The sequence below is a fragment of the Hyperolius riggenbachi genome, chromosome 6 (genome assembly GCF_040937935.1).
Source record: "Hyperolius riggenbachi isolate aHypRig1 chromosome 6, aHypRig1.pri, whole genome shotgun sequence".
Taxonomy (NCBI): domain Eukaryota; kingdom Metazoa; phylum Chordata; class Amphibia; order Anura; family Hyperoliidae; genus Hyperolius; species Hyperolius riggenbachi.
The window spans coordinates 174,199,335-174,487,692 of NC_090651.1; the positions used below are offsets into that span (position 1 = coordinate 174,199,335).

The 288,358-nt window shown below is 45.7% G+C and overlaps 1 protein-coding gene across 1 annotated transcript; it reads right to left on the reverse strand.

Moving 5' to 3' along the window:
- Positions 1-106,366: 106,366 nt before the first annotated feature.
- On the reverse strand, positions 106,367-216,370 carry LOC137522609 (retinoic acid-induced protein 3-like). The gene is made up of 4 exons (XM_068242688.1): positions 216,314-216,370; positions 180,832-181,762; positions 124,932-124,996; positions 106,367-108,025 (listed from the first exon to the last, which is right to left on the reverse strand). Exons 2-4 carry the CDS (start codon positions 181,736-181,738, stop codon positions 107,930-107,932), a joined length of 1,068 nt encoding a protein of 355 aa, XP_068098789.1. The 5' UTR covers positions 181,739-181,762; positions 216,314-216,370; the 3' UTR covers positions 106,367-107,929.
- Positions 216,371-288,358: the final 71,988 nt, after the last annotated feature.

Here is a 288,358-nt window from a genome sequence, read left to right on the forward strand (position 1 = left end):
AAGCTTTTGTCAGTAAAGAAGCTCACTGACCAAGGCAATGTAGTCACATTTCAGGGTGACAGTTGTGTCAGCACAAAAGGGGATTGCTTGCTTGCAAAGGCTAAAATCACAGATGAACTATATCGGCTGAACTGCAGTGAAATGGTTAAAACAGCCAAAGAGGATAAGCATTCAGACTGCATCCACACGTGGCACAGACGCCTCGGGCACAGAAGTCCTGATACAATAAAGAAAATAGGTGAGAATAACTATGCAAGTGGTATTCAGATCAATCCATGTGATCAAACAGTGATCTGCACCAGCTGTATAAAAGGAAAAATGACAAGGAAACCTTTTCCCAAGCAGACCAGCAGCAAAGCTCAGAAAACTCTGGACTTGATTCATTCAGATCTTTGTGGTCCTATGAAAACGTTAACTCCAGGAAAGAAAAAGTACTTCCTGACTTTCATTGATGATTACTCCAGATACACTACAGTATTTCTACTTCACAATAAGGAAGAAGTGCCAGGGAAATTAGAAGAGTATCTCGCTCAAGTAAGTAATACATTTGGCAGGATGCTCAAAGTACTACGAACAGATAATGGCTCAGAATATACAAGTGGTAAAACGCAAGCCATTCTGAGGAAACATGGAATCTTGTTCCAGACGACTGTTCCATATAACCCAGAGCAAAATGGAGTTGCAGAGAGAATGAACCGCACGCTGTGCGAGAGTGGGAGGAGCATGCTCTTTGATGCTGATATGCCAACCACATACTGGGGAGAAGCTATCATGACGGCATGTTACCTTCAAAATCGTTTGCCAGGAAAAGCAACAACAAAAACTCCATATGAACTGTGGAACAAAAAGAAACCAGATTTAAGACATATCAAAATTTTTGGAAGCAAAGCCTATGTACACATTCCAAAAGAAAAACGTACAAAATGGGATGCGTGTGCAGAAGAAGGAATACTTGTGGGGTACAGTGAATCACAAAAAGGATACAGAATTTTACATCAAGACACAAATAAGATAACAGTCAGCAGAAGTGTGATTATTGATGAAAGCTCTGTATGTGTAAAGTTTGAACAGCTCAAACTATACAAACTGAGGAAGAATCAATATCTGTCACTCAAGAAAATAAAGAAAATGACACAGAAATAGAAATTATTACAGAGAAATCAGAAACTGAACCAGAGACGCCTTCGATTAGAAGATCAACCAGAACCAATAAAGGTGTTCCAGCTGAACGACTATCTTACATAGCCCAAAGAGCCGTCCAAACTGAACCTGGATCATGGAAAGAGATGCAGGAACTGTCAATGCATGAGAAGCAAATGTGGAATAAAGCTGCTGATGAAGAGATGGCATCACTCAAAGATCTACAGACATGGACTCTTTCAGAGCTACCTCAAGGTAAACATGCCATAGGATGTAAATGGGTTTTTAAAACCAAATGTAATTCTGAAGGAAAAATCTGTCGGTACAAGGCAAGGTTGGTTGCGAAAGGTTACTCACAGAAGTTCGGTGAGGACTATGATGCTACTTTTGCACCAGTCGCTAGACAAAGTACTTTCAGAACACTTATGACAGTGGCTGCTATGCGAAAAATGATTGTGAAACATCACGATATAAAGACAGCTTTTCTTAATGGTGATATTGAAGAAGAAATTTACATGTGTCAGCCAGAAGGATATGTGAAAAAGGGACAAGAGCACCTTGTCTGCAAGTTGCAAAAATCTCTTTAGGGCCTCAAACAATCAGCATGAGCGTGGAACTCAAAAATTAATCAAGTTCTATTAAGTGAAGGATTTACAAGAAGCAAGGCTGATCCATGCCTATATGCCAAACAAATAGACGCTGAATGGATGTATCTATTAGTTTATGTTGATGACCTGATCATTGCTCACAAAAACAACAATGAAATTGGAAAATTAACAGGAGTACTCAACAAGCATTTTGAAACAAAAGACCTAGGAGAAGTGACATATTATCTTGGAATTGACATCCAGCGTGAGAAAGATGGAAGCTTCCTGTTAAACCAGAGTGCAAAAATTGAGTCTATTCTTCAGCAATTCAACATGACAGAGGCCAAAGGAACAAGCACACCTATGGATACAGCCTATCCAAAGTTAGAAGGAGAAGATGATCTTCTCACATCTAATGAACAGTACAGACAAGCAGTGGGGGCACTTCTCTACATTGCAACCACTACACGTCCAGACATTGCAGCTGCCATGTCTCTTCTTTGCAGACGAGTTGATAAACCACGTGAAAGAGACTGGAATGCAATTAAAAGAGTTATGAGATATCTGAAACAGACAAAAGGCTTAAGTTTGAAACTGTCAGCGAGTGGTGACTTAAACCTCATGGGATATGTGGACTCTGATTGGGCAGGTGACCACAACACACGTAAGTCCACCAGTGGTTACTTATTAAAATTGGGAAACAGTCCTATATCTTGGTCCAGTAAGAAACAAACGTCAGTGGCACTGTCTTCTACAGAAGCTGAATACATATCGGCAGCATATGCCAGTTAAGAAGTTGTGTGGTTACAGCAATTACTCAAGGATCTTGGAGAGGCAACATCAGAACCTACTGTCTTATTTGAGGACAATCAGGCTTGCATTAAGCTTGCAACAAGTGAGAAGATTAGTGCAAGAACCAAGCACATCGATGTCAGACATCATTACATTCATGACCTAGTTGATCAAAAATTGATTGTACTTATGTACTGTGAATCAGAAAAAATGATTGCTGATGCTTTGACAAAGCCACTTTCTAAAAATAGATTTGAGGATCTTAGATCAGAAATGGGACTGACATAGATAGTAGTTGTTGAGTGGGGGTGTTAGCATACAAGGAATGTATTCTATATGCAACAACTACTGTATGACTAGTATACTGCATGGCCACTAGATGGCAGTGTTACTTTTATGTGTGTTCCTATTCTTGCTGTGTCATAGTGATAAAATAAAAGGTTCTGTGCTCGTTGGTTCCTGAGCAGAGTTCAGTGTAACACACAGACTAGTCTGCCTGTCCTTTGTGTAGCCTAAGAAGTTATACCCATCACTCCCACCCCCCCATGCCCCCCACCCCGGGCAGCCAGTCCTCAGTGGCCTCATCAGCTCCCTCCACAGTGGCCTCCTCATCCTCCCGTGCAGGCAAATGCCGCCAGACCCTGCTCAGTGAAGCATTCCCCGGTGTGACCAAGGTGCTGCCTCCCGCCCACAGGCGCATCCGGTTGCTGAACGGGTTGCTTGCCCGGGCCATGTGCTCCCAGCTCCTGCCATATTCCTTTGTGCAGGAGGGGAGTGACATCAGAGCGCTGCTGCAGGTTGGGATCCCGGAGTGGCAAGTCCCCAGCCACCACTATTTCTCCCGCAGGGCGATCCCAGCACTGCACCGCTCGGCCATGGAGAACGTGGGCCGCGCGCTGGATCACGCTGTCAGTGCGCGGATCCACATAACCATGGATTCCTGGAGCAGCCGGTTTGGGACAGAGCGCTATCTGTCCTTTACGGCCCACTGGGTCAGCCTGGTGGAAAGCCTGAGCGAGGAAGCAGCAGGTCCATCCTCGGGCGCAGCAGCACCAGTCGCCCACTATGTGGTGCCACCGCGCGGGGTCAGGGGAAAAGCAGCAGCTCCCACTGCCAAGCGATCCCGTCTCTCCAGCAGCGTGAAGGCCCGCCACTGCCAAGCGCTGCTGGAGATGAAAAGCCTGGGGAAACACTCCTTGATGGCAACTAACGTGTTCCGGTACCTCAGGGAGCAGGAGAGGACGTGGCTGACCCCCAGAGGCCTCACTGTGGGATTGGTGGTGTTCGACAATGCCGCCAACCTGCTGTCTGCCATCAGCAGTGGAGACTTGCTCCATGTCCCTTGCTTGGCCCACGTCCTGAACCTGGTGGTGCAAAAGTTCAAGCGCACCTACCTGGGGATGGAGGAGCTGTTAGAAGCGGCACGGAAAATTGTGCGCACTTTCCGCCGCTCAGCAGCTGCCGCAGCAAAACTGGCAGACATCCAGCAGCAGGAGGGCCTGCCACGACACCGCCTCATCATAGATGTGCCAACTCACTGGAACTCCACCCTGGCGATGTTGGAGCGGCTGGTTGAGCAGAGGAGGGCTGTCAACCGGTACATCTATGATGCCACTGTCGCCGGCACCGGCAGCAGAAGCAGTACCACACTCCAGCTCCTCACCAACGCGCAATGGGGGCAGAGGCAGCAGGTCTGCTTGGTGTTGGCTCCCTTTCTGCAGGGATCCAACCTGGTGAGTGAACAACGGGCATCCCTCTGCCAGTGGGTGCCCTTTGTTTGTCTGCTGGACAGGGCACTTGGCGATTTGGTGGATTTGGGAGAGGAGGCCCTGAAGCAGCTGGAACAGCAGCCGCCTGCACAGTCCACTGCTCCGCAGGTATTTGAGTCCCTGGAGGAGGAGGAGTTGGAGGTGCTGGACATTGCTGCTGGGGGGAGCATCGGAGCGCAGCAGTGGTGCGAGGGTGGAGAGAGGAGGAAGAGTCTCAGGGGCAAGAGGAGGAGGAGGATGCTGACCCTGATGTCTCTGTTAGACGGTCCACCCTGTTCCCCATGGCAGCGCACATGCTGCGCTGCCTGCGCACAAACCCCAGGGTCAAGCGGATGCAAGCGAGGGAGGACGCCTGCATCAGCATGATCCTGGACCCACGGCTGAGGGGGAGATGAAATCAGTTTCTGCCTGCCAGAGACCGTGAGCAGCGAGCAATGGAGTTGCAGGAGATCCTTGTTCGGCGACTGGAGGAAGCCTTCCCCCCGCCTTCCACTCCCTCTGTCCCTGTCCAGCAGCCAGCAGCACAGCAGCAGGTGCCTGCGGCCAGCAGCAGCGTGAGGCGCCCAGGAGACCTGCTGTCATTGACGCAGGCGTTCTACATGAAGGTACAGCAGCCGAGAGAGGAGGTGTGGGCAGCAGCCACCTTCGGTGAGAGTCACAGCCAGCGCATGATCCGGATGGTGGCCAACTACATGGGGTCCTTCAGTGGGCTTGACACCGGCAGTGAAGAGCCTGTGGACTCCATGGAGTACTGGGTGGAGCGCTTGCACATCTGGAGGGAGCTTGCGCAGTACGCCCTGGAGGTATTGTCTTGCCCCCCTTCCAGCGTGCTGTCTGAGAGGTGCTTCAGTGCGGCCGGTGGCGTGGTCACCGAGAAGCGCTCTCGTCTGTCCACAGAGGGCGTGGACAGACTGACATTTTTGAAGATTAACCAGGCCTGGATAGAAGGCACGTTCCTGGCACCTGTTGTCGGCGAAAGGAGGACATGAGGTGCCTGCCTGGGAATTACAATACATTGCCTGCTGCCTGCCATACGTGACGACGACTCCTCCTCCTGCTGGCCTGCTGCATTGATTTACCTATGAATTTATTTATGTATTTATTGTATTTCTACCTGACTCCTCCTGCTGCTGCTGCTGCTGCTGGCCTGCTGCATTGATTTACCTATGAATTTATTTATGTATTTATTGTATTTCTACCTGACTCCTCCTGCTGCTGCTGGCCTGCTGCATTGATTTACCTATGAATTTATTTATGTATTTATTTATTGTATTTCTACCGGACTCCTGCTGCTGCTGGCCTGCTGCATTGATTTACGGTTACCTATGAATTTATTTATGTATTTATTTATTGTATTTCTACCGGACTCCTCCTGCTGCAGCTGGCCTGCTGCATTGATTTACCTATGAATTTATTGATGTATTTATTTATTGTATTTCTACCAGACTCCTCCTGCTGCTGCTGGCCTGCTGCATTGATTTACGGTTACCTATGAATTTATTTATGTATTTATTTATTGTATTTCTACCGGACTTCTCCTGCTGCTGCTGGCCTGCTGCATTGCTTTACCTATGAATTTATTTATGTATTTATTTATTGTATTTCTACCGGACTCCTCCTGCTGCTGCTGGCCTGCTGCATTGATTTACGGTTACCTATGAATTTATTTATGTATTTATTTATTGTATTTCTACCGGACTCCTGCTGCTGCTGCTGGCCTGCTGCATTGATTTACCTATGAATTTATTTATGTATTTATTTATTGTATTTCTACCGGACTCCTGCTGCTGCTGCTGGCCTGCTGCATTGATTTACCTATGAATTTATTTATGTATTTATTGTATTTATAAAGCGGCAACATATTACACTGCGCTCATTTTCATCCTGCTGCTGTCAGTGGTCCCACCGCCCACACAATGCATTGCCTGCTGCCAGTGCCACATGTCACTCCACCTCCTACTGCTGCTGTTGTATTTATCCTGCTGCTGTCAGTGGTCCCACCGCCAGAGTCCACACAATGCATTGCCTGCTGTCAGTGCCACACGTCACTCCTCCTCCTCCTGCTGCTGCTGCTGTTGTATTTATCCTGCTGCTGTCAGTGGTCCCACCGCCAGGATCCACACTATGCATTGCTTGCTGTCAGTGCCACACGTCACTCCTCCTCCTACTGCTGATGTTGTATTTATCCTACTGCTGTCAGTGGTCCCACCGCCAGGGTCCACACAATGCATTGCCTGCTGCCAGTGCCACACGTCACTCCACCTCCTCCTGCTGCTGCTGTTGTATTTATCCTGTTGCTGTCAGTGGTCCCATCAGTAGTCCCACCGCCAGGGTCCTCACAATGCATTGCCTGCTGCCAGTGCCACACGTCACGTTTTTAGTTTTGTTTTTTTAAGTACACCTATTTCAATGTGAATTCCCTTTAAAAAAAACACACAAAAAAACCCAGAATTCACGAATACGAATTTTTAACGAATTTTGAGGCGTAACCTCGAACCGAATATGAACTCGAACCGAATTTCGTGGTCGAAGGCGAATTCGAATGTCATGTGGACCCGATTTCGAATGTACCCGAACCAAATTTTGGTACATCTGAGCATGCCTGCTTAAAACGCTACTTTGCATCCAATTCAGATTTTTCCCCGGGACTTTTGGCATGTATCCCACTCGGCCATGCCCCCCTCCAGGTGTTAGACCCCTTGAAACATATTTTCCATCACTTTTGTGGCCAGCATAAGTGTTTCTAGTTTTCAAAGTGTGCCTCCCCATTGAAGTCTATTGCGGTTCGCGAAAGTTCGCGCGAACCGAACTTTTGCGGAAGTTCGCGAACCCGGTTTGTGAAACGAAAATTGGAGGTTCGGGCCATCTCTAGTTTGCATTCTAATGGGCAAAGTCCCGCCCCCTCTGCCCTAATAGGATGTCCAAAGATGTTAAAGGATACCACAGCCCAAAGGCTGTGGTAAAATACATGCTGCAATGCGTAGGGAAAGAAAAGGGCATACTTACCACTTCCCTCGTTCCCTGTCGTCGGCCCAGCTCGTCTCCTACAGCTGCCGGTACCGGCCCGACTCTCCTGACCCTTAACCCGGACATACTGCGCTGCGCATGCGCAGTATGTCCTATAGTCTTCCCTTCAATGACATCTATGTTAATGCAGCACATAAATCGCCACATTTATATAAGCATATTTGCATGATACATGCAAATTTGCTTATATAAATGTGGTGATTTATGTGCGGCATTAACATAGATGTCATTGCATCTATGTACAAAAGATGCTCCAAAAGATGCTTCCGCGGCGCTCCCCCCCCCCCTCCATCCGTCCAAACTTAGTTCCCCCCCCCCCCACTCTCTCCAAATCGCCGCTCCCAGCGCTACTCCAGCTAGCATCTCACACTAGCTTTATAGTGGAGCGCACACACTGAAAATAGGAGGCGGGGAAGTGTCTGTACTTCTGCCGTCATGATGCGACTGCAGAAGGGAAGACTATAAGACATACTGCGCATGCACAGCGCAGTATGTCAGGGTTAAGGATCAGGAGAGTCGGCCCGGTACCGGCAGCTGTAGGAGACGAGCTGGGGCCGACGGCAGGGAATGAGGGAAGCAGTAAGTATGCCCTTTTCTTTCCCTACGCATTGCAGCATGTATTTTACCACAGCCTTTGGGCTGTGGTATCCTTTAAAGGCTCTACCTCACCCCATTCTGCCATTTATGTAACTAGTATGAACTGAGAGCATAGGGTGGGATCGTATGCTAACATGGAGATTACCAGGAAAGGAAAATTACAGATAGGTAAGTTTATAATTTTGCTTATTCCCTGGTATCTCCATGTTAGCATACTAATGGGCAAATAACTAGGCAAAACACCAGGGTGGGATGCAGGAAAAAAAACAAAATTTAATGAATTCAAATAAAGTGCAAATCAGACTGCAGAAGAAGCAGTGGAGGAAACGACTTTTTTTTCCCAAACTCCACCGATGACAACAGAGCTGGGTCTACACAATAATATTTTAGAAAGGTGTGACCAGAAGCCCAATTAGCTGCTCTGCAGATTGTAGATAACTCCACCTTTCACACCTTGGCCCAAGAAAAAGTCATGCTTATAGTAAAATGGGCTACTATTTCCTGCTGTGGCTCAAAACCTTTAGCTTTGTATGCCTTTTGGATAAGAGATACTATCCAATTCACTATCATTCTTGACGAAGCTGACTTCTCCTTCCTATATCCGTTAGGAATAATAAAGAGTCTCTTCAAATCTCTAAATTCTTTTGTCATTTTAATATAATGTCTAAAGTAGAAGGCACATTTACTTAGTGCAATTTTGTTTCATCTTCCTGAGTTTTAAAACTAGGAACAGTCCATTCTTGATTTAGATGGAAAGTAGTTGTTACCTTCGGAAGGAATGACTGTACGGGATGAAGGACCAACCTGTCGTCATAAAAAAACAGATAGGGATCCTTACACCCTAAGGCCTGAAGTTCTGATACCCTCCTTCCAGACTTTATGGCTATCAAAAACACAGTTTTCAATGTTAACTCATATATAGAGATGGCCCGAATAGTTCGCCAGCAAGCAGTATTCTGCGAAGACCAGGTATTCATGCTCGCCGCGAGCACATGACGCTATTCAACCTGCCCCCATACATCATCATTGGGCTAAAATTTGACCCCTTACATCACAGTCAGCAGGCACATGGCAGCCAATCAGCCTGCACTCCCTCACTGACCCCCCCCCCCCCCCCTCGCCCCCTATAAAAACACTGCAGCATCCACCATGTTCCAGTCTGTCTTCACCTGGAATAGCTAGAGCAAGGGAGAGACATTGCTGGAGATAGGGAAAGCGTTCAGCTTGTTTATTTTGATACTCGCTGACTGATAGCAGTTTAATCTTCTTAAGGCTATTTCATTATTTCATACTTGTGCTGGTATTTTTTGTATGTGTGTGACACTCCACATCCCACAATAACCCACCATTGTGCACTCTGCCCACTACAAACACAATAGTGCTCCAGGGCCTGTGTTATTATCACTGTTTTGTGTTTGAACTACTGTTGCAGCATTCTCAGTGTCTGTGTGTGTTAGTGCACAGACAGCACAGAGCCACACACATGCCCACTTACTCTGATATCGAATTGTGTGCAATATAAAAGCACCTTTTTCCACAACTGCTGCAGGGCCTGTGTTATTATTATCATTAAATTGTGTGCGAAGTGTTGCTGCATATTCTCAGTGTCTGTGTGTTAATGCCCAGACAGCACACTGGCACAGAGCCACACACGTGCCCAGTTACAGTAATATCGAATTGTGTGCCACATAAAAAAAACACATGCACTGTTTTACCACTAGTGCTCCAGGGCCTCTGTGATTATCACTGTATTGTGTTTCAACTGTTGCATATCTCGGTGTGTGACACTACACAGCCCACTGACAACCAGAGCCGTGTACACTACAGTTGGGCCGAACCTCCGATTTTAGGTTCGCGAACCCTGTTCGCGAACTTCCGCGAAAGGTTCGGTTCGCGAACCGCAATAGACTTCAATGGGGAGGCGAACTTTGAAAGTTTTAAAAAATTCTATCAGCTGGAAAAATGATAGAAAACATGTTTCAAAAGGTCTTATACCTGGAGCCACACCTAATTCAGTGAAATACACATCACTGCTGGAGGACTCGCCCACCCTCCCTTCTCCAAGCAAGGTCCTTTATACCATTTGACTCAGTTGTCTGCCTACACTGATTAGTTATGGGACAGCTGCTACACACTCTGCTAGGAAGATTTTAATCTCCCTCCTCCCCTTCTACCGGAGGTAGGAGGGTCTCTTCTGCCAGGGAATTATTCTATTTTAAAAACCAGTATACATCATACCATAGCTGGGAATCGAACCCAGATCTCACTGTGTGGTGGGCACATCACCCTAAGCACTGTACCACTACAGTAGTAAGTGAAGCAAGCCTAAAATGTACCATTTATGCTCAATGCAATAGAACCATTAGGTTGCTTAAAGGAGAACTGTAGTGAGAGGTATATGGAGGCTGCCATATTGATTTCCTTTTAAGCTATACCAGTTGCCTGGCAGCCCTGCTGATCTATTTGGCTGCAGTAGTGTGAATCACACCAGAAACAAGCATGCAGCTAATCTTGTCAGATCTTACAAAAATGTCAAACACCAGATCTGCTGCATGCTTGCTCAGGGTCTAGGGCTAAAAGTATTGGAGGCAGAGGATCTGCAGGATAGCCAGGTAACTGGTATTGCTTAAAAGGAAATCAATATGGTAGCCTCCATATACCTTTCACTACAGTTCTCCTATAAAGGGAACCTTAAGGGCCCATTCACACTTGAGCGGGAATCGCACGATTCCCGCTCACGGCAAACCGCTAGCGGTTCTGCAAGAACCGCTACACAATGTAGCGAATGGCAGTGTTCTCACTGCCGCGGTTGCGGTTAGCGATAACCGCAACCGCGCTGCATGCAGCGTTTTGCCGGCGACGAGCGTTCCGCGATTTGCGATCGGGATTAGCGTGCAAAGCACGCTAATCGCGATCGCTCCGAAACCGCTGCAGTGTCCAGTGATTTTTCCACGATAATCGCAGGAAAATCACGCCCGCAAAACGCCGGCGGTAATCGCCGGCGTTCTGCGGTTCTAAGTGTGAATGGGACCTATCTCAGCAGGAGCCCTGAGCTGTCTCTTGTCCATCCTAATGTGTAAACATCAATATTCAGCAGAGAGACTTCTAGCTGTATACCAACCAAGAAATATCTATCCAATTGACAAATCCACAATAATTCTACTGAAGTCTGTTGGAATCTTCAGAAAGACAAAGAGAGGCTCGAGAGGACGTGGGAAAAGATATTCTTCACCGCCGAACCAAAATAACTCTGTGACAAAATCTGCAGAGTACACCCAGCCAACAACCCTAATAGCTCCAGCACAATCCAGCAGAGATGACAGCCACACATCTGGAGACTGTTCTGTCTTGGAGTCATCAATCTCAGACCCTAGCTCCCAGGGTAGCCCCATCAAGGCTGTCCTCTGTAATGTCAGATCGATAAACAACAAAACAGCAATCATACATGATCTAATAGAGTCTTCTGATCTGGCCTGCCTGACTGAAACCTGGCTTTCTGAACCAGTTGGCCCCACCCTGGAGGCTGCCGTGCCAACAAACTATTCCGTGATATACTGCAACAGGAAAGAACGCAGGGGAGGAGGGGTTGCACTTTGCTTTAGATCAGCTTTGAAAATCAGACCACTTACTGTAGGTCCTACCAACTCGTTTGAATGCTTGGGGGTGCAACTTTCAGCTGCGAAAAACATTAACATATTGCTGATCTACCGCCCACCAGAAAAACACTCAGACTTCCTTAAGGAACTTGTAGACCTCCTATGCAACCTAACACTGGAACACCCCAGATGGATTGTTCTTGGAGATTTCAATACATGGGTGGATGACTCCTCTTCAAAACTTGGAATTGAGCTACCTCGTGCCTTACATGAACTGGGCTTCCTCCAATCAATCAGCTCTGCTACTCACAGGAAAGGCCACACTCTGGACCTTATATTCCATACTGGGCTGTCAATAGCCAATGTGGAAATTAATCCTGTTGCCTGGTCAGACCATCACACTATCCACTTCTCCCTCTCAATACCAGCTGTCAAACACCAGGTCAAGAATCAAATAAAATATCGCCGCTTAAAAGGGCTAACACCTCAACATATCCGAGATAACCTTAGCTTTGATGAATTGACTGACTCCAGCTTGGACCCTGATACTCTGGTGTTTAAATACAACAAATGTGTGTCCTCCACCTTTGAGACCATTGCTCCTCTGCGCACCAAATATCTTACTCCACACCATCATGCACAGTGGTTTGATAACGCTATAAAAGAGCTGAAAAGACAAGGCCGAAAACTTGAGAGACTGTGGCGCAAATCTCAGTCCCCAGAAGACAAACATGCCTTAATCCTCCACTTGAAGAGCTACCAAAAGGTAATCACGGGAAAAAAATCATCCTTTCTATCACAAGAGATTGCAAATGCAGTTAACAAACCAGCCCAACTGTTCCGCACAGTGGAAAAACTCTGCAACCCGGCATGTCAAAAACTTAACATCGAGTCTTCAAAGGACCTCTGTGACCAATTTGCCCATTTCTTCACAGACAAAGTCTCCGCTATAAGGTCCGCCATCCAACTTACAGCATCTGAGCCTAATATAGCGCCGAAGACCATTAGCAGAGACAATGTAACACCTTGGTCAAACTTCAAAGAAATTGATCCTCCTTCACGTCCCCCTAACTACCTGTGACCTAGATCCTGGCCCAACACAGTTCATGTTGAACTGCCCCGACCTGTTCGTACCGGCATTCCTAAAAATTGTTAACTGTTCCTTAAAATCAGGGATATTTCCTGCTTTACTGAAGGAAGCAATCATCAGGCCTCTCCTCAAAAAACCCTCCCTGGACCCAGATGCAATGACCAGCTACAGACCTGTCTCTAACCTTCCCTTTCTGGGCAAGCTAATTGAAAAAGCTGTTTACCTCCAGCTAGAAGCCAAAATCCTACAAAACAACAGTTATGACCCATTCCAGTCTGGCTTCAGGAAACACCACAGCACTGAAACGGCCCTCATCCAAATATGCAACCACCTGCTCATGGCAAGAGACAGAGGAGAGTGCTCCATCCTCATACTGCTAGACCTTTCTGCAGCCTTTGATACAGTTGACCATGACATCTTGATAAACAGGCTACAGGAATACTGCGGCATTGATGGCATAGTTCTTCAGTGGTTCCAATCCTTCTTGAGTGGCAGAACCCACAAAGTGTCTATGGGGCCCTTCCTGTCCACCCCTGTATCACTTAGGTATGGGGTGCCCCAGGGCTCAATCCTCTCTCCCCTGCTTTTCACGATTTACATGTTACCGCTGGGAAAACTAATCCAAAAACATGGCCTGACATACCACTGCTATGCAGACGACACTCAACTATATCTTTCCTTCAAGCCTGGTGTGACAGACCCAACTCTAACTATAAACGCCTGCTTATGTGAACTACAGCAATGGATGAATGACAACTGGCTGAAACTAAATGCAGACAAAACTGAAGTCCTTCTGATAGGAGGGCAGAGCATGATAACAAAACAACTTAACTTGCAGTCTTCACCACTGGGAATAGGAGGCACGGATCTGCGCAGCTCTGATCATGTGCGTAGCCTGGGAGTTCTAATTGATTGGGATTTAAACTTCAGAACTCAAATCTCTGCTGTGGTGAAATCATCCTATTTTCACCTGAAGAACATTGCAAAAATCAAGCACCTCATACCCCCAGAAGATCTGCCAACCTTAGTCCACGCCTTCATCACATCCCGACTGGACTACTGCAATGCTCTCTACACTGGCCTTCCAAAAAAGGTCTTGTACCGACTACAGCTGATACAGAATACTGCTGCCAGACTGCTAACCAACCAACCCCGTCACTGCCACATAATGCCAGTCCTGCACTCCCTTCACTGGCTACCTATAGAATGGAGGGTCCTATTCAAGATCAGGCAACTGGTATTATTTTAAAAGGAAAAATCCATATCCTTCTCCGTTTAGGTTCCCTTTAAGGATTTGTAGTATAAAAGCCAACTCACATTGGCTGGGATTTGAACCTGGGTCTCACTGTATGGTGGGCAAGCACACTAACCACTATACCAACTGAAGCTGGCCTAAAATTTACTATTTATGCTCAATACAAGAGAAAAAGTAGACAAGACAACATTTATATCACACTTTTCTCCTGGTGGACTCAAAGGACCAGAGCTGCAGCCACTAGGGCATGCTCTATAGGCAGTAGCAGTGTTAGGAAAAGAGAGAGATATGAATCTACCTGGCTATCTGGGGTTCTCTTTGGACAACTGTTGAACACAAAAGAGAAGGCCATGTCTGGCTAAAAATCTGTAAGCAGTGGCTGCATGGTGTAATGGATAAGGGTGCTGCCTCTGACAAAGGAGACCAGAGTTCAAATCTCAGCTCTGTCTGATCAGTAAGCCAGCACCAATTCAGTAGGAGACCTTAGGCAAGTCTTCCTAACACTGCTATCTTGTCTAATTTTTCTCTTGACAACTGTTGAACACAAAAGAGAAGGCCATGTCTGGCTAAATATCTGTAAGCAGTGGCTGCATGGTGTAATGGATAAGGGCGCTGCCTCTGACAAAGGAGACCAGAGTTCAAATCTCAGCTCTGTCTGTTCAGTAAGCCAGCACCTATTCAGTAGGAGACCTTAGGCAAGTCTTCTAACACTGCTATCTTGTCTAATTTTTCTCTTGACAACTGTTGAACACAAAAGAGAAGGCCATGTCTGGCTAAACATCTGTAAGCAGTGGCTGCATGGTGTAATGGATAAGGGCGCTGCCTCTGACAAAGGAGACCAGAGTTCAAATCTCAGCTCTGTCTGTTCAGTAAGCCAGCACCTATTCAGTAGGAGACCTTAGGCAAGTCTTCCTAACACTGCTATCTTGTCTAATTTTTCTCTTGACAACTGTTGAACACAAAAGAGAAGGCCATGTTTGGCTAAATATCTGTAAGCAGTGGCTGCATGGTGTAATGGATAAGGGCGCTGCCTCTGACAAAGGAGACCAGAGTTCAAATCTCAGCTCTGGCTGTTCCGTAAGCCAGCACCTATTCAGTAGGAGACCTTAGGCAAGTCTTCCTAACACTGCTATCTTGTCTAATTTTTCTCTTGACAACTGTTGAACACAAAAGAGAAGGCCATGTTTGGCTAAATATCTGTAAGCAGTGGCTGCATGGTGTAATGGATAAGGGCGCTGCCTCTGACAAAGGAGACCAGAGTTCAAATCTCAGCTCTGTCTGTTCAGTAAGCCAGCACCTATTCAGTAGGAGACCTTAGGCAAGTCTTCCTAACACTGCTATCTTGTCTATGTTTTCTCTTGACAACTGTTGAACACAAAAGAGAAGGCCATGTCTGGCTAAATATCTGTAAGCAGTGGCTGCATGGTGTAATGGATAAGGGCGCTGCCTCTGACAAAGGAGACCAGAGTTCAAATCTCAGCTCTGGCTGTTCCGTAAGCCAGCACCTATTCAGTAGGAGACCTTAGGCAAGTCTTCCTAACACTGCTATCTTGTCTAATTTTTCTCTTGACAACTGTTGAACACAAAAGAGAAGGCCATGTCTGGCTAAATATCTGTAAGCAGTGGCTGCATGGTGTAATGGATAAGGGCGCTGCCTCTGACAAAGGAGACCAGAGTTCAAATCTCAGCTCTGTCTGTTCAGTAAGCCAGCACCTATTCAGTAGGAGACCTTAGGCAAGTCTTCCTAACACTGCTATCTTGTCTATTTTTTCTCTTGACAACTGTTGAACACAAAAGAGAAGGCCATGTCTGGCTAAATATCTGTAAGCAGTGGCTGCATGGTGTAATGGATAAGGGCGCTGCCTCTGACAAAGGAGACCAGAGTTCAAATCTCAGCTCTGGCTGTTCCGTAAGCCAGCACCTATTCAGTAGGAGACCTTAGGCAAGTCTTCCTAACACTGCTATCTTGTCTAATTTTTCTCTTGACAACTGTTGAACACAAAAGAGAAGGCCATGTCTGGCTAAATATCTGTAAGCAGTGGCTGCATGGTGTAATGGATAAGGGCGCTGCCTCTGACAAAGGAGACCAGAGTTCAAATCTCAGCTCTGTCTGTTCAGTAAGCCAGCACCTATTCAGTAGGAGACCTTAGGCAAGTCTTCCTAACACTGCTACTGCCTATAGAGCATGCCCTAGTGGCTGCAGCTCTGGTGCTTTGAGTCCGCCAGGAGAACAGTGTGATATAAATGTTTTTTGTCTTGTCTACTTTTTCTCTTGTATTGAGCATAAATGGTAAATTTTAGGCCAGCTTCATATGGTACAGTGGTTAGTGTGCTTGTCCACCACACAGTGAGACCCAGGTTCAAATCCCAGCCAATGTGAGTTGGCTTTTATGCTACAAATCCTTAAAGGGAACCTAAACGGAGAAGGATATGGATTTTTCCTTTTAAAATAATACCAGTTGCCTGAATCGCATGCTGATCCTGTGTCTCTAATACTTTTAGCCACAGCCCCTGAACAAGCATGCAGATCAGGTGCTCTGACTGAAGTCAGACTGGATTAGCTGCATGCTTGTTTCAGGGTGTGATTCAGCCACTATTGCAGTCACAAAGATCAGCTGGACTGCCAGGCAACTGGTATTGTTTACAGGAAACAGCCATATCACTCTCAGTTAAGGTTCCCTTTAAAGGAGAACTGTAGTGAAAGGTATATGGAGGCTACCATATTGATTTCCTTTTAAGCAATACCAGTTACCTGGCTATCCTGCAGATCCTCTGCCTCCAATACTTTTAGCCCTAGACCCTGAACAAGCATGCAGCAGATCTAGTGTGTTTGACATTTTTGTAAGATCTGACAAGATTAGCTGCATGCTTTTTTCTGGTGTGATTCACACTACTGCAGCCAAATAGATCAGCAGGGCTGCCAGGCAACTGGTATAACTTAAAAGGAAATCAATATGGCAGCCTCCATATACCTCTCACTACAGTTCTCCTTTAAGCAACCTAATGGTTCTATTGCATTGAGCATAAATGGTACATTTTAGGCTAGCTTCACTTACTACTGTAGTGGTACAGTGCTTAGGGTGACGTGCCCACCACACAGTGAGATCTGGGTTCGATTCCCAGCTATGGTATGATGTATACTGGTTTTTAAAATAGTATAATTCCCTGGCAGAAGAGACTCTCCTCCCTCCGGGAGGAGGGAACAGGTGGGAGGAGGGAGGCCAATTAAAATCTCCCTAGCAGAGTGTGTAGCAGCTGTCCCATAACTAATTAGTGTAGGCAGACAACTGAGTCAAATGGTATAAAGGACCTAGCTTGAAGGGAGGGTGGGCAGGTTCTCGAGCAGTGTGTTTCACAAACACATGTCTGGTGATATGGAGGGTCAAAATTTTGCTCAATAGAGCATTATGGGGCGAATCGAACTTCCGCAAAAGTTCGCCTGATGCAGGCGAACGCGAACCCCCAAAGTTCGCCTGGAACCGTTCGCAGGCGAACCGTTCGGCCCAACTCTAGTGTACACTAGTGCTATTGTTGCTGCCATATTCAGTGGCAGGCACCTCCACTGCATTACTTTTGACTTTTTGCAGGCACAGTACCCCAATTCAAAAAAAAGGCAGAGGCAGGCCACCACACAATGCTGCTGTGATTTCCTGCAGCCCTGGAAGAATGCACAGTGTTCAGAGGGCACATACCCTAAAACCCAAAAATTCTGAGGACATGGTTGACTGGCTTAAACAGCACACCACATCTTCTACAGCTTCTGCACAGAACCTCCTTGACGCACCTTCCTCCTCCTGCTCTGCCTGTGGTGTCCCACAAAACTTAAGACCACCACTAGCAACACAGCTGCTCCACTGGATGTGTCAGAGGAGTTATTCCCACATGATGCATTTAGTGATCCACCACCCGAATGCCGACATTTCAAACCTCACCAGTGTGGCATTTTTTTTATTTGTGTGCCTCTGAAACCAGCAATGCCACCTGCAACCTCTTCCAAAAGAAACTGAGTCGTGGGAAGCCCAACTCCCAACTAGGGACAACTGTTTTGCAGCACACAAATATAATAACGTTTGAAATAATTTTTGATAAATTTGACAAACATGCTTTAAGAAAAACAAAAGAAAATAAGTTGTATAGTGAGCCAGTCTGCTACCATTATAAAGTTATTGAATGAACATCCCATCCCATCCAAGCCTCTATTACATGTGACATCATGACGCGGCGCCATGCTGGTCCATTTACTTGAGCTAATTGCACTAACGGAATAAAAAAAATTGTAAATGACATTTGACCTTTAAAATATATATATATATATATATATATATATATATATATATATATATATATATATATATATATATATATATATATATATATATAATTTTTTTTTTTTAAATAAATGACAACGCCCAAGCTGGTTCATTCAGTTGAGCGCGCATACAGCACCGGCACACCTAAGGGCCTTACAGACCTGTTACCACCCAATCTCACATGGCTGTATGGTTGCATAACTTGTTAGCATGGTGGAGGTCCAGGGCCACTGTTATCACTGTATTGTGTTTGCACTGTTGCATAGCTTTGTGTTTGTGTGATACTCCACTGACAGAACACTGTCATTAAGGGGCTGGGGGGGAGGAGGAGACCTTCTGTGACCTCATTGAGGAAGAGGAGCTGGCTATCTCGATATCCATCCTTGTTCAAATGGAGTCTTTCATGTGGTCCTGCCTGTTAAGGGAGGGACCTCCATATAAAAATGTTTAAAGGAGAACGACCTGTTGGGTGGCAATGCTACTGGACATTCGCTGTAAGCACAAAGTGGTGGAACAGATAGCGGAGGCCTCACCACCTTTAAATGCTTAGCTCCTCTTGCTGTTTGTATGCCCCTCTTAGTAAGCATACTGTGATGCCCAAGCCTGGTTGAGTGGGATTAACTGTTGTTTGGTTTATTTAGTTTAGTTATTCCCCCCCCCCCCCCCCAAAAAAAAATTAAAAATAAAAAATTAAAGATTATTTCAAGCTAAATTAGTTTTGGAAGAGATAGTTACATAGTTATTTGGGTTGAAAAAAGACATACATCCAACAAGAAAATAAAGTACAACACCAGCCTGCTCCCTCACATATCCCTGTTGATCCAGAGGAAGGTAAAAAAAACCTTACAAGGCATGGTCCAATTAGCCCCAAAAGGGAAAAAAGTCCTTCTCGACTCCAGATGGCAATCAGATAAAATCCCTGGATAAACACCATTGGGCATTACCTAGTAATTATAGCCATGGATGTCTTTCAATGCAAGGAAAGCATCTAAGCCCCCTTTAAAAGCAGATATAGAATTTCCCATAATTACTTCCTGTGGCAATGCATTACACATCTTAATCACTCTTACTGTAAAGAACCCTTTCCTAAATAAATGGCTAAAACGTTTCTCTTCCGTGCGCAGATCATGTCCACTAGTCCTTTGTGAAGGCATAGAGACAAAAAGCTCATCCGCAGGGGCAATATTATGCTAGCATCTCGAGTTTTTATTTCCCTTTTAATGCATCCCAAAATTTTATTACCTTTAGCTGCAGTGGCTTGGCACTGAATACGATTATTTAACTTGTTGTCGAAGAGTACTCCTAAGTCCTTCTCCAAGTTTGATGTCCCCTTCTGTATCCCATTTATTTTGTATAGTGCTAGACCATTGGTACGACCAAAATGTATGACTTTACGTTTTTTCCACATTGAATTAGACGTGCCATTTATGTGCCCATATATCCATCCTATCCAGATCCTGTTGCAATATGTCACTATCTTCCTGGAGTTGATGAGTCTGCACAATTTTGCATCATCTGCAAAAATAGCAACATTGCTTTCTACTGCATCTACTAGATCATTATTAAATAAATTGAAGAACACTGGACCCAGTATTGATCCCTGTGGGAGCCCACTGCTAACAGTCACCCATTTTGAATATGATCCATTGACCACAACTCTTTGTTTTTATGTCCATTAGCCAGTTCCCTATCCATGAACATAGACTCTTCCCCAGTCCTTGCATCCTCAACTTTTGCACCATACTTTTGTGGGGAACAGTGTTGAAGGCCTTTGCAAAGTCCAAGTATATCACATCTACAGCATTCCCAATATACACATTAGCGTTCAGTGCCTTATAAAAGCTGAGCATGTTAATCAAACAGGACCTGTCTGTTAGAATGTAAGGCCTCAGTTATTTGGACTGAGTTTAGTTGAAAGGCTTGATTCGCAGAGTCTACCTTTAAGCAGAGTTTCTTGCAGAAGAGATGATGCAGGAAGTTAACATGAACATGTTCCTTGTGGAAGGCCACAGGTCTAAACTACCCCGACCGTTAGATGACAGAAAGGTAAACAAAACCGATATTTAGAAAACATTGCATTCTTTGTAACTAGGGTATAAAGCAATGGAATATTAATTAATAAGGTGGGTCACATGCCCATGCCCACCAATTGTAGGCTTGGGTGTATGGCTCAGATGATGTCACATTTATTTTTTCCCTGGTCGGTATTAAAACAGCTGCCGGCCTACGGAGAGGCACTCTTTGCTTCCTGTGACAGCTGGCTTCAACCTTTTACTTTTATTTATTTATTTATGTCTTGTCATTTTATCTAACTGTATGCTGTATATGCGTAGTATAGATGTAACTTTGTATAGATAGACAGAAGACCAAGACTGGTTATCCTTCACCAGGAAGGTGGCCAAGAGCTGTAACCAGGGTTGCTCGGGTAGCACTTTTTAATACTCGTCCGGATCCGGGTACCCAGATATCTGGATCCGATTCGGGTACCCGAATCCGACCTTGTGGATACCCGAGTGAATTCGAGTATCTGACCAAATTACCCGCGGGTACCCGACCTATTCGGGTATCTGGATAGAAAAACCGGAAGTGCCCTTTAAATAGCTTTAAAAAGGGTTTTTAGGGTAAATGATGCATGTAGCATCATGTTTTTTTTAAAGGGAAACACTAATTTATTATTTGGTGGACATTAAAAAAAAAAAAAAAAAAGCTGTCAATTAACATCAGGACTAGGTTCCAGACAGCGGTCGTGCAGCCCACATTGTGTCCAAAGTCCAATCGCACAACTGGGACATGATGTAACGATTTGTGCCAGCAAATAACAGAATTCTGATTATAGGTGGTCTGCAGTATCACCTATAATGCAGATGTATACCTGATTATATCTGGGCAGCACGGTGGCGTAGTGGTTAGCTCTCTCGCCTTGCAGCGCTGGGTCCCTGGTTCGAATCCCAGCCAGGGCACTATCTGCAAAGAGTTTGTATGTTCTCTCCGTGTCTGCGTGGGTTTCCTCCGGGCACTCCGGTTTCCTCCCACATTCCAAAAACATACGGATAAGTTAATTGGCTCCCCCTAAAAAATTGGCCCTAGACTACAGTACATACACTACATAATATAGACATATGGCAATGGTAGGGATTAGATTGTGAGCTCCTTTGAGGGACAGTTAGTGACAAGACAATATATATATATATACATTGTACAGCGCTGCGTAATATGTCGGCGCTATATAAATACTTAATAATAATAATAATAATAATAATTATATGGTGATCTGCAGAATCACCTATAATACTGGTATATCAGAAACTGTGGTGACAACAATATATAGTGATTTGGTGCAACAGTAGTACTGATAGGTTTAACAATACCTCACCAGAGGAGCTGGTGGGTACTAACAGTACAGCGCTCCTCACCAGAGTCAAGGGCCCTCTGGTGAGAGTAGAGAGGTCAGACAGATCGGGTTTGGCAACAGACAGATGCAGTACAAAATCGGAAGGCAGAGACTGAAAGGTATAAACAGGCAGAGTCAGCAGCAAGATCAGATGGGCAAAGGTACAGAATAACTGAGCAGAAGAATAGTCAGAATGAGCCAGAGTCATGCACTCTGGCTCCGATCTTGTGTGAAATCCCCGGTTTCCTCCCGGATCAAAGCACACCGGAACTATCTAAGGGTCTGAGCGCTAACACTAAGTATTCACAACAGCAGACAAGTTGTGAGTGAATCAGCTAGGCTTTTGAAGCAGAGGCGACCCATCAGGCACGCCCCCTCCTATCAGCCAATGAGGGGCGGCGAGCGTCTCTTCTGACGTCAGCCGACCGTCCGGTCAGCTGACGCACCTCCTCCCCACATAAAGGTCCTGTCTGTGCTCGTGCGCACGCGACAAAGCAACCCTATGTGCAACTGACAGACCCGTCCTCGGCGTGCTAGACGCCTGAGGCATGGATACAACGCTAGACAGGGAGCTGGAGGCAGCCGCGGTGGTCGCGCTATTCACCGCGGCTGCCTCTCCAACATTTATTACAGTACCCCCCCCCCTTGAGGCGTGGACTCCGGTCACGTCCTGCATGGCTTCTCAGGATGCAACTCATGAAACTTTTTTCTAAGTTCTTCAGCATGCATGCGATGACCCGGCACCCAAGATCTCTCCTCGGGCCCATACCCCTTCCAATGCACAAGGTACTGTACCGAGTTACGCACCCGCCGGGAATCCAAAATCCGCTCAATCTCAAACTCAGGTTCCCCATCAATCATCTCGGGGGGGGGGGGGGGGGGGGCGGTGGGGGGGGAGGAATCGACATGCACAGCCGGCTTCAACAAAGACACATGGAATGATTTAACACCTCTCATACTGGGTGGTAGAGAAATGACATAAGTGACATTATTAATCTTTTTGGACACAGGGTATGGGCCTATAAATCTGGGCCCCAATTTTGCTGATGGCTGTTTCAGCGCCAGATGTCAGGTAGAAACCCACATGGATAGGGAACTGGCTAATGGACAGAAAACAAAAAGTTGTGGTCAATGGATCGTACTCAAAATGGGAGACTGTTAGCAGTAGGGTCCCACAGGGATCTGTACTGGGTCCAGTGCTCTTCATTTTATTTATTTATTTATTTATTTATTTATTGTATTTATAAAGCGCCAACATATTACGCAGCTCTTCATTTTATTTATTAATGACCTAGTAGATGCAGTAGTGAGCAATGTTGCTATTTTTGCAGATGATACAAAATTGTGCAGAATCATCAACTCTCAGGAAGATAGTGTCATATTGCAACAGGATCTGGATAGGATGGCTATATGGGCACATACATGGCAGATGAAATTCAATGTTGAAAAATGTAAAGTCATGCATTTTGGTCGTACCAATGGTCTAGCACCATACAAAATAAATGGGATACAGTTGGGGACATCAAACTTGGAGAAGGACTTAGGAGTACTCATCGACAACAAGTTAAATAATCGTACTCAAAATTGATACGTGGGATGGAAGGTCTCGCTTACCAAGAAAGGTTAGATAAACTGGGTTTGTTTAGTCTAGAGAAAAGACGCCTTAGAGGAGATCTAATTAACGTGTATAAATACATCAGAGGGCAATATAATAGCTTGGCGGATGAGCTTTTTGTCCCTAGGCCTTCTCAAAGGACTAGAGGACATGATCTGCGCATGGAGGAAAAATGTTTTAGCCATTTATTTAGGAAAGGGTTCTTTACAGTAAGAGTGATTAAGATGTGGAATGCATTGCCACAGGAAGTCGTTATGGCAAACTCTATACCTGCATTTAAAGGGGGCTTAGATGCTTTCCTTGCGTTGAAAGACATCCATGGCTATAATTACTAAGTAATGCCTAATGATGTTGATCCAGGGATTTTATCTGATTGCCATCTGGAATCGGGAAGGAATTTTTTCCCCTTTTGGGGCTAATTGGACCATGCCTTATAAGGGTTTTTCGCCTTCCTCTGGATCAACAGGGATATGTGAGGGAGTAGGCTGGAGTTGTACTTTGTACTGGTTGAACTCGATGGACGTATGTCTTTTTTCAACCAAAATAACTATGTAACTATGTAACACCATGTCTCCGGGCACAAAGTCCCACTCTACAGCCTGCTTCTTCTGGATCTGGAAGGCCTTTTCCAAGTTCCTTTTGACCATGGTCCAAATCTCCTTAAAAGATCCCTGCCATTCTTCCAGAGCAGGGAAAGGAGAAGACACCACTGGTAATGGAGAGAACTTTGGAGATCTCCCCGTCACTACTTGAAGGGGAGAAAAGCCTGAAGAGGAACTTTTCAGGTTGTTATGCGCAAATTCTGCGAATGGCAAAAACTTTGCCCATTCTAACTGCGCGTCAGCCACATAGCATCTAAGAAATTGCTCTAAAGACTGATTAACCCTCTCAGTTTGCCCATTGGTCTGTGGGTGGTAGCCGGAGGAAAATGACAAGTTCATTCCAAGATGATGACAAAAGGCTCTCCAGAATTTGGACACAAACTGGACTCCCCTATCTGACACCACATTTTCTGGTATGCCATGTAAGCGGAAAATGTGTTGAATGAAGAGATCCGCTAATTCCTGGGCAGAGGGGAGTCCATCCAGCGGAATAAAGTGAGCCATTTTGCTGAACCTGTCGACTACTACCCATATGACTGCCTTTCCCTCGGACCTGGGAAGTTCGCCCACAAAGTCCATGGACAAATGGGTCCATGGTTCCTCAGGTACTGGCAAAGGCTGAAGGGTGCCCACAGAAGCCTGTCTGGATGGCTTATTCCTGGCACAAACTGTACAGTTTTTGACAAACTCTCTACAATCTAGGACCAGTGATGGCCACCACACACACCTAGACAGTAAATCCTGCGTTCTAGCCCTGTGATCATGCAAGTTTGTAAGTGATACGCAAGTGACGCAAATGCTGAGAATGTGGTATATAGGGACCTAGAAGTAGGGCATCCCCAGATAGCCTGGTTACAGGAAGCCCAATAGGTCTTGCCCTCTCTCCCAGGGATAACCACCTACAGCAGAGAAAGTGTGTGAGCACGAGCATCGAAAAGTGAAACATGAAGAAAAGAAAAGAGGTGCTGTTGGAATCAGAAGCAGGGATCCGCAGATGAAGCCTTTTCAGGAGGGATTGTTAGAATGTAAGGCCTCAGTTATTTGGACTGAGTTTAGTTGAAAGGCTTGATTTGCAGAGTCTACCTTTAAAGCAGAACTGAAGAGAGGTATATGGAGGCTGCCATGTTTATTTCCTTTTAAGCAATACCAGTTTCTTCTGTCTCTAATACTATTAGCCATAGCCCCTGAACAAGCATGCAGCAGATCAGGTGTTTCAGACTTAAAAGTCAGATCTGACAACACTAGCTGCATGCTTGTTTCTGGTGTTATTCAGATACTACTGCAGAGAAATAGACCAGCAGGGCTGCCAGGCAACTGGTACCGATTAAAAGGAAATAAATATGGCAGCCTCCGTATACCTCTTACTTCAGTTCCCCTTTAAGCAGAGTTTCTCGCAGAAGAGATGATGCAGGCAGTTACCAGGAACATGTTCCTTGTGGAAGGCCACAGGTCTAAACTGCCCCGACCGTTAGACGACAGAAAGGTAAACAAAGCCAATATTTACAAAACATTGCATTCTTTGTAACTAGTGTATAAAGCAATGGAATATTAATTAATAAGGTGGGGCACATGCCCATGCCCGCCAATTGTAGGCTTGGGGGTATGGCTCAGATGATGTCATATTTAACTTTTTCCTGGTCGGTATTAAAACAGCCGCCGGCCTACGGAGAGGCACTCTTTACTTCCTGTGATGGCTGGCTTCAACCTTTTACTTTTCTTTATTTATGTCTTGTCATCTTATCTAACTGTATGCTGTATATACGTAGTATAGATGTAACTTAGTATAGATAGACAGAAGACCAAGACTGGTTATCCTTCACCAGGAAGGTGGCCAAGAGCTGTAATGCAAAGGACTTACTACAAAACAATCTGCTTTGCTAAGTTGTAACGAAATGTACTGTCTTATCTGTTGACTGAATAAACTCCTAAACTTTGAGGACGCCTAAGAAGTTTTATCTCCTATGCTGTTGCTGTGATGAGAGTTGTGTTTGTAGCTCTTATTAATAAGTTGCTGGTACCGGAAAAAAGGTGTAGTGTTGTTGCCAATAGCAACCAATGTATCGTTTCTTACACCGTCTTTAGTAAACCCATGCTGATGCTGAGAAGTAAGATTATTTTCTACTATGAAGTCTTGTACAGTATCTCTTTGTAACTCCTCAAATAGTTTGCATACAACTGATGTTAAAGAGACACTGAAGCGAAAAAAAATATATGATATAATGAATTGGTTGTGTACTATGAATAATTACTAGAAGATTAGCAGCAAAGAAAATATTCTCATATTTTTATTTTCAGGTATATAGTGTTTTTTCTAACATTGCATCATTCTCTAATATGTGCAGATTACACAACACCCAGCATTCAAAATGATTCTTTCAGAGCAGTCTGTGAACTAATAACCTCTCCTCTGCCAGAGAAAAAGACATTTGTTTACTTACAGTTGAGATAATAAAAGTCGTAGAGCTTAATGGCTTTTTTGCATAGAGATAACAACTGGAGTTTCTTAACTCTTCCTGTACTGGAAACAATTAGACTGATGTATCTGATCTTAATGTTTTATTTCTTAGCTGTACTACACATACAAATCATAATATCATAATTTTTTTTTGCTTCAGTGTCTGTTTAAGCTTACAGGTCTTTACTTTCCTGGATCTGTAACGATCGGTGGGCGCAGAGAGTATCTGATTACCGGTGATCTGCAGTATCACCGGAAATACAGATATATACCAGATTATAAGTGATCTGCAGTCTCACCGATAATCCGATATACAAACTAACCTCTGTTCACCTGAGTAGAGTGTAGTGTTTGGTGTAACAGTAACACTTAGAGGACAAGGCCTCAATGCAGCAAGGAGTACTGCACAGATTCCTTCCGCAGACCTGAGCTCTCCAAGACGGGAGGAGTCAGACTGACAGTAGGAAGGTATATCTGAAAGTGACCCTCAGGAGGAAGGATCGCTAACAGAGCGAGGAACCGCCTCTAACGGTAAGGTCGGTTCTCGAGGTCGGACAAGCCAGGTCGTACACACACGGACAGATAAAGTACAAGATCAGGAGGCAAAGGCGGAGTCAAAGTACAGGCAGGGTTCAGCAACGAGGTATCAGATATATCGGGGTACAAAATCAGGAGGCAGAAACAGAGTCAAGGAACGAGCCGGGGTTCGGCAACAGAGTATCAGAAATATCAAGGTACAAGATCAGAGTTCAGGAGGATAGTCAAAGCAGGCAAAAGTCATAACATATAATCACAATCAAACTAGTACTTTAGCTATCAACAGAATCTAGCTAAGTGTAGGATTACAGCTCCAGCTGGTCCCGGCACACTTAAGGATCTGACTACAGGTCTGAGTGCTCCCACATATGTGATCGCACGCCAGACAAAGAGCAAGTGAACAACCAGCAGTATATATACTCTAGGACCTTTCCAGGACCTCCCTAATTGCTGGTCCAATGAGAGCAGTGGAATTTGTCAGCTGACCCAGCTGGTCAGCCGACACCCTTCTAACTGCTATTTAAACTCTGCCTCTGTGCTCGCGCGCGTGTAAGTCTGAATCCTGGTGGACTATCAGTCCCAGCCACACCAGTATGGTCATGCAATGTATCTAGTGCGGGGGCCGCCTCTGATGCGGATTCCGCCGTTACCAATGCGGATTCCGCCGCACTGCCCATGCGGCATGCGGCGTTTTTTCCGCGTTGTGACGCCATGCTGGACGCGGAAACAGCCGCCTCACCTCGAGAGACGGCGGCTTTTCCGCGTTTCCTCACAGTACCCCCCTCCCGAGGAGTGGACTCCGGACAACTCCTACCAGGTTTCTCGGGATGTAAGGCGTGAAATTCCCTCCTTAATTCGTCCGCATGCATGCGACTCCCCGGTACCCATTGTCTCTCCTCAATGCCGTACCCTTTCCAATGTACGAGATATTGTACCGAGTTTTGTACAACGCGTGAATCTAAAATCTTTTCTACCTCGTACTCAGGTTGGTCATCCACCAACACAGGAGGAGGAGGAGTGGGACCCACATGGACTGCTGGCTTAAGCAGGGATACGTGGAAGGACCTTACCCCACGCATGCTAGCGGGAAGATCAACAGCGTAAGTGACGTTGTTGATCCTTCTGGCTATCGGGAAAGGCCCGACAAACCTGGGACCCAACTTGTCTGAGGGCTGTTTCAGGGCCAAGTGACGTGTGGATACCCAAACCAAGTCTCCTGGTTGGAATCTCCACTCCAAAGACCGTTTCTTGTCAGCTTGACCCTTCTGACTCAGAAACGCCTTTTCCAAACTGTCTCTCACCGTCCGCCAAATGTCTTTAAAAGACCTTTGCCAAGCCTCCAGAGCTGGAAACGGAGTGGAGGCCACTGGTAACGGTGAAAATTTGGGCAATCTTCCAGACACAACCTGGAACGGAGAAAATCCAGTGGAAGAACTTTTCAAATTGTTTTGTGCAAATTCTGCAAAGGGCAGAAATTTGACCCAGTCATTCTGTGCCTCTGCAACGTAGCATCTCAAAAACTGCTCTAACGACTGGTTGACCCTCTCCGTCTGACCGTTGGTCTGTGGGTGGTAGCCCGATGAAAACGACAGCTTCATGCCCATTTGATGACAGAATGCCCTCCAGAATTTAGATACGAATTGGACTCCCCGATCGGACACTATGTTTTCCGGAATGCCGTGTAACCGGAACACGTGTTTGATAAACAAGTCGGCCAATTCCTGGGCCGAGGGGAGTCCTTTCAAGGGCACAAAATGGGCCATCTTGCTGAAGCCGTCGACTACCACCCAAATGACCGACATGCCCTCTGATCTGGGAAGCTCACCCACAAAATCCATGGACAAGTGGGTCCATGGTTCATTCGGGGTGGGTAAAGGCTGCAACCTCCCTACAGGTGCCAGCCGGGAGGGTTTGCTTTTAGCACATACCGCACAATCCTTAACAAATTCTTTGCAGTCGGCTGCCAGAGACGGCCACCAAGCACACCTGGCCACAAGATTCTGCGTTCTAGATGCCCCAGGATGTCCCGCATTCTTGTGTGAATGGAATATCTGTAGCACCCGGAGACGGAATGGCAGAGGCACAAATAAAACCCCCTCAGGCTTCCCCTCAGGGACATCCTGCTGAAAAGGACTCAAGGTCTCTGTCCAGTCTTCCCAAGTCTCTGTTACGGCCAGCACCAAATTTTGTGGGACAATGGTCTCTGGGGCAGAAGGCTGTGCTGTCTCCAACTCAAAGCATCTGGACAGGGCATCTGCCTTAATGTTCTTGCTACCCGGGGTATACGTAATTATGAACCTGAACCTCGAAAAAAACAAAGACCATCGAGCCTGACGGGGACTTAATCTCTTAGCCCCCTCGATGTATTCTAGATTCTTGTGATCCGTGTATACAGTAATTGTATGTTCTGCTCCTTCCAGCCAGTGACGCCACTCCTCAAAGGCAAGTTTAATGGCTAAGAGCTCTCTGTTGCCTATATCGTAGTTTCTCTCTGCCGGAGAGAACCTACGAGAGAAATACGCACAAGGGTGTAGCCTTCCCTGCAAGCCTGACCGCTGAGACAGCACAGCCCCTACCCCAACCTCCGAGGCGTCTACCTCAACAATAAAAGGATAAGAGGTGTCTACATGTCTCAGGATGGGTGCTGAACAAAACAAATCTTTTAAAGTGGAGAAAGCACTTAATGCATCAGGAGACCAGTGGGTGGTATCTGCCCCTTTTTTCGTAAGACAGGTGAGGGGTGCGATAACCGTGGAATACCCCTTTATGAACCTTCTATAATAATTCGCAAAGCCTAAAAACCGCTGTAAAGACTTCAACCCAACCGGCTGAGGCCATTCCAAAACAGCGGAGACTTTGGCGGGGTCCATAGACAGGCCCGTGGTGGAAATTATGTACCCCAGAAAGGCGACAGATGTGACTTCAAAAATACACTTCTCAATCTTAGCATAAAGTGAGTTTTGTCTTAATTTGTTGAGTACAAATTTCACATGTATTCTGTGCTCAGAGAGGTTGTTGGAGAAAACAAGTATATCGTCTAGATAGACCAGCACAAATCTCCCCAACACCTCTCTGAAGACCTCGTTGATGAGTTCCTGGAAAACGGCCGCGGCATTACATAACCCAAAGGGCATCACCAGATACTCGTAATGCCCGTCTGGCGTGTTAAAGGCCGTTTTCCACTCATCGCCCTTTCTAATGCGCACCAGGTTGTACGCGCCCCGTAAATCCAGCTTTGAGAAGATCTTAGCATCGGTGACCTGCGTAAATAAATCGTCTATCAGGGGTAACGGATAGCGATTCTTTACCGTGATCTTATTTAGTCCCCGGTAATCAATACAGGGCCGCAGGCCCCCGTCTTTCTTTTTAACGAAAAAGAAACCTGCTCCAGCAGGCGATCGGGACGGCCGGATGAAGCCTTTGGCTAAATTGTCACGGATATATTCCTTCATAGCCAATTTCTCTGGCCCAGATAAATTGTACAAATGACCCCGAGGGGGCATACAACCTGAACGTATATCAATGGGGCAATCGAAAGAGCGATGTGGGGGTAACTTGTCTGCAGCCTTGGGACAGAATACATCAGAATATTCCACATATTGCTCAGGTACCCCCTGAACATGAACCCTGGTTTGGCCCAATGTCACCTTCCCTAAACATCGCTGAAAGCAGTGTGCTGACCAAGAAATTAGTTGGCCGGTGGCCCAATCAATGTGTGGAGAATGAAGGTGCAACCATGGCATGCCGAGTATAATGGTGGAGGTTGTCATATGCAACACAAAGAACTGTAACTTTTCCCAGTGCAGTACCCCTATGGCAGGGCCGGGCCGAGGCATAGGCTGGAGAGGCTCCAGCCTCAGGGCGCAGTGTAGGAGGGGGCGCACAATTCAGTCAGCTGTTATTCCTAATTGTGTATGAAGCAGAAAGAAATAAGAAAAGGGGATACATAGCAGTGACTGCAAGCCAGATAACTAGATATTAAGGTGTTGGGGAGGTTGTGGGCCCTGTGGCACCTCTTAGTCTAATAGCAATCAGTGTGTGACGGCTGGGGGGGGGGGATGGAGGGGCGCACTTTGGTGTCTCAGCCTTGGGTGCTGGAGGACCTTGTCCCGGCTCTGCCCTATGGTGACCCCCACCTCTGGTGTCTGAGACAGTGGGTGATTCCCTTGCAGAGGAGAGTCATCCACTGCCGTAACCTGGATGGGTGGTTGTACTGGTGTGAGCGGAATACACAATCTCTTTGCAAACTCCGAATCCATAAAATTTGCCGCGGAGCCTGAATCGATAAAGGCTTCCGTGACCTCAGTCTTATCTTCCCATGTAACGGTACAGGGAAGAAGCAATCGTTTTTCTTCTAGGGGTAAAAGTCGGACGCCCAGGGTGTTACCCCCCACCACTCCTAAGCGGCAGCGTTTTCCCGGCTTATTGGGGCAGTTCTGTACTATATGCCCCCCTTCACTGCAGTACAAACACAGCTGTTCGGTCATTCTCCGTCTTCGCTCTACCTGGGTTAATTTTGACCGAGCAATCTGCATCGGCTCGGAAGGAGGCACGACAGGAGAAGGTGAAATAGTAGTAGGTGGAGTCACTGGGACCGTGGTGTAAGATAACCCTCTGAGACGGGAACTACCCCTGGTCTGTTTTTGGTAGCGCAGCCTGCGGTCGATTCGGATGGCCGCTGAGATGGCCTCATCGACTGTTCTGGGCTCGGGCTGGCTTAACATCAAATCAGAGACCTCATCGGACAGCCCTGACAAGAAATGATCTAATAGGGCATAGGTGTCCCACCTGGCCGTAACTGACCACCTCCTAAACTCGGCCGCGTAATCTTCGACCGGACCTTCGCCTTGACGCAAAAGCTTGAGCTTCCGCTCAGAAGTCGAGGCAAGGTCCGGATCGTCATAAATTACCGCCATAGCTTTAAAAAATTCCTCTACAGAGATAAGAGCTTTGTCTCCGGCGGGCAGGCTATACGCCCAAGACTGGGAGTCGCCGGACAACAAAGTTTTAATAAACGTGACCCTCTGGGTCTCAGTACCCGAAGATTGGGGTCTCAACTCAAAATAGGACAACACCCTACTCCTAAAATTCCGGAAGTCAGATCTGTGGCCGGAAAAGCTTTCAGGTACAGGCATACGTATGTCAGAGCTAGGAGAGGATCGCACATGATCCACTGATGTCTGGAGGGTTTGTACAAACCCTGATAGGGCATCAATAAGAGTTATGTGAGTGCCCAGTACTTGATTGATGTTGTCCACCGAAGCGGCAAGTACACCCAGACAATCAGTGTTTGCTTCCATTTTGTATTTTGGTCTGGCGTTCTGTAACGATCGGTGGGCGCAGAGAGTATCTGATTACCGGTGATCTGCAGTATCACCGGAAATACAGATATATACCAGATTATAAGTGATCTGCAGTCTCACCGATAATCCGATATACAAACTAACCTCTGTTCACCTGAGTAGAGTGTAGTGTTTGGTGTAACAGTAACACTTAGAGGACAAGGCCTCAATGCAGCAAGGAGTACTGCACAGATTCCTTCCGCAGACCTGAGCTCTCCAAGACGGGAGGAGTCAGACTGACAGTAGGAAGGTATATCTGAAAGTGACCCTCAGGAGGAAGGATCGCTAACAGAGCGAGGAACCGCCTCTAACGGTAAGGTCGGTTCTCGAGGTCGGACAAGCCAGGTCGTACACACACGGACAGATAAAGTACAAGATCAGGAGGCAAAGGCGGAGTCAAAGTACAGGCAGGGTTCAGCAACGAGGTATCAGATATATCGGGGTACAAAATCAGGAGGCAGAAACAGAGTCAAGGAACGAGCCGGGGTTCGGCAACAGAGTATCAGAAATATCAAGGTACAAGATCAGAGTTCAGGAGGATAGTCAAAGCAGGCAAAAGTCATAACATATAATCACAATCAAACTAGTACTTTAGCTATCAACAGAATCTAGCTAAGTGTAGGATTACAGCTCCAGCTGGTCCCGGCACACTTAAGGATCTGACTACAGGTCTGAGTGCTCCCACATATGTGATCGCACGCCAGACAAAGAGCAAGTGAACAACCAGCAGTATATATACTCTAGGACCTTTCCAGGACCTCCCTAATTGCTGGTCCAATGAGAGCAGTGGAATTTGTCAGCTGACCCAGCTGGTCAGCCGACACCCTTCTAACTGCTATTTAAACTCTGCCTCTGTGCTCGCGCGCGTGTAAGTCTGAATCCTGGTGGACTATCAGTCCCAGCCACACCAGTATGGTCATGCAATGTATCTAGTGCGGGGGCCGCCTCTGATGCGGATTCCGCCGTTACCAATTCGGATTCCGCCGCACTGCCCATGCGGCATGCAGCGTTTTTTCCGCGTTGTGGCGCCATGCTGGACGCGGAAACAGCCGCCTCACCTCGAGAGACGGCGGCTTTTCCGCGTTTCCTCACAGGATCTGATTTTTTTGCCCTTCTTAAATAATGGGAAAACGTGGGCTGTATGCCAATCTACTGGAACTCTGCCAGTTGAGAGTCACAAAAGATAAGATGAAGCAGTTTATCGATAACTGAGGTTCATTCCCTTAGGACCCGAGGATGTATGCCATCTGGGCCAGGTGCCTTGTCTATTTTTTATTTATTTAGTCTTGCCTTCACTTCTTCCTGCTGTACAGGACTCCAGGGATGGGTCCTGGACGGAAGATACATTTCCCCTATTTTTGGTTTTGGCTCCCTTTAGACAGGCAGTTGGGGAAGGAGTCCGGGGTAGTTTGCAACCCAGGGTTGCATGTTCTTTCATTTGTTAGGGCCCGGACTCTGGAATGGAAGGGAAATGGTTGGGCGGGCTCTTCAAATCCACCCCAGGGCTTGTCTGGAGATAGCCTTGATAAAATTAATGCCAGTACAGCAGGGGTTAACCTATTGCAGGAAGCAATATCTGCAAGGAGCTCTGGGAAAGGAGTGTGTGATTTTCCTGAGCAGGTGTGCATTGCTGATGAGCTGTGCAGGCTGCAGACAGTGTGTGTGTGTGGATCAGAGCTCCTGGCTGGACTTCCCAGTGTTACAAGGAAGGTAACCCTCTTGCTAAAAAGAAAAGAAATACTGAGGTGTGTCAGAAATTGAACTGTGTTTCTTGCAAAGACTTTTAAGTTTGGGTTGCTGAAGAAAGATGGACTTTTCCCTTATGTTGAATTGAACAATGAACTGCATAGTTTTGTTGGCTGAGTGAAGCTGCACTTTATTTTCTGTTTTTCTGGCGGATGCCTAACTTGTGTTGCAAGAATAAACAAAACTGTTGTTTTTTTTTCAACTTTATGGCTGCCTAAACTATGTGAAACTTGATCCCAGATCCCCTGAATATCACAATTGGTGGAGGATGCGAGCAGCAGCCATCACAGAGAAGTACATGTACTGGTTTCTAATTTAACATTTAAAGGCCTAGTGTGGTGCACACAATGGAGGAATTAGTGCGCCAATTAGCTCTGGCTACAGTGCAGATGCAGCAGAGTATGGCAGTGCAACAGCAAGCCACTGAGGCCCAACTGACAGCCCTGCGTGAATCTACCGCAGCGCAAGCGAATGCCTTGCGAGAGTCTACAGAGGCACAGTCTAAAATGTTGTCCGAGGCAGTGCAGCAGCTCGCTCAGGGGCGTGAAACAGCTGCTGTTACCCCTAGCAACCAAGCAACCATTCGGGCCAGTCATTTTTTGCAAAAACTGACACCCTTAGATGACACTGAAGCATTTCTTACCACGTTTGAGAGAACTGCAGAGCGAGAGGGATGGCCAAGAGAGCAATGGGCTGGCCTTATTGCACCTTTCTTAACAGGAGATCCACAAAAAGCATATTTTGATCTGCCTTCAGAGAAAGCTAAACGTTATGATGACTTAAAAGCAGAGATATTAGCCCGCCTTGGTGTTACTACAGCTGTCAGAGCGCAGAGAGTGCATAGCTGGAGGTACCAACCTGATCTACCCCCTAGGTCACAGATGCATGACCTTATACAGCTGGTGAGGAAGTGGTTGCAGCCGGAGACCTTGACAGGACCACAGATAGTGGAACGCATCATCCTGGACCGGTATTTAAGGGCCCTTCCTGGACCGTTACAGCGCTGGGTGAGCCATGGGGACCCCAAGACTGCGGACCAGCTTGTAGATATGGTGGAAAGGTTCACTGTTGTAGAGGATCTGCTAGGACCTTCAAGGCCTAGGAACTACCCGGCTAACAGAGTGACAAAGACCTCCTCAGTGTCGGAAGGAGGAGCTACACGTTTTCCTGGCTCAAGCAGGGGATCTAGCAATAACAGCCCCCCTAAAGAGGGTGTTGTGTCCCGGAAGGCTGGCTTAACACAGTGCTGGAAGTGCCAAGCCTGGGGGCATGTGAGGGCACAATGCCCGTTGCAAGAAGAGCCAATGGAATGTGGAACTGTCCGTCGAGTATCATTTCATGCTCAAATAAATTGCACCGCACGCCCTGAGAATAAGGGGCAATTTGAATGCAGGGTTAATGTAAATGGTTTTCCTGCTCATGCTTTACTAGATTCAGGAAGCATGGTGACTCTGGTGCATACCCGGGTGGTGGGACAGGTCGATCCAATGGTACCCACCTTGCGGGTTATTTGTGTACATGGGGACACTAGGGCATATCCCTTGGTGGCTGTCTCCATTTCTACCATGTGTGGAACTATGACACATAATGTGGGGGTGGTACCCTCCCTAATGTATGATGTTATAATAGGATGTGACTTCCCATTGTTTTCAGAGTTATGGAGCTTGATGCAGCATGATTCAACTATGGTGTTAAAAGAAGTAGAAATGAATGGTGATCCACTTGTACCTATGTCAGAAGGAGATCAAGTGGAATTACCCCTGCTAGAGTTGACAAACGAGTCTGAGTTAACCTCTAAGGGGGGGGGGAATATCCCCATTACAAGTTATGCTTGGGGAGGATGAAGGAGACCCCTCCACTGATACTGTTTATCCAGATTTGGAAGTGGGGAAAGGAGCTTTTGGTACAGCTCAAGTACAAGACCCCACTTTAGTACATGCCCGTCAGCAGGTAACTGTAATAAATGGGGTGCCTCAAGAACCTGGGGCTGAGAACAGATATCCCTATTTTTTCAATGAATGATAATTTGCTGTATCGGGTAGCCAAGGTACGCTCTGATGTAATAGAGCAGCTTTTGGTTCCCCAACCTTACAGGCGAATGGTGTTGGATATGGCCCACAATGAGGTTTTGGGAGGACACCTGGGTGCTGAAAAAACGGAGGCGCGGATTATGGACCGGTTTTACTGGCCAGGGCTTAAGGCAGATGTTAAAAAATACTGTAGTTCCTGCCCCATATGTCAGTTAACCGCTCCGGCTCCACACTTCCGAAGTCCCTTGGTGCCCCTACCCATAATCGAAGTTCCCTTTGAGCGGATTGCCATGGACTTAGTAGGCCCTCTAGTGAAATGCCAGGGTGACAAGGTGGTTCCTGTCCCTACAGGAATTTTCGTTTGTGGTAGAGCACAGACCCGGGAGACTGCATCAAAATGCTGATGCCCTCTCCCGAGTCCACTGTATGGTGTCTAGTGATGCCTCCACCTCCTCTGGGTTGAGGCAAAGGGGGGGGATATGTACAGGACTCCAGGGATGGGTCCTGGACGGAAGATACATTTCCCCTATTTTTGGTTTTGGCTCCCTTTAGACAGGCAGTTGGGGAAGGAGTCCGGGGTAGTTTGCAACCCAGGGTTGCATGTTCTTTCATTTGTTAGGGCCCGGACTCTGGAATGGAAGGGAAATGGTTGGGCGGGCTCTTCCATTCCACCCCAGGGCTTGTCTGGAGATAGCCTTGATAAAATTAATGCCAGTACAGCAGGGGTTAACCTATTGCAGGAAGCAATATCTGCAAGGAGCTCTGGGAAAGGAGTGTGTGATTTTCCTGAGCAGGTGTGCATTGCTGATGAGCTGTGCAGGCTGCAGACAGTGTGTGTGTGTGGATCAGAGCTCCTGACTGGACTTCCCAGTGTTACAAGGAAGGTAACCCTCTTGCTAAAAAGAAAAATACTGAGGTGTGTCAGAAATTGAACTGTGTTTCTTGCAAAGACTTTTAAGTTTGGGTTGCTGAAGAAAGATGGACTTTTCCCTTATGTTGAATTGAACAATGAACTGCATAGTTTTGTTGGCTGAGTGAAGCTGCACTTTATTTTCTGTTTTTCTGGCGGATGCCTAACTTGTGTTGCAAGAATAAACAAAACTGTTGTTTTTTTTCAACTTTATGGCTGCCTAAACTATGTGAAACTTGATCCCAGATCCCCTGAATATCACACTGCGTTAAGTATTTAATATTACAATTGGAAGATTTAGACTCTTCTGCCTCTGTAATTTGAAACAGCGATGTTTCCCTTGTGAAGACAGAAGCAAAGAAAGCATTTAATAACTCTGCCTTACCTTGGTCATCCACCATTGTGTTCCCACCCTCACCCTTTAGGAGTCCAATACAGTCAACCTTTCTTTTTTTAGAGTTGATGTACTTGAAAACGTTCTTTGGGTTAGATTTGATATCCCTAGCGATTTGATTTTCAGCTTCAATCTTTTTTACAACTTTTATTACACTCCTTAAAATTGCTTAATGCAGCCTTGGCCCCCTCCTGTTTTAGGACCTTCCACTTCATTTTATCTCTAACCTTTCCATTCATCCATAGAGGCCTTTTTTTTATTCCTAGACGTTTTGTTTCCATATGGAATCTATTTACTACAATATTGATTGAGAATAATTTTAAAAGCTTGCCATTTCCCTTCAGTATCCTTCCCTTATAGTACAATATCCCAGTTCACCAAACTTAGTGCCTGCCTGGGTTGATTGAACATTGCTTTTCATACATTGCACATTTCATACATTATCTGGTCTATTTGAAATGATCAAATCCAGTAACGCATTCTCCCTAGTTAATACAATACAATACAATACAATAACATTTGTAAAGCGCTTTTCTCCCATAGGACTCAAAGCGCATAGTTGTGTCTCAGATTAATACAGGGTTACAGGCTGGGTTGTGTTACAGAGGAGATAGTCAGATGTTCATGAATGCCAGACTAAAGAGGTAGGTTTTCAGTTTAGACTTAAATGCTTCCAGGGATGGAGCTGTCCTGATTGGGTGTGGCAGGGAGTTCCAAAGTGTAGGGGCAGCATGACAAAAGGCTCTGTCTCCAAAGGTTTTGAGGTGGACTCTGGGGGTGACCATGGTGTTGCGTCCTTTCAATCTAAGATTGTGGGGGGTGTGATGCAGTTGCAACAAGTCCTTCAGGTATCCAGGGCCCAGATTGTGCAAGGATTTGAATGTCAGTAAGCCAATCTTAAACAGAATTCTCCATAGTTGGTTCAGTTACCATTTGAATCAAGTAACTGTCCTGTAGTGTTAACAGAAATCTGCCGCTTTTACCAGAATGGGTAGCTTCAATACTCCAGTCATTATCTGGAAAGTTGAAGTCACCCATAACTATGACCTCATTTTTTCTTTCAGCTTTTTCAATCTGCTGTAGTGATTTCAGTTCTGCAGCTTCATGAATATGTGGTGGCCTGTAGCATACCCCAATAAGCAATTGGCAACTATTATTTCCACCATGACAATTTACCCAAACGGACTCCACATCTTCACTGTAAGGAACTCACCTGTCATCAGTTCCAGCGTTGGCTCGGGCGGCTCGGGCGGCTCAGACGGCGGAGTGCAGCTGTGAGTCTCCTCTGCCGACACCTTCAGCGGCATCCCCAGCAGCCCTGTGGCGGTGATTGAGTGTATGCATCTCGTTTATGTCTCTAGGTGGGCACGCACAGTTCAGAGCCAGCTTTATGCTCTGAGATGCCGTCAATCATAGCGTCAGCTGATAGCTGAGATCAGCTGACGCATAGGCAGGGAGCTTTAGTTTCTGATTGGTTCGCTGGGTGTGTGGCCAGCCACTGATTGGGTGAATGAATATATTTTAGCAGTGCTGTTTCAGATGGACCTTGCCCGTGATAGCAATCAGTACGCTGGTCTGCTGGGCACTTTGTCACTCTGTGATATTATTGCTATTGTATTTAAATGTGACTTTACTACTCTAATATTGTATATTAATGTGACTGCCTGACTGACTTTAGTTTTGACCTTAGCCTTACTGACCACTCTCTTGCCTGTGTACCTCAGCCATCTGATTACCCATGTATGACCCTAGCCTGATTATCGACCTAGCCTTTGTCTCAGCCTATTGTACCGCAGCCATCTGACATCTCGTGTATGACCCTAGCCTGATTAATAACCTAGCTTTTGTCTCAGCCTATTGTACCGCAGCCATCTGATCTCACGTGTATGACCCTAGCTTACGTTTTGACTATGAGTTATCTGAGCCTCAGTGTATACGCCTTGAACCAAGCGTGATATTCACAATCTTCATCCATCTCATTGTTCAGGACAGCTGTAAAATAATTCTTAACAAAGAGACAAACCCCTGCTCTTTTCTTCCTAAACACATTGTATCCCTCTAAATTCGCTATCCAGTCATGGCTTTCATCCATCCATGTCTCTGTTATTCCCACAATGTCATAGCCTTTGTCAATCAGAATGAACTCTAGTTCGTCCATTTTATTTGCAAGGCTCCTAGCATTGGTTACCATGCACTTTATATTTTTACCACCACATTTTCCAATTTTGGTTACATGAAATGGGCTACTTGAACTTTTACCAACCCACTTACTCTTTACACTAACCCCCCCCCCCCCCATAATTAGGGAGCCTTGCCTACAGACTCCTTACTGTTTTTGCACTGGCTTGAACTGGGATTTGATCTCTGGTCAAAGACTGAAATCCTACATCAAAGGCAAAAGGTTTACCAGTATGCGAGGAGGAGGAGGAGGGAGGAGGAGGAGAAGGAGGATTCTCATTGGTTTGTTAAGAGACCAAATGGGGAACCCCAGTGGCACTTTCAAAGATGCTTTGCTGGGGTTTTAGTATAGCAAGCACCAACTCCAGTGACAGCCACCAACACATAGCGCCCACCCCTGCCACACCAGGGCACCCACAGCACCTTGCCCTAACACCCCACCATGTGCCAAGTACACACGCCGGCTGCCCCACCACTCTTGGTTGACACTTGCCCTGCGCTCAAGGGAAACCCTGGCAAAAGCTTTTTTTAAATTTGGCACCAGGGTTTCCCATTGTTTTTTTACACTGACCAATAGGAGAAATATAAAATCATAGAAACCCCAGCAGCAAATTTAAAGATGCAAATTTAAAGATGCATTCCAGTGCAGGGCAAGTGTTGGCATGAACAGTGGGGGTTAGCAAGCTGAAGCAAACGTGTTTATGTGACATGGAAGGGGGGGGCCCTATGTATGTGGGGGGCTCTGGGAGGATTCTTATTAGCACCTTTAAAGATGCTTTGCAGGGGCGCATAGCGCTATACTTTAGTACAGCAAGTGCAGTGGGGGAGCTGCAGAGAGTTTGTCATCAATCAAACTCCCGAGAGTTTGTCATCAATCAAACTCCCAGAGAAAATTGGCGTGGGATAATTTATGAGGATATTGGCATGGAATTGTTAAAGCGGACCCAAACCAAACATTTTTTTAATTAAAAATATTTAGTTGCACCACTCTGACACATACAAAGATAAATAAACACTCATTCAAACCTATGATCATTTCAGTGCATGCTTTTCACCCTTCTCTTTTCATAGCTAGGGTTATACTGGGGGCAGCCATTAGCAATTCCTCCATTGCCGGACACCATCTACTTCACCAGTTTGCCGGAAAAATCCCGGCAATTTGAAAGGAAGGGAGGGGTTCCTCCAATAAATGTAAAATATTTTTGTAACGATCGGTGGGCACAGAGAGTGTCTGATTACCGGTGATCTGCAGTATCACCGGAAATACAGATATATACCAGATTATAAGTGATCTGCAGTCTCACCGATAATCCGATATACTAACTAACCTCTGTTCACCTGAGTAGAGTGTAGTGTTTGGTGTAACAGTAACACTTTGAGGACTAGGCCTCAGTGCAGCAAAGAGTACTGCACAGATTCCTTCCGCAGACCTGAGCTCTCCAAGGCGGGAGGAGTCAGACTGACAGTGGGAAGGATGTCTGAAAGTGACCCTCAGGAGGAAGGGTCGCTAACAGAGCGAGGAACCGCCTCTAACGGTAATGTCGGTTCTCGAGGTCGGACAAGCCGGGTCGTAAACACACGGACAGATAAAGTACAAGATCGGGAGACAAAGGCAGAGTCTAAGTACAGGCAGGGTTCGGCAACAGGGTATCAGAAATATCGAGGTACAGAGTCAGGAGGCTAAGGCGGAGTCTAGGAACGAGCCGGGGGTCGGCAACAGAGTATCAGAAATATCGAGGTACAAGATCAGAGTTCAGAATCGTAGTCAAAGCAGGCAAAAGTCATAACAGATAATCACAATCAAAGTAGTACTTTAGCTATCAACAGAATCTAGCTAAGTGTAGGATTACAGCTCCAGCTGGTCCCGACACACTTGCGGATCTGACTACGGATCTGGGTGCTCCCACATATGTGATCGCACGCCAGACAAAGAGCAAGTGAACAACCAGCAGTATATATACTCTAGGACCTTTCCAGGACCTCCCTAATTGCTGGTCCAATGAGAGCAGTGGAATTTGTCAGCTGACCCAGCTGGTCAGCCGACTCCCTTCTAACTGCTATTTAAACTCTGCCTCTGTGCTCGCGCGCGTGTAAGTCTGAATCTTGGTGGACTATCAGTCCCAGCCACACCAGTACTGTCATGCAATGTATCTAGAGCGGGGGCCGCCTCTGATCCGGATTCCGCCGTTACCAATGCGGACTCCGCCGTTACCAATGCGGATTCCGCCGCACTGCCTATGCGGCATGCAGCGTTTTTTCCGCGTTGTGACGCCATGCTGGATGCGGAAACAGCCGCCTCACCTCGAGAGACGGCGGCCTTTCCGCGTTTCCTTACAGTACCCCCCCCCCCCCCCCCCCCCGAGAAGTGGACTCCGGACAACTCCTACCAGGTTTCTCGGGATGTAAGGTATGAAACTCCCTCCTTAACTCGTCTGCATGCATGCGTGAACCCGGTACCCATTGTCTCTCCTCAATGCCGTACCCTTTCCAATGTACGAGGTACTGAACCGAGTTTTGTACCGTGCGGGAATCTAAAATCTTTTCCACTTCATATTCAGGTTGGGCATCTACTAACACAGGAGGAGGAGGAGTGGGACCCACCTGGACTGCGGGTTTAAGAAGTGATACGTGGAAGGACCTCACTCCCCGCATGCTGGTGGGAAGATTAACGGTATATGTGACCTCGTTGATCTTCCTAGCAACCGGGAATGGACCCACGAACCTGGGACCAAGTTTGTCAGAAGGTTGTCTCAGGGTCAAGTGACGTGTGGATACCCAGACCAAGTCCCCTGGTCGGAACCTCCAGTCTACTGAGCGTTTTTTGTCAGCTTGACCCTTCTGACTCAGAAATGCCTTTTCTAGGTTACTTTTTACCGTCCCCCAAAGGTCCCTAAATGACTTTTGCCAGACCTCCAGGGCTGGGAACGGAGTGGAGGCCACAGGAAGTGGGGAGAACTTAGGTGATCTCCCCGTTACTACCTGGAAGGGAGAAAATCCAGAGGATGAGTTTTTTAAATTGTTCTGAGCAAACTCTGCGAAGGGCAAGAACCTGACCCAATCGTCTTGCGCCTCTGCAACATAGCACCTCAAGAACTGCTCTAAGGACTGGTTTATCCTCTCGGTCTGGCCATTAGTCTGAGGATGATATCCTGATGAAAATGATATCTTTATTCCCATAAGCTGACAAAAAGCCTTCCAAAATCGGGAGACAAATTGGACTCCCCTATCAGAGACTATGTCTTCAGGAATGCCGTGCAACCGAAAGACATGCGTAATGAATAACTCGGCCAATTCCTGAGCCGAGGGGAGTCCTTTCAATGGCACAAAGTGGGCCATTTTGCTAAAGCGGTCAACTATGACCCAAATGACCGCCATGCCTTCGGATCTGGGAAGTTCACTGACAGAATCCATAGACAGGTGGGTCCATGGCTCACTCGGGGTGGGCAAAGGCTGCAGAGTGCCGACAGGTGCCAGCCGGGAGGGTTTGCTCCTGGCACATATCGCACACTCCCTCACATACTCCTTACAATCTGCTGCCAGAGAGGGCCACCAGGCACATCTGGCCACCAGATCCTGTGTTCTGGATGCCCCTGGATGCCCAGCGTTCTTATGCATATGAAACATCTCCAGTACCTGGAGACGAAAAGGCAGAGGGATAAATAGAACCCCTGCGGGCTTCCCTTCCGGGATGTCCTGCTGAAAGGGGATCAAAGTCTCCTTCCAATCCTCCCAAGTTCCAGTTGCTGCCAATATGAACCTCTGGGGAACAATGGTCTCGGGAACGGAGGGCTGTGCTGTCTCTGCCTCAAAACACCTGGATAACGCATCCGCCTTAACGTTCTTGCTACCTGGAGTGTACGTAATAATGAAACTAAACCTAGAGAAAAATAGCGACCATCGAGCCTGACGAGGGCTCAACCTCTTAGCCCCCTCGATGTACTCTAAGTTTTTGTGATCGGTGTAAACCGTGATGGTATGCTCAGCTCCCTCTAACCAATGTCGCCATTCCTCGAAAGCCAATTTAATAGCCAAAAGCTCCCTGTTGCCAATATCATAGTTCCTTTCTGCAGGGGAGAACCTCCGAGAAAAGTAAGCACACGGATGCATTCTACCTTGCAAACCTGACCGCTGCGACAGCACAGCCCCCACCCCAACCTCCGAAGCATCCACCTCAACAATAAACGGAAAGGACGTATCCACATGTCTGAGGATGGGTGCTGAACAGAATAGGCTCTTCAGGGTGGCAAACGCCCGTACAGCCTCAGGAGACCAGTGAGTGGTATCTGCTCCTTTTTTAGTAAGACTGGTAAGGGGAGAGATGACCGTGGAGTACCCCTTAATAAATCTCCTATAATAATTGGCAAAACCGAGGAAACGTTGGAAGGACTTTAACCCAACCGGCTGAGGCCACTCTAGAACTGCGGAGACCTTGGCGGTGTAATGATCGCTGCTGCAGCAGGTGTTGCTGGAAGTAGTAGTGCTGCAGCTCAGGCAGTTCTGATGTCTTTCCATGCAAGCTGCATAGCTTTGTCTGTCTTTCCCTGCTGTCAGCTTGTGACTGATTATCATTCACCTGTGTGGGAATCTGCATGTCTGCTCCCATTGGATGACCTCAGTATAAAGATCTGCTTCCTGCAGGGTTTCCATGGGTTTTCATAGCTTCAGTTTAAGCCTGTCTTGCTGTCGCTTCAGCCCTCGATCGTGTTTCTTGTTCTAAAGATACTTTGCTGGTCTTTGCATCATATATTGGTTCATTGCCAATATATATGCATACCAGCACGTTTATTATTTTCCTTGTATTTGTGTTACGTTGATACATCAGTGTCGCTGATGTATACGTACACGAACTGTTTATATCCTGTGTGCAGTTAGTCAGCTTTCCAGCACGTTTTGGTAGGTTGCGCGTACCGTGACCACCCGTGCTGAGGTAGTTACCCTGCTCCTGGTTCTGTTTGTGGATTGCGTTCATCCCTGCGAAGAGATAACGAATCCTTCTGAATCCTGTTCTGTTACCGTTTGTGGATTGCGTTCATCTCTGCGAGGAGATAACGAATCCTTCTGAATCCTGTCCTGTTACCGTTTGTGGATTGCGTTCATCTCTGTGAAGAGATAACGAATCCTTCTGAATCCTGTTCTGTTACTGTTTGTGGATTGCGTTCATCTCTGCGAAGAGATAACGAATCCTTCTGAATCCTGTTCTGTTACCGTTTGTGGATTGCGTTCATCTCTGCGAAGAGATAGCGAATCCTTCTGAGTCCTGTTCCCTGTATTACTCCAGTCCTAGTCAGCGTTCCTGCTTATGTCATATATCGGTTCATTGCCGATATATACATATGTTAGTCAGACGTTACAAATAGTTTCATTGATAGCTGTAATTGTAATACGCTAGGAAAACATACTTATTGTATATTTGTCTGTGTTACGTTCATCTATCTTGATCCTGCTATTTCCTGACTATCCTGTCCTGTCTTTGTGAGGCACGCCATCGCTGCATCGCGTTGGCTGCCTCATTCCAGTCTGTCTTGTTTTGGACGCTTGCTGTCGCTAAGTAGCCGCTAGCTAGCAAGCGTTCATTCTGTCTACCTGTCCTGATCTCCTCAGTTCTGGTTTATGCGCTCAGCGCTACTTTGCGCTGAGACGTTATAACGAAAGCATTGTTTGTGGCTGTCAGATCTGCACCGGCTCTGTGCGCCACAATCTCCTATTGGAGTCAGTCCTCCCCTCCACTATACTAGGGATAGCCTGTTTCCTTGTGCTGGTGTGTGTACCTCCTCCACGCCAGCTCATGCGTTGCATGCTGACTGTGGAGAATACACCACCAAGCTTAACAGGCGGGATCCATAGCCAGGCCCGTGGTGGAAATTATGTACCCCAGGAAGGAGACAGAAGTTACCTCAAAAATACATTTTTCAAGTTTGGCATACAAAGAGTTCTGCCTAAGCTGATTTAACACAAACCTCACATGGGTTCTATGTTCGGAGAGGTTGTTGGAGAAGATAAGGATGTCGTCAAGGTAGACTAGAACGAATCTCCCCAACACCTCTCTGAAGACCTTATTGATGAGTTCCTGGAAAACGGCCGGGGCATTACAAAGCCCGAAGGGCATTACCAGGTACTCATAATGCCCATCTGGAGTATTAAAGGCCGTTTTCCACTCATCGCCCTTTCTTATGCGTATGAGGTTGTACGCGCCCCGCAAATCCAGTTTGGAAAAGATCTTGGCACCAGTGATTTGAGTGAACAAATCGTCTATCAGAGGCAGCGGATAGCGATTTTTCACTGTAATTTTGTTAAGGCCGCGATAATCAATGCAGGGTCGCAGGCCTCCATCTTTCTTTTTAACAAAAAAGAACCCGGCTCCAGCAGGAGACCGGGACGGGCGAATGAAACCTTTGGCCAAATTCTCACGGATATAATCCTGCATGGCCAATTTCTCGGGTCCCGACAAATTATACAAATGGCCCCGAGAGGGTACACAACCTGAACGGAGATCGATGAGACAGTCGAAAGGGCGATGTGGGGGCAGTTTGTCAGCTGCCTTGGGACAAAATACTGGTACTGGCAAACCTCCCACCTGTATTCTAGTTTGCCCCAATGTTACCTTTCCCAAACACCATCGAGAACAATGAGGTGACCAGGAAGTTAGCTGACCCATGGCCCAGTCTATTTGAGGTAAATGAGTTTGCAACCACGGCATACCTAGGATAATAGTGGAGGTGGACATCTGTAACACAAAAAACCGTAACTGTTCCCCATGTAATATCCCTATGGCGACTTTCACCTCCGGGGTCTGTGACAGTGGGCGCTCTCGTTGCAAAGGAGAATCGTCCACCGCTGTGACCAGAATGGGGGGACTTACTGGAGTGAGGGGAATACCCAACTCCTGAGCAAATTCAAGATTCATAAAGTTAGCCGCTGAGCCAGAATCAATAAATGCTTCAGTGGCTACTGACTTATTCTCCCATGTAATGGTACAGGGGAGAAGCAATTTCTTCTCTTTGAGGGGCGAAAATTGTGTGCCTAGGGTGTCACCCCCCACAACTCCTAGGCAAAGTCGTTTCCCGACTTGTTAGGACAATTACGCACCCTATGCCCTGCCTCTGCACAGTATAGGCACAGTCGTTCCGTCATCCTCCGCCTTCGTTCCACCTGGGTCAATCTTGATCGACCAATTTGCATTGGCTCAGGTGGAGGCAAGGCCGGAGAGGGCGAGACAGGCGGAGATGCTGTTACTGAGGATGCAGCGGATGTTGCTGCGTACGAAGTCACTCTGACACGGTGACTGCCCCTAGCCTGCCTCTGATGGCGTAGCCTGCGATCAACTCGAATGGCCGATGATATGGCCTCATCAACTGTCTTGGGCTCGGGTATGGTTAACATTAGATCGGAGACCTCCTCCGACAACCCAGACAAGAAGTAATCCATCAGGGCAAAGTTGTCAAATCTAGCGGTGACTGACCACCTACGGAATTCTGCCGCATAATCCTCGACCGAACCTCTGCCTTGCCGCAAAAGTTTGAGCTTCTGCTCCGAGGACGCAGCAAGGTCAGGGTCGTCATAAATTACGGCCATGGCCCTAAAGAATTCCTCTACCGAGGTCAGAGAAGTATCGGTAGGAGGCAGGTTATATGCCCATGACTGGGAGTCACCAGTCAGCAAAGTTTTGATAAAGGTGACCCGTTGGGTCTCAGTCCCCGAGGATCGGGGTCTCAACTCGAAGTACGATAACACTCTACTCCTAAAATTCCAGAAGTCAGACTTGTGGCCGGAAAATGTATCAGGTACAGGCATGCGAATGTCGTCACTAGGAGGGGATCGCACTGAATCAACTAACGTCTGGAGGGTACGCACTGAGCCTGATAGAGCATCGATTAAGGCTTTGTGCTGGCCCAGTGCTTGATGGATACTGTCCACCGAAGTGGCAAGCGCAGTCAGAGGATCAGCGCGTTCCATCTGTCTTTTGGTCTGGCGTTCTGTAACGATCGGTGGGCACAGAGAGTGTCTGATTACCGGTGATCTGCAGTATCACCGGAAATACAGATATATACCAGATTATAAGTGATCTGCAGTCTCACCGATAATCCGATATACTAACTAACCTCTGTTCACCTAAGTAGAGTGTAGTGTTTGGTGTAACAGTAACACTTTGAGGACTAGGCCTCAGTGCAGTAAGGAGTACTGCACAGATTCCTTCCGCAGACCTGAGCTCTCCAAGGCGGGAGGAGTCAGACTGACAGTGGGAAGGATGTCTGAAAGTGACCCTCAAGAGGAAGGGTCGCTAACAGAGCGAGGAACCGCCTCTAACGGTAAGGTCGGTTCTCGAGGTTGGACAAGCCAGGTCGTAAACACACGGACAGATAAAGTACAAGATCAGGAGACAAAGGCGGAGTCTAAGTACAGGCAGGGTTCGGCAACAGGGTATCAGAAATATCGAGGTACAGAATCAGGAGGCTAAGGCGGAGTCTAGAAACGAGCCGGGGGTCGGCAACAGAGTATCAGAAATATCGAGGTACAAGATCAGAGTTCAGAAGAGTAGTCAAAGCAGGCAAAAGTCATAACAGATAATCACAATCAAACTAGTACTTTAGCTATCAACAGAATCTAGCTAAGTGTAGGATTACAGCTCCAGCTGGTCCCGGCACACTTGCGGATCTGACTACGGATCTGGGTGCTCCCACATATGTGATCGCACGCCAGACAAAGAGCAAGTGAACAACCAGCAGTATATATACTCTAGGACCTTTCCAGGACCTCCCTAATTGCTGGTCCAATGAGAGCAGTGGAATTTGTCAGCTGACCCAGCTGGTCAGCCGACTCCCTTCTAACTGCTATTTAAACTCTGCCTCTGTGCTCGCACGCGTGTAAGTCTGAATCTTGGTGGACTATCAGTCCCAGCCACACCAGTACTGTCATGCAATGTATCTAGAGCGGGGGCCGCCTCTGATCCGGATTCCGCCGTTACCAATGCGGACTCCGCCGTTACCAATGCGGATTCCGCCGCACTGCCTATGCGGCATGCTGCGTTTTTTCCGCGTTGTGACGCCATGCTGGACGCGGAAACAGCCACCTCACCTCGAGAGACGGCGGCCTTTCCGCGTTTCCTTACAATTTTTATATTTGTCATCATGCAGCTAAACAGAGGCTGCTATTTAATATTATAATTTAGAAAATAGATTTTATTTCTTCTATTTTTAATTTGGGTTCACTTTAAAGTTAAGTATTTCTGGTTAAGAATATTAAAGGACTTTTCACGTCATTATGTTTTTATTTAACTTTTAACTGTTTGTGGACATGGGTAATGTGGAAATGGATACGGCTTTGCCACACCTCTGTTCCAGAGCTTCTCCATATCATGGACCATGTGGGCTGGTATAAGTTAGTGTGCGGAGCCCCACGTGGTCCGGGCTTCAAATTCTATACCAGACTTTGTGGGTGACAAGGGATTAAAGAGACTTGGAGGGGGGACCACACACTGTCCATTTTCTTAAAGGGAAGGTCCAAGCAAAATAAAAAAAAGAGTTTCACTTACCTGGGACTACTACCCACCCCATGCAGCCATCCTGTGCCCTTGTAGTCACTCACTGCTGCTCCAGTCCCCCACTGGCAGCATGCCGACCTCGGAGGTCGGCGGGCCGCATTGCGTACATTTTTACGCATTCCCGCTAGTGCAGGAACATTAACAAATACATTTTTACGTGTTAGTGGTTCAATGCTTAAAAATGTACACATTGAACCACTAACGCGTAAAAATGTATTTGTTAATGTTCCTGCACTAGCGGGAATGCGTAAAAATGTACGCAATGCGGCCCGCCGACCTCTGAGATCGGCATGCTGCCAGTGGGGGACTGGAGCAGCAGTGAGTGACTACAAGGGCACAGGATGGCTGCATAGGGCGGGTAGTAGTCCCAGGTAAGTGAAACTCTTTTTTTATTTTGCTTGGACCTTCCCTTTAAGTACTTGAGGACCCTGGGCTTACACCCCCCTATTGACCAGGCTATTTCTTACAATTAAGGCCACTGCAGCTTTTAGGCTTTGCTGCAGGGCCATATAAATCAGCACACAAGTGATCCCCCCACGCTTTTCTGCCCACCAGCAGAGCTTTCTGTTGACGGGCTGTGATCGCTCCCAGGATGTTTGTTTATTTTTGCATAAATATTTTTTTTTTTTAAATAAACAATGCCTATTTATTTATTTTTTAAATCCCCACCCTCCCTCCCCCTGCCAGCCAATCTGAGCAATCGGCTGTCATAGGCTTCAGCCTATGACAGTGGATTGCTTCCCTGCCTTCAGTGGGGACAGCCGTGTCACACGGCTGTCCCCAGTACAGCGCTGCCATAGATCGAAGTGCTGTACATTGTAAATAGACAACGTTTCGCCGTCTAACAGTCCCTAATGGTGATCGCCACTGGGAGACTGATGGTGGAGCGGAGCTTCGTCAGTCAATCGGGGATGCACATACATTAGCGCGCACGATCCCCAGCAAAACACGCCTCAGGACTGCATGCCAATTGGAGTTAGGCGGAACTGGGGCTGCCACCGCGCTCACACCAATTGGCGTGAGGCAGTCCTTTAGTAGTTAAAATGTAGACAATTGGTATATATTAAAACGTGTACTGCAGAAAAATTTAATTTTACCAGTTTAAAAAACATTTTTTCTTTGAACTTTAAAAAAAAAATACTCAAAAACAATGTTTTTTCAAAAAAAATGTTTTTTGACTAGTTTCCATTAAAATCTCCCTTAACCTCCTTGGCGGTCTGATTCTTTCCAGATTTTAGGGTCTAAAAGCGGTGCAATTTTTTTCCACTCTTTCAGACCCTAAAACCTGAAAAAAATCATTCTGGCAGGGACATCTGCAGCAAAAAAAAAAAAAAAAGTACCTTCCTGGGCTCCTGTGCTGCAGTTTTCTCTTTGCCCACAAGATGGCGCTAATATACATATAAACGAACTTCTCTATATTTCTCTAATATAGAGAAGTTCGTTTTCAATATTAGCCCCGCCCCCGATGACGTCACGCTGCCACCACCGCTCTGCGGCTGCCACCACGGCTGCGCTGCTCTAACTGGCTGCCGGGTCCCCGGAAGAATAGCGGGGACATGGGGGATCCCGGCGGCCAGGGAAAGACCCCACACTGCCGGGGAGAGAGGCTGGAGTCCCGCTGCGCAGCGAGATCGCGCACGGGACTCCAAAACTACAGGTAAAGCTCTGCAATGCATACCCCGACCTGAGCTCGGGATCACCGCTAATAGCTTCTTTTTTCTACCCCGAGCTCAGGTCGGGAAAACCGGCAAGGAGGTTAATACTGATTTTAATCAGAACTCTTTACAAAAATTTCAAATGGGTATGTAGTGTCACAGTAAGGGTCAGAGTATACAAAAATGAGGGCCAGCAGCAGTGATAAATTACAAATAAATACATTTAACAAACAAACCAATTGTAAATCGTGTCAAAAAGTTCAAAAATACACCATACTTACAAGCAGTGCTTAAAATATCAACACACCTATAAACTTAGAGCACACCTCCAGCCAAAAAATGGTTTGAATGGCAATACAGTGGGGTGAGAAAGTTTGTGCAACCTTGTTAATCGTCATGATTTTCCTGTATAAATCGTTGGTTGTTACAATAAAAAATGTCAGTTAAATATATCATATAGGAGACACGCACAGTGAATAATTAGTTCTAAAGGTTTTGGAATCAATAAAATGACAACAGTGCCCAAATGTATGCACCGCCTAATTTTGTTTAAACAATTATTGCACACTTTCTGTAAATCCAAACATAATTATTTCACTTCTCAAATATCACTTTGTGTGTCTCCTATATGATATATTTAACTAACATTTTTTATCGTAACAACCAATGATTTATACAGGAACATCATGACGATAAACAAGGTTGACCAAACTTTTGCACCCACTGTTTTTGCAGTCTTTGGCCTCAATTCACTAAGATCATGCTGGAGATAATAAGGCAAGAGAAAACTTACCTCCACATAAGAGAGAGTTCTTATCTCTTCATTCCTTAAGTTACCTCCTCTGTAGTTAAGTTACCTCCTCTGTAGGTATTTTACCTCCTCTGTAGTTAATTTACCCCCTCTGTAGTTATTTTCACATGCAGTTAATAAACAGCCTGTCTTTAACTCTGGAGTTATTTTAAGGATTGAAGAGTTAACTTAAAGGGATACTGTAGGGGGGTCGGGGGAAAATGAGCTGAACTTACCCAGGGCTTCTAACGGTCCCCCGCAGACATCCTGTGTTGGCGCAGCCACTCACCGATGCTCCGGCCCCGCCTCTAGTTCACTTCTGAAATTTCTGACTTTAATGTCAGAAAACCACTGCGCCTGCACGCCCGTGTCCCTGCTCCCGCTGATGTCACCAGGAGTGTACTGCGCAGACACAGACCATACTGGGCCTGCGCTGTGCACTCTTGATGACATCAGCGGGATCGAGGACACGGCAACGCAGGCACAGTGGTTTTCAGACTTTAAAGTCTGAAATTCCAGAAATGAACCGGAGGCGGGGCCGGAGCATCGGTGAGTGGCTGCGCCAACACAGGATGTCTGCGGGGGACCGTTAGAAGCCCCGGGTAAGTTCAACTCATTTTTCCCTGACCCCCCTACAGTATCCCTTTAAAGACAGAAGAGTTAACTTTAGGTTTGCCTGAGGTAAAATGTTTCCTGAATACCACATGCCTTATCACCATGGTAACAACTCTAGAAGAGTTATTAAAGACAGGAGATAAGCTTAGTGAATTGAGGCCTATGTGTATAGTTGTATGAACATATAAAGTTTACATCTGGTACATCGTAGTGGATAGAACAGACTAACATCTATATCTGTAGCAGCACTTCTTTATATCTCATGCTGAAGCCTTGCCAAAGTACACTCTCAGCACCCTCTGGTCCACCCCTTCAGCTTGGTTCCCTCCCCGGCCCCGCCTCCCCTGCTCTCTGCCTGCCAGGATCAAATTACATCTGTTTTCACAGAAAGGAGAGACAGGAGAACTGCTGCAGCCTGTCTTATCATGTCTGTTTGCTATAATTCTTATTTCAGATGTATGCCTGCCTGTCTGGATTAGATCACATCTCTTTTCACAGTGGTGTGGGCTGGGAGAAGGACATAGGGGTGGAGTTATGACATCAATCCCCCAGTATCCTTTGCACCTATGATTTGTTTCAACAAAAAGAAAGTGTGTGCATCAAGCACCAAGTGAAACCTGATATTGTAATGATCTGCGCTGCTGTCTGCACAGGCAGACAGCTGTTTGACCATTTGTTAGGTCTGAGTGCTGCAGGTCCCTGGAAAAGAGACCTGTCTCCACTTAGCAAGCTGCAGAGTTGCTGTTCTGGGGAGGAATTTGCTTCCACTTGTCATGCAAATTGCTTAGTTGCTTCCTCTGATGGCTTGCAGTATAAAAACCATTTATTCCCAGAATTCCTTGCTGGTCATGCTGGTTTGTTCCTGCTAACTTACCTGGAGTCTCAGCCTTTGCTAATTGTTTGCTAAGATTATCTTAGAGTAATTCCTTGGGAGTGCACTAGCATTCCTTCTAGCATAGTCAGGTTGTTTTATCTGTTTTGCCTTGTACTGTCCATCTGTTGCGATTGTCTTGTCGTCAGCGGCGGTCGACAGGAAATCGTTCTGTCTGTTGGGATCGCATTCGCCCTAGCGGTAGTGGCGGTGGTTCCTTCTCTACTCTGTCTTAGGGGTGCAAGCCAGAGCAGCGGTTGCTACTGGTTTCTCCATCTGTCTGTCTGCCTGTCTGGATCGCATCCGCCCTAGCGGTAGTGGCGGTGGTTCCTTCTGTACTCTGTCTGGGAGTGTAGGCCAAAGCTGCGATTGCTACTGGCTACTCCTTCTGTCTGTCTTGTCTGGAACGAACGCTTGCTGTAGGCTCGGTGAGGTAACCGTTTAGCAAGCGTTCGCGTTCTCTATTCGTTTTCGTGTTACATTGATTAGTTAGGGTTGATGTACTTTGTCTCTGTTGCGCTTTTCGTGCAGAGACCGTGCCATTAGCGTGCTTTGTCGCTCTTGTGCTTTTCGTGCGGCGACCGCGCTTAGCGAGTGCGTTTGTTATTTTTCTTGGCGTTCTGATCATTGTTATTTGCTGTGTCTTTCTTGCTACACTTGTGTTCTGTCTTACTCGGCCTTGTGTCACTGTTGGCAATCGCCACTCTTGCGATTGCGTTCCCACTTGGTTTCCGCTGTTGTGTGTTCACCGTCGCCGGGTGGCGACTAGATTGGTGGACACACATACATTCTGTCTCTGTGCTCACTTTCTCTCTAAAGGTGCATTGCACCAAAGCTGGGTTCTGTTGTTTCATACGCTTGTGGAGGACTTCCTCAGTGTCAGCGCACATCTTGTGCGCTGACCACGGAGATAATTCCACAATCGTTACAGATATATCTGGCTTTGCAAACTTGGTCTAATTTGCTTAATCAAGAGGCATTGCTCATGCAAATTTGCATTTACTTTCACTTTCCAGAATATGCAGGGTCTTACAACTAATTACACTGCAAAATTTTGCCCCGTGGGGATTAGTCCGCCCAACATTTAGCACTTTAACGGAGGCGCCACGGGTAGGCCCTCCATGCCCCCCATGAAATGGGGGGCCGCATAAACAGAGCTCCAAGCCCTCTCACTGCACAAAGACCCTGTAGCTGCACCCCAGGGGGGAAGGCTGTGAAGTGCAGGCGAACCCCCGAGTGTGGCCACCGCCAGGATGAGCCTCCCACTCCCGCCTTCCAAAGGATAGGTACCTACCTTGTAACGCATTGCGTCCATGTGCATCATATAGAAAGCGAAAGCAAATGAAAATTGGCATGAGCAATGTCTCTTGATTAAGCCAATTAGGCCAAGTTTGCAAAGACATATATATGCACCTATGGGTTGGAAGGAAAAAAAATCACCTGGGCATAATTTCACACTGGGGCGGGAATTTCACGACCATATGTGGAATACGGACCCTGGGGGTGAGAAAATCACACTTTATTATGTGTGATTTTATATATGAGTATCTTGGCAACTTATTAGTTTTAAAGCAAACTGTAATTTATAATTTAGGTATTCTTTAATTACTTAAGGACCGCAGTGATTAAAATCTACACCCTGTTTTGGTGGGCTCCTAGCTGGCAGGGCGTAGATTTCAATCACCGTCGCAGCGCGCATCCGCCGTTTCCGTCACTCCCCACTGATCGCGCCGCTCAAACCCGACATCTCTTGCCACAGCTCACTGGCTCTGCCTGTCTGTAGGACGGCAGAGCCATGTGAGTGGGTCAGGAGCCGATTTCATTGGCTCCTAGCTGTGTCTATCAATGTAAGCTGCTCCCATTTAGCTTACATTGATAGACACAGTCAGGAGCCAATGAAAATGGCTCCTGACCGGCTCACATGACGGCAGAGTGGATGTCAAGGTGGTCCTGGCGAGCGTCGATGACAGCGATTGCCATTCTTGCACCAGCGGTCTCTGGTCCTTAAGGGGGCAGAGACCGCTGGTACTTAAGTGGTTAGCCATACATCTAGCCAGAGGTGGCCTTGGGGGGGGGGGGGGGGGGGTAGCACCTGAAGGGGGCCCCACAGTCATGCCTACTGCGCTCGCACTGAGAGCCCCGTTCTTCCTGGTCGGCTCATGCTTAGGTGCTGACTCCGATGCGTCCTTGATTGCATGCCCACGGACAAGAGTGCGCTGTGCACCTATCCCAAGCTCCCAAGCCAGCCTCTACCTATCCCTAGCTCCCCAGCCAGCCTGGTACCCATCCGTAGCACCCCAGTTAGCCTAGTGCCCATCCCTAGCTCCCCAGCCAGCTTAGTACCCATCTACAATTTATTGGTTAGCTTAGTGGCCTGTAACAAACGTAATTGTTTTTAAACAATAATAAGGCGTATTGCATTAGAAGTGGACAAGCCTGTGAGCATGGTGGTATGGTAGATGGCCTACACTTATGGCTCTAGGGCCCGCATATGACACTCGCCCCAGGCCTCACGTACTCTAAGGCCGCCTCTGCATCTAGCGATGATGAACAGATTCGACAAAGAGACAAATCTCTCTCTAAGCGAATCTGATCAGATATCTGTGGGCTGCCCATACACCACAGGCTGATTCCTGATAAGTTTCATGTTGGAATCGATCCAGAATAGGCCTTGTGACATCACATCTGAAGCCTCAACGACCAGATGCCGTCCCCCTAATGTGTAATGTGCCCCCCCACCCCAGCAGAGATGGCCGAACGGTTTGCTGGCGAACGGTTACCGGTGAACTTCCGGGGTTCGCGATCACGGAGAACCGCAAACTTTTCCGGAAGTTCGGTTCGCCCCCATAATGCACCATTAGGGTCACCTTTGACCCTCTACATCACAGTCAGCAGGCACATTGTAGCCAATCAGGCTACACTCACTCCTGGAGCCACTCCCCCCCCCCCCCTTATAAAAGGCAGGCACTGCCGGCCATTACACTTACTTGTGTGCCTGCACTAATTAGAGAAGGTACAGCTGCTGTAGACTCTCTCATAGGGAAAGATTAGTTAGGCTCCTGTAGGCTTGTTAGCTTGTTCCTTGCTGATTTCTAATTGCTAAAATAGCACCCCACAACAGCTCTTTTGAGAGCTAATCTTGTTCTTGTGATCTATTTTTTTTTCTGTGTGTCCCACACTGGTATTGCATAGACAGCCTTGCTAATTCATACTGTGTGTGTGTGCCACTGCCAGCCGTGCCCAGCACATTCAGTGACTACCTGTGTGTGTGACAGGTGCACATTGTAATACCCAGTACTGCATATACCTACCTGTTGTGTTCAGTGCACCCACCTCATCACTGCATATACAGTGGCTTGCAAAAGTATTCGGTCCCCTTGAAGTTTTCCACATTTTGTCACATTACTGCCACATACATGAATCAATTTTATTGGAATTCCACATGAAAGACCAATACAAAGTGGTGTACACGTGAGAAGTGGAACGAAAATCATACATGATTCCAAACATTTTTTAAAAAGAAATAACTGCAAAGTGGAGTGTGCATAATTATTCAGCCCCCTGAGTCAATACTTTGTAGAACCACCTTTTGCTGCAACTACAGCTGTCAGTCTTTTAGGGTATGTCTCTACCAGCTTTGTACATCTAGAGACTGAAATCCTTGCCCATTCTTCTTTGCAATACAGCTCCAGCTCAGTCAGATTAGATAGACAGCGTTTGTGAACAGCAGTTTTCACATCTCGCCACAGATTCTCGATTGGATTTAGATCTGGACATTGACTGGGCCATTCTAACACATGGATATGTTTCGTTTTAAACCATTTCATTGTTGCCCTGGCTTTATGTTTAGGGTTGTTGTCCTGCTGGAAGATGAACCTCCACCCCAGTCGCAAGTCTTTTGCAGACTTGGAATTGTACGCGGGGAAGCAATGCAGGGCAAGATAGCCCTTAAAGAGAGAGAGCACAGAGACAGAATGTATGTGTGTCCACCAATCTAGTCGCCACCCAGCGACGGTGAACACACAACAGTGAAGACCAAGTGGGAAAGCAATCGCCAGAGATGGCGATTGCTAACAGCGACACAAGACTGAATAAGCACAGAGATGGAATGTATGTGTGTCCACCAATCTAGTCGGCACCCAGCGACGGCGAACACACAACAGCGGAAACCAAGTGAGAACGCAATCGCAAGAGATGACGATTGCCAACAGCGACACAAGACTGAATAAGCACAGATATGGAATGTATGTATGTCCACCAATCTAGTCGCCACCCAGCGACGGGCGAACACACAACAACGGAAACGAAGTGGGAACGCAATCGCAAGAGTGGCGATTGCCAATAAGAATGAGCACAGGGACAGAATGTATGTGTGTCCACCAATCTAGTCGCCACCCAGAGATGGTGAACACACAACAGCAGAAACAAAGTAGGAACGCAATCGCAAGAGTGGCGATTGCCAACAGACACAAGACTGAATAAAGACAGAGCAGAAGTGTAGCAGGAAAGACACAGCAATAAACAATGATCAGAACATCAAGGAAAATAACAAACGCTAGCTAAACGCGAACACTGCACTCATTCGCACGACACGATCACCGCGCGTTAGGCGCCCAGTGATAAGCGTGCCACCCTAACTAACCAACACAACACAAACACGAAATTGAGAACGCGAGCGCTTGCTAAACGGTTACCTCACCGAGCCTACAGCAAGCGTTCGTACCAGACAAGACAGAGAGAAGGAGCAGCCAGCAGCAACCGCTGCTCTGGTCTACACTCCCAGACAGAGCACAAAAGGAACCACCGCTGCTACCGCTAGAGCGGATGCGATCCAGAAAGACAAAACAGATGGGGCTACCAGTAGCAACCACTGCTCTGGTTAGCACCCCTAAAGCTGAATACAGAAGGAACCACCGCCACTACCGTTAGGGCGAGTGTGATCCAAACAGACAGAATGATTTCCTGTCGACCGCCGCTGGCGACAAGACAATCGCAAGACAGAACGATTCACAATCGCCAACCGCTGGCAACCGTGCAATCGCACAGACAAAACAGATAATACAACCTGACTGCACTAGAAAGGATGTCTAGTGCAGTCCCAAGGAATTACTCTAAGATAATCTTAACAAACAATAGCAAGGCTGACACTACAGGTGCACCCACCTCATCACTGCATATACCTACCTGTTGTGTTCAGTGAACCCACCTCATCACTGCATATACCTACCTGTTGTGTTCAGTGAACCCACCTCATCACTGCATATACCTACCTGTTGTGTTCAGTGAACCCACCTCATCACTGCATATACCTACCTGTTGTGTTTAGTGAACCCACCTCATCACTGCATATACCTACCTGTTGTGTTCAGTGAAATCCCCTCATCACTGCATATACCTAGCTGTTGTGCTCAATGAACCGACCTCATCACTGCATATATTTAGCTGTTGTGTTCAGTGAATCCACCTCATCATTGCATATACCTACCTGTTGTGTTCAGTGAACCCACCTCATCACTGCATATACCTACCTGTTGTGTTCAGTGAACCCACCTCATCACTGCATATGAACATCTAAAAGAAGAGGAGCGCTCTAAGTGCATTACCTTCAGGTTAAACTTTATTGCGCATGGTAAACATGGGTACTTACAGGATTGAAGAATTAAAATCGCCTATCAGTGGTGAGCCGACCACTAAACCCCTCTGCAGTAATGAATGCACGCGCGGTCTCCAATCTTCCTGGAGCACAGTCTCATGAGGCAGTGGGCGTGGCTCAGTCACGATGTGCGTGTGACGTCATTACGCGTTTTGGTGCACTGCGCCTTCATCAGATGATCGTACGCGCACACGTAAATTTATACGCTACGGGAGCCATAGTCACGACATTCTGTAGAACACGTGGTTCAACAAACTTTATTGTGCCATGGCGTTAGGCTAGCACACAGTATTGCCCATTCAGAATGGCACACGAACTTTCTGTGACAGCTGTGACTCACAGCATGTGCAATCATCATTATGCATAACACTTAAAGGGAACCAGAGAGGAACGCTCGTTAAAAACAGAAAAAGCTTTTATACATACCTGGGGCTTCTTCCAGCCCCATACGCACGGATCGCTCCCACACCGCTTCCTGTATCGGCGGTACCGGATCCCGTCACTTCCGGCGGACGCGGCCAATTGTCCGCATCACAGGGGCTCCCTCCATACCCGTACGCATGAGGCTGCGCAGTATGCAGCCTCACGCGTACTTATATGGAGGGAGCCCCCTGTGATGCGAACAATTGGCGGGACCCGGTACCGCCGATACAGTCAGCCGACTGGCGGTAATGACGGGACCCGGTACCGGCAGAACCAGGCAGCTGAGGACAGCGGCGTGGGAGTGATCCATGCGTATGGGGCTGGAGAAAGCCCCAGGTATGTATAACAGCTTTCCCCCAACGTCTCTGGTTCCCTTTAATATGCAAATATTTGCAACAGCTGTATTTAAAAAGTCTCAGTCACATTGATACTTAAAACTCATGAATAAAATATTTACCAATGCATAAAATTAAACATAAACAACCAGGTTAACAGGATTTTTTCTTAAAATATTTGCTAATGAGATCAGCATTATTAAAATGATATATACATAATTTTAACATAAAAAAGATATGAATACAAATAATTGACATTAACGTTAGAGATGGCTCGAACCTCTGATTTCAGGTTCGCGAACCCGGTTCGCGAACCTACCGCGAAAGTTTGGTTCGCGCAAACTTTCGCGAACCGCCATAGACTTCAATGGGGAGGAGGCAAACTTGAAAAATTAGAAAAAATTATGCTAACCAGAAAAGTAATGGAAAAGATGTTTCAAAGCATCAAACACCTGGAGTGTATACACAGTCCTTGTGGCACAATTGGTTAGTGCATTTGGCTGTTAACTGAAAGGTCGGTGGTTCAAGCCCACCCAGGGATGCCTTTGTGTTTTGTGAAGGGAACTAATGTACCCTTTTTAAACTTGAAGATTGTATACAAATGTAAGCAGACTGCAGAGTGGTGCAGCGGAAGTGTGCTGGGCCCATAACCCAGAGGTTGATGGATCAAAAGCCATCCTCTGCTAGGCATGATTTCATTTTTGCATCTCGCTTTATCGCATGGTCAAAACGGTTTCCATACCCCTGTAAGAGATAGTGTAATAAGGGCCCTGCCGTAACATAGGGATTACGGTAGCTAAGACTACTCCTAGGCCTTTCTTTTAGTTGAAGAGATGAGTGAACTGTGACACCACACTTAAAAACAAACAACAACAAAAACAGCAAACAGAGACACTTCCCCATATTGGAGCATTGGATTTGGTAAAGTCTTAAGCCAATGTGTTGTAAGACACAAGTAAGCTTTAGGTTAGCAGGAATGGTTGCATGGCCACCTAGCTTTTCATCCTTCCCAGGCCAGCTAGGCTGGCTTCAGCCTGTAGTGTTGGTAGTATAGTGGTGAGCCAGTGGCGTAGCTAAGCAGCTGTATGCCCCCGATGCAAGTTTTACATTGGGGCCCCATGCACTCTATACATAACAATTGATATGACGCACGAAAACCTGCCAATGGCAATTACAGTGTCAGCAGTGGCATAGCTAGGGAGCTATGGGCCCCGATGCAAGTTTTACATTGGGGCCCCCTAAGCACTCTATACATAACAATTGATACGGCGCACCAAAACCTGCAAATGGCATCTACAGTGTCAGAGGTGCAAGAAGGGGATGGGGAACAGTGTGTTAGTGATTACCACTATTCAAAGTATCTATAAATGTGATTATTATGAGCACAGGACCAATAGAGAGCTAATACTGCAGCTAAGGGAGGGCCCCGATGTGGTCGCAACCTCTGCACTCCCTATTGCTACGCCCCTGAGTGTCAGGGGTGCAAGAAGGGGATGGGGAACAGTTTGTTAATGATTACCACTATTCAAAGTATCTATAGAAGTGATTATTACCACCACAGGACCCATAAACAGCTAATACTTTGGTTGAGGAAGGGCCCCATGGGGCCCCTCTAGCCCAAGGGCCCTGATGCGGTCGCTACCTCTGTAACCCCTATTGCTACGCCCCTGTGGTGAGCATAGCTGCCCTCCAAGCAGTTGACCTGGATTCGATTCCTGGCCAAGGTATGTAAGCGTGCTTTTGACATCCTACAAATCCCTGGAAGACAAGCTCCTCCTCCGGAGGAGGAGGGAGAAGGGAGGGAGGAAGGGAGGAGGGAGAAGCTGTTGTGGGGTGCTATATAAGGAATAACAATCAGCCAGGAGCAAGCTAACAAGCCTACAAGAGCCTAAATAAGCTTTCCCTAGCAGAGTCTGTCAGCAGCTGTCCCTTAACTAATTACTGTAGGCAGACGACTGAGTAAAACGGCTGGAGAACCTTGCCTTTTATAAGGGGGGGTGGGGCTGCAGGAATGAGTGTAGTCTGATTGGGAACAATGTGTCTGCTGACTGTGATGTAGAGGGTCAAAGTTGACCCTAATGGAGCATTATGGGAGCAAACCAAACTTCCGCAAAAGTTCACCTTCGCTGGCGAACACGAACCACCCAAAGTGCGCCTGGAACCATTCGCGGGCGAACCGTTCGGACCATCTCTAATTAACGTCACCATAAAAAACAAATAGTGCAATGATCATCAGGTTTCACTGGGCAACCCATAGGTTACCCCCAAATATGACACCCCGGTGAGGACTCTTATAGTATGTCATGGGGCATGTGTTGCCACAATTGGCCCTAGTGGCAATAGATGTTAACTTCATAGCATCCAAAATCCCTTCCTTGAATCGCAATCAGAGACTGTAAGTGATATTTTATTCAAGAGAAACAGCCTATAATATTTTAATTACCGTAAAAGGCTGGGGGATTGGATGTGGATAAAGTATTCTCGTGCATGATCCTTAAGAATTATTAAAATATTGAGAAATTGAAAGCTCACTGTACATGGATCAATTGGTTATAAATGCGGTTATATACAAAGGAGGAAATGGGGGGAGGACGGCCAGGAAGGGGGGGGGGTTGGGGTTTTGGGAAAGGGGAAAGGGGGTGGAATAACGAAAACAGGGGGGGGGGAGGAAAATATGCAGGGAAGGCAATTGGAAGTTCCCTGGATTAATATATGAAGTGGGATTTTACATATCAGGGGTGAGTAACAGTCTCTGATTACGTTACAACAAGACTTTAATAAACATGCAGTCTTAAATGATATTAAAAGCACAAAGCAACAATTCAATCAACTGTAAAAAAAAACCCTACTTTGGACAGGACCTGACTGGTTAAGTACTCACCACCCTCATCAGGTCCCACATATTTTTTGTCGGCAGGGTGATGTTCCGTAACATGATGTTCCGTAACGGAACATCACCCTGCCGACAAATAATATGTGGGACCTGCAGACACATTTACTCCACTGACAGGGTAACAATATAGGTTCACAACAGGAGTACAGAGTACAAGGTACATTTTCCTGTGGTTCCACCAATCTGGTATATCTGATCATGTGTGCTAAATGCCCCAATGTTATGTACGTGGGAGAAACTGGACAAACTCTGCGCAAACGTATGAATGGACACAGGCACACTATTAATGATAGCAAATCTGGACTCCCAGTTGCTACACACTTTCGGTCCAACGGACACAGCATGGATGATCTTCGTGTCACTGCCCTGAAGGGTGGCTTCAAAACGTCAAATGATCGATTAATAGCAGAAACAAAATTTATAAATTGGTTCAAAGCTGTGCAGAACGGTTTGAATAAGGACAACAACTTTCTATATTGGTATGAGATTGATGATATTTGAACTTTGTCAGCCATTATAGCTGAACTTGTGAACTAAGAATTTACGATACCTCTGTGTCAGTTCAACTCCCAGGTCTGTGAGCAGGTGTTAAACAAGGATCCTTATCTTAGCTTACAACCTCTAACCCCAGGCCGATGGTCTGTGTGAATTAAGGCATCTTAATGACATGTATTTATGCTTGAAAAAATATCTGTTTTTCCTTTTGATGTTGCATGTATATAAGCTGTCTGTACCACCAGTTTGCAAACTAACAGGATATAAGCCAGACGAAGGCTGCAAGGCCGAAAGCTTGCTTAATTTGATTCATTTTTAGTTAGCCAATAAATGGTATCATCCTGGTTTAAAACTTCTTGCTTTTACTGATGGCTAACACGATACAATACCCTACTGCTACTAATAAAAGGACAGCAGCCACATCTTTTGACATGACATCTGTAATTGCCTGTCAGAGTGGGAAAAAAGCTTCTTGGTGTCCGAGCTGCTTTTCTTATATTGCTGGGGGCTATAACCTTTTTTTATTGATTTGGCCTTCTTAAAAATGACCCCCGGGTGATTGGGAATGATGTCTTGGAGTACTGGATCTTGTTTAAGTATGGGCCAGTTTTGCGTTATGATCTTTTTCACCTTTTTAAACTGATCATTGTATGGGGTGACAAAGGAAAGATCAGGTCGTGTGGATTTCTCAGGAACATTAGTTCTAGAGGCAGTTGGTTTGACCTTGTACTCCTCAAAAGTGGCTTGGATATGCTCGGGTTTATAACCTTTCTCCAGGAATTTTTTAGAGAGTGTATTCCCCTGTCTATGATAATCAGTGTTCCCAACCTTTCACGTTATTTTTTACTGACAAATACCTAAAAATTTCCTGACAAAAATTTTTTTACTGACAAAATCCCCTGCGCCGTGCGCCGAAAAAATGGGCGTGGTCACGCAACATGATGTGGGCGTGGCCATGGGTGGGGCCAAATACACATGATTTTAGTATTGCTGTAAAAGGTCTGCCAGGGAAGTTTGAGCTCTGCCATAGTGTTTTCCCCCCTTCCCCCAAAATACATGTAATCTTACAGCATTTCCCCAAAAATCCACATAATCTGGCAGAGGTTCTTCCAAAATACAGAAAATATGGCAGTGGTTCCCAAAAAATAGATGTAATCTGGCAGCAGCGATTCCCCCAACATACACATAATCTGGCAGCAGTTCCCCAAAATACATTTAATCTGACAGCAGTGGTTCCCCAAAAATAGGTAGCCCCAGGTCTATAGGTGGCCAGGGGTATAGATGTCCCCAGAACAGGTAGCCAGGGGGAGAGATGTCCCCAGAACAGGTAGCCAGAGGTATATGTGCCCAGTATATGTAGGCAGGGGTACAGGGCCGGTTCTAGACTGGCACATATGAGGGGGCAGTCAAATGGGTAGGGGGCACCATGTTTGAGGATATTTGCGGCGATGAAAGTGGGCATGGCAAGTAAATGCACATAATGAGAGACAGCGTTTCACCAGAAAATGCACATAAGAGACAGCCTTTCACCAGTAAATGCACGTAATGAGAGACAGCTTTTCACCAGTAAATGCACGTAATGAGAGACAGCATTTCACCAGTAAATGCACGTAATGAGAGACAGCTTTTCACCAGTAAATGCACATAATAAGAGACAGCTTTTCACCAGTAAATGCACATAATAAGAGACAGCTTTTCACCAGTAAATGCACATAATAAGAGACAGCTTTTCACCAGTAAATGCACATAATAAGAGACAGCTTTTCACCAGTAAATGCACATTATAAGAGACAGCTTTTCACCAGTAAATGCACATAAGGCAGCTTTTCACCAGTAAATACACATAAGAGACAGCTTTTCACCAGTGGAAGCACATAAGATACAACTTTTCACCAGTAAATGCACATAATAAGAGACAGCTTTTCACCAGTAAATGCACATAATGGCAAACAGCCAGCGTCCTCAGTATATGTAGCCAGGGATATATGTGCCCAGTATATGTAGCCAGAGGTATATGTCCCCAGTATATGTAGGCAGGGTATATGTGCCCAGTATATGTAGCCAGAGGTATATGTCCCCAGTATATGTAGCCAGGAGTATTTGTGCCCAGTATATGTAGGCAGGGGTATATGTCCCCAGTATATGTAGCCAGAGGTATATGTCCCCAGTATATGTAGGCAGGGGTATATGTGCCCAGTATATGTAGGCAGGGGTATATGTGCCCAGTATATGTAGTCAGGTATATGTCCCCAGTATATGTAGGCAGGGTATATGTGCCCAGTATATGTAGCCACAGGTATATGTCCCAGTATATGTAGTCAGGGTTATATGTGCCCAGTATATGTAGCCAGAGGTATATGTCCCCAGTATATGTAGGCAGGGTATATGTGCCCAGTATATGTAGCCACAGGTATATGTCCCAGTATATGTAGTCAGGGTTATATGTGCCCAGTGTATGTAGCCAGAGGTATATGTGCCCAGTATATGTAGGGAGGGTATATGTACCCAGTATATGTAGGCAGGGTATTTGTGCCCAGTATATGTAGCCACAGGTATATGTCCCAGTATATGTAGTCAGGGTTATATGTGCCCAGTATATGTAGCCACAGGTATATGTCCCAGTGTATGTAGGCAGGGGTATATGTGCCAAGTATATGTAGCCAGAGGTATATGTCCCCAGTATATGTAGGCAGGGTATATGTGCCTAGTATATTTAGCCACAGGTATATGTCCCAGTATATGTAGTCAGGGTTATATGTGCCCAGTATATGTAGCCACAGGTATATGTCCCAGTATATGTAGCCAGAGGTATATGTGCCCAGTCTATGTAGGGAGGGTATATGTGCCCAGTATATGTAGGCAGGGTATATGTGCCCAGTATATGTAGCCACAGGTATATGTCCCAGTATATAAAGTCAGGGTTATTAGTGCCCAGTATATGTAGCCAGAGGTATATGTGCCCACAATAGGTAGCCAGGTGACCCCCCCCCCCCCCCAGCAGGAGGGAAGCAGCGCAGTGGAGGGAGAGCTGTGGCATCAGCGGTGGAGAAGGGGGGCAATCCCCCCCCCTTCCCTCACCTTAGTGCTCTCCCTCGCTCGCTCTCCCCTCCTGAACTAAGTGATGAGTGGCTGGCAGGCGGCAGCGAGCAGAACTTACCTGCGTCTCGTCGTCGGCTCGGGATGATTTGCCGCTACTCTGGTCTGGTCCAGACCAGAGCAGCAGAACTTCCGGCGGTTGGAGCGAGACGGAAGGTAAGTCCCGCCTGCTGCCAAACGCCACTCATCACTTAGTTCAGGAGGGGACAGCGAGGGAGGGAGAGCACTAAGATGAGGGAAGGGGGAAGATTGCCCCCCTTCTCCACCGCTGCTCACAGCTCTCCCTCCACTGCGCTGCTGTCCTCCTGCAACAGGGCGGGCCCTTACAGAAGCTGCTAAATTCCTTAGGAATTCACGGGCAGCTTATTTTGTATCAAAATTTATGGGCTGCCCGTACACTGATGATAATCCTCATCTGAAGTGCAGTTGCGTCTCAATCTGCAAAACTGACTTCTGGGGATGTTCTCTATCCACTTAGCATTATGGCAACTTGAGGCGTGTAAATAGGAATTCCCTGCTGTCGGTTTAAAATGAGTTTTGGAACATATTGCCCCTTGGTTGTCAGCATACAATTCCAGATCTAAAAACACCAGACTTACGTCAGAAACCACGTGGGTAAATGCAAGACCAAAACTGTTTGTGTTACAGTATGAAACAAATGTTTCTAGTGTTTCCTGGTCACCATCCCAGATGATTATAATATCATCTATATACCTGCTGTATAACACTAGATTTTGTGCAAACGGGTTGGCTGACCACATATGTTGACTCTCCCAGTACGCCATGTACAGATTGGCAAAACTGGGGACGAATCCTGCCCCCATTGAGATCCCGCAAATCTGTAAATATAAATGGTCCATATAGCTGAAATAATTGTGTGACAAGGCAAACTGTAATAAATCTAAAATGAATTGTACTTGTATAAATGGTAGTGACCCGTCCTGGATGAAAAAGTATTAGACGGCCTCTAAACCTTTTTCATGAGGTATACATGTGTACAACGATGAGACATCCAGTGAGGCCCATAAATAGCCTTTTTCCCACTTATAATTACTGAGGATGTCAATCATATGCAACGAATCCCGTGTATATGCCTGGGTTTGCAAAACCATGGGTTGTAAAAAGTGATCCACATATGATGAAATATTGGCCACTAGTCCCTCCATGCCTGCCACAATGGGCCTCCCAGGGGGATTGAGAGCATCCTTGTGAATTTTGGGGATATGATAAAAATTGGGGATATGATAAAAATAAGGAATGGAAGGGTAAGTGGGAACCAGAAATCGTTTCTCAGAATCATTTACAATATTATTGCAAGCAGCATGATTAACCAAGACTTTTAATTCTTCAAGGTACTCAGCAGTTGGATCAGTTGATAGTGGTAGGTAGGTTGTGGAATCTGAACAACCTCAAACCTTCATTCTCATAATTTATATAATCCAATACCACAATACCTCCCCCTTTATCTACCTGATGACCACCTGTTTGTTCTCCATCAGCTGTTTTAGGGCTTTTTTCTCCATTTTATTCAAGTTGGAGTATTTCTTATCTGCACTCTCTTTACACAGGCTCTTGAACTGATCAAGCTGATAGTATGTATTAATGAATTGCCCTTCTGAATGTGTTGGATAGAAGATGGATTTGGGTCTAAATGCAGTGTGATGAACACTGGTGTCAGGGACAAATCTCAGCTAATCATCCTCCTCAAGTGTGGGCAAACCAACGTCCTCCATACAAAACTCAACCTCACTTTCAACATTAATGATCGAGGAATGGGGTTCACTTTGTAGAATAGTGGATGGCGTGATAGCATTACTTATTAGGTTGGATGTATTTTCTGGTTTTGTTGCAAAAAATCTTTTTATAGTCAGCGACCTAATACATCTATGTAGATCTTTGTATAATTGAAACTCATTTGGTCTGGCTGTAGGAGCAAAATTTAGTCCTTTTTCTTATAGGGAAGTCTCTTCAGTGGTAAGGCTATGAGCAGATAAATTGAACATTTTTATTGTTGAATCACTGCACTTCCTTCTACTGTATTTTTTCTGTCTCTCTTTGGCGGCTCGCATTTCCCATCTGTGTCTTCCAACCCTCTTTTTCGTAGGGTTCCCGGGGTATTGACGGGCGCAGCCCCTAAAAAATGGTCCTGTCTGGGATCTCTTACACCCCCCTCTGGGCTGATGTTTCTAAGAAAAGAAAGAGGAGAGGGAGGTTTTGTTTTTTCTTTATCATTGGCGGGTTGATCCTGTTCGATCAATTCATGCCAATATGATGGAATCTCACTATTGACTTTAAAGGTAGTTTTGGGAGGGGTCTTAGTCGCGCGAATAGTGCCAAACGGCTCATTCCTTTTAGGAATCACCACTTCTCTCAGTCTGTCTCTGTATCTGTCTGAATATTTTGGGGGACCTGATTGATGATCATGTTTATATTTAGTTTTGGCTTTGAAGGTTTGATCTGTATCAGATCTGTTTAAATTTGTAGGCCACTTATCAAATTTTTTGTTATCATTTTTTGGAGTGGATAGAGAATCTACTCTGTGTCTCCCATTACTCTCATAATGTTTTGGCATTTCTAGATTTCTTTTGCCTCCATAGTTAAAACTATGACCTGACCTTTGTAATGGTTGATCAAATTTATAGGGCCTTTTGCGGGTTTTATGTGGTGGTTTATAGAGCTTGTGGGGTCCCCTAGGAGGAGGATGATCTGCTGCCCTTCCAGTGGTGGTGTTCTCAGGGGGCTTGACCCCCTGGTCCATCCCCTTGGACTTTGTTTTCTGTAGTTTGGGGAATGAATGTTACCTCCTAATATTTTTATGTTTTTGTTAGAATGGGGAATTGTATTGGGTTTAGTTGGACTTTTTAAATCATTACCCCATTTGAATACATGACCCAATGCATAATCGGTTTTATCTCTCTCAAATTTTTTAAGTTTCTTATTGATAAGATCTGTTTCTACCAATTTGGTGGATGTATTGATTTTATCATTCCATTCAGTGAACTCCCTCATAGTTTTGAATTTATTTAGATCGAGCCAGTGCTGGGCCGAAATTACGCATTAGCGTAATTACGCATCGTAATTCACTACAAATGCACCGTAAGCGTTACGTGTAAGGTTACGGTATTACGCGTAATTAATTACGCGTAGACCGTAGGTTACGTTATTACGCGTAACAAATTACGCGTAAGACAGTAAACTCCCATTGAAATTACACAGTCTGCTGTAATCGCGTAATATTACGCTCCCGTATAATATAAAAAAGCCGCCGACTTTAAGGGTTAATAGCAAAGCCCCCTTAAGTGCTAAGAGCCTCAAATTTGGAGAATATATTAAGGAGATCAGAAGGAATAAGAGGGAAAAATTTTTTTCAAAAAGACCTTATAGTTTTTGAGAAAATCGATTTTTAAGTTTCAAGGGCAAAAATGTCTTTTAAATGCGGAAAATGTCAGTTTTTTTTGCACAGGTAACAATAGTGTTTTATTTTCATAGATTCCCCCAAGTGGGAAGAGTTTTACTTACTTCGTTCTGAGTGTGGGAAATATTTAAAAAAACCGACGTGGGGTCCCTCCTCCCAGACCTCTTTAACCCCTTGTCCCCCATGCAGACTGGGATAGCCAGAATGCGGAGCACCGGCCACGTGGGGCTCCGTACCCTGACTATACCAGCCCGCATGGTCCATGAATTGGGGGGTCTCGGAAGGGGAGGGGCAGCCAAGCTTTCCCCTCCCCCTCCGAGCCCTTGTCCAATCCAAGGACAAGGGGCTCTTCTCCACCTCCGATGGGCGGTGGAGGTGGAGGCCGCGAATTTCCTGGGGGGGAGGGGGGTTCATGGTGGCATCTGGGAGTCCCCTTTAAAAAGGGGTCCCCCAGATGCCCACCCCCCCTCCCAGGAGAAATGAGTATAGAGGTACTTGTACCCCTTACCCATTTCCTTTAAGAGTTAAAAGTAAATAAACACACAAACACATAGAAAAAGTATTTTAATTGAACAAAAAACATAACCACGAAAAAAGTCCTTTAATATTCTTAATTAACCATTAATACTTACCTGTAGAGTTGGGCCGAACGGTTCGCCTGCGAACGGTTCCATGCGAACTTCAGTGGTTCGCGTTCGCGTCCCGCAGGCGAACCTTTGCGGAAGTTCGGTTCGCCCCATAATGCACATGGAGGGTCAACTTTGACCCTCTACATCACAGTCAGCAGGCCCAGTGTAGCCAATTAGGCTACACTAGCCCCTGGAGCCCCACCCCCCCTTATATAAGGCAGGCAGCGGCGGCCATTACGGTCACTCGTGTGCTGCCTGCGTTAGTGAGAGTAGGGCGAGCTGCTGCAGACTGTCTCTCAGGGAAAGATTAGTTAGGCTTAACTTGTTCCTGTCTGGCTGCATACCTGTTCTGTGAACCCACCACTGCATACCTGTGCTGTGAACCCACCACTGCATACCTGTGCTGTGAACCCACCACTGCATACCTGTGCTGTGAACCCACCACTGCATACCTGTGCTGTGAACCCACCACTGCATACCTGTTCTGTTCAGTGGACCCGCCACTGTATACCTGTTCATTGAACCCACCACTGCATACCTGTGCTGTGAACCCACCACTGCATACCTGTTCTGTGAACCCACCACTGCATACCTGTGCTGTGAACCCACCACTGCATACCTGTTCAGTGAACCTGCCACTGCATACCTGTTCTGTTCAGTGGACCCGCCACTGTATACCTGTTCATTGAACCCACCACTGCATACCTGTGCTGTGAACCCACCACTGCATACCTGTTCTGTGAACCCACCACTGCATACCTGTGCTGTGAACCCACCACTGCATACCTGTTCAGTGAACCCGCCACTGCATACCTGTTCTGTTCTGTGGACCCGCCACTGTATACCTGTTCATTGAACCCACCACTGCATACCTGTGCTGTGAACCCACCACTGCATACCTGTTCTGTGAACCCACCACTGCATACCTGTTCAGTGAACCCACCACTGCATACCTGTTCTGTTCAGTGGACCCGCCACTGTATACCTGTTCAGTGAACCTGCCACTGCATACCTGTTCTGTTCAGTGGACCCGCCACTGTATACCTGTTCATTGAACCCACCACTGCATACCTGTGCTGTGAACCCACCACTGCATACCTGTTCTGTGAACCCGCCACTGTATACCTGTTCTGTTTAGTGAACCCGCCACTGTATACCTGTTCTGTTTAGTGAACCCGCCACTGTATACCTGTTCTGTTTAGTGAACCCACCACTGCATACCTGTTCTGTTCAGTGGACCCGCCACTGTATACCTGTTCAGTGAACCCGCCACTGCATACCTGTTCTGTTCAGTGGACCCGCCACTGTATACCTGTTCAGTGAACCCGCCACTGCATACCTGTTGTGTTCAGTGAACCTGCCACTGCATACCTGTTCTGTGAACCCGCCACTGTATACCTGTTCTGTTTAGTGAACCCGCCACTGTATACCTGTTCTGTTTAGTGAACCCGCCACTGCATACCTGTTCTGTTCAGTGTACCCGCCACTGTATACCTGTTCAGTGAACCCGCCACTGCATACCTGTTCTGTTCAGTGGACCCGCCACTGTATACCTGTTCAGTGAACCCGCCACTGCATAGCTGTTCTGTTCAGTGGACCCGCCACTGTATACCTGTTCAGTGAACCCGCCACTGCATACCTGTTGTGTTCAGTGAACCTGCCACTGCATACCTGTTCTGTGAACCCGCCACTGTATACCTGTTCTGTTTAGTGAACCCGCCACTGTATACCTGTTCTGTTTCGTGAACCCGCCACTGCATACCTGTTCTGTTCAGTGGACCCGCCACTGTATACCTGTTCAGTGAACCCGCCACTGCATACCTGTTCTGTTCAGTGGACCCGCCACTGTATACCTGTTCAGTGAACCCACCACTGCATACCTGTTGTGTTCAGTGAACCTGCCACTGCATACCTGTTCTGTGAACCCGCCACTGTATACCTGTTCTGTTTAGTGAACCCGCCACTGTATACCTGTTCTGTTTAGTGAACCCGCCACTGCATACCTGTTCTGTTTAGTGGACCCGCCACTGTATACCTGTTCAGTGAACCCGCCACTGCATACCTGTTGTGTTCAGTGAACCTGCCACTGCATACCTGTTCTGTGAACCCGCCACTGTATACCTGTTCTGTTTAGTGAACCCGCCACTGTATACCTGTTCTGTTTAGTGAACCCGCCACTGCATACCTGTTCTGTTCAGTGAACCCGCCACTGCATACCTGTTGTGTTCAGTGAACCTGCCACTGCATACCTGTTGTGTTCAGTGAACCTGCCACTGCATACCTGTTCTGTGAACCCGCCACTGTATACCTGTTCTGTTCAGTGAACCCACCGCATCAGTGCGCATACCTGTGCAGTTAAGTGAACCCACCTACCTACGTGAGTGCACGCAGTGTGATATACCACTCCGTGCATACCCGATATGGACAAAACAGGTAGAGGAAGAGGTAGTGCCAGAGCCAGAGGAAGGCCACCCGGCAGATCTGCGCGAGGTCGTGTAAATGTAATTTCGTGTGGACCTGGCCCACAGTACAGTGCTCAGAAGAAGGCACGTCCCATCACCTCCCAAGATTGTCAGGACGTGGTTGAGTATTTAGCGACACAGAACACCTCATCTTGCTCAGCCACCAGCGCTACTACTAGCACCACTTCCGCTGCATTTGACACTTCGCAAGAATTATTTAGTGTTGAAATCACTGATGCACAGCCATTGTTGTTACAGCCAGATGAATTTTCACCAGCTCATATATTTGAGTTACCCGGCAACACTATGGATGTAACGTGTAAGGAGGATGAAGGACCTACTGATGGTGCATGTTTGGATTTGTCTGAGGCAAGCGAAGCTGGGCAGGATGATTACGATGATGACGATGATAGGGATCCTCTGTATGTTCCCAATAGAGGAGATGAAGAGGGGGACAGTTCAGAGGGGGAGTCAGAGAGTAGTAGGAGGAGAGAAGTTGCTGAAAGAAGCTGGGGCAGCTCTTCGTCAGAAACAGCTGGTGGCAGAGTCCGGCACCATGTATCGCCACCTATGTACAGCCAGCCAACTTGCCCTTCAGCATCAGCTGCTGAGGTCCCCATAGTGCCCACATCCCAGGGTGGCTCAGCGGTGTGGAAATTTTTTAATGTGTGTGCCTCAGATCGGACCAAAGCCATCTGTTCGCTCTGCCAACAAAAATTGAGCCGTGGAAAGGCCAACACTCACGTAGGGACAAGTGCCTTACGAAGGCACCTGGAGAAAAGGCACAAACAGCAATGGGATGGCCACCTGAGCAAAAGCAGCAGCAGCACACAAAAGCAAAGCCACCCTCCTTCTCCTCTTCCTCCTCCATCAGGTGCATTATCTGCTTCTGCCGCTTTCTCCCTTCCACCTTCACAGGCACCCTCCTCCACTCCGCCTCTGCCCTTGAGCGGTTCCTGCTCCTCTGCCCACAGCAGCAGTCAGGTGTCCGTGAAGGAAATGTTTGAGCGGAAGAAGCCAATTTCGGCCAGTCACCCCCTTGCCCGGCGTCTGACAGCTGGCGTGGCGGAACTGTTAGCTCGGCAGCTGTTACCATACCGCCTGGTGGACTCTGAGGCCTTCCGTAAATTTGTGGCCATCGGAACACCGCAGTGGAAGATGCCAGGCCGCACTTATTTTTCGAGAAAGGCCATACCCCAACTGCACCGTGAAGTTGAGAGGCAAGTGGTGTCATCTCTTGCGAAGAGCGTTGGGTCAAGGGTACACCTGACCACGGATGCCTGCTCTGCCAAGCACGGGCAGGGCCGCTACATTACCTACACAGCCCATTGGGTGAACCTGGTGGTGAACGATGGCAAGCAGGGCGCAGCGGACCAAATTGTGACACCTCCACAGCTTGCAGGCAGGCCTCCTGCCACCTCCTCTCCTCCTGCTACATGCTCTTCGCTGTCCTCCTCCTCCTTGGCTGAGTGGCAGTTCTCCTCTCCAGCTACACAGCCCCAGCTCCGCAGGGCCTATGCTGCATGCCAGGTAAGACGGTGTCACGCCATCTTAGACATGTCTTGTCTCAAAGCGGAGAGTCACACTGGAGCAGCTCTCCTGGCTGCTCTTAAGAAAAAGGTGGATGAGTGGCTGACCCCGCACCACCTGGAGATAGGCAACGTGGTGTGCGACAACGGCAGCAATCTGCTTGCCGCTTTGCATATGGGGAAGCTGACACACATACCCTGCATGGCACATGTCATGAATCTAGTGGTTCAAAGATTTGTGGCAAAGTACCCTGGCTTAGCGAATGTCCTGAAGCAGGCCAGGAAGTTCTGTGGGCATTTGAGGCGGTCTTACACAGCCATGGCACGCTTTGCGGAAATTCAGCGCAAAAACAACATGCCGGTGAGACGCCTCATTTGCGATAGCCCGACTCGCTGGAACTCGACCCTGCTCATGTTCTCCCGCCTGCTAGAACAGAAGAAAGCCGTGACCCACTACCTCTACAACTACAGTAGAATGAAACAGTCTGGGAAGATGGGGATGTTCTGGCCCGACAACTGGACACTGATGGAAAATGCATGCAGGCTCATGCGGCCGTTTGAGGAGGTGACCAACCTGGTGAGCCGCAGTGAGGGCACCATCAGCGACTTAATTCCCTACGCTTACTTCTTGGAGCGTGCTGTGCGTAGAGTGGCGGATGAAGCTGTGAATGAGCGTGACCAGGAACCGTTACGGCAGGAACAGGCATGGGACCAATTTTCATCAGACCCAGCTGTTTCCTCAACACCTGCGGCAGCACAGAGGGGGGAGGAGGAGGAAGAAGAGAAGTCGTGTGCAGAAGACGAGTCAGACTCAGAGGATGATGAGCAAGGTGTTTCTTTGGGGGAGGAGGAGGAGGAGGAGGAGGAGGGGACAGCGGCAGGAGAACAACCTCAGCAGGCATCGCAAGGGGCTTGTGCTGCTCAACCTTCCCGTGGTATTGTTCGCGGCTGGGGGGAGGAGGTTGACTTACCTGACGTCACTGAGGAAGAGCAAGAGGAGATGGAGGGTACTGGATCCGACTTTGTGCATATGTCATCTTTTATGCTGTCCTGCCTGTTGAGGGACCCCCGTATAAAAAACCTCAAGGGGAATGACCTGTACTGGGTGGCCACACTACTAGACCCTCGGTACAGGCACAAAGTGGCGGACCTGTTAATAACTCACCGGAAGGTGGAAAGGATGCAGCACATGCAGAACCAGCTGTCAACTATGCTTTACAATGCCTTTAAGGGTGATGTGACGGCACAACGCCAGCAAGGTACCACTGCCATTAATCCTCCTCCCGTGTCCACGCAGTCAAAGACAGGACGCTCCAGCGATCTCATGGTGATGTCGGACATGCGGACGTTCTTTAGTCCAACGCCTCGCCGTAGCCCTTCCGGATCCACCCTCCACCAACGCCTGGAACGGCAGGTAGCCGACTACCTGGCCTTAAGTGTGGATGTAGACACTGCTGTGAACAGCGATGAGGAACCCTTGAACTACTGGGTGCGCAGGCTTGACTTGTGGCCAGAGCTGTCCCAATTTGCCATCCAACTTCTCTCCTGCCCTGCCGCAAGCGTCCTGTCAGAAAGGACCTTCAGCGCAGCTGGAGGCATTGTCACAGAGAAGAGAAGTCGCCTAAGTCACAAAAGTGTTAAGTACCTCACCTTTATCAAAATGAATGAGGCATGGATCCCGGAGGGCTGCCCGCCCCAAGACTAAGTCAGTCCCCGCACACACAGCATCTCTGCCTGCACGCCGTGTGACTGGCTGCCTGGCCTGCCCCAAGAAGACTAAGTCGCTCCCAGTCCCTCCACACAGCATGTCTGCCTGCAGGCCGCTTGACTACCTTCTCCGCCACCACCAACAGGGTCCGGGACTCCAGGCGGATTGCTGAATTTTTTAGGCCGCTGCTAGCAGCGGCCGCTGTAATAATTTTTCTGATGCGTGTACATGACTGCCTAATTTTTCTGGCTGCACTGCGGGCAGCTGCAACAACAAAAGAAAAGGCATGTACATGCGCCCATTCCCCTTCGTGATCATTACCTTGCCGTGGTGAAGGGGCTTGCGTATCACAATGAAGCAATGACCGGCGCCTAGATGAGTGTCTCGGGGGGCACACCCACGATAATAAGGTCGTTGCCTCATTGTGGTCAGACCAAATTTGATCAGCTGGACAGTCACTGTTCTGTCATTCAGCTACATCAGCCAGGCGACCATATGGGCTGTAAAGCCACCAAAACCTGCACTCTCGCCATGGTGCGCACCAGTCCAGCACGGCCATCACTACACAAACAGCTGTTTGCGGTGCGTTACACGGTGAGTTTGGTGTGTCAGTGTGAAGCAGTACCTTAATTACACTACCTGATTGATGTATACACATGCAAGATGTTTGAAAGCACTTTAGGCCTGTCATTTAGCATTCAATGTGATTTCTGCCCTTAAAACGCTGCTTTGCGTCAAATCCAGATTTTTCCCCGGGACTTTTGGCATGTATCCCACTCCGCCATGCCCCCCTCCAGGTGTTAGACCCCTTGAAACATCTTTTCCATCACTTTTGTGGCCAGCATAATTATTTTTTTTTCAAAGTTCGCATCCCCATTGAAGTCTATTGCGGTTCGCGAACTTTAACGCGAACCGAACCTTCCGCGGAAGTTCGCGATCCAGGTTCGCGAACCTAAAATCGGAGGTTCGGCCCAACTCTACTTACCTGTCCCTTTAAAAGCCAGTTCCCACGCAATATCCTCGGACATATACTAATCAGTTACAATGTAACAAAGTTGTTACAATGTAACAACTTTGTTACTTTGTAACACCACCGCACCCGACGTCACTCGCCGCTCACCCGCCGGCCGCCGCATACACTTACGCTAAGTCCCCGCCGGCTCCCGCCGTCCACCCCGACCACACGTGTCACCCATATACATGCTGGCACCCATGGGTGCCAGCATGTATATAGGTGACATGTGGGAGAGGCGGGGAGGGCAGCGGAGCCGGCGAGGACTTAGCGTCCTAAACCCGACAGAGCTCTGAGCTATATAGCTCAGAGCTCTCGAAAGCATCTTTGTATTTGGGCTCCAAGGAGCCCCATTGGTCCTTAGCAGACCAATGGGGTTCCTTCTGATTTGAAGGAACCCCATTGGTCTGCTAAGGACCAATGGGGCTCCTTGGAGCCAAAATACAAAGATGCTTTAGAGAGCTCTGAGCTATATAGCTCAGAGCTCTGTCGGGTCCGTGCAGCGCAGACGCGTATGCGGCGGCGGCGAGTGACGTCGGGTGCGGCGTAGTTACAATGTAACAAAGTTGTTACATTGTAATAACTTTGTTACATTGTAACTGATAGAACATTTCCGAGGCTATTTCGAGGGATCATTTATTTAAAGGGACAGGTAAGTATTAATGGTTAATTAAGAATATTAAAAGGACTTTTTTCGTGGTTATGTTTTTTGTTCAATTAAAATACTTTTTCTATGTGTTTGTGTGTTTATTTACTTTTAACTCTTAAAGGAAATGGGTAAGGGGTACAAGTACCTCTATACTCATTTCTCCTGGAAGGGGGGGTGGGCATCTGGGGGACCCCTTTTTAAAGGGGACTCCCAGATGCCACCATGAACCCCCCCCCCCAGGAAATCGCGGCCTCCACCTCCACCGCCCATCAGATGTGGAGAAGAGCCCCTTGTCCTTGGATTGGACAAGGGCTCGGAGGGGGAGGGGAAAGCTTGGCTGCCCCTCCCCTTCCGAGACCCCCCAATCCATGGACCATGCGGGCTGGTATAGTCAGGGTGCGGAGCCCCACGTGGCCGGTGCTCCGCATTCTGGCTATCCCAGTCTGCATGGGGGACAAGGGGTTAAAGAGGTCTGGGAGGGGGGACCCCACGTCTTTTTTTTTAATATTTCTCACACTCAGAACGAAGTAAGTAAAACTCTTCCCACTTGGGGGAATCTATGAAAATAAAACACTATTGTTACCTGTGCAAAAAAAACTGACATTTTCCGCATTTAAAAGACATTTTTGCCCTTGAAACTTAAAAATCGATTTTCTCAAAAACTATAAGGTCTTTTTGAAAAAAAAAAATTTCCTCTTATTCCCACTGATCCCCTTAATATATCCTGTGAATTTGGTGTTCCTAAATTTTAAGCAGGCTTTGCTATTAACCGTTAAAGTCGGCGGGTTTTTAAATGTATAAATTTTTCCTTTCAAACTTTAACATCGATTTTCTCAAAAACTATAAGGTCTTTTTGAAAAAATGTTTTTCCTCTTATTCCTTCTGATCTCCTTAATATATTCTCCAAATTTGAGGCTCTTAGCACTTAAGGGGGCTTTGCTATTAACACTTAAAGTCGGCGGCTACCTAACATTGATCCATGCGTCAACTTTTCCGCTTGGCAGCATGACCTTACGCATTAATTGCTAGTAGGATTTTACGCGTAAGCCTATAACGTAACAACCTGAATTACGGTATTCTTACGCGTAATTGCGTAAGGGCTATGCATAATTACAGACATGTACCGTAATTCAATGTCTACGCCGTAAGCGTAATTCCGTAATGCGTAATAGCGTAAAATTACGCGTAATGATCCGTAAGCGTAGCTTTTTCCATTACGCCCAGCACTGGATCGAGCTCAATGCTTGGGATGATTTTGCATACTCTTCATTGATTGCGCTCTCTCTGGGCTACAACTATCTTCATCCACTTTTCCGTGTATTCGATAGCTGCTTCCTTCCAGATGAGGTGCAAATCTGAATCTAGGAAATCACAATCCTTTTTGTTTCTCATTCCTCTCCGGGCAATCTGGGCCGAGATGTATTCAGAGAGGAATAAGGAGTCAATCCATTGTGTGCTTTCATACTTCCTGGCATTTTCTAATTCCCTGAACAAGGATATCATCTGTGTTAGGTTGGTCGCATTGCTCGGGTTTTCTATCGGTGTAGTGGTGGGTAAAGGAACCCTATGTGGATTAGCAGTTATTTTGTCCACAATTTGCTTCATATTATCATGTATCTCTGTTTTCAGTCTCTCCCATTTGGAGATCTCAGAAATTTTACCAATATGACTGATGGACATCATGGCTGCAAGGTGTCTCTGGCGGTGCTGCAAGGGGCTGACCCAATCTCAGAAAAACAGTACAATCCAGTAGAAAAAGAAGAATTCCTTGCACTTCCACTCCAGAGAAGGAACCAATCACATCCAAAACGATAATTGGTCCAATTCGGTAATCAGGCACTGTGCTGCTCCAATATAGGGTAGTGCAAAGGAACATCTAAAAGAAGAGGAGCGCTCTAAGTGCATTACCTTCAGGTTAAACTTTATTGCGCATGGTAAACATGGGTACTTATAGGATTGAAGAATTAAAATTGCCTATCAGCGGTGAGCCGACCGCTAAACCCCTCTACAGTAGAGATGGCCCAAACGGTTTGCCGGCGAACGGTTCCAGGCGAACTTTGGGTGGTTCGCGTTCGCATGCATGGTCTTGGTGATTTAATCAACTCATTTGGGTTTCAATACCACCTCTATGGAGACGATACACAACTGTACCTCTCTGCCCCAGACCTTAACTCCCTCCTTAAACGTGTTCCTGACTGCTTGTCTGCTATATCCTCCTTCATGTCCCCTCGCTTCCTAAAACTTAATATGAGTAAAACAGAACTAATAATTTTTCCACCGTCTCTGTCCACCTCCCTGCCTGAAGTAACAATAAATGTTAATAACACTCCCATAACTTCAGTTCCCAAAGCTCGGTGCTTGGGGGTAATGTTCGACTCATCTCTCTGTTTTATTCCTCATGTTCACTCCATAACCAGCTCCTGCCATCTCCAACTCAAAAACATATCTCGCATCCGTCCCTTTCTCACTCTAGACACAACTAAAATGTTGATACATGCTCTCATAATTTCTCGTCTGGACTACTGCAACGTACTACTATGTGGACTACCGTTTAACAAACTGGCCCCGCTCCAGTCGGTACTGAACTCAGCTGCTCGTCTCATTCATCTTTCTTCTCGATCTTCCTCTGCATGAGCTGAGGCCATTCAGAGGCGGCCTGGTGATGCGCTGATCCCACTTTTTTTTTTTTGCGCAATTCTCAATTTTACTGGTAGCGCGCCCAGGCTATGCATATGCATAGGTAGAATTTAGTTAGTGTTAGGTCCCCTCCCATGGAGGAAAGACTTCTTCGACAGTGGGAGGGACAAGTACCTAACAAATTGCAAATTGTTAGCGGAAACTAACATCCTCCAAGTGGTAGACAGGTCATGTGTATGCTCATTGTGTATTTGAATCCCATGAGTGGGGTGTGCACTTTTTTGCAGGTAAGCACTCATCTGTTTTTAAGTAGCGCTGTTCATTTCTTTGCTATGTTTGATTGATTTATTTCTGGTCAGCTGCTCCCACTTAATAGTTTTCCTTTGGTGTATATGCAGAGCCTCTGTTTGGGTTCAAGGTGCGTTTGCAGTTTCTGGGGGGGCTCAGCGCATCTCTGAGCTGAGGCCATTCAGAGGCGGCCTGGTGATGCGCTGATCCCACTTTTTTTTTTTTTTGCGCAATTCTCAATTTTACTGGTAGCGCGCCCAGGCTATGCATATGCATAGGTAGAATTTAGTTAGTGTTAGGTCCCCTCCCATGGAGGAAAGACTTCTTCGACAGTGGGAGGGACAAGTACCTAACAAATTGCAAATTGTTAGCGGAAACTAACATCCTCCAAGTGGTAGACAGGTCATGTGTATGCTCATTGTGTATTTGAATCCCATGAGTGGGGTGTGCACTTTTTTGCAGGTAAGCACTCATCTGTTTTTAAGTAGCGCTGTTCATTTCTTTGCTATGTTTGATTGATTTATTTCTGGTCAGCTGCTCCCACTTAATAGTTTTCCTTTGGTGTATATGCAGAGCCTCTGTTTGGGTTCAAGGTGCGTTTGCAGTTTCTGGGGGGGCTCAGCGCATCTCTGAGCTGAGGCCATTCAGAGGCGGCCTGGTGATGCGCTGATCCCACTTTTTTTTTTTTTTGCGCGATCTTCCTCTGCCGACCCTCGGTGTCAAGCTCTTCACTGGCTGCAAATTAACCAGAGGATTCAGTTCAAACTCTTAACCCTAACCTACAAATCTCTCCACAATCTCTCTCCCCGGTACATATCCTTACTAATCTCCAGATACAAACCCAATCGCAATCTCAGATCGGCACATGATCTTCTGTTGTCCTCCTCTAGAATCAACTCCTCACATTCACGTTTACAAGACTTCGCACGCGCTTCACCCCTCCTCTGGAATGCCCTCCCACAACACATCCGTCACTCGCCAACCTTTGTTACCTTTAAACGCTCTCTAAAAACACACTTGTTCAGACAAGCATATGCGCTACCTTAGGCCACTTCCCTTTGTACTAAGACCAAATTGCACTCCTACTAGGTATCCTAAAACACAAAGCCTCTATATATTTGCTGCATACTACCCCTCCTCCTGTCCCCCCCCCCCCCATTCCCTTTAGATTGTAAGCTCGCAAGGGCAGGGCTCTCTCCCCCTTTTGTGTCTTGGTAACCATTATACATTTTATTCATCATGTTAATTTTATTACTGTCATTACCAATTCTATAATTTGTATTTTGTATCATTCTTTGTATTTTGTCACTAATTATGTATCTTGTATATTGGTGTACACCATTGTCTGTATTATTATGTACCCCATGTTTGTTTCTTACTTTGTACAGCGCCACAGAATATGTTGGCGCTTTATAAATCAATAATAATAATAATGCGATTGCGAACTTTCCCGGAAGTTCGGTTCACCCCCATAATGCTCCATTAGGCTCAGCTTTGACCCTCTACATCACAGTTAGCATGCACATTGTAGCCAATCAGTCTACACTCACTCCTGGAGCCACTCCCCCTTATATAAGGCAGGGAGCACCGGCCATTACTCGTGTGCCTGCTATAGTGAGAGAAGGGCAAGATGCTGCAGACTGTTTCTCCTAGGGAAATATTAGTTAGGCTCTTGGCTTGTTAGCTTGCTCCTGGCTGATTCTTATTGCTATAATAGCACCCCACAACAGCTCTATTGAGAGCCAATCTTGTTCTTATGATCTATTTTTTTTTCTGTGTGTCCCACTGATCTAACTGACACAAGTGTTGCATAGACAGCTTTTGTAATTCATACTGAGTATGTGCCACTGCCAGGCCCAGCACATTCAGTGACTACGTGTGTGTGTGTGTGTGTGATAGGCAGCTGCACATTGTAATACCCATTACTGCACTTGTGTTGCATAGACAGCTTTTGTAATTCATACTGTGTGGGTGCCACTGCCAGGCCCAGCACATTCAGTGACTACCTGTGTGTGTGATAGGCAGCTGCACATTGTAATACCCATAGTGTTGCATAGACAGCTTTTGTAATTCATACTGTGTGTGTGCCACTGCCAGGCCCAGCACATTCAGTGACTACCTGTGTGTGTGATAGGCAGCTGCACATTGTAATACCCGTTACTGCATATACCAAGCTGTTGTGTTGAGTGAACCCACCTCATCACTGCATATACCTAGCTGTTGTGCTGAGTGAACGCACCTCATCACTGCATATACCTACCTTTTGTGTTGAGTGAACCCACCTCATCACTGCATATACCTAGCTGTTGTGTTCAGTGAACCCACCTCATCACTGCATATACCTAGCTTTTGTGTTGCGTGCATCCACCTCATCAATGCATATACCTACCTGTTGTGTTCAGTGCATCCACCTCATCACTGCATCACTGTTGTGTTCAGTGCACCCACCTACCTACGTGAGTGCACACAGTGTGAATGATATATACCTACCTACGTGAGTGCACGCAGTGTGATATACCACTCCGTGCATACCTGTTAACTGCACCTGTGTGACTGCACGTTGTATTAGTCAAGTCAGTGCATACCTTTCACTTCATCCCAGCCGATATGGACAAAACGGACAAAACAGGTAGAGGCAGAATTAGAGGCAGACCCAGAGGAAGGCCACCCGGCAGGTCTGTGCGAGGTCATGTTGATGTGATTTTGTGCGGTCCTGGCCCAAAGTACAGTGCTCAGAAGAAGGCATGTCCCACTCCCATCAACTCCCAAGATTGTCAGGACGTGGTTGACTATTTAACACAGAACACCTCATCTTCTGCAGTCACCAACGCTACTACAAGCACCACATCCGCTGCATTTGACACTTCGCAGGAGTTATTTGGTGGTGAAATCACTGATTCATAGCCACTACTGCAACAACAAGATAAAGGCGCTAAGCAAGTTACACCACCTCATATGTGTGAGTTAGGTGACAGTATGGACGTAATGTATGAGGAGGAGGATGATGAAGTACCTGCTGTTGGTGCAGTTTTGGAGGTGTCTGAGGCAACTGAAGCTGGGCAGGATGATTATGATGATTATGATGATTATGATTATACAGATCCCACATGGGTTCCTAAGAGACAAGATGACCAAGGGGACAGTTCAGAGGGGGATTCAGAGAGGAGTAGGAGGAGACGAGTTCCTGAAAGAAGCAGGGGGAACTCGTCATCAGAAACAGCTGGTGGCAGTGTCCGGCGCCATGTATCGCCACCTATGTACAGCCAACCAACATGCCCTTCAACGTCAGCTGCTGATGCCACCATAGTGCCATTACCCCAGGGGGGCTCAGCGGATTGGAAATTTTTTCATGTGCCTGCCTCAGATCGGAGCAATGCAATCTGTTGTCTCTGCCTCCAAAAATTGAGCTGTGGAAAGGCCAACACTCACGTAGGGACAAGTGCCTTACGAAGGCACATGGAGAAAAGGCACAAACTGCAATGGGAAGAGCACCTGAGCAAAAGCAGCATACAAAAGAAAAGCCACCCTCCTTGTCCTCTTCCTCCTTCAGCTGCAGCATCTTCAGCCGCTTTCTCCCTTGCACCTTCACAGCCACCCTCCTCCACTCCGCCTCTGACCTTGAGCGGTTCCTGCTCCTCTGCCCACAGCAGCCAGGTGTCCATGAAGGAAATCTTTGAGCGGAAGAAGCCAATTTCTTCCAGTCACCCCCTTGCCCGGCGTCTGACAGCTGCCGTGGTGGAACTGTTAGCTCACCAGCTGTTACCATACAAGCAGGTTGCCTCTGTGGCCATTGGGACACCGCAGTGGAAGATGCCAGGCCGCAATTATTTCTCTAAAAAGGCGATACCCAAACTGTACCGTGAAGTGGAGAGGCAAGTGGTGTCATCTCTGGCACACGGCGTTGGGTCAAGGGTCCACCTGACCCCGGATGCCTGGTCTGCCAAGCACGGTCAGGGCCGCTACATTACTTACACAGCCCATTGGGTCAACCTGGTGACCGCTGACAAGCAGGGAGTACCTGGCTGTGCAGCGGACCAACTTGTGACACCTCCACGGCTTGCAGGCAGGCCTCCTGCCTCCTCCTCTCCACCTGCTACATCCTCTTCGCTGTCGTCATCCTCCTCCTCCTCCTTGGCTGGTGCTGCGATCTCCTCTCCAGCTACAATCACACTGGAGCAGCTCTCCTGGCCACTTAACAAACAGGTGGATCAGTCGCTGAACCCGCACCAGCTGGAGATCGGCAACGTGGTGTGTGACAACGGCAGCAATCTCCTTTCTGCTTTGAATTTGGGAAAGCTGACACATGTACCCTGCATGGCACATGTGCTGAATCTAGTCATTCAAAGATTTGTGTCAAAGTACCCAGGCTTACAGGATGTCCTGAAGCAGGCCAGGAAGTTGTGTGGGCATTTCAGGCGGTCTTACACGGCCATGGCACGCTTTGAGGACATTCAACGGAGAAACAAGTTGCCGGTGAGACGCTTGATATGTGATAGCCCGACTGGAATTCGACCCTGGTCATGTTCTCTCGCCTGCTAGAACAGGAGAAAGCCGTCACCCAGTACCTGTACAATTACAGTAAAAGGACACAATCTGGGGAGATGGGGATGTTGTGGCCCAACAACTGGACACTGATGTGAAATGCATGCAGGCTCATGCAGCCGTTTGAGGAGGTGACCAACCTGGTGAGTCGCAGTGAAGGCACCATCAGCGACTTGATCCCGTACGCTTACTTCCTGGGGCGTGCCGTGCGTAGAGTGGTGGATCAAGCTGTGGAGGAGGGTGAACAGGAACAGTTACGGCAGAAACAGTTGTGGGAGCAATTTTCATCAGAACCAAATGTTTCCTCAACACCTGCGGCAGCACAGAGGGAGGAGGAGGAAGAGTCGTGTGGAGAAGAGGAGTCAGACTCTGATGATGAGGAAGGTGTTTCTTTGGAGGAGGAGGAGGCGGAAGAAGAACAACCGTAGCAGGCATCGCAGGGGGCTGGTGCTGCTCAACATTCCCGTGGTATTGTTCGTGGCTGGGGGGATGTAACGATTGGTGTCAGCACGCAGAGTGAATTTGATTATTGGTGATCTGCAGTGTCACCAAGAATACAGATATATACCTGATTATTTATGATCTGCAGAATCACCGATAATTCAGATATATTGCTAACCTCTGGACACCTAAGGTATGTGAGTGTTTGGTGTAACAGAAGTACTTTGAGTAATGCACCTGCTGGGCAGGTGAACATAAGCAGTAAGGGAATACTGCTCTGAAGAACACAGAAACCTTCCAGCAGCCTGAGACTCTCCAAGGTGTGGAGTCAGGCTGGAGGTAGGAAGGACCAGAAGATGAGTGACACCTGAAGGTGGATGTCACTATCTGATCTGGAGACTATCTCTAAATGAGCGAGATAGCTCTAGAGGTCGGCAAGCCAGGTCAGCAACAGACGGTCAGATAAAGTACATAGACAGAAGGCTGATTTGGTATCCAAGGCTAGCAGGGTTGACAACAGAGTATCAGATATGCGAGGTACCGAATCAGATGACAGAGGAGTAGTCAGAAAAGCAATAAGTCAGATATCAAACAATGCCTAGTCTGGGTGTGAGGTCCTTGGTCTCTACACCCTGGAACTAGTCTGGAGTATAACACAGATGACAATACAGTTCCCTAATCTTGGGTGTGAGGTCCGTGGTTTCAGCACCCTGGAACTAGTCTGGAGTATAACACAGATGACAATACAGTTCCCTAATCTGGGTGTGAGGTCTGTGGTCTCTACACCCTGGAACTAGTCTAAGCATAAACAGAACAATAATACAAAAGTTTCTGCCTCAGTGTGAATTCCCAGGTCCTCCTGGTTCAAACACACTGTGGGATCTGACTAAGGTCTGAGTGCTTCCACGTAGTGATCGCAACGGCAGACAACTTGAGACTGGCCAGCAGCAAGTATATATGGAGCAGTGCTCTCCAGCACCACCCCTAAATGATCAACCAATAGGATCTTGCTCTGGCGTCAGCTGATCGGTGTGATCAGCTGACTTCTCCTGTTTAGTATAAGAGTTCTGCCTCTCAGCGCGCGCGCATTCCTAAGCCTGTGTGCACTAACAGACCCAGCCACACCAGACCCACGCTGCTGCGTGCAAACCGCCGCATTGGACGCGGAAACAGCCGCCTCCTCGACAGCAGACGCGGCGGCTTTTCCACGTTCTCTCACAGGGGAGGAGGAGGACTTACCTGACGTCACTGAGGAAGAGCTAGAGGAGATGGATAGTATGTCTGGATCCAACTTTGTGCAGATGGAGTCTTTCATGCTGTCCAGCCTGTTGAGGGATCCCCGTATATAAAAACTCAAGGAGAATGACCTGACCGCCGCATTGGACGCGGAAACAGCCGCCTCCTCGACAGCAGACACGGCGGCTTTTCCGCGTTCTCTCACAGGGGAGGAGGAGGACTTACCTGACGTCACTGAGGAAGAGCAAGAGGAGATGGATAGTATGTCTGGATCCAACTTTGTGCAGATGGCGTCTTTCATGCTGTCCAGCCTGTTGAGGGACCCCCGTATATAAAAACTCAAGGGGAATGACCTGTACTGGGTGGCCACGCTACTAGACCCTCGGTATAGGCACAAAGTGGCGGACATGTTACCAACTCACCTGAAGGCAGAAATGATGCAGCACATGCAGAACAAGCTGGCAAGTATGCTCTACAGTGCGTTTAAGGGTGATGTCACAGCACAATGGAATAAAGGTACTACTGCCAGTAATCCTTCTCCCATGTCCATGCAGGCAAGTACAGGACACTCCTGCGATCTCATGGTAATATCGGACATGCGGACATTCTTTAATTCTTTAGTCCAAATTTGATCAGCTGTAAAGTCACTGTTCTGTCATTCAGCTACCTCAGCCCAGCGACCATATGGGCTGGAAAGCCGCCATCACCTGCACTCTCGTCATGATGCGCACCAGTCCAGCATGGCCGTCACTACACAAATGGCTGTTTGCAGTCACTGCATACTTTTCACTGCATCTGTGACTGCACATTGTATTATACCTGGCAGTCAGTGCATACCTTTCACTTGAATAGATGGCAGACTTGCTCTCCAGAACAGATTCTCGTGAAAGGCAAGTGGTGTCATCATTGTCCTCCATAACAGATTCTCGTTAAAGGATTTAAAGTTGATTAATCTCATATACAGCAGGGCCTCAAAAGTCCTCCTGTATTGTTATTTTTGGTCACTACCTCAGAACGTGCATTGCCATGCCTGCTGCCTTCCTTGGATGTGTGGTGGTAGCCGTTCCTGCTCCTTTGCCCACAGCGTGCCTGCGGCCTTCCTTGGATGTGTGGTGGTGGTAGCCGTTTCTTAGGCTCCCACTCTGGACCGGAATTGAACCAGGATTCCCCGGCCACTACCCGCGGTCACCATGGTACTCAGAAAGTACCAAAGAAAGTTTATCGCACAGTTGAATGAATGGCAGACTTGTCCTCCATAACACATTCTTGGCAAATGCATTCGATTTGGTTCGTCTTGCGCTGGGTCAAAGCCAGGGTCCATCTGACCACAGATGCCTGGTCTGCAAAGCACGGTCAGGGCAGGTACATTACTTATACAGCAGGCTCCCACTCCGGACCGGAATCGTACCCTGATTCCCCGGCCATTACCCGTGGTCACAATGGCAGACTTGCCCTCCATAATAGATTCTCATTGCAGGTACTGATACTACTGAACAGCAAGCAGAAAATGTAATTTAAAAAAAATAGTTGTAAGCTTTAAAGAGAATCTGTATTGTTAAAATCGCACAAAAGTAAACATACCAGTGCGTTAGGGGACATCTCCTATTACCCTCTGTCACAATTTCGCCGCTCCTCGCCGCATTAAAAGTGGTTAAAAACAGTTTTAAAAAGTGTGTTTATAAACAAACAAAATGGCCACCAAAACAGGAAGTAGGTTGATGTACAGTATGTCCACACATAGAAAATACATCCATACACAAGCAGGCTGTATACACCCTTCCTTTTGTATCTCAAGAGATCATTATACACAGGCAGTGTGCATAGAGGGGCCAGGAGGGGGGAGATGCATCACAGAACCACAACACTGAAGAACTTGGCAGCCTTCCAGACACAGGCTGACAAGTCTGACAAGAGAGAGATAAGTTGATTTATTACAGAGATGGTGATAGTAGAACGTGCTGCAGTAAGCCAGAACACATTAGAATAGCTTTTGGAACTTGTAGGATGATAAAAAACAGGATGTAATTTTTGTTACGGAGTCTCTTTAACAATGGTAGAGAAAGAACCATGGAAAGTTGATAAGGCAGTCAGACATTACCTAACCTGACATCACTGAGTGAGGAAGAGCAATCTCGCCATGGTGCGCAGTAGTCCAGCACGGCCGTCACTACACAAACAGCTGTTTGCGGTGCGTTACACAGTGAGTTTGGTGTGTCAGTGTGAAGCAGTACTCTAATTACACTCCCTCCCTGATTGATGTATACACATGCGAGATGTTTTTAAGCACTTTAGGCCTCCAATTTAGCATGCAATGTGATTTCTGCCCTTTAAAATGCTGCTTTGCGTCAAATCCAGATTTTCCCCCGGGACTTTTGGCGTCTATCCCACTCCGCCATGCCCCCCTCCAGGTGTTAGACCACTTGAAACATCTTTTCCATCACTTTTCTGGCCAGCATAAGTGTTTCTAGTTTTCAAAGATCGCCTCCCCATTGAAGTTTATTGCGGTTCGCGGAAGTTCATGCGAACCAAACTTTTTGCGGAAGTTCGCGAACCGAAAATCGGAGGTTCGGGCCATCTCTACTGCTGGTAGATGGTTTTCCAATGAGAAAGATAGAGAGTGTTAGTGAGGAGATTAGGAAGATTTAGGCTGCTTACACACCAAGACGTTACAGGCGCACGTTAGTGCGCCTGTAACGCTCCCCCAACGCACAGCAATGTAACACAAGTGGGCTGTTCACACAGCCCACGTTGCGTTACATGTAACGCTGCACGTTCTGTGCAAAGTGCAGCATGCTACGGCGTTGGAACGGCTATAGCCGCGTTAGACTGTTTGCACATGCACAGTGGGGGGCGGAGAGGAGGCGGGGAGAGCCAGCTACAGTAGCCGCGCACATGGCTACTTAATATTCACTGCACTGGCGGGCGCTGATTGGCCGGCGGGACCACGTGATGCGGAGTGTCTCACTCCGCATCACGTGGTCCCGCTGGCCAATCAGCGCCACTCTGGGAGACATTATAGGACTCGAGCCGCCTAACGCAGCTCACTCTACCGTCGGCTCTTGCAGCACCATACGTTGTGTTAGGTGCACGTTATGCGACCTTAACGTGGCACCTAATGCAACGTCTTGGTGTGCAAGAAGCCTTAGTCATTGAACTTAAAGGTTCAAAATATTTATTCTGACATTTAGCCAAGGTTTGAATGATCCGCGGCCTTTGTGAAAGTACAAATTCAGCTGCAGCTTAAGATCCTATTTAGTTGTAAAAGCCATTAAAAAGTATGCCTAGAAAGAGACCCCTTTAAAAATGAGTAAAATATCTAGTGAATGTCTTTGGCCCTAATAATGTATTTCTTATAACGAAATCTTTAGCGTAGAATATTGTTGCTGTTTCTTTAAATATTCATTCCACAATATGAGCAGGTTGCTGTTCTAGAGATGTGGATATTAGAGATACATTTTTTTTTTATAGAATCCTAGAATAACTGTATGGATACCTTTCGAAGCGGTGGATGATTTGCATATTTTTGTTTAATTTTTCTTTTTAAAATTTTACCTTGTCTTATAGATTGTCCTTAGGTAGAATAATATTTTTTTTCCTAGATACACTGATTTATTATTAGTATTTTTGTAGGAGTTTAGGAGCAAGATGTTTTCTCTTGATTGTTTTATCTAGAATGCAAAAGCACTAATAAGTTTAATTGTCAGGAGATTTCACATATAGATTAGCATCTGAGAACTGTTAATGAAACCCTTTGTCAGTTAATATTGATATGGTAGCATTTGTCACCCAGACCTACAATGCATGTGATTAAAGTACAGTTTTGCCATAGTGTTTTTGATAGGTAAATTAAGTCAATAGAAGTGTTCATTTTTGAACATAATTTATATATCTGATGCAGTGTATGCACGGTGGCGTAGTGGTTAGCACGCGTGCCTTGCAACGCTGGGTCCCCAGTTCAAATCCCAGCCAGGTCAACATCTGCAAGGAGTTTGTATGTTCTCCCCGTGTCTGCGTGGGTTTCCTCTGGGTACTCTGGTTTCCTCCCGCATCCCAAAAACATACAGATAAGTTAATTGGCTTCCCCCGCAAATTGGCCCTAGACTACAGTACATACGCTACACAATACATACATAAAAAACATAGGACTATGTTAGGGATTAGATTGTGAGCCCCTGAGTGACAGTTAAGTGACAAGACAATATACTCTGTACAGCGCTGTGGAAGATGTTGGCGCTATATAAATACTAAATAATAATAATAATAATATGGATTCATATACTGTTACTCAGTGGTGCTCCATGAATGGTTTCTTTTTGAATATTGTAACATGGTTGTTAGGCTGTATTTTTTTTCAAATCCTGTCACAAATCCTAGCAGATAGGTATGCAGGGTCACTGTTACCCAATTGTCTTGCAATTGTACCATGTCTGACTTTGATGCTCCACAATATAAAAAATTACTGTTCTGCTCTGCCAGTGTAATACTTTAATACCTCACTATGCTACACCCACCCCTCTGCGCCACCGGGAGGTTGATAAAAGAATTGCTCCTCCAAGCCACACTAATAAAGCAGAGATATTGTAACATCAATATTTCTAAATGCCACTGCTGAGGAAATATTACATTGTGTATTGTTTGTACTTGTATTATAGAGATTGTTGTAAAACTATGAAAGCCATATTCATCTGGAAAAAGTACTGAGAAACATTGAGGCTACTTGGAATGTCTGCAGAAGGATATGCAGCTTGCTGCATGCACTAACAGCAGATCGTTAAGGCAACGCATGTAACTCTGGGTCACATTGTTATCTGATAATATCACATATCATTTATTGCTTACAAGTTAGGACATCATTCCAATTTTTCTGATTTTTGAGTCTACCATAAGGCTCTATGCATTTTTGTTAAAAATATTTTCTTTAAGTTTAGAAGACAATTATCCATATTATATATAGTCCTTGTTCAATAGTAGTAATATATAATTATAAACCCATGGTGGACAATGCGGGCATCCCCCAGACGAAATTGCCCAAAGCCTAGTTTCTTGTATATGATCGTTAATGTTTCAAATCTTGTGGTAGTGTTTCTCATACCACATATAATGTTGATACAGGCTGCAGAATTGGTGAAGTTTGATAGAGCTTATTTTTGTTGTTGTTTGTTTTATTTTTTTTTATTAGTGTTGATAATCGCACTTTGGATTGTCTGCGGTTTTAAAGTATCCATACATATATACATACTCTTTTGTGGTACTTGAGTTTTATTATTTTTATTATTTTTAGTCATGTTATTTTTATGGGTTTCTAAAGAACTATAGGTCTCAATATCACCTAAAATAATTATTACGTATCTGGTCTAATGTAGGCTTTAACATGGAAAAACTTGAGCAAAGAGGGAAGGGAGTGCTGGGAATGCTGGAGAGATGTTAGAAGCACTCCTAAAGATTAGTTTTAGTGTTTGTATATGGTTGCATGATGCTGAGTATTATGATGTGAAAGTGTGGAATGTAAATGTGTAAGAATGAATATGATATTACTTGTTATGAAATATAGGTATTAGAATATAATCTCGGAACGAACCTAGTGGAAATTTCATCCTCTATACCATCCCTAAAGCCACGTATTCACCGCCAGCGACGTCACACGAACAGAATATTGCGTAGGAGCGTCGAGAATCTCAAGGATTCGATCCGCCATGTCTTGGTTAGGCTCTTGTAGTGGAGAGGATGAATAGGACCATAAAAAAAAAGCTGATTGAGACTTTTGCCCAAATTGAAAGAAATGTTGCTCGCACTTTTTCTTTTTGTTCACAGAATCCAACCAACGGATTCCATCCTGGTGATGTGGTGGTAATCCAGAGGCTAACCAGAGGGAGAAAAGCTGGACATTTCCCCTACGGACCAACAACCAGAGTGGTGGCTGTGAGGAGGATGGCTATCTTGATGGAGGAGACCCCCACTTGGGTCCACGTGAGCAAAGTAAAGAGGGTCCCAATTAAAGTCAAAGTCCGGTTCCAATCAGAGGTTGAGGAGATCAACGGCAAAGGTGGTAGCCAGGCCACGAACAAAGGAGGTGAATCAGTTACCAAGTCCTTGAAGACCGGCTACCTAGAGCCTGAAGAAAATAATGGACTCTCTGAATGGAAGAATGGGAGGAAGAAACTAGGAGAAGGAGAATACTGGGCGCCAGATTTCTTTTTAATAATTCGCCCTTATTTCCTGCTATCAACTATCATTGATATTAGCGAGTTGTCATTATGACATAGTACCATTAGGAGAATTTGAAAATCTGTGTTACACAGACAAGTGCACCCTCTTGCCCCCACAAGCTCCATCACCAGTACATTTAGATCTGATAGTACATATGCAGATCACATAAGAGGTGTAACGATTGTGGGATTCTCTCCGTGATCAGCGCACAAGACGTGCGCTGACACTGCGGAAATCCTCCACAAACGTGTAATTTGAGGGAACCCAGCAAAAGGTGCAATGCACCTGTAGAGGGAAATTCCTGTCGGCAGGTGGAGCTGTGGAGTGCAGAGGAACAGCTCCTCTGCCCTACCACACACGCCAGACAGGAATTGCATGAAGGGAAGAAACGCAGGGCAAGATAGCCCTGAAGGAGAGAGAGCAAAGCGACAGAGGGTATGTGTGTGCACTAATCTAGTCGCCAACCCGCGAAAGTGCATACACAACCATGAAGAACAGGAGAGAAGGCAATCGCCAGAGATGGCGATTGCTAATAGCGACACAAGACTGAATAAGCACAGATGAGGAATGTATGTATGTCCACCAATCTAGCCGCCACCCTGCGACGGTGGACAGACAACAAAGGAAACCAAGTGAGAACGCAATCGCCAGAGATGTGATTGCGAAAGAGAATGAGCACAGGGACAGATTGTATGTGTGTGCACCAAACTAGTCGCCAACCCGCGACGGTGCACACACAACAGCAGATATGAAGTAGGAACGCAATCGCGAGAGAGGCGATTGCCAGAGGTGACACAAGGCTACAGCAAGGCAGAGCACGAGAGTAGCAAAGGCACAGCAAATCATACAATGAGACGATAAGGAAAATAACAAACGCTAGCTAAACGCGAACACCGCACTTATTCGCAACAGTGCACGCGTTTATGCACGGTCTCTGCATGATAAGCACAACAGAGACAAGCACGCCTAACTAACCCCCGACAGACAAACATGAAACAGAGGACGCGAGCGCTTGCTTAACGGTTACCTCACCGAGCCTCCAGCAAGCGTTCGTAGCAGACAAGACAGATACACGAAAACAGGAATAAGTGAGAGATAGGATCCACAGCACTAGCACAAGAGGCTAGTGCGATCCAGAAAGACAGAACAGAAGGATCCACAGCACTAGCGCAAGGCGAGTGCGATCCAAGTATAGAAAGAAAGATGGAGATCAGACGGATCCACAGCACTAGCGCAAGGCTAGTGCGATCCTGACAAGACAGATCAGATGAGATAGCTGGTAGCAACCGCTGCTCCAGCTATACTCCAAGAACAAAGATCAGAACGACTTCCTGTCGACCACCGCTGGGACAGGACAATCGCAACAGACAAACAAAACAGATATGCAATCCTAACTACACTAGGGAATCAGCCTAGTGCAGTTCCAGGAATTACTCTAAACTAATCTTCAAACAATGAGCAAGGCTGACACTCCAAGAGTGTTCCACAGGACTAACCCTTATGACCAGCAAAGGACTCTGGGAAACATAGCTCTTTATACTGCCAGTCATCAAAGGAGGCAGGTAGGGGATTTGCATAATGAGTGTATGCAAATTCCTCAACAGCAGAACAGACCAGAAACTTGTAATGGAAAGACAGGTCTCTCTTGCAGAGACCTGCAGCCCACAGACTAGAGGAATGGTCAAACAGCTGTCTGCCAGTGCATCCAGCTGAGCGGATCATTACAAGAGGTAGTCCTGTTGTGCTCCGGAGCAACATTCCTGTGGTGCAGCCAAAAGATAAACATATAGGTACACCCAAACGTAAGAGAATTTACAAAAGATCAGTGACTGCCCAAAGTACACAGGGACAAGTGGACATTACTGAAGCTAGTGATTACAAAGGTATGATTTTCTGGTTTAGTTTATCCAATACCCATGTGGCTACTTATACTTTTCATGCATGCTAAATTTTCAAATGCCCTGCTCATCATGCACACTGGCAATGGTTTTAGAGTTAATACGGAACAGGTCACATATGTGTAGTAGATGACTATTGGGACGATTATTGTAGCTACTGGGGGGCTGTAGGATGGAATACTGGAGATGATTGGGGAATTAAACCAGAGAGTGCCTTAAAAAGGAAAGGACAAGAATGGTAAATCTCTAATCTCTAGAATGTCACTGATTTGCAAGGGAGCAGGTAAATATGTCCTAAACATTGAAAGTCCAAGCTGCAAACTGCATATTTGGTCTGTATTGGGGAAGGGGTTATTCCTCCTGGCCCAGAACCTTTTCTATCAAAGATATGTTTAACAATCATGAATACAGACAAAATGCGCAAGTCTCAAAAGAAGTTAATCCCCTAATAAAACATGATAAATTTAAAGGGTTAGCTGCCATTACTGATACCACTTTTGGGGATACCTTAGCTATTGAAACAGGTTTTACCCACACAAATCTGTGGTTAGAATGGATGAAGTATACCGCACATGAGCACACTATGTCCAATTGCTATGTTTGTGGAGGTGCTAGACCTCTTTGAGGAACAGTCCCTCTTCATCTCCCAGAAGGTGGAGAGGAATGTTTCTTCAGCCTTTACACAGGTATGAATACAACAGACCCTAAATGTGAAAAATGAAAGGAGGGATATCCAATCCTAACCAAGGTAACCCAACTTGACTTACCAGTCACTTTATACAAAGGGAATTACACTTGCTATGCTAGTCAGGGTAATCAAGGTATAAAGGTGGGTAATTTCTCTGATGGATATTGTACCAGTTACAGCCAGGTCCCCATTGAGAAAGTGTACAACCAAACCCACTTCTTAGGAGATATTGATTGGATTTGTGGGGACATGAAGCTGAAACCAATGTTGCCAAAAGTATGGTCAGGTGAGTGTGCACTTGCTAAAATTCTTATGCCACTTCACATCTTTAGTGATATACCTGACATGACCCACCAATACAGTTTACGGAGCATAGGGAGAAAAGGGGAGGTTAAAGGGAGTTTGGATCCACATGTGTATATTGATGCTATCGGGGTCCCAAGAGGGGTACCTGATGAATTTAAGGCCAGGGATCAAGTAACCGCTGGGTCTTAATCTTTTTTTCTCCCATTGGTTACTATAAACAAAAATGTGGACTGGATTAACTACATATATTAGAACTAGCAAAGATTTGTTAACTATACCAAAGATGCCTTACAAGGTTTGGCTGATGAGTTGGATGACCTTCCAGAATAGGATCACCCTAGATATGATGTTAGCCGAAAAGGGTGGGTTTTGTAAATTAATTGGTCTCTCTGATGTCTGTTGCACTTATATACCCAGCAACACTGGCCCTAATGGGAAAGTTACATAAGCCATAAAAACTAGTCCCTTTCAATAGAAATTTAGAAGAACTCTGGTGGAGACACCTCCTGGGCAGATTTCTTTAATTTTTCATGGCTGACTGGATGGGTTAAGAAACTGTTGATATTCATCCTGTGCATCATAACCTTGATTTTACTTATTTGCCTGGGATATAGACTGCTGATGTGCTGTATTCAAAAGTGTACTGCACCGGCTCCTACCCACATGTATATGCTGTACTTAGCCCTTAGGGCTCAAAAGCATCCTACTGTTAACCAGGTGGGAGGGCCTATTTCTAATTAGAAATCCACCTACAGAGGTCTAATTGCATGTCCAGTTATTATCATAACTGGAAAGAGGGGATGTGTGGGATGTGATTGAACTGTTATCATTTATTTGCCATATCTAATTGAGATTCTTTTGCTTGATCACACATATAATCCTATAGAATATACTATACGATCACTTTAACCTCCTTAGCGGTATGCCCGACACTGTGTCGGGCATACCGCTCTGTGGCCCCAGGAGTCCCCCCTAAATAAAAGTTCCTAATGGCTGTAAATCCTTTAGCTAGCACTAGGCTAGCTAGTAAGAGCCTCCGGCACCCCTGGATCCCCGCCGATCCCCCGCGATCCCCCGTTTATACATTACCCAGCCTGGATCCAGCAATCGCGCAGTCTCCCAGCACAGCTACAGTCTCTCTATGGGGAGGATCGGGTTTGCGCATGACGTCATGATGTCGGCGACGTCAAGATGTCATGTGCGATCCTCCACATAGAGAAGACCGGAGCTGTCCCTGGAGGCTGCGCCGATCGCTGGATCCAGGCTGGGTAATGTATAAACGGGGGAGCGGCGGCGATCAAAGGGTGCCGGAGACTAGCTAGAGGATTTACAGTCATTAGGAACATTCATTTATTGATCGGGTAAAAAGTGACAAAACCTCCTGAGTGGCGTAACGCTCAGGAGGTTAAGTTTGATATTAAATGCAGTTTTGCACAAGTAACTTCCTGTAACTCAAATGTAGTTTAAACCACAATGTCTTTGTCTGATTGTAACATCTCTGACTAAAAATTTCCTATCAACCCAGACATCTTACCACCAGTTCTGGGTGTACTGCCAGGGTACACTGCACCTACTAGTATTTCCTCTAAAAAAGCAATTTTTTGCTTTTGTATACTTTCTATGCATGTGCTGATTGTGGTTTGAATCTTTCTATTTCACTCCTTATCCGCTTATTAAACATTCTGACTATGATATACATGGAATGCACTTGTCCGTTTATTATTTCATATAGTCAGAATCTTGACATGTCAAACTTGCTGATCAAATTGTAAACTATTAAGTGTGATAATTCATCTTTAAGTTACTTTATAATGGGTTTAAGTTAAGTTACGCTTACACATGTCTCATGTTATCCCTGTCATATTTTGGCAATCAAAACTAGCTCTAGTTCATCCATTTTTTTTTTTTTGCAAGGATTCTTAGTATCAGCATATTTTTGCAACCACATTTTACCATTTCAGTTACATTTAATGGGCCACATGGAGGATTAACTTCCTCCTTACCCTTCACACTTTCCCAGGTGTCCCTGCTACCCCTCATCATTTTTTATAATGCTGGGCTCCCATTATCTTTTTACCCTAGCTTGTACAAATATTGAGTCTTTACCCTCCCTACTCCTCCCAGATCCTAGTTTAAAATATCCTCCAAGCTTCTAACCCTCTTCTCACCCAGCACTGCTGTACCAATGCCATTTATATGCATACCATCCCTACTGTAGAACCTGTAGCTGAGAGCCCAGTTCTCCAGGAACCCAAACCTCTCCTTCCTGCACCAGTTTCTCAGCCCCTTTTTTAACTCTCTAATCTCCCTCTGTGTCTCAGGCCTGGCACTGGCAGTATTTCAGAAATCACCACCTTGGAGTTCCTTGCTTTAAGTTTATCTTGCAATACTTTGAAATTATTTTTGAAGACCTTCCATCTTACACTAACTTTGTCCTTGGTACCAATGTGTACCATGACAGCCAGGTCATGCAGTGGATGGAATTGACAGATTATCTTCCTCTTGAGATTCAGATTGCTCAGATGCTCAAGTTTAGTAGGAATTATATGTTTCTGAGGCATCAAGTTTTGGAATCGCAAGGGTTAAATGGACTGATTCGCTTGTTAGCTGTTGCACTGCAAAGCAAGACGTGTGCATTAAGTTGCATTAAGGTATCTGGTTTTGGCATTGCAGAGGTTAAATGGACTGGTCCATTTGTTAGCCGCTGTGCTGCAAGGGACAAATTGACTGATTTGCTTGTTAGCCGCTGCGCTGCAAAGCAAGACATGTGTGCATAAAGTTGCATCAAGGCAGCAAGTTTTGGCATTGCAAAGGTTAAATGGACTGGTCCGTTTGTTAGCCGCTATACTGCAAAGTAAGACATGTGTGCATTAAGTTGTTATGGAGATGGAGGTGGGAGTGGCTGGAAGGCTGGTGCTCATAAGCTGAAGGAATAGCAGGAAATGAACAGCTCTGAAGAAGAGGGGCAGACTCCTTGAAACGTCAGCCATTCATTACATTGTGCAAAGTGACGTCACTCTGAATAGCACGATCTTGCACCCTATCAGTGGGCATTTTAGGTATTTGCGTGCAGCACTAGACATCTTAGGCTGCATGAATGCTGGTTTCTCCCCGCTTGTCGGAACGGCCGTCCTTTAGCAGAGGATTGAGACGAAGATATCTGTTACCTAACAAGCCACTCACTTTGGACGGGTAAATTATGAATGGTTATCCAGTTTATTGCTGATCTGCAACTTGATTGTGCAAGATCAGTGGTGTAGCTAAGGAGCTGAGGGCCCCGATGCAATTTTTACAATGGGGCCCTCCAAACACTCTATACATAACAATTGATACGGCGCACCAAAACCTGCCAATGGCAACCACAGTGTCAGAGTTGCAAGAAGGGGATGGGGAACAGCTAGTTAATGATTACCACTAATCAAAGTATCTATAGAAGGGATTATTATGAGCACAGGACCAATAGATAGCTAATACTGTAGTTGAGGGGGAGCCCTTCTGGCCCAAGGGCCCTGATGCGGTCGCAACCTCTGCAACCCCTATTGCTATGCCCCTGTGCAAGATTAAGCAGCTGCTTCTGTACTGTACACATGTCACAGGACTTACTCCAGCGGCTCTATCATTTGGATTTAAAGAGACTCTATGTACACATATAACTATATATCAGCATATCCATATGGGATTAATACCTCTGCCTCTATAATTATTGGAACAGCTGCTTTTAGCTTTTTGACAGGCGATTGTTTTAATAGCTGTGCACAGCACATTTTTTGTTGTTGATATACAACAATTTATTATTTTAGAATATTTGATTTAGCGCATGTTTTTGCTTTGGGCCCAGTTTTTTCTCTTTCTATCTAAAGTCCATTCACTGCAGTGAATAGTGTGTGTGGGTAACGTATGCTTGTTGATTATTGAAGGTTTAAAAAGGGTTAAGGACCCAGGAGATACATACTGCTTGTGGTTTTAATTAATAAAGAGATATTATTACTTCACAATAGCGCTGTGGACTGAATTTTATTATAGGCTTTTATTCAGTAACACAAGGATACTGTTATACATTCAGCAGCTGACAGGCCTTATTGGCGCAGGGGTTTGACAAACAGTATTATTTTTTGGGAAGTGACAGATTATTGGGTGGGACTACCCAATAATCTGTTAATTCAATTCACCGCATGCTGATCTGGAGCACCAATGAGACTACACACTGTACAGTTTCTTCAACAGATTACCCTATCTGTGAAACTTATAATAGAATCCAGTCTCTGTCTAGCCTTTACTGCACTCATATTCTCTTTCTCATTGCAGCAGCAGTCTGCCTCTTGATTATAAAGGGACACATCCTGCTGCTACATTGCTACTACAGAATCATCATCCCCGATATCACGTTAAGAAGAATATTTATTAGGGAGTAACAACTCAGGACTAGCCTTAATTGCACTTGTGGCCCTACCCCTTCTAACTGTGACCCAACTAACAACAAACTCTGCTTATTGCTCTAAATGTACTCCACCCTCCATCCACATGCTCACTGGTTCCAATCAGCATCTGGATCAGGAGATCTAAGTTCTTTTTTATGTTGTCTGTATCTCAGTGTTGCAAGTGGGCCCTGGATACCTGAAGTATTTGTTGCAACTGCATCACACCTCTCACAATCATAGATCAAAAGGATCTAATAACTTGGTCACCCCAAAGTCCATCTTAAAACCTTTGGAGCCAGAGGTTTTTGTTATGCTGCCACTACACATTGGAATTCCCTGCCATCCCTGGAAGCATTTAAGTCCAAACTGAAAAGCCACCTGATTAGTCTGGCATTCATTAACACCTGACTATTTTCTCACAGTAACACAGTCCAATCAGCGACCATGTATTGATTTGAGACATATCTATGTGCTTTGAGTCCTATCGGAGAAAAGCGCTTTACAAATTTTATTGTGTTATATTGTATTATTATTATTGTATTGTAGGTGTGTTTGTTAGCAAATGTGTTCCAAGCTGTGGACCTAACAATCAATGATTGCTAAGGTAGAGAGAGATAGAATAGAACCCAGACCATATGGCTGTAAATATAGTACATTTATATGTTAAGTGTTGGCTTGTGTTGTGACTATGCAAAAAAGTCTAAACTTGCGCAGATTTACATTCTAATTTCAAGTACACAACAACAATTTATTTTTGACTGCAAGATAGTTTTCAGTAAAGATAATTTTCAGTAAAAAATACATACAAACTCAGATAGGTTTTTACATTATTTATTACATCTAAAAAATACAAACTGTTATGATGTCATTATTTTGGTAAGCAATAAATATTGCAACAAAGGAAGGTTATATGGGAGTAATTTGTAAAAATGAATAAGGGCAAATTTAAATCTAGCCGCATTTGTTATTTATATGGTTACTTGGCAGTTTTGCTGAGCCAATCTCAGCAGATGAAATGGGTAAATGTCTGATTAATCTGGGCAAAATTCGAGGTTGTAGCAAAAGCCCCAAAAATGTGTTTGCAGGGGATCGTTGAAAAGAAGTAATGTCCACCAGTGACAGAGACAGATTCTTTATTAGTGAACCTTTTAACAAATGTAAAATCTGCCACTTTATATTCAGTAGATCCCACTGAACTGGCATTAAAGTGGACCTGAACTCTTGCACAGGACACAAGGAAAACATAACAGAAATGCATCCTGTATGTATTTTAAGAGTTTAGCCTGTGTAATTCCCTCTTATTTGTATCTAATTACCAGCTGTAATTTGATGTCCCCCTGTGTCACATGACTGCCTATGGCAGATAAGAAGATAAGCCCATTTGAAAGCACAGGCTGTAAACAACATGTCTGCTTCCATGAATCAGGAAGTAGAAATGGTGCGGATTTATTTTAGGATTTGTATCAGCTGTAACAAAGAAATGTTTTATTTTTTGTGTAAAGGTTATTATGCTGCTGTGTATCTTTTAGAGCAGAGAGGAGTTCTGAGTAATGATGCTCATCATGACCTCGTGATCACGGAATAGCCGTGATTCATGAGCATTTTTTCACTATCCGACATCGTGATCTGAATTTGCCTTATGATCACGAATTCAGTTCCGATTTCACTCTTGTTCGTGGTCCAAATCTGACTCGTGATCACGGATCTAGCCGTGATCACGGCCGTGATTAAAACCGCCAAAACCTGCCGACTTTAGCAGTTGATAGCAAAGCCCCCTTACATGATATAAACACCAAATTTGCAGGATATGTTAAGTAGAACAGTGGGAACAAGGGGCAAAAGTAAAATAATTTTTTTTTTGAGAAAATCGATTTTAAAGTTTCAAAGGAAAATAGTATACATTTAAATGCGGCAAATGACAGTTAATGTATTTACCGCATTTACATGTATACTTTATTCCTGGTGTTTCTAGCAAGTAAGGGGGCTTAGCAATTAACCACTACAGTCGGTGGTTTTTGGCGGTTTTTAATCACAAATACTTTTCTTCATTTGAAGCTTTAAAATCGATTTTATAAAAAACTAAAACTATAACTGATCACCTTTATAATCCATGAAATTGTGGTGATTGTAGCATGTGTGGGGACTTTGCTATTAACGTTAAAGTCAAATCCGTGATTACGGCCGTGATCACGGATTCTATCTGTAATCACGGCTAAAATCCGAGTCGAATCCAGAGCTCCGATTCAAATCCATCTCACGATCACAGCATATCTGGATTTAGATTCTTCCATGGCCGGATTTACTCGAATTTGTGATTGGGGGGTATCCAAACAACACTAGTTCTGAGTTCAGATCCACTTTAAACATAAAATAAAGAGCTTAATCAAGTGCTAGACTAACCTTTCTGAATGGGGTAAATTTGCTTTGAAAAAACAAGTGAGTGTATGTAGAATAATTGGATGTGAGCAAATTCAACATTCACTCATTTACAATTTATCTCCAGTCTCAGAAAATTAAAATGTGATTTTCATTGTTGCCATTCTAGAGTCCACAAACTCTACTAGTTAGGTTGTGAATAGGGATTTGTAAACAAGCAATCAATGACAGAGACTGGATTTAGATTTATGTTAGATTTTCTCTGTTTAACTTGTATGCGAGATGTGTATGTGATGAGGGTGTGGAGATGTGGTTGAGTTTAGAGGTAGAAACATGGCGTATTGTCCATATATATTTTATAGTAGTATTATTTGTTTAGAAACAGCATTATTCATAAAGTATATATATTCTTCCTAAATAACAGTATAAATGCAATGTAGACAATAATCTTTAATAAACTATAGTAAATAAAGATATATAATACTGATGGGCTAATTTTTGTCATTTTTGTTCTTAAACATTTTCACACATAACCATGCTTTCTTTACAAAGGCACCTTTCATTTGGTCTTTTCTTTGGCATATTTTGTATGTATTCCCTCAGTCATAATTTGTATAGCATGAATCTTGACTTAGCATACATATCATAAATGTGACTTGTGTTAAATAAATAGTATTAAAAATGACTGCATATTACAGTTTCTCTTTTCAGTCAGCGTGCTCATGGTTATGGAGCTATCCAGTAAACTCTCGCACACAAATTTAAGCAGTGATACAAGGGTTATGAATAATATACTTTCCTTTTAAATTAAAAAATAAACATTGTTGTCATACACAGCAATGTATGTTAAATCATAATTTGTCAATAAAATACACAACTAATATAATGTATTGTCACCACATTGATAGCCAGGGCCGGCGCTACAATTAAGGCAAGGAGGGCAATTGCCCCCAGGCTCCAGAGCCCGGGGGGCCCCTAAGCCTGTACTATTTTCACCCATTTAAAAATGTAATTTGTTCGGCCCGGCTGACGAGTAGCGTGGCCGTTGGCTGAGAAGCAGCGGTAGGCAGGGGGAAGAAGGAAGGGCCCCCTCCCCCTGGAGTGCTCCCCTCACCTGCCCATATGCAGAGCAATGCGAGCGGAAGCGTCAGTACTCACATCTCATCGCTGCTTGTGAACTTAGGCAAGTCTTCTCCATCACACAGTTCCATGTCTCCTCTCTGCTGCCCCCTAGTGGCGCCCCTCATTACTGCACCACTAGAGGAGCCAGCAAGGAGATATGGCGGGGATATGGAAGTTCCCAGCGGTGATGACAGGTTAGTTGTACTGTAGCTTCCACTCGCATCGCTCTGTATATGGGGGGATACTAAAATGGGATACATATGGTTATCTATACTGAGGGGGAGGCTACATAACCAGGGGGCACATATGGCTATCTATACTAAGAGGGGGCACATCTGGCTATCTATACCTGAGGGGGAGGCTACCTAACCAGGGGGCACATATGGCTATCTATACTGAGGGGGAGGAGACTACCTAACCCTGGGTGCACATCTGGCTATCTGTACTGGGGGGCTACCTAACCAGGAGGCACATATGGCTATCTGTACTGGGGGAGCTACCTAACCCTGGGGGCACCTCTGGATATCAAGGATGTATGTAAGGATGTATGTAAGGATATACTGTATAAACCCCACAACCCATTCTATAAGGTTTTACCTGCGACAAGTATTGAGATGCAATAGTTATAACCAAGTCCTCTGGATTACAAGGTTTGCATATGAACCTCTCTCTACACGTGACCATATCCATGCCTACTGATTAGTTGCTCAACCAATAGAAACGAAATAATGGTTAGAACTGTGGCTGGCATATTAAATATGATCTTCAGATTAATCTAATTCACCATGAGCTTGCTGGTTAGTCTGTACCTCTAGATTAATTTGAAGACAGCTGACTTTTCATAAAAGGCACATCAGTTGTACTTGTACACAGATTCACTCCTGATGCATATTTTATTTTTGCATGACACTTGGTATGAGTTTACACTCAAACTTTTGCATATTTCTCATAGTACTGAAGTAAGCAGTTTTGAGATTCCTTAATGTTGTGGGGCACTTTAGGAGCAACTTTCAAGTTTTTTGGCATGTTTCTCTGTTAATTAAATTTTTTCATGCAGAGTTCAGAAGGAAAATATGCATATAAATCTTTCAGCTTACAGTTGCACAGAACAACACAAGGTTACTATGTGACCAAAAAAAATAATTTTAGCAATTTAACTCTAAGGCTGGTTTCACAGTGGGACGTTAAAGTCCCACGTTACAACAGCCAGTAACGCAGCCTAACTCACAGCACTGTAAAATCAATGTGCTGTTCACAGTGCACACGTTGCGTTAGATAGTAACGCAGCACGTTTAAACAAAGTGCTGCAAGCTGTACGTTATACTGGGCTAAGCCACGTTAGACTGTTTGCACATGCTCAGTAATGTTGGAGGAGGAGGTCTCCCCTCCTCCTCCGTGGCCAGCCACATGGCTAATTAATATTCACTGCACTGTGGAGACTCCTGGTGGGACTGTAGTGTTGTCCGGATCATGAACAAATCGTTCATGTGATCCGGATCTTTTTTGTAAGTCGAATCATCCGGACCATCACAATGAAAGATTCGGTTCACAGTGGATGTCTGTCTGGAAGAAACAGGAACATACAGAATGTACAGTGCAGGGAAAGTCCTGTCCTGCTAGTCATTTCACCCAGTCTGTTTCCCTAGTAAAATGATTCAAATGATTCGGTTCAAAGATCCGGATCTTTTCAATGATCCGATTCAAATGATCCGAATCCTTAAAAAGATCCGGACTTCCTATCACTAACCTGGAGCGGCTGCTTTGAGAGCTGCATAACGCAGCTCAATCTGATGTCCAACTTCAATACCACCATGCGTTGCGTTACGGGCATGTTATGCGCCCATAACGTCCCCTAAAACGCAACGTCTTGGTGGCAAAGTAGCCTTAAAGTACATTTTGTTTTATTAACAAAATGTGACCTGTTACTCAAGTTGTTAAACTGTATTTTTATCTTTTTATGCTTCTCCCCTCCAAATCAGGGGAGATAAAAAATCCATTGCCTTTCTCTATTTTATCTGCATTTCACAATTTCCTAAATTTATACTGACATGTAAGTAAAATGTTATTATTGTCTCTAAAGTGGGCTGAAAGAGGTAAGTTGTCTTCTTTATATTTAACAGTTCTGTTTAACATATATTTCGTTAAAAAAATATTTTAAACTTGTAAAGGCAACTATAGAGACCTCAGAGTAAAGGAGGAGTATAAAAAGTTATTTTAAAAAACAAAAAATCATTTCTTCTCAAAACTAAAGCCATGCAGCAATGAAACTACAGTTTAATCCTCTTTATAGTAGTTTAAAGTGAGTGTAAAGGCAAAAAAAACAAGTTAGATACTTACCACAGGGAAGGCCCTGGATCCTATAGAGCAGGAGTCCCCAACCCCTGGTCCGTGGCCTAATACCGGGCCGCGGAACGTTTTGCGCCGGGGTGCGCAGCAGCTCCTCTCACAGCAGTGCGCGTGCATTCCATGGCTGCTGTGTAGGGTCAGAAAGTAGGGCAGCAGGTCCCATAGTAACGGCAATATACATCGCCACTACAGGGAGCCACTCTCCTGCTTCTTGACTCTACACAGCAGCCAAGAGATGTGCTGCTGTGAGATTATGACGCACGCACAGAAGAGAGGGGAGGTGGGAACTATGGAGGAAGCAGCCGCCAGCTCATAAGGCAACAGGAGCAGGCGGCGGCGGGGTGGAGGGGGGAGCATGCACTAGAGCAACTATGCCAGCTAAACAGGGGCAACTATGCTAGCTATACAGGGGCAACTATGCTAGCTATACTGGGGGCACCTATACTATCTATACAGGGGCAACTATGTTAGCTATACTGGGGGCAACTATGCTAGCTATACTGGAACAACTATTCTAGCTATGCTGGGGCAACTATACTAGTTACTTACCTATTCTGGGGCAAATATACTATCTATACTGGGGTAACTATACCACCTATACTGGGGCAACTATACTAGCAATCCTGGGATAACTATACTCACTATACTGGGGCACCACCCACCCATTCCATCCCTTCTCAAACCCCCCCATCCCTTCTCAAACCCCCCCCCCCCCCCCCCGGTTCCCAGAAAAAAGTTCAGTGTAGATAGCGGTCCCTGGGCTGAAAAAGGTTGGGGACCCCTGCATTATAGAGCATTCCCTGTGATCTCTTGTACCCTTTGTTCTAGAGCCATCAAACCCATTTAATTTGCTGCTTTGAGTGGCTTTGGAAGCATTCGTATATCCAAGGGTAGCAGGAAAAAAGGGGCACCGGCTGAGGATGGACAAAAACGGCGAGGCCGTAGACTTTAATGCAATTATCATTAATACGCTGAAAAAAGGGCGCCGTCATAAATATCATTACAAATATTAGAACATTACAGTTTTTGAAGTATGTTATCGTTTTAGAAGCTTGCAACATTATAGTTTTGGTCATATTATTTTGTTTGTATGTACAGATTTTACGTTATCAAAGATATTATCATTCCTATGTGTAAAATTGTGTTAGGCACCACCAGGGGAAGTGGTTAGGGTTAGGCACCACCCAGGTGGCGGTTAGTTTTAGGCAACACCGGGGGTTAGGGTTAGGCACCACTGGGGGGGTTAGGGTTAGGCACCACCGCAGGAGTGGTTAGGGTTAGGCACCTCCAGGGGAGTAGTTAGTTTAAGGCACCACCACTGGAAGAAGGGGAGCAAGAGAAGATAGGGAAGGCTCTATAGGATTTAGAACCTTCCCTGTCCATAGGTAAGTATCTGACTTTCTTTCTTTTTTTTTTTTTTTGCCTTTACGCTCACTTTAAATTCTTTACTATAAATATGAAGCATTGCATGTACCGTATATGTTTTGAGCAACAGCCTATGTAATGATAAATGGCTGGGAGATGCATCATGGTAGTTTATTGATAAAAAATATGCCTAAATCTCATCAGTACTTGGACAAGTCTGGTAGTGAAGTGGTAGCACATACTTTCCTTCTGCAGTTTAGAAATGCTATAGCTAATCTCTACCATTTTTTTAAAACATAAGAATTAAACAGTACATACAAAAAAAACACATGAGTGCAAAAAAGTAGACGAGGGTCTCCAGCTCAGGAGATTAATTTAGATGGTAACCTTCTTGTCGTGTCATTTTAGAAACAATATTATTTTCATAACAGATTTGTTTAGTTTAAAAAATGCAGATTGCGCTTTTAAAAACCTCTACAAAATATTGTTAGTATTGTGATATACGAGGTCCTTTGTGTGTTGCCTCAGACATCAGATCACAGAGTTCCAATCCCATGTCATGTCCTCATTTGTTTTCAGAAGAAACAAATATAAACAATTTAACTGATATGCCAATGACAGCATTGCTTGCATCCTGCTTCTCCAACTCACATAAACTTGGATGCCTGGCTGAGCTAAGCTTACAAGTTTATGAAATGCTCTACAGAGTTTGCGCAACAGGCTGCTTTCAGATGTATATATACACCATTTTATAAACATAATATAGAACTTTTTTTTTACTGAGAAAACAAGCTGTACTGCAATACATGCAAACTTGTACAGCTTAATGTATTTTTCATAAAGGTATAAAAAACAGGGAATGTGATATCTTCTTAGCTCAAACACTGCTGATTGCTTTGCGTCAGTTCCAATGTGGCCTTTCAATTGTTTACATCTCACTTAAGTCGTGTGTTCTATATTGAATAAATGCATCTGGACGTGGCTGAGGGCGAGGGATAGAGAACTCCTTTGATGATTCAATCTCCTGCACAGAGGAAAAAAGAAAATATTGAATACAGAAAAAGGAGAAAATAATAACTAAAAATAAAGAATAAGAAAAGCTAAATTGCAACAGTATATAATCTACGTAAGAATCTACAAAGCTCAAAGTAAATGGAACATTAATTGGAAGCTTTTGATAAACAGATAAGCAAATGGAAAATTTTGATAAACAGATTTAGAAATGTCACAAAAAAATGTTTAAATAAATAATAACATAAGAGAGGAAGAAAAAAAAATTGCACAGAATGGCAAGAGCGTCAGGTATTTGGTGAACAACACTATGTACGATAAAACAACATTACAACAGGTATTCAAATATGCTGGTAACTCAGCTAGGTGAAGACCTTCTTTCTCCCTCTCTTAAAGTAAAGCTTTGTGGAAAAAGCTAAATTTGTATTTACAAAAATTGATAATAACGTATATCAATGATACAGAATCTATTTTGTAATGTAATGCTTTTAAACTTACCTTCACTTTTTAATGTGCAGGCTGCCATGCATACATTTAAGTTTGAAGGAATAAACTCTTGCGTGAAAACCACACCAAGATCTCACAAGGATTGCACAGTTCATCTGCAGGTTAGCACTAGAATGTTTGGGTACTCAATGATTAGATCCCCTTCCTAAAGAAGGTTTTCTTTTATTCACAAAAGTTTAAATTTCCTTTAGGGCATGCCTTTCTTAAAGGGAACCAGAGACGAAGCACCCTTGTGTATTTTACCATATACAGTATATCAGTAAGAACATTAAAGAAAACACTTACCATGCTCTCTGTTTCATCCTCACTGCTAAAAGTGTCTGTTATCAGCTGTGATAAGAATCCCGGACTGAGCATTCAGTCTGGCTTTGCAGGGAATAATTATAGCTGAGTCATTATAGCAGAGCCACAAGGAGGCAGGCTTGGGCTTGAAAAGACACCAGAGAAGACAGACTCAGCTATAATCTTTCCGTAGCAAAGCTAGACTGAGTGCTCAGTCGGGGATTCATATCAGAGGTGTTAACAGTCAGATTAAACAGAGAACAATGAAACAAAGAGCAGATTAGGTGTTTACTGTCATGTTCCCACTGATTTATAAGGTAAAATACACGAGGGTGCTTCATCTCTGGTTCTCTTTAAGTTGTTGGTTCTATTTCTGGTACCTATTAGAGGATACATTTCCTAAAAGGTTAAGATAATTTATGAATTCCAATGACAGCTGCTATTGACTTTGCACTTTTGCACTTCTGCTGTAATATTTATGAATGGATCCAATTCTCCTTGTTGGAGTTAACAACTACAACCAGGTAATGCCAGGTATAGTTGCCCCCAGTATAGGTAGTAGGGATGTTCGGAAAGGGCGATTTCCGATTCCACAGAAATTCGGATTTCCGTCAGAACAAAATTCCGTAAGCGTTACATTCCGGCGGTGTTTCGCGTGATTCCGCGTTCCAGTGGTACAATTTCAGTAATCTCATTTGAAACCTAGTTTTTGAAACATCGTAGACCATAGGACCTAGTGGCTGTTCCACCAGTCATTTTGGGGGGGGGGGGGGAGCAGCAGGAGTTGTCGTAGGCCATGGAACCTAGAGGTGGTTCCACGGCGGTCATCACAATTTTTATTTGGGAGCAGCAGGAGTTGTCGTAGGCCATGAGACCTAGAGGTGGTTTCACAGCAGTCATTATTTTTTTTTTAAAGCAGCAGGAGTAGTCATTGGCCAAAAGCATAGGGTTAGTGATATTACGTCGGGTTGCTGCAAAAACAGAATTTTTTTAATCTTAAAATGCAAAAATATGTGATGGTAGTGATAGGCAGCAGAGTTTGAGAGGGAGAGCATTTGAGGCTTGAAAAACAGCATATTGTAATTTAGTCAGTGAGAGGGGCCTTGTAATTGTCACTGATCCATGACTTGTTCATTATTATGAACGTTAGTATGTCCACATCGTCTGTGGACAGACGGGTCCGATGTCCCAAACGGTTCGCCCGCGAACACTTCCAGGCGAACTTTAGGTGGTTCACGTTTGCCGGTGAAGGCGAACTTTTGCGGAAGTTCCATTCGCCCCATAATGCTCCATTGAGCAGAACTTTGACCCTCTACATCACAGTGAGCAGGCACATTGTTACCAATCAGACTACACTTACTCTTGGAGCCCCCCCCCACCCTTATAAAAGGCACAGTTCTCCTGTCGTTTTACTCACTCGTCTGCCTACAGTAATTAGTTAAGGGACAGCTGCTGACAGACTCTGCTAGGGAGAGTTTAGTTAGGCTCTTGTAGGCTTGTTCCTAGTTGATTGTTATTCCTATATTACCTCCCTCTCTCCCTCCTCCCGGAGGGAGGAGGGTCTCATCTTCCAGGGAATTGTAGTATTTCAAAAGCCAGTTTACATATCGTGGCTGGGAATTGAACCCAGGCTGGGCTGGGAATTGAACCCAGGTCGCAGTGTGTGGTAGGTAACTCACTTAACCACTACCACCAACAACACTACATGCTGAAGCCAGCCTATCATGTACCATTATGATCAATCCAAGAGAAAAATTAGCTTGCTTACCGATTTGTAGCATGTCAAAAGCCAACTCACATTGGCTGGGAATTGAACCCAGGCTGGGCTGGGAATTGAACCCAGGATGCAGTGTTTGGTAGCTAACTGACTTAACCACTATACCACCAACACTACATGCTGAAGCCAGCCTAGCATGTACCATTATAATCAATCCAAGAGAAAAATTAGCTTGCTTAATGATTTGTAGCATGTCAAAAGCCAACTCACATTGGCTGGATACAGATCCCAGGCCTACCACTCTATAGGCTGCTATCCTAACCATTATACCATCAACATTACATGCTGAAACTTCTTGGAGCAGACTTACTTCCTCCCTCCAAAAGACACACATACATCCCCATAAAATCATTCAACAGCAACTGCATGCACAGTCTTTGTGGTACACAGTCTGTGTGGCACAATTGGTTAGTGCGTTTGGCTGTTAACTGCAAGGTTGGTGGTTCAAGCCCACCCAGGCATGGCCTGGCCTTTTGTGTTCAAAAGTTGTCCGAAGAAAATCCCAGATAGCCAGGTAGATTAATCTCTCTCTCTCTCTCTCTCTCTCTCTCTCTCTAGTAGGGATGGTCACCGCTTTCTGCGGAATTGTATTTTCCGCAATTTTAGGCGGAAATTGGTCATTCCATTCCGTTTGGTCGGAATGGAATTGCTTTTTCAATCTGGCGGAATTCCGAAATTGCCTTTGAAATTCTAGCGGTATCCACTGATGGTTTTAAGCTGAAAATTCACTTCAATGGCATCAAGTCCTAGAGAGAGAGAGAAAGCTTATTTTTCTCTTGGGTATATCACGATGGTACATGCTAGGCTGGCTTCAGCATGTAGTGTTGTTGGTGGTATAGTGGTTAAGTGAGTTACCTACCACACACTGAGACCTGGGATCAATTCCCAGCCACGGTATGTAAGCTGGCTTTTGAAATAGTACAATTGCGTGGATTAAGCAAGCTAATTTTTCTCTTTGATATATCATAATGGTACATGCTAGACTGGCTTCAGCATGTAGTGTTGTTGGTATAGTGGTTAAGTGAGTTACCTACCACACACTGAGACCTGGGTTCAACTCCCAGCCCAGCCTGGGTTCAGTTCCCAGCCAATGTGAGTTGGCTTTTCATGCAACAAATCCTTAAGCAAGCTAATTTTTCTCTTGGATTGATCATAATGGTACATGCTAGGCTGGCTTCAGCATGTAGTATTGGTGGTATAGTGGTTAAGTCAGTTACCTACCACACACTGAGACCTGGGTTCAATTCCCAGCCAATGTGAGTTGGCTTTTGACATGCTACAAATCGTTAAGCAAGCTAATTTTTCTCTTGGATTGATCATAATGGTACATGCTTGGCTGGCTTCAGCATGTAGTGTTGTTGGTGGTATAGTGGTTAAGTGAGTTACCTACCACACACTACGATCTGGGTTCAATTCCAAGCCACGGTATGTAAGCTGGCTTTTGAAATACTACAATTCCCTGGAAGATGAGACCCTCCTCCCGAGAGAGTCCTGATGTCATAAAGCAGTGTAGGCCTGCAATTGAACATTCAATGAGATTTCTGACCTTAAAACACTGCTGTGTAGTAAATACAGAATTTTTTCTGGGACTTTTGATGTGTATTTTACTCAACCATGTCTTCCTCCAGGTATTAGACCCCTTGAAACATCTTTTCTATCATTTTTTTAGTCAGCAGAAATTTTTCTAAATTTTTAATTTTTCCTCCCCATTGAAGTCTACAGTGGTGTGAAAAACTATTTGCCCCCTTCCTGATTTCTTATTCTTTTGCATGTTTGTCACACTTAAATGTTTCTGCTCATCAAAAACCGTTAACTATTAGTCAAAGATAACATAATTGAACACAAAATGCAGTTTTAAATGATTGTTTCTATTATTTAGTGTGAAAAAAAACTCAAAACCTACATGGCACTGTGTGAAAAAGAAATTGCCCCCTGAACCTAATAACTAGTTGGGCCACCCTTAGCAGCAATAACTGCAATCAAGCGTTTGCGATAACTTGCAACGAGTCTTTTACAGCGCTCTGGAGGAATTTTGGTCCACTCATCTTTGCAGAATTGTTGTAATTAAGCTTTATTTGAGGGACCTTAAAAAGGCATGAACCGCCTTTTTAAGGTCATGCCACAACATCTCAATAGGATTTAGGTCAGGACTTTGACTAGGCCACTCCAAAGTCTTCATTTTGTTTTTCGTCAGCCATTCAGAGGTGGATTTGCTGGTGTGTTTTGGGTCATTGTCCTGCTGCAGCACCCAAGATCGCTTCAGCTTGAGTTAACGAACAGATGGCCGGACATTCTCCTTCAGGATTTTTTGGCAGACAGTAGAATTCATGGTTCCATCTATTATTCACAGCAAGCCTTCCAGGTCCTAAAGCAGCAAAACAACCCCAAACCATCACACTACCACCACCATAATTTACTGTTGGTATGATGTTCTTTTGCTGAAATGCTGTGTTTCTTCTATGCCAGATGTAACGGGACACGCACCTTCCAAAAAGTTCAACTTTTGTCTCGTCGGTCCACAAGGTATTTTCCCAAAAGTCTTGGCAATCATTGAGATGTTTTTCAGCAAAATTGAGACGAGCCTTAATGTTCTTTTTGCTTAAAAGTGGTTTGCGCCTTGGATATCTGCCATGCAGGCCGTTTTTGCCCAGTCTCTTTCTTATGGTGGAGTCGTGAACACTGGCCTTAAATGAGGCAAGTGAGGCCTGCAGTTCTTTAGATGTTGTCCTGGGGTCTTTTGTGACCTCTCGAATGAGTTTTCTCTGCATTCTTGGGGTAATTTTGGTCAGCCGGCCACTCCTGGGAAGGTTCATCACTGTTCCATGTTTTTGCCATTTGTGGATAATGGCTCTTACTGTGGTTCGCTAGAGTCCCAAAGCTTTAGAAATGACTTTATAACCTTTACCAGACTGATAGATCTCAATTACAGTACTTTTGTTCTCATTTGTTCCTGAATTTCTTTGGATCTTGGCATGTCTAGCTTTTGAGGTGCTTTTGGTCTACTACTCTGTGTCAGATAGCTCCTATTTAAGTGATTTCTTGATTGAAACAGGTGTGGCAGTAATCAGGCCTGGGGGTGACTACAGAAATTGAACTCAGGTGTGATAAACCAAAGTTAAGTTATTTTTTTAACAAGGGGGGCAATCACTTTTTCACACAGGGCCATGTAGATTTGGAGGTTTTTTTCTCACTAAATAATAAAAATCGTCACTTGCATTTGCATTTTGTGTTCAATTATGTTATCTTTGACTAATAGTTAACGGTTTTTGATGAGCAGAAACATTTAAGTGTGACAAACATGCAAAAGAATAACAAATCAGGAAGGGGCAAATCGTTTTTCACACCACTGTATTTCGGTTCGCGAACGTTCGCGCAAATCGAACCTTCCACGAAAGTTCGCGAACGGTGTTCGCAAACCGAAAATCGGAGGTTTGCGACATCTCGGTAACCACCCCACCTGCAGCACTAAATACTCGCTCCGAAAGAACGCTGGCGGCGGGGCATGCCAGAACCTCCAGTGCATACTGAGTGAGTCCATCCAGTTGTTTTGTCCAATACTCCATGGGGTCATCATTACTCTCCATATTGTCTGGAGCACTGGCCGACCCCAAGTAATCATTCACCATACGGGCCAGCCGCTGGCGGTGACCACTTTGTCCGCTGGTGGTGCTGCTGCTAGAAGGAGTATCTGGCATTGGCTGATAAAATTCCTTCAGCATACTCAGCAGGTTCACAGATTGGCTATTGGTGCTGCTGCTAGGAGTCGGACCACGAGACCTTTGCTGAGTATGATGAGGCTTGGTAGCTTGGGCCCGGGTTACAGGAAACACATCTTCTACCCACGAAGAAGGGCATCCCGGATCTGGCTCATCCTGGCGTCTGCTTGGGAGGGGGGTATAAACTGCTGCATTTTCCCCTTGCATCGGGGATCTAAGATGGTGGCCACCCACATGTCGAGCCTTGATTTTAGAGTTTTAGAGTTTTAATCCGGGGGTCCTTACGGAGGCACTGGAGCATATGGGCAGCCATAGGGAAGAGATGTCTGCCATTAATCACCTCTTCCTGGCTGTCAGAACTGTCGTCATGCTCCAGTTCCACATCATCAGAATCTTTTTCCCACCCCTGGACAATGGGCTCTTCCACTTCCACAAGCTCTGCCTCCTCATCCAGGACTTGAGCATGCTCACTCACTCCCCCACTTGACTCATCATCACCACTGTTCAGTAGGGCTAGGGCTTCCTCCCCCTGTTCGAGCAGTCTGTCAAGAGCCTTGTCCAGCATGAAGGCAAGAGGGAGCACTTTTGATATGCTGCAGTGCTCCTCACTGACCACTTTTGTTGCTTGCTCAAACAGCTCCAACACTTTGCCAATCAGCTGCCACTGGTCCCCAGTAATGTAGTCCATTGGCCCTGTTCCCGAGGAAGATGTCTGAGACAGGTATAGGCTGACCGCCATTCGCTGCTCCCACAACCTCTCCAGCATTTGGAGGGTAGAGATGGGCCGAACGGTTCCTGGCGAACTTCGGTGGTTCGCATTCGCCTGCCAAAGGCGAACTTTCCCGGAAGTTCGATTCGCCCTATAATGCTCTATTGAGTAACACTTTGACCCTCTACATCACAATCAGCAGGCACATTGTTGCCAATCAGACTGCACTCACTAGTGGAGCCCCACTCCCCTTATACAAGGCAAGGTCCTTGAGCCATTTCACTCACTCGTCTGCCTATACTAATTAGTTAAGAGACAGCTGCTAGGGAGAGTTTAATTAGCTTCTTGTAGGCTTCTCCTCCCTCCTCCCTCCTCCTGGAGGGTCTCTTCTGCCAGGGAATTCCAGTATTTCAAAAGCCAGCTTACATACCGTGGCTGGGGATTGAACCCAGGACTCAGTGTATGGTAGGTAACTAACATATCCATTATACCACCAACACTACTAGCTGAAGCTAGCCTAGCATGTGCCATTTATGCTCAATCCAAAAGAAAAATTAGACAAGGCAAATAACATTTATATCACACTTTTCTCCTGGCGGACTCAAAGCGCCAGAGCTGCAGCCACTAGGGCACGCTCTATAGGCAGTAGCAGTGTTAGGAAGACTTGCCTAAGGTCTCCTACTGAATAGATGCTGGCTTACTGAACAGACAGAGCCGAGATTCAAACCCTGGTCTCCTGTGTCAGAGGCAGAGCCCTTAACCATTACACCATCCAGACACTGCTTAAGGATATGTAGCCAGGCATGGCCTTGCCTTTTGTGTTCAACAGTTGTCCAAAGAGAACCGCAGATAGCCAGGTAGATTCATCTATCTCTCTCTCTCTCTCTCTCTCTCTCTAGTAGGGATGGTCACCGCTTTCCACGGAATTGTATTTTTGCGCATAAATGGATTAGGCATAAATGGTACATGCTAGGCTGGCTTCAGCATGTAGTGTTGGTGGTACAGTGGCACTGTACTACATGCTGAAGCCAGCCTAGCATGTACCATTTATGCTCAATCCATTTATGCTCAAAAATACAATTCCGCGGAAAGTGGTGACCTTCCCTACTAGAGAGAGAGAGAGAGAGAGAGAGAGATGAATCTACCTGGCTATCTCTTTGGACAACTGTTAAACACAAAAGGCAAGGCCATGCCTGGCTACATATCCTTAAGCAGTGGCTGTAAGGTGTAATGGTTAAGGACTCTGCCTCTGACACAGGAGACCAGAGTTCAAATCTCGGCTCTGTCTGTTCAGTAAGCCAGCACCTATTCAGTAGGAGACCTTAGGCAAGTCTTCCTAACACTGCTACTGCCTATACAGCGTGCCCTAGTGGCTGCAGCTCTGGCGCTTTGAGTCTGCCAGGAGAAAAGCACGATATAAATGTTATTTGTCTTGTCTAATTTTTCTCTTGACAACTGTTGCACACAAAAGGCAAGGCCATGCCTGGCTACATATCCTTAAGCAGTGGCTGGATGGTGTAATGGTTAAGGGCTCTGCCTCTGACACAGGAGACCAGGGTTCGAATCTCGGCTCTGTCTGCTCAGTAAGCCAGCACCTATTCAGTAGGAGACCTTAGGCAAGTCTTCCTAACACTGCTACTGCCTATAGAGCGTGCCTTAGTGGCTGTAGCTCTGGTGCTTTGAGTCCGCCAGGAGAAAAGTGTGATATAAATGTTATTTGTCTTGTCTAATTTTTCTCTTGGATTGAGCATAAAAGGTACATGCTAGGCTAGTTTCTGCTAGTAGTGTTGGTGGTATAATGGATATGTTAGTTACCTACCATACTCTGAGACCTGGGTTCAATCCCCAGCCACGGTATGTAAGCTGGCTTTTGAAATACTATAATTCCCTGGCAGATGAGACCCTCCTCCCTCCGGTAGGAGGGAATAGGTAGAAGGGTGGAGGGTGGAGCTTCAGGTATTAGAACCCTTAAAACATGATTTCTATCATTTTTTCCAGCCAGTAAAAATTTTTTTAAAATTTAAAAAGTTCGCCTCCCCATTGAAGTCTATTGCAGTTCGCAAACTTTTTCGCGAACCGAACTTTCCGCGGAGGTTCGCAAACAGGGCTCGCGAACCTAAAATCGGAGGTTCGGCCCATCTCTAGTGGAGGGTGGATTTACAATCGGAAATAAGCCTGTGCTTCGTCAGGCTATGGCAGCGCTGCAGCAGTTTCAAGGCTGCGGTGGCGGTTGCGGAGCGATGGGTGTGGGCTGACACTTTTCGTGCTGAGGCCACAGTGTCCTTTAACCCTTCAAAAGTGTGTAAATACTTCTGCACTACAAGGTTGAAGATGTGGGCCAAGCAAGGTAAGTGAGTGTAGTCACCTTGCGAAATGGCGGCCAGCATGTTGGCACCATTATCAGACACCACTACACCTTTCTCCTGTTTTCGGGGGGTCAGCCACTGCTGAATCTGACCCTGTAAGGCTGCAAGGATTACAGATCCGGTTTGCCTGTTCTCGACCATGGATACCAGTTTCAGCACTGCTTGGCATCGATGGGGCTGCAGACCAGTGTAGGAGTGGGACCACTTGCTGGGAGGCTCAGCAATGGCAGACTGGCCTTGGACAGAACAGTTAGCAGAGGGAAGTAAAACAGGCCTCCGCTTCAACCCATGTGGCGGCACCACCAGCTGAGATGCCCCAGATCTTGCACCCTCTTCAGCAGCACCATGGAGGGTGACCCAATGGGCAGTAAAAGTTAGATACTTTCCCTGCCCATGCCTGCTGCTCCAGCCATCCATAGTGAAGTGCACCTTGCCACCGACAGCGTGATCCATAGAACAGCTGACACACTCCATAATGTGCTTGTGAAGGGCAGGGATAGCATTCCTGGCAAAATAATGGCGGCTGAGGATACGCCATTGTGGAGCGCCACTGTTCATCAGTCTGCGGAAGGGGACACAGTCCACAAACTGGTAGGGCAGCAGCTGTTGGCCCAACAGCCTTGCCAGGAGCGCATTATTTTAACCACAAACGGATCACTTGTAGGGAGCATCCGCTTCCTCTGCAACATTTCTGGCACAGGGGCCTGACGCTGGAACATTAGTGATTCAACCAACAAGGATGATGATGAGGAAGTGCTTGCCGGCGAGGTCGGCACTCCTCTACCAGCCTGGCATGCAGAGGACTTTGAAGTCGAATGGGACTTGCCAGGAGCGCATTATTTTTAACAACGGATCACTTGCAGGAAGCATCCGCTTCCTCTGCAACATTTCTGGCACAGAGGGCTAATGCTGGAACACTGGTGACTCAGAGGAAACCAACAAGGGTGATGATGAAGTGCTTGCCGAGGTCTGAAGTCCTCTTCCAGCCTGGCATACAGAGGGATTTGAACTGGAATGGGACTGAGCAGGTTGGACAGGACGAGTAGAAAAAGAAGAGGAGGGGCCTGTTGCTGCTGCTTTTCCTCCACCCATCTTATTGTAATTTTTTACATATTAGAACACCCATCTGTGGTGGTTGCGCAGATGGCTTTTCAGCCCTGAAGTGCCCAACCCGGTGCCCGATTTGCCTCTGCTCACCGATTTACGGCACACAGAACAGACTGCCCTGGATTCATCCTTTTCCAGAACAGTAAAATAATTCCATGATGTGGACGTGCGTGCACGAGGAGCAGTGGTGCGAGTGGTGCTACCTGTTCTAGCATGTCCATGCTCAGCATTGGACTGGTGGGTACTGACAGACGGGAAAGCACTGGCAGGCTGCTGGCCAAACGTCTGCTCTGTTTCTCCATGCTGCTAACCCACCAGATGGCGACCACGTTGCATCAGCCGCCTCATCATCCAAAACATCATCCAGTTCAACCAAAGCACCTGGAACCCATAAGTGAATCTTCTGGACCCTCCACCTGGCCACCAAACACCTCTGTAGTTGACTGGTGGTGATGTTGACTGGTGACACTGGATGAAGAAAACACAGGGGCCATTTCTGTCACCACAGAACCCACCACTTCTTGGGCGCTTGGTCCCATGGTCTCCTCCAATGCCTCCTCCTAATCCTTCTACACATCTCTCTCATCGACGTAGGTGTGCTTTACTTCTGGAGGAAAGTACTGGGAGGAAGCAACCTCGTCAAGAGAAGCAGCTGCAGTCAGGTTCTGGTCATGAGGAACCTGGCGGCTACTACTGGTGCTGCTGCAACTAGCTTCACGTCCCTCAGACTGGGTAGAGGGTTCCTGATCTAAATAATCGACAACTCTCTTCGCCTGTTGCTCTGTCAAAATTTTCCTGCGTGCGAACACAGGGAAGAGATCTCTGAGCAGGGGAGAGCACTTCCTGCTGCTGCTGCCACCCTCAACCTGATCACATACTTCACATGATCCACCTTCATCACTATCACTCCATGTTCTTATAGAAGTGACAGGAAATTGCTGCTGCTCTCGCTCCATTGTTTTGGGGCCACAAACTTTATTGGGGAAGGGGTATGAGTGACAGAACAGATAAAGTAAGGGGGTGAAATAAAGAAAATAAATTAAAAAAAACAAAATAAAGAAAACAAAAACAAAAAGAAATGAACTACACTCAACTAAGCAATCACCTAACTCACTCTCACTCTGTCAAACACTAAGCCTGCGGCCTGGCTGGCTCTGTCTAACCCTCTCTCCACACAGCAACTACTAACACACTACACTACAATCTATCATTCAAACTAACAATCTGTCTGTCACTCTCTCACAAATACACATAGCTAGCTAGCTAGCTACTACTAATATAGCTCACACCAATCTAATTCTCTCACACAGTCTTTAAAAAGACGTTTGGTTTATATACAGTCTTTAAAAAGACTATTGTTTTATGTTGAAACAACTAATATGGGTCTGTCTCTCCTCTCTCTCCAACACCTGACTGAAACCCACAAGCTTTGTGATTGCACACCTCTCTTATATACAGAATGAGTGGGATAGCTTATGATAGGTAGCTAGGGAGCTGGTTGCTAATGTAGGATTGGTTGGTTTTTGTTAAGACTCTAATTGGTGCAGAAATTCAGATTTTCATGCAGAAATCCTGTTGGTTTCACTTTTAAGCTTCTGTCTAGAGTCTTCCTTCTGATTGGCTGAAAAAATCCACATTCCGACGGAATTCCGAATAGCAATTCCGGAATTACCATTTAGCACTATAGCAATTCCGTTCCGATGCAACGGAACGGAATTGCCAATTTCTGATCGGAATCACTGAAATCTGAATTCCGCGGAATTCAGTGAGCATCCCTAATAGGTAGCCTAGAATAGTTGACCCCCAGTATAGGCAGCGTAGTATGGTTGCCCCCAGTATAGGTAGCCTGGAATAGTTGCCCTCATTATAGGTAGCCTGGAATAGTAACCCCCAGAAGAGGTAGCCTGGAATAGTAGCCCCCAGAATAGGTAGCCTGGAAAATTTGCCCACAATCTATACTAAATATATAGCCAGTATATATAGTCAGATCCCCCCATTTATATTGTTAGTATATATAGGCAGATCCCCCCAGTATTTAGCTAGTATATATAGTCAGATTCCACCCCTGTATATATAGTCAGATCCCCCCCTGTATATAGCTAGTAAATAGTCAGATTCCCCCCCCCTGTATATAGCTAGTATATATAGTCAGCCCCCCCCCCCCCCCCTCTTGTATACAGCTAGTATATATACTGTAGGTAAAATAACTAAAAGTGCTCAGAACTGCCCCCCCCCCCCCCAACAATCCTAATCTCTGCTTGAATAAGGCTGCTCCCCGCTTGATCTGGTCAAACCCGCAGTTGGGAACCGTATCTGCAGGCTTGCCGTGGGGGCGGTTCCTGACATAATTGGCTGGCAGTGGTGGGAACGTTTAGTACATTAGTACACAGTTTAGCTCTCTATTCTGAGTACTAAAGGCTGGAAGCTGTTAGAAGCAACTAGCCTACAGAAGTCTACTCAGTGCAGAATCTATATACTTTTGTTTCCACAAAGGTACACACTTGGCATTTTGCTTCCCCTCCCCTCTTTTTTCTTTTTTGTTTGGCAATACGATGGCGCAGAAAACAACCAGCTATAAGCTATAAACAGAATCAAAACGACTTACTCAACCTGTGTGAGCACAGAGGCATCGAGACGGTGAGAGGCCAGACTAAGGAGCAGTTAGTTCATGCCCTCAAGGAGTATGATGAGGCAGAGCAAGCCCATGCTCCAACGCCAGCAGATGCAGCTCACAACACATCAGAGGAGGGAAGAGTTGAACGGTGACACCAGCTGGAGCTGGCTAGACTTCAGCAGCAGCAGCAGAATAGGTCTGCTGCACCCGCAGAATGCAAAGGTGAGCAAATCCACAGAATCCCCCTGGATAAGTTCCCCGCTATGGACAAGGACTCTGACATAGACACTTTCCTACAGGGGTTTGAAAGGACTTGTCGTCAGTATGGGGTACCCCGAGAGGCGAGGCCCTGGATTTGTGAGCCTTCCACAGGAGGAAGAAGAGAACTATGAGGCCATTAAAAAGGCTATTGCTAAAAGATATCACCTCACGCCAGAGATGCTCAGAACTGATCCCCCCCACAATCCCTATCTCTGTGTCTGTCCGAATAACCCCCCCCCCCCCCCCCCCCCCCCCGGGCACAGTTAGCCACTCTATCCCCGTGCAGCGCTGTAAGATGGGCATTGTAGTACTACTCACTGTCATGGCTCTCTCCAGCCTTGCTCGTGCACCCTCCTCCTCCGTACAGCTCCGGGCTACTGTTCACTGTACCGGGGACAAGGCTTGATGACAAACACAGAGATAGGGATTGGGGGGGGGGGGGGCAGTTCTATGCACTTTTAGTTATTTTACCTACAGTATATACTAGCTGTATACAGGGGGGAGGGGGGGTCTGACTATACTTTTCCACTCCTCCTTCCACCTTCCACTCCCACAAGTAGTCAGGAAAATACCTCACTGTTTTCCGAGTGATCGGAAGGCAGGAAAATGTACAAGAATTAAACAAAATTTAAAAAAAATAACGAATGAGGTATTTTCCCAACTACTGTTTACTTCACCTCGCATAGCTACCAGAATTGACCCCAAAGTGTCTTATTGATAACTGAACTCAACTCCTTTAATACACAGGGGTGGATGCAATCTGGGCCAGGTGCCTTGTCTATCTTAATCTTATTTAAATGTGCCTGCACACCTTCCTGTATTACGCAATTCATGCTGAATGAGGTAGATTGGGAACAACTCAGGGCCATATTATGAGCTAAAGGCATCACTTTGGTGAAGACAGAAGCAAACCAAGCAGGGCCGGCCTTTGACCTGAGCGACCGGTGCGATCGCTCAGGGCGCCGGCTTCCAGGGGGCGCTCCTGTCCCCTGGCCGAATGTTTTATTAAGGATTGCTCCCGCTCCGCCCCCTGGTGCCGCTGCTGGGGGTGATGGGGGCTGCTGGGGGTGAAGGGGACAAACATGTCCGTGTGCCGTGATGGAGGGGGGAGCCGCAGCGCGGGGAGGGCAGCCCGACCTCTCCCTCCCTTCCTCTCCCAGGGCTGCCCTCCGTGCTCCCCCCTCAGACTGCAGCAGAGATAACTCACCTCCCTCGTTCCGATCGCCGGCGCCTCTCACTTGCAGTTGCCGCTGGTCTACTCTCTTCTACATAGTTACTGATGCACACTAAACTTCCTGCTTAACAGGAAGTTTAGTGTGCATCAGTAACTATGTAGAAGAGAGTAGACCAGCGGCAACTGCAAGTGAGAGGCGCCGGCGATCGGAACGAGGGAGGTGAGTTATCTCTGCTGCAGTCTGAGGGGGGAGCACGGAGGGCAGCCCTGGGAGAGGAAGGGAGGGAGAGGTCGGGCTGCCCTCCCCGCGCTGCGGCTCCCCCCTCCACTATGAGGGGGGGCGGGCACCTACCTACCAACCTTCCTACCTACCTACCAACCTTCCTACCTACCTACCTTATACTGGGGGCAGCTACCTATCTAACCTATACTGGGGGGCAGCTACCTATCTAACCTATACTGGGGGGCAGTTACCTATCTAACCTATACTGGGGGGCACCTACCTAATCTAACCTATACTGGGGGGCACCTACCTAATCTAACCTATACTGGGGGGCAGCTACCTATCTAACCTATACTGGGGGGCAGCTACCTATCTAACCTATACTGGGGGTCGGCTACCTATCTAACATATCCTGGGGGGCACCTACCTAATCTAACCTATACTGGGGGGCAGCTACCTATCTAACCTATCCTGGGGGGCACCTACCTAATCTAACCTATACTGGGGGGCAGCTACCTAATCTAACCTATACTGGGGGAAGCTACCTATCTCACCTATCCTGGGGGATACCTACCTAATCTAACCTATACTGGGGGGCAGCTACCTATCTAACCTATACTGGGGGCGGCTACCTATCTAGCCAATACTGGGGGCACCTACCTATACTGGGGGGCAGCTACCTATCTAACCTATACTGGGGGCAGCTACCTATCTAACCTAAACTGAGGGGAACCTACCTATCTAACCTATACTGGGGGCAGCTACCTATCTAACCTATACTGGGGGCAGCTACCTATCTAACCTATACTGGGGGGCAGCTACCTATCTAACCTATACTGGGGGGCAGCTACCTATCTAACCTATACTGGGGGCACCTACCTATCTAACCTATACTGGGGGCAGCTACCTATCTAACCTATACTGGGGGGCAGCTACCTATCTAACCTATACTGGGGGGCAGCTACCTATCTAACCTATACTGGGGGGCAGCTACCTATCTAACCTATACTGGGGGCACCTACCTATCTAACCTATACTGGGGGCACCTACCTATCTAACCTATACTGGGGGCAGCTACCTATCTAACCTATACTGGGGGGCAGCTACCTATCTAACCTATACTGGGGGGCAGCTACCTATCTAACCTATACTGGGGGGCAGCTACCTATCTAATCTATACTGGGGGCACCTACCTATCTAACCTATACTGGGGGCAGCTGCCTAACTAATCTATACTGGGGGCAGCTACCTAACTAATCTATACTGGGAGCATCTACCTATCGAATCTATACTGGGGCAGCTACCTATCTAACCTATATTGCAGGTACCTACCTATCTAACCTGTACTGGGGGCACCTACCTTTCTACCTACGCACTACTAAGCCCCCCCCATTAGTGTATGTGTGTGGTGCGCTCACACGTGAAGAGGATGAATGGGGGGGCGCCAAAGTTTGGTTACGCTCAGGGCGCTGTGAAACCTAAGGCCGGCCCTGAAACCAAGTGTCAGCTTTAGCTAGGTCCTCCACAATCAAGTTCCCCTCCTGATCTTGAAAAAGTTTATTGCCTACCTTCTTTCTTTAAGAGTTTATATATTTGAAAAACTTTGGGGGATTTTTACTTTATAATCACTAGCCACTTTTATTTCCGCTTCCAGTTTTGCAAGATTGACTACTTTTTGCAGTTTTTGTTACATTCTCTATAATTCTTTAGTGCAGATGCAGTCCCCTTAGTCTTTAGGGCGCTAAATGCATTCCTTTTACACTTAATCATGTCTAGAACAGTATTATTTGTCTATACTGACCTTTTCTTAGGTCTAGAACTTTTATTTCCATAAAGTATGTATGACAATAGTCATACTGATGTAATGAAATATAAGATAAGCATCTATATATTTTTTTTTATATAAAACAATAGAATTCCTCGGTTTCAATATTTGGTATGTTGTCTTTGTGCAATTTTCATTTAATATTGGATTTAAATTGTTTTCAAATCATATATTTATTTTTTTAATTTTATACAATATCCCTATTTTTTGGGAAACATGGTTGCATTTAATTTGGACAGGAGAGTCCAATCATTTACATGCAGCTATTATATAATATAAAAGAATGCAGTGTTATATATAAATCTAAAAATTCTATGAAACCTCTTTAATAGTATGCATATCAGAGCATCATACTTACTTTCAAGGCTAGCGTAGCATCAAACCTTGGAATAGAGGATGGAGAACTCCTTCCTGAATCTGGGCCTAAAGGAAAGACAGATAGAGATCTTAACATGATTAACATGATGTAGATGCATCAGTGCCAACATAAAAAGCCACATAAACTAAGCCTTGTTCTGGGTGCGGTTAGGCTGCAGCACAGTGAATTTCTTTTGGCAATCTTCCCTTAACCTTTCATAGCATAACATAAGCAATTGCTATTTTCAATCTGCCTGAGGTCAGAAGATTCACAAGTTACAGAAGGCAAAAGGGCAAACACCTAGATGTGAAATGTGGAGAAGAAGAGAGAAAGTATATTGCATTAGATTTTCACATCAGCATTAAGCTGGAGCATATTGTTATAATTACAAATACAGTAAGTTTTGGGAGGAGGTTTTCCTTTAGGTGTAACTGAAACTAACATGTATTTTATTGCAAAATAATATATCATGTGGTTTACGGTCTTACTTATTGCATGAAAGCATTTAACAAATTATATAATGTACTAGTCTACCTAAGCCTGTTTTAAAAAGGGGTCTAGGTAATGATTTAACCGCGCCACCGCCGCCAGTCAGTGCGCGCGCACCCGGCCGCCCGCGCGCAGCGGCCGTCCTGCTCCCTGGCCTCACCTCCCGTCCCAACGGCTGTCTGTACTGCGCACATGCGCAGTACAAAAAAGCTTCAGACGGACAGACAGGGAAAAATGATGACGCAGGGACAGTTAGGTTTTATTGTATAGGATACAGTTACATTGTTAGGTGACTTGGGGGAAAAACACCTTAATCAAATTCAGAATCATGTAACAAGATGTTATGATTAGGAAGATGCTAAACACAATCTGTTGAGAGTAGAATATGTAGGTGGTCTTCCTTATGCATTTTTGTAAAATACTACTTACTTGTATACCATGCTCATTCTCTGCCTCTACTTTCAGTTGCTAACCAGAACAAGTATGCAGATGCGGTTTATAACCCAAGCCTGATGTCACTGACTGTATGTTTGTTCCAGAGTACAATTAAGAAACTTCTAAACCCAACAGATGAGAGTGACAGCCTAGTACCATTGGAATATTATATATATTAACGGGAATAAAGATGCAAGACTCCATAATCCTGGCTCTATAGATACTGTTTAACCTGAAAGCTGGGGAAAAATGACTTCTTTTCCAATATAGGTAGTTGAATAAATTCCTTAGATCATAGCAGTGCCATCCTATGCATCACCAATTAAGAATGAAGATAACAATTACAGTAATATTTTTATAGCGCTTTTCTCCCTGGGGACTCAAAGCGCTGTGACCTGCGTTATACAGTTTCAAAGGCTCGGGAAAAGAGGTGGGTTTTTAGCCTTTTCTTAAAGCTGTTCAGAGAAGGAACCTCTTACACTGACTGTGGAAGCAAGTTCCATAGAGTAGGCGCTGCATAGGAAAAGGCCGAGCACCAAATGTTAACTGTATCCTGAAAATAACCAGATTCATCTTACTGGCAGAGCAGACGGTGCGTGGAGGGGCACAAAGTTCCAATCTATCCACTATGTATTTGGGTCTCAAGTGGTTTAGACCCTTGAATGTAAGCAGGCAGAATATAAAATGGATTCTCCATTTTACTGGCAACCAGTGAAGAGTTTGCAGTACTGGGGAGATGTGTGAGCTGCGGGGCTCAAGATAAGTAGTGAGAATTCCACAATTTAACCATTCTTACCCTAACATACTTTCTTCCCTTTAGACAAAGCTAATGTCTCCCAGTCCTATCAAGTATTGTTGAGATATAAAGTTAATTTGACAATTCTAATTCTATGATACATTTATGAATATTCTAATTCTAAGATACATTTAAGATACATTTATGAATATTAACAATTTCAGTACAAACATGTTAAAGTTCTTTCCTTATTAGACTATTTAGCTACTTGACCTTTAACTTTACTTGTCTCTAGAGATGGCCCTAACCTCCAATTTTCAGTTCGCGTACTTCCGCAAAAGTTCGGTTCGCGTGAACTTTCGCGAACCGCAATAGACTTCAATGGGGAGGCGAACTTTGAAAACTAGAAACACTTATGCTGGCCAGAAAAGTGATGGAAAAGATATTTCAAGGGGCCTAACACCTGGAGGGTGCATGGCGGAGTGGGATAGATGCCAAAAGTCCTGGGGAAAAATCTGGATTGGACACAAAGCAGCGTTTTAAGGGCAGAAATCACATTGAATGGTAAATTGCAGTGCTTTAAAACATCTTGCATGTGTATACATCAATCAGGGAGTGTAATTAGAGTACTGCTTCACACTGACACACCAAACTCACTGTGTAATGCACCGCAAAAAGCTGTTTGTGTTGTGACGGCCGTGCTGGACTGGTGCGCACTATGACGAGAGTGCAGGCCCTGGCGGTTTTTAAGCCCATATGGTCGCTGGTCTGAAGTAGCTGAATGAAAGAACAGTGACTGTCCAGCTGATCAAATTTGGTCTGTCCACAATGAAGCAATGACCTTATTATCTTGGGTGTGCCGCCCCCCCCCCCGAGACACTCATATAGCCGGCGGTCATTGCTTCATTGTGATACGCAAGCCCCTTCACCCCGGCAAGGTAATGATCACAAAGGGGCATTGGCACATGTACATGCCTTTTGTTTTGTTGTTGCAGCTGCAGTGCAGCCAAAAAAATTAGGCAGGCATGTACACGCACCAGAAAAATTAGCATAGCAGCCTTAAAAATTCAGGAATCCACCTGGAGTCCTGGACCCTGTTGGTGGTGGCGGAGAAGGCAGTGACTTAGTCTTGGGGCAGGCAGTCACAGGGAATGCAGGCAGAGATGCTGTGTGTGGGGACTGACTTAGTCTTGGGCCGGGCAGTAGGCCTCCAGGATCCATGCCTCATTCATTTTAATAAAGGTCAGGTACTGAACACTTTTGTGACTTAGGCAACTTCTCTTCTCAGTAACAATGCCTCCTGCTGCGCTGAAGGTCCATTCTGATAGGATGCTTGAGGCAGGGCAAGACAGAAGTTGGATGGCAAATTGGGACAGCTCTGGCCACAGGTCAAGCCTGCGCACCCAGTAGTCCAAGGGTTCATCGCTGCTCATAGTGTCTACATCCACACTCAAGGCCAGGTAGTCAGCTACCTGCCATTCCAGGCATTGGTGGAGGGTGGATCCGGAAGCGCTAAGGCATGAGGCCGCTAGAGCGCTAAGGCATGAGATCGCTAGAGCATCCTGTCCTTGCCTGCGTGGACATGGGAGAAGGATTACTGGCAGTGGTACCTTTATTCCATTGTGCTGTGACATCACCCTTAAACGCACTGTAAAGCATAGTTGCCAGCTTGTTCTGCAAGTGCTGCATCCTTTCTGCCTTCAGGTGAGTTGGTAACATGTCCGCCACTTTGTGCATATACCGAGGGTCTAGTAGCGTGACCATCCAGTACAGCTCATTCCCCTTGAGTTTTTTTATACGGGGGTCCCTCAACAGGCTGGACAGCATGAAAGATGCCATCTGCACAAAGTTGGATCCAGACTTACTATCCATCTCCTCTTGCTCTTCCTCAGTGACTTCAGGTAAGTCCTCCTCCTCCCCCCAGCCATGAACAATACCACTGGAACGTTGAACAGCAAAAGCCCCCTGAGATGCCTGCTGCGGTTGTTCTTCTGCTGCCGCCTCCTCCTCATCCTCCTCCAATGAAACATCTTCCTCATCATCCAAGTCTGACTCCTCTTCCCCACACGACTCTTCCTCCTCCTCCCCCTCCCCCTTTGTGCTGCCGCAGGTGTTGAGGAAACATCTGGTTCTGATGAAAATTGCTCCCACAAATGTTCCTTTTCACACTCCTCCACGGCTTGATCCACCACTCTACGCACGGAAAGTAAGCATACGGGATCAAGTCACTGATGGTGCCTTCACTGCGACTCACCAGGTTGGTCACCTCCTCAAACGGCCGCATGAGCCTGCATGCATTTCGCATGAGTGTCCAGTTGTTGGGCCACAACATCCCCATCTCCCCAGATTGTGTCCTTCTACTGAAATTGTAGAGGTACTGGGGACGGCTTTCTCCTGTTATAGCAGGCGAGAGAACATAAGGAGGTTCGAATTCCATCGAGTCGGGCTATCGCGAATGAGGCGTCTCATCGGCAACTTGTTTCTCTGCTGAATCTCGGCAAAGTGTGCCATGGCCGTGTAAGACCGCCTGAAATGCCCACACAACTTCCTGGCCTGCTTCAGGATGTCCTCTAAGCCTGGGTACTTTGACACAAATCTTTGAATGACTAGATTCAGCATATGTGCCTTGCGGGTTACATGTGTCAGCTTTCCCAAATTCAAAGCAGAAATGAGATTTCTGCCATTGTCACACACCACGTTGCCGATCTCCAGCTGGTGCGGGGTCAGCCACTGATCCACCTGTTTGTTAAGAGCAGCCAGGAGAGCTGGTCCAGTGTGACTCTCCGTTTTGAGGCAAGACAAGTCTAAGATGGCATGACACCGTCGTACCTGGCATGCAGCATAGGCCCTGGGGAGCTGGGGCTGTGTAGCTGGAGAGGAGATTGCAGCACCAGCAGAGTTGAACTGCCACTCAGCAAAGGAGTAGGAGGGGGAGGACAGTGAAGAGGATGTAGCAGGAGGAGAGGAGGTGGCAGGAGGCCTGCCTGCAAGCCATGGAGGTGTCACAAGTTGGTCCGCTGCACAGCCACGTACTCCCTGCTTGCCATCAGTCACCAGGTTGACCCAATGGGCTGTGTAAGTAATGTACCTGCCCTGACTGTGCTTGGCAGACCAGGCATCTGTGGTCAGGTGAACCCTTGACACCACTTGCCTCTCAACTTCACGGTACAGTTTGAGTATCGCCTTTTTAGATAAATAATTGCGGCCTGGCATCTTCCACTGTGGTGTCCCATTGGCCACAAATTTACGGAAGGCCTCCGAGTCCACCAGCTGGTATCGTAACAGCTGGCGAGCTAACAGTTCCGCCAAGCCAGCTGTCAGACGCCGGGCAAGGGGGTGACTGGCAGAAATTGGCTTTTTCCGCTCAAAGATTTCCTTCACAGACACCTGGCTGCTGTGGGCAGAGGAGCAGGAACCGCTCAAGGTCAGAGGCGGAGTGGAGGAGGGTGGCTGTGAAGGTGCAAGGGAGAAAGCGGCTGAAGATGATTCACCTGAAGGAGGAAGAGTAGAAGGAGGGTGGCTTTTCTTTTGTGTGCTGCTTTTGCTCAGGTGCTCTTCCCATTGCAGTTTGTGCCTTTTCTCCATGTGCCTTCGTAAGGCACTTGTCCTTACGTGGGTGTTGGCCTTTCCACGGCTCAATTTTTGGAGGCAGAAAGAAACTATGGCATTGCTCCGATCTGACGCAGAGATATTAAAAAATGTCCAAACCGCTGAGCCTCCATGGGGTGATGGCACTATGGTGGAATCAGCAGCTGACATTGAAGGGCATGTTGGCTGGCTGTACATAGGTGGCGATACATGGCGCCGGACACTGCCACCAGCTGTTTCTGACGACAAGCTCCCCCTGCTTCTTTTAGGAAAGCGTCTCCTCCTACTCCTCTGTGACTCCCCTTCTGAACTGTCCCCTTGTTCATCTCCTCTATTGGGAACATACGTAGGATCCGTATCATCATCATCAATCATCATAATCATCCTGCCCAGCTTCGCTTGCCTCAGACACCTCCAAAACTGCACCAACAGCAGGTACTTCATCATCCCTCTCGGCACACGTTACGTCCATAGTGTCGCCTAACTCAGACATATGAGGTGGTGTAACTTGCTTAGCGCCTTCATCTGGTTGTAACAATAAAGGCTGTGCATCAGTGATTTCCCCACCAAATAACTCCTGCGAACTGTCAAATGTAGCGAATGTGGTACTTGGAGTAGCGCTGGTGGCTGCGGAAGATGAGGTGTTCTGTGTTGAATAGTCAACCACGTCCTGGCAATCTTGGCAGTTGATGGGACGTGCCTTCTTCTAAGCACTGTACTTTGGTCCAGGGCTGCATGATATCACATCACCACGACCGCGCACAAACCTGCCAGGTGGCCTTCCTCTGGGTCTGCCTCTACCTCTGCCTCTACCTGTTTTGTCCGTTTTGTCCATATCGGGGGGATGAAGTGAAAGGTATGCACTGACTTGAGTAATACAATGTGCAGTCACACAGGTGGGTGGGTGCACTGACGTGAACAACAGGTAGTAGTAGGTATATGCAGTGATGGGTATTACAATGTGCACCTGTCACACACAGACAGGTACCGGGCAGGCACAGTGACACTGCGTGCGCTCACGTAGGTGGGTGGGTGCACTGAATTGAACAACAGGTAGTAGTAGGTATATGCAGGGATGGGTATTACAATGTGCACTTGTCACACACAGACAGGTACCGGACAGGCCCAGTGACACTGCGTGCGCTCATGTACAGTGGTGTGAAAAACTATTTGCCCCCTTCCTGATTTCTTATTCTTTTGCATGTTTGTCACACTTAAATGTTTCTGCTCGTCAAAAACCGTTAACTATTAGTCAAAGATAACATAATTGAACACAAAATGCAGTTTTAAATGATGGTTTTTATTATTTAGTGAGAAAAAAAACTCCAAATCTAAATGGCCCTGTGTGAAAAGTAATTGCCCCCCTTGTTAAAAAATAACTTAAAGTGAACCTCTGGACTAAAAATTGACTCAGCAGCACTGAAAAGGCTTTGTGTTTCTTTAACAGTTTCACAGCATCAGAACTTTGTTTCTCTTATACAAGCCTCATTTTTAGCTGCACAGAAGAAAACTGCCCGGGCTTTTATCCCCTGATGCTGTGCAAAGCATGATGGGATTTCTGATTTTGTTGTTCTGGTTCTGCTGTTTTGGTGCAATTTTTCATTATTTTTTTTTTACATTTTGAATTTGACATTTGAAGCCTAGCGTGTGCAGCTGGGAGGGGTAATCAGGACACAGGATAGTTGGAACTGTGTCTCCTGCTCCTTGTCACCTCCTTTCAACCAAAAAGATGGCTGCCACCATGACAAAGATGGCAGCCTCCATGAATCACAAACATTTGCCTGTTCTTTTAAAACAGGGTGGGTAAAAGATTATATTACCTATCTATTCTAATTAACATAATGTAACTTAATGAAAGTATGTTTGTTTAGGCTAAAGTTCCCCTTTAACTGTGGTTTATCACACCTGAGTTCAATTTCTGTAGTCACCCCCAGGCCTGATTACTGCCACATCTGTTTCAATCAAGAAATCAGTTAAATATGAGCTATCTGACACAGAGAAGTAGACCAAAAGCATCTCAAAAGCTAGACATCATGCCAAGATCCAAAGAAATTCAGGAACAAATGAGAACAAAAGTACTGTAATTGAGATCTATCAGTCTGGTAAAGGTTATAAAGCAATTTCTAAAGCTTTGGGACTCCAGCGAACCACAGTGAGAGCCATTATCCATAAATGGCAAAAACATGGAACAGTGATGAACCTTCCCAGGAGTGGCCGGCCGATCAAAATTACCCCAAGAGCGCAAAGAAAACTCATCCGAGAGGCCACAACAGACCCCAGGACAACATCTAAAGAACTGCAGGCCTCACTTGCCTCAATTAAGGTCAGTGTTCATGACTCCACCATAAGAAAGAGACTGGGCAAAAACTGCCTGCATGTCAGATATCCAAGGCTCAAACCACTTTTAAGCAAAAAGAACATTAAGGCTCGTCTCAATTTTGCTAAAAAAACATCTCAATGATTGCCAAGACTTTTGGGAAAATACCTTGTGGACCGACGAGACAAAAGTTGAACTTTTTGGAAGGTGCGTGTCCCATTACATCTGGCGTAGAAGTAACACAGCATTTCAGCAAAAGAACATCATACCAACAGTAAAATATGGTGGTGGTAGTGTGATGGTCTGGGGTTGTTTTTCTGCTTCAGGACCTGGAAGGCTTGCTGTGATAGATGGAACCATGAATTCTACTGTCTACCAAAACATCCTGAAGGAGAATGTCCGGCCATCTGTTCGTCAACTCAAGCTGAAGCGATCTTGGGTGCTGCAGCAGGACAATGAACCAAAACACACCAGCAAATCCACCTCTGAATGGCTGACGAAAAACAAAATGAAGACTTTGGAGTGGCCTAGTCAAAGTCCTGACCTGAATCCTATTGAGATGCTGTGGCATGACCTTAAAAAGGCGGTTCATGCTAGAAAACCCTCAAATAAAGCTGAATTACAACAATTCTGCAAAGATGAGTGGGCCAAAATTCCTCCTGAACGCTGTAAAAGACTCATTGCAAGTTATCGCAAACGCTTGATTGCAGTTATTGCTTCTAAGGGTGGCCCAACCAGTTATTAGGTTCAGGGGGCAATTTCTTTTCACACAGGGCCATGTAGGTTTTGAGAGTTTTTTTCTCACTAAATAATAAAAACCATCATTTAAAACTGCATTTTGTGTTCAATTATGTTATCTTTGACTAATAGTTAACGGTTTTTGATGAGCAGAAACATTTAAGTGTGACAAACATGCAAAAGAATAAGAAATCAGGAAGGGGGCAAATAGTTTTTCACACCACTGTATATACTGTATACATACCTGTATATATACATACACGTTCTGATGTTGATATTTACACTTCTGTGGGGGAGTTTTAAACATTTGTTGTTGTAATGAGCTTCCTGACATGCCTTGAAATTATGGACGAAGTTTAATAAATCACTTCAAAAGTACAAATAATACTTCTAACCTTGCATTACAAATTAGATAATCCATCCCTGCTGTTATAATTTAAGTAGGCCTCAGTTATTTGGACTGAGTTAGTCAACAAGGCTTGGGGTGCAGACCTGCCCTTTAAGGGGATTTTCTCTGAGAGAGAAAATCTGCAGTTCTGTCAGCAGAACTAGAACATACCAAGAAGCTGTTCTATGGACAAGGCCACAGGTCTCACTGACCTCAACATGTACACCACAAGAAGAGTAAACATAGGCCATATTTACAAAATACCAAATTCCTGTATGTAAGTGAGAATTAAATATTAATCGAGTAGGTGTGTATTATGACACCATGAGGGGTCTAAGCCAATAGTCCGGTCTGGGGGATGGCTAAGATGAGGTCACATTTAACTCTTTCCTAGTCGGTATTAAAGAGCCGGACGGGCTAACGGAGCTCACTCTGATTCCTGCTCTGCTTCCGACTTTCATGCTATCTAGAGGCTGACTGGGACCTCTAAGTATTTTCATTCTTTATGTAATCTGATCTAATGTATGCTGTACATAGGTAGTCTAGAGTAACGTAGTCTAGAAAGAAGGTAACTGACTAACATTCAGGAGGAAGGCTAGTAAGAGCTGTAACGCCAAAAACTTAAACATGAGGATCTGCTTTGCTAGGATATGATGAACTGTATCTGTATATTTGTGTAGTGAATAAACTCCTTAAATACTGCAGAAGCCTGAGAAAAGTCTATCTCCTGCTTGCGGTGTTGAGAGTCAAGTTATCTCACAGTCTGTGAGACACAACTATAAGAAGTTGCTGGTGGCGGAGCAAAAGGTGAATAGAACAGTTTATAACAGTGGTGCCGCGAACCCAGCGCTATCTAGCAGAAAGGCAGGCAAGGACCGGGCCAGATGTCAGTCCGTTATCTAGTTTTCAAGACATTCCACAGCGAAACAAGCGGAGAAGACGCTGAGACTCTGGAAGCTTACCAAGTGAGCTAAGTGGGTGGGAGGTGGCAGTAGGGCCGACCCACGGACTGCAATTCGAGTAATAACCAGTGGCGAGTCGTGGACCTGTTTTATTTGGGTTGTGATGTACACGCAACCCACCGCCGAACAAACAGGATTCCGTGGTGGGGTATCCCAGGCAGAGGTTTTGAGCAAGTTACCTTCGGGACGGGAGAATCTGCTGAGAGTATGCTCAGTAAACGCCCACCGAGGTCTATCGGCTCGTGGAAAAAACTTGCCGTCAGCTGATCGGATTGGAAGTCGGAACGAGTCTGTAGACCCAGGCAAGTATAGAGTTTCATTTGTTTAATTTTAATGCAAGTATTTGGTATTACATGTTGACAGTTTGTTCCAGCAGTGTTTATTCTAACTTTTCTAGCGTGTGTTCTTACTGGTCTTCATGTGTTGTTTTTTTTTTCTCTCATGTTATGCTAGTGGCAGCTACATGCAGTTTTAGGGTTTTTTTTCCTTCTCCCGTGTGTCACAGCGAGAGTCTGGGAGGTTTGCCAGCTTTGGGAGAACTGTCCCCTGCAGGAGAGAGAAGGGTGCTGCAGTTTACAGAGGTGGACAGGAGGGAGAGAGCTTAGAGGAAAACGAGAGAGAGAAACAGTCCAGGTTGTAGGCAGTGTGTCTAAGCTGTGTGTTTTTAGCAGTTTGTAGGGTATAGAGCACTTGTTAGCTGTTAGAGGTATGTTTTTTTTTTATGGTGAGCTGGGTAGACAGGTAGTGGGAGAGGTGCTACTGTATGCTACTGTATTGGGCTCTGACGAGTTTTTCTTCTTCTCGGTCAGCATGTTTTTTTCTCTGTCAGCAGGGGTGTTTGTGAGATGTTCTGCAGGGTAGATCCTGGAGTTCAGAGAGTTGTGTATCGGGGACCATTTGTTTAGGCTTCCCTGAGGTGGGGGAAGATAAGAGACTCCACAAACTACTAAGGTATTTCTGGTATTTCTCGTGGTATGTTTTTTTCCATCCGAGAGTGTGTATATCGGTATACTAAGCTTGGGGAAGAGATACATGTGCTGAAATGTTTAGTGTGTTTAGTATGTTCTAACTGTTTTTTTTTCTAAAGGTGCATAGGATTAAGAGGTTGCTATGGGAGATTGCATAGCAGCCATCTTTGCTGGCATGCCATGACTCAACATGGAGTCGTAATTCTGAGAAAGCCACTCCCACCTTCATGATGTATTAGGAGGGGAGGGGGCGGGAAGCGCCCACTGATGGCAGAGGCCGAGGATGTGCTGGGGGGATCCCACGTCCCACCTGTGCACAAGGCGCCGTGCACGGAAGCATCTGGTGGGAGGGGGGGTCCAGAGTGGGGACAGAAGAGAGATTCTACTGAGTTTCTCGGCTTCCAGATGATTTCCTCAGAAGAAGTCTGGGCACAGGGAGTGTCCGCATACGTGAGCCAAGCAAGTTGCATGGTCACGGATAGGAAGTGTTTACCAGCCAGGGGCATGGAGACACGTAGAAGTCAGATATTTCCCAGGGTGGTGATTTGCAAGAGCGGATCAGGGGGGGGGGGTATCTGGACTGGGTTGCTTATGGGATTATTCCTTTAAGTGAGGCACATTAAGGTGCGGTGCAGCATGTGTTCCCAATAGAGATAGGGGACAGTGCATAGTCGGAGAGGGAAAAAAGAGAGAAAGAAAGGAGTTGACCAATCCAGGTGTACTCGCTGCGACTGCGCAATGTTTTCGGGGTTTTTTGTGTCAGGGACAGGACCAGAGATTGACAAAGCAGTCATTGCTGGGCTGTTAGCGTGTTTTTCCTCGCCCACCGATTGGTCAAATATATATATTTTTTTTCTTTCTCTTCTTTTCTCCAGCTCTGATTCAGTTTAGCAAAGAACAAGAACTGGCAGCAGTTCATGGGGCAATTATAAAGATGAAAGAATTGCCATTTACAGAGTAACAGTGTATCAGTACAGTGTTTGCCATATGACTACCTACCAAGTGGGCATTCAGGGATCTGCATACAGGCATTTGACGCTGGAATGCTTAGCCCTGCACCCTGTGTAGTTTAAGTGGAAAGTGCTCCTTCCTACAGGGAGGCAGCCATTTTTTTTTGTAGTCTGGGGGTAGTAGCACGGCAAACAGTGGTCAGAGGGTACAACACACAGAATTTCTAGCAGAGCTGGTATCGCAATGAAGTTCTAGGGAAGTAAATGCAAAAATGAGCAAGAGCATTGCAGGCTCACCTGCAAAGCAGCAACAGGTGTGTGGCATCCATTCTGTGCATGCGACGGCCGTGTATGTACAGAAGGGGGGGTGTGGAGAGAGCTTGCAATGAGGTGAGAGCTTCCAAAGGTGAAGTCCGCGGGAGCATATTGTAAACAGGTAAGTACTTAGGATAGTACTTAGGTAGGGGAGAGAAGTTTAACTCCAATCTACCAAAAAGAGTAAACAGAGCTCATGAGAACCATAAAGCAACGAGATCAATTACGGTATATATTGATCAATTTAAAGTGTACAGAGTACAAGCCGCAGGGCGAAACCCAAATCATTAATAAGAATTGATTTGTTTGTATTTCGATTTCAGGAGTTTGGCAATATGGAATCGAGACAGCTGCAGTGCTGGCAGCAAAGATGGAGATGTCAGTGGGATAAGCGAGAGCTTCCAGATGCCAATCCGAGTTTGGAAAACGAGATTCCTGAGATCGGAAAGAGACTAAAAAATGAGATTCCTGAGATCCGAAAGAGACTAAAAAAACTGACTGAGCAAAGCATAATGTAAATTGCTAATGTTTTTCTTTCCCAAGGAGGTGCTTGTATAATGAAGAGTACCGTGCTGATGGTGATCCTAGGCTGCCATTTCGTCCTAGGGGAACGAAGAGTGAACATTCTCATGAACAATAAGGGGTTAATGAGAACACAAGGCCCAAGCATGTTAATGTTTGGTGACAAAGGTACTAATCCTTTCACACCTCCCTCTGTTTGGCACAGATGGACCAAGCAGGGATGGAGGAAAATAGCACTTGTGTCAGGTGAAAACAAATTCCATGGCACTATGTGGGTGAAAGGTCTGAAGGGTCAGAGGTGCGGGCAGTATGAATTGAATGGCAGTGTAAATCTGCTATTGAATGCCACACTCCCAGAATCGATGCACCGATCCAAAGTTTTGTTAAAAGGTACATTGCAGTACAATGGGTACATGCAAAAGGTGGAGAGTGTGATTCGGGGGTACCTTGTCTTGGTTCTACAGAGTGAGATGGTTCCAGATTGGAGAGGAACGAGCAGGAGGCGTCAATTCTCCTACCAGAGAGATGCAGGGGACAACATCACACTCTGGGGTTACCAACAGAGGGTGTCTCTGAAACAACTATACACACGTAAAGGCTGGAAAGCCGAGGGTTTGTGGTTCTCGAAACAAGAAGTAAAAATCGAGATCAAGCCACATTTCCAGGTGACAAAGAGGATGGGGAGAGCGATCCCAGGGGAGGGAAAGCCAACACAGGGAACCCCATTCTCACTACACGGGTCACAACAGGGGACGATATTACACAGTCCATATGCAACCACTTATCCTCATGCTAGTTGGGTAAGCGAAGAGGTGCTCTTAATTGAAAGATTGCAGAGAGTACAGTCTTCCCGACCTCAGGTACATATTGTGCCTCAGGACATAAGGGGGGAAGAGGTCCAATCAGGACAGTTGGGGACATATTTTGTCAGGGAGAGGCTAAAAGATCCTGTACAACGGAGATTGGACAAGGGGAGGTATATCGATTTTTCTGGAGAAGGATCTTTTGCATGGAAGCTTCGAGAGGTTTGGGTGAACAAATGGAAAGGATGCACCGCCACTTCCTTAGTTCCCACCTCAACACGTCTTACACCATGACCTGAGAGGTCAACCTTTTTTGGTGCTAGAGGGGGAGGTGAGACAAGTAGAGTTGTCCTCATGCGGGCAACTCTCACAGAGGTACCTGTGTTTGCCGGGGCAAGTCAAATTTAGTGAAGAAGCCTGCTGGCTCAATAATACAGAATGCGAGGCTACCATTCAAAAGATCCGCCCTGAAGCCAAATTGATAGTTCCGGTGGCTGAAGGAAAGGTTTGTTTTTTTAACAAAACGTCTAAGGACACATTCAAGGTACATTTTCATAATTGTTCCGATAAGGTGGATTTTTCAAGGGGAACATATTGTGTGAGCGGAGATCCCATATGGATCGAGTCATCCAAGTTTGACTACGTTATCCCTCAAATTGTTAGGGGAACTCTAAAGTTCAAAGCTCCACAGGAAGTGCCCATCCTGAGGGATAACACGCCATGGGACCAATGGATACAGGTTTTGACACAAGATCACACTTTGTTAAAACGGTTAAACAAACAGAACACTAAATTAGAGGTGATATTTCATCATGATCAAGGTGATCTTAAAGAGGTTGAACACAAATATAATCAGGTGAGTTCTAGTCTGACCTGGTGGAAACGGTTTCTGGCGATATTCCAGGGACATTCGGACTGGGCCTCTGCAACTCAGAATTTCTTCCTACATCCACTGGTCGTAGTGATGGGGGTGGCAATCTTGGGAATCATTATACAGGTGAGTTTGTGTGTAAAATTACGCAAACAAATTAACATGGTCAAGAGATTGGTGCCTCATAAACAATCTCATGAACCAATATTTCCAAATTAAGGGATATACAGGGTTACGGGTATAGGTGTAGCAGTACCTGTGATGGAGCTGATTGTATAAAGGCGCTCTTTTAGAAGGCACCTGGCACTGCTCTGTTGTGTAACAGACAAACGAGTTTCACTTTTCTGTGGTCATGCAAGTTTGTGAGTGATACGCAAGTGGCGCAAATGCTGAGCATGTGGTATAGAGGGACTTAGAAGCAGGGCATCCCCAGAGAGCCTGGTTACAGGAAGACCAAGAGGTCTTGCCCTCTCTTCCAGGGATAACCGCCTAGAGCAGAGAAGTTGTGTGAGCACGAACATCGAAAAGTGAAACATAAAGAAAAGAAACCAGGTACTGATGGGTTCAGAAGCAGGGATCTGCGGATCAAGCCTTTTTAGGGGGGATTGTTATATAATTTAAGTAGGCCTCAGTTATTTGGACTGAGTTAGTCAAAAAGGCTTGGGGTGCAGACCTGCCCTTTAAGGGGATTTTCTCTGAGAGAGAAAATCTGCAGTTCTATCAGCAGAACTAGAACATACCAAGAAGCTGTTCTATGGACAAGGCCACAGGTCTCACTGACCTCAACATGTAAACCACGAGAACAGTAAACATAGGCCATATTTACAAAATACCAAATTCCTGTCTGTAAGTGAGAAGTGACATTAAATATTAATCGAGTAGGTGTGTATTATGACACCACGAGGGGTCTAAGCCAATAGTCTGGTCTTGGGAATGGCTAAGATGAGGTCACATTTAACGCTTTCCTAGTCGGTATTAAAGAGCCGGACGGGCTAACGGAGCTCACTCTGATTCCTGCTCTGCTTCCGACTTTCATGCTATCTAGAGGCTGACTGGGACCTCTAAGTATTTTCATTCTTTATGTAATCTGATCTAATGTATGCTGTACATAGGTAGTCTAGAGTAACGTAGTCTAGAAAGAAGGTAACTGACTAACATTCAGGAGGAAGGCTAGTCAAGAGCTGTAACGCCAAGAACCTAAACATGAGGATCTGCTTTGCTAGGATATGATGAACTGTATCTGTATATTTGTGTAGTGAATAAACTCCTTAAATACTGAAGAAGCCTGAGAAAAGTCTATCTCCTGCTTGCTGTGCTGAGAGTCAAGTTATCTCAAAGTCTGTGAGACGCAACTATAAGAGGTTGCTGGTGCCGGAGCAAAAGGTGAATAGAACAGTTTATAACACCTACCATTATTTTATTGGAATATCTTGAGGTTCACTCAGATAATTTGTGCTCTTCTTATATCTCATGCTCAAAGATGTACAACATATTCCAGGAGTGACTTAACAAATTCTTTACATTTGGACAGTACTGTGCCTTCTTTACATATTTTTATCCCCACAGATTGTATTTGTTCTGCAGCTATTGTTAGACATTAGGCGATGTCGCTGAATTAAATGTAGACGCAAACCGCCATAGACTTTAATGGGCAGGCGAATTTCACAAACTACAAAGACTGTTTCTGGTCGTACAAGTGATTGAAAACTAGTTTCAAAGGCTCTAACATCTGGACAGGGGCATGGCGGAGGGGTATTCATGCCAAAAGTGCCACCAAAAATTACGGAGTTGACGCAGAGTCGGGTTTTAATCCCTAAAGGGCAGAAATCACAGCACATACCCACATTTGAGGAAAAGGGCTGCTTTAAAATGTCTAGAGTGGTATTGTAAGGGTTATGCCCACTTCACACTGACAGACCAAATGCCGCGTTTACCAAGATTGGGTGCTGCATGTCTGCTTAACTGAGGCAGATTGGCTCAGTGTACAGCTGAATTTTTACTTTTTTCTTGGGCCTATTTGTGAAAGTTATTGATAAAAAATTATTTTGAAAGTTATTTATTTATAGATTTGTTATTTATAACACATTAAAAAATACACATTTATTTATTTAAAAAAAATACAAAATTTCAAGGTAATATTTATAATTTCAATTATAATTTTCAAAAAATGTTAAGTCAGCAGGTGTCAGGCTGGCAGAAGGCCTGCCTACCATTCGTGGTGAGGGTGATGTGGTGGTTTCACCCAACTCCAATGCAGAGTCACACAGTGGAGGCTTGCTGCCGGTTGCCATTGGTGTTCAGTGGGTGTCAGGCTGGCAGCAGGCCTGCCTGCCATTCGTGGTGGTGGTGGTGGTGCCACCAATTCCACTTCAGAGCCACGCAGTGGAGGCTTGGAAGCAATGAAATGCAGGCTACCTGAAACTCCATCAAGGTGTCTGAAGAACGAAGAATGAGAAGGGAGGGTGGTGGTGGTGCCTAGTGTGCGTGAACTGGCACCCTCCTTTTTTTAGTTTACCTTGTTTGACAGGTCTGCCTGCCAATCCTGGTGGTGGTGCCACCAATTCCACTGCAGTGCAAAGCAGTGGAGGCTTACAAGCAATGAAATTCAGGCTAACTGAAATTCCATCATGGTGTCTGAAGAACGAAGAATGAGAAGGGAAGGTGGTGGGTGGTATGCGTGAACTGGCACCCTTCTTTTTTTTTTGTTTACCTTGTTGACAAAGTTAATTTTGAAAAATTGAAAAATACATACATATATAACCTCCTTGAGTCTTTGACATATTGAAAATTGAAAAAACTTCTTATAAAATTCTACAATGTGTTTTTTTTTCTGAAATGTTAAGACAGCAGGTGTCAGCCAGGCTGGCAGCATGCCTGCCTTCCATTCCTGGTGGTGGTGCCACCAATTCCACTGCAGAGCCATGCAGAGGAGGCTTGCAAGTAGGGATGCTCATCAAATTCCGCAGAATGGAGATTTCCGCGATTCCGGTCGGAAATTGGCAAAGCTATTGGAAAAGCTATAGTGGTAATCGGAAATAGAGGAATTTCTGTGCAGAATTCCGTTGGAATTTAAACAGAAGCGTGTAAAAGCTGCATTAGCCAATCAGAAGGATCGGAAGGGATAGACCCATCACAGAAGCTTAAAACATGATGATTTCTGCATTAAAAACGGAATTTCTGCACCAATTAGAGTCTTAAAAAACCAACCAATCCTACGTTAGCAACCAGCTCCTAGCTACCTATCATCAGCTATCCCACCCATTTTGTATATAAGAGAGGTGTGACAGTCACAAAGCTTGTGGGTTTCAGTCTGGTGTTGGAGAGAGGAGAGACAAACCCATATTAGTTGTTTCAACATAAAACAATAGTCTTTTTAAAGACTGTGAGAGAGAATTAGATTGAGTGTGAGCTATTATTAGTAGTAGCTAGTAGAGATGTCGCGAACCTCCGATTTTTGGTTTGCAAACACTGTTCGCGAACTTTCGCGGAAGGTTTGGTTCTCGCGAACTTTCGCGAACCGCAATAGACTTCAATAGGGAGGCGAACTTCAAAATTTTAAAAAATTTCTGCTGACTGGAAAAATTATAGCAAAGATGTTTCATGGGGTCTAATACCTGGAGGAAGACATGGTTGAGTAAAATACACATCAAAAGTCCCAGAAAAAAAATCTGGATTTAATACAAAGCAGTGTTTTAAGGTCAGAAATCTCATTGAATTCAATTGCAGGCCTACACTGCTTTATGACATCAGGAATCTCCCTCACCCTCTTTCCTCCCTCCCGCTTCCTCCCTCACTCTCTCCTCCCTGGAGGGTCTCATCTTCCAGGGAATTGTAGTATTTCAAAAGCCAGCTTACATACCGTGGCTGGGAATTGAACCCAGGCTGGGCTGGGGATTGAACCCAGGTCTCAGTGTGCAGTAGGTAACTCATTTAACCACTATACCACCAACCACACTACATGCTGAAGCCAGCCTAGCATGTACCATTATGATCAATCCAAGAGAAAAATTAGCTTGCTTAATCCACGGAATTGTACTATATCAAAAGCCAGCTTACATACCGTGGCTGGGAATTGAACCCAGGCTGGGCTGGGAATTGAACCCAGGTCTCAGTGTGCAGTAGGTAACTCATTTAACCACTATATCACCAACCACACTACATGCTGAAGCCAGCCTAGCATGTACCATTATGATCAATCCAAGAGAAAAATTAGCTTGCTTAATCCACAGAATTGTACTATATCAAAAGCCAGTTAACATACCATGGCTGGGAATTTAACCCAGGTCTCAGTGTGCAGTAGGTAACTCATTTAACCACTATACCACCAACCACACTACATGCTGAAGCCAGCCTAGCATGTACCATTGTGATATACCCAAGAGAAAAATGATCTCTCTCTCTCTCTCTCTCTCTCTCTAGGACTTGATGCCATTGAAGTGAATTTTCAGCTTAAAAGCATCAACGGATACCGGCAGAATTTCACAGGCAATTTCCGAATTCCGCCAGATTGAAAAAGCAATTAAAAACTCGAGATGCTAGCATAATATTGCCCCTGTTTAACTCTCTAGTAAGGCCACATCTGGAATATGGAATTCAGTTCTGGGCACCACATTACAAAAAAGATATTGCAGTTTTAGAGCAGGTGCAGAGACGAGCAACAAAATTGATACGTGGGATGGAAGGTCTCGCTTACCAAGAAAGGTTAGATAAACTGGGTTTATTTAGTCTAGAGAAAAGACGCCTTAGAGGAGATCTAATTAACATGTATAAATACATCAGAGGGCAATATAATAGCTTGGCAGATGAGCTTTTTGTCCCTAGGCCTTCTCAAATGACTAGAGGACATGATCTGCGCATGGAGGAAAAACGTTTTAGCCATTTATTTAGGAAAGAGTTCTTTACAGTAAGAGTGATTAAGATGTGGAACGCATTGCCACAAGAAGTCGTTATGGCAAACTCTATACCTGCATTTAAAGGGGGCTTAGATGCTTTCCTTGCGTTGAAAGACATCCATGGCTACAATTATTAGGTAATGCCTAATGATGTTGATCCAGGGATTTTATCTGATTGCCATCTGGAGTCGGGAAGGAATTTTTCCCTTTTGGGGCTAATTAGACCATGCCTTGTAAGTAGAGATGTAGCGAACGGTTCGCCGGCGAACGGTTCCAGGCGAACTTAGGGGGTTCGCGTTCACCTGCACCAGGCGAACTTTTGCGGAAGTTCGATTCGCCCCATAATGCACTATGAGGGTCAACTTTGACCCTCTGCATCACAGTCAGCAGGCACATTGTAGCCATTCAGGCTACACTAAGCCCTGGAGCCCCACCCCCCCTTATATAAGGCAGGGTCCGGCGGCCATTAGCCTCACTCGTGTGCCTGCTAGAGAGAGGAAAGGGACAGCTGCTGCAGACTTTTTCTCCTAGGGACAGATTAGTTAGGTTCTAGGCTGCTTTGCTTGCTCCTGACTGATTATTATTGCTTTTGAAGCACCCAGCAACAGCTCTTTTCAGAGCTCAACCTGTACATTTATTTATTTTTTTCTGTGTGTCGAACTGACACTTTTGTTGCATGCACAGCCTTGCCAATTGATATTGTGTGTGCCACTGCCAGCAGCCCAGCACATTCAGTGACTACCTGTGTGTGTGACAGGGAGCTGCACATTGTACTACCCAGTACTGCATATACCCCAGTACCTGTTGTGTTTACTTAACCCACCTCATCACTGCATATACCTAGCTTTGTGTTGAGTGAACCCAGCTCACTGCATCTAACTACCCAGTACCTGTTGTGTTTACTTAACCCACCTCATTACTGCATATACCTAGCGTTGTGTTGAGTGAACCCAGCTCACTGCATCTAACTACCTGTTGTGTTGAGTGAGAACCCACCTCACTGCATCTTAAGTACCTTTACTGTTCAGTGAACCCAGCTCACTGCATCTAACTACCCAGTACCTGTTGTGTTTACCTAACCCACCTCATCACTGCATATACCTAGCGTTGTGTTGAGTGAACCCAGCTCACTGCATCTAACTACCTGTTGTGTTGAGTGAGAACCCACCTGGCCACCTCACTGCATCTAACTACCTGTTGTGTTGAGTGAGAACCCACCTGGCCACCTCACTGCATCTAACTACCTGTTGTGTTGAGTAAGAACCCACCTCACTGCATCTTAAGTACCTTTACTGTTCAGTGAACCCAGCTCACTGCATCTAACTACCCAGTACCTGTTGTGTTTACTTAACCCACCTCATCACTGCATATACCTAGCGTTGTGTTGAGTGAACCCAGCTCACTGCATCTAACTACCTGTTGTGTTGAGTGTGAACCCACCTGACGACCTCACTGCATCTAACTACCTTTTGTGTTCAGTGAGAACCCACCTCACTGCATCTTAAGTACCTTTACTGTTCAGTGAACCCAGCTCACTGCATCTAACTATCCAGTACCTGTTGTGTTTACTTAACCCACCTCATCACTGCATATACCTAGCGTTGTGTTGAGTGAACCCAGCTCACTGCATCTAACTACCTGTTGTGTTGAGTGAGAACCCACCTCACTGCATATAGCTAGCATACCCCCGGGATGGACAAAATGGAAAAACCAGGTAGAGGAAGAGGTAGAGGCAGACCCAGAAGAAGGCCACCAGGCACTGGCAGGTCTGTGGCTGTGCGAGGTGGTGTTGCTGTGATTTCGTGCGGACCTGCCCCAAAATACAGTGCTCAGAAGAAGGCACGTGCCATCACTTCCCAAAATCGTGAGGAGGTGATTGAGTATTTAACACAGAACACCTCATCTCCCGCAGCCACCAGCGCTACAACAAGCACCACATCACATCCGTTGCATTTGACACTTCGCAGGAGTTATTTGGTGGTGGTGGTGAAATCACTGATTCCCAGCCACTACTGCAACAACAACAAGAAGGCGCAGGTACATCACCTCATACGTCTGAGTTAGGTGGCGATAGTATGGACGTAACGTGTGTGGATGGGGATGATGGTGGACCACCTGAAGTTGGTGCACTTGAGGAGGTGTCTGAGGAAAGCGCAGCTGGCCAGGAGGATTATGATGACAATTATACGGATACCACATATGTTCCCGGTAGAGGAGATGACCAGGGGGACAGTTCAGAGGAGGAGTCAGAGAGGAGTAGGAGGAGACGACTCCATGATAGAAGCAGAGGGAGCTCGTCCTCAGAAACAGCTGGGGGCAGTGTCCGGCGCCATGTATCACCAGCTATGGCCAGCCAGCCAACATGCCCTTCAACGTCAGCTGCTGATGCCACCCTAGCGCCATCACCCCAGGGGGGTTCAGCGGTTTGGATATTTTTTCACGTGTGTGTCTCAGATCGGAGCAAAGCCATCTGTTGTCTCTGCCAGCAAAAATTGAGCCGTCGAAAGGCCAATTCTCACGTAGGGACAAGTGCCTTGCGAAGGCACCTGGAGAGAAGGCACAAACAGCTATGGCAAGAACACCTGAGGAAAAGCAGCACCCCTCAAAAGACAAGCCACCCTCCTTCTCCTCTTCCTCCTTCAGGTGCATCGTCTTCATCCGCTTTCTCCCTTGCACCTTCACAGCCACCCTCCTCCACACCGCCTCTTCCTTTGAGCGGTTCCTTCTCCTCTGCCCACAGCAGTACCCAGCTGTCCATGAAGGAAGTATTTGAGCGTAAGAAGCAAATGTCTGCCAGTCACCCTCTTGTCCGGCGTCTGACAGCTGGCGTGGCGGAACTATTAGCTCGCCAGCTATTACGATACAAGCTGGTTGAGTCGGAGGCTTTCCGTAAGTTTGTGGCCATTGGTACACCGCAGTGGAAGATACCAGGCCGCAATTATTTTTCACAAAAGGCCATACCCAAACTGTACCGTGCAGTTGAGAGGCAAGTGGTGTCATCTCTGGCACACAGCGTTGGGTCAAGGGTCCACCTGACCACGGATGCCTGGTCTGCCAAGCACGGGCAGGGCCACTTCATTACATACACAGCCCATTGGGTCAACCTGGTGACCGATGGCAGCAAGCAGGGAGTACGTGGCTGCGCAGAGGACCGACTTGTCACACCTCCACGGCTTGCAGGCAGGCCTCCAGCCACCTCTTCTCCACCTGCTATCACCGCTTCGCTGTCGTCATCCTCCTCCTCCTCCTTGGCTGGTGCCGCCATCTCCTCTCCAGCTACACAGCCCCAGCACCCCAGGGCCTATGCTGCATGCCAGGTGCGACGGTGTCATGCAGTGTTAGACATGTCTTGCCTGAAAGCGGAGAGTCACACTGGAGCAGCTCTCCTGGCTGCTCTTAACAAACAGGTGGAGCAATGGCTGACCCCGCACAAGCTTGAGATCGGCAACGTGGTGTGAGACAACGGCAGCAATCTCATTGCTGCGTTGAATTTGGGAAAGCTGACACACATACCCTGCATGGCACATGTGCTTAATCTGGTCGTGCAAAGATTTGTGTCCAAGTACCCAGGCTTAGAGGACGTCCTGAAGCAGGCCAGGAAGTTGTGTGGGCATTTCAGGCACTCTTACAAGGCCATGGCACGCTTTGCGGACATTCAGCGTAGAAACAACTTGCCGGTGAGACGCCTGATTTGCGATAGCCCGACTCGCTGGAATTCCACCCTGCTGATGTTCTCTCGCCTGCTAGACCAGGAGAAAGCCGTCACCCAGTACCTATATCCTTACAGTACAAGGACACAATCTGGGAGGATGGGGATGTTGTGGCCCAACAACTGGACACTGATGCGAAATGCATGCAGGGTCATGGAGCCCTTTGAGGAGGTGACCAAACTGGTGAGTCGCGATGAGGGCACCATCAGCGACTTGATCCCCTACGCCTACTTCCTGGAGCGTGCCGTGCGTAGAGTGGTGGATACAGCTGTGGAGGAGCGTGAACAAGAAGAGTTAGGGCAGCAGGAGTCGTGGAAGCCATTTACACACGAACCCGATGTTTCCACAACACCGGCGGCAGCACAGAGGGGGGAGGAGGAGGAAGAAGAGGAGTCGTGTGGGGAAGGAGAGGAGTCAGACTCTGATGATGGTGATGATGAGGAAGGTGTTTCTGTGGAGGAGGAAGAGGCGGCGGAAGGAGAACAACCGCGGCAGCCATCACAGGGGGGCTTCTGCTGCTCCACGTTCCCGTGGTATTGTTCGTGGCTGGGGGGAGGAAGAGGAGTTGCGTCCCGTCACTGAGGAAGAGCAAGAGGGGATGGAGAGTACGTCTGCATCCAGCTTTGTGCAGATGTCCTCTTTCATGTTGTCCAGCCTGTTGAGGGACCCCCGTATCAAAAAACTCAAGACGAATGACCTGAACTGGGTGGCCACGCTACTAGACCCTCGGTACAGGCACAAAGTGGCGGCCCTCTTAGCAACTCAACAAAAGGCGGAAAGGATGCAGCACTTGCAGAACAAGCTGTTAATGATGCTTTACAATGCATTTAAGGGTGATGTGGCTGCACAACGCAATCAACGTATCACTGGCAGTAACCCTCCTCCTCCCAAGTCCACGTAGGCAAGAACAGGACGCTCCAGCGATCTCAGGGTGATGTCGGACATGTGGACGTTCTTTAGTCCAACTCCTCGCCATAGTCCTTCCGGATCCACCCTCCATCAACGCCTGGACCGGCAGGTAGCCGATTACCTGGCCTTGAGTGTGGATGTAGACTCTGCGAAAAGCGACGATGAACCCTTGGACTACTGGTTGCGCAGGCTTGACCTGTGGCCAGAGCTGTCCCAATTTGCCATACAACTTCTCTCTTGCCCTGCCGCAAGCGTCCTGTCAGAAATGACCTTCAGTGCAGCTGGAGGCATAGTTACTGAGAAGAGAAGTCGCCTAAGTCACGACAGTGTTCAGTACCTGACCTTTATCAAAATGAATGAGGAATGGATCACGGAGGGCTACTGCATGACCGAAGACTAAGTCAGTCCCCACACACAGCATCTCTGCCTGCAGGCCGCTTGACTGCCTTCTCCGCCACTACCAACAGGGTCCAGGACTCTAGGTGGATTCCTGAATTTTTAAGGCCGCTGCTAGCAGCGGCCGCTACACTAATTTTTCTGGTGCGTGTACATGTGCCCATCCCCCTTCGTGATCATTACCTTGCCGCGGTGAAGGGGCTTGCGCATCACAATGAAGCAATGAGTGTCTCGGGTGGGGGTGGCACACAAAAGATAATAAGGTCGTTGCTTCATTGTGGTCAGACCAAATTTGATCAGCTGGACAGTCACTGTATTGTCATTCAGCTACATCAGCCGGGCGAGCATATGGGCTGAAAAGCCACCATCACCTGCACTCTCGTCATGGTGCGCACCAGTCCAGCACGGCCGTCACTACACAAACGGCTGTTTGCAGTCACTGCATACCTTTCACTGCATCTGTGACTGCACATTATACCTGGCAGTCAGTGCATAACTCGCACTTGAATGGATACACTTTTAAACAATTTAAAAATACAACCATCTATCACTTTCTAAAAATTTAAAAAAAGAGCAAAAAAAAATTGCCCTCCGTAAAACATTCTTGGCAAATGCTTTCGACTTGGTTGGTCTTCCGCTGGCTCAAGGGTCCATCTGACCACAGATGCCTGGTCTGCAAAGCACGGTCAGGGCAGCTACAGCATGGGTCTCAGCAGGCTCCCACTTCGGGCCGGAATCCAACCTTCATTCCCCGCGGTGACAATGGCAGACTTGTCCTCCATAACGGATTCCCGTTAAAGGATTTAAAGTTAATTCATTTCAAATACACAGCAGGGCCTCGAAAGTCCGCCTCCTGTATTGTTATTTTTAGTTACTAACTCAGGGCGGGCGTGCATGCCTGCCTGCTGCCCTCCTTGGATGTGTAGTGGTAGCCGTTTCTCAGGCTCCACACCGGATTCCATCCCTCATTCCCCGGCCATTACCCGGGGTCACAAATGGCAGACTTGCCCGCCTCCATATGATTCTCGTGAAAGGAATGTGGTGTCATCTTTGCCCGCCATAACTGGTTCTCGTTAAAGGATTTAAAGTGCATTCATTTCAAATACACAGCAGGACCTCGAAAGTCCTCCTCGAGTCCTGTATTGTTATTTTTGGTCACTACCTCGGGGCGGGCGGTCGTGCATGCCTGCCCGCTGCCCTCCTTGGATGTGTAGTGGTAGCCGTTGCTCAGGCTCCACACCGGATTCAAACCCCTCATTCCCCGGCCATTACCCGGGGTCACAATGGCAGACTTGCCCGCCTCCACAGGATTCTCATTGTAGCGGTACTGAACAAGTACACAGCAAGTAGAAAATGTAATTTAAAAACAAAACGTAAGCTTTTTAACAATGCCATGGAAAGTTGAGAAGGAAGTCACACATTACCTGACATCACTGAGTGAGGAAGAGCAATCTCGCCATGTTGCGCAGTAGTCCAGCATGGCCGTCACTACACAAACAGCTGTTTGCGGTGCATTACACAGTGAGTTTGGTGTGTCAGTGTGAAGCAGTACTCTAATTACACTCCCTGATTGATGTATACACATGCAAGATGTTTGAAAGCACGTTAGGCCTGCAATTTAGCATTCAATGGGCTTGTTTCACAAAGCGGTGCTAACCTACTTAGCACGTCTAAAGTCTTTAGACGCGCTAACCAGGGTGCTAAGTAGGTAAGCACCGGATTTCTCAATCAGATCGCGCGCTAACTTTGCGCGCGTAAAGTCTTACGCGCGCAAAGTTTTACGCGCGCTAAGTCCCATAGGCTTTAATGGGCACTTCGCGCGGTGCGCCCTGCGCTCTGTGCAGTACACGCGTAAAGTTTTACGTGCATAAAGTTTTGAGCGTGTAAAGTTTTATGTGCGAAAAGCTTGTTTAGACGTGCTAAGGGGGTTTTCACAGGCGTGCTAACAGTTAGCACCGCTTTGTGAATCAAGCCCAATGTGATTTCTGCCCTTAAAACGCTGCTTTGCGTCACATCCAGATTTTTCCCCGGGACTTTTGGCATGTATCCCACTCCGCCATGCCCCCCTCCAGGTGTTAGACCCCTTGAAACATCTTTTCCATCACTTTTGTGGCCAGCATAATTTTTTCTATTTTTCAAAGTTCGCCTCCCCATTGAAGTCTATTGCGGTTCGCGAACTTTTCCGCGAACCGAACCTTCCGCGGAAGTTAGCGAACCCGGTTCGTGAACCGAAAATCGGAGGTTCGCGACATTTCTACTTGTAAGGGTTTTTTCGCCTTCCTCTGAATCAACAGGGATATGTGAGAGAGCCGGCTGGAGTTGCACTTTGTACTGGTTGAACTCGATGGACATATGTCTTTTTTCAACCAAAATAACTATGTTACTATGTTACTATGTTCCGACCAAACGGAACGGAATGACCAATTTCCGCCTAAAATTGCAGAGAATACAATTCCGCAGAAAGCGGTGGCCATCCATACTAAAGAGAGAGGGAGAGTGAGTGAGAGAGAGAGAGAGAGAGAGAGAGATGAATCTACCTGGCTATCTGGGGTTCTCTTCGGACAACTGTTGAACACAAAAGGCAAGGCCATGCCTGGGTGGGCTTGAACCACCGACCTTGCAGTTAACAGCCAAACGCACTAACCAATTGTGCCACACAGACTGTGTACCACAAAGACTGTGCATGCAGTTGCTGTTGAATGATTTTATGGGGATGTGCGTGTGTCTTTTGGAGGGAGGAAGTAAGTCTGCTCCAAGAAGTTTCAGCATGTAGTGTGGTTGGTGGTATAGTGGTTAAATGAGTTACCTACCGCACACTGAGACCTGTGTTCAATTCTCAGCCCAGCCTGGGTTCAATTCCCAGCCACGGTATGTAAACTGGCTTTTGATATAGTACAATTCTGTGGATTAAGCAACCTAATTTTTCTCTTGGATTGATCATAATGGTACATGCTAGGCTGGCTTCAGCATGTAGTGTGGTTGGTGGTATAGTGGTTAAATGAATTACCTACCGCACACTGAGACCTGGGTCCAGTTCCCAGCCCAGCCTGGGTTCAATTCCCAGCCACGGAATGTAAGCTGGCTTTTAAAATACTACAATTCCTTGGAAGAGGAGACCCTTCTCTCTCCGGTAGGAGAGAGAGATATAAGGAATAACAATCAGCTAGGAACAACCCTACAAGATCCTAACTAAACTCTCCCTAGCACAGTCTGACAGCAGCTGTCCCTTAACTAATTACTGGAGGCAGACGAGTGAGTAAAACGACTGCAGAACCCCCCCTTTTATTAGGGGGGTGGGAATCCAAGAGCGAGTGCAGTCTGATTGGTGATAATGTGCCTGCTGACTGTGATGTAGAGGGTCAAAGTTCTGCTCAATAGAGCATTATGGGGCGAATCGAACTTCCGCAAACGTTTGCCTTCGCTGGCGAACGTGAACCACCTAAAGTTCGCCTGCGAACCGTTCAGGACATCTCTAGTAGCTAGGTGTATTTGTGAGAGAGTGACAGTAGATTGTTAGTTTGAGTGACAGATTGTAGTGTAGTGTACTAGTAGTTGCTGTGTGGAGAGGGTTTGACAGAGCCAGCCAGGCCGCAGGCTTAGTGTTTGACAGAGTGAGAGAGGTGATTGATTAGTTGAGTGTAGTGCAAGTTTCTTTTTTTGTTTTCTAAGTTCATTTTTTTTTTTCTTCATTTTGTTTTTGATTTATTTTCTTTATTTCACCCCCTTATTTTCTTATCTGTGTTTTTATTTCAAGTTTGTTGGATTTATTTCACTTTGCTTCTGTCGCTCATACCCCTTCCCCAAAAAAGTTTTTGGCCCCAAAAGAATGGAGCGAGAGCAGCAGCAATTTCCTGCCACTCCTAAAAGAAAATGAAGTGATGGTGGTGTTGGTGGATCACGTCAAGTACGTGATCAGGTTGAGGGTGGCAGCAGCAGCAGGAAGAGTTCCCCCCTGATCAGAGATGTCTTCCTTGTGTTTGCACGCAGGAAAATTTTGACAGAGCAGCAGGTGAACAGGGTAGTTGATTATTTTGATCAGGAACCCTCTACCCAGTGTGAGGAACTTGAAGCTAGTGGCAGCAGCACCAGTAGTGGCCAGGTTCCTTATGACCAGAACCCGACCGCAGCTGCTTCTCTTGACGAGGTTGCTTCCTCCCAGTACTCTCCTCCAGAATTAAAGCACATCTATGTCGATGAGAGAGATGTGCAGAAGGATTGGAATGAGGCATTGGAGGAGACCATGGGACCAAGGTCCCAAGAAGTGGTGACAGAAATGGCCCCTGTGTTTTCTTCATCCAGTAATCCATCACAACTGGGAGCTTGTGTCACCACCAATCTACATCACCACCAGTCAACTACAGAGGTGTTTCGTGGCCGGATGGAGGGTCCAGAAGAGTCACTTATGGGTTCCAGTGCTTTGGTTGAACTGGATGATGTTTTGGATGATGAGGTGGCTGATCCACCGTGGTTGCCACCTGGTGGGTTAGGCACTAGCAGGCGTGAGCAGCATGGAGAAACAGAGCAGACGGTTGGCCAGAAGCCTGCAAGTGCTTGCCCGTCTGTCAGTACCCACCAGTCCAATGCTGAGCATCGACTTGCTAGAACAGGTCGCACCACTCGCACCACTGCTCCACGTGCACGCATGTCCCCTGCATGGAATTATTTTACTGCTCTGTAAGAGGATGAATCCAGGGCAGTCTGTTCTGTGTGCCGTAAATCAGTGAGCAGAGGCAAATCGGGCAGCGGGTTCGGCACTTCAGAGCTGATAAGCCATCTGCGCAACCACCCCAGACAGGAGTTCGAATATGTAAAGATTTACAATAAGATGGGTGGAGGAAAAGCAGCAGCAACAGGCCCCTCCTCTTCTTTTTCTAGTCGGCCTGTGCCTATCCAACCTGCGTACCATTCTACTTCAAATCCCTCTGCATGCCAGGCTGAAAGAGGACTCCAGACCTCGGCAAGCACTTCATCATCACCCTTGTTGGTTTCCTCTGAATCACCAGTGTTCCAGCTTCAGGCTTCTGTGCCAGAAATGTTGCAGAGGAAGCGGATGCTCCCTGCAAGTGATACTTTTGTTGTGTAAAATAATGCGCTCCTGGCAAGGCTGTTGGGCCAACAGCTGCTGCCCTACCAGTTTGTGGACTATTCCGCAGACTGATGAACAGTGTTGCTCCACAATGGCAGATCCCCAGCCGCCATTATTTTGCCAGGAATGCTATCCCTGCCCTTCACCAGCACATTGTGGAGTGTGTCGGCCAGTCTATGGATCACGCTGTCGGTGGCAAGGTGCACCTCACTATGGATGGCTGGAGCAGCAGGCATGGGCAGGGAAAGTAACTTTTACCGCCCATTGGGTCACCCTCCATGGTGCTGCTGAGGAGGGTGCAAGATCTGGGGCATCTCAGCTGGTGGTGCCGCCATGTGGGTTGAAGGGGAGGCCTGTTCTACTTCCCTCTGCTACCTGTTCTGTCCAAGGCCAGTCCGCTGTTGCTGAGCCTCCCAGCAAGTGGTCCCGCTCCTACACTGGTCTGTAGCACCATCGATGCCAAGCAGTGCTGAAACTCGAATCTATGGAAGAGAACAGGCAAACCGGATCTGTAATCCTTGCAGCCTTACAAGATCAGATTTGGCAGTGGCTTTTCCCCCGAAAACAGGAGACAGGTGTAGTGGTGTCTGATAATGGTGCCAACATGCTGGCCGCCATTTCGGAAGGTGGCTACATTCACTTACCTTGCTTGGCCCACGTCTTCAACCTTGTAGTCCAGAAATTTCTACGAACTTTTGATGGGTTGAAGGACGCTGTGGCCTCAGCACAAAAAGTGTCAGCCCACATCTGCTGCTCCGCAACCGCCACCGCGGCCTTGAAACTGCTGCAGTGCCGCCATAGCCTGCCGCAGCGCAGGCTTATTTCTGATTGTCCGACGCGGTGGAACTCCACCCTCCGCATGCTGGAGAGGTTATGGGAGCAGCGAATGGCGGTCAGGCTATACCTGTCTCAGACATCTTCCTCCAGAACAGGGCCAATGGACTACATTACTGGGGACCAGTGGCAGCTGATTGGACAGGTCTGTAAAGTCTTGCAGCCATTTGAGCAGGCAACAAAATTGGTCAGTGAGGAGGGCTGCAGCATAGCTGAAGTGCTCCCTAGTGTCTTCATGCTGGACAAGGCTCTTGAAAAAGTGCTCGGACAGGGGGAGGAAGCCCTACTGAACAGTGGACAGTCAAGTGGGGGAGTGAGTGAGCATGCTCAAGTCCTGGATGAGGAGGCAGAGCTTGTGGAAGCGGAAGAGCCCATTGTCCGGGGGTGGGAAGAAGATTCTGATTTGGAGCTGGAGCATGACGACAGTTCTGACAGCCAGGAAGAGGTGATTAATGGCAGACATTTCTTCCCTATGGCTTCGCATATGCTCCAGTGCCTCCGTAAGGACCCCCGGATTAAAACTTTAAAATCAAGGCTCGACATGTGGGTGGCCACCATCTTAGATCCCCGGTGCAAGGGGAAAATGCGGCAGTTTATACCCCCCCTTCCCAAGCACCCGCCAGGATGAGCCAGATCCGGGATGCCCTTCTTCGTTTGGTAGAAGATGCGTTTCCTGCACCTGTATCCCGGGCCCAAGCTACCAAGCCTCATCATACTCAGCAAAGGTCTCGTGGTCCCACTCCCAGCAGCAGCACCAATAGCCAATCTGTGAAGCTGCTGAGTATGTTGAAGGAATTTTATCAGCCAATGCCAGATACTCCTTCTAGCAGCAGCACCACCAGTGGGCAAAGTAGTAACCGCCAGTGGCTGGCCCGTATGGTGAATGATTACTTGGGGTCGGCCAGTGCTCCAGACAATATGGAGAGTAATGATGACCCCATGGAGTATTGGACAAAACAACTGGATACCTGGCCTGAACTTGCTCAGTATGCACTGGAGGTTCTTGTATGCCCTGCCGCCAGTGTTCTTTCTGAGCGAGTATTTAGTACTGCAGGTGGGGTGGTCACCGACTAACGGACCCGTCTGTCCACAGACAATGTGGACATACTAATGTTTCTAAAAATTAACGAGTCATGGATCAGTGATAATTACAATGCCCCTCTCACTGATTCATGATGAAGATTGGACAGACTAAATTAAAATTTTGCTGTAATGGTCTAGGTCCCATGGCCTACGACAACTCCTGCAGCTCCGAAAAAAAAAATTATAATGACCGCCGTGGAACCACCTCTAGTTCCCATGGTCTACGACAACTCCTGCTGCTCCAAACAAAAATTGTAATGACCGCCGTGGAACCACCTCTAGGTCCCATGGCCTACGACAACTCCTGCTGCTCCAAACAAAAATTGTAATGACCGCTGTGGAACCACCTCTAGGCCCCATGGCATACGACAACTCCTGCTGCTCCAAACAAAAACTGTAATGACCGCTGTGGAACCACCTCTAGGTCCCATGGCCTACGACAACTCCTGCTGCTCCAAACAAAAATTGTAATGACCGCCGTGGAACCACCGCTAGGTCCCATGGCCTACGACAACTCCTGCTGCTCCAAACAAAAATTGTAATGACCGCCGTGGAACCACCGCTAGGTCCCATGGCCTAAGACAACTCCTGCTGCTCCAAACAAAAATTTTAATGACCGCCATGAAACCACTTCTAGGTCCCATGGCCTGCGACAACTCCTGCTGCTCCAAACAAAAATTGTAAGGACCGCCGTGGAACCACCTCTAGGTCCCATGGCCTACGACAACTCCTGCTGCTCCAAACAAAAATTGTAATGATTGCCATGGAAACACCTCAAGGCCCCATGAACTATGAAAACTCCTGCTGCTTCAAACAAAAATTGTAATGACTGCTGTGGAACCACCTCTAGGTCCCATGGCCTACGACAACTCCTGCTGCTCCAAACAAAAATTGTAATGACTGCCGTGAAACCACCTCTAGGTCCCATGGCCTACGACAACCCTTGCTGCTCCAAACAAAAACTGTAATGACTGCCGTGGAACCACCTCAAGGCCCCATGGACTACGACAACTCCTGCTGCTCCAAAAAAAATTGTAATGACTGCCGTGGAACCACCTCAAGGCCCCATGGACTACTACAACTCCTGCTGCTTCAAACAAAAATTGTAATGACTGCCGTGGAACCACCTCTAGGCCCCATGGCCTACGACAACTCCTGCTGCTCCAAACAAAAATTGTAATGACCGCCGTGGAACCACCTCTAGGCCCCATGGCCTACGAAAACTCCTGCTGCTCCAAACAAAAATTGTAATGACCGCCGTGGAACCACCTCTAGGCCCCATGGCCTACGAAAACTCCTGCTGCTCCAAACAAAAATTGTAATGACTGCCGTGGAACCACCTCTAGGCCCCATGGCCTACGACAACTCCTGCTGCTCCAAACAAAAATTGTAATGACTGCCGTGGAACCACCTCTAGGTCCCATGGCCTACGACAACTCCTGCTGCTCCAAAAAAAATCGTGATGACCGCCGTGAAACCACCTCTAGGTCCCATAGCCTACAACAACTCCTACTGCTCCAAACAAAAATTGTAATGACTGCCGTGGAACCACCTCTAGGTCCCATGGCCTACGACAACTCCTGCTGCTCCAAAAAAATCGTGATGACCGCCGTGAAACCACCTCTAGGTCCCATAGCCTACGACAACTCCTACTGCTCCCAAAAAAATTGTGATGACCGCCGCGAAACCACGGGGATACGCCGGAATGTAGCAGTGCCGGAATTTCGTTAGCGGAAATCGCCTGTTCCGATCATCCCTACTTGCAAGCAATGGAATCACTTCTTGGCCTTCTGGCTAAGGCCAAGTGCAATATCTATTTTTAGCTGTTTCAGGGGAAATAAGCTCTGACACTCCCGAGTGATGAACCGGGGAGCACCTTGAATGAGTGTTTGTGGGAAGGGTCCCCCCAGATCCTCTAGTAGAGATGCATTTGCCGAAGGCAAAGGGGAGGTTCCCCACCGGGGGGACATTAGAAAGGGCCCTGCTTTGGTGTGGCCCAGGGCCGCCCATGCACATTTTTGTGGGGTGATTAAGCACCTTCACTTTTACATGCATGGGCATAAAGACTTGCTTACCCCCAGTCACTAGTAGAAGGGGAGGCAAGGGTGCAACTGCTTCTAATCATATCAGCAACCAGAGACAACCTGTAGGGTGCCATAAAGAAGTTGTGCTGTGTACAAACACCTGTGCCTTCTTAAGTTGGGAATGTAAAAACAATCTCTAATCCAACAAAACTGAGAAGCATCACTCAGAAGAGTTTGCTGCAGATAAATCTGATGGTGATCGGATGGATCTACCATGATGCCGGATGGAGTTCCCGTTCAGTGCCCAAATGTATGCACCTGCCTAATTTTATTTAAACAATTATTGTGCACTTTCTGTAAATACAATAAAACAAAACAATATAAGACAATGTACAAGAGACATTATTGTGGAAAAAATGTGTAATTCCCACTCACTGTATAGTGCAGGACTGCAGGAGTGACAACAGGGGAGGACTGGGACCTTTTGGCCTGGGGGAAAACACAAACTAGAGGCCCGTTAGCATGGCAGCCCCAGCCCAAATGATGTCACACATAATCTGATAATCTGAACATTTGTATAGCGCTTTTCTCCTGTTGGACTCAAAGCGCTCAAGAGCTGCAGCCACTGGGACGCGCTCAGGAGGCCACCCTGCAGTGTTAGGGAGTCTTGCCTTGAACTTCTTACTGAATAGGTACTTGACCTAGCCAGGATTCGAACCCTGGTCTCCCATGTCAAAGGCAGAGCCCTTAACCATTACACTATCCAGCCACATGCATCCCACATCGTATATGTCAGTAGTCACGTGTAGCGGTGTAGCGCCAATGCGTAAATACAGAAAGAAAACTCTAGGGACAGCGTGACAGGTAAAGTACAGGCACCGGGGGGGGGGGGGGGGGGGAGGCACATAATACATTTTGAGGGACAACGGCCGGGGGTTTATGTCGTGTCTTTGTGATTATCGCACCTGACAACCACATTGGCCTGAGATTTCCCAACATCTCGGATTGATGCATTCAACCAATTTCCACTCAAATTTTTTATCCAATTCAATAATATCAAAATGGTTGGTCGATCGGCTGTCAAGTCAACAGATGTATGGCCACCTTAATTGCCCAAGGCTCATTTCCTCCCCCCCCCCACTTATGTCCTCCCCTTCGCCACCATCTCTACTAACCCTCAAATATGCCCCTCTTCCACCTCGGATATCCCCTCCCCCTTCACCAGACATATCCTTACTGATCTCCCTGCTGCCACCCTGATCCCTGCCACGTTAATGCTAATTTCCAAAGTTTCGGTATCCCTCCTTCCATGACAGTTTTCACCCCCCCCCCCCCTCAACATCCATGCCTTGCTTACCTGCTTTTTATTGGTGGGGTGGTCAGTGGCAGTGAATCACTGCCTGCCCACGACCCACTTTACTATAGTATGAAACCCTATAGGCCACATCCATACTCAGTACTGACAGGTGGAAAAGCCATTATGATTCGATCATAGTGAAAGAATCTGTCCATAACAATTGATGCATGTATGGCCAGCTTTAGATTATGGTTTCTAATAACAAGATTGGAGAGAGGATAGAGAAGGCAAAGCAGGTGGTTTGGGGCACGGCGCTCAGTACCGGTTACCCAAACCAGGAGCCCCATAGCAGCAATAATATGCTGCACTGGGCGTGTAAGGGAAATTAAGTGCTCAGGTGATTGCTGTACCCCAAATTATTATGATTATTATTGATTTATAAAGCGCCAACATATTCCGTGGTGCTGTACAAAGTAAGAAACAAACATGGGGTACATAATACAGACAATGGTGTACACTAATATACAAGATACATAATTAGTGACAAAATACAAATAATGATACAGCATACAGAATACAAAATACAGAATTGGTAATGACAGTGATAAAAGTAACATGATGAATAAAATGTATAATGTTTTCCAAGACACAAAAGGGGGAGAGAGTCCTGCCCTTGCGAGCTTACAATCTAAAGGAAATGGGGGGAAACAAGAAGAGGGGTAGTATATGATAAAATATATAAAGGCAGTGTGTTTTAGGATACCTAGTAGGAGTGCAATTTGGTCTTAGGACAAAGGGAAGTGGCCTAAGGTAGCCCAAATTACACCTCCCTCCGATTTGCAATGACTCGGAAGGGGGAATAGTATTTATCACCGCTGGGGGGTTTAGTGGCAGCATAAAAGCCATAATTCGGCTCTCCCGGGGGCCCAACTCACCCGCAGTGTACAAATACTAAGGGCTCAGACACACTATGAGCACTTTTCTGAGCACTTTTTAGCCATCAGAACTTTATGAGAGCTTTTTAAAAAGGGCTCCCATTGACTTACATTACAATCATGGTAAAATCGCTCAGAAAAGCGCTTATAGTGTGTCTGAGGCCTTATGCAGAGAAGGGGAGAAACGGTGAGAAGAGAAAAACTGAAAGACAAGAAAGAAAATAGTTAAGTGACAAGACAATATGCTCAGTACAGCACTGTGGCAGATGGCGGCACTATATAAATACTAAATAATAATAACAATAATTTTCCTCACCAGGATTGCACTTTTGCAGGGGGAAAACCGCTTGGCTAATGAAAGTGAATGGGATGGTCCACACCAGAGAGGATTATTTTTTCCACAAACGCAAACTCGGGGGCAGCAGCATTTTTTTCGATTTCTGAGGCGTTTCTGCCTCAATGTTAAAGTATAGGAAAGTGGAAAAATGCTCTGAAAAACGCTAGATCAGAGCAGTTTTCCAGGCGTTTTTGTTACAGAAGCTGTTCAGTATCAGCTTTTACTGTAACAATATTTGTAATCTGTTACACAAAAACGCTCCAAAAAACACTAGGCATGTTTAGAAAACGTCTCTAAACATGCCTAGAATCGCTCTGAAATCTGCGTCAAAAATCTCTAGCATTTTGTAGATCTGTTAGAGGTTTTTGGTGTGCACTGGGCCTTACTTAGCTTTCCTGTATGACAAGAAGACACAGACACCCAGCACTAGGGGAAGGGGGGAAACAAAGGTGAATGAAGGAGGGCTAGTGCCCACAAAGGGTGCTTCTGAGCGTTTTTCAAATCGACAGTGGTTTAAAAAGTGCTTGGCTAATGTTTACCCTATGACGGTGTTCTCACAGCAGCGTTGTGATTTTTTCAAAATCGCAAACACACTGCATGTAGCATTTTTTGGAGCGATTCATTCAAAAATCGCTCTGAAAAATTGCTTCACAAAATCACAATCACAAATTGCTAGCGATTGCTATTGTGATTTTGGCGTTCACTAGCCCAGAGAGAGGAGGAGTGGAGAGAGACCAAGAACACTGAGATGGAGCAGAGAGGTTATGTGTATTGCAGTCCCACATCACACAGAGGCTACTTGTCTGTAATTTGACTCCTGTCCCTGCCAGTCTCGTTAAAGTCAGAAAGCAGCCCTCACAGTGGCGTAGCTAAGGAGTTGTGGGCCCCAATGCAAGTTTTACAATGGGGCCCCCCAAGCACTCTATACATAACAATTGATATGGCGCACCGAAACCTGCCAATGGCAACTACAGTGTCAGAGGTGCAAGAAGGGGATGGGGAACAGCTTGTTTATGATTACCACTATTCTCAAGTATCTATAGAAGTGATTATTATGAGCACAGGACCTATAGAGAGCTAATACTGTAATTGAGGGAGGGCCCTTCGGGGCTTCTCTGGCCCAAGGGCCCTGATGCGGTCGCTACCTTTGCAACCCCTATTGCTACGCCCCTGCTCCTGGAGTCTAGGGACTGTCAAAAACTTTACAACTTGTTTAACACCTTATCCACAAATGCAGTCATCATAGGGGAGAGACCAGACATATTTTTGCCCAAGGACCTTCCAGACAAGCTCTGCATCATGCTGTGTAAATTTACCAGCTTGCCTGCCCTCTAATTGCACTTTTATCAGCTAACACAGTGTTTCACATAGCCTTACAACAACAAACCTGAATACACCAGACCGGCCTTAAATCACTGAATGAAAGGTGGCCTGGGGGGAGATTGCCCCCCTTCCCCCCTGGCCAGTCTGCTCCTGATCAGCAGCACAGTGGGTGGCACCCATTTTCAACATCTTGGGTCGCCATGTGCCCATTCAGGAGAGTCAGTCAGAGGCAGTGGTGGAGATGATGGTGGAGGAGCAGCCCAATACTTGTTCCCAGACATCTGCTGTGACCAGCACACCCAGCAGCAGTACTAGCAGTGAGCAGCCGCTTGCTGTGACATCCACCCCAGCAGTCAGTGTTCAGCCATCCCCGGGCTAGAGCGTTCTGCCCATCAGTCTGGCGCCTGGGAGCGCCTTGATGGATTTCTATGAGATCATGGGGCCTCATGTGGAGGAGGTAGTGCTCAGGGCCAGCACAAGCAGATTTTGAGGATGAGGATGGGTCTGTGTCTGGGGATGTTAGGGCAGAAGAGGTGGTAGGGTGGGAGATGCAATGTTTTATGACGAAGAGGATAATTGTCAGGACCGTCCTTATGTGCCTGAGGTCCTGGAAGGCAGCGCAGAGGATGAGGTACAGGAGCATAGGCAATTGTATCGCCACGTCAGGCAGGGGCAGGTCCAGCAGTGGGCATGGAACACAGGCCGATCACTCAGCCGGCACCGCCAGCAGCAGCACCACCACCAACCAACCCCCGACCAGAGGTAGAGCCGCTGCACCCTCTGCGCGCCTAGGGGGATGTTTATGTCCCCAATATTATTTCCATGTGTCCACCCTGGATGTAAGCTATGCAGTGTTTAACTCCTGCCAAAAAAAACCTTGAGCCGTGGGTGCAACACGTCCAAGATGGGTACCTCATCCATCCAGGCCCACCTGAAGAGCCATCACTGTAATGATTTTGCAGCGTTTAAGAGGCTGAAGGACCAGGAAGGGGGTGGTCAGAACAAGAGACCCACCACGTGGCATTCAGGAGCAGCAGCAGCAGCATCCCTCCCTCATGGTCATCAAGCCTCCGTAGCACGCAAACACACTTCTTCCTCCAGTTTGCCCTCGGCAGCTCATGCCACAGACATTGAGGCTGGAGAGGCCAGCTAGTCCTCATTGACCTCGTCTGCTCCCTCCAGTGCTCCCTCCTCAGCTTCCTGTGCAGGACATTGGCAGACCCTGCTGAGCAACAGCTTTCACGGTTTGAGCAAGCCTCTGCCTCTTGGCCACAGGCACATCCGAAAGCTGAACGGCTTGCTGGCCCAGACCATGTGTTCCTAGCTCCTTCCGTACTCCCTGGTGCAGGAGGGGAGTGATATGCGCTTGCTGCTCCAGTTTGGGATCCCAGGGTGGCAAATCCCCAGCCGCCACTACTTTGCAAGGACTGCCATCCCGGCAATGCACAAGTTTGTGGTGGAAAACATGGCCCGTTCACTCGACTAAGCCGTGGGCGCGTGGGTCCATATCACCATGGACTTGTGGAGCAGCTGATTTGGGACAGGCCACTACCTGTCCATTACTGCACACTGGGTGACATTGGTGGAAGGGGTTGAGAAGAATGCAGCAGCTGGCACAGCAGCAGGCCAGTTGGTGGTGCCACCACGTGGGATCAGGGGGGATGCATCAGGACCCTCTGATTCTATTCCCTCCACAACCCGCAAGCAAGCCCACCTCAGCAGCAGCGCACAGCCTCATCACTGCCAAGCGCTGCTGAAATTGGTCAGCCTGAGGAAGGAGTAACTGATGGCCACCCACATCCTGGCTGCCCTCAGAGAGCAGGAGCAGAGGTGGCTAACACCCAGAGACCTCAAAGTTGGTTACGAGGTGTCCAATAATGGGGCCAACCCAATTGGCCGCACTGCACCAGGGAAAACTCAAGCACTTCCCCCTGCTTGGCCCATGTCCTCAATTTGGTGGTGCAGCACTTCCTGCGCACCTACTCGGGAATGGACCAGCAGCTGGTAGCTGCACGGAAAATTGTGCGCCAATTCGGCCGCTCCGCCACTGCCTCTGCAACCCTGGCCCACGTGCAGCAGCGTGAGGTCCTGCCATCACAACGCCTGATCATAGATGTCCCAACTCACTGGAACTCAACCCTGGCGGTGTTGCAGTGGCTGTGCAAGCAGAGGAAGGCCGTCACCAGGTACATCTGTGATGGAAACGTCTCCGGCTCCACCAACCTGCAGCTGATCTCCGCAGCTCAGTGGACAGTCTTGTCCTGCAGGGAACCAACATAGTGACCCGGGAGCGGGCATCCATCTGCAAATGGGTGCCCCTGGTTTGCATGCTGGACAGGGTGCTGTGTTATCTGATGGCAGAGGGGGAGGCAGCCCTGGCCCAGCTGGATCAAGAGCATTTGGCAGCACAGTCCAGCTTACAGGAGGAGGAGGAGGATGACAATAACTGTCAAGTAGTGAAGGAGGAGTTGGGGGTCCCTAACCTGGATCCTGAGGGGAAGCAGCAGAGCGCTGCTGCCATTGTGTGGGGGTGGCGGCTTCAGGAGGACACGGCACAGGAAGACAAGGACAACGACAATGACGAAGATGTGTTTGCCAATGCCGGCCTCTTCCCCATGGCTGCGCACATGTTGCGCTGCCTTTGCAGGGATCCCCGGTGATCCGGATGCATGAAAGGGAGGACATCTGGATCACCTTGATCTTGGACATGCATCTGAAGGTGAAGCTGGGAGAGATCATGTCGCCATCCAACTCCGAGCAACGCACAAGGGAGTTGCAGGGGGCCCTTGTGCACAGACTGCAGGAAGCATTCCTCCAGCCTGTTGCTGTAATGCGGCCACCAGCAGCAGCAGCATCCGGTGCCCTGCAGACGTGCTAAGCCTAACGAAGAGCCCGTATACAGTGGAGCTGCCCAGAGCACAGGTGCCAGCCACAGCATCCTCCTCAAACCAGCACCAGCGACTGACCAGCATGGTGTCTGACTACATGGGGTCATTCAGCGGGCTTGACACCGACAGGCCCATGGACCCCATGGAGTACTAGGTCAAGAGACTGGAGATCTGGAGGGAGCTTGCCCAGTATGCCCTGAAAGTCCTGTCCTGCCCCCCTTCCAGTGTCCTCTCTGAGAAATGCTTCAGTGCGGCTGGTGGCGTTGTCACGAGAAGCGATCTCGGCTGTCCGACGAGTCTGTGGACAAACTCACCTTCCTCAAAATTAACCAGGCTTGGGTGGAAGGTAAGTTCCTGGCCCCTGCTGTCGGCGACAGGGGGACATGAATTTGAATAATGCCTGCCTTTACAACGCAAATTAGAACCTACTCCTAATTGGCCTGGTTCATTTAATTTTTTGCTGTGGTGCCACCCGTCATGTCCCATGGCCTCATATGCTGCTGCCGGCACATGCTGCTCCTTCTGCTGTGGCATTTCCCTACTAAAGTCTGTGTTCCCACCGGCAAGGTCAGGCCCGGCCCTAGACTTTTTGCCGCCTGAGGCAATTTTGAAAGAAATCGCCCCCCCCCCTCTCCAAGCTGTGGGTGTGGGGGGGGGCGCCCGAGCTGGAGGGGATAGCGGGCAGGAAGGGGGTATTGTGCCTAGCGTCGGGGAGGGGGGTCGGACCCCCTCCTCCCTTGCCTGGGTCCCCCGTCCTCCGCTCCCCTCCTGCTTTAAAGAGTTACGTCGCTGGCTGCATTGTAAGAGGCAACGGGCGGGATCACTCACCTCTTCCTCGTTAAGCGTGTGCTCCACTGACAACACTTGCTGCGGCGTAGCAGGAAGTGACGTCAGTGGAGCGCACGCTGGAACGAGGAAGAGGTGAGTGATCCCCGCCCGTTGCCTCTTACAATGCAGCCAGCGACGTAACTCTTTAAAGCAGGAGGGGAGCGGGGGACCCAGGCGAGGGAGGGGGGTCCGACCCCCCTCCCCGCCGCTAGGCACAATACCCCCTTCCTGTGCGCTATCCCCTCCAGCTCGGGCGCCCCCCCCACACCCACGGGGTGGGTGCCGCCTCCCCAGAAGTGCCGCCTGAGGCAAAGGTTTCACCCCGCCTCATGGGCGGGCCGGCCCTGGGCAAGGTCCACAGATGCATATCATTTTTGGGCAGCTTTATCAGGCTGTGGTACCACCAGTGAGGTGCCATAGTCTTCTTCTGTGCTGCCGCTGACTGCTTAGTCCTCCTCTGGCTTCCACTGATGTTGTAATTCACTAGTAAAGTCTGTGTTCACACTGCCAGGGTCCATGGATGCATATACTTTTTGGGCTGCATTATCATGCTGTGGTATCACCAGTGAGGACCCATAGTCTCCTTCTGTCCTGCCGCTGATTGCTTAGTCCTCCTCCGGCTTCCGCTGATGATGTAATTCACTACTAAAGTCTGTGCACATACCACCAGGGCCATGGACAACTCTGCTGCCATATCATTTCTGTCACTGCAAAAAAAAAAAACACCTCTGGGTGTTTTTGTGGTGTCGTCCCCTCTTCCACCTCCAGTGGTACCACGCCAGATGCCATTGGGACTCATTACCTGCCTGAATGGTTGTAGTTTGCTAGAGACTCTGCTTGGGGACTCTGTGATTGCTTAAAGTGTATTTCCCTGTTTAAAACCAATTGTTACCAATTAATAGCTACATTTAAAATGTTCATTTAACTTTAAAATTGATTTTCTAAAAAACTAAAAGTTCTTTTTGCATTTTTTTATTTGTAGCCACTACTCACCTTTATATTCCATGCAATTTTAGTGATTGTAGCATGTATGGGGGCTTTGCTATTAAAGTTAAAGCCAAATCCGTGATCACGGCAGAAAGTCCGCATTGAATTCAGAAGTCCATTTCAAATTCAATCACGGCTTAGCCGGTAGGATTCCGACGTGGCCGGATTTAGTCAAATCCGTGATCGGGGGGTATCCGAGCACCACTACCTCTTACTAAAATGCTATGGAAAACAAAAGTTTGCTTTCTTAAAACAGAAAATATTTGCAATAATTCAGGTTGGAGTGAGCTCCAAGATGTCTCCCAGTACATTACTGCGAAAATATGCAAATTATCCATTGTTGTCCCTGGAAGCTAGCCATACCTCCAGATCCGCTGGAATGCAATGATGTGTCAACTTGTTAATATTACAGAGCCACAATAATCCAACATGCATACAGACTGTTTCAGATTAATTGATCCTCATCAGTGCATGGCATGGATTAATGTGGTTCTATGGGGTAGGACTTGAAACACCCAGAGGTACAAAGTACCCAGCAAGCTCATGGTGAACCAAAACTCCTATGAGTGTGTAGAGGGGTAAAATGGACCTAAAAGCCCTCTTACTAAAATGCTATGGAAAACAAAAGTTTGCTTTCTTAAAAAAGAAAGTATGTGTGATAATTCAGGTTGGAGTGAGCTCTGAGATATCTCCCAGTGCATCACTACTGAAATATGCTGATTATCCATTGTTGTCCCTGGAAGCTACACCTCCAGATCCGCTGGAGTGCAATGATGTATCAGCTTGTTAATACTACTAAATTATTGCTTATGGAGTGCGCTACCCTTTCCCAAATGTTCAATTTCTACAAACAGTTCTCTTTGAGTGCATCCTCCAATGTCCACCATTCAGATCCAGAAGTTCCAAACGAATCCTCCAGTTATTGGCACAATTCACATGCAAAGAAGGAAAGAAAGACACAAGATCATAGTACGATCCGTTAATTCAAGCGTATGGGGACCAGCACCCTATGGGGTCCAGTTGTGCAACTTATATTATGGGGTCACCTCTACTTCCGTGATAAATGCCCAACAAATGGCAATTCCAGGAAGGGAAGCGACCAGCAGCAGGAGGAGACATCCTCTGAGTGTTTTAATTATATATGCGCTTTTTACTCTGATGTTTGTGAGTATAACTCGTAACTTTTATACAATTAAATCGTGGTTTTACACTATTGGAAGCCTTTCAGTTTGTAGATATATGCCCCTACCCTGCTATCCAAGTGTGGAGGTGGACTATCACCCAGAGTACTGAGGCTGAGACTGCACACCTTTTGAAACGTATACAGCTGTCTGTGAGTGTGGGCAGCGTTTGAAAAGGGTGAGCAGGACTTTTATAGGTGTTGGTGTTTTATGTATCCAGCCGTTGTATAAGCAGGATTGCACTATGATGGTATCTTACTGTTTTATTTGAGATTGGATGCACTTTATATCGATGAAAAGGAATTGGTCTACTCTCTAAAGTGCGGTTGCTGTCTGTAGGGCTGGGCAGCCTTGCAGTAAGGTGAGCGTGCCATTTGTTGGGCATTTATCACGGAAGTAGAGGTGACCCCATAATATAAGTTGCACAACTGGACCCCATAGGGTGCTGGTCCCCATACGCTTGAATTAACGGATCGTACTATGATCTTGTGTCTTTCTTTCCTTCTTTGCATGTGAATTGTGCCAATAACTGGAGGATTCGTTTGGAACTTCTGGATCTGAATGGTGGACATTGGAGGATGCACTCAAAGAGAACTGTTTGTAGAAATTGAACATTTGGGAAAGGGTAGCGCACTCCATAAGCAATAATTTAACTGATGAGATGTTCATGTGGCATCTAATTTGAGTTGCAGCAAGCCTTTGCATAGAGGGGAGGGTGAGAGGAGGGGAGCGCAATTGACAAATAATATATTGTTAATACTACTACATCCAGTGTACAAAACTAAATGTCAGCTTTACCATGTTGGTAACATGTACTTACATTACCACCAGTTTCCTGACATACAAATCCCTAGTTTAGGAAATCATCCTAAAAAGGCAATGTTCTCTGTGAAAAAAATTTCTACATTTTACAATTGATAAAGTACCCAAAAAATGAGGAAAAGGTATTATCATATTTATTTTAAGTATCATATTTTTTGGAATATAAAAGGCTTCGGAATATAAGATGCACCTAGGTTTAGAGAGCAATATCCAGGGGAAAAAGTATATACTAAACATGGTGTGTCCATGTTCCAGGAGCGTTTTGTACATGTTCGCCCCCATTGTCCTCCTTTTTCCACTATTTGTCCCCTCCTGTCCTCCTGTGTGTCTCCATGTGTCCCCTCATGCCCCCCTGTGTGGTCCTCCTGCCCCATGTGACCCCTCCTATCCTGTGTGTGTGTTCTCCAGCCCCCCTGTGTAGTCCTCCAGTCCCTCTGTGTCCACTCCTGTCCTCCTGTGTGTGTGTATCTGTGTCCCCTTCTGCCCCCCTGTGTGTCCCTGTATCTCCTTTAACCCCCGTGTGGTCCCCAAGTCCCCCGTGTCCTGTGTGTGTGTGTGTGTGTGTGTGTGTGTGTATGTCCCTTCCTGTCCTCCTGTTAGCTCTCCTGCTAACTATTCTTTCGCAGGGGTAGTGCTGACATGCTGCAAGCAGAGGACCACACAGCGGATCACACAGTGCTGGAATCAATAGGAAGGTGAGTCACTATGACTCTATTGTTACTCAGGGGGTGCGGAGGCATGCGGGGGCAGGAAGACCACAGAGGGGGACGAGGCAGGGAGTCCCCGACATCGCTGCGGGTCAGCGGCTCATATCAGCAGGCGTTCTTAAGTTGGGGATTCCCTGTCTTTGAAATACAGTATAAGACACAGGGGGCCATATGCAATTACATTTTTCTCCTGTCTTTTCTCCTAGGTGATATTTTCAAAGTTGTCAATAAAGTACCCTTTAAACCACCAGCAAGCAAAAAAAAATACTCAGAATAATTTTGATAGTACTTTTTCATTTACTTTTCGGTACTTTTTCCATTGCAAAGTGTTGATAAGTTATTCTAAATCAAAGATGAAAAATTATCTCCTAGGAGAAAACTCAGGAAGAAACATTAATTGCATATGGGTCAGGGACTTTTTCTCTCCATTTTTGGGGGGAGAAAAAGTATGTCTTATATTCCGAAAAATATGGTATTTTCTTGCTTGGTGGTGTCTTAAAAGGCATTTTATGAAAAGTTGTGAAAATATCACCTAGGAGAAAACTCAGGAGAAAAGGTGAATTTCATATTGGCTTGCATGTCTTTGGCCCATATGCAGTTCCCACTTTTTTACCTGAGTTTTCTCCTAAGTGATATTTTCCCACCATGTCATAAAATGCCTTTTAAACAACCACCAACCAAAGAAATACTCAAAATAATTTTGATAGAACTTTTTCACCAACGTTAAGATACTTTTTCAATTGTAAAATGCTTAAAAGTTATTTTAAAGAGAATATTAAAATTATCTCCTAGGAGATTTGTTTTCTCCTAAGAGATAATGGACCATATGCAATTCACTTTTTCACCTGAGTTTTCTCCTAGGTGATATTTTCACAACTTGTAAATAAGATGCCTTTTAAACCACCAGCAAGCAAACAAATACTCAAAATAATGTTGACAGTACTTTTTTTGGTACTTTTTCCACTGCAGAGTGCTAAAAAGTTATTTTAGATTGAAAATGAAAAATTATCTCCCAGGAGAAAACTCGGGAGAAAATGTGAATTATATATGGCCCTCTGTTTAAAACAACTTCTGCACTCTGCAATTGAAAAGCTACCAAAAAGTAGGTGAAAAAGTAGTCAAAATTATTCTGAATATTTTCTTGCACTAGTCCTAATTTTTCAGTTGAATTATTTCAAAAAAATATTTTGAGTATTGCTTTTTGGTGGTTTAAAAATTAAAAGACGTTATTAACAAAAAATGAAAACATCATCTACTAGACAACAAAAAAGTTAATTGAATATGGGTGTGTGTGTGTTACGAAAGGGTCTGAAGTTTGCAGTCCTTAATTCTATTTTCATCAATACAATACTTTGATAAATGTTTAATATGTACTTACTATGATATACAATAATATGATATACTATGATTCTATGTATCAGATTTTAATGAAATAATTATATCCTTTTAACTCAGTTTGATAAACAAATACAACGGGGGACTGGAAACTATTCCTTATGCACTTCACAAAGGGACACATCTGCACTACCATACTTTTTCAACCACACCCAGTTTTAAAATCCAAATACATTTACACATCATGGGTGTATTAAAGATGGTACTGAGTCACACCAAAACCTGACCTTTTCATTTATGATGAAATGAAAAACGACATTACACTTGAACAAGATCAATGTACTATTTACACAATGAATATTTTCCACATGACATAGGTGCATTAACCACAGTATAATTATATGCATGGTTTACCTGTACATACCAACCCAAACAAAGAATCCTCTTCTTTAAATCAGAACATCCACCTTTTCAAACAATAGAGTGGACTTGTAAAAATTATGTTTTCACCCACTGAGAGAGGACATTGGAGAAACTCTTCAGCACTTGACTGTACTACTCAGTGGTGAAACTGGAAACTAGAAACAGCAGGATCTAAAACTGTGTTGGGGCAGAGCTCAGCAAACTATTTTCCATGAATTGTAGCAGCATCTTACTGGTGGTGATGCTTTCCCCTAATAATAATAATAATTATGATTATTGCCTCTCGACATTTTGGTTAGTGGAGCTTTTAATGAATTTCTCTTAATAGTCCCTTTTACATTGCTGATTAGTGGATGCTTTTAGTTTTCAACCGCGGTTTACTGAAATCAATAGTATCAATAGTCCCAAAAATCAATAGTCCCAAAACATAGGGACTAGATGTGGCCATACATCTAGTGATCTTGCAGGCAGATCAACCATCAATTCATTACTTTTATCGAATCGGATGAAAATCAGTCATCAATCAAACATGCCCAGTTGATGATTCGACCAATTTCAGGAAAATTAGTCAAATGCTTTGATCAAGCAAGCTGGAAAATCTTGGTCCAACGTGGTGAATTGGATGCACGGTGGTAACAGTGAACGATATCACAACGACCAACGAATTTCTATACTCTATAATGATATTTGTACTTATACAATATGTAAAATACACCCACAATATACAGATAGTCTTACAAACATCCGACTTATGAATGACCCGCTGATACGAACAGTCCAAAAATGGGACTAGTCAAAACATTTCTTTAAAAAGACCTTGTGTAGTTTTTGAGAAAATCAATTTTAAAAAATTAAAAGAATTTTTTTTTTTAAACTTGATTTAATTACATTTTGCCGCGTTACACTATACTATACATCGATTTCTGCATACACATTTTATACATTTTAAAGCAAACTTGTGAGCCAGCTCTGGGACCCCCTGGAAGTTTGCATGTATTCCATGAAATCAATTCAATTGCAAAAATCGTAATCATGCATAACTGTAATTGCAAAAAAGCATGTGAAATTTTGCGTAAGCAAGCTTAGCACATTCCGATCATCACTAGAAGAGAAAGAGGCACAAAGGGAGAAGGGAGGTAGGCAGAGGTGGCTCAGAGGAACACAGTGGAGGCAGAGGTGGCACAGAGGGGGATGCTAAGGGCACAGGGGGACAGAGGTGACAAAATAGGGATGCAGAAATGGCACAGAGGGGGACACTGCAGGCACCGGGGAACAGAGGTGACACAGAGGGCAGAGATGGCACAGTGTTCCGGGGGGACTACCGGTTAAACGGGGACTACCTTTATTAAAATATATCCAGGTATTACATAAAACTACTACAATTTTGTACAATGCTATGCATTTTTATGTTATAACATATTAGGTTATCTAATTCAGTCTATTGATTCACTTTAGTGAATTTTTTATATATTTTTAATGTATTTTTATTTATTTTTATATAATAACGTATCGGGTTACCTAATTTAGTCTATTAATCTAGCTCACTTATAGTTCTTCTAAATGCCTAATCTGTAAAGAATTTTGAATGTCTTATTTGCATGATTTTATTTGATACTAACAGAGTCAATGATAGTCCTGAATACCTTCTCCTGTGTGTAGTACATAGGTTACATAGTTACATAGTTATTTTGGTTGAAAAAAGACATACGTCCATCGAGTTCAACCAGTACAAAGTACAACTCCAGCCCGCCCCCCACATACCCCTGTTGATCCAGAGGAAGGTGAAAAAAAAACCACAAGGCATGGTCCAAATAGCCCCAAAAGGGAAAAATTCCTTCCTGACTCCAGATGGCAATCAGATAAAATCCCTGGATCAACATCATTAGACATAACCTAGTAATTGTAGCCATGGATGTCTTTCAACGCAAGGAAAGCATCTAAGCCCCCTTTAAATGCAGGTATAGAGTTTGCCATAACGACTTCCTGTGGCAATGCATTCCACATCTTAATCACTCTTACTGTAAAGAACCCTTTCCTAAATAAATGGCTAAAACGTTTTTCCTCCATGCGCAGATCATGACCTCTAGTCCTTTGAGAAGGCCTAGGGACAAAAAGCTCATCCGCCAAGCTATTATATTGCCCTCTGATGTATTTATACATGTTAATTAGATCTCCTCTAAGGCGTCTTTTCTCTAGACTAAATAAACCCAGTTTATCTAACCTTTCTTGGTAAGCGAGACCTTCCATCCCACGTATCAATTTTATAGCTCGTCTCTGCACCTGCTCTAAAACTGCAATATCTTTTTTGTAATGTGGTGCCCAGAACTGAATTCCATATTCCAGATGTGGCCCTACTAGAGAGTTAAACAGGGGCAATATTATTCTAGCATCTCAAGTTTTTACTTCCCTTTTAATGCATCCCAAAATTTTGTTAGCTTTAGCTGCAGCTGCTTGGCATTGAGTACGATTATTTAACTTGTTGTCGATGAGTACTCCTAAGTCCTTCTCTAAGTTTGAACTCCCCAACTGTATCCCATTTATTTTGTATGGTGCTAGACCATTGGTACGACCAAAATGCATGACTTTACATTTGTCAACATTGAACTTCATCAGCCATGTATGTGCCCATATAGCCATCCTATCCAGATCCTGTTGCAATATGACACTATCTTCCTGAGAGTTTATGATTCTGCACAATTTTGTATCATCTGCAAAAATAGCAACATTGCTCACTACTGCATCTACTAAGTCATTAATAAATAAATTGAAGAGCACTGGACCCAGTACAGACCCCTGTGGGACCCCACTGCTAACAGTCTCCCATTTTGAGTACGATCCATTGACCACAACTCTTTGTTTTCTGTCCATTAGCCAGTTCCCTATCCATGCACACAAACTCTTCCCCAGTCCTTGCATCCTCAACTTTTGCACCAGACTTCTGTGGGGAACAGTGTCGAAGGCCTTTGCAAAGTCCAAGTATATCACATCTCCAGCATTCCCAATATCCATATTAGCATTCACTACCTCATAAAAGCTGAGCATGTTAGTCAAACAGGACCTGTCTTTAGTAAACCCATGTTGATGCTGAGAAATAAGATTATTTTCTACTATGAAGTCATGTATAGTATCTCTTAGTAACCCCTCAAATAGTTTGCATACAACTGATGTTAAGCTTACAGGTCTATAATTTCCTGGATCAGATTTTTTGCCCTTCTTAAATAATGGGAAAACGTGGGCTGTACGCCAATCCACTGGGACTCTGCCAGTTGCAAGAGAGTCAAAAAGATAAGATAAAGGGGCTTAGCTATAACTGAACTTAATTCCCTTAGGACTCGAGGATACATGCCATCCGGGCCAGGTGCCTTGTCTATTTTTAATTTATTTAGTCTTGCCTTTACTTCTTCCTGCGTTAAGTATTTAATATTACAGTTAGAAGATTGAGACTCTTCTGCCTCTGTAATTTGCAACAGTGCTGTTTCCTTTGTGAGGACAGAAGCAAAGAAAGCATTTAATAACTCTGCCTTACCTTGGTCATCCACCATTGAGTTCCCACCCTCATCCTTTAGGAGTCCTATACAGTCAACCTTTCTTTTTTTAGAGTTGATGTACTTGTAAAACTTTTTTGGGTTAGATTTGATATCCCTAGCGATTTGATTTTCAGCTTCGATCTTTGCCAGCCTAATTTCTTTTTTACAATTTTTATTGCACTCCTTACAATTGCTTAGTGCAGCCTCGGTCCCCTCCTGTTTTAGGACCTTATAGGCATTCCTTTTCCTCTTCATTTTATCCCTAACCTTTCTATTCATCCATAGAGGCCTTTTTTTATTCCTAGACATTTTGTTTCCATATGGGATATACATACTACAATATTGATTGAGAATATGTTTAAAAGCTTGCCATTTCCCTTCAGTGTCCTCCCCTTGTAGTACATTATCCCAGTTCACCAAACTTAGTGCCTGCCTAATTTGATTGAACTTTGCTTTTCTAAAATTCATAGTTTTAGTGGTCCCGCTGCCCCGTGGCCTATCAGTCACCAGATCACACGTTATCATGTTGTGATCACTATTTCCCAAATGTTCTTGAACCTGCACATTTGATACATTATCTGGTCTATTAGAAATGATCAGATCCAGTAACGCATTCATTTCTTTGTGCTATTTTATATTAACCAGCATTTATGGATATGATTCAGGTTCAGTTAAGCTTCATTTTTTTAGTGAAGGGTGTTTGTATATTTATGATTTTATTACACAGTTGCTCTTTGTTGTATTTTTTCCTGAGGAAGCCGACTGTGGTCCCGCAAAATGTGTTGCAGTTTGTTTTTGGAGTACGAAATAAATGTTGAACTTTTGCTGAACATCCCAGTGTATGTCTTCCATGGGGAGGTAAGTCCACCAATTACTACATTTTTAAAAGGTTTTTAATAATTTTATTCTATTTTGGCACCTCTGTATCCTACCAAAAACATTATATAAAACTAGTCAGTGTCATACAGTTGTGTCCTAGAACTTTTGTAAAGCATAATAAGAAGGATATAAACTGTAATGCATAAAACAGAAAAGAATAATACTAAATAATACTAAATTAGTGATTCAGTCATTTACAACAATAATTAAAAATTACATGATTTCAAAACTAATTGTAAAATTTTAAAGTTTTAAAGTTTTAGTAATACATCCATTTGTCAGATAGGGAAATATCAAATGACAGAATTTATTAATGAAGATTTGAGATTAGATTTCTGCACATGCCTACATAGGTAGGCATCTGCTTTGCATGGGAGTTACAAATGGAGTAGGAAAACTGCATAAAAGCAAACTGTACATGAAAAAGGGTCTATTTACAAACTCTTGTCATACATAATCAGCTCACCTTACTTGTTAACTAAAGATTTATCTCTTTTTATCTTCCTTAACCCTTAAATTAGGTATTCTTATTAAGTTCCTCTTGGATTACTCACTTTATCTGGTCATCTCATTAATTAGCTCTCAGTGTCTATTTATCTCAGCAATTATCTCTCATTATGTGCTTATCTCATCCTTATCTGTGTATGTCACCAATTAGTTATCCTAATAGTTGAGGTGAAAAACAAATTAGGTGAAGCTACTCATTAGAGTGGGGCTGCAAAAGTACTAAGGAGTCAGGACTGCTGTTGACTAGGGACTGCACATGAGGGTGATGCTGCACATTGTAAATGGAATTGGACTGCCTAAATGGAAGGGGGTACAGTACAACACAGTTAAGCTGGCCATACAGAGTAGTTGTGTTTAAAAATAATTCAGTTTTGTAGGTACATGAGTTTAGACTCATTGCTACTCATCTGTTTTTCATCCTTGCACAATAAACCAGCAACAATCATCAGAAATCATGCAAAAGCAATGTCCTGTGTATGCCTCTACGCAAATTTGGTGGTGGGACGCTGAAAAGAGCAGTGAAATTCGACGCTGGATCATGGACATTTTAGTTATGCTGGGATTACACTGTTCTTTTTTTGAGGTGATTAGATGGTTCGATATATAATTTCCAACATGTCCGATCTCCCTTTCGATCCTTTTACTGCTCGATTTCTGATAGAAGTGAATGGAAAAAGAAAAGAAAAACGAGCAGAAGATAAGAGAATCGACTGCAAACTTGAGCGGCAAAAACTGTCGAGAGGAGAATCGAGAGCCAGAAATGAACCGTGTATTCCCAGCATTACACTACTAGCAACTCAGGGCAGTAGGGAGGCCAGGGAGCACAGCCCAGGGCAGCCCAACACAAGAAGCCTGATGCCCCTGCAGAGGATGAGGCCTGCTTGCTTAGTTTGTAGCTAGCAGTGGCCCTGCATTCAATTATAATGACAGTCAACCAAACAAAAACAAAAAAACTTGCTAGATTCCTCTGTCTCTACAGTAGACTATCCACCGTGGGGTGGATATAGATGGTACTTAAAATGCATTTTTACGGTCAACAAAGCTCATAATCTGCTGTTGACCACAATTCTGTGTTGACTGTAAGGATTCCATTCAACATATTGCAGCCTAGAAATGCACGCACTGCTTCAAAATGCCAGACACTGCATTGGTGTGAATGTGCACATTGTATCTTGTACAAATGTCAAACCAACAGCAGTTTGGGGGTATCACTGAGCGGTGAGTTCTATTTTCGAACACTGATTGTATAAACAAACCTTTGTGATATATTTTCTATATACTGTAGGAATATTGTCTGTAAGGGATATATACTCCTACACAGACGTTACACAGTTTGGTCTCAAATCACAGAGAGTTTGGATATTTGAACGTTTCCTTTTACTGTTAAGGTGCCAATACATGGTACAATTTTTTATTCTTTTTCGAATAGATAATTTAGTTTGATTATTCCGTTAGATCGAATATAAAAATATTTCCAGCATGTCCGATCAGATTTTTCTCAAAAAAACAGGATAATCATTTGAATTTCTTGATTGAAAAAAAAATATTTTCGACTTTCATTCGATTTGATCATTTAGATCGAATAAACGGGAAAATCTAACGTTTTTATTTTATCGTGTAAGGGCACCAAAAGGCCGGTTTTACAGCTGGCCATAGCGTTGCGGGGCAATGCTTCGCCCACATTGCATCACACCCCAACACCAAAGACTACATTCATATAACCCTGCAGCAGAGTGCGCTGACAGGGTCATATGCATAGCATCGCCTCTCCGCACACCCTTTGCCACTCCTTGCACAGTGATGTACTCCCTGCTGGACTGGAAGTACGTCACTGGGATTCCCGGGTTTCCCATTGTATTTGTGTTGTTCTGCTCATGCGCACAGCACCGCAGCCACCAACAATTTTACAATTTTGCGTCACCCATTCACTTCCATGCATTCCATTGCCGTGGAAGTCCGACGGTGAAGTGCAGTTGTCCTTGCGGTGAATTGTCGGCCGATTGAGAGCTTCCGGTTTAACATGATGTGACAGGGTACGTGTGCTAGGGCCCAAAGACTTTATTGCTGTTGCATTACCCCTGTGTGCAGAAAGGGTAATGCAACTCAATGACACCAGTGCAGTGTAAAAGGTGCCTAAAATTTTCTCCATCAATTTAGAAATGGCAGTTTGTTATATTATGTCCAACAGTGGCATAGCAATAGGGGTTGCAGAGGTAGCAACCACATTGAGGCCCTTGGGTCAGAAGGGCCCCGAGGGGCCCTCCCTCAAGCAAAACATCAACTCTCCACTGGCCCTGTGCTGGTAATAATCACCTGTATAGATGCCTTAAACAGTAGTAATCATTACTACTGCACCTCTGACACTGTGGAAATCCTTGGCAGGTTTTGGTATGCACTATCAATTGTTATGTATAGCGTGCTTGGGGGGGCCCCATGTAAAACTTGCCCCGGGGCCCATAGCGCCTTAGCTACGCCACTGATTTCCAACAAGTGACACAATTGCAGATGAATGAACACAATTGCAGTATAAACTTCTGTTATTTTTGTACAGTCTTACTGTGTTTTATTAGGATGAGCTAAGTGCAAAACAACATAGAAACCAATAAGTTCACTAAAAGAAAGATCAGTGCAATTTGCCTTCTTAAAACAGAAGGTATTTGCAATCATTTACTGTAGCTTTAAGTGAGCTACTGTGGTTTCCCACAATGCATCACTACTGATGCAAATTATATCTGCCCCGAAGACAGACTTACATCCAGAACCGCAGGTGTATTACAAGTCTATCTATCTACAGTGCTGCCCATAATTATTCATACCCCCGGCATGACTAAAAAATTACTTTTATTCAACCAGCAAGTAATTTTTTGACTGTAAATTACATAGGTGTCTCCCAAAAGATAGTAAGACAATGTGCAAGAGGCATTATTGTGGGAAAAAACATTTCTCAGCTTTTATTTACATTTCAGCAAAAAGTGTCCAGTCTAAAATTATTCATATCCTTCACAAACTGTCTCAGTCTGTGAGAAAATCCAAAGTTCTATACCATTCCAAATAGTCCAAGCTGTTCTTATGCTAGGATCACACGATGCATTTTTTCGGTCGATTTTCCGTTCGATCGATTTTCAATTTGTTTTTCTGGTTGATTTCCCGCTCGATTCTCTTTTCTTTTCTTATCAATTTCCATTCACTTCTATGAGAAATCCACCAGAACAACGAGCGAAAATAATATCCGACATGACGGAAATTATCTATCGAACCATCTATATAACACAAAATTGTATGGTGTGTTCCTAGCATAAAGCATCCTAATTATCCTGATTAATTTGCAACAGTTGTTTTAATCAACTCAGCAGGTGAAAAACAGCAGCTCTCTGCAGTTAGTTTATAGACAGTCATGGCTAAGACAAAGGAGCTCAGTGAGGACCTGCGGCTGCGCATTGTGGCTGCTCACAAGTCAGGAAAGGGCTACAAGGTCATTTCTAAATGTTTTCAAGCTCCAGTGGCTACAGTGCAAATTATTATTGAAAAATACAAGATGTTCTGCACTGTAGAAAATCTCAGAGGATGTGTTCGGAAGCCAAAAGTGACACCTGTGCTGGCCAGGAGGATAGTGAGAGAGAAAAAACACAAAATCCAGTCTCCTCACCTCAAGCTAGGACATTTAAACACTTGCAGAAGGACGGTAAGGATATGTGCTGTTTTGCTTGCCACACCCCATCCAGCACCTCCCTATTACATCTGCAAGTGTTTAAATGTCCTAGCTTGAGGTGAGGAGCCTGGATTTTGTGTTTTTTATCGTATTTGAACCTTGTGGCTGGACCTTGTAGCGGTGGCTGGAAAGTGTAATGGTTAAGGGCTCTGCCTCTGACACAGGAGAACTGGGTTCGAATCTCGGCTCTGCCTGTTCAGTAAGCCAGCCATATATATATATACAGTATGTATATATATATATATATATATATATATATATACTATATATATATATATATATATATATATATATTCGGATTTGTGTGTAGGTTTGTATGTAAAAGCGCCTTGAACGATTTCATGTAAACTTGTTATACAGATTCCTTACTAACTGGGAAGATATGTTCTGGGCGTCTCACGTTTCCCTTGCACACCTGGGCAGAACCACAAACCGCTAATCAGATTTCACCCACTCATGTGAATGGAAAAAATGTAAAAGGCTGCTTGAAAAGGCTCTTGCTAATACAATGCTATGGGGGGATTTTTTAATCAAACTTGGTCATCGAGTGTCTGTTAAGGACAAGGTTAGAAAAAGTGAGTGGAGCCAACAACAGCCAAAAGCCTACCGCTAGTACATATATAAAACCGGGCATTTGTATGTGTGTGTGTACGTTTGTGCGTGTATGTGCCGCGATCACTCGAAAACGCCTTGGCTGGTTTCAACAAAACTTGCTATAGTTTGCAATCAATCCTGCAGAACCCTATGGAAGTGGATGTGGCCCAGAAATCATCATGAATCATGCTCTAGAAAGCTAGGTTATCAGACAGTTCTGCATGGAACCTGGATAGCCACTCCAAATGACAGTATTCGTTAGCAGTGTTCTCTAACTCTGTAATCAAATGTTTTATGTAACAGCCTTTCCTCGAGGGTTCCTAGGTTGGTTGTCACAAATTGCTTTGTTTTATCTGCTATGATAATGTAATAAGAGTGATGATAATCCCACATTTACAGCCGAGCCATTGTATCTCCCCCCACCGTATAGATCAACGAAAGACCACAGGCTTTAGCAGTAAGATATTTTTGCCTCATTGTTTATATGATTTCTGTCAATTGGGGAAAGTGGACAGCTGAGGTTTAACATTTCTGAAACTCCACAAATAGCTTATAATTTCACAACTGTTTGACATTTAAAACATGTATACAAAAAAGAAACCTACCTTGGGTGCAATCTTCTTGTGTAAATACCCGATTGTCTACTCCTACAGCTTGCCGAAGAAGACGTGGTTGAGCTTGAGTTTTTTCTTGGGCACAATCTGACTGGTGTCTTGTCATCAAGCAAAGTTCTGGCACCATGTAAAATAAGAGGAAAACCCAACCATTTGCCACCAGAGCGATGGCTATTACTGGGTCATCCCACTCATGGCTGTGACCAAGAGAGGCGTTTCCTCTGAGCAGCATGACAATCCAGGTAACCCAAATGCCAATAGATAAAAACATGGTGATATAAATATGTGCACTGTGTCTCTTCCAGTATTTGCAGGGCCCACACATGCTAATCATTGAGACCAGAAAAGCAAGTGCAATTAGCAGCAAAACATAAATTAATATGAGCACAAAGTCATTATTTCGATCATTTAGATTTGCCGTGGTACGATCACACTGACTCATGTTCCGTCCCAGGTAAATTGCTACATACAAAATAGCAATTATTATCTGCACAAGTGATAGGGCGATGACAGTAAGTAGCATCACCCACCATGACATGCCAAGTCCACCCCTAACAAGTCTTACCAGTTTGCTAGCATGAACCAAAAGGCTTGAAAAACACATGGCAAAGAGGACTCCAAAAAGGAAAAACCGTGTTGGACATGTTTGGCGATTCAGTTGTATGATGAAAGCAAAAGTAAGACCAAAGATTCCAAGTGTGCCAATGAGGAAAATAAACTGGATTGGAACTATTGCACGCTTAGCATTATTACAAATACGAGGCACCATAATGACAAGTGCAAATATTAGTGCAAGTGTAAAAAGAAATCCAGCAGATGCTAAAGTTTCCAAAACAATGCCCCATGCAGCCTGTGCATCACACAGAAATCTGTAATCTTCTGCAACATTACACGCCATTTTGAAGGAAGTCTGTAGTAAGACCTGTAAAAAGAATAAGTACAAACCATATTAATTAGTGATGAGCAGAGATTACGCCTATGTGTAATTACGCATCGTAATTCACAATTATACATCCTAATTGTAATACAACATTTTTGGAAAAATTGTAATTCATTTCATATGTTATTGTAATATTTCATAATTTTGCATAATTTTGTGCCAACTTTAGAGATTAATAGCAAAGCCCCCATACATACTATTGCTACCAAAATTGCTACATATGTTAAGGAGAATAGAGATGGCCCGAACGGTTCAACCACGAACCAATTTGCGCAAACTTCGGTGGTTCGCGTTCGCAGTGAACCACGAACTATATGCAAATTCGACCCACCCCCTATACTACAACATTAGGCTCAACTTTGACCCTCTTCATCACAGTCAGCAGACACATAGTAGCCAATCAGGCTACACTCCCTCCTGGAGCCCCCCCCCCTTATGAAAGGAAGGCAGCGTCAGCCATTTCCCTCACTCAAGTGGCTGCAGTAATTAGAGAAGGGAGAGGGACCTGCTGTAGACATATGGAAAGCTTAGTTAAGCTCTTGTTAGGCTTGTTAGCTTGCTCCTTGCTGATACTTATTGCTAAAAAGCACCCCTCAACAGCTCTTTTGAGAGCTAATGTTGTTCTTGTGATCTTTTGTGTGTGTCCCACAGACACTTGCATACACAGCCCTGTCAGTCAGTCGCAGCCGGCCCTTGGCCCTTTGCTCCCTTGCTAATTCCTACTGTGCCACTGCCAGTCCCAGAACATTCAGTGCCTACCTTTTCACTGCACGTGTGTGACAGGCAGCTGCACATTTGTAATACCAATCTCTGCTTACCTATTCATGTTTACTACACCTGCATGACAGAAGCACGCAGTGTTATATACCAGTCACTGCACCTGTTCACGGTACCTGTGTGTGAGACAGCTGCACATTTGGAATACTAATCACTGCATACCTGTTCATGTTTACTGCAGCTGCGTGACATAAGCACGCAGTGTTATATACCAGTCACTGCACCTCACGGTACCTGTGTGTGTGACAGCTGCACATTTTTAATACCAATCACTGCATACCTGTTCATGTTTACTGCACCTACGTGACAGAAGCATGCAATGTTATTTACCATTCACTGCACCTGTTCACGGTACCTGTGTGTGTGACAGCTGCACATTGTATTGATACCAGTCACTGCATACCTGTTCAGTGCACCTACGTGAGCGCACGCAGTGTTATATTATATACCAGTCACTGCATACCTGTTCACGGTACCTGTGTGTGTGACAGCTGCACATTTGTAATACTAGTCGCTGCATACCTGTTCAGGGTACCTATGTGTGTGTGTCATGTGTGTGTGTCTGCACATTTGTAATACCAGTCCGTGCATACCTGTTCACTGCACCTGTGTGACAGCTGCACATTGTATTGTGAGCTGAGCTTAGGGAGACGCACGCTGCTGAGTGAGGAGATTGGCAGGGGATGCGCAGGAGGCGACCGCAGCTGCAAACGAGATTGTAACTATGATGTGCTTTTATACAAGTTTCTTTTATGTACGTGGATTTTAATCCGGGCCATTTGGGCGCTTTATTTAACTGTTTTACACTATGAGGAGTTGTATTTCTTATGCTTTTAGACGCTGACTTATGGGATTTGATACGCTGTATGCAAAGACATTGAGAAGAGGAAAATGTGGGGGGGGGGGGGTGATCTCCCTTTCCTATTGGTGACAGCCTACCCACCTCAGAGTCTTTTTGAGCACATGGGTGTTGTGTTAAAGCGTTGCTCGCCATGAGGGATCCCCTCTCTATGTTTGCTTATATTTAAGGTTCTGGACCTGACAAGTTTAACTCATTTTCCGCTGCTATTGTGGCTGGATCTATTGTGGGAACTCTATTCTCAATCTATAGCATGCTGCCTGGAGTGACTGGTGGAAAAAAAGGACACTGAGCGCAGTTTCATTTGATAAGAATTGTATTGTAATACCAGTCACTGCATACCTTTCACTGCATCTGTGTGACTGCACATTGTATTAGTCAAGTCCGTGCATACCTTTCACTTCATCCCCACCGATATGGACAAAACAACAGGCAGAGGCAGACCCAAAGGCAGGCCATTTGGCAGGTCTGTTCGAGGTCATGCTGACGTGATTTCGTGCGGCCCTGGACCAAAGTACAGTGCTCAGAAGAAGGCATGTCCCATCAACCCCCAAGATTGTCAGGACGTGTTTGACTATTTAACACAGAACACCTCATCTTCCGCAGCCACCAGCACTACTGCAAGCACCACATCCGCTACATTTGACACTTTGCAGGAGTTATTTGGTGGGGAATTCACTGATTCACAGCCATTATTGTTACAACAAGATGAAAGCGCTAAGCAAGTTACACCACCTCATATGTCTGCGTTAGGCGGCACTATGGATGTAAGGTGTGAGGAGGAGGATGATGAAGTACCTGCTGTTGGTGCAGTTTTGGAGTTGTCTGATACAAGCGAAGCTGGGGAGGATGATTATGATGATGATACTGCCATGGATGCCACATGGGATCCTAATAGACAAGATGACCAAGGGGACATTTCAGAGGGGGAGTCAGAAAGGAGTAGGAGGAGACGAGTTGCTGAAAGAAGCAGGCGGAGCTTGTCGTCAGAGACAGCTGGTGGCAGTGTCCGGTGCCATGTATCGCCACCTATGGACAGCCAGCCAACATGCCCTTCTTCGTCAGCTGCTGACGCCACCATAGTGCCATCACCCCAGGGCTCAGCGGTGTGGAAATTTTTTTGTGTGCCTGCCTCAGATATGAGCAATGACATCTGTACTCTCTGCCACCAAAAATTTAGCTGTGGAAAGGCCAACACCCGCGTAGGGACAACTGCCTTACGAAGGCACATGGAGAAAAGGCACAAACTGCAATGTGAAGACCACCTGAGGAAAAGCAGCACACAAAAGCAAAGCCACCCTCCTTCTCCTCTTCCTCCTTCAGGTGCATCATCTTCAGCCACTTTCTCCCTTGCACCTTCACAGCCACCCTCCTCCACTCCGCCTCTCACCTTGAGCGGTTCCTGCTCCTCTGTCCACAGCAGCAGCCAGGTGTCCGTGAGGAAAATCTTTGATTGAAAGAAGCCAATGTCTGCCAGTCACCCCCTTGCCCGGTGTCTGACAGCTGGCTTGGCGAAACTGTTAGCTCGCCAGCTGTTACCATACCAGCTGGTGGACTCTGAGTCCTTCCGAAAATTTGTGGCCATTGGGACACTGCAGTGGAAGATACCAGGCCGCAATTATTTCTCAAAAAAGACGATACCCAAACTGTACTATGAAGTTGAAAGGCAAGTGGTGTCATCTCTGGCACACAGCGTTGGGTCAAGGGTCCATCTGACCACGGATGCCTGGTCTGCCAAGCACGGTCAGGGCAGGTACATTACTTACACAGCCCATTGGGTCAACCTGGTGACCGCTGGCAAGCAGGGAGTACGTGGCTGTGCAGCAGACCAACTTGTGACACCTCTATGGCTTGCAGGCAGGCCTGCTGCCACCTCCTCTCCTTCTCCTCCTACTACATCCTCTTCACTGTCATCCTCCTCCTTGGCTGAGTGGCAGTGCTACTCTACTGGTGCTGCGATCTCCTCTCCAGCTAAACAGCCCCAGCTCCCCAGGGCCTATGCTGCATGCCAGGTACGACAGTGTCACCATCTTAGACATGTCTTGCCTCAAAGCGTAGAGTCACACTGGAGTAGCTCTCCTGGCTGCTCTTAACAAACAGGTGGATCAGTGGCTGACCCCGTACCAACTGGAGATCGGCAACGTGGTGTGTGACAATGGCAGCAATCTCATTTCGGCTTTGAATTTGGGAAGGTTGACACGTGCCCAGCATGGCACATGTGCTGAAACTAATAATTCAAAGATTTGTGTGTAAGTACCCAGACTTACAGGACGTCCTGAAGCAGTCCAGGAAGGTGTGTGGGCATTTCAGGTGGTCTTATACGGCCATGGCACGCTTGGCCGATATTCAGCGGAGAAACAACTTGCCGGTGAGGCGCTTGATTTGTGATAGCCCGACTCGCTGGAATTCAACACTCCTGATGTTTAACCGCCTGCTACAACAAGAGAAAGCCGTCAACCAGTATCTCTATAACTACAGTAAAAAGACATGTTCTGGGGAGATGGGGATGTTCTGGCCGAAGTACTGGACAGTCATGCGAAATGCCTGCAGGCTCATGCGGCTGTTTGAGGAGGTGGCAAACATGGTGAGTCACAGTGAAGGTGCCATCAGCGACTTGATCCCATATGCTTTCTTCCGGGAGCGTGCAGTGCGTAGAGTTGTAGATCAAGCTGTGGAGGAGCATGAACAGGAACAGGAGGAAAAGTTGTGGGATCAATTCTCAGCAGAACCAGATGTTTCCTCAACACCTGAGGCAGCACAGAGGGGGAGGAGGAGGAGGAAGAGTCGTGTGGGGAAGAGGAGTCAGATGATGGGGAAGGTGTTTTTTTTTAGGAGGAGGCGGAAGAACAACTGCAGCAGGTGTCGCAGGGGGCTTGTGCTGCTCAACTTTCCCGTGGTATTATTTGTAGCTGGGGGAAGGAGGAGAACTTACCTGACATCACTGAGGAAGAGCAAGAGGAGATGGATGGTACGTCTGCATCCAAATTTGTGTAGATGGCGGCTTTAATGCTGTCCAGCCTGTTGAGGGACCTCCGTATAAAAAACTCAAGGGGAATGACCAGTACTGGGTGGTCACGCTACTGGACCCTTTGTGGTATAAGCACAAAGTGGCTGAAGGCAGAAAGGATGCAGCACTTGCAGAACAAGCTGGCAACTATGCTTTACAGTGCGTTTAAGGGTGATGCCACAGCACAACGGAATAAAGGTACCACTGCCAGTAATCCTTCTCCCATGTCCACACAGGCAAGGACAGGACTCTCCAGCGATTTCCTGGTGATGTCTGACATGTGGACATTCTTTAGTCCAATGCCTCACCTTAGCCCTTCCGGATTCACCCTCCACCAATGCCTCGACCGGCAGGTAGCTGACTACCTGGCCTTAAGTCTAGATGTAGACACTGTGAGCAGCGATGAACCCCTGGACTACTGGGTGTGCAGGCTTGACCTGTGGCCAGAGCTGTCACAATTTGCCATCCAATTTCTGTCTTGCCCTGCCTCAAGCATCCTGTCAGAAAGGACTTTCAGCGCAGCTGGAGGCATTGTCACTGAGAAGAGAAGTAGCCGAGGTCACAAAAGTGTTCAGTACCTCACCTTTATCAAAATGAATGAGGCATGGATCCCGGAGGGCTACTGCCCGCCCGAAGACTAAGTCAGTCCCCACACACAGCATCTCTGCCTGCACGTTATGTGACTGCCTGCCCCAAGACTAAGTCGGTCCCCACACAGCATCTCTGCCTGCAGGCCACTTGACTGCCTTCTCTGCCACCACCAACAGGGTCCAGGACTCCAGGCAGATTCCTGAATTTATAAAGCCACTGCTAGCAGCGGCCGCTATAATAATTTTTCTGGTGCGTGTACATGCCTGCCTAATTTTTCTGGCTGCACTGCGGCTGCAACAACAAAACAAAAGGCATGTACATGTGTCAATTCCTCTTCATGATCGTTACCTTGTGAAGGGGCTTGTGTATCACAATGAACCAATGACTGCCGGCTATATGAGTGTCTCCGGGGGGGCACACCCAAGACAATAAGGTCGTTGCTTCATTGTGGACAGACCAAATTTTATCAGCTGGACAGTCACTGTTGTTCTGTCTTTGAGCTACCTCAGCCCGGCGACCATATGGGCTTGAAAACAGCTATCGTCTGCACTCTGGCCATGGTGCGCACCAGTCCAGCACGGCCGTCACTACACAAACAGCTGTTTGCGGTGCGTTACACGTGACTTTGGTCTGTCAGTGTGAAGCAGTACACTAATAACACTACCTTATTGATGTATACATATGCAAGATGTTTTAACCTCCTTGGCGGTAATCCCGCGCTGAGCTCGGGCTATGCCGCCGCGGAGGATTGCTCAGGCCCTGGTGGGCCGATTTGCATTTTTTTTTTCAAACACGCAGCTAGCACTTTGCTAGCTGTGTGTTTGTTCCGTTCGCTGCCGATCCGCCGCTACCCGCCGCAAAAGAGAGCCCCCCCACCCCGCAGACCCCTTGCGCAGCCTGGCCAGTCACCGCCAGGCTGCGCTATGGGGTGGATCGGGACTCCCCCGATGATGACGTCATCGCGATCGTCGCCATGGCGACGGGGGAAGCCCATACAGGAAATCCCGTTCAGAACGGGATTTCCTGTTGGGATTATGCGCCGGCGGCGATCGGAGATGCTGGGCAGACGCCGCAGGGAGGGGGGAAGCATGTAGCTAGCGCTAGACTAGCTACATGTTAAAAAAAAAATAGGCAAAAAAAAAAACCTCCCGTGGCCGTGCGCCAAATAATCATAACGACAGGGAGGTTAAAGCACTTTAGGCCTCCAATTTAGCATGCAATGTGATTTCTGCCCTTAAAACGCTGCTGTGCTTCAAATCCAGATTTTTCCCCGGGATTTTTGGCATGTTTCCCACTCCGCCACGCCTCCCTCCAGGTGTTAGACCCCTTGAAACATCTTTTCCATCACTTTTGACGCCAGCATAAATGTTTGTAATTTTCAAAGTTCGCCTTCCCATTGAAGTCTATTGCGGTTCACAAAGTTTCTGCGATTCCGAACTTTTGCGGAAGTTCACGTTCGAGGTTCGTGAATCTAAAATTGGAGGTTCGAGCCATCTCTAAAGAGGAATAGTGGGTACAAGTCAAAACATTTTTTCAAAAAGACCTTTTGAGAAAAACAAGATTTTCAGACAATTGATTTTAAAAATGCAAAGAAAAATGGTTTTAAAAATGTCATCTGAGTTTAAAAACCATTTTATGTTTGCATTTTTAAAATCTATTTTCTCAAAAACTACAACTTACTTTTTGGAAAAATATTTTTTTTACTTGTACCGACTATTCTCGTTACCATATGTAGCAATTTGTGTCAATAGCATGTATGTTGGCTTTGCTGTCGACTGCTAAAGTCGGCACGAAATTACGCGAAAATGACGCCAAATTTTAACCACTTGAGGACCGTGGGCTTTACCCCCCCTTAAGGACCAGGCACTTTTTTTCCCATTCAGACCACTGCAGCTTTCACGGGTTATTGCTCGCTCATACAACCTACCACCTAAATGAATTTTGGCTCCTTTTCTTCTCACTAATAAAGCTTTCTTTTGGTGCTATTTCATTGCTGCTGCCATTTTTACTTTTTATTATATTCATCAAAAAAAGACATGAATTTTGACAAAAAAATGATTTTTTTAACTTTTTGTGCTGACATTTTTTAAATAAAGTAAAATTTCTGTATACATGCAGCGCGAAAAATGTGGACAAACATGTTTTTGATTAAAAAAAAACCATTCAGCCTATATTTATTGGTTTGGGTAAAAGTTATAACGTTTACAAACTATGGTGCAAAAAGTGAATTTTTCCATTTTCCAGCATCTCTGCCTTTTCTGACCACCTGACATGTTTCATGAGGGGCTAGAATTCCAGGATAGTATAAATACCCCCCAAATGACCCCATTTTGGAAAGAAGACATCCCAAAGTATTCACTGAGAGGCATAGTGAGTTCATAGAAGATATTATTTTTTGTCACAAGTAAGCGGAAAATTACACTTTGTGACACAAAAAAAAGAAAAACTTGACTTGCGACTTAAAAAAATGAAATCTGCCACGGACTCACTATGCTCCTATCTGAATACCTTGAAGTGTCTACTTTCCAAAATGGGGTCATTTGTGGGATGTGTTTACTGTCCTGACATTTTGAGGGGTGCTAAATTGTAAGCACCCCTGTAAAGCCTAAAGGTGCTCATTGGACTTTGGGCCCCTTAGCGCAGTTAGGCTGCAAAAAAGTGCCACACATGTGGTATTGCCGTACCCATGCTGGGTGGGAGAAAAATCTCTGTAAATGACAATTGTTTGATTTTTTTTTACACACAATTGTCCATTTACACTTTTGACAAAAAATAAAATCTTCTATGAACTCGTCATACACCTAAAAGAATACATTGGGGTGTCTTTTTTCTAAAATGGGGTCACTTTGTGGGGTTCCTATACCGCCCTGGCATTTTACAGGCCCAAAACCGTGAGTAGTCTGGAAACCAAATGTCTCAAAATGACTGTTCAGGGGTATAAGCATCTGCAAATTTTGATGACAGGTGGTCTATGAGGGGGCGAATTTTGTGGAACCGGTCATATGCAGGGTGGCCTTTTAGATGACAGGTTGTATTGGGCCTGATCTGATGGATAGGAGTGCTAGGGGGGTGACAGGATTGATGGGTGTCTCAGGGAGTGGTTAGAGGGGAAAATAGATGCAATCAATGCACAGGGGAGGTGATTAGAAGGGGGTCTGAGGGGGATCTGAGGGTTTGGCCGAGTGATCAGGAGCCCACACGGGGCAAATTAGGGCCTGATCTGATGGGTAGGTGTGCTAGGGGGTGACAGGAGGTGATTGAGTGCCCTAGGGGCAGATAGGGGTCTAATCTGATAGGTAGCAGTGACAGGGGGTGATTGATGGGTAATTAGGGGGTGTTTAGGGTAGAGAACAAATGTAAACACTGCACTTGGGAGGTGATCTGACGTCGGATCTGCGGGCGATCTATTGGTGTGGGTGGGTGATTAGATTGGCCTCAAGGGGCAGGTTAGGGGCTGATTGATGGGTGGCAGTGACAGGGGGTGATTGATAGGTGATTGACAGGTGATTGACAGGTGATCAGGGGGATAGATGCATACAGTACACAGGGGGGGGGGGGGTCTGGGGGGTGTCTGGGGAGAATCGGAGGGGTGGAGGGGGTGATCAGGTGGGGGCAGGGGGGAGGATAAAAAAAAATAGCGTTGACAGATAGTGACAGGGAGTGATTGATGGGTGATTAGGTGGGTGATTGGGTGCAAACAGGGGTCTGGGGGGTGGGCAGGGGGGGGTCTGAGGGGTGCTGTGGGCTATCTGGGGCAGGGGGGGGAAATCAGTGTGCTCGGCTGCGACATAGGGTGGCTGCAGCCTGCCCTGGTGGTCCCTCAGACATTGGGACCACCAGGGCAGGAGGCAGCCTGTATAATACACTTTGTAAACATTACAAAGTGTATTATACACTTTGTATGTGGCGATCCGGGTGCTAGTAACCCGCCGGCGCTTCCGAACGGCCGGCGGGTTACAACGCGAGGTGGGCGGAGCCAGTCCCCAGCGGCCGATCGCATCACGAATGACGCGATCGCGCCGCCCATGCCCCTACAAGGACCGCCGCCTTTGGGCATGAGCTGGTCCTTGCGGGCTCCACTTTCCGGCCGCCTCTGTGCGTTAGGCAGTCAGGAAGTGGTTAATTAGCAGATTATGATCATCACTAACTATGGTTTATGCTCCACTAGAGGTAAAATGAACAGTGATACTTCACTCGCAGACGCTAGTATGTTAATTTACAGGGTTGTAATTATGTAAATTAACATAGTTGTAACTATGTAAATTAACATAGTAGCGGCTGCGAGTGAAGTATTGCGGTAACGATACTTTACAGGACCACCCGCAGTTAAAGTCATGCGCATTGCTATGTAAGCAAAGCAGGTAACTAAGGAAGGCATGCTCCTTTCAATAGACCAAACGCTGCTATGTTAGGCAGGCAAAGTGGCCTTCCTAGCAGCACAACTTGATGAATCAGGCACATAGTCTATCCCCTGCCTAAACTGTTGGGCAGCTGAATGAGCGTGTCTTACGCAGTACAAACGTAGATGCTAAACCAGCCTGTGGAACCTACCTCGCGAGTGGTTGGCCAATTCCCAGGTTTTATTTTATTCAACGGTGTAAGAGGGGTAACCATTATGACCACCTGTCAACACTTATCCATCTCCCTCCCCATTCCTTACACCTGTACCTCCCATTACCCCATCCTCTTGATTTCTCCAATTCTATCACCCCACCTTTCTGACCCCCATTCATTACACCTCTCCAGTTTCCTCACGCATCCCAAAAAATATGTCAGGTGGTTATGATGTGGTGGTGCTCTTCGCTGCCTATCAGGTTTGTGGCTTTAGTATGACTATAGAGTTAGGAATGATGGAATCTAAAATACACAGTTGGGGGTGCTGAATGAAGGAATACCGCTTTATAGAGAGCAGATAGGTGGTACCCAGGCTCCCTGGAGTAAACCCGGCCAACCAGAGAGGGGAGGTAGAGTGATCCCAGTCACCCAGAGAGGTGAGGTGGGAGGGGGGTGTCCCCATTCTCCTTGGTACTGTACCTGGTACCTGCGCGAGCAGTTTCCCTGAGTAGGCGATTCCCTGTTGAGGTGAAAAGAGTGGGGCCGAACCTCCGATTTTAGGTTCACGAACCGGGTTCGCGAACTTCCGCGTAAGGTTCGGTTCGCGTAAAAGTTCGCGAACCGCAATAGACTTCAATGGGGATGCGAACTTTGAAAAAAAAAAATTATGCTGGCCACAAAAGTGATGGAAAAGATGTTTCATGGGGTCTAACACCTGGACCCCCAGGTGGAGGAGTGGGATACATGGCAAAAGTCCCCGGGAAAAATCTGGATTTGACGCAAAGCAGCGTTTTAAGGGCAGAAATCACATTGAATGCTAAATTGCAGGCCTAAAGTGCTTTAAAACATCTTGCATGTGTATACATCAATCAGGTAGTGTAATTAAGGTACTGCTTCACACTGACACACCAAACTCACCGTGTAACGCACCGCAAACAGCTGTTTGTGTAGTGACGGCCGTGCTGGACTGGTGCGCACCATGGCGAGAGTGCAGGTTTTGGTGGCTTTACAGCCCATATGGTCGCCTGGCTGATGTAGCTGAATGACAGAACAGTGACTGTCCAGCTGATCAAATTTGGTCTGACCACAATGAGGCAACGACCTTATTATCGTGGGTGTGCCCCCTGAGACACTCATCTATGCGCCGGTCATTGCTTCATTGTGATACGCAAGCTCCTTCACCACGGCAAGGTAATGATCACGAAGGGGAATGGGCGCATGTACATGCCTTTTCTTTTGTTGTTGCAGCTGCCCGCAGTGCAGCCAGAAAAATTAGGCAGTCATGTACACGCACCAGAAAAATTATTACAGCGGCCGCTGCTAGCAGCGGCCTAAAAAATTCAGCAATCCGCCTGGAGTCCCGGACCCTGTTGTTGGTGGCGGAGAAGGTAGTCAAGTGGCCTGCAGGCAGACATGCTGTGTGGAGGGACTGGGAGCGACTTAGTCTTCTTGGGGCAGACCAGGCAGCCAGTCACACGGAGTGCAGGCAGAGATGCTGTGTGTGCGGGGACTGACTTAGTCTTGGGGCGGGCAGCAGCCCTCCAGGATCCCTGCCTCATTCATTTTGATAAAGGTGAGGTACTTAACACTTTTGTGACTTAGGCGACTTCTCTTCTCAGTGACAATGCCTCCAGCTGCGCTGAAGGTCCTTTCTGACAGGACGCTTGCGGCAGGGCAGGAGAGAAGTTGGATGGCAAATTGGGACAGCTCTGGCCACAGGTCAAGCCTGCGCACCCAGTAGTTCAAAAGTTCCTCATCGCTGTTCACAGCAGTGTCTACATCCACACTTAAGGCCAGGTAGTCGGCTACCTGCCGTTCCAGGCGTTGGTGGAGGGTGGATCCGGAAGGGCTACGGCGAGGCGTTGGACTAAAGAACGTCCGCATGTCCGACATCACCATGAGATCGCTGGAGCGTCCTGTCTTTGACTGCATGGACACGGGAGGAGGATTAGTGGCAGTGGTACCTTGCTGGCATTGTGCTGTCACATCACCCTTAAAGGCATTGTAAAGCATAGTTGACAGCTTTTTCTGCATGTGCTGCATCCTTTCCACCTTCAGGTGAGTTGGTAACAGGTCCGCCACTTTGTGCCTGTACCGAGGGTCTAGTAGTGTGGCCACCCAGTACAGCTCATTCCCCTTGAGGTTTTTTATACGGGGGTCCCTCAACAGGCAGGACAGCATAAAAGACGACATCTGCACAAAGTCGGATCCAGATGTACCATCCATCTCCTCTTGCTCTTCCTCAGTGACGTCACGTAAGTCAACCTCCTCCCCCCAGCCGCGAACAATACCACGGGAAGGTTAAGCAGCACAAGCCCCCTGCGACGCCTGCTGCGTTTGTTCTCCTGCCGCCATCCCCTCCTCCTCCTCCTCCTCCTCCCCCAAAGAAACACCTTGCTCATCATCCTCTGAGTCTGACTCGTCTTCTGCACACGACTTCTCTTCTTCCTCCTCCTCCCCCCTCTGTGCTGCCGCAGGTGTTGAGGAAACAGCTGGGTCTGATGAAAATTGGTCCCATGCCTGTTCCTGCCGTAACTGTTCCTGGTCACGCTCATTCGCAGCTTCATCCGCCACTCTACGCACAGCACGCTCCAAGAAGTAAGCGTAGGGAATCAAGTCGCTGATGGTGCCTTCACTGCGGCTCACCAGGTTGGTCACCTCCTCAAACGGCCGCATGAGCCTGCATGCATTTCTCATCAGTGTCCAGTTGTCGGGCCAGAACATCCCCATCTTCCCAGACTGTTTCATTCTACTGTAGTTGTACAGGTACTGGGTGACAGCTTTCTTCTGTTCTAGCAGGCGGGAGAACATGAGCAGGGTCGAATTCCAGCGAGTCGGGCTATCGCAAATCAGGCGTCTCACCGGCAAGTTGTTTTTCCGCTGAATTTCCGCAAAGCGTGCCATGGCTGTGTAAGACTGCCTCAAATGCCCACAGAACTTCCTGGCCTGCTTCAGGACATCCGCTAAGCCAGGGTACTTTGACACAAATCTTTGAACAACTAGATTCATGACATGTGCCATGCAGGGTATGTGTGTCAGCTTCCCCATATGCAAAGCGGCAAGCCGTTGTCGCACACCACGTTGCCTATCTCCATGTGGTGCGGGGTCAGCCACTCATCCACCTGTTTCTTAAGAGCAGCCAGGAGAGCTGCTCCAGTGTGACTCTCCGCTTTGAGGCAAGACATGTCTAAGATGGCGTGACACCGCCGTACCTGGCATGCAGCATAGGCCCTGCGGAGCTGGGGCTGTGTAGCTGGAGAGGAGAACTGCCACTCAGCCAAGGAGGAGGAGGACAGCGAAGAGCATGTAGCAGGAGGAGAGGAGGTGGCAGGAGGCCTGCCTGCAAGCCGTGGAGGTGTCACAATTTGGTCCGCTGCACCCTGCTTGCCATCGTTCACCAGGTTGACCCAATGGGCTGTGTACGTAATGTAGCGGCCCTGCCCGTGCTTGGCAGACCAGGCATCCGTGGTCAGGTGTACCCTTGACCCAACGCTCTTCGCAAGAGATGACACCACTTGCCTCTCAACTTCATGGTGCAGTTGGGGTATGGCCTTTCTAGAAAAATAAGTGCGGCCTGGCATCTTCGACTGCGGTGTCCCGATGGCCACAAATTTATGGAAGGCCTCAGAGTCCACCAGCCGGTATAGTAACAGCTGGCGAGCTAACAGTTCCGCCACGCCAGCTGTCAGACGCCGGGCAAGGGGGTGACTGGCCGAAATTGGCTTCTTCCGCTCAAACATTTCCTTCACGGACACCTGACTGCTGCTGTGGGCAGAGGAGCAGGAAGCGCTCAAGGGCAGAGGCGGAGTGGAGGAGGGTGCCTGTGAAGGTGCAAGGGAGAAAGCGGCAGAAGCAGATGATGCACCTGAAGGAGGAAGAGGAGAAGGAGGGTGACTTTTCTTTTGTGTGCTGCTGCTGCTTTTGCTCAAGTGGCCATCCCATTGCTGTTTGTGCCTTTTCTCCAGGTGCCTTCGTAAGGCACTTGTCCCTACGTGAGTGTTGGCCTTTCCACGGCTCAATTTTTGTTGGCAGAGCGAACAGATGGCTTTACTCCGATCTGAGGCACACACATTAAAAAATTTCCACACCGCTGAGCCACCCTGGGATGTGGGCACTATGGGGACCTCAGCAGCTGATGCTGAAGGGCAAGTTGGCTGGCTGTACATAGGTGGCGATACATGGTGCCGGACACAGCCACCAGCTGTTTCTGACGAAGAGCTGCCCCAGCTTCTTTCAGCAACTTCTCTCCTCCTACTACTCTCTGACTCCCCCTCTGAACTGTCCCCCTCTTCATCTCCTCTATTGGGAACATACAGAGGATCCGTATCATCGTCATCATCGTAATCATCCTGCCCAGCTTCGCTAGCCTCAGAAAAATCCAAACATGCACCATCAGTAGGTCCTTCATCCTCCTTACACGTTACATCCATAGTGTTGCTGCGTAACTCAGACATATGAGCTGGTGAAAATTCATCTGGCTGTAACAACAATGGCTGTGCATCAGTGATTTCACCACTAAATAATTCTTGCGAAGTGTCAAATGCAGCGGAAGTGGTGCTAGTAGTAGCGCTGGTGGCTGAGCAAGATGAGGTGTTCTGTGTCGCTAAATACTCAACCACGTCCTGACAATCTTGGGAGGTGATGGGACGTTCCTTCTTCCGAGCACTGTACTGTGGGCCAGGTCCACACGAAATTACATTTACACGACCTCGCACAGATCTGCCGGGTGGCCTTCCTCTGGCTCTGGCACTACCTCTTCCTCTACCTGTTTTGTCCATATCGGGTATGCACGGAGTGGTATATCACACTGCGTGCACTCACGTAGGTAGGTGGGTTCACTTAACTGCACAGGTATGCGCACTGATGCGGGCGTTCACTGAACAGAACAGGTATGCAGTGGCGGGTTCACTGAACACAACAGGTATGCAGTGGCGGGTTCACTGAACAGAACAGGTATACAGTGGCAGGTTCACTGAACAGAACAGGTATACAGGGGCGGGTTCACTGAACACAACAGGTATGCAGTGGCGGGTTCACTGAACAGAACAGGTATACAGTGGCAGGTTCACTGAACAGAACAGGTATGCAGTGGCGGGTTCACTGAACAGGTATGCAGTGGCAGGTTCACTGAACAGAACAGGTATACAGTGGCGGGTTCACAGAACAGGTATGCAGTGGCAGGTTCACTGAACAGGTATACAGTGGCAGGTTCACTGAACACAACAGGTATGCAGTGGCGGGTTCACAGAACAGGTATGCAGTGGCGGGTTCACTGAACAGTACAGGTATGCAGTGGCGGGTTCACTGAACAGAACAGGTATACAGTGGCAGGTTCACTGAACACAACAGGTATGCAGTGGCGGGTTCACTGAACAGAACAGGTATGCAGTGGCGGGTTCACAGAACAGGTATACAGTGGCAGGTTCACTGAACAGAACAGGTATACAGTGGCGGGTTTACTGAACACAACAGGTATGCAGTGGCGGGTTCACTGAACAGGTATACAGTGGCGGGTTCACTGAACAGAACAGGTATGCAGTGGCGGGTTCACAGAACTGGTATGCAGTGGCGGGTTCACTGAACAGTACAGGTATGCAGTGGCGGGTTCACTGAACAGAACAGGTATACAGTGGCGGGTTCACTGAACACAACAGGTATGCAGTGGCGGGTTCACTGAACACAACAGGTATGCAGTGGCGGGTTCACTGAACAGAACAGGTATGCAGTGGCGGGTTCACAGAACAGGTATACAGTGGCAGGTTCACTGAACAGAACAGGTATACAGTGGCGGGTTCACTGAACACAACAGGTATGCAGTGGCGGGTTCACTGAACAGAACAGGTATACAGTGGCAGGTTCACTGAACAGAACAGTTATACAGTGGCAGGTTCACTGAACAGGTATGCAGTGGCGGGTTCACTGAACACAACAGGTATGCAGTGGCGGGTTCACTGAACAGAACAGGTATACAGTGGCAGGTTCACTGAACAGAACAGGTATACAGTGGCGGGTTCACTGAACACAACAGGTATGCAGTGGCGGGTTCACTGAACAGAACAGGTATGCAGTGGCAGGTTCACTGAACAGAACAGGTATACAGTGGCGGGTTCACTGAACACAACAGGTATGCAGTGGCGGGTTCACTGAAAAGAACAGGTATACAGTGGCAGGTTCACTGAACAGAACAGGTATGCAGTGGCGGGTTCACTGAACAGGTATGCAGTGGCGGGTTCACTGAACACAACAGGTATGCAGTGGCGGGTTCACAGAACAGGTATGCAGTGGCAGGTTCACTGAACAGGTATACAGTGGAGGGTTCACTGAACACAACAGGTATGCAGTGGCGGGTTCACAGAACAGGTATGCAGTGGCGGGTTCACTGAACAGTACAGGTATGCAGTGGCGGGTTCACTGAACAGAACAGGTATACAGTGGCGGGTTCACTGAACACAACAGGTATGCAGTGGCGGGTTCACTGAACAGAACAGGTATGCAGTGGCGGGTTCACAGAACAGGTATACAGTGGCGGGTTCACTGAACAGAACAGGTATACAGTGGCAGGTTCACTGAACAGAACAGGTATACAGTGGCGGGTTCACTGAACACAACAGGTATGCAGTGGCGGGTTCACAGAACAGAACAGGTATGCAGTGGTGGGTTCACTGAACAGGAATACAGTGGCGGGTTCACTGAACAGAACAGGTATGCAGTGGCGGGTTCACTGAACAGAACAGGTATGCAGTGGCGGGTTCACTGAACAGAACAGGTATACAGTGGCAGGTTCACTGAACAGAACAGGTATACAGTGGCGGGTTCACTGAACAGAACAGGTATGCAGTGGCGGGTTCACTGAACAGTACAGGTATGCAGTGGCAGGTTCACTGAACAGGTATGCAGTGGTGGGTTCACTGAACAGGTATGCAGTGGTGTGTTCACTGAACAGGTATGCAGTGGTGGGTTCACAGTACAGGTATGCAGTGGTGGGTTCACAGAACAGGTATGCAGTGGCAGGTTCACCGAACAGGTATGCAGGTATCCAGTGGGCTCACTGAACAGAACAGGTATGCAGCCAGGAACAAGCTAAGCCTAACTAATCTTTCCCTATGAGAGACAGTCTGCAGCAGCTCGCCCTACTCTCACTAATGCGGGCACACAAGTGAGCTTAATGGCCGCCGCTGCCTGCCTTTTATTAGGGGGGGAGTGGCTCCAGGGGCTAGTGTAGCCTAATTGGCTACACTGGGCCTGCTGACTGTGATGTAGAGGGTCAAAGTTGACCCTCATGGTGCATTATGGGGCGAACCGAACTTCCACAAAACTTCGCCTGCGGGACGCGAACGCGAACCACTGAAGTTCGCATGGAACCGTTCGCAGGCGAACCGTTCGGCCCAACTCTAGAGGTGAAGCATGGTGGGGACTTTTGTGGGCCCTGAGCCGTTACGGTAGCCATGAAGGCCTGACAGGAACCCCGAACATGATAGCATATGCGCCACTAGAGGTAAAATGAACGGCTAAAATGTATTCCCTGCCTAAACAGTTGGGCCTCTGAATGAGCACATCTCAAGCAGTACCAGTGTAGATACTGGATCAGCCTGTGAAATGTCCTTACGGGTGGCTGGCCAATTCCCAGGTTTTATTTTACTCCACGGTATTAGAGATGTCATGAACATCAAATTTTGGGTTTGCGGACAGTGGTCCGTTTTTGCAGATCTTGAGGTCGTAATCGGCAATCATGATCGGCTCTAGATCACGATTGCCGGTAACGAATGCACTCCTGATTGTACTCATCACTTGACTCGTGATCAAAAGCTTGTGTTCGTGGTAACCAGGGAAATGATGCCGTATGACGTCGGTTCGGACCAATCAAAGGGGCCCCAGTCGAGGCCCTAGCAACAAATCAGAGGAGGAAAGCCTCTGCTCTCCCCTCCTCTATATAAGGCGACAGCCATCTTGAGGATCTTGTCCTTGCTTGTGACTCTGTGGTACTGAGAGCATCTCCAGTGCTGCTGTCCATCTGAGCAAGTGCTTTTTTACTGTGTAAACACAGTATTTTGCCTATTCAACACATTTCAAAAACATTTATTGTATTGCTGTATAGTTAGATGGTGATTTAATTGTGTTAGTCAGTGTAGTTTATTTACTGTATACAGTCCTAGGATAGCTTAGCTAAGGTCTGTGCAGGCCAGGCCTGCTAGGTAGCCTAGTAGTCTCCTTTAGGTAGGTTAGGGAATAGGGAATAGTTCTTGTTCTTGATTATTTATCAGTTACTGTGTTAGTTTAGTGTTAGACTTAGACCAGCATTAGCATAGTACTACTACAGTCAGTCAGCAGCAGCATCTGTCTCTCAGTCTCACTGTGATTCTGCAGCTGCTGCTAGTAGTGTGAGTGTGTGACAGTCAGACAGTCTTAGTATCACTCACTGTCACTCTCCTTCTGTCACTGTAGTGTGTTCTGTTCATTTACCAGAGTCAGTTCAGTTTAGTTAGATAGTGATTGACTAACTGACTAGACTTACTGACTGTTACTTATATTTACTTGTATTGTAGTAGACTAGTAGTTCACTCACTGTCACTGACACTGACTATCCATGTACGTGTAGTGATGAATTGAGCTACTCACTACATACTAATGTGTATATTTGTCCTTAAAAAAAACACTTTTAAATGTGTCCAATTGTCACCAGTCACCACACACATATTCAATAAAAAAAAAACAATCAGGGTTTCCCCTCTTTCCATTTTATTTCTTTTATTGTAATAAATTGTATTGTGCTGTGCAATGTCTGGCAGGGGCAGAGGCAGCAGGAGAGGCAGCGCCATTGCAGCCGCCGCCGCCGCCGGTAAGTCTGTGGCTGGTCCGCCGCCAGCCACAGGGCGCTCAGTTCTGGGGATGGAGCAGAGAGATGGGTAGCAGAGGCACAGCTCTTTGTACCCATTTTTGGGCAGGGTCGACAGGCCATTCAGGAGAGGCAGGCAGAGTCTGTCATGGAGCTGATGGCAGAGCAGCAGGCAACCGGTTCCATACAGACCTCCAGTGTTGACCCCCAGCACTCCTGTGAGAAGCAGCAGATGCCCCCCGCTTGAAGTCACATCGACCCCAGCGCCCAGCCAGCACTCACTGGACGAAAGCCTCCTTTTTAGTCCAGCGTTTGAGAGCACCTTGAGGGCTGTTGTGCAGCAGATGCTGGGGCCTGACAGACAGGGGGCTCTGGAAGTGGAGGAGCCAGAGCCAGGGGATTTGGGGGCTGAAGAGGTGGTTGAGAGGTCAGAGGAGATGTTTGGAGAGGAGGATGATGATAAGGTTCTGGACGGTCCCTACGTGCCACCACAGTTCTCCCCCAAGGCAGCTCGGAGGAGGAGGCTGTGGTAGAGAGGCACAGCATGGCAGCCTGGGCAGGGCCAGCAGTGGGCATTGTAGCCAGGAGCCACAGCCCACTGCTTCAGTCACCACCACCACCACGTAACCCCCAACCAGCGGGAGACAGTAGGCACCCCCTTCTACCCATGGGGAGGTGTTCACATTTCCAATTTGGAAATACTTCCAAGTGTCCAATCTGGATCAGTGTTTTGCAGTTTGAAATCCCTTCAAAACAACTTTGAGCAAAAGTTGTAATCCCTCCAGGATGGGTACCTCACGCCTCCAGGCACATTTGAAGAGTCAGCACAGGACTCACTTTGAGGAGTTCCAGAGGCTGAAGGGAGCTGGTGGACATGCTCATCCTTCGGCAGCATCAGCAGCATCAACATCGCGCCCTACTGCTCATCCAGCAGCAGCAGCAGGAGCGCGTCAACGCACTGCTCCCTCCAGAAATCCCACCACCGACATTGAGACTGGTGAGGGCAGCCAGTCCTCAGTGGCCTTCTCTGCTCCCTTCACATCTCTCTCCACAGCTATCTCCTCAGCTTCCCATGCAGGCAAGCGGCAGACCCTGCTCAGCAACGCCTTTTCGGGTGTGACCAAGGCTCTGCCTCCCGGCCACTGGGGCATCCAGATGCTGAAAGGGTTGCTTGCCCGGGCCATGTGCTTCCAGCTCCTGCCATACTCCCTTTTGCAGGAAGGGAGTGAAATGCATGCGCTCCTGCAGTATAGGTTCCCGGAGTGGCAAATCCCCAGCCGCCATTACTTCTCCTGCACGGCAATCCCAGCACTGCACCAGTTTGTGGTGGCAAACATGGGCCGTTCGCTCAATCACGCTGTGGGCGAACAGGTCTATGTCGCCATGGACTCCTGGAGCAGTCGGTTCGGGACAGACCGTTACCTGTCCTTCATAGTTCACTGGGTCAGCTTGGTTGAAGGGGGTGAGGCCTCAGAGTCAGCAGCAGCATCGGGCACAACAGCAGCCCAGTAGGGGGTGAGGAGGACTTTGAGCTGTTGGAGGAGGAGTTGTAGGTCCCTGACCCTGATGTTGAGGGGGAACAGCAGGGTGCAGCTGCAGTGATGCGAGGGTGGAGAGGGAAGGGCGAGGCTTAGCGGGCACAAGAGGAGGACAGGTGTGTCATCTCAGGAGGGGTTGACGACAATGATGTGTCTGCTGTGGTGCACCTCTTCCCCATGGCTGCACACATGCTGCGCTGTCTGCGCAGAGACCCCAGGTTGATCCAGATGTGGGAGAGAACATCTGCATCACCATGACCCTGGACCCATGACTGAAGGGCAAGCTGGGTCAATTCATGCAGTGTGGAGACCTAGAGCATCGAACAAAGGAATTGCAGACGGCCCTCGTTCACAGACTGGAGGAGGCCTTCCCCCAGCCTTCCACTCCCCTGCCCCTGTCCAGCCAACACAGCAGCCTTTGCCTGCAGCCAGCAGCATGAGCTCAGGAGATCTGCCTAACTCTACACAGTAGAGCTGCCTAAAGAGGAGGTGCCATCAGCAGCAGCAGCATCCTCTAGTCAGCACCAGCATCTGACCTGCATGGTGGCAGACTACATGGGGTCCTTCAGCAGGCTTGACACCGAGGCCCCATGGACCACATGGAGTACTGGGTCAAGAGGCTGGAGATCTGGAGGGAGCTTGCGCAGTATGCCCTGGAAGTCCTGTCCTGCCCTCCTTCCAGCGTGCTGTCCGAGAGATGCGTCAGTGTGCCCGGAAGCGTGGTCACTGAGAAGCGCTCTTGTCTGTCTACCCAGTCTGACTGTGAACAGACTCACCTTCCTGAAGATGAACCAGGCTTAGGTAGAAGGTGATTTCCTGGCCCTTGCTGTCGGCGAGAGGGGGACATGAAGTGTCCGGGATCGCAAACTGTGCTGTCTGAATTGTGGGGAGGCCTCAACTGCGGCTGTAAAACCACTTCCTGGAACCACATGGTGTATTTGTGTGTCTGCTGATACAATGACACCAGTGGCATAGCTAAGGAGTTGTGGGCCCCAATGCAAGTTTTACAATGGGGCCCCCCAAGTACTCTATACATAGCAATTGATACAGCACATCAAAACCTGCCAATGGCAACTACAGTGCCTGAGGTGCAAGATGGGGATGGGGAACAGTTTGTTAATAATTACCAGTGTTCAAAGTATCTATAGAAGTGATTATTATGAGCACAGAACCAATAGAGAGCAAATACTGTAGTTGAGGGAGGGCCCTTCAGGAGCCCCTCTGGCCCAAGGGCCCTGATGCGGGGCTACCTCTGCAACCCCTATTGCTACTCCCCTGAATGACACCTAGGTATTTAAAGTATGTAGCTATTTGTAAAGGACATGCCAAATGATAAGTGAAGACCATAGGGTCATCAATTCCCATAATCACAGACTTGCTCCAATTTATAGACAGTCCAGAGTCGCAGCCCATCTCACTGATAAGGTCAAAAGTTTTTTTAAGAGAAGCGTGAGGATCAGCAAGGAACAGAATCATATCATTTGCATATTGGCTTAGTTTCTCTTCTATTCCACCAATGCAAAGGCCTCTGATATATGGTTCAGCTCTGATTTTGCGGGCTAGGGGTCCAGTTGATGAAGTTCTTACCAAAAGCCGAATCTGGCAAGGGTGGCAAAAAGGAATGGCCATTCCACTGCATTGAATGCTTTTGAAACATCTAGGGATACCACCACCCGTTGTCTCTTATTGGTATGATCAGCTTGAAGATTAGCAAATAATCAAATAATCGTCTGATATTTAAGGAGGTCTTCTTACCAGCCATGAAACCTGTCTGGTCTCTATGTATTAGTATTACTTGATTTAAATGATTGGCCAGGATTTTGGCCAGAATTTTAACATCTTGTGGAAGCAGGGAAATGGGTCGGTATGAACTGCATAAGGTAGGATCCTTACCAGGCTTCAAAATGAGTATACCGGTAATTAACGTGCTACGTATAGAGGATGGGAGAATACCTTGTTGGAAGGCATGATTGAAGGTTTGGAGTAGTGTAGGGGCTAGGGTTTCAGAAAAGCATTTGTAGATCTCGCCAGAGAGTGCATCAACTCCAGAGGCTTTTCCATTGGGCAGAGAATGTATAGCTAGTTCGATATCCTCATCGGGGGCATCCAGCATTTCACTATCCTCTGGAGCAAGTCTGGGAAGGTCAGTTTCAGCAAGGTAAATCTCTGCATCTGTTCTGTTAAATAATGACTTGGTGGAATATAATTCTTTAAAGTATTCTGTATATCTATTATTGATAGCAGAGGAACCTGTTATCAAATTACCAGAAGGGTATTTAATGGCTGGGATAGGACATAGAGATTCTTGGTTGCGGGCCATTCTAGCCAAAATAGTGCCGGTTCTCTCTCCTTGTTCATAAAAGGATTGCTTATGGAAGAATCGTTTTGCTTGCACTTTTTCCTGCAGTATATCTTTTAATTTGGCTTGTGCTTGTTTGCTGGCAGACTCATTTACCTCGGAGGGATCAGCAGTGTATGTATGTTCTAAAATAGGGATTTGGGCTTGCAGGTCATGGATTGTAGCATTAGTTTATTTCTTTAAATGGGAAACTGCACTGATAAAGAGACCTCTAAGGTGTGCCCATACAGTCCCAAACCAATGAGTAGTTATCTTCGTCTCGATGTGAGAATATGAAGGTATTTAATTTGTCCATTAGCCTATCCTCCGAAGTAAATAATGACAGCCAGAAAGGATTGAATTTCCATAGGAAGCGTTTTGGGGTATCATACCATTTTATACAGCAGAAGGAAATGGCAGCGCTTCCAAACAGCCGCTGCACCTGAATGTTTGGAAGCGCTGCCATTTCCTTCTGCTGTACAAAACTTAAGTATACTTCAGGCTAGCTGCCTCCATGGGTGTCAGTTTGCATTCAAATTTTAGAATTTAGGTTAGTGGTGGCACATAATTTGCATCTGATTTGTATTCAAGGTGTGTATTTAGCCTCATGGGGCTGGGCATATCTCTGGAGCTTTCACTTCACTTGCAGCCTGTGAGCGCTGCCCATTGCTTGCTGTCTTTTGAACATACCATTTTATAGATATGTAAATTGGTGAGTGGTCTGATACGATCCTAGGTATATAGCCTACCGAATCGACCAGAGTTAGCAGATTAGTGGAAATAGTCAATCCTGGAGAGGACATTGTAGGCGGCAGAGAAACAAGTAAATTGAGAAGTAGAGGGGTGAAAGTATCTCCATGCATCCCAGAGTGAAATCTCAGAAATGAAGTTGGCAAATCGGGTTTGCTTGGATGGGGCTGGGAGAAATTTGTCTAAAGCAGGATCACAAATCGAATTGAAGTCACCCATCCATAGGCTAGGGCATGCAGGAAATGCAGAGGTAAATTAAAAACCTTCTTTCATAAGGACAGAAGAGTATGGCGGAGGTATGTATATAGCAAGGATATTTATAAGTTTGTTGTCAAGTAATCCATGTATAAAAACATATCTGCCATATTGATCTGTTTTGAGTTTGGTTTAATTGCGCTGTGGTGCCACCGCTAGGTGCCATGGCCTACTATACTGCTGCTGCGTTTTGCCACACTTTACTCCTCCTGCTGCTGCTTTTACCTCCAGCTCTCTGTGCTCCCACCACCAAGGTTCCAAATGCCATTGCAGTTTCTAGCTATTATGCCAAAAAAATAGCTATGATGATGTAAACAAAAACAAAAAATGTTCAATTTTCTTGAGGTTTTGGTATGCAAACTGTGCTGTCTGAGTTGTGGGGAGGCCCCAACTGCGGCTGTACGACCACCTCCTGGGACCTGTGCTCCCACCACCAGGGTGTAACATGCCACTGCTTGTACTAGCCATTGGATTACATTGCTTATACAGTATATATATATATATATATATATATATATATATATATATATATATATATATATATATATATATTATAAGACAATGTACAAGAGGCATTATTGTGGGGGGAAAAATTCTCAGCTTTTATTTACATTTGAGCAAAAAGTGTCCAGACCAAAAGTACATAATTATTCATACCCTTCTCAATAATCAATAGAAAATCCTTTAGCTATTACAGCAATCAAACGCTTCCTATATTGCAGACCTGCTTTTTGCATGGCTCCACAGGTATTTTTGCCCATTCATTTTTAGCAGTGAGCTCCAAATCTTTCAGGTTGGAGGGTCTTCTTGCCATCACCCTGATCTTTAGCTCCCTCCACAGATTCTCAATTGGATTCAAGTCAGGACACTGTTTGGGCCACTCCAAAATGTTAATGTTGTTATCTATATGTTCTTATACACCTTCCCACTTACATAATTGTTATTTTTAATAAAAAAAACATGCTGCATCATGCATTTCATGTCAATCAGGGTTTAAAGGCAATTTGTGATTACAAGTCGTGATTCGTGATTATATGCGGCTATCCAACTCGAAACCGCTTTTGAGATGGATATACGTTTTTATCCGTGATGACGATCACGACCAATTTGTAGGCAGAATTGTGATCGTGATCACTCGAATACGTGATCGGGGGTATCCGAACACCCCTGTTCGTGAACACCGAACTCAAACTTCCTCTTTCTGGCCACAAAAGCCAGTTTCAAGGGGTCCAACACCTGGACTGTGGCATGCCGAAGGGGGATCCATGCCAAAAGTCCCACCAAAAATTATTGGTTGGGTTTTAATCCCTAAAGAGCAGAAATCACAGTATATTCCTACATTTGAGGAATAAAGGGCTGCTTTAAAATGTCTGCAGTGTGTACACGTGGTGGTAGTGTAAGGTTTATATCTGCTTTACAATGACAGACCAAACTCTGACAGACCAAACTCACCGTTTAGCGCACTGCAAACAACCGCAAAGAGTTGTTAATAGTTGACACTCTCAGGACTCTCAGTGGAGTGGTCACTATGCTTGTGCACCGAGTGCAGGCGAAGGCGGTTTTCCAGCCCCTATGGTCAGGCTGAGGTAGTTCAATGACAGTAAAGTGACCCAGAAAACAGCCTGTGGGACCAGTGTTGGCCTAGTAGGCTTTACTGAATGATGATCTGAGGTGACCATAAAAAATGTTTTGCCAAAATGTTTTGCCAAAACTTATCCAGCCGATCAAATTTGGCCTGTCCACAATGAAGCAATGACCTTATCATCTTGGATGTGCCCCAACACACTCATATAGGTCATTGCTTCATTGTGATATGCCCCTTCACTACGACAAGGTGATGATCACGAAGGGGAATTGACAGCACCAGAGGCCAGAAACATTAGGCATGTACAGTCACATGCCAGAAAAGTTAGGTTTTGTAGCCTTAAAAATTCAGGATTAACCTGGACACTTGTTGGTGGTGGCGGAGAAGTCACACAGTGTGCAGAAAGAATATACAGCTGTGTGGGGACTTATTTACAAGTCTTCCTGCAGGTAGTAGCAATCCAGAAACCATGCTAATTCATTTTAATAAAGGTAAGGTAGTCAACACTTTTTTGACCTAGGCGACTTCTCTCAGTGACAATTCCTCCTGCTGCGCTGGAGGTCTCTTCTGACAGGATGCTTGAAGCGGGGCAAGACAGAAGTTTGATGGAAAATTGTGAAAGCTCAGACCACAGGTCAAGCCCGCGCACCCAATAGTCCAGGGGTTAATCGCTTCTCAGAGTGTCGATATCCGCAGTTAAGGCCAGGTAGTCCGCTACCCGTCGCTTGAGGCGTTCTCGGAGGGTGGATCCCGAAGGGCTTTGGCTAACTAAAAAAGGCTGTGACTAAAAAAACCTGTGCATGTCCGACATCACCATCATGTCAGAAGAGCGTCCTGTCCTTGCTGGAGTGGCTGTGGGAGGAGGACTACTGGCACCTCTTTCCTTTTGTGCTGTGACATCACCCTTGAACACAGTGCACAGCATACTTTGCAGGCTGTTGTGCAACTGCTGCATCCCTTCCGATTTTTGGTAGTTCGGTAACATATCCACCACTTTGTGCTTATACCGAGGGTCTAGTAGAGTTGTCACCCATGGCAGGTTGTTCCCCTTGAGCCTTTTTATACGGGGGTCCCTCAACAGGCATGACAGCATGAAAGGCCCCATTCCCACAAGGATGGATGCCAAGCTAGCCATCTTCCATTCCTCTTCCCCACTGATGTCATGGACATTCTCCTCCTCCCCCCAGCCACATACAACACCATGGGTACCCGAAAGGTGACCACAAGCCCCCTGGGACGCCTGCTGCGGATGTACTTCCACCTCCTCCTCAAAGCCACCTTTCTTCTCTGACTTCTCTTCCTCCTCTGCCGCAGGTACAGCTCTTTCTCTTCCTGGTCACACTCCTCTATGGCCTAATCCAGCACTCTTCACAGAGCACACTCCATGAAGAAAGCATATGGGATCAGGTAGCTGATGGTGCCTTCACTGTGACTCACCAGTTTTGTCACCTCCTCAAAAGAACGTATGAGCCTGCAGGCATTGCGCATGAGCGTCCAGTAATGTGGCAAAAAAATCCCAAGCTTCCCATGGCCTGTCCTAGCATGTTCATGGCTTTTTTCTTGTTGAAGCAGGTTGTCAAAAATTAGCAGACTTGAATTCCAGCGAGTCGGACTGCCACAAATCAAGCACTTCACTGGCAGGTTCTTTTGCCACTGAATAACTACAAAGCGCGCCAAAGCCATGTATGAACGCCTGAAATGGCCACACACCTTCCTGGACTACTTGAGCTTCTGTTTGCCTGGATACTAATAAGCAAAGTGGACCAGCACCCAATGGGGAAAAGATATGTGCTAAGCAGAGATCTTCCGGGATCAGCAGTATTCAAAGGAGTAGTCAGCAGCACCACATCTTGTATTAAAACTCTTTTATTGGTATGAAAGTTAAAAAGTAACCATGTGCAGCGACAGACGCTGTTTCAGACAGACTTGTCCTTTTTCAAGCTTTATAGGCTCTCTCAAAGTACAAAATGGTGAGGAAAGCAAATTTATATCCACATAACCCCGCTCCTCTACCAATCAGAACACGGCTGGAAAGAGAAGACCTGATGGGACACTGCCACCTGAGCTGTTACTCAGGTAGGAGCCACCCTGATGGTTAAAACCTGCCAATAGCGGTGCAGCCAGGCATAAAACAGCCTGACATCATCGCCAGTGGAGATGTGTGGACACATGACCTCAGTGAGCCAATGTGTTTGTACTTCCGCATTCGTATGCAACGCGAATATGCGTAAAAATGTACGCATAAAACATTTCTATTAAAAAAAAGTAAGCGTAAAACAGTTTAATGCAATGCGTACATATGCATAAAACCATACACATATAGCTAGCAAATGCCATGTGTATCATAGGCCGCATATAATGCGATCTCAATCTAATGCAAAAGCTCGGGAACAAATGCTAGAACTAAAAAACGCAGAATGCACTCGAAAAAACGGTGAAAAATACATTAGCAATATACGATAAATACATTCATCTCTGTTAAACAAGGATAAATAGATCACTGAATGTGGATGAAAACACTGTATCATACATAGGATTGGGCCCACCAAACAACCACAACAACCTGCAGCCACGTTGTGGACCGATCATCTTTAGTTTTTAATCCTCTTGTATGTATTGTATGTATTTATACATGTTACATAGTGTAGGTTGCCTCTAACATTTCTTGGTTCATTTATTTACCTGTCTTGTATATTTGTTTTCTAAATCTTCAATGTCCTTCTTATTGGAATGAGTACTCATTCCAGCCATGCCAGGCATACTAAAGGGATAGTATACAGCCTTCTGTACCCCGATGGTACCCAGCTACTTCATCTTCATAGTTCATACTGTGCCAGTTCCAAAAAATCGTAGGATAACCTGTCTTAATGATTACTGACCAGTTGCTCTAACCCCTGTCATCGCCAAGTGCTTTGAATGACTGGTAGCCACACACATCAAGGCCTCCATCCCAGCAAATTTAGATCAACACCAGTTTGCTTACCGAACAAATGGATTGACTGAGGACGCCATCTGTGTAGCTCTCCATGCTGCCCTCTCACACCTAGAAAAACTCAACTCCTAAGTTAGGATGCTCTTTGTTGACTACAGCTCAGCATTTAACACCATCGTACCTAGCCAGCTGACCAACAAACTCCATGCACTAGGTCTTGCTCCCTCCATATGTACTTGGATATTGGACTTCCTTACTAATCACCCTCAAACTGTCAGACTAGGAAAACAGACATCCTCCACCCTTACCCTGAGCACTGGCGTGCCACAGGGCTGTGTATTAAGCCCTCTCCTCTATGCACTTTGCACCCATGACTGCCAGCCTATCCATACCTCAAACATAATTGTTAAGTTTGCAGATGACACGACTGTCATTGGGCTTATATCAGACAATGAGGAAGCTGCATACAGAGAAGAAGTTAGGAACCTGACTGCATGGTGCTACATTAACAACCTGTTATTAAATACAAAGAAGACCAAAGAAATTATTCTGGACTTTAGGACCACCAAAAAGACCACTCATCTACCGCTAATGATCAATGCAGAGGCTGTGGAGAGAGTTTCCAGCTTCAAATTTTTGGGAGTCACCATCGCTGAGAACCTGTGCTGGGCTGACAATGCTTTAGCTCTAACTGGCAAAGCACAACAACGCCTCTACTTTTTGAGAAAACTAAGGAGCGCTAACCTCCCACAGAAGCTGCTGGTTAATTTCTACAGATGCACTATAGAAAGCGTTCTGACCAATTGCATGACAGCCTGGTACAACAGCTGCACCAAGGCTACTCGAGAAGCCCTGCAGCGAGTTGTTAAAACAGCAGAAGCCATTATTGGCACTGAACTACCATCACTGGAACTCTTGTATAATACTCGCAGCGTGAGAAGGGCCAAAACATTATCAAGGATAACACTCACCCTGGAAATGCCTTATTTGAGCACCTTCCATCAGGTAAACGTTTTAGATCAATCCGCGCACACACACAAACAGACTGAATATAAAAGGAGAGAAACCGAGAGCCCAATATGGTGTAGTATGTTGGAACCAACTGGAATGAATATGACAAGTAAGTATTATACTCACAAACGTGGGTTACCGCTCAGGTAACCACTGTATAGGTAGGTGGGGAGATTAAACCTGTCCCCACTCAGGATTAAGAAGTCGCTCTCTGAAGGAAGAAAGAGGGTATATCACCCTTCCACCCAGGGTGGAAATCTTGACTAAACGATGTGCAGAGGCGCCAGTAGGATAAAAGATGTCTAAAACGTTTAAAACATTCGGGTGGCGGTGGTGGACCAGCCACTCAAAAATGGACTTGATGCGTCAGTTAAGGAACATACAATTTATTCACATACTCCAAAGACAGTATCGCAACGCGTTTCACGGGCACAATCCCGCTTCATCAGGCATTCAACAGTAGGAGTATTACACTTGCGCAGGTCCAGTGTACGCGTACACTGAGTGGCTGGTCCACCACCGCCACCCGAATGTTTTAAACGTTTTAGACATCTTTTATCCTACTGGCGCCTCTGCACATCGTTTAGACAAACAGACTGAAAGACAGCTTTTTCCCATCCGCCATAAACTTGATGAACTCTGAATCCTCTCTGAAATAATTAACACTGTGTACAAATTGTTTAAATATCTGTAATACCTGGCATACTTGTATAATTTCTTCTCTTCCTTGTTACTATCACTATGTTCCCTATATGCACCGTGGGGTTGTCATGAAAAGTAATTTCGTTGTGTTACACAATGACAATAAAGTGAATTGATTTGAATTACAAACATAGGTGTTACGCAATACTACCTCCGTGACCATTTTTGGTCTGCAATATACAGTGACATATGGTTTGACCAGACGAAAAGGATGCTTGGTGCATACTAAACCATGGATGCACATTTGATCACATACGCTATGTTTTTAAATACCTGTTGTCACAGCTACTGAAATTTCAACGTTTTGCCTCAGAAGAAGAGGCTGGTTCAAAAGCTGCGAAATGCATGACATACAATCATGAATCTTGATATTGACTATGTTGTCACATGGAATTTTATGATGTTTGTTATACCTGCTGGCTATTTTAGGTTTATAATTGAAACTATTCTTTATAAATCCCTCTGTTGTGGATTTGCTACAGGCCTGTAAACCCTCATCCTGTTTTTCTTTTTTTCTACATATGTCTTCATATAAAAGCCAGAAATCTTCAAAAATAGATAAGAAAAGAAGGGCTACAGAAATGAATGGGGTAACAGAAAGCAATAGACCCTCATGTTCCCAGCCAAACTTTTGATTTCAAAGATTTTTCTGGAACATGAGTAAACAACAGTACAGCTATATTATAATAGCAATATTATATATAGCTTCAGGTATAATTGTAGCGCAAGTAAAATAAAATAAAAAAAATGTATGAACCATCATTTCATAGAGCATCTAGAAAGGCTGATCCTAATAATATAAACTATAAGGCAGGTGCCCACTATCCACAGGCATTTCAGTGCTATGAATCTGTTTACTACTCCTTTGATCCTCTCTCTCTTCACAGTGGCCACAATGACAGCATTAATATCTGCTTTATGGGGATAAGATCTTACCAATCAGACTAATGCTGGGTACACACAATGCTTTTTCCCGCTCGATCGCCAGGTCGATCAATTATTTACGACATGTTCGATCGGGTCTCGATCGATACAGCCGTCGATTTACTCATGTTAAGTATACAAAATCGACTGCTGTATCGTTCGAAACCCGATCGAACATGTCGTAAATAATCGATCGATCCAACCAATCGAGCGGGAAATCGCGTTGTGTGTACCTAGCAATAGACAGTATGTAAGAAAATAAACAGTCTATAATCTATGACCTTAACCATTTTACCACTGAGGTGTTTTTCCCCTTATGGACCAAAGCATTTCAGCGCTCCTCCCTTTCATTTGCCAATAACTTTATCACTACTTATCACAATGAAATGGTCTATATCTTGTTTTTTGCCATCAATTATGCTTTCTTTGGGTGGTACATTTTGCTAAGAATTATTTTATTCTAAATGCATTTTAGTGGGAATAATAAAAGAAACATGGATAAAAACTCACACATGTTATTTGCCCATTCGTCCAGGTTATTACAGCATTAAAAATGTGTCCCTAGTACAGTGTATGGTGACAATATTTTATTTGGAAATAGTCTGTTTTGCGTCTGTCACTAATTACATGCCCTTATTTGCAAAAGTAACAGCAATATACCATTATGACACGCATATTAAAAAACGTTGAGTCAGTAAGGTAACTATTTTTTTTTTTTTTTTATAAAAGTGTTTTATTTTGTTAACTGTATGAGGTAAGTGGTTATTCAGTGTTTCTCAAACCTGTCCTTGTGACTCCCCACCGGTGCATGTTTTGGTGGGGTAATTAATGTATCAGCTCGGTGGATTCTATGTAGCCAAGACACTAATTAGTCCATCCGTGCATAGGTGAGATTGTCTGCAAAACATGCACCGAGTCACAAGGACAGGTTTGAGAAACACTAGGTTAAATAATGGGGTATGTTATTTTTTTATTGTAACGTATGTAGGTGTAATTTTACTGGTTTGGCCACAATCTGTTGCCCCACCCCCCCATTTATTCCTCCTGTCTACTGAACAGTACACAGAGGAAGTAATACGTGTATGTTTTACGTACACTTTAATAATCACTGGCATTTCACTGATGCCAGTGATCATTGATCACCGGCATTTTTATCAGTGAATGAAAACTGTGTTTCCATTCACTGATCTGTGTACTAACGGGTGGCGATGTGAATACACATATATCTGCACCCCTGCAGCTAAGATGAAGGTGTCCTGTAGTGAAAATGACTTAATGAATAAAATTGCTTATTTATTACAATATTCCTTTATAGATTATTTAGTCAATGTTTGCCCATTGTGAGAGCTTTCATCTTGCTAGTTTACATTCTGAAAGGTATCACTGATGGTGACATCTTTAGCTCTAACAGGTGATCTGTGCAGAATGTTCGTCTCTGAGAGTTCTATGCACAGAGGGAGATGTTGCTTTCTTGGCAGTTGGAAAAAGTAGTTATTTCCCACAATGCAACGAGGTTCACAGAGAGCAAACTGTCAGAATCATGGTGATGACATCACACTGTGCTGATATTTCACCACAATATCAGCCCCTCTGATGATCTATTCAAGTAAAGGTAGAGATTTCTTGTGAGAAAGGGTGTATTAGCTACTGATTGGGATGAAGTTCAATCCTGAGGTAAAGTTTTTCTGTATTAAAGACCAAAAGCTTAGAATTAAAATATCCCTCCAACAGATTAACAAAATTGTGACTGTTGTATAATCGGAAGTAAAAAAAATGTCATTTAAGGGCTTATGCCCAACTGCATTGTTCCCTGTGCTTCTTCATTCATTTTAATTAATCTTATCTTTAAAAGCCAGAAAAGAAATGCAGCTCAGGGCAGGTCAATTTATTTCTGTCCATGTTCCTCCACAAATGTTATAATAATTTAATGAATTTACATATTATTTTTTTTCTGCTTCAAACTATATTATGCTCCAGTTTGCATCGGTATGCTTTCTAGTCAGTAGTTGTAGGCATACATTAAACAATATGGCTGCTATGGCAGCAATCATTCAATGAAAGTAAAAAAAAGTTAAAACGTTAAAGTGACAGACTGACAGTGTCACAATCAAGTGCCTCCCCCCCTTCCCTTTCCCCCTGTGGTTAGGTTTTAACCCCTAACTAATTAACCCCTTGTGTCACCTATACTTGGCTTAAGATTTATGGACTTCTGCAATGGCTGCCGACTATAGTGATCAGATGCAATCACTAGGGGAATGGTTTGGTGACCCAATGCTGTATAGATGCATTGCTAAGCTGTTGTCAGGCAATGCATTTGCACAGCACGGGGGTCCCCAAACTATGCACCCTAGCTAGCGATCACATCCAGTCACTAAAGATTCACAGACAGGCAATAATGGTACGCTACACGCTCAACATGTGAAGAAATATACATGGTATTATTTTAATCTGAAGAGCCAGATAATATATTTTGAGGTGTTTTATAACTGTGGCTCTTGTTATGTAAAACTAGGAAAGGTGAAAATGAAAAAAAATTGTATTTTCTGTATTTACACCTTATTTTCCTGTAAAATGCCTATAAAATAGAAAAATTATTGGAACAAAAAAATATAACTTAAAGTGTACCAGAGACCTTGCTACCTAAAGATTTGATACTTACCTGGGGCTTCCTCCCACCCCATACACGTATGAGTCCCTCGCCATCCTCCCGCGGTCTGCCATTCAGCCGTGATCAGCCCCGGTAATAGGCTCAGGCAGGTCCAGTCTGGGTCTTCCGCACATGCACGGCAAGGGACTCAACACATGTTTATGGGGTGGGAGGAAGCCCCGGGTAACTATCAAATCTTTAGGTAGGGAGGTCTATGGTTTACTTTAATGAAAGCCTAGATTGTCCTAAAAAAACAATGTATGAATCACTTTGATGGCATAAATAATACAAAAAAGGGTATTGCTGTATCAATAGTGACAGCTGAAATGCCAAAATTGGGATTCTGGAAGAGGAAAAACCCAGGAATTCAAAGTGTTTTTAAACAAACATGATACAATGATTAAAGAGAAACTGAAATATTCTGTTTTCTTTTATCTCTTGTATTATCTGTTGTTACTTATTTGTCACCTTATCTACAAAGTAACTTTTCACCTGTTTCAAAGCAATAATTTTTAAACTGATTTAATGGTCATGTTTTTAAGATTTTCTGACATAAGTAGAGTTTTTATATGCCCACAACTTTATTATGAGCTACTACAAAACAAAAAGTTAAACTGACTTTTTACTACAGACTTACAGCTATAGGCAAAGTGTGCATTTCAGAGCAGGGACTTCAAGGTTTCTGACGACCTGGGTCTGATGTGGAAGGCATGATAGTGCCACTGTTCCAGATCACTAAATTCAGAGGCTAAATTTATAATAATATAGAGGTGCTCCATGTCTGCAGATGATGCCAAGACACATAACATGGCTAACAGTCTGTAGTCATTGACATTTTCTTGTCCATCAATTGCCAGTTTGATTCTTACAGCATTTCAATACAGTATTTTACTGCCAACTATATACATAAGAAAAAGCAACAACTAAATTAAAATAAGAGTTTGTTGGCTTGTGTGTTAAAAATGTAGCTAGAGATAAGCTATCACTGCTCTACTAAATGTACTTTTATTGAAAATGTTGTTCTGTTTTAGGGGATACTTTCACAATACAAATCAATGACTAAATGATTAATTTACTAAAAACTGAAAGGATATGCAGAATGACACTCAAAAATATGTTTTCAAAATATGTAAATACTGCAGCGCATTATTGAAGGAATCCCTACTTACAGTATCTCCAGAACACACATTAAAATATCTGATTGCAGAGCATATCTATCATATCACTTACCTTCTTAGTGTTCCTCTTGCTCTGATTAATGTAATTCCACTAGCAATCTATAAACCCTCTAGGTGTTGCAGAGTTTCTGTCACACAAAGAGGGTGTGTTAAGAAGTCATAAAAAAAACAGGCAAGAGACACACCTGTACCTGTCTGACTACCCAATACACTATTAGGAAAGAGATAGCTACATAATGTTGAAAGTATGTAAAGTAATTGGAGTTTAATTTGGATCAGAGATTCTTAACTTGTGGATCACTGTGCCAAATAAAGGCTTACATGAAAATAACACAGACCAAATATTTATTTGTGTACCTTAAAGGGATACTTAAGTCAAACAAAAAAAAATGAGTTTTACTCACCTGGGGCTTCCAATAGCCCCCTGCAGCTGTCCGGTGCCCACGCCATCTCCCTCCGATCCTCCTGGCCCCGCCAGCAGCCACTTCCTGTTTCTGTGACAGGAGCTGACAGGCTGGGGACGCGAGTGATTCTTCGTGTTCCTGGCCACAATAGCGCTGCTATAGCATATATCATATACCATATAGCAGCATATAGGGTGCTAATGTGTCTTGGAACGCGAAGAATCACTCGCGTCCCCAGCCTGTCAGCTCCTGTCACCGAAACAGGAAGTGGCTGCTGGCGGGGCCAGGAGGATCGGAGGGAGACGGCGAGGGCGCCAGACAGCTGCAGGGGGCTATTGGAAGCCCTAGGTGAGTAAAACTCATTTTTTTTGTTTGACTTAAGTGTCCCTTTAAGCTACATGCGTACAGTAGATTTTCATCACTCAAGAGGGTCATTTCTGAGCATCTCAGGTGAAAATCTAGTGCGAGTATAGATTTCTCACATTGACAATGTCATTAGTGCTCTGATGTGCTGGGTCACCGATAGCCAACAGATACTGTTAATCTACTGAAGTCCCACAAGAGGGAACCTCCTACTTACTCCTCCCCTCCTCTGATTGGTAAACAGATTGGTAAACAGATTATCAAGCAGCATATCTGTACAATGCCAATCCTAAACTGTCAGCTAACATAATCCCTAAAGAGCAGTAAAAGTTATTTAAAATCTGTATGTTGGCCATATTTTTTTCAATATAACTACACTAGTGATGGGCCAAACCTCCGATTTTAGGTTCGCGAACCGGGTTCGCGAACTTCCGCGGAAGGTTCGGTTCGCGGAAAAGTTCGCGAACCGCAATAGACTTCAATAGGGAGGCGAACTTTGAAAAATAGAAAAAATTATGCTGGCCACAAAAGTGATGGAAAAGATGTTTCAAGGGGTCTAACACCTGGAGGGGGGCATGGCGGAGTGGGATACACGCCAAAAGTCCCGGGGAAAAATCTGGATGTGACGCAACACAGCGTTTTAAGGGCAAAAATCACATTGAATGCTAAATTGCAGGCCTAACGTGCTTTAAAACATCTTGCATGTGTATACATCAATCAGGTAGTGTAATTAGAGTACTGCTTCACACTGACACACCAAACTAACTGTGTAACGCACCGCAAGTTACCAGCTGTTTGTGTAGTGACGGCCATGCTGGACTACTGCGCAACATGGCGAGATTGCTCTTCCTCACTCAGTGATGTCAGGTAATGTGTGACTGCCTTCTCAACTTTCCATGGCATTGTTAAAAAGCTTATGTTTTGTTTTTAAATTACATTTTCTACTTGCTGTGTACTTGTTCAGTACCGCTACAATGAGAATCCTATGGAGGCGGGCAAGTCTGGCATTGTGACCCCGGGTAATGGCCGGGGAATGAGGGTTTGAATCCAGTGTGGAGCCTGAGCAATGGCTACCACTACACATCCAAGGAGGGCAGCAGGCAGGCATGCACGACCGCCCGCCCCGAGGTAGTGACCAAAAATAACAATACAGGAGGACTATCGAGGGCTTGCTGTATTTGAAATGAATGTACTTTAAATCCTTTAACGAGAACCAGTTATGGCAGGCAAAGATGACACCACATTCCTTTCACGAGTATCATATGGAGGCGGGCAAGTCTGCCATTTGTGACCCCGGGAAATGGCCGGGGAATGAGGGATGGAATCCGGTGTGGAGCCTGAGCAACGGCTACCACTACACATCCAAGGAGGGCAGCAGGCAGGCATGCACGCCCGCCCCGAGGTAGTGACCAAAAATAACAATACAGGAGGAGGACTTTCGAGGCCCTGCTGTGTATTTGAAATGAATGTACTTTAAATCCTTTAACGAGAACCAGTTATGGCAGGCAAAGATGACACCACATTCCTTTCACGAGAATCATATGGAGGCGGGCAAGTCTACCATTTGTGACCCCGGGTAATGGCCGGGGAATGAGTGTTGGAATCCGGTGTGGAGCCTAAGCAACAGCTACCACTACACATCCACGTAGGGCAGCAGGCAGGCATGCACGCCCGCCCGCCCCGAGGTAGTGACCAAAAATAACAATACAGGAGGAGGACTTTCGAGGCCCTGCTGTGTATTTGAATGAATGTACTTTAAATCCTTTAACGAGAACCAGTTATGGCAGGCAAAGTTGACACCACATTCCTTTCACGAGAATCATATGGAGGCGGGCAAGTCTGCCATTTGTGACCCCGGGTAATGGCCGGGGAATGAGGGATGGAATCCGGTGTGGAGCCTAAGCAACGGCTACCACTACACAGGCAAGGAGGGCAGCAGGCAGGCGTGCACGCCCGCCCTGAGGTAGTGACCAAAAATAACAATACAGGACTCAGGAGGACTTTTGAGGCCCTAATTGTAATGAATCAACTTTAAATCCTTTAACGGGAATCCGTTATGGAGGGCAAGTCTGCCATTGTCACCACGGGTAATGGGCGGGGAATGAAGGTTGGATTTGGGCCCGAAGTGGGAGCCTGCTGAGACCCATGCTGTAGCTGCCCTGACCGTGCTTTGCAGACTAGGCATCTGTGGTCAGATGGACCCTTGACCCAGCGGAAGACAAACCAAGTCGAAAGCATTTGCCAAGAATGTTTTACGGAGGGCAAGTTTTTTGCCTTTTTTTCAATTGTTTGAAACTGTAGATGGTTGTATTTTTCAATTGTTTTAAAATGTAGATGGTTGTATTTTTAAATTGTTTGAAACTGTAGATGGTTGTATTTTTAAATTGTTTTAAAATGTAGATGGTTGTATTTTTAAATTGTTTGAAACTGTAGATGGTTGTATTGCATTCCGGAGTTGGCGTCTAAGAAACGGCTACCACCACACATCCAGGCAAGGAGGGCAGCAGGCAGGCATGCACGTCCGCACCGAGGTAGTGACCAAAAATAACAATACAGGACTCAGGAGGACTTTTGAGGCCCTAATTGTAATGAATCAACTTTAAATCCTTTAACGGGAATCCGTTATGGAGGGCAAGTCTGTCATCCATTGAAGTGCAAGTTCTGCACTGACTGCCAGGTATAATACAATGTGCAGTCACAGATGCAGTGAAAGGTATGCAGTGACTGCAAACAGCCGTTTGTGTAGTGACGGCCGTGCTGGACTGGTGCGCACCATGACGAGAGTCCAGCTGATCAAATTTGGTCTGACCACAATAAAACAACGACCTTATTATCTTTGGTGTGCCACCCCCACCCGAGACACTCATATAGCTGGCAGTCATTGCTTCATTGTGATACGCAAGCCCCTTCACCGCGGCAAGGTAATGATCACGAAGGGGGATGGGCACATGTACATGCCTTTTGTTTTTTTGTTGCAGCCGCCTGCAGTTCAGCCAGAAAAATTAGGCAGGCATGTGCACGCCCCAGAAAAATTAGTATAGCGGCCGCTGCTAGCAGCAGCCTTAAAAATTCTGGAATCCGCCTAGAGTCCTGGACCCTGGTGGTGGTGGCGGAGAAGGCAGTCAAGCGGCCTGCAGGCAGAAATGCTGTGTGTGGGGACTGACTTAGTCATCGGTCGTGCAATAGCCCTCAGGGATCCATGCCTCATTCATTTTGATAAAGGTCAGGTACTGAACACTGTCATGACTTAGGCGACTTCTCTTCTCAGTGACAATGCCTCCAGTTGCACTGAAGGTCCTTTCTGACAGGACGCTTGCGGCAGGGCAAGAGAGAAGTTGTATGGCAAATTGGGACAGCTCTGGCCACAGGTCAAGCATGCGCATCCAGTAGAGTAAGGGTTCATCCTCGCTGCTTTAAGTCGCAGTGTGTACATCCACACTTAAGGCCAGGTAGTCGGCTACCTGCCGGTCCAGGTGTTGGTGGAGGGTGGATCCCGAAGGGCTACTGCGAGGCGTTGGACTAAAGAATGTCCGACATCACCCCGAGATCGCTGGAGCGTCCTGTCCTTGCCTGTGTGGACTGGTGAGGAGGAGGAGGATTACTGCCAGTGGTACCTTTATTGTGTTGTACTGTCACATCACCCTTAAATGCATTGTAAAGCATCATTGACAGCTTGTTCTGCAAGTGCTGCATCCTTTTCGCCTTCTGTTGAGTTGGTAACAGGTCTGCCACTTTGTGCCTGTACCGAGGGTCTAGTAGTGTGGCCACCCAGTACAGGTCATTCCCCTTGAGTTTTTTGATACGGGGGTCCCTCAACAAGCTGGACAACATGAAAGAGGCCATCTGCACAAAGTCGGATCCAGACGTACTCTCCATCTCCTCTTGCTCTTCCACAGTGACGTTACGCAACTCCTCTTCCTCCCCCCAGCCACGAACGTGGAGCAGCAGAAGCCCCCTGGGATGGCTGCTGCGGTTGTTCTTCTGCCGCCGCCGCCGCCTCTTCCTCCTCCACAGAAACACCTTCCTCATAATCGTCATCCGAGTCTGACTCCTCTCCTTCCCCACACGACTCCTCTTCTTCCTCCTCCTCCCCCCTCTGTGGTGCCGCAGGTGTCGAGGAAACATGTGGTTCGGATGTAAATCGCTCCCACGAATCCTCCTGCCGTAGCTGTTCCTGTTCCCGCTCCTCCACAGCTTCATTCACCACTCTACGCACGGCACGCTCCAGGAAGTAAGCGTAGGGGATCAAGTCGCTGATGGTGCCTTCAGCGCGACTCACCAGGTTGGTCACCTCCTCAAACGGCCGCATGGTCCTGCATGCATTTCGCATCAGTGTCCAGCTGTTGGGCCAAAACATCCCCATCTTCCCAGATTGTGTCTGTCACGGAATAGCCGTGAGAAGCGCAGGTGAATCTAGAGAATTCACAGTCGCTTTCCTGATCGCTCCCTGTCGGATCTGAGCAGTCGTGCAAGCGATCCGAAAATGACATTTTGTGTTATTTTAAATCCAGAGATATGTTCCCCTGTGAGCCAGAGCAGTCCCCTCACCCCTCCGGAATGTCGCACGTGGCTGGACTCCCTGCAGGGCCCAGCTCATTCCCCCTACAGCAGATGTCCCCATGAAAAGGACCAGGAAACTGGCTCCACAGGGGGGCCATAGAAAGCCAGCCGATCCGGCACCGAGCATGGGCCATAAGGAAAGCATGGGTGATATGATTTCCTGTCGGCATACGAAAACCGTATGTCGCACAGCTATAAAATTCATATCGTCTTGTCCGGTAAAATCTGGCCATCGTGCTGATATGAAATTCCTTGGGATAGACCGTCCGGTTATCGAGATATGAATCTTCTCAGGAGCCTGACCCGCTGGCTTAGCCGTGTCTGATGTCATATTAATCTGTATTTTCCAACAAGTCTGAAGCTGTTACCCCCCTAAATATAACGTGTATGGTTCAGGAGTTACAGCATTTCATAAGTTTAGCCATAAAATCTCTCAGAGGGAATGAACTGTCATTGGTGGGTGACTCAGAGGGGCCGGCATTGCCACACCCCCAAACCAGCTTCATCAAAAGCACCTGGCCAGCAGGAGGGCATCAATTCCTCCCTTTACCATCTTCATGACACACGGCCACTATGAGGAACAAGTGGTGGCCATCTTGACAGAGCTGAAACAAAGGACATCCTCCATTTTGTTTGGATTTTAAATCTTGCTGAACTTTACTCTGAAACAAAGAACTCTAAGAACTTGAAACCGTTTTGCTTGAACTGATGATTTTCCCACAAAAAGGACATCTTTCCAGGAACTAAGTATTTTTCTCCCTTCTTTTATTTTTTATACTGGCTATTACCGTCTTAATAATTGTGATTTTAATAATTGTCTGTATATATTAATTATTTATATTGTGTGAATAAAAGACTTCCTCCAAGTCATTCACTGTTCCGCTACCCTGCTTATCAGCACACACAGAACTGATCCCGGGTCTCTGAAGATACGCTACCGTTTGTTTGTTGTTGGCTAGACAAAATATCGTGTGTTTAACCGTTTTATTCGCAGGACTAGTCAGTTAGTGGGCTCCACGGTCCCATCATAACCGCGGTGGTGGCAGTTTACTCTGAACCAGTGGGTGAAGTTGTAATCACCCGTGTCTCACAGGCTCCCTTCTGAGTTGTCTGCGGCTAATTCTTAACGGTTCCTGCGCATTGACTGCGACCAGAGTTCGCACGATCTGTGCGCTGGCACCGTTTAGAAGGCTAAGTGCGGTCAGCCACTAGGGCTCCTGTGACAGTGTCCTTCTACTGTAGTTGTACAGGTACTGGGTGACGGCTTTCTCCTGGTCTAGCAGGCGAGAAAACATGAGCAGGGTGGAATTCCAGCGAGTTGGGCTATCGCATATCAAGCGTCTCACCGGCAAGTTGTTTTTCCGCTGAATGTCCGCAAAGCGTGCCATGGCCGTATAAGACCGCCTGAAATGCCCACACAACTTCCTGGTCTGCTTCAGGACGTCCTCTAAGCCTGGGTACTTTGAACAAAGCTTTGCACGACCAGATTCAGCACATGTGCCATGCAGGGTACATGTGTCAGCTTTCCCAAATTCAAAGCGGAAAGGAGATTGCTGCCGTTGTCACACACCACGTTGCCGATCTCCAGCTGGTGCGGGGTCAGCCATTGCTCCACCTGTTTGTTAAGAGCAGCAAGGAGAGCTGCTCCAGTGTGACTCTCCGCTTTGAGGCAAGACATGTCTAAAATTGCGTGACACCGTCGTACCTGGCATGCAGCGTAGGCTCTGGGGAGATGGGGCTGTGTAGCTGGAGAGGAAGAGGAGATGGCAGCACCGCTAGAGTTCAACTGACACTCAGCCAAGGAGGAGGAGGAGGTTGACAGCGAAGAGGATGTAGCTGGAGGAGAAGGAGAGGAGGTGGCCGGAGGCCTGCCTGCAAGCCGTGGAGGTGTGACAAGTCGGTTCGCTGCGCAGCCACGTACTCCCTGCTTGCTGCCATCGGTCACCAGGTTGACCCAATGGGCTGTGTACATAATGTAGCGGCCCTGCCCGTGCTTGGCAGACCAGGCATCCGTGGTCAGGTGGACCCTTGACCCAATGCTCTTCGCAATAGATGACACCACTTGCCCCTGAACTGCACGGTACAGTTTGGGTATGGCCTTTCGTGAAAAATAAGTGCGGCCTGGTATCTTCCACTGCGGTGTCCCAATGGCCACAAATTTACGGAAAGCCTCTGACTCCACCAGCTTGTATGGTAATAGCTGGCGAGCTAATAGTTCCGCCACACCAGCTGTCAGACACTGGGCAAGAGGGTGACTGGCCCAAATTGGCTTCTTCCGCTCAAAGACTTCCTTCACGGACACCTGGCTACTGCTGTGGGCAGAGGAGCAGGAACCGCTCAAGGGCAGAGGCGGTGTGAAGGAGGGTGGCTGTGAAGGTTCAAGGGAGAAAGCGGATGAAGACGATGCACCTGAAGGAGGAAGAGGAGAAGGAGGGTGGCTTGTCTTTTGATGGGGTGCTGCTTTTCCTCAGGTGTTCTTCCCATAGCTGTTTGTGCCTTTTCTCCAGGTGCCTTCGTAAGGCACTTGTCCCTACGTGAGTGTTGGCCTTTCCACGGCTCAATTTTTGGAGGCAGAGAGAACAGATGGCTTTGCTCCTATCTGAGGCACACACGTTAAATATTTCCAAACCGCTGAGCCCCCCTGGGGTGATGGCACCACGGTGGCATCAACAGCTGACCTTGAAGGGCATGTTGGCTGGCTGGCCATAGCTGGCGATACATGGCGCCGGACACTGCCCCCAGCTGTTTCTGAGGACGAGCTCCCTCTGCTTCTATCATGGAGTCGTCTCCTCCTACTTCTCTTTGGCTCCCCCTCTGAACTGTCCCCCTGGTCATCTCCTCTATTGGGAACATACGTGGCATCCGTATAATCGTCATCATAATCCTCCTGCCCAGCTTCGCTTTCCTTAGACAACTCCACGACTGCACCAACTTCAGGTGGTTCATCATGCCCCTCCTCACGTTACGTCCATACTATCGCCACCTAACTCAGACGTATGAGGTGGTGTACCTGCGCCTTCTTCTTGTTGTTGCAGTAGTGGCTGTGAATCAGTGATCTCACCACCACCACCACCACCAAATAACTCCTGCAAAGTGTCAAATGCAGCGGATGTGGTGCTTTTTGTAGCGCTGGTGGCTGCGGGAGATGAGGTGTTCTGTGTTAAATACTCAAGCACGTCCTCACAATTTTGGGAAGTGATAGCACGTGCCTTCTTCTGAGCACTGTACTTTGGGCCAGGTCCGCATGAAAATCACAGCAACACCACCTCACACAGACCTGCCAGTGCCAGGTGGCCTTCCTCTGGGTCTGCCTCTACCTCTTCCTCTACCTGGTTTGTCCATTTTGTCCATCTCGGGGGGAAGCTAGGTATATGCAGTGAGGTGAGTTCACTCAACAGAAAAGGTAGATATGCAATGAGGTGAGTTCACTCAACCCAAAGGTAGTTATATATGCAGTGAGGTGAGTTCACTGAACACAACAGGTAGTTAGATGCAGTCAGCTGAGTTCACTCAACACAAAGGTAGTTATATGCAGTGAGGTGAGTTCACTCAACAGAAAAGGTAGATATGCAGTGAGGTGAGTTCACTCAATCCAAAGGTAGTTATATATGCAGTGAGGTGAGTTCACTGAACACAAAAGGTAGCTATGTGCAGTGAGGTGAGTTCACTCAACCCAAAGGTAGTTATATATGCAGTGAGGTGAGTTCACTGAACACAACAGGTAGTTAGATGCAGTCAGCTGAGTTCACTCAACACAAAGGTAGTTATATATGCAGTGAGGTGAGTTCACTGAACACAAAAGGTAGCTATGTGCAGTGAGGTGAGTTCACTCAACCCAAAGGTAGTTATATATGCAGTGAGGTGAGTTCACTGAACACAACAGGTAGTTAGATGCAGTCAGCTGAGTTCACTTAACACAAAGGTAGTTATATGCAGTGAGGTGAGTTCACTCTACAGAAAAGGTAGATATGCAGTGAGGTGAGTTCATTCAACCCAAAGGTAGTTATATATGCAGTGAGGTGAGTTCACTCAACCCAAAGGTAGTTATATATGCAGTGAGGTGAGTTCACTGAACACAACAGGTAGTTAGATGCAGTCAGCTGAGTTCACTCAACACAAAGGTAGTTATATGCAGTGAGGTGAGTTCACTCTACAGAAAAGGTAGATATGCAGTGAGGCAAGTTCACTCAACACGAAAGGTAGTTATGTGCAGCGAGGTGGGTTCACTCAACACAAACGTAGGTGTATGCAGTGATGAGGTGGGTTAACTAAACACAACAGGTACTAGTAGTAGGTAAACGCAGTACTGGGTGGGTAGTACAATGTGCAGCTCCCTGTCACACACACAGGTAGTCACTGAATGTGCTGCTGAATGCTGATGGGCTGCTGGCAGTGGGACACACACATTATGAATTAGCAATGCTGTCTAAGCAGCAACACAAGTGTCTCACACACACAGGTAGTCACTGAATGTGCTGCTGCTGCTGCTGGCAGTGGGACACACAGTATGAATTAGCAATGCTGTCTAAACAACACAAGTGATAGTAGACTAACAGACTGCGCCAAAAATGTTTTGAATTAAAACAACCTTTAATATGTGTGATTATTTAATCAGGAGAATGCTTCTTCAATAGTATAAAATGTCCATAAAAACAAAACATAAAAATAAAAATAGAAAAGATTAGTCCTAATGGGAATATAGGGAGTGCAAGCTGCAGTGTAGTTTTCACTGAACACTAGAGGATTATGAATCCAGTGCGGAGGCTGCACTTGTGACGTCACACACCAAAGGGGAAGGAGGCGTGGTGAAGTTTCGCGGCTGCTAGCACCACAAGGAAGTACAGAAGTTTCATCTCCGACTAGGCATCTCAGCGCACACCATCTCCGCAACCCAGGGAACCGGACTAACCAGCCCGACGTCAGCCATCGTCTAGTCTCTCTCACCTTGCCGCCGGCCGGGGCGGGTGAGATTGAGCGGCTCCCGAGAACATCTCCGCATTACCAGTGTATGGATCAAGACGGGTGAGATTTACATCACGAAGACCAATCCATATGCACGTTGCATTATTTATGAGGTACCTATAATTGAGCTATTTGAAATACTCTCCACTAAGGGACGATATTTTACAGGACTGCCCGGATTTATAGATAATCTGCAGCTTGCACTTTTTACCCCACAGGACTCACTGGATTCATAATCCTCTAGTGTTCAGTGAAAACTACACTGCAGCTTGCACTCCTTATATTCCCATTAGGACTAATCTTTTCTATTTTTATTTTTATGTTTTGTTTTTATGGACATTTTATACTATTGAAGAAGCATTCTCCTGATTAAATAATCACACACATTAAAGGTTGTTTTAATTCAAAACATTTTTAGCGCAGTCTGTTAGTCTACTATCACTACATTTATTTCTATATGAGGAAGTGGGACCCCTCTAACAGTACTAGCAGCAGACTGGTGTTGGCGCAACACTATCTTTAATCTAAACAACACAAGTGTCAGTTTCAAACACAGAAAAAAAAATTGATCACACGAGCAGGATGAGTTTCTGAAAAGAGCTGTTCTGGGGCGCTATTATAGCAATAAGATTCAGCTAGGAGCAAGCTAAGAAGGCAAGAGCCTGACTAATCTGTCCCTAGGAGAACAAGTCTGCAGCAGCTGTCCCTAGTCTGTCTCTAGCAGGCACACGAGTGAGGCTAATGGCCGCCGGAGCCTGCCTTATATAAGGGGGGGTGGGGCTCCAGGGCTTAGTATAGCCGGATTGGCTACAATGCGCCTGCTGACTGTGATGCAGAGGGTCAAAGTTGACCCTCATAGAGCATTATGGGGCGAATCGAACTTCTGGGAAAGTTCGCCTTCGCCGGCGAAGGCGAACCACCCGAGGTTTGTCTGGAACCGTTCGCCGGCGAACCGTTCGGCCCACCTCTAAACTATCTAAACTACACTAGATATTGTTGTAGAGTGACAACGTTGCTAACCAAAACTTTCTCCTCAAAGCTGTACGGAGGAGGAGGAGGGTGCTCGATCAAAGCTGGAGAGAGCCATGATGGTGAGTAGTACTACCGATGCACATATCACATCGCTGCAGGGGGATCAAGTGGCAGTGGCGGGGGGGGGGGGGGGCAGCAGAGAAATCTAGAGGGAGTGTACGGGGGAGTTCAGAGCACTTGAAATTATTTGCCTATATACTCGCTATATACAGGGGAAATTTGACTATATATATATATATATATATATATACTGGGGGGATCTGGCTACATATACTAACTACATAAATGCGGGGAATCTGAATGACTATATATACTGGCTATATGGGGGGGAAAACTGGCTATTTACAGGGAATCTGAAAATATATACTGCCTATATACAGGGGGGATTTGAATATATACATTGGCTATATACAGGGGGGACCTCACTATATATACTGGCTATATATTTTGTATAGAATATATAGTATAGACTGGGGGCAAGTTTTCCAAGTTACCTATAATGGGGGCAACTATTCCAGACTACCTATACTGGGGCAACCATACTACGCTGCCTATACCGGCAGTCAACTATTCTAGGCTACCTATACTGGGGCAACTATTCCACGCTACCTGTATGGGGGCACCTACTGTATATCTGGCATTAACCTCCGTGTCGTGCTCAGCACGCCACACTCACTCCTTCCCTTTTTTTGGGGACACTTATATCTGTCTTAGCTATATTGGGGATACTTAGTACTTGTCTTAGATAAAGTCTTAGTCACAGACCTGCATTTACCGTGTGGTAGAGGTAGGTCTAATTATGTGAGGTATTTTACCACAAAATAGCACATATTTTTTGTCGAAAATTACCACATAAATTACCTCATGAAATTACATGAGGTAAAACTTTACTTAAACTACCAGAATTCCAAGCTTTAGACGAAGAATTTACTGAGATTGAGGTAATCTCCAGTATAAAAGCTTTTAAAAAAGGTAAAAGCCCCCGGCTTCTCAGGTCCCTTTTACAAACAGCTTTGTTCGCTTCTCTCCCCAATCTACTCAAAACCTTTAATTCGATAGATGAAACCCACACTTTTACCCCACAAACCTCGACGGCCCACATCACTATCATCCCTAAACCAGACAAGGACCCTACTATTTGTTCAAATTATAGACCAATCTCTTTAATTAACATAGACTTAAAGAGACACTGAAGCGAGACTAAATCTCGCTTCAGGTCTTATATATAGCAGGGGCACGTGTGCCCCTGCTAAAACGCCGCTATCCCGCGGCTTAACGGGGGTCCCTTCACCCCCAACCCACCCCCCGCAAACCTGGGTCGGAAAAAGGTCGCTGGAGCTGATCTTCCTGGAGGCAGGGCTAACGGCTGCAGCCCTGCCTCCAGTCGCGTCTATCAGACGCGCATCGCCGCCTCTCCCCCGCCCCTCTCAGTGAAGGAAGACTGAGAGGGGCGGGGGAGAGGCGGAGGTACGCGTCTGACAGACGCGCATGGGGCAGGGCTGCGGCGGTTAGCCCTGCCCCAACCAGGAAGCGCTCCCCCGCTGCTCGGAGGGGGTTTGGGGGAACAGGGACCCCCGTTAAGCCGCGCTATAGCGGCGTTTTAGCAGGGGCACGCATGCCCCTGCTAGCTATGAGGTCTGAAGCGAGATCTATTCTCGCTTCAGACTCGCTTTAAAGCTTTTTGCCAAACTTATAGCTGAAAGGCTAAAACCCATACTTCCAGATGTCATTCACACGACCAATCCGGTTTGTCTCTGGTAGAGAGGCCAGAGACAACACTTTCAAAACAGTCTCCTTGATCCACTACGCAAATAAAACTAGATCCCCACTGTGTATAATGTCAGTCGATGCCGAGAAGGTGTTCAACAGGGTTCACTGGCTATTTTTAGAGCTATCTCTTAAACAACTGGGCATGGGAGCCAAATTTAAAGACAAAATAATGTCTCTAATACAAAAATCCTAGCGCCAGAATCAGAGTAAATGGAACCCTGTCGGATGCCTTCATTATCACAAACGGAACCCTGTCGGATGCCTTCATTATCACAAACAGAACCAGACAGGGATGCCCAGTCTCCCCACTACTTTATGTGATCTGCATGGAACACTTAGCTATAGCCTTACGACAAAACTCCTCAATTCAGGGTGTACGCACCAAAGCCCAACACTGCAAACTATCCCTGTTTGCGGACGATCTTTTGATATATATCTCCAATTGCGTTCCCTCATATACTATCTGAATTGAGAAGGTTTGGCGATGTTAGCTACTTCAAAATTAATGTTAGTAAATCAGAAATACTTAATATTAATTTTCCCGTGTGTATAGTAACCACTCTACAAAGATCATTTTCATTCCGATGGCAATCCAATGCAATAAAATATCTAGGAGTATTTATCCCAAGTGATCTTACCCAACTCTTCCAATTCAATTACCCTAAACTCTTCAGTAAACTCCAACAAAAGTTGGATAACTGGACTAATCTTAAACTTACTTGGTCTAGTTGCATAAATGTAGCCAAAATGGACACTCTCCCTATAATTCTCTATACTCTACAAGCCCTACCCATTAAGCTGCCCACCACTTATCTAAAAAAAACTCCAATCCTTAATGTTAAACTTTATATGGCAACATAAAACACATAGAACAAAATTCAAACTCCTTACTAGGCCCAAAGCAGAAGGTGGAATGGGCTTACCTGATATCATAGTTACATAGTTACATAGTTATTTTGGTTGAAAAAAGACATACGTCCATCGAGTTCAACCAGTATAAAGTACAACACCAGCCTGCTCCCTCACATATCCCTGTTGATCCAGAGGAAGGCGAAAAAACCCTTACAAGGCATGGTCCAATTAGCCCCTAAAGGGAAAAATTCCTTCCCGACTCCAGATGGCAATCAGATAAAATCCCTGGATCAACATCATTAGGCATTACCTAGTAATTGTAGCCATGGATGTCTTTCAACGCAAGGAAAGCATCTAAGCCCCCTTTAAATGCAGGTATAGAGTTTGCCATAACGACTTCCTGTGGCAATGCATTCCACATCTTAATCACTCTTACTGTAAAGAACCCTTTCCTAAATAAATGGCTAAAACATTTTTCCTCCATGCGCAGATCATGTCCTCTAGTCCTTTGAGAAGGCCTAGGGACAAAAAGCTCATCCGCCAAGGTATTATATTGCCCTCTGATGTATTTATACATGTTAATTAGATCCCCTCTAAGGCGTCTTTTCTCTAGACTAAATAAACCCAGTTTATCTAACCTTTCTCGATAAGTGAGACCTTCCATCCCACGCATCAATTTTGTTGCTCGTCTCTGCACCTGCTCTAAAACTGCAATATCTTTTTTGTAATGTGGTGCCCAGAACTGAATTCCATATTCCAGATGTGGCCTTACTAGAGAGTTAAACAGGGGCAATATTATGCTAGCATCTCGAGTTTTTATTTCCCTTTTAATGCATCCCAAAATTTTGTTAGCTTTAGCTGCAGCTGCTTGGCATTGAGTACGATTATTTAACTTGTTGTCAATGAGTACTCCTAAGTCCTTCTCCAAGTTTGATGTCCCCAACTGTATCCCATTTATTTTGTATGGTGCTAGACCATTAGTACGTCCAAAATGCATGACCTTACATTTGTCAACATTGAATTTCATCTGCCATGTATGTGCCCATATAGCCATCCTATCCAGATCCTGTTGCAATATGACACTATCTTCCTGAGAGTTAATGATTCTGCACAATTTTGTATCATCTGCAAAAATAGCAACATTGCTCACTACTGCATCTACTAGGTCATTAATAAATAAATTGAAGAGCACTGGACCCAGAACAGACCCCTGTGGGACCCCACTGCTAACAGTCTCCCATTTTGAGTATGATCCATTGACCACAACTTTTTGTTTTCTGTCCATTAGCCAGTTCCCTATCCATGAACACAGACTCTTCCCCAGTCCTTGCATCCTCAACTTTTGCACCAGACTTTTGTGGGGAACAGTGTCGAAGGCCTTTGCAAAGTCCAAGTATATCACATCTACAGCATTCCCAATATCCATATTAGCATTCACTACCTCATAAAAGCTGAGCATGTTAGTCAAACAGGACCTGTCTTTAGTAAACCCATGTTGATGCTGAGAAATAAGATTATTTTCTACTATGAAGTCATGTATAGTATCTCTTAGTAACCCCTCAAATAGTTTGCATACAACTGATGTTAAACTTACAGGTCTATAATTTCCTGGATCAGATTTTTTGCCCTTCTTAAATAATGGGAAAACGTGGGCTGTACGCCAATCCACTGGGACTCTGCCAGTTGCAAGAGAGTCACAAAAGATAAGATAAAGGGGTTTATCTATAACTGAACTTAATTCCCTTAGGACCCGAGGATGCATGCCATCCGGGCCAGGTGCCTTGTCTATTTTTAATTTATTTAGTCTTGCCTTCACTTCTTCCTGCGTTAAGTATTTAATATTACAGTTAGAAGATTGAGACTCTTCCGCCTCTGTAGTTTGCAACAGTGCTGTTTCTTTTGTGAAGACAGAAGCAAAGAAAGCATTTAATAACTCTGCCTTACCTTGGTCATCCACCATTGAGTTCCCATCCTCATCCTTTAGGAGTCCTATACAGTCAACCTTTCTTTTTTTAGAGTTAATGTACTTGTAAAACTTTTTTGGGTTAGATTTGATATCCTTAGCGATTTGTTTTTCAGCTTCAATCTTTGCCTGCCTAATTTCTTTTTTACAATTTTTATTGCACTCCTTATAATTGCTTAGTGCAGCCTCTGTCCCCTCCTGTTTTAAGACCTTATAGGCATTCTTTTTCCTCTTCATTTTATCTTTAACCTATCAAAGCCTATTACAACGCAGTAATACTCACTTACATCCTAAACTGGTTCCAGGATAGAAAAAGTAAACAATGGGTCACTCTAAAAACATCCTTTTCGCACCTAGATCCGAGGACTTTACTTTGGATCCCCCGCAACCAAAAGCCTGACACTGACAATCTAGCCTTCTGGTCCCCGATTGTTCTCAAGAGGTGGAATGACCTTAGAGACAACTTGAAATTATCCACGTTACATAGCCCCCTTATGTCTCTCCTTGACAACCCTTCTCTTGCTTCAGGTATTCAACAACAATCCATTTTGGGATGGGATTGGGACTCTTGGCCCCAAATTAGGCATATCATATCAGACAGTAGACTTGTTCCTGGAGAGATCATAGGAAATCCTAAAGCCCCCCCCCCCCCCCCCACGTGTAGACTGGCTGTCGTGGTCTCAGTTTACTTGGTTTTATAAATCAATTACATCTAAGGCTAATGTGCATAGAAACTTAACTCAGTTTGAGAGGCTCTGCGTTACGTTCATCTCTCTAGACCACAAAATATCCTTAATCTATACACATATAGTGTGCACTAATAGCGAAAAAGACCTTATTAAGTTGACAGACACCTGGGACGGAGACCTCGGTCACCCTCTTCCTGCTGAAAATTGGGAAAACATTTTTTGAGTTCACCCATAAATCCTCTTGCTCCTTCCAAGAAAGGAACTTTAAGATTTTTGCCAGATGCTATCGAGTCCCGTCACAGGTGTCAAAATACAACAGCAGTTCTACAGATTTGTGCTGGAGATTCTCTAGGGCTATAAGTACCAATTACCATATCTGGTGGGATTGCCCTCTGATACAGACCTTTTGGAGGAGAGTATTTGAGATTCACCAGTTTCTCTACTGTAAACCATTGCCCATGCAGGCTTCAGCTGCCTTACTTACTCTTCTGCCCGGCATCCCTTCTGCTATTAAAAAATCAATTACCCCTTCATTGCTAATTTCAGCTTGTTTATTAATTGCTCGACACTGGAAATCAAACACAATTCCTACCATGACAGAACTATTTAAGGAAATCAATAATATTATGCTTATGGAGGACCTGTACACTTCAGTTCAGGCTAATGTAGAAGCATTTGTTTCGAAGTTGGCAATATAGGTTGACTTTAGAGACTCAGACAGAGCCGCAGCAATAATTTCTAGCTAATAGACCCTGCAGTATTTGTCTCATCTTTCCTTGTCATAGGGAACCACATACTATTGAGTGCATTGTGCACAAGGGCCTTTGGTGCATCTTTTCTTTCTCTCTCTCCCCTTCCCCTTTCCCTCCTACAAACCCTTCTCTCTCCTCATCCCTCCGTATCTATATACTTACCTTTCCTTTCTTTCAACTCTAGTCTTACACTACTGATAAATTGTTATATAGATATTTAAGCGCCACTGATACATGCGCTTTTATTCTCTTATGGAAAGTCAGTTTGAAATTGCCAGCTATCGCTCCAAAAAATGTATTTTGCGGACTTTCTCCCAGTTACCTATGAACATTATGATCGCCTTTGATTACAAGCAGCCGATATTACTTACTCTCATACCACTTCATGGACAATGGCTTCAGTTAAATCTATTGTTTGCTATTACTGTTCGATTAGTGGTGTACAACTACTCTTTATTTCCTTTGTTTTGTTCTCAATTGAAAACTTTCATAAAATCTATTTGGAAGAAACTACCAGAATTCAAAAGTTGATTTTCCTCATGAGGTAAATCAAATTCCATGAGGTAATTATCCACTAAACTCTACAAGAATTGAGGCCATTATCTCTTAGAGAGCTATCTATTTTTTGTTTTTTGTTTTTGTATTTTTAAGGTGATGGGGAGGAGGGGGGGAGAGAAGGAGAGGGAAATCTCTGATCAAACCAGTCTGATCAACTCAAACTATGATGAGGGCGCAAATCAACACTGGAGTGTGGCAAAGAGTGTTGCTGTTATACCTTTAGTTGAAGACTAATCTGTGCTTGTTTGCTGAGTTTGAGAGAAAAGATTAAAAAAAAAAAAGAAAGAAATCTGCTCCTAAATGGTATATGGAGCTTGGCTGTCAGTAGGACTGCCGAGCGAGCGGATTGCAGTGGCACTGGAGAGGCGAGAGTGACAGGACCGCACATCAGTGAGTAATTGAAATCTACGCCCTTGCAAGGATGAGGCAGTAAACAGGGACCAGAAAAGGCAGTGGGGGCACCAGGTGGTACCTTTCTGCGGCTGTAGCACCCCCTGAATTCTCATTAGCACCCATATAGTACCGGGTGGGTTGCCGCTGCTATTAGGGTGCTAAGGGTGAGTGGGCAATGCGGGGCATTGCCACAGCGAAGGTAGACCAAGCGAGAGTGAGATACAATACTTACGTTTCCGGATTCCATGCATCATGTGTACTTACTTCCAGGTCCTGCATTCCATCTCATAGTAACAAAACCCTACAAGGTGGCGCTGTTACCATGAAACGGAATGCAGGACCAAGAAGTAAGTACATGCAGAGTGTGGATCCCAGCAACGTAAGTATTTTAATTTGCTATCGCTCTGCATGTGCCCACCCCCTCCCCGCCTGGCTAGCTATACTGGGGGCACCCCTACCTATACTGGAGGCACCTATACCAGGCTACGTATTCTTGGGGCACCTATATGTGGCTACCTACACTGGGGGAACCTATACCTCACTACCTATATTGGAGGCACCTATACCTGGCTACCTATACTGGGGGCACCTATACCTGTCTACCTATACTGGAGACACCTATACCTGGCCACCTGGCCAGAAAGTAAGTACATGTGGAGTGTAGATCCCAGCAACATAAGTATTTTAATGCGCACTTGCTCTGTATGTGCCCCCTCCCTCCCCCGCCCGGCTAGCTATATTGGAGGCACCTATACCTGCTACCTATACTGGGGGCACCTATACCTGGCTACCTTTACTGGGGGCACATCTGGCCGCCAATCCTAGGGAAGGGGCTTATACTTTTGGGACATCCGCCTACCTGGGGGAGTGGGTGCCTACATCTGGCTAAATAGTGCCGTTGATGTCACTTGTCTGTGAATTACACAGCTGCTAAGTTAATTTGGCCCTGCCCATGACCTGTCATTACATACCCACTTTCCAGTGCATAGAAAAGCCCATTTTATGCAGCAGCGCATCAACAGCAACCCCAGCACTGAATCCAGCACCTGCATAGCACCCTCAATATAAAAATCCTGGAGCTGCCCCTGAGAAGAGGTTGAATGAAAGATCTGTTATTGTACTGAAGCATAAACAATGCAGTATATTAACTCATGATTGGCCAGACTATACAACAAACTGGAGTCCCTGTAACCCCAGCAACCATTTCTGCCATGATGCATTTTTACATGTTTTTATAATTAAATTGTTTTCACTTTAAAATCATTTGTTTTTGATTTTTCTCTTTATTTTGCAATATTTAAAGAGACCTAGACTCAAACTCACAAAAAGCCAACAGATACCTACTACACCTCCAAAAACTGAGATTGTTGGTTCCACATAAATAACCGATGTGTGTGCCCATGACAGGGTTTGTTATCCAACTACATGCATGTCCAATAGTGGATATGCACATTGTTACATAAGTCCATATTTGTGTGTGCCCCTGAGCCTTGACAAGTAGTTATGTATTGGGAGAGCACAAAAACAAAAAAGAATCCCTGTAGGTTCACCACAAGCACCACAACAAGAACTAGTTAATAATCAGGGATATACTGAGAACACAGGAAACCAAAAATTAGTAAAAATACTTTTTCTTTTTAATTTTCCAAAAAGTGTAGAATTTTGTGTACAAGAAATTTAATCACGTAGTAAAGTTTCAAAAGAGCCGCATGGGAGCAGGACATCCGAACCGGGTGGTGATGTCCTGCTCCCATGCGGCTCTTCTTTTGAAACTTCTTGTGGTGGTCTACCCTGGCTTTATATTTGTCCAGATGAGATACTACTGTGTAATTCAACAGTGCAGATGTTCACTGTATGCATAAAGGCCTGAAGAGGGGTCACCGACCCGAAACAAATCGATGTTGTTGCCTTTGTCAACGAGTTATATGCACTTTACTATGTGATTAAAGTTCTTGTACACAAAATTCTGCACTTTTTGGAAAATTAAAAAGAAAAAGTATTTTTGCTAATGTTTGGTTTCCTGTGTTTTCAGTATATCCCTGATTATTAACTAGTTCCTGAGCCTTGACAGACTGGCCTTGTCATGGCTCAGGGGCAGACCCACACATCTTTAAATATGTGGAGTTGACACAAGTATTTCAGTTTTTAGAAGTGTTTTGTGCATCCACTGACTCCTTGTGCATTTGAGCCGAGGTCCCGAGCTCTGTATACTTCTGCCCAGCTTCTTACATGTTAGTTATCAGCTTTATTGAGTGGACTAATGCCTAATACACATGGTATGTTTTTCCGTGTGATAGATGGATCCGATTGATAAAATCCCTCATGTCCGATATTGCTCCCGATCGTTTCCGCGCTCAATTTGTCATAGCAGTGAACGGAAAAAGATAAGAAAAACAAATGAAGATAAGAGAATAGAGCACAGAATTGTGTAGAAAAAACGATCGTGTGTACCCAGCATTACATTTCCATATAATGTTACCCTTCATTGTCCCTGCAGGACACTGTTTATCTCTCAGTTCACTAGTAAATATATACTTACATGCAAACAAAGCCCTTACTTATTTAAAGGGGCACTACGCTGAAAAACTGTAAAGCACACATATATAGATGTAAATTGTACAATTGTCTTTGTAAAATGTATGTACTGTAAATTCCTTTTTTTCTTTGTAGCTGTTGCATACAGTAGGTATTATTAATCTAATGGTTGTAAACTCTTACCAACTAGTGTACACTCCTCATGGGGCGTTCTCAGGGTTCCTTTTTCAAAAGCAATTACTGATTGACAGTGGAACAGTTCAACTGCCAGAATGGTGTGAAAATGAATAAGCAGGATGGCTGACATCTTAGGTCCTGTGCCTGTTCAGGGAGTGCTTTAAAAAAAAAACAACAGAAGCCTTTAGGGTTTGTTCTCACTATGGCGATTAGCGGGCAATTCTCACTAATCTCTGAAGCGCTAGCGCATTTTAAAGCACTAGTGCTATTCTAACCCTATGGCAGTGATCTCACTGCCATGATTGGAGCCAATTGCAAAACATGTTACCTGCCGCATTTTGCCGCAATTCTGGAGCGATCGTGGTACAGTGCTTAATAAACCGCCAAAAAGCCACACCAGCCAGTACAGAAGCCAGGTAACTCTAGTTATGTTTGAGTGACACTGCCTATTTATATGATATGCTGCATTTTTGGTATTTTTATTTTGTATTAATGGAGAGGGGGATTCATCCAATATTTTACTGTGCAGGCCTACTTAGACCACTGTTAAGTTCATGTAAATTGGGCTCCACCAATGACCACAACCACATTCTGGTGTGTGGTCACATCCATTTTCCGACTGGAGTACCCAAAAGTTCCCCCGGATCTTTTCGGGTTCTAGCAACACTGGGGACCTGGCTTGCACGGATATCCTAACGGTCTTGGATAATGACCCAGCCAGGATTCCAGGGTGGTTATTTGGAACACGCTGCGGTAGGCATGTAAATATTTTTCGGCACTCGGCCGGTACGAGTCTGATTCCCCGGCAATGAGTGTAGTAGGAGATAAATACAGCTAGCAAAGAAAATATGCAAAGGCTGTGTTTAAAAACTTTAGTGCGATGTGTTTCCCATGGGAGCACCCCTGCTTTATCAAGCAGGCCTTTATGCTTGATAAAGCAGGGGTGCTCCCCTGAGAAACGCGTCACAATAACATTTTTAAACACAGCCCTTGCATATCTTTGCAGCTTTGATAGCTGTTTTTATCTCCTACTACAGGGAATCAGGCTCGTACCAGCCGAGTGCAGAAAAGCATTTATACGCCCACCACAGTGTGTTCCAAATAATCACCATGGAATCCCGACTGGATCACCATCAAAGACCGTCAAGATACCCGTGCGAGCCAGGTCCCCGGCATAAGAGGGACACAAGCGTGACAGCTGGCAAACCTATATAGGTTTCTCCAGCCTCGACAACCAGGTGAGACCTTTCCTATAGGGCCTAGACCCCTCACCTACTAGTATCACAGTGTGCGCTTTTTCTCCTTTCTGTCTCCATATCCAGCACTGTTCTATACAGGTAGCAGCACCCAGAGCCGGCTCTACCATTCAGGCAGAATAGGCATTTGCCCCAGGGCCCCCACCACTTCAAAGGCCCCCTGCTGACAGAGTTGTTTTCCCCACTGCTGTTTATTTGTTTTTACTAAAAAGGCTTGAAAGTTCAAGCCAAGTGTATGCAGGCTGCCCCGCCTACCAGCACACTTCAGGAAGTTCCGCTGCCCACCCCCAGGCATTCAGCGGCTGCTGATCTGTGAAGTATAGTGATAGTGTCTGCGTGTACAAGCAAGGGGGCAGACTGTGAAGCAAAAGCAGCCCAGAGCATGGACACATCTCAGTGAGTCTGTGTTACTCACTGCATTGGGAGAGGGGGGTTGAGGGAGGGAGACATGCTGTGTCTGTGTGTGCTGACAAGTAGTGTTGTCCGGATCATGAACGATTCGGATCTTTGATCCGAATCTCTTTTGTGAGTCGAATCATCCGGATCATCAAAATTAACGATTCGGATCAATAAGGGGGTGGAGCCAGGAGCGGCACGCCCCCCTTTCAGCGGGCAGCGGGGTCCTGGAAGCAGAGTAGAGATGGATCGCTGAGTTGGAGGGGAGCCAGCCTTGCAGGGACAGGTACATGAGAGGGAGAGGGGACATGGGTGCCACTGCCAGATATGTGTAGAGCACACATACTGGCTGCAATGTGCTGCTGATTTTAGGCTGTCTGTTCCGTAGTTGTGAACAAATGGGAAAGTTTTGGCTCAGAAGCACAGCTCAGTAACTCTGCAGACAACGTGCTGGGCTAGAATGACAGGGCAGGTGATCCTCCTGCACTCTGCTCTAAACAGCTGCACTTATCTTCTCCCTAAATGTATGATGAGTGTTGGAGGTGGGGAATGCTTTCTTTCACTGTGGGACGTTTGCATTCAGAGTATACAGATAAACATATAGCTGAAATATATGTAAAGCATATGATTGCAACATGTGGGTAATGTGTGCAAAAAAACATTTCTGCTCTCTGCTCACCCCTCTTCGTTCACCTCCTCCCTTCTCTGTTCACTCCCTGCCCTTCTCTGTCCACCATCCCCCCTTCTCTGTCTGTCCACCCCCTCCCCTTCTCTGTCCACTGCAGGGAAAGTCCTGTCCTGCTAGTCATTTCACCCTTGAATGCTTCCCTAGTAAAATGATTCGAGATTCGGATCAAAGATCCGGATCTTTTCAATGATCCGATTCGAATCATCCGAATCATTGAAAAGATCTGAACTTTCCATCTCTACTGACAAGGCTGGAAGCAGCCAGGAACAGGACACATCAGGGTGAGTCATGGTGACTCACTGTGCACTGCATCTTATCTTTCAAACACAGAACATTTATATCACGCTTTTCACTTGGCGGACTCAAAGCGCCAGAGCTGCAGCCACTAGGACGCACTCTATAGGCAGTAGCAGTGTTAGGGAGACTTGCCTAAGGTCTCCTACTGAATAGGTGCTGGCTTACTGAACAGGCAGAGCCGAGATTCGAACCCTGGTCTCGTGTGTCAGAGGCAGAGCCCTTAACCATTACACTTTCCAGCCTGCAGATGTCCCCTGATCTCCTGGGAGAGGGGGCTGAGGGATAGAGACATACTGTGACTGTGTGCAAGAAAAGGTGAATGGCTAGCTGGATGTCTGGAATACCTCCTGTACCTTTTAAAAACAAATTCCCTGAAATCGCTGAAGCAGCTGGAAAGCTGGTAACTGTACAGAGGCTTGCCTCCTGCAGGGTCTGTGGGAAAAACTCAGCTCTCTCACTATTGTAAAGACTGATGTGGACAGCTACATAAGGTATTTCACAGGTTGAAAAGTATTTGACAGTCCCTAGACTCCAGGAGGGCTTCTTTCTGACTTGAGTGAGAGACTGGCAGGGACAGGAGACACATTACAGGCAACTAGCCTCTGTGTGATGTGGGATTGCAATACAGATATGCTCTCTGCTCTATGGCCTAGACAATGCACACCAAAAACCTGTAGCAGATCTGCAAAATGCTAGAGGTTTTTGAAGCAGATTTCAGAGCGATTCTAGGAATGTTTAGAGAGGTTTTGTAAACATGCCTAGCGTTTTTGGGAGCGTTTTTGTGTAGCAGATTTCATATATTGTTCCTGTAAAGCTGTTACTGAACAGCTTCTGTAACAAAAACGCATGGAAAACCGCTCTGATCTAGCGTTTTTCAGAGCGGTTTTCCACTTTCCTATACTTTATATTGAGGCAGAAATGCCTCAGAAATCTCAAAAATGCTGCAGTCCCCGAGTTTGCATTTGTGGAAAAAACGAGCCGCTCTGGTGTGCACCATCCCATTCACTTTCATTAGCCAAGCGGTTTCGCCCCTGCAAGCATTTTAAAAAACGCTCCAGAACCGCTCTGGTGTGCACCAGCCCTATCTCAAGCTCTCTACTCCTCATCTCTCCCTCATTCACCCTTGTTTTCCCCCTTTCTCTAGTGCTGGGGGAAGGGGGGCAATCTCCCCCCAGGCCACCTTTTATTCAGTGATTTAGGGCCGGTCCAGTGCCTGGTGTATTCAGGTTTGTTGTTGTAAGGCAATGTGAAACATTGGGCTAGCAGATAAAAGTGCAATTCCAGGGCAGGCAAGCATGTAAATATACACAGCATGATGCAGAGCTTGCCTGGAGGGTCTGTGGGAAAATATCTGTCTGGTCTCTCCCCATTGTTATAATGACTGCATTTGTGGATAAGGTGTTAAACAAGTTGAAACGTTTTTGACAGTCCCTAGACTCCAGGAGGGCTGCTTTCTGACTTGTGTGAGAGACTGGCAGGGACAGGAGTCATATTACAGGCAAATAGCCTCTGTGTGATGTGGGACTGAAATACAGATAAGCTCTCTGCTCCATCTCAGGCTATTCTCAATTTCTCTCCACTCCTTCTCTCTCAGGGCTAGTGCACGCCAAAATCACAATAGCAATCGCTAGCAATTTGTGAGTGCGATTTTGTAAAGCGATTTTTTTTTCAAAACGATTTTTGAATGAATCGCTCAAAAACATGCTATATGCTGTGTGTTTGTAATTTTAAAAAAATTACAATGCTACTGCCTGCTGTGAGAACACCGTCATAGGGTAACATTAGCCAAGCGCTTTTCAAATCACTGTCGATTTGAAAAACGCTCAGAAGCCCTCTTTGTGTGCACCAGCCCTTCCTCATTCACCCTGGTTTCCCTCTTCCCCTAGTGTTGGCTTTGTCTTCTTGTCATACAGGAAAATTAAATAAAAGTGCAATGCTGGTGAGGCAAATTATTATTATTAGTGGTCAGGAGGAAACTGTGGGGGAAGGAGGGCCCCACAGATTAAGTTTGCCCTGGGGCCCCAGGGCCCCTTAAACCGGCCCTGGCAGCACCTGTGATACAAGCGAACCCGCAGATCGCTCTCTGATGGTAAACTTTATTACCAGAATCCACAGATCTACAGAATGTCTGCAGACATCCTGTCTTTCACTCTCCTTTCTCTACCTTTCCGTCACTCACTTCTATATCTTTCTCCCACTCTCCTGTTTCACCATCTCTCTCCCACCCTCCTCCCCCTAAAAATATAAAACATTAAAGGACCACTTTTGTAAGGAAAGTTTGCAGTTAAAATATGACAGAACTGACAGGTTTTAGTCCAGTCCATCTCCTCATGGGGATTCTCAGGGTTTTCTTTGTTTTCAGCAGCATTTCCTGAACAGCAGTTTAACTTCCAAAATAATAATATACCAGCCAACCTCCCTACTTACTTGCACAATTTTGTCAGTTAGACTCTGCAACTGCTGTTCAGGAAATGCTGTTGAAAACAAAGAAAACCCTCAGAATCCCCCATAAGCAGATGGACTGACCCAAAACCTGTCGGTTCTGGCAGATTTTAACTGCCTACTTTTTTCGCGATAGTTGTACTTTAAACATTGTCTTATTCTAACTACTATATTATGTATTGTATAGCAAGCAAGGCTGGACTAGGTTTCACAGCACCCTGAGCAAAACCTGATTTTGGTGCCCCCCCTTCATACTACACACACATACGCTTTGCTATTGGCTATAGCCGCGCCCCCCCCCCCCCCCCAAAAAAAAAGTTGCCCTCAGACTTAGTATAGGCAGGTAGGTAGCTAGGTATAGGTGCCCTCAGAATAGGATCTCATGTCTAGGTTCCCTTAATATAGGTAGCCAAGCATAGGTGCCCACAGTATAGGTATTTAGGTGTAGCCCCCCCCCCCCCCCCCACAGATAGCCAGGCATAGGTGTCTCCAGTATAGGTAGCCAGGTGTTGATGCCCTCAGTATAGGTAGCCGGGTGTTGATGCCCTCAGTATAGGTAGCCAGGTGTAGGTGCACTTAGTATAGGTAGCCAGCTAGAGGTGCCCTCAGTATAGGTAGCCAGGTGTAGGTGCACTTAGTATAGGTAGCCAGCTAGAGGTGCCCCCAGTACAGGAAGTTAGGTGTAGGTCCCCTCTGTATAGGTAACCAGGCATAGGTGCCCCAAGTATAGGAAGTCAGGTGTAGGTGATCTCTGTATAGGTAACCAGCTATAAGTGCCCCCTGTATAGGAAGTCGATGTGTAGGTGTCCTCAGTATAGGTAGCCAAGCATAGTATAGTTGTCACAGTAGAGCTAGCTAGTATAGTTTCCCCAGTATAGGTAGTATATTTGCCCCAGTACAGGTAGCTAGTATAGTTGCCCCAGTATAGGTAGTATGTTTGCCCCAGTATAGGTTGCTAGTATATTTGCCTCCAGTCCCCCCCTTCTACACTCCCCCCTCCAGATAGTGTCAGCACCAGCAGGTGGGGAATTACTCACCTGACATCCGCGTTCCAGACTTCCAGCGCTGATGTCACACTTCTCTCTCTGCTTCTCCCCGCCTCCACTCCATCTGTAGTTAGAGTAGGGCTACAAGAAAATAGCCGACGATGTCCGCATTTGTGAACAAAGGCGGCCATTTTCTTGTAGTCCTGCTCTAATTACAGACCGAGCGGAGACGGGGGGAGACAAAGTGGGGCGGCGAGCAGCAACACTGTACTGTGCACCCTTGTAAGCTGGCGCCCTGAGCGACCGCTCCAGTCAAAGGCCAGCCGTGATAGCATGGTTATCTTCTGCAGCACTTTACAGAGTCACAGACTATTCTCAAAGTAGCTTGCAATCTAACCCTTACCATACTCATAGTCTAATGAGTAATAGTAGTAGTAGTAGTAGTAATAGTAATAGAATAGTAATAGTAGTAATAGTAATAGTAATAGTAGTAATGGTAGTGGTAGTGGCAGTGGCAGTAGCAGTAGCAGCAGCAGCAGCAGCATGTATTTATATAGCACTCACATATTTTGCAGCACTTTAGAGAGTACATAGTCATGTCACTGACTGTCCGCAGAGGAGCTCTCAATCCAATCCCTGCCATAGTCATTGTCTAATGTCCTACCATATTAATATTATTATTATTATTTGTATTTATATAGCACTGATATACTCTACACCACTTTAAAGAGTACATAGTTATGTCACTGACTGTCATGTCCTACCATATTATTATTATTTTTATACTGTATTTACAGTATGTAGCACTGACATCTTCTGCAGCACTTTACAGAGTCCATGATCATGTCGCTGACTGTCCTCAGACGAGCTCACAATCTAATCCCTACCTTAATTATACTATACTGTCCTACCATATTATTATATTGTGCGCGGCAGAGAAAGAACTTTCTGGAATCCCCCACCTTGAAAATCTAGGGTTTGCCCCTGCTTAAAAATGGTCGATCATTAGATAGATCCTTCTCTGATCAAATCTGACGAGAGAGGGATCTATTGGCTGCATACACATTTTGAATTGATTCACAGCTCAGTCTGCCTCGCCTTCCAGGCCTCCCCCCATGTGTGCTCCCCTGGGCAGCTGCAAAGTTCTCATCTGTCTTGTTGGCTTGTGTCCTCCTGGGTCTGGTGGTTTAACTTCAAGTAGTGGGTCTCTTCCTCCCTATGTCTCTCTTCCATGTCATGTGACATAAGCTGAAGTTCAAACACTAGAGCTCTGGGATGTATGTATGCTCTGGGATGTGGTTTTTGTCACATAGCTGATGTGTTACATAGTTATTTGGGTTGAAAAAAGACATACATTTATCAAGTTCAATCAGAGAATTAAGTCCAACACTAGCCTGCACCCTTACATATCCCTGTTGATCCAGAGGAAGGCAAAAAACGCTTACAAGGCATGGTCCAATTAGCCCCAAAAGGGGAAAAAATCCCTACCGACTCCATATGACAATCAGATAAAATCCCTGGTTCAACACCACCGAAAATGACCTAGTAATTGTAGCCATGGATGTTTTTTAACACAAAGAAAGCATCTAATTCCCCCTTAAACGCAAATATAGAATTTGCCATAACTACTTCCTGTGGCGATACATTGCACATTTTAATCCTTTCCTAAAAACATGGCTAAAAGGTTTTTCCTCCATGTGCAGATCATGTCCCCTAGTCCTTCGTAAAAACCTACGGACAAAAAGCTCACCCGCCAAGCTTTTAGATTGCCCTTTGATGTACTGTATTTATACATATTAATTAGATTTCCTCTAAGGTGTCTTTTCTTCAGACTAAATAAGCCCAGTTTATCTAACCTTTCCTGGTAAGTAAAGCCTTTCATCCCTTTAATCAATTTTGTTGCTCGTCTCTGCACTCGTTCTAAAACTGCAATATCTTTTCTGTAATGCGGTGCCCAGAACTTCCATATTCCAGATGTGGCCTTACTAGAGAGTTAAACAGGGGCAATATTATGCTAGCATCCCGAGTTTTTATTTCCCTTTTAATGCATCCTAAAATGTTATTTGCTTTAGCTGTAGCAGCTTGGCATTGAATACGATTATTTAACTTGTTGTCGATTAGTAGTCCTAAGTCAAGCTCCAAGTTTGATGCCCCCATCAGTATCCCGTTTATTTTGTATGGTGCTAGAACATTGTTACAATCAAAATGGATGACTTTACATTTTTCAACATTGAATTTCATCTGCCATGTATGTGCCCATATAGCCATCCTATCCTGTTGCAATATGTTACTATCCCCCTGAGAGTTGATGAGTCTGCACAATTGTGTATCATCTGCAAAAATAGCAACATTGCTTTCTACTTCATCTACTAGGTCATTAATAAACAAGAGCACTGGACCCAGTACAGACCCCTGTGGGACCCCACTAATAACAGTTACCAAGTTTAAATATGATCCATTGACCACAACTCTTTGTTTTCTGACCATTAGCCAGTTCTCTATCCATCCACACAGACTTTTTTCCCAGTCCTTGCACCAGACTGTTGTGGGAACAGTGCCGAAGGCCTTTGCAAAGTCCAAGTATATCACATCTACAGCATTCCCAATATCCACACTAGCGTTTACCACCTTATAAAAGCTGAGCATGCTAGTTAAACAGGACCTGTCCTTGGTAAACCCATGCTGATGCTGAGAAATAAGATTATTTCATGACACGGAAGAGAAGAGGAAATAGGGCCATATTCTATTGCTGAACTCGCCAGCGCTTAGCTTAGTTCTTAATTTAGGCGATGGGGGCATCACCTAATCCTATTAAACGTAAGACCTCCCGGCGGAAAAGAACTCGCTGGGTGATATAATCACCCAGCGAGTTCTTTACACGGTATACTCTTTTCGTGTCTTCAGGAAGTGATGAGTGAATTGCCCACTTAAGTCTATCCATGCTACTGTGGGACACCTAAAGATTCTAAAAAGTTAGACATACAGTGAAAGAGAACCGGATTGGAGGGAAGAAATTTGATCTTTAAATAAATATTAAACTCTATCAGATAATTTTATGGTCCAGTATAGCTTTTTCCTGCTCAGTTTATTTCTTCTGTACAAAAGCTGACATTCTATTTGCTGATGTTATAGCTATTGCTATGCCTTATGACAAGTTATGCCTTTGTTACCCATTTTGCTCTTAACAGGAACCTAAACTGAGAGGGATATGGATGTTTCCTTTTAAACAATACCAGTTGCGGGGCAGTCCTGCTGATGCCTTTGCTGCAATAGTGGCTAAACCATACACCTGAAACAAGCATGCAGCTAATCCAGTCTGACTCCAGTCAGAGTACCTGATCTGCATGCTTGTTGAGGGGCTGTGGCTAAAAGTATTAGAGACACAGGACCAGCAGGAGAGTCAGGCAACTGGTATTATTTTAAAAGGAAAAATCCAGATCCTTCTCAGTTTAGGTTCCCTTTAACTGAGACAAAGACAGGGTGCTTTTTCTTGCAGCTTCTAGTGACATCGCTCTGAGAGGTATGTGAGAGTATAGTGAAGTGATCATGTTACCAGCAAGAGGAATTTCACATATATACACCAGCAAGAGGAATTTAATATATTTACCAAGATAAAATCAGTACTGCTAAAGCCCACTTTAGGGCTAGGACCCACTAGGCACGCTTTGGCAATTCTTGCTGATCACCGGCAATTGGCAAAGCACTTTGCCAGTGGATCCTGATGGTCCAACTGCACGATCGCAATTTCCTGCTTGACAGTAATTTGGTAGCAATCCTGGAGCAATTGCATCAGTAGCTACAGGAGCCAAATTGTGACCCCTCTGGGAAATTGAGACACTACGATTATGTAAATCATGGGCACTTTGCACTTCGAAAAAAGTGCCATAGTGAGTCCCAGTGCTCAAATTGTATTGAGCACACCTTCTCTTCCAATGTCCTGTGGAATCCCAGGCAGTGACGTACCTACCATAAGGCTGCAGGTGCGCACAGCACCGGGTGTAGCCATGGCTAGGGGTGCCACTGTCTTTTCCCCCAAAATGTGCAGTGACATGCTCGGCGCCCCAACCCGTCAACCATCCCATAAAAAAATTGGTTGTTGGGGGGGTTCCTGTAAATAATCAGCAGCGGGTATCAAATTCCTTTGGTACCACACCACTGATCCTAGGGTTCCTTGAGCACCCTGCAGGTATTTCGTGGCATTTTGTCTCCTGGTTAGAGAGGCTTTCACTTGGATAGCAGAATGAGAAAATGTTAAACATTCCTCCTTGGTTCCTCTTTTCCTCCACTAATTATCTGCCCACCCAAAGTCCAATCCACTAGTTGTTCAACACTAGCATGATGGCCAGTCACATTAAATCATGATAAGAACATAGATCAGCACCACTTCTTTAGTAAAATAGCTCTTGAAAGAAAGGGTAATAAAAAAGTAAAAAAGAGAGATTAAAGCGGTATAAAACCCTGACATAATATTCAATAAAAACATGATTTCCTACTTTTTATATGCCATACGGTTATCATATTTGCATTTGTGCATAAGTATTATTATTTATTTAGAAATTATAAGTTTCCAAAAGTACAATTTTTTTGCTTTGTGAGCTGACTTTGACTTATTCATGATGTATTGAATTAAAAAATGCTTTGAGTCTCTGTGTCCAGGAGCTTCTCCACAGTCAGAGAATGTGTCACATTCCTCACTTGATACAATTAAGTAAACACAAGATAACATAATCTACACTTCTGATGCGTCCACATTTCTCTGCACTGAACTTTCCAGCCCTGTGTGTAACCCTTTGAATGCTGGTCTAGTAAAAAAAAAATGCTGGTTGTATATAATATGCTGAAAATAATTTTTTAGAGCAAAGAAGAAATGCTGGGTTTTATTCTGCTTTAAGCTAGAAAAAAAGGAAAAGGCTGCCCAGGCCCACTGCCACAACTCTGTAGAGTAAAGGGCACTGTTCTGACACCAAGGCAGGCTGTGGGAACCAGAGGTCTAGACCCTATTGTCGCACACCCCCTAGTGGCTGGACCGCTCAATGCCTTCCAATCAATTTCAACCCACAGACTAACCTAGTGGATGCAGTCGACGCACTGAAACCACTGGAAATAAAAAACTAACTATAACAAGTAACTTGTCTATATACCTTATCTAAAGTTTAGATAGTTTACACAGCAAATTTAGCTGCCTTCAATCAGCTTCAACAATTTATGATTATTTATTCCTGTGATACAATGAGAGCGGCCATGTTCTGTTTGTCACATTACACACAGGCAAGCTGATCTACATCTCCAGCCCTCAGCCTGTGAAAACTTCACTTGCCTCTCCTCCTCCCCTCTGCCTCTGAAATCTCTGGCTAGTAACCTCCTCCTCTTTCTGCCCAGACTGAGCTCCCATAAGCCCTTGCTACATGGGTCTTAGAGTGCCAAGGCACTCTGGAGAAGCTGTGGGTTAGTCTTGTTTAGTTTATAGGGAATTAGAGTATTAAAACAATACAAAAAAAAGTATTTGGCTTGAGGAATGCCCTGTAAGCTATATGAAAGGAAAACAATTATGCAATGAGTAAAAGTTTATCTCGGATCCACCTTAAAGTCTTTTATTATAAATGCAATATCAATAATTAACCACTTCACCTCCAAGGGTTTTTCTCCTTAAAAAAACAGAGCCATTTTCACCTGCCAGCACTCCTTCCTTTCAGTTACCTATAACTTTTTCACTGCTTATCATAATGAAACAATCGATATCTTGTTTTTTTCGCCACCAGTAAGGCTTTCTTTGGAGGGTACTTTTTGCTAAGAATTATTTTATTCCAACTGCATTTTAACAGGAAAAATAAGAACAAATTGAATTCATTATTTCTCAGTTTTTGGCCATCATAATTTTAAAATAATACATGCTACCATATTTAAAACCCACACATTTTATTTGCCCATTTGTCCTGGTTATTGCAGCATTTCAAATTTTTCCCTAGTACAATGTATTTTATTTGGAAATTAAGGTGTATTTTTTCAGTTTTGCACCCATCACTTATTACAAGCCCATAATTTAAAAAAGTAACAGTAATATACCCTCTTGACATACATATTAAAAAAGTTCAGTCCCTAAGGTAACTACCGGTATTTATGCATTTTTTTAATTGTATATTTTATTTTTTTACAAAATATTTTTGGGGGATAACTATTGGGGAGTGTGGGAGGTAAGGGGTTACTTTTAGAAGAAATTTGGCCACAAGATGTCCTCGGGCATAACTTCCTTATGCATAGTATTCCTACACGAATTGGACCTGTAAGTATTGGCTTTTTTGATTCTCATTGATGGCGGTGTTCATTCACACGGGGTCTTAAAGCGGTATTGTCACCATAAAAATCAAATTTCAAAAGCAACTGGTCTGAGTGTATTAAGTAATAAAGATGCTAATCCTGCATTCGAAACTTGCAAAACTTTTTCTGCTGTTATGGGTTGTAGTTATCACACAGTGCCAAACAGTGCCAAAGAGTTGAATGCCGGTAGTTCTTTTTATCTATAATATATTCCTCCTCTTCCATTTATTTCCCTGCCCAGCTGCTGCTCTGATTACTTGTGTTTACAAGCAAGGCTGAGGTGACTCAGTGATTGGATGTGTAAATAAAAAAAAGACAGTGGAGTTGTTAGCATACACCTCAGTGGGAGTGTCTGAAGACTCTGGGAGGAGGGCAGCTAATGAATACACAATGAGCAAGAGAAGGGAGGGGGGGAAACAAGAGTCAGGGAGGATATGATGTCAGCATTAGCTTGGCAAGATGGCCACTGCCTAGAACAGGATTTTCTGTTTTTCTTTTATAAAATTCACAGGAATCATTACATGAATAGCACAATACATCTGTTATGTAAGTAGAAGTAGTATTTATCTACTTATATATGTGTTTTTTATTTCTAGGTTAGCATGGATGTCGCTTGTTCTATAAATCGATGAATGGGAACTGTGTTCCCATTCCTTGATCTCCCGGCTAACGATTGGTGGCAGTAACGAGCGCGGAGGCGCAAAAGGGGGGGGTGTCGGGGTGAGCAGGAGTGCACGGCAGGGAGGGACGTAGTAGCTACGCCCCTACAAGAAGATATGGGAAAATGCAGGGACATAGTTACTCATCCCGGGGAGGGGAAGTGGTTAATATATACAGAAAATTATTATAAGCAATAATTATAGAGAAAAATTAGCCCAGATAAAATAAAAAAGGAGAAAACAAAAGAAAATTAATACTTAGGGTTTTGGAAGAAAGATGCCCTTTGTGGAAGAGCCTGTCATACTCACGTGGCTCTGTTCCATCCGCGGCGTCCGCCGTGTGTGGCTGCAGTCCCACACTGGCGTCCGTTGCCGGCCGTGGTTTTGCAATGAGGGTTGGGGGTGTGCGTACGTTTGTGCGGAATGGCGTCAGGTTACGCGTACACATGCGCAGCATTTGAGATTGCATGCCAAGTGCTGCTCTGCCCCTATAAAAGGTGGTCTTTTCCCAGCGTCCAGTGCTGTTCCTTCTGACAGCTAGTTGGTGTTCAGCGGTTCGCTCCTGACCAAGCCTGATTCCTGTCTGATCTCCTGTTGTAACCCGGCCTGTTTGACTATCCTGATTATCTCTCCTGCCCTGACTCAGATTGTTTACTGGATTCTGCTCTTGCCTGCTGCTTGCCCTGACTCGGATTGTTTACTGGACTCTGCTTGTCCTGTTCCCCTTATTGTGAAGAATAATTTGGCAGGTAGTTTACTCACCCTTCAATCATCACACTGTGTAAGTTCCGGTAACTTGTTTAATGTAAATGATCAAAAGAAGGTAAAATTGTAAATGCAAACAAAAGCATAGTATCAGACCCTGCATGCAATGCAAAGGTGTGGATTCATACAATACAGCATCTATCAAACATCATATGCTGCAAACTGCTTCCTGTACACAGAGCATCTACTTCCTCCCTGTCACATGACTTCTGGACAATACAGCAAGGAACAAATGCTATTTTGAAAGTGTCCACTAGAGGGAGTAGAGTTTAATTATACTGATTAATAGAATCTGGCTGTGGACAGACAGCACACTCCCAGCCTGGTATCTATAAGATACCACACTTTAACAAATCACTGAAAGTTATTCTGCAGGAGATAAGAGCAAGACAAGTTCTGTTACTGGTCTAATAAACAAACTTGAACTGCCTTCTGTATTTACTTTCACCTCTACCTTACGGACCCTACCATCATCATGAGGGAAGGTCTTCGTCACTCGACCCATAGGCCACTTAATCTGCTTGGTTTGGTGATTTTTCAGAAGCACAATGTCACCCTGCTGAACATTTGGCCTGTCTGACTGCCACTTCTTTTCCTATGCCCTGTAGGATACACATTGACCAAACAAATTTTTGAACATGACCTGCCTTGCGGATTCTCTCTACAAACTTCAGTACACATGGCTGACACATCTGGTGCTGAGCTACTTTCCTGTCCCTCCCCGCCATGCTCTCCCTCTGTTTCAGCCTTCACAGTCCATGGAGCGGGACCGGGATGCATAGCAGACACATGCTTATTGCTATCACATTCTGTACAACAAATAGTCTTATCACAGGCTTTTGAAAAATGTGAAGTAGATGCACAACAATGGTAACAAATGTTATTTTGCTTCAGGAAGGCCTTTCTTTGGACTAAAGGCTTTACCCTGAAGCCACGACATTCATGCAAAGGATGGGGCTTGCGATGAATGGGGCAACTTTGGGCAAGGTCCACTGTCTTGGCATGGGCAGGCTCTTTCTGTGATGGTGTCTCAGTCTTGTGCACTGAGACAGAAGTTCTATGAGTAGCCCTCACAAAGAAAGAGAATGGTGGAAAAAGCACTCGGTGCAGTTCTTTGTATTTGGAACCCTGAGTCATCCACCTCTCTTGTAGGGAAATTGTCAATTTTTGAACAATTTTACTTATACCTCTAGCTGTATCAAGAATGGCTAAACCTGGAAAGTCACCTTCTTCCTTTGCAGCTTGCACTTCCATTAGCAGGTCTACTAACTCTCTGAGCCTGATGTGGTCTTTACTGGAGATTTTCCCAAAGCTGTCTACTCTATTCCACAGAGAGTCCCCTATAATCTCAGGAGCCCCATAGCACTCATCAAGTCTCTGCCATGCCATTCGCAAACCCTTTCTGGAGTCGTTCACATGTACAGCTTGTATGCGTTTTACTGGCTTGCGTGAGTCAGTGCCTAACCATCTCACCAAAAGATCTATTTCTTCTTTGTAAGAGAGATTAAGATCTGCTATAGCATTTCTGAATGAAGCCCGCCAAGCTCTAAAGTTCTCTGGCAAATCGTCAAACTGCACAAGTCCCTTAGAAAGGATTTCTCGTCTTGCCATATATCTTACCAGATCTGATGTGACTTGGTTATGAGCTAGTGAGTCTGTATAGTGATTAGCTGGTGGTATCATTCTCGCATCTGATGAATGAGTATAAAACCCTTTTTTCACTGGAGGTCTAGGATAACTGTAGCCGTCAGGTGGATCTGAGCAGTAGCATGGAGTGTCACATCACTTGCTGTCCATCGCAGGATCTTCCTGGAAGATCTGACCTCTGGAGTTTCTTATTGGAGGGGCATAACATGATGCGTCTGCAGTAAAGGGAGGGTCTTGGCAAGAAGCGTTCTGCTGATAGAAACTTTGCTGAAGTGGAAAGCTTGCATTGCTGTGTGGGTACTCGTCTCCATCTTCTGCGATTGGATCAGATTGATGGAGTATCTGTGAATGTTCTCTCACGTATTCCTCAGTACGCCATATTGCAGCTTCTTGCTGTAAGTCAGACTGAATGTCTTGTTTGTCGTTAAAGTGGTTGTCAGTTTCTAATGCAGCCTCTAATACTTGTGCTTTTGCAGTTGCTGCAGCTGCTGACTTTTTTAAGCTGAGTACTTCTACTGAAGCTTCTAGACACGCCTTTTCTTGCTTTATCTTTGCTTCTTGTTCTGCAAATGCTATCTGTGCTTTCATGGCCTCTGCTTCGGCTCTGGCTAGTGCTGCAGCTTCAGAAGCACGGGATCGATGTGAGAGTCTGGATGAGAGTGACACTCTGGATCTAGTCTTGTGTGAAACTTCAGACATCTTTGTGTTGCTAGGTGTGGGTCTATGAGACAGTACCTTAAGTCACTCTGAAGTAGAAGCTGTGGCTGCACGGTGTTGCTGCACCCGGATGAATCGCTTATTCTGCTTGCATTGCTCTATCGCATTCAAGGGCCTTCTCCGTGGAAGCCGTTGTTTTACTGTCCTGTTCCCCTTATTGTGAAGAATAATTCGACAGGTAGTTTACTCGCCCTTCAATCATCACACTGTGTAAGTTCCGGTAACTTGTTTAATGTAAATGATCAAAAGAAGGTAAACCTGTAAATGCAAACAAAAGCATAGTATCAGACTATGCATGCAATGCAAAGGTGTGGATTCATACAATACAGCATCTATCAAACATCATATGCATGAGAACACACTGTACAACATAGAATGCTGCTGCAGATGAGAAAACTATAACATCATGAACTAAGGATCAGAACATGTATAACAACATGATGAATGAATCTGAGTGCAGAAGAACTACACAGATCTCAGAGCACGTGACAGGCATCTCCCAACATACATGAGCTATGGCCTAGCTATAAAGCTCTAACAAATGCATGTATACAACAAATATGCATTCTACATTGCAGATATAGCTAAAAGATGAGGTTTGACATACCAACGATGCTTGGATTGGCGTGGATGAAGGATAGATGGATGTGGATTGTAACAGCACAGTGGGAATCTGGCTGGGCCTTATAACAAACTGCTTCCTGTTCACAGAGCATCTACTTCCTTCCTGTCACATGACTTCTGGACAATACAGCAAGGAACAAATGCTATTTTGAAAGTGTCCACTAGAGGGAGTAGAGTTCAATTATACTGATTAATAGAATCTGGCTGTGGACAGACAGCACACTGCTCTGCCTGTTGCCTGCCCTGACTCAGATTGTTTACTGGACTCTGCTCTTGCCTGCTGCCTGCCCTGAATCGGATTGTTTACTGGACTCTGATCAATACCTATCTGCTAAACTAGGAATTGCTACTGGATCTACCTTCCTAGAAAATCCACTGGGAGGCATCACTGTTCTCTCAACCACCAGCTGAGATTATTCCAGTAGTGACCTGGTGATCACTAGGCAGCTAAGTCCAGCTTTCCCCTTGGGGTTTGCTGGTGAACACCCGTGGGCGCTTAGATTCCCCTACTGGGTAACATCTCCTCCTTCGGTGGAAGAGTCAACAGTGTCCGAAGACATAACAGAGCCAAGCAAAATGGAGGTATCCTTTGATTCAAATGTTCAGTCAAAAGGGCAGCCAGTCACCTGCTCCTCTGGCTGGCTAAGATTAGGTGATGTTAAACAAGGGAGGACTGCTGTGAGGAAACGCGGAAAAGCCGCCGCTTCTCAGGCATAGGCAGAGCGGCGGAATCCGCATTGGAGGCGGCGAATTTGCCGCATAGCAGTATCCCTGACAAGGGGGCTGAGCGTAGGGAAGCCGCCGCTGGTGTAGTAAGCGGTGCGGTGGCTCCCACGCTCGGTTCACTGGATACATTGCAGGACAGTACTGGTGTGGCTGGGACTGATAGTCCACCAGGATTCAGAGTGACGCGCGCGCGCACAGAGGCAAAGCTTATATAACAGCCAGAGGTAAGGCAGCTGACCAAGCTGGTCAGCTGACAATTCTGAGTCCTCTCATTGGTCCAGCACTTAGGGAGGTGCCGGAGAGTGGCTGTGTATATATACTGCTGGCTGTTCAGTTGCTGGTTGTCTGGCGTTGTGATCACTACGTGGTAGCACGCAGACCTGAGTCAGATCCGAAAGTGTTCCGGGACCAGCTGGAGCTGTAATCCTACACTTAGCTAGATTTGTTGATAGTTTAAAGTAGTAGTTTGATTGTGATTATCTGTTATGACCTTCTGCCTGCCTGACCATTCTCCTGAACTCTGATCCTGTACTTTGTCATTCTGATACTCTGTTGCCGAATCCCGGCTCGTCCTTAGACTCTGCATCTGCCTTCTGATTTTGTACCTCGATATTTCTGATACCCTGTTGCCGAACCCTGCCTATACCTTAGACTTTGCCTCTGCCTTCTGAATCTGTACTTTAACTGTCCGTGTGTTTACGACCTGGCTTGTCCGACATCGAGAACCGACCTTACTGTTAGAGGCGGTTCCCAGTCCTGATAGTGACACTCCCTCTTGAGTGTCACTCTCGTTCTGTCGTTCCTTCTCTCAGCCTGACTCCTCCCTTCGGGAGAGTCCAGAAGGAATTAGGCAGTACTTCTTACTGCTCTGAGGCCAGTCCTCTAAATATTACTGTTTGCACCAAACACCCTCACTCTACTCAGGTGTCCAGAGGTTAGCTGGTATATCGGATTATCGGTGATACTGCAGATCATCTATAATCTGGTATATATCTGTATTCCCAGTGATACTGCAGATCACTGGTAATCAGATTCTCTCTGTGTTACACCGATCGTTACAGAACGCCAGACCAAAAGACAGATGGACGCACGCGCTGACCCTCTGGATGTGCTTGCCACTTCGGTGGATAACATCCATCAAGCACTGGGCCAGCACAAAGCATTAATTGATGCCCTATCAGGCTCTGTGCGTACCCTCCAGACGTCAGTTGATTCGGTGCGATCCCCTCTTAGTGATAACATACGTATGCCCGTACCTGATAAATTTTCCGGCCACAAGTCTGACTTTCGGAATTTTAAGAGTAGAGTGTTATCGTATTTTGAGTTGAGACCCCGATCCTCGGGGACTGAGACCCAACGGGTCCTATTTATTAAAACCTTGCTATCTGCTGACTCCCAGACCTGGGCGTACAATTTGCCTGCCGGTGACTTAGCCCTTACCTCTGTGGAGGAATTCTTTAAAGCCATGGCGGTAATTTACAATGACTCAGACCTTGCCTCGACTTCTGAGCGGAAGCTCAAGCTTTTACGTCAAGGCAAGGGTCCGGTCGAAGATTACGCAGCCAAATTTAGGAGGTGGTCAGTTACGGCCAGGTGGGACACTTACGCCCTGCTAGATTGTTTTTTGTCAGGGCTGTCCGATGAGGTCTCTGATCTGATGCTAAGTCAGCCCGAGCCCAGAACAGTCGATGAGGCCATCTCAGCGGCCATCCGAATTGACCGCAGGCTGCGCTACCAAAAACAGACCAGGTGTAGTCATCGCGACAGATTAGTGTCTTACGCTACACCTCAGGTAGCATCACCTTGCTCAGTCTCATCTGCTCCAGTTTTACCTCCACCCGAGCCTATGCAGATAGGTCAATCAAAATTGTCCCAGGTGGAGCGAAGACGGAGGATGACGGAACAGTTGTGCCTGTATTGCGCTGAGGGGGCGCATAGGGTACAAAACTGTCCTAATAAGCCGGGAAACGCTACCGCCTAGGAGTTGTAGGGGGTAACACCCTAGGCGCCCGTCTCATACCCCTAAAAGAAAAACGTTTGCTCCTTCCATGTACGATTACATGGGGGGACAAATCTGAAGCCACAGAGGCCTTTGTTGATTCAGGCTCAGCAGCTAATTTTATGAGTTCCGAGTTTGCAATGAAGTTGGGCATTCCGCTCACCCCAGTAGAACCACCTATCCAGGTTACTGCCGTGGACGACTCCCCGCTACAAAGGGACCATCCGCTGTCTCAGACACCAGAGGTGGAAGTTACTATTGGGGTACTGCATTGGGAGAGATTACGTTTTTTTGTTTTACACATGACCACCTCCACAATTGTCTTAGGTATGCCCTGGCTGCAGCTCCATTCGCCACAGATTAGTTGGACTGCAGGACAATTAACCAGTTGGTCAGACTTCTGTTCCCAGCAGTGTCTAGGGAAAGTGACATTAGGTCAGACCAAGATTCAAGTGGAGGGGGTTCCCGAGCAATACTCTGAATTCTCGGATGTATTCTGCCCCAAGGCTGCTGATAAGTTAAAAGGCGAAAGATTTATACGATCTGAAGAGAAACCAGAGTATGGCTGCTGATAAGTTACCTCCTCATCGCCCTTTCGATTGCCCCATCGATCTCCGTGCCGGTTGTATGCCCCCCCGAGGTCACCTGCTTAATTTGTCTGGACCAGAGAAAGTGGCTATGCAGGAGTACATCCGTGACAATCTAGCCAAAGGGTTCATTCGCCCCTCCCGGTCGCCTGCGGGGGCCGGTTTCTTTTTTGTTAAAAAAAAAAGACGGAGGTCTTCGACCTTGCATCGATTACCGAGGCCTGAATAAAATCACGGTGAAGAATCGTTATCCGTTACCATTGATAGACGATTTGTTCACTCAGATCACTAACGCTAAGATCTTCTCAAAGCTAGATCTGAGGGGTGCATACAACCTGATCCGCATTAGAAAGGGCGATGAATGGAAAACGGCCTTCAACACACCCGACGGGCATTACGAGTACTTAGTGATGCCCTTCGGGTTGTGCAATGCGCCAACCGTCTTCCAAGAATTAATCAATGAGGTTTTCAGGGAGGTGTTGGGTAGATTTGTGCTGGTATACCTCGACGATATACTGATCTATTCCAACAACCTCTCTGAGCACAGGATCCATGTTAAATTTGTGTTGGACAAATTAAGACAAAATATGCTTTATGCCAAGGTGGAGAAGTGTATTTTTGAGGTGACCACCGTCACGTTTTTGGGGTATGTAATTTCCACCTCGGGCCTGTCGATGGATCCTGCCAAGGTCACAGCTGTCTTAGATTGGCCACAGCCAGCGTGGTTGAAAGCTCTGCAAAGATTTTTGGGCTTTGCGAACTACTATAGGAAGTTCATAAAGGGGTACTCCACAATAATCGCCCCCCCTTACCAGTCTCACAAAAAAGGGGGCAGATACCAACCACTGGTCCCCTGAGGCTGTTGCAGCTTTTTCTCATCTGAAAAAATTGTTTTGTTCAGCACCTATTTTGAGACATGCAGATACGTCTTACACTTTTATTGTGGAGGTTGATGCCTCGGAGGTAGGGGTGGGGGCGGTGCTGTCTCAACGGTCAGGGTTGCAGGGCAGATTACATCCATGCGCTTATTTTTCCCGTAGGTTTTCACCGGCAGAAAGGAACTATGATATAGGCAACCGGGAACTTCTGGCCATTAAGTTGGCGTTTGAAGAATGGCGCCATTGGTTAGAAGGGGAAGAACATACGATCACGGGCTACACTGATCACAACAATTTAGAATACATCGAGGGGGGTAAGAGGCTGAGTCCCCGACAGGCCCGTTGGTCTTTATTTTTTACAAGATTTAGGTTTATAATCACGTACACTCCAGGCAGCAAAAATATCAAGGCAGATGCCCTGTCCAGATGTTTCGAACCAGAGACAGCACAGCCCCCCGCTCCTGAGTCCATCATCCCGCAGAGCTTAGTGTTAGCAGCCACAGAGACCTGGGAAGACTGGACGGAGACCTTAAATCCCCTTCAGCAGGATGTCCCTGAGGGGAAGCCTGAGGGGGTGTTATTTGTGCCTCTGCCATTCCGTCTCCGGGTGCTACAGATGTTCCATTCACACAAGAATGCGAGACATCCTGGGGCGTCTAGAACGCAAGATCTTGTGGCCAGGTGTGCTTGGTGGCCTTCTCTGGCAGCAGACTGCAAAGAATTTGTTAGGGAATGTGCGGTATGTGCTAAAAGCAAACCCTCCCGTCTGGCACCTGTAGGTACGTTGCAGCCTTTACCCACCCCGAGTAAACCATGGACCCACTTGTCCATGGATTTTGTGGGTGAGCTTCCCAGGTCAGAGGGCATGTCGGTCATTTGGGTGGTAGTCGACCGCTTCAGCAAGATGGCCCATTTTGTGCCCTTGAAAGGACTCCCCTCGGCCCAGGAATTGGCCGACTTGTTTATCTTACACGTGTTCCGGCTGCACGGCATTCCGGAAGACATAGTGTTCGATCGGGGAGTCCAATTCGTATCTAGATTCTGGAGGGCATTCTGCCATCAAATGGGCATGAAGCTGTCGTTTTCATCGGGCTACCACCCACAGACCAATGGGCAGACGGAGAGGGTCAACCAGTCTTTGGAGCAGTTTTAAAGATGCTACGTTGCAGAGGTGCAGAACGACTGGGTCAAATTTCTGCCCTTTGAGGAATTCGCACAAAATAATTTGAAAATTTCTTCCACCGGGTTTTCTCCGTTCCAGGTAGTGTCTGGAAGATTGCCCAAATTCTCACCATTGGCGGTGGCCTCCACCCCGTTTCCACCTCTGGAGGCCTGGCAAAGGTCTTTTAAAGACATTTGGCGGACAGTGAGAGATAGCTTGCAAAAGGCGTTTTTGAGTCAGAAGGGGCAAGCTGACAAAAGACGTTCAGTGGAGTGGAAATTCCAACCAGGAGACTTGGTTTGGGTATCAACACGTCATTTGACCCTGAAACAGACAAATTGGGCCCCAGGTTTGTCGGTCTGTTTCCAGTGGCGAAAAAGATTAACAACGTTACTTATACCGTTGACCTGCCCGCCAGCATGCATGGGGTAAGGTCATTTCACGTATCCCTGCTCAAACCAGCAGTCCATGTGGGCTCTACTCCCCCTCCTCCTGTCATGGTGGATAGTCAACCTGAGTTTGAAATAGAGAAAATTTTGGACTCACGCATTGTCCAGAACTCGGTACAGTATCTGGTACATTGGAAAGGGTATGGCATTAAGGAGAGACAATGGGTACCGGGGACTCGCATGCATGCAGACGAGTTAAGGAAGGAGTTTCATGCCTTATATCCCGAGAAACCTGGCTTCTCAGGGTGAGGCGGCTATTTCCGCGTCCAGCATGGCGTCACAACGCGGAAAAACCGCCGCATGCCGCATAGGCAGAGTGGCGGAATCCGCATTGGAGGCGGCGAATTTGCCGCATAGCAGTATCCCTGACAGGGGGGCTGAGCGTGGGGAAGCCGCCGCTGGTGTAGTAAGCGGTGCGGCGGCTCCAACGCACGGTTCACTGGATACATTGCAGGACAGTACTGGTGTGGCTGGGACTGATAGTCCACCAGGATTCAGAGTGACACACGCGCGCGCACAGAGGCAAAGCTTATATAACAGCCAGAGGTAGGTCAGCTGACCAAGCTGGTCAGCTGACAATTCTGAGTCCTCTCATTGGTCCAGCACTTAGGGAGGTGCTGGAGAGTGGCTGTGTATATATACTGCTGGCTGTTCAGTTGCTGGTTGTCTGGCGTTGTGATCACTACATGGTAGCACGCAGACCTGAGTCAGATCCGAAAGTGTGCCGGGACCAGCTGGAGCTGTAATCCTACACTTAGCTAGATTTGTTGATAGTTTAAAGTACTAGTTTGATTGTGATTATCTTTTATGACCTTCTGCCTGCCTGACCATTCTCCTGAACTCTGATCCTGTACTTTGTCATTCTGATACTCTGTTGCCGAATCCCGGCTGGTCCTTAGACTCTGCATCTGCCTTCTGATTTTGTACCTCGATATTTCTGATACCCTGTTGCCGAACCCTGCCTATACCTTAGACTTCGTCTCTGCCTTCTGAATCTGTACTTTATCTGTCCGTGTGGCGGTTCCCAGTCCTGATAGTGACACTCCCTCTTGAGTGTCACTCTCGTTCTGTCGTTCCTTCTCTCAGCCTGACTCCTCCCTTCGGGAGAGTCCAGAAGGAATTAGGCAGTACTCCTTACTGCTCTGAGGCCAGTCCTCTAAATATTACTGTTTGCACCAAACACCCTCACTCTACTCAGGTGTCCAGCGGTTAGCTGGTATATCGGATTATCGGTGATACTGCAGATCATCTATAATCTGGTATATATCTGCATTCCCAGTGATACTGCAGATCACCGGTAATCAGATTCTCTCTGTGTTACACCGATCGTTACAACTGCCTTCTGAAATTGCTGTGGTTCTTTTATCCAAACTTGAACTGAGGGTAGAGCTCAGAGCCATCCCCTGGGCTGGGGTTTGGGTGGTATCTTATTTCTGGCGGGGATCTTAAGTCCAAAATATATGACATTTTCACATATCAGACCACATTCATCGCACACAAATAATAATAACAAATTTACAACTCCCAAAGAAAATAGATCATTTTGATATCAGGCATGAATATTGTAGAACATTCTGTTAGTGAGAAGTTTAATTACCCGGTTGCTGGGTATGCCGGCTCCTTAAAAGGGGTACCAAAACATCCAGCAGGATGCCACGAACTGAATGATAAAATTCCCATAACTATCATAAGTACGGTATCTTTTAAAAAGGCACAAATCATACAATACAATTATTCCCAATCTGCTACAATGGTGCCAGCAAGTCTGCCCTCATTATGCTGAGTGGAAGCTTGCTTCTGCCCTGCATCACATAATAGTCCCCTTTCAGGCTTGCAATTTACACTTAAAGAGGAACTGAACTCATAAAATGAAAAAACAGCATTGAAATCCATGTGAGAAATTGCAGGCAAAAACAGTACAATAAATGTACAAAAATATGTTAATAAACTGTATAATATACAATTAATGCACAAGCCCCGCCCCCTGTGACGTTGGCTGCCGCGGCAGCCCTGCTGGCACGCAAAGGTCACTGGGAGACCTTCTGCTTATGCAAATTCTGCCTTCTAAGTCAATACCGAGTGAGACATCCTGCTGCTATTGTTGACAGTGCACGTCATCAGCAGGCGCTTCCTGTGAAGAAGGACATCACAGCTACTGCGTACACATGCTTGTGTAATTAACACCTGCCCCGTTCTATGCTGCTCTCTGTCCCCGCTGCCTCCCCATTGCAGATCAGCGCTGCTTTCTGTCCCCAGCCCGCTGCCTTCCTGTCAGAAGACACTGGCCAGTGCAGTGTGTGCGGGGACAAACCACTTTTACCAGAGGGGAGGGGGTTTGCAACAAGCTGCTGTAAAAATTATTAGACTTAGATCAGGCTGGTGCCTGATCTACATTTCCCATTCCCTCCTGCTCGGCATTTACAGCTCCAGCTCTGCTGACTAATAAGCTGAGAACTGCAGAGTCCTAGAGTGTAAGCATGTCCAGCTCCCCCATCCCCCGGGAAAGTGAAGACGCTAGGAAGAGGAGAGGAGAGATACATAGACACACTCGTGCAGGAGGGGAGACAGCGTGTCAGAGTGCTGTGAGCTGGAGGTGCTGTGCTGTATGTATGCAATGTGTTTATGGACCTGTGTATGAATGGCTGCTTGTGTGTATGCATTGTGTGCTATGTATGCTATGTGTGCTGTATGTGTGCATGTCTGGATCCACGTATAAATCACAACTTGTATGTATGCATTGTGTGCTGTATGTGTGCACAGTATAAATGTGTGATATGCATGTATACATGATAGAGATAGAGGATAGAGATAGAGAGATAGAGAAGAGATAGAGAGATAGATAGAGAAGAGATAGAGAAGAGATAGAGAGATAGATAGAGAGATAGATAGAGAAGATAGATAGATAGAAAGAGAAGAGATAGAGAGATAGATAGAGAAGAGATAGAGAGATAGATAGATAGAGAAGAGATAGAGAGATAGATAGATAGATAGAGAGATAGAGAAGATAGATAGAGAGATAGATAGAGAGATAGAGAAGATAGAGAGATAGAGAAGATAGATAGAGAGATAGAGAAGATAGATAGATAGAGAGATAGAGAAGATAGATAGAGAGATAGATAGAGAGATAGAGAAGATAGATAGAGAGATAGAGAAGATAGATAGGGAGATAGAGAAGAGATAGAGAGATAGAGAAGATAGATAGATAAAGAGATAGAGAAGATAGATAGAGAGATAGAGAAGATAGATAGAGAGATAGAGAAGATAGATAGAGAGATAGAGAAGAGATAGAGAGATAGAGAAGAGATAGAGAAGAGATAGAGAGATAGAGAAGAGATAGAGAGATAGAGAAGAGATAGAGAGATAGATAGATAGATTGTACTTCTATAGAGAATGTTTCACCCTCCCTCCTCCTTTGTGTCCGGTGTAGCACCCCTCTTTCAGCCCCATATAGAGCATGGCCAATAACCCCCCCCCCCCCCTTCCAATATTAAAGTAAATAGTCGGTTTTGTGACACCAAGAAACAGTTTATCTCAGCACCTAAAGCATAGCTCGTGAGTTGGGTACCTGCTATAGTCCACAGCATGTGCACAGGGTAATTCGGGTACTGACCCTCGGCGGACCCCAAATTACTTTTCTCTCCAAGTTACTATGACTTGGAGGGGGAATCATATTTAGTGGCTCACTCTGCGCCCAATTTACCGCCATAGATGGTGAACTAGCCGCAATGTGTGTGGATGTTTGTTACCTCAATTATATACAGTATAAGCTGTTACTCTGTGGCTGTACTGATAGTAAACTAGCTGCAATGTGTGCTGATCTCTGCTGCCTCCAGTATGTACAGTATAAGGTGTTACTCTGTGGCTGTACTGATAGTAAACTATCTTCAGTGTGTGCTGATCTCTGCTACCTCCAGTATGTACAGTATAAAGTGTTAGAGCTGGTTCACATTAGCTTGTGTTCCGCTCCGATGAGCCGCAGCCACAGCAATGCTTTCCCTATGGCAAAGTTCACATTGCTACGTTCCGCTGCCTGCGCTCTGCTCATCGGAGCAGACGTTCCCGACATGTCGGGACCTTGCGTTCCCACTCCGTTCAACAGAGCAGAACGCAAAAGTACGGGGTGGGTGTCGTAATGTGAACCAGCCCTTACTCTGTGGCTGTACTGATAGTAAACTAGCTGCAGTGTGTGCTGATCTCTGCTACCTCCAGAATGTACAGTATAAGCTGGTACTCTGGTCCTGTACTGATAGTAATCTAGCTGCAGCATGTGCTGATCTCTGCTACCTCCACTATGTACAATGTAACTTCTGTTACTCTGTGCCTGTACTAATAGTAATCTAGCTGCAATGTGTGATCTCTAATACCTCTAATGTGTACAGTCTCATCTGTGACTATGTGCCTGTACTGATAGTAAACTAGCTGCAGTGCGTGATGATTCCTGCCACCCCCAGTGTGTACAGTATGAGACAAGACACATTTATATCATAGGATAAAAACACAAGAAGAAAAAAACCGGGAGCCCCCAATAGTGTATTACTGAGATTATTGGAATAATATGTGATAAGTAATCAGAGATATACTCACAAACATGGGTTGCCGGGTATCAGGCAACCACTTATAGTGCGGATGGGGATATTAGGCCTGTCCCCACTCAGGCTAAGAAGTCGCTCTCTGTAGTAGAAAAGAAGGGGTGCTCGCACCCATCCACCAGGTGGATAATCATATGCAAAGGATTACAGAGGCGCCAGCAGAATAAAATATGATCAATTTAAAAACAACAATAAAATCCGGGGGGTAAGGGTGGACTTACCTCCCTCGGAACCAAAAACACAACCACTGTAGAAAGTGTAGATAAAATTTAATCTGTACTCCAGAATAACAATTGCAACGCGTTTCGCGGGTCTCAAGCCCGCTTCCTCAGGCAAAATACAAAAAAACGGGAGCAGCTGTAACAACATAAATATATACATAAAAATAGAAAAAAAGAAAAGAAAGAAAAATATATATAAAAAAATACAAAACATCTGCAATTTCCATATCATCTTAATATTTAAAAACTATCAAGAAGGTCATACAGGACCTAAACGATCATCAGAAGGGGTTAAAGGTATTTAATCTATTGTTTACCACAATATCTGTTGATCCTCTAGAGGTGTGTGCTTTATATTGTCCACTCTTTTTCTATATGCATGCTATCAGTAGACCTGGATATCCCATATCCTTCTATATCAAATCACCATGTCTATCAGTTACCGGTGTGGGACTTCCACGTATCATAAACCACAGTGCAGTAATGTATCATAATGGTTCTTACCTCAGAAGTTGTGCACATACAGCGCAGCGCCTCTGTAGCGAGCGGGCGCTGCACTGGCCACTGATATACTACATGACTGCTGTAATCGTGCCCAGCCGGAGGGTGTTTCCTGTTGGGGGCGTGGTTAATGCGGAATTCCGCTCTCCAATAGGCTAATTGGAGCCCCGCACTAGGCGGAAGTGTGTCTACTGTGGGCGGAAGTGCTCCGGCCGCCATATTGGATAAGGGCACTGTCGGAGCGAGGGGTAAACTTGCTCATTGTGACCACGTTCAGCTGGGGGAAGTGCGTCATCTAAGGGCACCTCCACCACAGCTGCCATAATGGATATGGGCTTCCCTGTATGACAGGGGGAGTGAGGGAGGGGAAGGACCGGTTCTATACCAGACCTCATTGGTCAATGCAGCGTAAGGGAAAAAAATAATAAATGTAAAAGGTGTATAGAAATACACCGAAATCTATATAGCAACAACCAAATTTGGCCACATTAATTACAACCTCAATGATGGTAAAATAATAAAAGTCACTATAGCCTACGCCTCAATACAGGGAATGGTGGGGGCGTGTATGATTCCAAACAGCGCAATTGCACTGTGTAAGGTCTGTGCGCAGGGAAAAAAGGACTTGCCCTCATAGAATGAAGGACACAAGGAAGATGTGTCAGAGGGCGGATCAAATACACACCCATGCCTGTGTACTCCATCTGTAGGGACATACATATGCAGATAAAAATCGCTTATCAACAATAACAATAATCAACAATAAAAGTGTTACATTGGTCAGTTGATTGCACAATCAATAATAAGAGTAAAAACTGACAGTACTAATAAAAAATAAAGATAATTTAAAAAAGAGCAACTGTGGCTATATCTTCTATTTCTGTGTAATTGTATAATAATATTCTGGATATATATTCCAATCTGTATAAAGTGTATAATAATTGCTCTTGGGGCTAGTATAGGTATTAGCTCCATTTACATATTCCATATAGAGTATGTGTCTACTGTATGTTTCTTATACGCTTCGTGAGAGTAGGGGAGGGGGAGGAAAAAAAGGGGGGGGGGGGGGGAGGGAGAGGACCGACTACCTTCTGAACAGTGAAGGAAAAATCACTAGAACGGTTTCTCTAATTGTTCGTTTAGTCCTACTGGAACTAATGTTTTCAAAGTTTGTATCCAGAAAATCTCCCTATTCTTCAGAGTCTGGACAGCATTGGCGCTCATGGGGTTTATGGCTTCTATTGCCATAAAGGACACTTCTACTGGATTCCTGTTGTGGACAGTATCAAAATGTCGAGAAAGACTGTGATTTGGGAATCCTTTTTCAATATTGCGTCTATGTTGTCCAATTCTGTCCCGCCATAGTTGCGTTGTACGGCCCACATACTGTAGGCCGCATGGGCAGGACACCACATAGATTACAAATCTGGTTTCACAATTGATGTATTTTTGAATGGGGTAGGAATTATTATTACTGAATGCTATGATGCAATTGGAGCTGACAATAGAGCTGCAGGCCAGACATCGTGTCTTTTGGCATGTGTAGCAGCCTGCTGGTTGTGTGGGCGTGGGTGTTTTTGTTTTAAGTTTGCTTGGGGCTAGGAGGTTACGGAGATTGGGTGCCCTGCGGTACGTCATGATTGGTCTGGTTGGGATAGATTCACGTAAAAACGGATCTTGTCTTAGAATCTCCTACCTGACGGTAGATGGTATCCATGAAGGAAAAATAATTGTGTGTTAGAATAAATTCCACACATTGGGTAAGGAATATCTTTTGGGTCTGTGGCATGTCAGTATCGGAGTTAAGATAAAACTGTACTGCTTCAACCCCAAAGGCATGGGGGATGTTGGTATACAGGGCTGACACGTCACATGTCAGCCAAGTATATTCCAGACTCCACCCAAAATCCTTCAGCATGTCAATCAAGTGTCTGGAGTCCTTGGTGTATGACTCCAAACTTTGAACGTGTTTTTGTAGATGACGGTCCACAAATCTGGACAAATTGCAGGTTACAGAGTCGATACCCGAAATTATCGGTCTGCCGGGGGGCTTTTGCAAACATTTGTGAATTTTGGGTAATTGGTAAAAATATGGAACAGATGGATTTTCAATAATAATGAAACTGCGTTCCCCTTTTGTAATCAATCCCTCCATATGGGCCTTGTTGATGAAGGTTTTTAGCAAATTTTGGTATATGCGTGTAGGGTCTTCCTTGAGTATTTCATAACTGTTCAAATCACCTAGGAGACGGAGAGATTCCTGGACATAATCCTGTTTATTCAAGATAACTATGCCTCCCCCTTTATCAGCAGGTTTTATGATAAGGTTTGGGTTCCTTCTTAGCTGGTTTAGTGCTGTTTTTTCTGCTTGAGTGAGGTTGGAGGGGTAGTCACAGGGCTCTTGACAGAGTGCCTGGACATCCTCCAACACCATAGCGTAAAATGTCTCTATGAAATTACCCTTGGAGCCTGTAGGATAGAATCTAGACCGTCCTTTGAGTGATGTAGTTATGCACTTTTCTAATTCCATTTCTTGTTCATTTACTGTGACCAGAGTATCTGATGCTTCCTGGGTGAATATGGGCTTTTGAGTTTTTTCTATATGTTTCAGAGCAAAATGTCTTTTGAGTGTTAACTTTCGGACAAAGGAATTTAGATCTGTAAACAGTTCACTAAGTTGAGTGGTATTAGTTGGACAGAATGACAGGCCTCGGTTGAGTACCTTAATTTCGTTTTGTTTTAATATATGATCTGAAAGATTAAAGATGGATTTGGTCTGTCCCTCTGTGGTGCCCATTACATTCTGTTCCTTTTTTCCCCCTTTCCCTCTGGATCCCCGTTTTCGATGTTTGGAAGTGGTCTTTTTCGAATGGCCTTGGGTTGGAGTATAATCTTGGATGCCTTTGGACTGGGTAATTGTTTGTGGAGCGGATCTGGTGGGTGATTGTTGAAGGTGGTAGGCAACTCTAAAAAAGACTCCGATTGATCGCTAGTGATATCTAAGGGACCTGTGTGAGTAGGTGTAGTGTCTTCTTCTCTTGTGGTGCTATGTGGTCCTGGAGAGGAGAGTATTGTGTGGGAGTCCTGTGTTCCATAGGTGCTTAATTGGCTAAGAGTGGTCTCCCCAGGACTGCCAATGGGATCAATTGTCGAGGGGAGAGAGGCTATAGCGTTTCTATTCGGAGAGCATGTCAGGTCCTCAGAAATCCTTCTATGTGACTCTACGTTAATGGTTTTCACCGGATCTGACTTTTCTGGTGTAATACTTTCACTCGTGTTGGATTGGGTCTATGTATTGGACATAGACCCAGTAGGCGTGGCTACTACCAGATCAGTGGCCTTCACTGGCAAATTAGTGGTGTGTCTAAACAAGGTAGGTGGTGGAGGTCCTTTGGCGAAAATACATTTTGGTGTTTTAAGCAGGCCTGCTATGGTACTGCCTCCTGTTTTGGGCTGTGAGCTATTTTTCTTAGTTTTGTGCTGGTCAATTTTCTTTGTGATCGGATGTGTTGTCCGTGTTGGATTATCTGGTGTTCTGATGTTGACAGAAAAAAGGTTTTTTGGTGGTGGTAGCCTAGAGAAAATGAACTTATCTGAGTTTGAGGGCATTGGGGTATGTGTTTTGGGGGTAATATTTTTAATGGATTCATGTTCTGTTGGTGTGTAATTAGCTCTCCCTATTTGATCTTTTGGATCAGAAATGGGTATTGGAAACGGTGGTGGGGGAAAATTGGGGTATAGGAAGGGTGGTGGGGGAATACTAAGGTTCATCAATTTGGGAATGCCTACTGTGGAACCAGGACCCATACACCCACCCCCTCCCCCACCACCTACGGAACCCCGTCTAGTAGACTAGACATATCCTGGTTCCACAGTAGGCATTCCCAAATTGATGAACCTTAGTATTCCCCCACCACCCTTCCTATACCCCAATTTTCCCCCACCACCGTTTCCAATACCCATTTCTGATCCAAAAGATCAAATAGGGAGAGCTAATTACACACCAACAGAACATGAATCCATTAAAAATATTACCCCCAAAACACATACCCCAATGCCCTCAAACTCAGATAAGTTCATTTTCTCTAGGCTACCACCACCAAAAAACCTTTTTTCTGTCAACATCAGAACACCAGATAATCCAACACGGACAACACATCCGATCACAAAGAAAATTGACCAGCACAAAACTAAGAAAAATAGCTCACAGCCCAAAACAGGAGGCAGTACCATAGCAGGCCTGCTTAAAACACCAAAATGTATTTTCGCCAAAGGACCTCCACCACCTACCTTGTTTAGACACATCACTAATTTGCCAGTGAAGGCCACTGATCTGGTAGTAGCCACGCCTACTGGGTCTATGTCCAATACACAGACCCAATCCAACACGAGTGAAAGTATTACACCAGAAAAGTCAGATCCGGTGAAAACCATTAACGTAGAGTCACATAGAAGGATTTCTGAGGACCTGACGTGCTCTCCGGATAGAAACGCTATAGCCTCTCTCCCCTCGACAATTGATCCCATTGGCAGTCCTGGGGAGACCACTCTTAGCCAATTAAGCACCTATGGAACACAGGACTCCCACACAATACTCTCCTCTCCAGGACCACATAGCACCACAAGAGAAGAAGACACTACACCTACTCACACAGGTCCCTTAGATATCACTAGCGATCAATCGGAGTCTTTTTTAGAGTTGCCTACCACCTTCAACAATCACCCACCAGATCCGCTCCACAAACAATTACCCAGTCCAAAGGCATCCAAGATTATACTCCAACCCAAGGCCATTCGAAAAAGACCACTTCCAAACATCGAAAACGGGGATCCAGAGGGAAAGGGGGAAAAAAGGAACAGAATGTAATGGGCACCACAGAGGGACAGACTAAATCCATCTTTAATCTTTCAGATCATATATTAAAACAAAACGAAATTAAGGTACTCAACCGAGGCCTGTCATTCTGTCCAACTAATACCACTCAACTTAGTGAACTGTTTACAGATCTAAATTCCTTTGTCCGAAAGTTAACACTCAAAAGACATTTTGCTCTGAAACATATAGAAAAAACTCAAAAGCCCATATTCACCCAGGAAGCATCAGATACTCTGGTCACAGTAAATGAACAAGAAATGGAATTAGAAAAGTGCATAACTACATCACTCAAAGGACGGTCTAGATTCTATCCTACAGGCTCCAAGGGTAATTTCATAGAGACATTTTACGCTATGGTGTTGGAGGATGTCCAGGCACTCTGTCAAGAGCCCTGTGACTACCCCTCCAACCTCACTCAAGCAGAAAAAACAGCACTAAACCAGCTAAGAAGGAACCCAAACCTTATCATAAAACCTGCTGATAAATGGGGAGGCATAGTTATCTTGAATAAACAGGATTATGTCCAGGAATCTCTCCGTCTCCTAGGTGATTTGAACAGTTATGAAATACTCAAGGAAGACCCTACACGCATATACCAAAATTTGCTAAAAACCTTCATCAACAAGGCCCATATGGAGGGATTGATTACAAAAGGGGAACGCAGTTTCATTATTATTGAAAATCCATCTGTTCCATATTTTTACCAATTACCCAAAATTCACAAATGTTTGCAAAAGCCCCCCGGCAGACCGATAATTTCGGGTATCGACTCTGTAACCTGCAATTTGTCCAGATTTGTGGACCGTCATCTACAAAAACACGTTCAAAGTTTGGAGTCATACACCAAGGACTCCAGACACTTGATTGACATGCTGAAGGATTTTGGGTGGAGTCCGGAATATACTTGGCTGACATGTGACGTGTCAGCCCTGTATACCAACATCCCCCATGCCTTTGGGGTTGAAGCAGTACAGTTTTATCTTAACTCCGATACTGACATGCCACAGACCCAAAAGATATTCCTTACCCAATGTGTGGAATTTATTCTAACACACAATTATTTTTCCTTCATGGATACCATCTACCGTCAGGTAGGGGGTACGGCCATGGGCAGTAGCTTCGCACCCAGTTATGCCAATCTGGCCATGGGATTTTTTGAAAATCTATATATCCATCACAACAACCCCTTTTGGGAACATATAGTGCTCTACAAGCGCTATATAGATGATCTGGTATTCATTTGGAAAGGGGACCCACTGCGCATACCGCATTTTCTCAACTACCTTAACTCTAACAGAGTAGGCCTGTCTTTCACATCCCAACATAGTAATATATCCATGAATTTTCTGGACCTGGTCCTGTTTCATGAATATGGACAGATAAAAACCAAAACATTTTTTAAGACTGTTGACTCCAACAATTATATTCATTTTAAGAGCTTCCATCATAAGCCCTGGACCCTAAACACCCCATATAATCAATTCCAGCGTGTTCACAGAAATTGTACAGACATCAAGGATTACAACATACAATCCAAAATTCTGGTTAAAAAATTTCAAGAACGTAAGTATCCAAAAAAACTCATACAGAATGCTAGAGCCAGAGCAAAACGTGCACAAGGTGCAACTGCCAAAATGGACAGTGCACACATAGAATCCGAAAATACACTCAGATTCATCACGAGATATAGTGTACAACATAAGGCCCTGAAAGATATACTCACCAACAGGTGGGAGATTCTAAGACAAGATCCGTTTTTACGTGAATCTATCCCAACCAGACCAATCATGACGTACCGCAGGGCACCCAATCTCCGTAACCTCCTAGCCCCAAGCAAACTTAAAACAAAAACACCCACGCCCACACAACCAGCAGGCTGCTACACATGCCAAAAGACACGATGTCTGGCCTGCAGCTCTATTGTCAGCTCCAATTACATCATAGCATTCAGTAATAATAATTCCTACCCCATTCAAAAATACATCAATTGTGAAACCAGATTTGTAATCTATGTGGCGTCCTGCCCATGCGGCCTACAGTATGTGGGCCGTACAACGCAACTATGGCGGGACAGAATTGGACAACATAGACGCAATATTGAAAAAGGATTCCCAAATCACAGTCTTTCTCGACATTTTGATACTGTCCACAACAGGAATCCAGTAGAAGTGTCCTTTATGGCAATAGAAGCCATAAACCCCATGAGCGCCAATGCTGTCCAGACTCTGAAGAATAGGGAGATTTTCTGGATACAAACTTTGAAAACATTAGTTCCAGTAGGACTAAACGAACAATTAGAGAAACCGTTCTAGTGATTTTTCCTTCACTGTTCAGAAGGTAGTCGGTCCTCTCCCTCCCCCCCCCCTTTTTTTCCTCCCCCTCCCCTACTCTCACGAAGCGTATAAGAAACATACAGTAGACACATACTCTATATGGAATATGTAAATGGAGCTAATACCTATACTAGCCCCAAGAGCAATTATTATACACTTTATACAGATTGGAATATATATCCAGAATATTATTATACAATTACACAGAAATAGAAGATATAGCCACAGTTGCTCTTTTTTAAATTATCTTTATTTTTTATTAGTACTGTCAGTTTTTACTCTTATTATTGATTGTGCAATCAACTGACCAATGTAACACTTTTATTGTTGATTATTGTTATTGTTGATAAGCGATTTTTATCTGCATATGTATGTCCCTACAGATGGAGTACACAGGCATGGGTGTGTATTTGATCCGCCCTCTGACACATCTTCCTTGTGTCCTTCATTCTATGAGGGCAAGTCCTTTTTTCCCTGCGCACAGACCTTACACAGTGCAATTGCGCTGTTTGGAATCATACACGCCCCCACCATTCCCTGTATTGAGGCGTAGGCTATAGTGACTTTTATTATTTTACCATCATTGAGGTTGTAATTAATGTGGCCAAATTTGGTTGTTGCTATATAGATTTCGGTGTATTTCTATACACCTTTTACATTAATTATTTTTTCCCTTACGCTGCATTGACCAATGAGGTCTGGTATAGAACCGGTCCTTCCCCTCCCTCACTCCCCCTGTCATACAGGGAAGCCCATATCCATTATGGCAGCTGTGGTGGAGGTGCCCTTAGATGACGCACTTCCCCCAGCTGAACGTGGTCACAATGAGCAAGTTTACCCCTCGCTCCGACAGTGCCCTTATCCAATATGGCGGCCGGAGCACTTCCGCCCACAGTAGACACACTTCCGCCTAGTGCGGGGCTCCAATTAGCCTATTGGAGAGCGGAATTCCGCATTAACCACGCCCCCAACAGGAAACACCCTCCGGCTGGGCACAATTACAGCAGTCATGTAGTATATCAGTGGCCAGTGCAGCGCCCGCTCGCTACAGAGGCGCTGCGCTGTATGTGCACAACTTCTGAGGTAAGAACCATTATGATACATTACTGCACTGTGGTTTATGATACGTGGAAGTCCCACACCGGTAACTGATAGACATGGTGATTTGATATAGAAGGATATGGGATATCCAGGTCTACTGATAGCATGCATATAGAAAAAGAGTGGACAATATAAAGCACACACCTCTAGAGGATCAACAGATATTGTGGTAAACAATAGATTAAATACCTTTAACCCCTTCTGATGATCGTTTAGGTCCTGTATGACCTTCTTGATAGTTTTTAAATATTAAGATGATATGGAAATTGCAGATGTTTTGTATTTTTTTATATATATTTTTCTTTCTTTTCTTTTTTTCTATTTTTATGTATATATTTATGTTGTTACAGCTGCTCCCGTTTTTTTGTATTTTGCCTGAGGAAGCGGGCTTGAGACCCGCGAAACGCGTTGCAATTGTTATTCTGGAGTACAGATTAAATTTTATCTACACTTTCTACAGTGGTTGTGTTTTTGGTTCCGAGGGAGGTAAGTCCACCCTTACCCCCCGGATTTTATTGTTGTTTTTAAATTGATCATATTTTATTCTGCTGGCGCCTCTGTAATCCTTTACATTTATATCATGCTTTTTTTCCTGGCAGACTAAATGCACCAGAATTTCAGCCACTAGGACGCGCACTATAGGCACTAGCATTGTTAGGGAGTGTTTGCCCAAGGTCTCCTACTGAGTAAATCAAGCTTACTGAACTTGAAGAGCCAAGATTCTAACACAGGTCTCCTGTGTCAGAGGCAGAGCCCTTGACGAGTACACTATCCAGCCACTACAAGCTGCTACCCTGTGCCTGTACTGATAGTAAACGAGCTGAAGAGTGTGTGTGTGTGTGTGTGTGTGTGTGTGTGTGTGTGTGTGTGTTGGGGGGGGGGGGCAATTTCAGTGTGAAATCGCGGAAAAATCATTCCTGCAAAACGCAGGTGTGAATAGAGCCTAAGAAAGGTTTGTGCTTCGCAGTGTAAAAAGGACTTTTTTTCCCCTGAAAAAACATGAATACATATATATGCTTCACTGCTAATGCTTCACTCTATATAAAACTAAACAAATGTCCACTAAAAACATATAACAGTCCTTTTTGCACTGTGAAGCGCCAAACCTCTCATAGTGTGTATGTGAACTGATTAACGAGAGGGGGCCATCGTGTATCTAAAAGGGTTGTTTTTTGGCAAAAAAAACGTTTTTCCTGAAATTAGCAAGAGTGAAGTAATATCAGTGAAGCATATGTGTGCCTGTCATTTTTTTTAGTTGACATCTGGTCAGTTTTATAAAGAGTGAAGCATTAACAGTGAAGCATATATATATTTATGATTTTTGGGGAAAAAACCTGTTGAGCCTTTTTTACACTGTGAAGCGCCAAACCTCTCTTACTGTGTATGAGAGCTGGGATGATCACAAACCTGAATCACTAGTGATTCAAATGAGGCTTAGTTAGCCCATGCGCTATGTACTGGTAGGAGAAGGAGGACTTGCAGGTGGTGGTGACATAAGAGGGAATTCCCTCTGTCAAGCTTCCTACAGGGGAGGACAAGGGTGGCTGGATGATGTAAGAGGGGATTCCCCCTGCGTGACACCTACGAGGAAGAGAAAGAGGGGCAGGGGTGCTTGTCATAAGAGCGGATTCCCTCTGCAGTGTTACCCCCCTACCTCTGCCGGACAGGATACGAAAGGGGAGAGCTGCAAGACTACAGGACATGATATGGGATCTGGCACAAAATGAATGGGGAGAGCTACAGGATGACAAGCAGACGATCTCACACTGCAGGAGGCATAGTTAGAGAAAAAATAATAATACTTTATCAAGGCGTGTGCCAGTACAGTGCATGGCAGCAGCAGAAACCACAGCTGTCAGTTTCCTGTAACAGGGCGACTGATGATGACCTCATGACACTGGGCTGCAAATCTCATTCTGTGGGCGTGAATGGGCATGTCTAACTCCAACTGTAACACCGCCCACAGAATCAGACTCTGCACCTCCCATGGAGTGAGAGCTGCAAAATGGAGGGATAGAGCTGCAAGATGGAGCCTGCCATTCTCTTTTATTCATAGTTGTATTGCACAAATATATCTACTTTTATATTGCCCTTCACAAATGTTTTGTGTCTAATCATTAATTTGAAAGGGATAAGGAGGCTCAATTTAGTGACTTTTTTTTGGTTCAGTTCCTCTTTAACTGCGAGTAGCTCTGCTAAAAAGCGATTCTTTTGTTCCCTGTAATTAAAGAAATTAAAGAAAACATTGTAATCCCCAGAGGACAGTTGTATCCAGCTGGAAAATACCAGACCCCAGGTTTTACCTTCTGCTATCTCTAGATGGGCAATTTGGATTGGAATCGTGAAACACAATCAGAAAACTGATTGTGTTTCTTCATGAATTAGTTTGTGACACTTATAAAATGTGTTCCACACAACTGCATTGGTGAAATCAATGTGTATCCTGGGTCATATCAGGAGTCTGTCTATAGTAATGTCACAGCAGTTGAAAGTGGTGAGAAAAGTCTATAATGACCATACATTATCACTTGTGACACAATGACTGCTTTCCAGACTCCAACCAACAAAATAATATATGGAGGTCTACTGATATCTGACACAAATTACTGGAATCTATCTGAATAACACCACACACATAAGCAAGGTTGAATGCTCTAGAACTTCTACTTGCTGCTTGTTCCTGCAGTTTATGATAGGCAGAGGTGCTCCCTAGCTGTAGGTGGGTTAATATACATTAAGGGAATGTCCAGGAAAGTTGGTATGGTCAACCAAAGAGACTAGAAATTAGTTTAAAGCATAGCCTTGGAGTATGTCCAGCTGCAAGGGATCAGTAATAAATCCAGTGACTGTGTGCCAAAGAGACTCAACATATTTTGCAGACAGAATCCCTGCATCATCAGGGAGACACAGCAATGGCAAAAACCACAGCACAGTAAGATATGAACACTGTGGTGGAAGGCTTGCCTATATGCACAGGAGAGCCATCCAGAGGGCAATGACAAATAGCAGAGTCTCGTATCTCTAGCCTGGCCCTGCGCACACCACAATAAAAATGTGCCACCATCCCCCAAAAAGGCTGGAGGAGGAAACGAATGGCACAGGCAGTAGGCGGGGCCAGAGACTTACTCAAATACTCCCTCAGCATGAGGACAATGTACACAACTTACAGTATAATATAAGGGTATAACTGTTATAAAAAGGTAAACAAACAACAAAGAGTTGAAAAAATTTCTACATTGATAGTGATACCAACTCTCACCTCCAGTGGCAGGTATTGTACTATTGCTCCTGTCCGCATGCTGAGGGCGTGTGTACATGGGTTTCTGGCTCCGATCCCATGCCCTGCTCCTGCTGTCCGCACTATTCTCCAGATATTTTGGTGGATGGTCGATGGGCAATGTTGTGTTGCGGGGTAAGTGGGGCAGAACGCATGGAGCTTGGTTGTCTGGTGGTGCCCTTTTGGCAGCATCTTCTGTGCATATAGGTGTGCCTGCCACCCCACTGTTCACACCTACAGGGTGGATTTCTACGGCGAAACATGTTGGGTCTATCACTGACACACAATCATTGGATCTGTGTAATTAATTGGGTTGAAAAAAGAAAATTGTCCATTGAGTTCAACCAGAAAGTATGATACTAGTAGAACACCAACACTTGTATGCACCCTTACATATCCCAGTTGATCCTTAAGGGGCATACAGACATGCGACTAAAGTCGTTGGTAACGAACGACTAACGATCGTTTATAACGACGATCGTTACAAAATAACCGCTAACGATCGTTAAGGGTAACGATCAGCGACTGAAGTCGTTGCAAACTGGAAATCCGTCCTGGCGGATTTTTTGTAACGACGATCGTTAGCAAAAGTACGTGTGTATGCTGATCGTTACAAAAACGATCGTTCGTTAAGTACCGTACATGCGCAGACAGAGAGAGAGAGACAGAGAGATGTATATAGATATATATATATATATATATATATATATATATATATATATATATATATAGATGTAGATAGATGTATAGAGATATATAGATATATGTTGACATAGATAGAGATATATCTATCTATATCTCTCTCTCCCTGTGTGTGTATATATATATATATATATATATATATATATATATATATATATATATATATATATATATATGTACGCAACTTCCTCTTTCCTACTGGCCATTAACAATGACGTTCGTTCCGGGTTCATTGATCTGAATAACGTTTAGCATACTAGATGCGCTGTATCATACCTTCGTCACTTCCGCATCGTTCGTTCGGAAACGATCTGATCGTTTCCCACTTTCAACACCTCTTTACTAACGACCTTTTCATTTCTCTCCTTAATTGATCGTTCGTCGTTGCTTACGAACGATCGTTATCGCATGTCTGTACGTAGCTTTAGGAAGGTGAAAAACCCTTACAAAGCTTTGATCAATTAGCCCCAAAGAGTAAAAAAAAATCCTTCCCAATTCCAGATGGCTATCAGATAAAATCCATGGATCAGTGTTGTCGAGAATTACCTGGCAATTATAGTCCTGGATGTGTTTCAATGCAAGGAAAGCATTCAAGTCCCATTTAAAGAGGGTTATAACATCCAAAAGTAAAAAATTGCCAAAAGATAGTCAGTGCCACAAAAATATATGTAAACCCCGTTTTTTCTTAAATAGGTACCCCCATTTTTTTTTATTTTTAACATGTTCCAGGGTGCTTTTGCTAAACAGCAGGAACTGTAAAGTGCCAGCAGGATTGTGGGAAGGGTTTTTTTGTAACAAGCTTATCTCAGCATGCAAATAATAGAAAGTCCTATTTTGGATAAAATAAGGACACTATGATCAGAAGGTGATTGAAGGTGATTGAAGCGTTTTCACAGTGATATAAGCCTATTGCGGAGGTGATGTTTGCTATGGGAGGAACAGTAAGTTGTGGCAGTAGGGAGGGAAAATGAACACTGAGCTGGTTTACAAAAGAAAATGACAAATGTGATATAACTTTTGGCATCACAGAGAAACAGTAAAGATGGAAACTACCAGAAATATTTGTTTCTTTTTTCATATCACATTTCTCCGAAATCTGACAGTGAACACCAAAAACAATAGGATGGGTAAGCTAAGTAAGTTATTTGTTATTGGATGATTTTTTTTTTTTTTTCAGTTAACATGGAGTTTAATCCCACTTTAACACAGAGACACAGTCATAACTACTTCCTTTGGTAATATCCAGTATATCACATTTTAACCAATCTTACTACTGCTTCCTGAATAGGTAACAAAAACGTTATTCCTCCATATGCAGCTCGTGTCCCCTTGTCCTTTGCAACAGCCTAGGGACAAAAAGCTCATCTGCCAGGCTTTTATATTACCTTCTGATGTACGTACATGCTACTTAGATCTCATTCAAGGCATCTTTTTCCAGACTTAAAAAAAACAGTTTATCTTACATTTCCTTGTAAGTGAGACCTTCCATCCCTTCTATCCATCAATTTTTGGCTTGGTTCTGCGCCTTCTCCAAAACTGCAATGTCCCTCCTGCACACAGAACAATATTCAATATCTCAGATGTGGCCTCACAAGAGGGAAAAGTAAACATTTCAGAATTATGTTGGCATCTGTTTTTTTTATCTCCCTTTTTAATGCATCCAAAATTGTTATTTGTTTTAGCTGCAGCTATTTGGCATTGAATACAATTATTTATCTTGTTGTCAACAAGTACTCCTCTGTCCCTATCCTATAAGTTTGATGCTCCCGACTGTATCCTGCTTATTTTGAATGGTGCTGCACCATTGGTACAAAGATGGATGGCTTTACATGTTTTAACATTTCATTTACTTGAATTTCCATTTACTTGCCCATATATCCTATCCAGATCAATCTGCAATATGTCACTATCTTCGTATGTGTTGATAATTCTATATAGCTTTGTATCATCTGCAAACATAGTAACATTATCTGCAAAAATAGTAACATTACATTCTGTGCCATATACGTACTAGGTCATTAACCTCCCTGGTGGAGCATTTCTGTCTGGAATTATGAGTCAAAAGCGGTACATTTTTTTCAAGATTTTTAGGCCTGCAATTCTTAAGTCATAACTCACCAAAATATATCAGAATAAAAGCCTGGTAGACAAACTGCATATAAATAAAGGACTGCAACACAAAATTGTTGAAATAATTACATTTATGAATAAACTTAAAACATTGTGAAACTGGGTAACAGTAAAAAAGGGCGCAGGAGGCTAGTGGACAAATCGGGCGCCGCCATTCACTCCCATAATAAATATCGTTTAATGGGCGCCCGATAGGAAAAAAGGGCGCCGGAGAAAAATAACGTTTTAAAAGTGGCGCCCGGAGACTTAATGTTTTATTACTGCTTCTCATGATTACACATTATTTAATGATTTATACATTTTTTAATAGTATTTTTAAACGAAAAACAGTACAATATTTTTTTCAAACATTATTTTTAAACGAAAAAAACGCACAATATGTTTTTGAAACGTTATTAATGCTTATCACAGGGGGGTCTTAGGTTTAGGCACCAACAGGGGGGTCTTAGGTTTAGGCACCAACAGGGGGGTCTTAGGTTTAGGCACCAACAGGGGGGTCTTAGGTTTAGGCACCAACAGGGGGGTCTTAGGTTTAGGCACCAACAGGGGGGTCTTAGGTTTAGGCACCACCAGGGGGGTCTTAGGTTTAGGCACCAACAGGGGGCTTAGGTTTAGGCACCAACAGGGGGGGTCTTAGGTTTAGGCACTAACAGGGGGGTCTAGGGGTTAGGGGTAGGTACAGGGAGGGTTACTTAGGCACCAACAGGGGGGTCTTAGGTTTAGGCATCAACAGGGGGGTCTAGGGGTTAGGGGTAGGTACAGGGAGGGTTACTTAGTAAAAAAAAATTTTAAACGTTATTATACGTTTCACCATTTAAACGAAAGATTAACGTTTTTACAATTGCCGATTTAATGCACATTATTTAATGATTTATAACTTTATAAAACATTAATTTGTAAACGAAATACAGTACAATACATTTTTAAACGTTATCCATGCTTATCGTTTAAAACCCCGCGCCCTTTTTTCCCAGCGCCCCTTTTTAACGTACGCGTGAAACTGTACTAATAAGGCAGACAGGAAGTAGTCAAAATCCAGGCAGGGGTCGATGCAGGCAGCAGGCAGAGAGTAGTCAAAGTCCAGGCAGAGGTCAATGTAGGCGGCAGGCAGAGAGTAGTCAAAATCCAGGGAGAGGCTGGTGCAGGTGGCAGGCAGAGAGTAGTCAAAATCCAGGCAGACATCGGTGCAGACGGCACACAGAGAGCAGTCAAAAACCAGACAGAGGTCGGTGCAGTTGGCAACCAAATGGCTAAATTGTTAACATCCTGTGCTTTCAAATGAGCTTATCTGCCATGGCAGTCAGGTGACACGGGGAGAGATCAAATTACAACCTAATCTTAAAAGACAAAAAATGGAAACCGAGAGCCCAATCTAACATAGTATTTGTGGTGAAACTGAAATAACTTGTTTAGTATAAGAAATATACTCACAAATGTGGGTCACCTCAAAGGCGACCACTGATCAGGCAGGTGGGGAGAATTAGGACCTGACCCCACTCAGGTTAAAATAGTCGCTCTCTGTAGACAGAAAAAAAGGTTGGGGAAACTCCCCTCCACCAAGGGGTGGACCAGATGTGTGTAAAATTCCAAAATAACAGAGGCGCCAAAGTAGAGTAAAAACGTTTAAAAACCGTTTAAAAGGAAGGGGGTGGGTGGATGCACCTCCCTCCAAAAAATGATCAGGCTAAATCAGCTGTTATAGATATAACAATAACATTTATTAAAATAAGTCTCCAGTTGTGCAACGCGTTTCACGGGCCAACATCCCGCTTCATCAGGCAATCAAGTGCGGAGAACACTGAGAAAAAACAAAACAGAAAACAACAATTCTAACTGGCGTTCTGGTAAGAAAAATAGATGACAATACTTCTTTGAAAACAAGACATGAGTTAACTGTGACATATAGCCATATTACATTGCCGACCAATTGTCTACATCTGCATATCATAGATCACTTAAGAACCTTATATAACATTCAATTGTTAATCAAATCCGGAATATCCGGATGAGGCTAGGCCTTGCAAGCCTTCGCATGAAAACGGAGAGGATGCAAATGGCAACACTCTAAAAAGGACCATCAGAAATTGGTAAAATATACTGTCCCCCAGCCTAAGATGTAAAAGTGACCAAGTACATGCACTGTGGTATTTTATACCACAGTGCATGTACTTGGTCACTTTTACATCTTAGGCTGGGGGACAGTATATTTTACCAATTTCTGATGGTCCTTTTTAGAGTGTTGCTATTTGCATCCTCTCCGTTTTCATGCGAAGGCTTGCAAGGCCTAGCCTCATCCGGATATTCCGGATTTGATTAACAATTGAATGTTATATAAGGTTCTTAAGTGATCTATGATATGCAGATGTAGACAATTGGTCGGCAATGTAATATGGCTATATGTCACAGTTAACTCATGTCTTGTTTTCAAAGAAGTATTGTCATCTATTTTTCTTACCAGAACGCCAGTTAGAATTGTTGTTTTCTGTTTTGTTTTTTCTCAGTGTTCTCCACACTTGATTGCCTGATGAAGCGGGATGTTGGCCCGTGAAACGCGTTGCACAACTGGAGACTTATTTTAATAAATGTTATTGTTATATCTATAACAGCTGATTTAGCCTGATCATTTTTTGGAGGGAGGTGCATCCACCCACCCCCTTCCTTTTAAAAGTTTTTTTAACGTTTTTACTCTACTTTGGCGCCTCTGTTATTTTGGAATTTTACATACAACCTAATCTTAATCAACTCAACAGGTAAAAAACAGCAGCTCTCTGCAGTTGGTTTATGGACAATCATGGCTAAGAGAAAGGAGCTTAGTGAGGACTAGTGTTGGGCGAACAGTGTTCGCCACTGTTCGGGTTCTGCAGAACATCACCCTGTTCGGGTGATGTTCGAGTTCGGCCGAACACCTCATGGTGTTCGGCCAAACTGTTCGGCCATATGGCCGAACTAAGAGCGCATGGCCGAACGTTACCCGAACGTTCGGCTAGCGCTGTGATTGGCCGAACGGGTCACGTGTAGTGTTGGGCGAACATCTAGATGTTCGGGTTCGGGCCGAACATGGCCGCGATGTTCGGGTGTTCGAGCCGAACTCCGAACATAATGGAAGTCAATGGGGACCCGAACTTTCGTGCTTTGTAAAGCCTCCTTATATGCTACATACCCCAAATTTAAAGGGTATGTGCACCTTGGGAGTGGGTACAAGAGGAAAATTTTTTTTTAGCAAAAAGAGCTTATAGTTTTTGAGAAAATCGATTTTAAAGTTTCAAAGGGAAAACTGTCTTTTAAATGCGGGAAATGTCTGTTTTCTTTGCACAGGTAACATGCTTTTTGTCGGCATGCAGTCATAAATGTAATACATATAAGAGGTTCCAGGAAAAGGGACCGGTAACGCTAACCCAGCAGCAGCACACGTGATGGAACAGGAGGACGGTGGCGCAGGAGGAGAAGGCCACGCTTTGAGACACAACAACCCAGGCCTTGCATGAGGACAAGAAGCGTGCGGATAGCAATTTGCATTTTGTCGCCATGCAGTCATAAATGTAATACAGATGAGAGGTTCAATAAACAGGGACCGGAAACGCTAACCCATCACAAATGTTCATTGTTCATGTTACTTGGTTGGGGTCCGGGAGTGTTGCGTAGTCGTTTCCAATCCAGGATTGATTCATTTTAATTTGAGTCACACGGTCTGCATTTTCTGTGGAGAGGCGGATACGCCGCCGATCTGTGACGATGCCTCCGGCAGCACTGAAACAGCGTTCCGACATAACGCTGGCTGCCGGACAAGCCAGCACCTCTATTGCGTACATTGCCAGTTTGTGCCAGGTGTCTAGCTTCGATACCCAATAGTTGAAGGGTGCAGATGGATTGTTCAACACAGCTATGCCATCTGACATGTAGTCCTTGACCATCTTCTCCAGGCGATCGGTGTTGGAGGTGGATCTGCACGCTTGCTGTTCTGTGTGCTGCTGCATGGGTGTCAGAAAATTTTCCCACTCCAAGGACACTGCCGATACCATTCCCTTTTGGGCACTAGCTGCGGCTTGTGTTGTTTGCTGCCCTCCTGGTCTTCCTGGGTTTGCGGAAGTCAGTCTGTCGGCGTACAACTGGCTAGAGGAGGGGGAGGATGTCAATCTCCTCTCTAAAGTCTCCACAAGGGCCTGCTGGTATTCTTCCATTTTGACCTGTCTGGCTCTTTCTTCAAGCAGTTTTGGAACATTGTGTTTGTACCGTGGATCCAGAAGGGTATAAACCCAGTAATTGGTGTTGTCCAGAATGCGCACAATGCGTGGGTCGCGTTCAATGCAGTCCTAGGCCGAAGAGGTCATAGCCTAGGGTCACAAAAACCTGTTTATTTGGGCAATTTAAATGGTGGCGAGTCTGACGTACATAAATCGCAGCAATGGCCGCTAGCAACTTCTGAATCTCACGAAATGTCTCATGCAGGTAGAAGAAATATTGTTAGACTTGGGCTCCAAAGATGGGTTCCCTACATCTCTGCAAACCAGAGTTACAGGGCTCCAAATTTGGTAAAATCCCCCATAGGCTTTCATTTTACAGTTCCAAAATCTCACATCTTTTCAAAGGGCAATTGCTCAGCAGTGGCAAATTTCCTAGCATTGTAGGGACCCTTAGGGGGAACATGACTGGTGAGTTTCAGGCCCCTAGGCCGAAGAGGTCATAGCCTAGGGTCACAAAAACCTGTTTATTTGGGCTATTTCAATGGTAGTGATGGTGACGTACATAAATCTCAGCCATGGCCGTTAGCAACGTCTGAATTTCACAAAATGTCTCATGCAGGTAGAAGACATATTGTTAGACTTGGATTCCAAAGATGGGGTCCCTACATCTCTGCAAACCAGAGTTACAGGGGTCCAAAATTGGTAAAATCCCCCATAGGATTTCATTGCCTCCCTATTTCACTTTCCAAAATCTCACATCTTTTCAAAGGGCAATGGCTCAGCAGTACCAAATTTTCTAGCATTGTAGGGACCCTTAGGGGGAACATGACTGGTGAGTTTCGGGCCCCTAGGCCGAAGAGGTCATAGCCTAGGGTCACAAAAACCTGTTTATTTGGGCTATTTCAATGGTAGTGATGGTGACGTACATAAATCTCAGCCATGGCCGTTAGCAACGTCTGAATTTCACGAAATGTCTCATGCAGGTAGAAGACATATTGTTAGACTTGGATTCCAAAGATGGGGTCCCTACATCTCTGCAAACCAGAGTTACAGGGCTCCAAAATTGGTAAAATCCCACATAGGCTTTCATTGGGCCTCCTATTTACCGTTCCAAAATCTCACACCATTTCAAAGGGCAATGGCTCAGCAGTGGCAAAACTCACCAGTCATGATCCCCCTAAGGGTCCCTACAATGCTAGAAAATTTGGTACTGCTGAGCCATTGCCTTTTGAAAAGATGTGAGATTTTGGAAAGTGAAATAGGGAGGCAATAAAAGCCTATGGGGGGTTTTACCAATTTTGGAGCCCTGTAACTCTGGTTTGCAGAGATGTAGAGACCCCATCTTTGGAATCCAAGTCTAACAATATGTCTTCTACCTGCATGAGACATTTCGTGAAATTCAGACGTTGCTAACGGCCATGGCTGAGATTTATGTACGTCACCATCACTACCATTGAAATAGCCCAAATAAACAGGTTTTTGTGACCCTAGGCTATGACCTCTTCGGCCTAGGGCCCCGAAACTCACCAGTCATGTTCCCCCTAAGGGTCCCTACAATGCTAGAAAATTTGGTACTGCTGAGCCATTGCCCTTTGAAAAGATGTGAGATTTTGGAAAGTGAAATAGGGAGGCAATGAAATCCTATGGGGGATTTTACCAATTTTGGACCCCTGTAACTCTGGTTTGCAGAGATGTAGGGACCCCATCTTTGGAATCCAAGTCTAACAATATGTCTTCTACCTGCATGAGACATTTCGTGAGATTCAGACGTTGCTAACGGCCATGGCTGAGATTTATGTACGTCACCATCACTACCATTGAAATAGCCCAAATAAACAGGTTTTTGTGACCCTAGGCTATGACCTCTTCGGCCTAGGGGCCCGAAACTCACCAGTCATGTTCCCCCTAAGGGTCCCTACAATGCTAGAAAATTTGGTACTGCTGAGCCATTGCCCTTTGAAAAGATGTGAGATTTTGGAAAGTGAAATAGGGAGGCAATGAAAGCCTATGGGGGATTTTACCAATTTTAGAGCCCTGTAACTCTGGTTTGCAGAGATGTAGAGACCCCATCTTTGGAATCCAAGTCTAACAATATGTCTTCTACCTGCATGAGACATTTCGTGAAATTCAGACGTTGCTAACGGCCATGGCTGAGATTTATGTACGTCACCATCACTACCATTGAAATAGCCCAAATAAACAGGTTTTTGTGACCCTAGGCTATGACCTCTTCGGCCTAGGGGCCCGAAACTCACCAGTCATGTTCCCCCTAAGGGTCCCTACAATGCTAGAACATTTGCCACTGCTGAGCAATTGCCCTTTGAAAAGATGTGAGATTTTGGAAAGTGAAATAGGGAGGCAATGAAATCCTATGGGGAATTTTACCAATTTTGGACCCCTGTAACTCTGGTTTGCAGAGATGTAGGGACCCCATCTTTGGAATCCAAGTCTAACAATATGTCTTCTACCTGCATGAGACATTTCGTGAAATTCAGACGTTGCTAACGGCCATGGCTGAGATTTATGTACGTCACCATCACTACCATTGAAATAGCCCAAATAAACAGGTTTTTGTGACCCTAGGCTATGACCTCTTCGGCCTAGGGGCCCGAAACTCACCAGTCATGTTCCCCCTAAGGGTCCCTACAATGCTAGAAAATTTGCCACTGCTGAGTAATTGCCCTTTGAAAAGATGTGAGATTTTGGAACTGTAAATAGGAGGCCCAATGAAAGCCTATGGGGGATTTTACCAAATTTGGAGCCCTGTAACTCTGGTTTGCAGAGATGTAGGGAACCCATCTTTGGAGCCCAAGTCTAACAATATGTCTTCTACCTGCATGAGACATTTCGTGAGATTCAGACGTTGCTAACGGCCATTGCTGCGATTTATGTACGTCAGACTCGCCACCATTGAAATTGCCCAAATAAACAGGTTTTGTGACCCTAGGCTATGACCTCTTCGGCCTAGGACTGCATTGAACGCGACCCACGCATTGTGCGCATTCTGGACAACACCAATTACTGGGTTTATACCCTTCTGGATCCACGGTACAAACACAATGTTCCAAAACTGCTTGAAGAAAGAGCCAGACAGGTCAAAATGGAAGAATACCAGCAGGCCCTTGTGGAGACTTTAGAGAGGAGATTGACATCCTCCCCCTCCTCTAGCCAGTTGTACGCTGACAGACTGACTTCCGCAAACCCAGGACGACCAGGAGGGCAGCAAACAACACAAGCCGCAGCTAGTGCCCAAAAGGTATTGGTATCGGCAGTGTCCTTGGAGTGGGAACATTTTCTGACACCCATGCAGCAGCACACAGAACAGCAAGCGTGCAGATCCACCTCCAACACCGATCGCCTGGAGAAGATGGTCAAGGACTACATGTCAGATGGCGTAGCTGTGTTGAACAATCCATCTGCACCCTTCAACTATTGGGTATCGAAGCTAGACACCTGGCACAAACTGGCAATGTACGCAATAGAGGTGCTGGCTTGCCCGGCAGCCAGCGTTATGTCGGAACGCTGTTTCAGTGCTGCAGGAGGCACCGTCACAGATCGGCGGCGTATCCGCCTCTCCACAGAAAATGCAGACCGTCTGACTCAAATTAAAATGAATCAATCCTGGATTGGAAACGACTACGCAACACTCCCGGACCCCAACCAAGTAACATGAACAATGAACATCTGTGATGGGTTAGCGTTTCTGGTCCCTGTTTATTGAACCTCTCATCTGTATTACATTTATGACTGCATGGCGACAAAATGCAAATTGCTATCCGCACGCTTCTTGTCCTCATGCAAGGCCTGGGTTGTTGTGTCTCAAAGCGTGGCCTTCTCCTCCTGCGCCACCCTCCTCCTGTTCCATCACGTGTGCTGCTGCTGGGTTAGCGTTACTGGTCCCTTTTCCTGGAACCTCTTATATGTATTACATTTATGACTGCATGCCGACAAAAAGCATGTTACCTGTGCAAAGAAAACAGACATTTCCCGCATTTAAAAGACAGTTTTCCCTTTGAAACTTTAAAATCGATTTTCTCAAAAACTATAAGCTCTTTTTGCTAAATTTTTTTCCTCTTGTACCCACTCCCAAGGTGCACATACCCTGTAAATTTGGGGTATGTAGCATGTAAGGAGGCTTTACAAAGCACGAAAGTTCGGGTCCCCATATTCCATTATGTTCGGAGTTCGGCTCGAACACCCGAACATCGCGGCCATGTTCGGCCTGTTCGGCCCGAACCCGAACATCTAGATGTTCGCCCAACACTAGTGAGGACCTGTGGCTGCACATTATGACTGCTCACAAGTCAGGAAAGGGCTACAAGGCTATTTCTAAATGTTTTCAAGTTCCAGTGGCTACAGTGCAAAGTATTATTAAAAAATACAGGATGTTCTGCACTGTGGAAAATCTCAGAGGACGTCGTTGGAAGCCAAAAGTGACACCTGTGCTGGCTAGGAGGATAGTGAGAGAGGTGAAAAAGAATCCGAGGATCTCCACCAAGGCCATCCTGGTGAATCTGGGCTCTGCTGGTGGCAATGTCTCAAGGCAGACAATCCAACGGTCACTGCACACTGCTGGGTTCCAC

What these genes read in the sequence shown, in the direction of transcription:
- LOC137522609 (XM_068242688.1), bottom strand. Translation starts at nt 181,738, where the DNA reads ATGGCGTGTAATGTTGCAGAAGATTACAGATTTCTGTGTGATGCACAG. An exon ending in ACAAGAAGATTGCACCCAAG is followed by an intron (nt 124,997 to 180,831) that starts GTAGGTTTCTTT and finishes TCTTTCCTTTAG; the next exon opens with GCCCAGATTCAGGAAGGAGT. An exon ending in ATGCTACGCTAGCCTTGAAA is followed by an intron (nt 108,026 to 124,931) that starts GTAAGTATGATG and finishes TCCTCTGTGCAG; the next exon opens with GAGATTGAATCATCAAAGGA.